We start from the raw sequence: 217,995 nt of genomic DNA on the forward strand, positions 1-217,995 counted from the left end.
CGTCACTAATTCGCTACAACTGTAAGGTCCGAAGTAGCGACTCAAAAGCTTCTCGGATAGTCCTTTTCTGCGAACGGGAGTCCACACCATAACTTGATCAACAGGTTGGAACTCGACATGTCGATGGAGGAGATTGTAACGGTGCGCATCGATGCTCTGTTGTTTCTTTAGCTGCACTCAGGCAAGCTGACGGGCTTCTTCCGCGCGTTGCACGAAAAGTTCGACATCTTGGACGAGGTCGATGATCGATGTTCTCGCACGGCAGCATTGCTTCTAACATAGTCTGCACTTCACGGCCGTAAACGAGGTAAAACGGTGGGAAGTGTGTTGTTTCTCTCGTAGCAGTATTATAGGCAAACGTTACGTAAGGGACTATCTCGTCCCACGTCTCGTGCACTACGTCTACGTACATAGACAGCATGTCAGTCATCGTTTTGTTCCGTCGTTCGGTCAAGCCATTCGTCTGCCGATGATAGGCAGTTGTCCTTCGATGGGTCGTGCAGCTGAGTTTAAAAACGTCTTCAATGAGGTGTGCTGTAAAGGCTTTGCCACGGTCTGGGATGACGTGCGATGGGGCGCCATGCCGTGGAACGATGCTCTGTATGAAAAACTGGGCAACCTCGGAAGCTGTGCACCGAGGCAGTGCCTTTGTCTCAGCATACCGCGGTGAATAATCCATGGCGACGATTATCCACCTGTTGCCAGAAGATGACACTGGAAACGGGCCCAGAAGACCCATGCCGACCTGGTCGAAAGGTTTGTTAGGTGGGTCAATCCGATTCAGCAATCCCGCAGGCTTCACAGTTGGCGACTTTCGGCGCTGGCATTGACGGCAGGCTTGAACGTACCGCTTAACACACTCGGCAAGGGTCGGCCAGTAGTAGGCATTGCGCACTCTATCAAGCGTTCGCGTAAAACCCAAATGGCCATACGGAGGCTCGTCATGACAGGCGAACCAAACTTCGGCACGTAGGTCTGCTGGAACGACCAAAAGGTAGGTCTTGTTGGTGGTAGCGCAGTTCTTCTTGTGCAAGACGCCATGTCGTAAACAAAAAGACCACAATCATCGAGCGATATACCGGGGCATTGATCGGTTTCATCCTTCCAGATGGTCGAATATAGGCCGTAGTGCGTCGTCTGCGCGCTGCCGTGTGGACAAGTCAGTAACGCTTACGGCGCCAAGGAAAGCGCCGTCGTCCTCAATGTCGTGGTCAGTAGTGTCGATAGGGGCGCGCGAGATTGCGTCAGTGTTTTCGTGAATGCGGCCTGACTCGAATGCGATGGTCATGTCGTACTCCTGCAAATGTTGACTCTACCGTGCAGTCGTCAAGAAGGGTCCCGGAGATTTGCAAGCCAGCATAACGAGTAATGATCAGTTACAACTTTGATTGGGTGGCCGTAAAGATAAGGTCGAAATTTGGCCAGCGCCCATATGACAGAAAGACACTCTTTCTCCGTGGTGTTGTAGTTGGTCTCTGCAGGCGATAGCGTGCAACTTGCGTAGGCGATCACTCTTTTAATACCTTCCTGCCATTGTACAAGCACCGCACCAAGGCCAACGTTACTGGCGTCTGTATGAATTTCCGTGTCCGCCTCCTCGTCAAAGTGGGCCAAAACTGGTGCTGAGAGCAGACGCTGTCGAAGCTCGGTGAAAGCAGTCTTTTGCTCTGAGGACCAGACGAACGATACATCGTCCATCGTGAGGCGAGTCAGCGACTCCGCCATCTTCGAAAAATTTTCGATGAAACGCCGGTAGTATGCGCAAAGGCGCAGGAAGCGCTGGACACCTTTCTTGTCGGTCGGTGTTGGAAAAGAGGCTACAGCGGTAGTTTTCGCGGGATCAGGGCTAACGCCTTCCGGGCTGACCACGTGTCCGAGAAACATCAGCTCCTTGTAGCCGAAGTGACACTTCTGAGGCTTAAGCTGAGGTTAGCCGATCGGATGGCTTTGAGAACTTGCCGGAGTCGTTTCAGGTGGTCGTCAAATGTCACCGAAAAAACAACCACGTCCTCGAGGTAGAGGAGGTAGCTTTGCCACTTCAGATCAGCGAGAACGGTGTCCATCGCTCGCTGGAAAGTTGCTGGTGCCGAACAGAGACCGAAGGGAAGTACTCTGAATTCGTAAAGGCCATCTGGAGTGAAGAAAGCAGTTTTTTCGCTGTCTCGTTCATCGACTTCAATTTGCCAGTAACCGTTCTTTAGATCGAGAGACAAGAAATACTTAGCTCGCCGCAAGCTGTCTCAACAGTCACCCATACGGGGTAGTCGGTACACGTCCTTCTTGGTAACATCGTTGAGGCGTCGATAATCAACACAGAAACGAAGCGTTCTGTCTTTTTTTTCTTGACTAGAATGACCGAGGAGGACCACGGACTGTGCGAGGGCTGAATGACACCATCATCTAGCATCTCCTTGACTTGGGCTTGAATTGCCTCACGTTCTTTCGGCGAGACACGATGAGGCTGTTGTTTCATGGGACGTTCGTGGGCTGATGTCGTTATTCGGTGCTTCGTGATTGGCGTTTGACCCACCTTAGTAGCCCGAGCGAAGCACGCGCGGAATTCGTTCCAGAGTTCCTGCAGTGTGCTCTTTCGGTCTTCCGTAAGCTCGGAGTTTACATCGATGTCTCTGAGCGAACCGCCGTCTGTGTCCACTTCAGAAGCAAAGCACTCGATGATATCCTTGATGGTTCGGCGTAGGCGATGGCAGTGCCACGAAAAATGTGCCGATGCTCAACGGTAAAGTTGGTAATGAGGACTGTTTGGCTATCCCGAAGCTCCACAAGGCTTTGCGCTGCACAAATACTTTGCGCTAGGAACATAGAAATGTTGCCTTCTACAATGGCTTCACCGTCTCGTAGCCCGTCGGACTTGACCGGAACCATAACACTCGCGCGCGCCGGTATCGTGATGCTGTCGTCCGAAACGCGAAGTGCGGATCTGTGTCCAATGGCTTCGAACTGTGTTGCCCTTTGTGTCGAGAACGTGATGCAGCGCTCGAAGAGGTGAATAATGGCGCCATATTCCCGAAGAAAGTCCATCCCAAGAATTAAATCGCCGGAACACTCGCGTAGAACCAGACAAGTGGCGAGAAAAGCGGCACCGCGAATTTCTACTCTGGCCGTGCATAGGCCAAGCGGTGTGACGACGTGGCCACCTGCCGTATGAACTGGTGCCCCGTTCCTGGGCAACATAACGTTTTTCAGAACGCTCGCCAGTTTTCCACTAAGAATAGTGTAATCGGCACCGGTATCTTCAAGTGCACTCATTTTTCTGCCGTCAATTAACATAGGTATGTCCAGTGAAATCTTGTTCGCGGAAACTGGTTCTGGCGTCATCGTGTTTTCGTTGTTCTACGGTCGGCACGATACGAGGTCTTGAGCGCGTCGAGTATCAGCGGCCCCGCCTCGGAAGGTCGCTGACGTCTGTTTTCCCGGCGTGGACTTGGTGATCGCTCTTGCGTCGTCCTCGAGGTGGTATCGCGAACAGGGAAATATTGCCGCGGTGAGGGTGAGCGCCACTGTCGCTGCGATGGGCCCAGCCTGCGCTGCTGTTCGAGGAATCCTGCGATGTCGGGCAGCCTTTGGCCGAACCTAGGTCGAGGTGAATCGATAGAAAACTCCCAGTCCGAGTCGTCGGTAGGGGCTCTCCCGATATACATGACCAGCTTCGCCGCAGTGGTAGCACAGCGGTCGGCGATCGGGTGCTCGCCAAGCCTCTGATTTCCTCACGGGTGTTCGGCGATAGTCGAAGTACGGTAGCGGAGTTGTCGGAGCGGCTTGCGCCGATTGCAACGCGACTGGCATTGCCACATAAGTAGGTGCGAAAGCTTGGATGGGGCTCAGTAATGTTTCTGCGTTAGTCTTGCGCCGAGATTCGCTTGGCAGAGGTGGTGCTTCACCGCTGGAAAGAGATGCCTGCAGTGCCTGCTGTACTTCTTTGCGTACGACGCTGGCGAGGGAGCTGACTGGAGGTGGCGACGTACCGTGGTGCTTGTGCAGCTCGTCGCGAACCACTGAGCGAATCTGCTCGCAAAGCAAGGCGATGTCGCACCCGAAGCCTACCGGCGTATCCGGAGTGCAGGCGGCATTTACTTGTCGGTTGTACAAGTTCGACCGTTGCTGAAGGGTCTTCTCCATCGCGGTGGCTTCCGTGAGGAACTCCGCAACAGTCTTGGGCGTATTCCGAACAAGGCAGCCAAAGAGCTGCTCCTTTACGCCTCTCATCAGATGACGCACCTTCTCTTCCGACATGCTCGGATCGGCACGCTGAAAGAGGCGCGTTGGGCTTTTGAACGCGTGACTGAAGGGCCCGCTCCGCTTTTTCCTGGGGATTGGGGCTGGAGTAAGTTTCCAGTAGCTTGCGCTGGAACTCACGCCAGGATGACAGGGCACTTTCGCGGTTCATAAACCACGTGCGAGCAGCATCCTGGAGGCTGAAGTAGACGTTCCTGACTTTGGCGTTGCTGTCCCACTCGTTAAACGCAGCCACGCGCTCAAACTCCGCCAGCCAGCCTTCCACGTCTTCAAATGCGTCGCCATGAAAAGCCGTCGGAACTTGGGGGTTCAGCAGCGTTAGGTAAGTTGGTGTTACCCGTTCCGTAGAAGTTGCAGTGGTCGCAGTCATCACTTATTCCTGGATGTTTCCAAATTCCGGGGCGAGGCCTCGGATTCGCCGGCTTGTGCGGTGAACTGGAGTCAACTCCAGCTGTGGGGCGAGGTTCTTTCTGCCCAGTGGGGTCTCCTGCATAAGTTGAGCGTACCCAACAACTTCACCAAATTGTCACGTATACCCTGCTGGAGTATGCAAGCTGAATGAAGTTACAGGCGGTTGCGCTTTACGAAAACGCAAGCGGCGACGCGCGATGCCGAGATGAACATCGTTCTCCTCTTCTTCCGTCCCTTGCTGCGTCACACCATGTGGCAATATAATAGCTGAGTATGAACAAGTTTCAACTGTCTGCGCCAAGACTGTAGTCCTTTGTAACGTGCGTATTTATAGCACTTAGTCGGAACATTGGTGGTGTCTTAAAGCAGTGTTTGTTTTTTGAAAGAAAGGTGTTGATTTTTTTTACATTATTATACATTAGTAACAATCACTTGTCGGACCTGTAGCCGAAGGCTAGTTGAAGGTCCGATAAAAAATGTAAAAGAACTCCTAGCATAGCAGGAATAAAAAAGAGCAGCAGTAATTGTATATACAACGGTGTTGACTGTTAATTTACAAGTCAACTAAAAGGAAGTGAATACATCAGAGTACCAAAGAACAGTGTACGGGCACAGTTCAAATACAGGAGAATACATATTTGAATGTGAGGATGAGTACTATGATGCCAAATTCTTTTACGTATCATAAAATTGCAAGCAACATCGATTAGTACTGAACTGGTTGATAAAGCATACAATTTATGAAATTCAACACGTACATAATGAGCAAAAACGACATCAATATGACATTTCAATGAATAAAAAAACAACACAGTCTTGTCATACTCATTACATAGAATAAAAAGAAAATCATCTAAAAAATATAATTTTTGCTTTGCACAGATCTATCAAGAAATTGATGATTCACTCTTTGTAAGAAAGAAAAAATATGGTTTCAGGGCACTACGGAAGTTCGAGGACTTAGTGACTCCCGCTGAGAGCCCGTTTCAGGTTTTAATGCCTGTGAACTGTAGCATACGCCCTCCGTATATATTGCTACACGGTGCGAGATTAAAATGACCTGCAGTTACACTTCTTGTACATCGCGAAGCCGAGTAAAATATGGATGAGCTGAATTGGTGGTTGAATCTAACAACCCTACAAAACACACAATGAAATGCTCTGCTGACGTCCATAGGCAAATGGTAATATGCGATATCGGTGGAATAATTGGGCCGTGTGATCGTAATTCTTAGAATGAGACATAATTATAATTGCGCGTTTGGAGCATAATAATCGGATTTAATATTTAACGTCACGTGGTAGTGACGTTAAAGAACACAGTAGCAGTACTGTGAAAGACAAAACTAGCTTTTATTGGGCGAACCTGTGCCCACAAAACAGGCTACACTTAAAGCACAACGATAGCGGCGAACACAGTCGGCGATCGTCGAAAATCTGATCAGCGGGTCAAGCGCGTCGGCTTTTATAAAGCAGTCATCGAATGTTCCAGACTAATCGTTGGGACCCGCGTGCATTCCACAGAGTTCTACACCATTCGCGTCAGGCGATGAAATCAGATAACACAAGGTTCGGCGACAATAGACAGCGGATAGAAGCATCGATAACTTTCCAGAAACTTCGGATACATGCAGGCGCGTGCCGCGCTGTGTGACAGCATTTGTTAGGCGGCGAAGCGTGGTCGCCCGATAAAGATAATTACACGTGTCAATATGGTTTTATATGCCCATCCCCACGAGGGGATGCAATACCTCAAGTGACTTTCAATAAAAACAAAATGCATAAGTCGTAAAACTGAGGTGTCAAAGTACTTGCGGGTTGGAATTCAGCTGTAGCAACCAGATGCCAATTTAGAGGATACACTGTTTATGTGATCTTTCCACTGCAGGTGCTTATCAAAAATTACCCCAAGGCATTTGTAAGAACTTGTCTGACCCAATGGGATGTTATTTATATGTATGTTTAAACGTGTACAATCGACTATTTTGAAGCGTTACTGAATAACAATATATTTTGTTTTCTTTATGTTAATTGCTAATTTGTTAGCCAAGAACCAGTAGGAAATTCTATTTAACTCTAGATTTCTCTTATGACGAAGTTCTGCAATATTATTCACAGTTACTATAATACATGTGTCGTCTGCGTACATCAATATTTCTGCACACTATAATTTGCTGCGGGTCATTTATATTCAAAGAAAAAAGAAGCGGACCTAATATGGAGCCTTGATGGACTCCAGTAACAATATATTGTTTTGAATATGTTATGTTATTGACTCTCACGACCTGAAATCGATCGTGCATATAACTTCATTAAAAGTCAAACACTTTGCCTCGAAACCCAGAATGTTTAAGTTCGTCCAATAAGATCCAATATGGTCGGGAATAGGCGGTTATGTCACACGACCGGAGCAAATGGTTTTGCACCTTCTCAGCAGAGGGCACATTCACTTGAAGAAGCGCGAAATTTAATCCGTAAAGCAATTTATCATAGCTGGAGTTTTTAATAGCAATTGGAGAGCGAGTGTTATGCAGTTTGTTTTCACGCGCATATATTGTAATGCAAAAGGGAAGGAGTGGGAGTGTATATAGGTGTACGCACCTTGAGTCTGCGTGCATGTGTACTTTTATTTGCGCGTGTACACGTGTTTGTGTCTGAGCATTTGAATATGCATGCGCACGAGTGCATTTTTGTGCGTATCTGCATGCGTGGGCGAGCGTAAATGTAAATGCAGGGGAACATGTGTCGTGTCGTGTGTGCGTGCGTGCGTGTGTGTGTCTATGCGTGCGTGCGTGCGCGCGCGTGTGTGTGTGTGTGCGTGTGCGTGTGCGTGTGCGTGTGCGTGTGTGTGTGTGTGTGTGTGTGTGTGTGTGTGTGTGTGTGTGTGTGTGTGTGTGTGTGTGTGTGTGACCTGGCGAGAGAATTTCGCCGCTCACACCTACTCTTTGAGATGAATTAGATATAGAGTTTATTCAAAGCCATATTTGAATCTACGAGACAAGAACGAATGACACTGCCTTTATAGCATTATCTCTCTCTAAATTCGAATCACTGCAAAAAAGAAAACGCAGTTCCCTTACACTCTGTGAAGAAGTATGACCAGCGAAGCTGTGGATGTGGTCTCCTTAATGGCGAACTACACCTCCCCCGCAGGTCGGCCCGGCATTACACTATCTTCGGGATCAGCCCACGTATGTGGAGTGCTTAAATCTTGCTCCACTTCCGCCGCGGGTGGGCCCAGTGTTTACTTTGTTTATTTATTTTTATTTAGGAATGCTGCAGGCCTTAGGCGGTCCAGGCAGGAGAGGAAATGTACTTACAAAAAAGAAAATACAATAGATTGACGTAGGAGTAGGAAAATCTCCGGAAAGAATGTAATAGAAAGTGCGAGTGCATTATGAGTAAAGCACCTAAATAATGCATAGAGAGTGGCAAATGCAAATTCAAACACTGTTTCATCAGCGCAATTTCGAAACACTGTAATGTAATAGAGGAAAGGAGGAGTGTATAATTCAAAATTATTATAACGCGCAATATCAATAAATACTGCATTACGATACAAATTAAAACAATATTTCTTAACTTCGGGATCTTGTTCTACACGCGAAGGCGATAGTGGGGTAAGTAGCCGTCAATATCGCCGCCCCAGAATTCGTCACGATGGCACTGTCAGTATCCGCACGGCTCCGTGAGCAGCTACCAAGCTGTTCACTTTCGTAATCTTCCTTCCCTTGGCGGCAGCGCACTGTGTTGATACCAGCGACGTGCTAAATTTGCACCAGCATTGCGTCATGAAACACTTCTGCGACCAAGGAAGCTTTCGGCGGCACGCGTTCACTGCTATATTGGCACTAAAACTTTTAGCTACTTGCCTTCGAAAAACCAGCGTGAATAAAAATCGGAAGCGGACTGGCCACAAGCAACATGCTCACGGGGACATATCATAAAGAAAGAAATTCAACAAGAGCGGACTTTCCCATAGAGCCCAGCGGCCTAATTTCCTGTAGCACACCAAGCTGATGGGATTAATACATTGTGATTTTGGTTTGGGGCGGGCACGTTTTGAACGCCAGTTGGTACACGCCACGCCGGCTCCGCTTATCAGCGCGGCGTTTTTTCTTTCTCGCTTCTACTGCTGAACCAAGTGCGGCCTTGGTGCGGAATTGTTTTATTATTTTGTACAAATGATTGTAAACGATCTTTGCAAGCTTCCATCGAATCTCTGCCACGTGGAATCGTATTAAGTAAACGCAAGACGTCTTGTGAAACGATGAAATGTTTATTTTACTCTATGTAAATGCTAGTTCCGCGCTTTTTGTTCTTTCAGCCAAAGTCGTGGCACCAGTTAAGCAGCAGTAGTTTTGCGAAGCTCCATCGGGCGGCATCAGCTGAAAAAAGTAAATTACAAGCATTTGTAATTTTTGTGTTTAAACTTAACAGGAATATTGGGTGTAGAGGCGAAACGTGCTTAACAGGAATATAGAGGCGAAACGTGCTTAAGGGGTGAATGGGCGGCATTACAAATACATTCACTTTTACATAGATGGCGTAGAAAAGAGACTCCTCCCGAACATTATCATAAAATATGAAGAAAATGTTCTATGTTCAAGCACTACCCCCCTCCCCGGCATTATTTCCTGCACTTTAGGAGCACAAATACACGTAAGGGTGACCGCGTTTCCGAAACAACTTGGCCTCAGCCGACGCAATAGCATGCTACATGCACAGAGGTGGCTACAACACACGTTCTTAGCTATACCATGCTAGACGCTCGAAGAATGGCTTCTACTAGCGTTCAATAGAAAGGCGTGGGCGCAAAGGCTGTTTTCATTCGTTCAGAAGACTGAATTCCGAGTTCTGGGTTTTTGAGCTCCTCGGCGTTATCTTTTCCGCGTTGTGCCGGCGCAAGCAACGTTCTCCCGTCTTATCACACTTGGGAATCGCTCGTCGCCTCTTCGGTAAGCGTCAGTACCGAAAGAAGGTATATGTGGTTGCTGGGGCCATAAAAAGCGGCACAAACTTGTTCGACTAATATTAAGTACACGCCAAACTGTCACCATGACATAGCTGCTTTTCGATAACGGCGTCACAACGCAGTCGTGGCACGCGTACCTCCGAACCAAAAAGTAGCGAAATTATTTACAATAGTGTTGGGGCTCCGCGACAACATCAGAAACCTGTCCCAGTAAGATTTAGTGGACGCCAAACCAACACTATGGTCAAGCTGCTTTTCGCTAACTGCGTCTGCTGCGAGCGTGTCCAAAAACCACCAAAATAAGCTACAGTAATGCTGGGGCTTATAGAAAGCGTCGGAAACACCTCCCAGTAGGAGTCATTACCTCAAATTAACTGCGGCAGGGCGGCCAACCTGTATTTAGCTGACGCGTCACAAGTCTCTGTTCCGTGCCGTAAGCCAAAAGGTGCTTGAAATGCGTCGCAGAGTGCCAAATAAAATTCTCACCTTGCCGTTATCCGATAGTGCAGTGGTGCCGTATCCAAGTGCAGAATGAACGCAAGAATACGCCGCGACCTTAACAAACCGGGTTACACCCAAAAGAGGCAGGTTGCCGAACAAGCGAAATCCACATCCGCAGCCGTCCTCGTTCGCTTGGGCGGCTTGTCTGATGCATGACGTATGCAATGACGCGTGAGGCACCCCCTAGCTTGTTGATAGGTGACACAAGAAAGATAAGTCGCAAAGTTCATTTATACGGAAACCCTTTTAGTTTTAGCGGGAAACAGCAAAATTAAATAAAACGTTGTAAGTTCATTTCCCATTTTTTTTTTCGGATGCTCGCGTCAACTAACAGATAGGATTACCACTAGGCGTGACGTGTTTCCTCTAGCCAATTTTTCCCCCCAGTGTCATGTTGAATTTCTTTCTCTAAGGCCATACTATTGATGGCAGCATCACAAAAGGCTAGGTGCGTTCAGGTCAATTTTACAGGTTGGCAAGGATTGACTAAGGGGTTAGTTGGTTCATTATCAGAGAAAGAACAGGGATTCTAGTTGTCAGCGCAGAGTGTGTGTGTGGTTCCTCCATTGTGTACCGTTTTGAAGCACTGTTCTTTCTGTGACTTTACAGGTGTTCTTTTTCTGCGTCAGCTACCCTTTCCAAGAGCGTTTAAGTGGAAAATATTTGCTCACACAGCTCTTATAGCAGCACGTTTAATAAAAACTTCTTCTCTCGGCTTGATAATCTTGAGAGCGGGCTCCAAACTGCTCATTTTATTTAGTCACCTAAGATGATTTACTAAAAGTTTAATTAACCTAGCTTTGTTAATTATTTGCACAACTTCTCAACTTGCTCCGCATCCACAGCTTACCAATCTGAACACTCGAATGGTAAAATGATGTCACCTATATTTGTGTTGGTTTAAAAGTTTTGTTTGGTGCAGTTAAAAGCAGCCGGCCTATTGATGGCGCTGTAGTCTTCGCATTAAGCAAGTCTGAAAGCTTGGACAGGTTTTCTTGGCGCAAATCATTTTCATTAGCTTAAGCACATGAGCCCAACCGTGCACTTCTGCCTTTACAATGGACTATTCAACATTAAAGAAGTAGCACTTTAGCGCTACGGTACATCACACCAGGTGTGCGAGAACATTGTTTGCGCTCCCAGTTAGATTTCTCAGCGTGGGCCGCATGAGGCTCGGTTTCCTGGCATCATCAAAAATAAACACAGCTGCCTCGAGGAAAGCATTTGATATATTTTACATTGGATACATCGAATACGTTAAAACGAAAAGTACTGAAATATTAAGATGATGGTTTTTCTGCGTATATTTTGCCTGTCTCATGTTAAGATATCAAGAAAAATGGTGTGATTTTGTGACAATTAATGCTGTAATACGTACACTCATGTGAAATACGAGCTCCGACACAGTACAAGGGACGGAACTGGCCCCTGGACTGGAGGGTTACATTGAACGACTGAATGCTGGTTTGATAAATATCAGTAATTGGAAAGTGTTTAGCACTTGAATTTTTCGTATGTCGGCGCCGCTGTTCAGTCTTGGGGGCCCTTTTCACCAGGAGCACTATGTATGAGCTACTATTCAAAGCAACAGTACACAGCTTTTTTTTTTTTTTTTGGGGGGGGGGGGGGGGGGCAGAGTTTTTTGAGCGTTTAACCACTGTTTCAAAGTTATCTGTCAGCTCAAGACGGGCCCGCATGTGTGTCTAATATCCAGTATGTTGTCACGAATTTAATTGTGAAAGAACGTTATCTTATCAGATTGTGCGCGTGAAGCGAATACTAGCGGACGTTCTCCATCATATTTGAGGACCTGAGGTTGCGCTTCAGTGTACAGACATTCCAATCTGATGAACCGATGCCTTGATCCGAAGGTCAGATTCAGAAGAAGCCTAACTTTGCGCGCTGCCATCGTGGTGCTTTGAGCGTTTTCCAGTGCAAGTTCACATGATAATGAGTTATATTCGTGACTCGCTCTTTTGGAAGTGTTTTGTTCTTCAAATCTCTGCAAGGTGACAGTATAGACGTGCTACATCTTCATTGAGTGAGTACTCTTAAACGGACTAGGACTCTTGTTGCGTGTACATTTGCACATTTAACGCAACAATTTCTTTTTCATAACTTACGTTTTAATTTACGAGGTTATAAGAGACAGTAAACTTATATTACCAGGAGGATTCTTAAGCATAAAGAAAATTTAAACGTTCATTAGTCAGCTTTCGCCTCATGGTAAGGAAGTTATTTTGAATAAAAATATCCATATGATTAAAAGCTCATCCGCTTGACAACGTTTAATCTGCATTCCTCCTTTTCAAGCCGATGGCGACATAAAGGTGGTTCGCATTGCGGACCCTTGACATACGTCCAAAAGTCAAACAAAGGGTTATTCCGAATGTTTCATTTCAGGAAGGCGTGTTACCTTCCTGCCCTTCACTCCGGTTAACAAACACGCATAAGACGAAAGTGCTGCGTGAAGAACGTCGTTAGTGCAAGCGCAAGAGCTCCCATAACTCATCTCGCCTATATCGCTGTCATTCCAGCTTAGATAAAGCATGTATATTTTAAGTCAACCCATCACGAATTCACGAATTCAGAAAGAGAGAGAGAGAAAATGATAAATGAAAGGTAGGGAGGTTAGCCAGGACTGAGCCCGGTTGGCTACCCTACACTGGGGAAAGGGAAAGGCTGACGGAAAGATTAAAAGAAGAGGAAGTCCACTGGGGATATTAGTCGGTCACTCAGTCCGGATCAGAGACGCTGACTCAATCCGGTATCATTCAAATATCGCAGCAGCGCTTTTGTGGCCTAAATTCAAAAGGAGTTCCCCACGACCAGCCCAGCTAGGTTTCTTTCATTTCGTACTTCGTTCTAGCGGCTAATAGTATCCAACACAGCACAGCGCTTAATGTAGAAGTGGCAGAGAAGGTTCTCTGTACTGTCTCGTCACCAAACGAAACTTGCATGCCACGCTGATGGCCATTCCCAGGAAACCCTATATGTGACGCAAGTAACACTGCAACATTGTTTTGCGATGGGAGCGTCAAGGTGAGAGACAGGGTGGTTATGGAGATAAGACATGCTATATTCTGCCACGAGTTAGGAATGAATGAATGATTGCCTTTATTTATTGAGAAAAAGCAGGAGCAAACATCGGTGGAAGCACGTCTCAGCACATTGGGAAAGGAGCGGAAGAAAGAAAGAGCAAAAGCTGGAGTCCGGGTGGCCGGCTAAGTTGTAGTTTAGGGTCGAGAGAATATAAGCGAGAGTTGGTGAAACCGGTTAAGTTCTTGTGTAGATGTGTGATGTGGCGAGTAAATTTTTGGAATCGCCGCCCAGCATCCGTCTTTTTCGATAGTATAAGCACCCACCGTTCTCAATAGTAAACGTTTATTGAAAACCAATCTTCGCAATTACTTATTCACCGGCCACACCTCGCCGCGTATTTCTTAGTGGCATGGTCTGTGGATTACAACTGCGCTGGTACGACAAGTTACGACCATACTGTGACGCTTGCGGTTACGGCTGTCATACTCATGACTCTTGCTATTGCGGGAACACTATAAACATGAGTTTGCTGCACACGTTAGAGAACACACAGTTTAGAACAGCGTTTCTCCCCTTACATACGCTCAACGCAAGCACGACTGCAGCATATTACGGTGCGCGTCCCTTCAAAACAGAGAGGCGAATGCAAACATGAGAACACGTTCAAAGACAGGGTGCCCTCGTGGGCATCGTGCCAAACAAATCACGCTGTCGTTTCTATGCAAGGAGGTTAAATACCTAAATTTCTCGAGTGCCAGGCCCAGCCGCCGTCTACGGGAGCGCATGAAGCCGCCGGCGACCGTATTGCTAGAGGACAAGTAGCGCGGCTACAGTGCGTGGCGGCGTTGTACGCTGGTCACTCCCTGCGCTTGCGGTTCCGCGATGAAAGATAAAATTAAACCCCTTTAAAAAGTATATCAGTCCGCCATTGTGCGTCACTGTTATCGAAAAAAAATTTGCCATGGTGGCAGGCGCCTTGTGTTCTGTGTATAATAAGTTGCAAGAACTGAGAAACAGTCGTATTTTCTGTTTTCATCATTCAGTAACCTACCGCGTGCATCAGCAGTGTGATTTGCTTTCGTCGATAAATGGTGCCGGCTCGTATTGGCAGCGACATGACCTCGAAATAGAGTACGCTTATGCCATTTCTAACAAAAAATCACTTTTTGTGGAAATGTGCGTTCAAGTCTTCGATGATGAAGCTGTTGCTGCTTTAAAGTTAGGAATGAGCGTTCTTAGTTTAAAAAAAAATGCAGCGGTAGGTCTCATTTTCGTCCAGCGTTTCAGTTTTAACCCAAAATAATCAATGAAAGGAAATTAATAATCAAACTAAGGTGTCCGACGATCGGCACGCCACCGCAAGCCTACATGCGCTCCAATAAAAGTAGCCTGCCAAAGCTAATGTCATGTGTCAGACCCTAGAAGCTCCAGCAATCATTACTTTTTTTTGCGTTTCTGTGTTCGTTCTGCCTTGGTTTGCGACAAATACAAGAAATAGGAAGGCAAACAACGCGAAAGTTTCGGAGGAGGTGGCACCTAATGGTTGCTTGCTCATGTCCCAATTGCAGATTAATGCGAATACATGGGCGCGAATCTCGGTGGTCTGTTTGTGAAGACAGATTTCTGTACTCTCTGGTGATGGCGAAGCTCAGAATGAGGCAGCAGCCTGACGACAACGGTTGGCCGTCAACGTAACAGAATAAGCGCGCGTGCAAGGTCACAGCTAAAGCTGGAAGTATATATTGTTATGGCTAATCTTGAACCGGCTTTATTGAAAGCCTGAGGTTGATGGTGAAGCCAAGATGGCGTCCCGAGGCTGCACCAGCTAACGTCTTCCTCCTCTACTCCTCACCCGGCTCATGCCGTAGCAATCCCCGGTTGCCAGACGAAGCACGCTGGGCAAGTCCATATCACTCGGAAAGCGTACGGTGAAACCGCTTAAGATGAGCAACATGTACTAACTGGATCCAGCTAGACCGACGACCAGCGGACGTCAAGCGTTCCACCACGTACGTCGTCACTCAAGCGACCTTCAATGACGAACGGGCCCGTGCACTGGGGTAAAAACTTTTCGCATAAGCCACGTTTACGTTCCGGAGTCCGAAACCACACAAAGGCTCCGTTAGCGTACGAGACAGACTGGTGTCAGCTGTCATAGCGCTCTTTCGATCGGTGTTGCGATGCCACAGTACGAAGACGAGCAATACGCCGGGCTTTTTCGGCAAGACAAAGCGTCTTGGCAACACAGTACTCCCTGTGAATATCAAACGGTAGTATAGTTTCAATGCAGGTTAGCAGTGGACGTGCGTAAAGACGATAAAAAGGACTGTAACCGGTCGTCTCATGCTTTACAGTGTTATAAGCGTAGGTGATAATGGGAAGTACGTCATTCCAGTCTTTTTGATCGGACAATACGTACATGGCCAGCATGTTAGAGTTCTGTTCGTACGTTCTACAAGCCCATTTGTCTGAAGGTGATAAGGCCAAGAATGACGGAACTGCGCACTGCAGAAATGAAGCAGTTCTTCTACGGCGTCCGCAACGAACTCACGACCGCGATCGCTAATGATGACACGGGGTGGACCATGCCAAAGAATAATGAATTGAAATAGATGATCGGCGGAATGGGCCCAGAAGATCGATAGCCAGTTGTTCAAATGGCAGGCGAGGCGGCGGCAGAGGTTGCAGAAGACCTGGCGGAGCTGGGGTAAGGCGCTTGCAGAGTTGACAACTGGCGACGTAGTGCTTGACTATGTCCCGCATTCTGGGCCAGTAAAAACGATCCTGTGTACGGTGCAAAGTTCTGATGAATCCTAGTTCGCCAGAGGTCACATCGTCGTGCATGGCTCTCAGTATGTCCGCTCGCAGACTCTGCGGCACCACCAGAAGGAAGCGCGCGCCTTTAGCCGAATAATTGTCTTGCAAAGCAGGCCGTCACAGACACAAACTCGACCTTGGCTCCAGGACACAATGCGGCTACAAATAGAGGTTCCAAACTAATGCCATTTTCCTGCTCTGCTTTAAAAGTGATCGAGTCTGGGAATGTAGAAGAAATGGGAGCAAAGCAGTCATAAAAAATTTTTTCGTCACACTCCGTCGTCCTCAGAGGAAGGCGGGAGAGACAGTTCGCATCTGCGTGGCGACGCCCAGACTTGTAGGAAATAACGAAGCGGTACTCCTGCAGTCAAAGAGCGCGATGTGCCAGTCGTCCACTCGGGTCACGGAGATTCACCAACCAGCATAACGCGTGGTGGTCAGTAACGATAGTGAACGGGCGTCCCTAGATATAGTAGGGCCGAAATTTGTAGACAGCGAAAACAGCTGCGAAGCATTCTTGCTGGGTCACAGTGTAACTGCGTTCCGCCTTAGTCAAAGAGCGACTAGCATAGGCCACAACGTGTTCGGCTTCTTGATGACGTTGCACTATTTTGACACCGATGCCGATGCCACTAGCATCAGCGTGCACTTCCGCAGGTGAGGATGCATCGAAGGGACGCAATATGGGCCCTGACGTTAGTAGAAATTTTAGCTGGCGGAAAGCCTCGTCGCAAGTCGATGTCGAGTTGAAAGGGACCTTTTTGGAGAAGACATGTTAGGGGGTACACCACGTTGGCGAATCTTGGGACGAAGCCACGAAAATACGAGCACAGGCCCACGAAACTCCAGAACTCCCGCACTCACTTCGGTGCTTTGAAGGAGCTGACTGCCTCAATCTTCCGTGGATCTGGCCTAACACCATTTTTGTCAACCAGATGCCCAAGTACTAAGGTCTCGGTTTCTCCGAAACGACATTTCTTGGAATTTAGGATCAAGCCGGCTTGTTTGACACAATCCAGAACAAGACTGAGACGGCTGTTATGCTCACTCAACGTGCTGCCAAATATCACCACATCTTCGAGGTAGCAAAAACAAATTTTCCATGTAAGTCCTCGGAGGATAGTATCCATGAATTTATCGAATGTTGCTGGCGCGTTACAAAGGCCGAAACGCATAACGTTAAATTCATAAAGACCTTCTGGTGTCACGAAGGCCGTTCTCTCCTTATCGTCTGGGCGCGTGGGTATCTGCCAATACCCCGATCGCAAATTCAGTGATGAAAAGTAGGCAGCGGAATGTAGACGATCGATGACATCATCATTCCTAGGAAGCAGAAACACATCCTTTTTGTTGACCGCATTCAGTTTCCTGTAATCAACGCCGAATCACCACGATCCATCCTTCTTCTTTACTAACATTACTGGTGCTGCCCACGGACTAGAGGACTCTTGAACAACACTTTTCCGTAGCATGTCTTTCACCTGTTCAGCGATAACTGTCCTCTCTCTTGAAGAAACGCGGTAAGGCTTTTGCCGAATGGGGTGCGCAGATCCGGTGTCAATTCTGTGGCGACCACGAGAACGCGGGAGTGAAGCCTCTTTGTCGCCTTGTGTGAAATCGAACACAGAAAGATGTGCCCACAAAACTTGTGCGAGAGCGTGGCGCTCATGTGAGGGCAGCTCCTTGTTGATCATCCGTAGGATCTGCTCTTCAGAAGTGCTTCGGTGGGGATCGCTAGTATGAGACTGCTCCTCCTCGCTTAGAACTCTTATGGAGCTGTAAGTATTCTCGTCAAATTCAGCGAGCTTCATATCACGTGGGAGAAAAGCAGGGACGCAAGAACAATTGAAAGACAACACATTTGAGGCGCCATTCACTACTCTCACGAAAGAGCGTGGTACAAGTACATCTTTTTTGCGCAGCTCGACGTAAGTGGCTGGACTTGCGCGTCAAACGATGAAAGGTGGGCAGCTGCGAAGTTGACAGGGATACGTGACAGCGACCAAGGCGGTAGCTGCAATTCCTTCGAAACAACACAATAGTTTTTCTTATATAAGAATGTGTCGGCCAGGGTGGCGAGAAGCGCACTATTCAAAGTAATTTCGCGTGTGCCACAGTTAACGGATGTACCACCGTCCTGAAGAAAGTCAATCCCGAAAATAACATCATGAGTGCACCGCGGTAGTTCGAGAAACTCTGTTTTAAGATCTCTTCCGAATAAAACACTTGCAACACAAATACCAAGGGGAACTAGGCAATCTTCACTGACACCACGAAACGTCACACCACCATTACACGGGAACATAACTTTCCATACCAGCCTCTCTTCGAAAGTCACACTCATGACGGAAACGGTAGCACCAGTATACAGTAATGCTGTTGCAGGTATACTATCAATTAACACACGCACTTTGTTCTTCACCATCATAATAGGCAGAGGAGTATTTCCATAGACGCAGACTGTCCGGCGGCCTTAACTCCATCGGCCGTTCCGGCTACTTTCCCGCAGGCGGTGGTGACATAGAACGTCGCCGTAGTGACAGTGAACGGCGTTGGAGACAGGTTGGGGGCATCAGACTGCGGTCTGAAGCTGGCGAGCCACTCCTTCTACTATATTGACGGAAGGTATTCCGGGGTGGCACGCCTGTAGTGTTTGCAGTATCAGGGTCTGTCGGCCGACGGTCGTCATAACTGTCCCGTTCAAAATTAGGCCATGTTGATGGTGGGAAATATGTCGTTGTCTGTCGGCGACGGCGACAAAAACGAGCAATGTGTCATGAGGCGCCACAGCTGTAACACACAGGCGATGCGCGACCGACGTTGTAAGCCTCGGGGTTAACCCTGGGATGCTGCGAATAATAAACGCGATCTTCCGAATTCGTATTCATGGTGGTAGCTCGACGGGTGCGTTGATCGTGCATCATGTCGTCGGGAAAGGAACGTCGGTGCTGTCGCAGCTGATCGACTCAACAGTCTGCAACGCCTGGCATGGCAGAATGCGGACACAGCAGATGCATGTTCTTGAGGTTGGTTGGAAGCGCAATCAAGCTGTTCGACATCCGCCCCTTTGGTGTGTCGTTCAAGCTCTTCGCGGACAATTTGCCTTATAGTTGCCGCAAGGTCAAATTGAAAACTGTAGTTCTCGTTATCGTCAACTCTTGCCACCGTTGTGACATTCGCTAACCTGCCGAACTTTGGCAAGATACGGCGCAGCTTCAAGATCTCAAATCTGCGGCAACTCTTGATGACGTCTGCGACCGAGTCGAGACTATCCTTTCCGATCAAATAATTGTGAACATCGTCGGCTATGCCTTTGAGAAGGTGTCCAACTTTGTCCTCTTCGGACATTCGAGGATTGGCCGTTTTGCAAAGCTTCAGGATCGCCTCTATGTACGTAGTACAGGTCTCACCTGGGACTTGAGCGTGCTGAAGCAATGTCTGCTCCACCCGCTTCATTTTCGCGGTGGAATCGCCAAAGTACTCTCTGAGGGCAGTAACGAAGCTGTCCCACGTTGTGAAGGTATCTTTATGGTTCTCGAACCGCACTAGCGCAGTGCCTGTGAGGAACAGAACAACATTATCGCGCTGAGCCGTGGAGTTCCAGCCGTTGTACTTGCCCACACGCTTGTAGTGAGTGATCTATTCCTCCACGTCCTCGCCGAATTTGCCTGAGAAAGGGCAGGGCTCCCTCGGATGCATCCAGGCGCCGGTTGTTCACACTGAAGGAGCCAGAGAAGGCTGATGGTCGCTGTTGTGGGACATCGGGATCTCAAGTGGTGTCGGAGGCAATCGAGCAAGGCGTCGGCTCTGCCGTGGCACTTGCTGCAGTAGCTCCGTCGCCTTGGTCGAAGTACCCAGCACCTCCACCACAAAACTGTTACGGGTAATGTTGAACCGGTTTTATTTAAGGGACGACGTTGATCGTGAAGTCAATATGGCGTCCTGAGGCTGCGCCAGCTAACGTCTTCCTCCTCTTTTCCTCGCCCGGCTCATGCCGTAGCAATATATTCAGACGAAATGCAGTATGCTCCAGTCGACCAAGAAAAATAAAGGGATGAATAACAAGCGGTGTTCTTGAGCGAGGCTGTAGACCGATAATGTCACCAATAACAGGAACACGCTCCTATTCCGGTGATCAGCGGAAATGTACATCGACAGCATGTGAACTAGCGTGTAGTTGATACTTCATTAAGGTCGTTGCGTGTTTGTTTTATGCCTAGCACGAGAGAGTAGTATAAAAGATGACACTGGAGATAATGCGGTGAGCGAAGTCCGCGAAAAGTGCATCAGGATAGCCGTATTGAACGTCAACGCCGTACTGGATAAAGCCTGCGACTTCAGTTGCTCAGGACCCCAGCAAAGCGGCTTGAGTCATAACCTACATTCGGACATATTCGGTAACCACAGGAATCGACACACACTTTGCAGGAATAAACAGAGGAAAGGGGCCCAGTGAGCTGGACGGCCTTTTCGAGGTCCGGCGTAGTTTGAAAAATGAATGTGGCGAAGCATGACGCACAAAGTAGTATATGCCGAACTAAATGAATCAGCGTTCTCATACTTGCGCGACACACCATGGTGGCCTGCCACTAGGAGATTCTGGAGTTCCGGCGATGACAGTTTACATTGGGTGCTTCAGAAAAAAAAAAAAGACGAGCACATCAGAGATGTCCGAGGGACGTTTCTAAAATATCATCTACCCTCCCTCTCCCCCAACTAAAAGAAAGCTTGCGAATGGGGGAATCAGAACATCTAGCACTACGGCGCTTGTTGATCTTGTTAAGGATGACGTCAGCGTTTCTTTCAGCGTTTATGTCTGAGAAAATGAGTTTCAGTTACGGTTATTTGCATCACAATGGCGGGCGTAATTAGGCAAAAATTAAAAGCATTTCATTAGAGGGTGCCTGAGTACTCTGTGTAGATTACGCACGACAACGATATCAAGAATACAACATTATTAGAGAATATAATTCGAAAACAAGTTGATTTATTAGGACAGTATAGTAAAAAAGAAGTACAGTCCAGCCCACATATAACGAACTTGATCGTCCCGTGGCATTTGTTCGTTGTATCCAAAGTTCGTACTAAGTGGACCACCTATAATACGGGAAAAAAGAGCAAGCGAGACGAAAGTTCACTTTATTTTTGAAAAAAGTCCGTGATGCATGTCTGCTTCTTCAAAGCTGATCGCATCACTGCCGTTTCTAATTTTTCCAGCGCGGTAATATGTTCATCGCCAAGGCCTCTGCTGCACACGAGTTCCTTAAGCGACGCGATGTAACCGATCGCAGTTGAAGCGTTCACAGCAACCGGCGCTAGAGCAGCATCCTCGTCATCGTCCTCGTCGGTCTCTGGGCAGTCAGGAAGGGCTCGCACTTCACGCACAATAGCTTCGTCAGTGCATAGCTCCGCAATGTCGGCGTCGTCATCAGCAGAAACGAAATCGTCCCAGGTAACGTCAGGTCCGGCCAGCTGCGTGTCAACGACGCGTTGCCACAAGTCCTCGTGCGACCGGCCTTCCGGTGGGTGGTCTATGGCGTCCTCGGTGCCTGGGCCCATAAAACCCGCCATAAAGCGGAAGCGCTTTTTCTTTTTTTACTTTATTTTACCCGCAAAGGAGCGCCGGGGGACGCTTTGTGCGCTCTCTGTTCGCGTCGTGTCAGGGGAACACAAAGTGCGCGAAATTCGCCTGCCGCGGGTTCGCAGTCCAGCGAAACCGCACCAAACACCGCCGGCTCGGTCAACTACGGGGGCCCGACAGCTTCGCGTTCGCTCTAACCGAGTGTTGAGGTCACAACAGTTCGTTCTATGTGAGACAATGTGCCATTGCCCCAATATATATTTTGACGGTAGCACCGCCCTCATTCGTACTAAGCGAGCGTTCGTTATATCTGCGGCTGTTATAAGTGGGCTGGACTGTACCTACAGAGTATAGCTGTGGAGGGCGCAAAAAATGAACAGCCTGAAAAAGAGTAGTCTTGGAAGGCTGTTGCAAACTGGATAGACCATTCGTGTCTTGGCAAGAGGATAAGGTTCCTACTGAAGGCAAAAAATGTAGTGGGCAACCGACCAGTTGATTCTTGCCACGTAGAAATCCCACAAAGGACGCGTTCACGCCACAACGATACGTCACTGTACGCAAACAAACAAAGATAACTTTTTAAAGTAATGATTTCTTAGCTTCTTCCTGCGACTTTTACACTGGCGCTGTTGCTGTCTCGTACGTCGTGTCGAAGAGGGAGCTACTGCTATAGACACCACATCGGTTTCGGGCAAACTGAAAGCACAGTGCTCTACGTTTCTGCTATTTCTAAAAAATGACATCATGCAAATTTGTAGAGTGGACAACTGACCCAGGGCGTGGAGACGCTAAGCCGTAATTAATTACCCTATGGTATAGGTGACACTGCTAAAGTGGTCGCACATCATATCAACAATCCTGTGCTTGCCATGGCAACTTGACGGCTGTGGCATTGCTCGAGCTCACGGGTTCGATACCCGCCGAGGGAGCCGGATTTCGATGGGAGCGAAATACAAAAACGGTCGTTCACTTTGATTTATGAGCACGTTAACGAACACCAGGGTATCAAAGTTAATCCGGAGTACGCCAATACCCCTCATAATCATATTATCCTCATAATCCGATAATGGTTGTGCACGTATAGCGGCACAATTCTGCCAACATGTCTGCCGCGATGCGATGTACCATGTGAAGCAACGACAATGCTCAGCCGTCTCGCAGGTTAAAAAACAATGGAGCGCAACAACGCCTCAAGCAAACATGGCGGGTATATGTTGTGTACTACGCACAGAAAAAGTAGTAGTGCACGCAAGGTAACATTTGGCCATCAACTCACTACTGTCGTTCTGCCCTATACGCTTGAGAAACCGTACATTTGCAGTCAGCATTACCGCTAATTAACGTCAATCAAAGTAAACAACACAGAAAGCTTCGCTTACATCCATTCGCACAGTGCGTCGGATTCACATTATTTTTAGACTGAATATATATGCGGAAGCATGGTCCTTATAAATGAAATATTTTCATTCACAGTGAGCAAACGGGGCTGCCGTGCCCACAAAAAATGATCTAAATGGTTTCAATCCCATGGCCATTACATCATTGCCAATTCTGAAGGATCGTAGTCATCAAAATGGGACAGAGGGGACAAGGAAATCAGAAAGTTGATGAACGACAGGAAGGCAGAAGCTTGCGCGAGACCTCAGGAAAATAAAAATTTTTCGGACAGCTTGCTCAGGGGGCCGTGCTATGGCTTCAACGTCTATAAAAAAATTCCCCTAAATATAAACAGTGACCTAAAAGAATGCGCACATTTTCGGAAAAGTGAAACCGCTGGAAACATCAGGATAGCATTAGCCTAAATATAACAGATGACCTAAAAATAAACACCCTAACGTTGACAGGATGTCAAAAGAGAGCAGCATTCCGGGCAAGTTGGTGATCCATTACTTAAATGATATTGCGCGACAAATTTTTTTGTCGTACAATATCATTTAAGTGAAGGATGTCAAATATTGAAGCAGTTCAGCTGAAACGCGATGGTGCGAAATAAGGCGAGAATGTGGGCAAGTGTTGAAGAGAGGTCAAGTACTTCCTGCGGCGACGCCAGCGCCCGGCAGCGGCCAGGCAACTGTCAGGCTTTTACGTGCAGTGACTGCACGTATAAGCGACATGCCTAGTAGTCAGTCGTTGCAGGGTTATTCGGGTCGGAAATTTTGGACGTGGACTCCTATACATTAAATACAGTGCAACCTACCGTGTTATTCTTTGGCGGCTGGTACCAATTTTCGGGCTATCAGAATGAGAACAAATTGTCTCACGTGCCGACTGTTGCGTTCCTGCCAACATCCCTTATGCGCCGTAGTTCCTTAGTGACTATGGGGTTCGGCTGCTCAGCATGACGTTGTGGGATGGAATCCCAGCTATGCCAGCCGTATTTGAGTGAGTGTGAAAACACCGGTGTACTTAGGTTTAGGCGCACGTTAAAGACCTCCAAGTGGTCCAAATTATTCCGGAATCCCCCACTACGGCGTGCCTCAGAATGAGATCGTGGTTTTGGCACGTAGAACCGCACAATTTATTAAGTAAAATTCGATAAGCATCTCCTTGGTTCACACAACTCTGAAACACTAGTAAGTCTCAGGATTTGTGCGCGCGGTATTTCGTTATGTGGGCATCCTTTATGGTGTTCGATACTTGTTGGTCTACATTGCAGCTATATCTTAAAGGCGCAACGGCAACATGGTAGACAGTATGGAGAACAAGCAAATGCCGCATATAATACTGCACAATAATTTTAGATGGCGGTCTTACTTCACACACGTGGAACACCGTCACAGAAGACTACTTTATGAACTAACTGAAAGTATTATATATCATTCCCAAACGTATACCTTGCTCGCTGACCAGTAAATGTGTCGTAACATATACACGTGAACTCGTTTATCTTTTATGGTTGAGCGCTTTTACCGTCTAAGAATTGTTATCGCTCAGCGCAGAACGCGCCTACATGTATCGGAATTTTCGCTAATGTTATCGATGCTTCTATCCACTGTCTGTTGTGGCCGAACCTTGATTAATCTGGTTTAATGTATGCGCGATGCGAATGGTGTAGAACTTTGTGGAAGGCACGCGGGTCCCAGCGATTACTCTGGAACATTTGACGACTGATGTATAAAAGCCGACGCGCTTCACCCGCTGATCCGAATTCGACGATCGCCGACTGTGTTCACCGCTGTCGCCGTTCTTTGAGCATAGCCTGCTTTTGTGGGCACAGGTTCGCCCAATAAATGCTAGTTTTGTCTTTCACAGTATTGCTACTGCGTCCTTTAGGGCCACTACAACATGAAATCTGGTGGACGGGCTTTGCGTTCACATACCGGACTCCCCCACAAAGCCGTGATCCAAGCCTGAACGCGGAAGCCAACGCCTAAGTCGCCAAGAACCAGCGAGGCAGCCGTAGGCTGCAGGGACTGCCCTCCGAGCACGGACTTTTGCCTGAGACGACTAGGAAGATCGTCGCCAAGTCTCCCTAGTGGCAGCCCCGGCGTCCCCCATGATGCTACAGCCGCCCGGAGAGCCACCGACATTCCGCGGTTCAATATTCGAAGACCCGGAAAACTGGCTTGCTACGTACCAGATGGTCGCTACGTTTAACGACTGGAACATCGGCAACAAGCTACGCAATGTCTTTTTCGCATTGGAAGACACCGCCAGGATGTGGTTCGACAATCAATAAGCCACCTTAAGGACGTAGGAGCTGTTCTGCAGCGGCTTCCCGCAGACATATACAAGAGTCGTGCGAAAATAGCGAGCCCAAGCTCACTAGACACCCGAGTGCCGCTACCTAATGAGAACGTTGCCATATTTACGGAACAAATTAGCCGTCTTTTCCGCCACGCCGACCCGGAAATGCCCGAGGAGAAGAAAGTCCTCCTGCTCATGCCTGGTGTGAAGGAAGAACTCCAGAAGACACTGGAAATGGGGAATCGGCAATTCAACCGGCACATGAGCTCAACAAACTACGCCGCAGTTCAATTACTGGCCACCGATGGTCTGCGCGAAACTATCAGAGCGGTCGTGCGGGAAGAGCTTCAAAAGCTGTTCCCTGCGTCGAAGACTCAAGTGGCTTCTGTTGCCGACTTCGTACAAGAGGAGCTCCAACAATCAGTCGGAGTAGCCCCTGAATCATCGCAGAGTCAGCCGCAAGCGATGACGTACGCCTCTGTATCCCGCCGTCACATTTCACCTCCGCGTCCGCGGCAAGGCCCAGTGACGCCACAGTTCCGTCGTCCACCACCGTCGTCGCCAGCACGCCAACCCATCGCGCGGCGCAGCAATCTAAGGACGACAGACATCTGGCGGCCTCTTGACCACCGCCCGCTCTGTTACCACTGCGGAGAAGCGGGTTGCTTCTACCGTCGATGCCCATACCGGAAGATTGGACTGCGAGGGTTTGGCGTTAACGCGCCGCGACCACAGCTTTGCGCACGACATCGCGATATCGCCGACTAGCTCGCCGCCACTCAGTTGAGTCCTCGACGACTGTCCCGTTCTCTGTCACCAGGCCGCTACCTGTAGCCGTAGCGCCGTCCGTACACTGGCCAACCCGGCGTCGGTCCGTGAGCCCATATCCGGAAAACTAAAAGCAGCAACCGATTCAGGAGCGGTTGCTGTTCGCAAAACTAACAAAAATCCTCTGCCACCGACGGAGACGCCAAAAGCATGATCTATACAATATATCAACGTGACGCCGCCATGCTGACGAAGCCCTAAAGTAAAAAATGCACCGACGAAAGACGACTTGACGTTCCAGCTTCAGTTCAACACGACGCAGCCATGATCCGACGCCAAGACCTGACTTGCCCTGCCACGTTCCTTATCCTCCAACAGGTTCACGAAAGGTCATTCTCGGCATGGACGTCCTGAGCCGACACGGCGTAATCATCGACCTGAAGTCGAAGTCACTAACGCTGTCGGAAGATACCGCCGGAAACCGGAGAAGGATACCGCCGGAGACCCCTCGTAGTCAGCACTACTTGAGTGTGTTCGAAGGTCAAGTGAGCATCCCGCCTCGCTCTGGCATTGTTATTTCGTTCGGCACCGAAACAACCGCTGACGGAGAAGGCGACCAACGTCTACTGCACGACCATGAAATTTCTGTCGCAAGAGGGATCGCTGGACTGCATGGAGGAAACTCCAAAGTGTTGCTAACAAACTTCAGCCAGGAGTTCAAGTACATCAACAAGGGCACGACGATCGCATACATCGAGAAAATTCTGGAAACAAGCAACGCGTTTGTCCTCTTGGATTCTGCCGCATCTACCCCGACGACCGTAGTTCTCGAGCCAGACTCCTACATAAATCCAAGTCTCCCCGTGGTTAAGCAGCGACAGCTCAGAAATTAACTTCGAAGATACAAAGACTGCTCTTCGAAGTCGTCGAGGATTCGACAAACACCAGTCACAAAGCATCGCATAATCACCGAAGAGTGCGCTCGACCACTCCGCCAGAGCGCGTACCGAGTTTCGACGCGACAACGTGGAGCTATAAGACAACAATTCGACGAAATGCTGCGCGACGAAATCATCCAACCGTTGAAAAGCCCGTGGGCGTCAACAGTTGTCTTCGTGAAAAAAAGGGACGGAACCCTATGTTTCTGCGTCGATTATCGTCGACTGAACAAAATCGCGAATAAAGGCGTATACCCCATCCCACGGATAGACTACGCAGTGGATCGGCTCTGCAACGCTAAATACTTCTCGTCCATTAACCTCAGGTCTGGCTACTGGCAAATAGAAGTCGATGAAAGGGATCGCGAAAAGACCGCCTTCATGACTCCACACGGCCTCTGTGAGTTGAAGGTTATGGCATTCGGACTGTGCTCGGTACATGCAACTTTCCAGCGCGTGATGAAGATGGTTTTAGCAGGATTGAAGTGGCAGACCTCTCTCGCTGTCACCTGTGGAGGAAGGCGACGAGGAACGCCTGAGCCCTGGCAAGAGCGCGTCTCTGACTACGTGCCTTTAGAGCGCAGCACGCAATTGCCCGTTCATGTGGCGAGCGTCGGCGAAGGCGACGTAACCGGCGAAAGATGAAACAGCGACGTAACAGCGAAAAATGACAGAGCGAGCGCGGACCGGCAGGTGAAAGACGCGAACGGGGGACACTAATGAGAGTGACCCCCTCAGCGACTTGCGCGCAAGAAACCGGTTCCTATCCAGCTTTTCTGGACACGAGGGTTTAGTTCGCGTGAGGGCCACCACTTGGCGTATTAACCTCAAACTTTCCAAACTTCCCGCACTGACATGTGATGACGTAAACAAAACAGAAATAAAATAAATAAAAGCTATCTCAGCACATTCAACTCGCCACAATGCTTGTCCTGCCGGCGTTATGACTGTCTTGATAAAGCGTAGCCGCTCGTCACCTGGAATGGAATGGAATGGAAAAACTTCATTTCTCTATATCTCAGAGAGATTGGCGGTGGGTCGGTGTCTTCATGTTTTGAGTCCTGGCAGCTTCACAAGGTCGGCGCCCCTATTTCAGGGCACCGCTGGAAACGGCTCACCATCCTAAGAGCGTCAAGTCGGGACGAGCGATGGTTGATTCCGGACTGTTGCTACGGCTTTCCTTTTTTCTGTTCGCTTTTTTTCTCTGATGCTACGGAGCAAACAAATTAGGGTAACCGTAAGAAGCCCTCAGTGGCAGCCTTTCTTCAGTCGGCACAGATTCTTAACGTACGAACTCGCACGCAGTCTACGAGAGAAGCCGTCTTTGACGGCTTTTGCTTTTGACCTATCGATTTTGTTAAGGTAGCCCCAATTATTTCCCTAGCGACTTTGCTGTCCGAACTCACAGGCTACTGCAGCAGCTGCTTATCGAGATGTGCTTAAGTATTAAGATATATACAGGGATATGGTAGTCTTGCGCCTTGAGCCAAAAGGCAATGAATGAATGTCTGGTTTTTAATGGCGCGAGGGCCAAGTATGGCCAAAGAGCGCCATGTCCATGGTAATGAGTTCGCAGTATACTTAATTAGTTCTATGAAGTTGGGGGGATGTGGCTGTAAATGGGCCTTAAAAAATAGTCGCCCTAAAGTGCGTAAAATCTGTATAATAAGATTATGGCAATGGCGTGTGATGTGCACTATGAACATTAAGATGCACTTAAATAGAATGATACGATGTGTAAAAATATATCAGGTTATAAGATTGGGTAGAGCACTACTGCCTCCTTAGAGCCCTTGAAACACAAGGGTCTGGAGGCATGTGCTATGCAACACAATTATCGCAGTGGCATCTTCTGGAACGAGGATGTTCTACGAGTTTAATGGGCTTATGAGATGTAGAACAACATCATTTAGGAAATGGAGGACCACCTTGATGTTAAAAAGCGGTTCTCTGTCAAGAAACATAGCCGGGTGAAGAGGAATATAGTAATGGTATGCAAGAGGAAAATGTTTCTTTCCCTCCGCTTCGGCTTTTCGGCACTCCAGGAGGACGTGGAGGACGGTAAGCCTCTCCTCGCATCTACCACAGGTTGGAGGGTCATTTGCGGTGAGCAGAAAACTATGGGTGCCAAATGTGTGTCCTATTCTGAGACGACAGAATAGCACATCTGTTCGGCGTGATTCTGTTACAGAGGGCCAGAATCCTAACTATGGCTTTATCACGTGGAGCTTATTATTTGATTCCGCCTCCCACAGGCGTTGCCAGTGGTTCCGCAGTTTCCTCCGTAAGAAGTCTCCAGATCTGTGACAAGGACTGCAGCGGTGGGATTAATAGAATCCGACGCAACTGACGTGGCCATCTGGTCCGCCAGAACATTACCTTTGATGCCCCTATGATCTGGCACCCAGCATATGATGGCATGCTGGGTGCCGGGTGACACGCTCTACACAGAACGGAATAGAGTTCATTAATTACCGGATTTTTGTGGTTACAGAATGACATCAAGGCCTTCACTAGACTAAGGGAGTCCGTCTATATAACTGATTTCTGGAATTTCGATTTCCTGTCATGCTTCACAGCCGACAATAGTGCGTAGGCCTCAGCCGTAAAGATACTAGTTTCCGGATGCAATACATCGGATTCCGAGGATAGACCGACGGCTGTATAGGACACCCCGTCGTGTGACTTTGATGCGTCTGTGTAGAACTCCGTGCAGGAGTGTTTGTATTGGAGTTCCCGGAAATGCATTTGGATTTCAATCTCTGGAGCGTGCTTTGTAACTTGAGTGAAACATATATCGCATTGTATCAGCTGCCACTCCCAAGGAGGTAGCCGCTTGGCTAGATGCAGTAGGTGAAGATCGAAAAGTGGGACATGCATTTCTTCACTAAGCTGCCTCACACGCCGCGAGAAAGGCTGTCTTACGGAGGGACGATTGCGAAAGTGTGTAGCATATGTCATATCGTTAACGGTATTAAAACACGGATTTTGAGGATTAGAGTGTACTTTCAGAAAATATGTTTGGCTGATGTATGTTCTCTGCAGATGAAGTGACCACTCATTTGATTTTACATACAAACTTTCAATGGGACTTGTCCTGAAAGCGCCCGTGGCTAAGCGGATACCTATATGGTGAACAGGGTCTAGCATCTTTAGCGCGCTCGGGGCGGCAGAATGATAGATCACGGCACCATAATCTAAGCGTAACCGAATCAAGCTCTTATAGAGACTCATTAAGCACTTCCTGTCACTACCCCACGTAGTCTGCTATAGAAGTTTCATTAGGTTCATTGTTTTCAGACAGGTGTTCTTTTTCTGCGTCAGCTACGCTTTCCAAGAGCGTTTAATTGGCAAATTTTTGTTGGCACAGCAAAATAAACCAACTAGTCCCTTAGTCAATCCTTGCCAGCCTGTAAAGTCATCCTGACCGCACCTAGCCTTTGTGATGCTGTCATCAATAGTATGGCCATAGAGAAATAAATTCAACAAGACACTCGGGGGCGGAAACTTGCAACAGGAAATACGTCACAGCTAGTGTTAATACAATCCATTAGTTGACACGAGCATCGGAAAAATTGTTAAATGAACTTACGTTTTATTTTATTTTGCTCTTTCCCGCTAAAACTAAAACATTTTGCGTATAAATGAACCCATACTTTGCGACTTATTTTTCTTGTGTCACCTAGCAACAAGCTAGCGGGACGCCAGACGCGTGATTGCATACGTCATGCATCACACAAGCCGCCGAAGCTAGCGAGGCCGGCTGCGGATGTGGAGTTCGCCTGTTCGGCGACCCTTCTCTTTTGGTTGTAGCCTGGTTTGTTAAGGTCGCGGCGTATTCTTGCGTTCATTCTGCACTTGGACGCGGCACCACTGCACTATTCGACAGCGGCAAGGTGAGAAATTTAGTTTGACAGTCTGCGACGCATTTCAAGCACCTTTAGGCTTACGGCACAGAACCGAGACTTGTGACGCAGTTAGCTAAAAACAGGTCGGCCGTCCTCCAGCAGTTAATTTGTGTTAATGACTCGTACTGGGAGATGTTTGCCACGCTTTCTATGAGCCTCAGCATTACTGTAACTTATTTCGCTGGTTTTTGGACGCGCTCGCCGCAGACGTAGTTAGCGAGAAATAGCTCGACCATGGTGTTGGTTTCGCGTCTACTAAGTATTACTGGGGCACGTTTGTGACGTTTCCCTTGAGCCTCAACATTATTGTGAATAATTTCGCTACTTCTTGGTTCTGAGGTACGCGTGCCACGACTGCGTTGTGACGCAGTTATCGAAAAGCAGCTCCGTGATGGTGACAGTTTGGCGTGTGCTTAATATTAGTCGAACAAGTTTGTGCCGCCTTTTATGGCCCCGCAACAGTTTATACCTTCTTTCGGTACTGACGCTTATCGAAGACGCGACGAGCGATTGCCAAGTGTGATAAGACGGGAGCACGTTGCTTGCGCCGGCACAACGCGGAAAAGATAACGCCGAGGAGCTCAAAAACCCAGAACTCGGAAATTCTGTCTTCTGAAGGAATGAAAACAGGTTCTGCGCCCACGCCTTTCTATGGAACGCTAGTAGAAGGTATTCTTCGATTTTCTAGCATGGTATGGCCACAGAGAAAGGAATATAACAAGAGCGGACACTCGGCAAAAAGTGACAACAGGAAATACTTCACGCTATAGTGCTAACGCCGACCGTTTGGTGCCGCGAGCATCGAAAAAAAAGAATGTGAAATGAGATTAACAGAACTTGTTTTATTTTTTTTATTCTTTCCCGGGAAGAGTAATAATATCTGCGTCTAAATTAAAGTTTGCTACTTACTTCCGTCGCCTAGCAACAGGCGAATTGCCGAATGACAAGCCAGATGCTTGCGTCATTCGTCAGACACCCCGCCGGAGCGAGACAGACCCGCCGAGAGACCGGATGAGCGTTGGCTTGTCGGTTCACCCGACGGCCTGTTTGTCTATATTTAGATTTAGCCTGGTTTGGTGGGCTGCCGGCGAGTTCTTGTGTTCCTTCTGAACTTCGACATGGCACCGCTGCACTGATGTACGATGGCAAGGTGAGAACTTTTGTTCGACAGTCTGCGACGCATTTCGAGCAATTAGGCTTACAGCTACGCCGACTAGGCTAGAATTGTGCCGCAGTTAACTAAAAGCACCACGGCCGTCGTGGCGCAGTTAATTTGAATGAATGAATCGTATTCCGAGATATTTGCGACGCTTTCTATGAGCCCCAATACCACTTTAACTTATTTCAGTTGTTTTTGGGCACGCTAATCGCACAGGGTGCTGTGACGCAGTTTCGCGTGTACTGAATCTTACTGCGACAAGTTGTGGCGCTTTTTCTAGCCCCCAACATAATTGTAACTAATTTCGTTAGTTATTGGGGTACTTTTCAAGCGCAGCGAGCGCGCCTGGCGCTGTGGCGCGGTTAGCAAAAAGCAGCTCGGCCATGGTGCACCGATTCGCACTTTAATGCACTGACTAGACAAGTTCCTGGCGCTTTCTCTGACGCCCAACATTGTTGGAAATGATTTTCAGTACTTTTTTATTGTTACTTATGAGGCACGCTCGCCGCGCCTGTCGTGACGCAGCGAAAAGTAGCTCGGCCGTGGTGACAAAATTAGTTTGGCGCGTACTGAATCTTACTGCGACAGGTTTGTGACAATTGTGGCCCCGCAACAATTTCAACCGTCCTTCGGACTCACACTTGTCGAAAGTGCGACGAGGAACTGTCAAGAGTGATAACACGGGAGTCTGTTGCTTGCGCCGGCAGAACGCGCAAAAGAAAACGCCAAGGTGCTCAAGCGCTAGGAACTAGTACCTCGAAAATTCCATCTTCTCAACGGCACCGACGCATTTGTCTTGAGTCCGAGCAGAAGGAATTTTCCGAGCGTCCAGCATGGTCTGGTTGAGATCCTGTGTTGTGGCCGCCTCTCTGTATTCGTAGCGTACTATATCTCGTCGGTTCTAGCCAAATTCTAGAAATGTGCAATAGCCCGTGTATTCGCGCCATAAAAGTGGAGGAAATAAAGCCCGGGAAGAGGAGAATTCTTGGAAATAGAATATTTTTGTTGTATGTACGGTACTGTTTTGGATGAGTCGGGTACATATTCTCTGCCGTGTGTGTCGATAGAAACTGCTTTTGCTTGTAATGCCGCCCGTTCACCCCTGTAGCATGCTTCGCCTCTACACCCATTATTCTTTCATGTCAATGACAAAATAATACTTGCTTGTAATTAAATTTTTTCAGCGGACGTAGTCTGGTGGAGCTTCCTACGGAAACTACTGTTGCTTACCTGGTGCCACAACGTTGGATTAATGCACAAAAAGCCCGCAATGTGAATTTATAACGATAAAATAAACATTTCCTCATTTCACAAGGCGTGTTGCATCTTTATGAAATTGCACGTGGCACATACTCGATGGCGGCTTGTGAAGGTCGTTCCCAATCAGTTTTACTTAATAATAAAACGATTTCGCGCGAAGAGCGCGCGCGGTTGAACTGCAATAGCAAAAAGAAAAAAAAGAAAAAAAAGCAGCGGAGCTGGCGTAACACGTACCAGCAAGCATTCAAAACGCGCGCGCACAGAAACGAAACCGGAAGTGTGGTTGAGGTATTAACGTCGACGGCTTGGTGCGCTGCAGTCAATTGGGCTACTGTGCTGTATGCGAGCGTCCGCTCTTGTTATATTCCTTTCTCTATGCTATGGCCAAGAGCCTGTATCGTAGCCACCTCTGTGTATGTAGCGTACTACTGCGTCGGCTGATGCCAAGTTTTTTCGGAAACGCGCAGTCGGCTGTGAATTTGTGCTCTTAAGGTGCGGGAAATAATGCCCGAGACGGTGTAGTTCTTGAACATCATACATTTTCTGCATATTTTATGATAATGTTTGGGAGGAGTCTATTTTCTACGCCATCCATGTAAAAGTGAATGTCTTTGTAATGCCGCCCATTCACTACTTGAGCACATTTCGTCTCTACACCCAATATTCCTTTTAAGCACGCTTCGCCTCTACTCCCAATATTCCTGTTCGGTCTATGCACCAAAATTGCACATGTTTGTCATTTGTTCAGCTTATGCCGTCCAGTTGAGATTCGTACGCGAACTAATGCTGCTTACCTGGTGCCACGACGCTGGCTGAATGAACAAAAACCTGCTGAGCACGGCCTCGCGGGATCGACTCCCGGCCACGGCGGCCGCATTTCGATGGGGCCAAAATGCGAAAACACCCGTGTACTTAGTTTTAGGTGCACGTTAAAGAACCCCAGGTGGTCGAAATTTCCGGAGTCCTCCACTATGGCGTGCCTCATAATCATAAAGTGGTTTTGGCACGTAAAACTGCATAATTTAATTTTAACTTTTTGAATGAACAAAAAGCAGGAACTAGCCTTTATATGGAGCAAAATAAACCTTTCAGAAGACGCCTTGCCTTTACTTAATATATTTGCGCGTGGCACAGACTCGATGGAAGCTTGCAAAGATCCTTTGCAATCATTTCTACAACATAATAAAACGATTCCGCACCAAGGCCGCACTCGGTTCAGCAGTAGAAGCGAAAAACAAAATGCCGCGCCTATCAGCGGAGCCGGCGTGGCCTGTACCAGCTAGCGTTCAAAACGAGCGCCTCCAAAACCAAAACCGGAAGGTGTCAACCCCATCCTCTTGGTGCGCTACAGTCAATTCGGCCGCTGGGCTCTATGGGTGTGTCCGTTCTTGTTGAATTTCTCTGTGATATGGCCCCGTGAACATGTTCCTTGTAGCCAGTCCGCTTGCGATTTTTATTCACGCTGTTTTTTCGAAGGCAAGACACTAAAGTTTTAGCGCCAATACAGCAATGAACGCGTGCCGCCGAAAGCTTCCTTGGTCGCAGAAGCGATGCATGACGCAATAATGGTGCAGATTTAGCACGTTGCTGGTATCAACACAGTGCGCTGCCGCCGAGGAAAGGAAGATAACAAAAGTGAACAGCTTGGTAGCAGCTCACAGAGCCGTGCCGATTCGCTATATCTCAAAACTCTGCAACATCCATGCTAACACCGTGTTCTGTTTCCACCATCTTGGATTCCCATGGAATAATAATTGGTGTCCTACAAAACAATTGGAAGTTTCTTTTACAAAATTGGGATGTCGTATACCTCCTATAAATTTTTACTTACACAGGTGTGGTCTCTCTATGTCCCCGCTATGTTCTTTTTGCAGCGCACCTGAAACTATCGAACATTATTTTCCCTCCTGCCGCCGCTTTCTAAGACAAAGAAAACTATTAGTATACTCATTCACCAAACTTCGGCTATCGCTAACCTCACCAACCATTCTTTCTTTTGGTGCGACCTCACTGGGATCCAGCCACAGGGATGCTATTCTTGCAATTCACAATTTTATTAGAGAGACAAAAAGAATACCGTGCTGAATTTCGGAAATTATCAATATTTTGTATTATTTCATTTATTTACGTTAACTTATTTTATCAAAATTCTTAACAATATTTTCATCACACGTCTAAATTACAGTTCTAGTCCGACGCTCCACTATTTAAATCTAGTTTGACTTTACTTCTAAGCATACGAAAAACCGCCTGCTTCTTGGCCAATCCCCCATTGTGGGTATGCGCCACTGTCTGGGACACAAGACAAGACGGTGCCAGCGTGACAAATGATGATGATGATGATGTCCTTGATGAGATTGGCGCTTACCCACTCGCGGGGATTGGCCAAGAGTCGGGCAGACTTTGCTTATGTTTTCAGAAAATGGGGGTAAGGATCTAAAATTTTGTTACATGAATTTAGGCGAGGGAAGGTCGAAACGGTTCAGTAGATTGTCATGCTACGTAGAGAAAAAAAAATTATCTTTAATATATCAATGAGGCAATAGAGGAGGAATGAATAGAATAATACGGTCATCAATGAAATCGGTTTGATTCAATAATAAATTTTTTCTGGGGTGGCGGTACTGATGGCTGGGACGTTTCTTTTTTTTTTTTTACAGCATTGGTGGCTACTCTCCCCACATTCGCGTTCGCCTGTAGAACAAAATCCGGAAAATCCCGAAGTTACGACATAATGTTTCAATTTGTATCGTAATGCAATATTTATTGAATTGCGCGTTGTAATAATATTGAATTATACACTGCCCTTTTTCTCTAATAAATTCCCAGTGTTTCAAAATTGTGCTTATAAAACAGTGTTTCAATTTGGATTTGCCACTCTCCATGCATTATTTAGGTGCTTTACTCATCATTAATTCCTACTTTCTGTTACAATTTCTCCGATGCTTTTTTGCTCCTTCCTCTATCTATTACATTTTCTTTTTTGTATCTACTTTTCCCCTCCTGCCTGGGCCTTCTAAGGCATGCTGCATTCCTAAATAAAAATAAATAAATAAGATAAAGACTGGGCCGACCCGCGGTGAAAGGGAAGCAAGATTTAAGCACACCACATACGTGGGCTGATCCCGAAGGTTGCGCAATGCTGGGCCGAACCGCGGGGGAGGTGTAGTTCGCCATTGAGGGGACCACATACACAGCTTCGCTGGTCAAACTTCTTCACAGAGTGGAAGGGAACCGCGTTTTCTTTTTTTGCATTGATCCCCTTTTCGAAGGAGATAATGCTATAAAGGCAGTGTCATTCGTTTTTGTCTCGTAGATTCAAATATGGGTTTAAATAAACTCTATATCCCTTACATCCCAAAGATTAGGTGTAAGCGCGAAATTCGCGCTCGTGAGCTAGCGCGCGCACGCACACACACACACACACGACACGACACGACACATGTTTCCCTGCATTCACATTTACACGCGTCCGCGCATGCATGTTCACTCACTCGTGCGCATGAATATTAAAAAGCTAACACATACACGAACACACACGCACGGAGGCTCAAGGTGCGTACACCCATATACAATCCCTTTCTTTTCCTTTTGCTTCGCAAAAATATTCACGCGCAAACAGACTGCATAACTCTCGCTCTCCGATTGCCGTTCAAAAGTCCAACTATAATAAATCGCTTTACTGATTAAATTTCGCGCTTCTTCAAGTGAATGTGCTCTCTGCTGAGAAGGTGCCAAACCATTTGCTCTGGTCCATAGCCGCCCATCCCCTAACAAAGCACTGCTTTAACGAACCACCCATGTTCCGACTAAGTGCTACAAATGCGTATGTTACAAAGGACGACACTCTTGGCGCAGACAGTTGAAACTTGTTCATACTCGGCTATTACATTGAAATAAAGTTGCTTAAAATTCAGTTATGCCTGTGCACTGCGATGAAGTTCCATAGTATGGTGATGGTGCAACATCCCTAATTTCTGATTATATCCATGCTGCACGATAGCATTTTTAATGTAACACTAAGGCATGGTTGTTGTTAGGTTGTCCAAGGAGCAAAATCTAATAATAAAAGCAATGACTCAATAAGCAACCCATTGCTACGTTTTAGGAAGTAAGAATAGGGAATAAATTGTTTGAAGAGCCCTCCCGTAGAAACCAAACCAAAACTGAAACCAAATCTTGAGTTTTGTGTTTCGTCCATCTGGTGGAAGACTGCCGAACTGAGTCCTACGTAGCGTTAAATAAAGGCATCACGCAGCCCAGCATCGAACCACTGCCAGGATGACGCGGAACGATAGGTGCGAGTGGTTAAACGACTCGCCCAAGGCTTCCAACGTTTCCTTAAGTGATACGCTGGGGCTTTTTATAGATACCACGTGAACTTGCACGACTGTGTGTCAGAAATCGCTTTTGTAAACAGTGTTACGCCATGTGTCGAGAGTCAATCGAAAGCTGAGTCTCCGGACTACATACGCGGCAGCGACGTTTACACTAGACATCGTAGTTTTATTACAGTTACCGTTTGAGTCTCGAAAATCAAGTACATATTATTGTCGTTTCCTTAGGCTTCCATTTTTGAATTTGTAACCGCTCTGGGACAAACTTCTTGCTTGCAACAGCGTCATCACTGCATTTGGCTCGTGTGGATTGTCCTCCAGAACATATCTGTCACCTGCCTCTTTAAATAATGGGACTGCAGCTTTTGTTATTCGCGAAAAACCCACCTTTTCCATTGAAAATGCGCTAGCTTCGCGCAGGGGCCGCTTGGGGTGCTAGTTGGTTCGTGTCCAGAAAAGCTTGATATGTTGTGCGGACACGCCCGACCGCTCTATGTGTACTACTGTGTGCTCCCATCAGCTCTTGCTCGTGCTTGTTTGGTTTCCTTGGTTTGGTCTCGTTCGCGCATGTTTCTATTTTCCTGGTTTGCGATTCTTTTGTAATCTGATTGTACGCGCGATACGAATTGTGTAGTATATTCTGGAAGCCTAGTGGCACCAGCGATTACAATGGAACCTTCGACGAGTCACGTAAACAAGCCAACGCGATTGACCCGCACACAAGGCTTTTGATGATTGCCGACTCTGCTAAATGTCTCTCAAATTCGTTCCCTCAATATACTGCGAAATGAAAACACACATTAAACTGCACTCAAATTTCGCATTATGGAGAAACTTAATCATCGGTGACTTTATTTTTGCATGATCTCGGGCCACACCGCCGGATTTAACGCTTCATGAGCCATATAATACTCTTGCATGAAGAGAGTATTCAATATTATGATTTCTTGAAATGTCTGGGAAGCCCGATCACAAGAGGATGTGAAGAAGGCACAATTATTCTGTATAAGAGTTGTCGTGAGTTTAATTGCAAGTAATTATGTTCTTGTGATTTACTACAATCGCTTGTGACTTGCAAAATTCATCGAACATGAAGTCACAACTCCACTTGCGATTTCCGACAACACTTTTGCGAACCCAGTAGGTGCATTCCGTTTTTTCTGTAATAAAGAAGAAAACGTGTTAATTAATGGTGACAGTGATTCCCGTTATAAAGCATCAGCTAGGAAAAAATCTTATTACCATTTCCTTAGGATTAGGATTAGGATTAGGAAATGCTTGCTACACATAATTTCTGCAACATTTGTCTCGATTTTAACAAAATAAAGCTTGAATACTGGCAGCTAGCATTTCATGGAAAAACATCTGAGGTGCTTACACGCTGTGAATTAACATAACGGATCACCAGTTAGCCCGTTCACATACTTCATTCCGGTAATATTACGCGTGTTTCGAAAGTTTCTTTGGTGGTATATTCTTTTGAAGCCATCGCAATTGCTTCAGCGTGTTTCTCAGGTGTGAATAAAAGTTCTGGCAGGGTGCCTTTAAAGTAGATTTACTGACACTTGATCATACGATTTTTTATCGCTGCTAAATCTCACATGGAACCACGAAACAGGTTTTTGGTCGTTCCGCATGTCGGCTTGCGTTATACCTATGACATCACATTGTGCTTTATCTGAGCGCATCGCTGTTCACATTGCTCAGCCACAGAAAAAGAACGCAATTATGCATGGCTGCGTGTTTGGCAATGACAGGGCAAAGGAAATGGAAGTTAACGATTTGCTCAGTATGGTCAGGAGACCATGAATGCACCCGCCCAAGAGGCGAAGATATATTTCGCCGAAAATTCGCCAGGGTCATTTAAAACGAAATGCATCTAAGCGTTGATCTATACGAGTTACTATTGCGAAGCAGTGTTTATTTCACACGTGACATTCTTCACAAAAGATTTTTTTGTCCTTATATAGTCACGGTACTCTATAACACAAGAAGGTTGAGTTTTCTATAATGGAAGCAGGCAGTTTCCATCCGACACCTTCAGTGAAAGCCCGTATTCGTGTCGTCGACCTCAGCTTCTGCAGTAGCGGCAAGCCCACTACACAGCCAACTGATATGCTCATGGCATTAACTCCCTTCGAGAAAGCATCGTCTCAATGCTTCAAACGCAAAAAAGAGGGAAAAAATACAATGTACACACATGGCAACTCTGATAAGTTTGTAAAGAAGGAAGTGTCGCATAAGGGGGATGAAGGTGAGTGGCAATGAGAATGGCCTTGTCAAGGTGAAGGGTACGGTTTCATCGTGGACACCTGGACAAGGCCGTCGGGTGAATACGACGGGATTGACGAGTCGTGTCTACAGGCGAGAACTTCGTATTTGACCTCGCTGAGGCGACGCAGGGCTCTGTAGGGCCCGAAGTAGCAGCGCAGTAACTTTTCTGACCGCTCTTGTTGCGAATCGGGGCGTATACTCATACTTGATCATTTGGCTGGTAGTGAACCTCGCGATTACGAGCCTTATACCTCTGGGAGTCTATGCATTGCTGATTCTGTATTGGCTCGCATGCAAGCTTACGAGCTGCGTTGGCGAGCACGGAAAATTCTTTCACGTCGGTTATAGTTTCGTATTGCTAGGGTAGGAGCAAATGCGTCCAGCATGGTGGTTACCACACGGCCGTGGAGCGACCGTAAAGGAGTGAACCCATGCAGTTTCTTGAACCGCAGGGTTGAATGCGAATGTAGCGTAAGGCAAAACATCGTCCCAGTTCTTGTGGTCGCTGGACATACATGGAAATCACGCCAGCGATTGTCTTATTCAACCTCTCTTTAGGACCGTTAGTCTGAGGATGAAATGCGGGTTGGTCTGAGGATGAAATGCATCGGTAACATGATTTTGGCTTCTAGCGCGAAGTGAAACACGGACACAGAAAGGAGCAGACAGGACGAGCGCTAACTAACACGGGTATAGTTTATCAGATTCCACTCGAGTGTGGGAAAGCTTACATTGGACAGAGTGGCATGTGCATTAACATTAGACTAAAAGAACACAAACATTCACTAAACAACTCTAATGCATCACATTTAGCGGCACATTGTTTCGATTGTGGTTGGAAACCTTTCTTTGAAGACACAAAAATTCTTTCTAGACACAGATGCCAAACCACGCGGGAAATTATCGAGGCATTCCACATAAAAAAATTAGGAGACACTTGCGTCAGTCATGCTTCGTTGTCTATGTTAGATTGCGAATTTCAGTACCTTCGCAATACGTGTACTAATATGAAGTAATTTTTGTTCTTTGACTTCCATACCCCCTGATATGTTTAACTGATGCTATTTACCCTGTCATGTTCTGATGCTACGGTTTTTGCAATCACCTATATATATGTTTTTCGTTTTAATAAAGATTTAGTTGAGAGTTAGCGCTCGTCCTGTCTGCTCCTTTCTGTGTCCGTGTTTCACTTCGCGCTAGAAGCCGAAATCATGTTACCGTACCAACTCGCCCAACTGTCTATCCTCTTGAAATGCATCGCCTGCACTGTGAAAGCTGTACCACAATCTGGTATGACTACCGCTGGTGCACCCTGCCGGAGCACGATGTTATGGATGCAGTGTGTGACGTCACTGGCAATGCCTCGTAGAGTGGTTCTAGTTTCGCAGTATTGCGTCAGATAATCAGTCACAACCACGACCCAGCGGTCGCCGCCACAAAACATGGCGCAGGGCCCGAGCATGTCCATGCCGATCTATCGAAATGGTTGTGTTTGTGGTGTAAAAGACTTCAAGGAAACGGCCGGCCTCTGATGTGAAGCCTTTCGGAGCTGGCAGTGGCGGCACGTTTTGATATAATGCTTGACTTCATGGGTGAGCTTAAGCCAGGAGTAACGTTGGCGAAGTCTGTCTAAGTTACGTGCGAATTCCGAATACTCTGAAGAGGGCTCATTGTGGCAAGCGGATAGAATATAGGCACGCAGAGCTGACCAAACGACTACGAAATGTCCATACGCTGATCGATAAAAGTTGTTTTTCTACAACACATTGCTGCGGAGGCAGAACGAAGATAGTGAACAGGCGAATGTCCTTGAAGGATGGAACTGCGGCCTTCAAGGTTGTCGATAAGTTGATTGAGGTCCGAATCGTCCCGCTGTTATAGAGCCAAATCGGCCATATTGACAGCGCAGGGGTAACGTCTGTCATCATCGGTATCACTTGACAACGCTGCAAGTGGGGCGCGCGAACGAGTCAGTATCAGTGTGCCTCCTGTCAGCTTTGTAAACGATCGTTGCATCAAATTCTTGCAGTCGAATGCTCCATCTGCCAAAAGTACCTGAAGGGCCTTTAAGGTTTGCAAAGCCAACAAACGGAATGATGGCCGATAACCTCTCTGAACGGACGGCCGTCTAAATATGAACAAATCTTAGCTATTGCACAGACAACATCAAATCTACTTTTCAATAGGGGAGTAGTTCGTTTCTGCAGACGTTAAGCGTATTATTTATAGCAGGTTCAACGCCATCTTGCCAAACGATGAGGACTGCAGCAAGCGCGATGTTGCTAGCATAAGTGTTCTTCAGTGTCGCCATTTTCATCAAAGTGTCCAAGAAATGGTCGTGTCTGAAGGCGCCGCTGAAGTTTGGAGAAGGTGTCTCTCTTCTCTGGGCCCCAAACAAGCGGTTTCCACGATCTTGGAAAAAGTTTCCACAGAGCGTCTGTATTATGAGCAGAAGCCCAAGAACCAGCGCACGTCATGTTTCTCCGCTGGTGGTGGAAATGCTGCAACAGACATGCTTCTTTCTCGGTCTCGCCGAGCACCTTCACTAATAAAAAAGTGGCCGAGGGACCTTAGTTCCTGGTAACCTAAATGCCACTTCTCAGGTTTTGATGACAGGAGTCCAGATCGAATTGCAAGGAACATGGGCTGAAGTCGTTACAAGTGTTGTTCAAATGTCCGAAAAAAGCAACGACGTCGCCTAAATAGACGACACAGTACTCCCATTCAAGGTCTGCCAGACGGTGTCTATCGTGCCTTGGAAGGCCACAGGAGTTGAGCACAATCCGAAGAGCAGCATCATAAATTCGTGCAGGCCCTGAGGAGTTACGAAAGAAGTCTTATCGCGATGTCGTTTATCAACTTCTATCTGCCAGTATCCGCTCTGTAGATGCATTGAGGAGAATTATTGCAATTGTCGAAGACGGGCTAGACAGTCATCTATGCGGGGAATAGGGTAGACATCTTTTTTCGTCACCCTGTTCAGCTTGAGGTAATCCACATAAGACCAAACAGTGGCACCCGCCCTTCTTTTTGACAAGTATAACGGGGGACGCACATGGGCAGGTTGAGTGTTGAAATATGTCGTCATCTATCATTTGCTTTACGAGACAATTATTCACCTCTTGCTGATTTTTTTCACACGCGGTAGGTGTGCTGACACACGAGATTTTCGGTCGGGTCCGTTATAATACAGTGCTTCGCAAAGGGGATCTGTGTTACGTCTGGCGTGGATGCGAAACAATCAGTGAAAATGCATACAATACTTCGTATTCGATTTTTCTGTGTGGCTGAGAGCTCAGGATTTACATAGACTGTACTGATAACAACGGTGTCATGGTTGACGGCTGCAGAAAGCACAGCAAGCGTATAACTTATTGCATCCCCAATCTCTTTTAAGTGAGCAATGACTATTTGCTTTGCCAGGAGTTGCTACTCGCCGTGGAAGTTCGCCACTGAAAACTCGATCATTTGCCGGTTCAGTTGAATAATGCCAGGGACGCCACAGACTAGCCAAGCCAAGAGCACCGACAACTTTCCTTCAGCGATGTCCCTATCATTATAGTCGCAGTAGCTTTCAACAGTTCTGAACATACCAGTTGATGGCGGAAGTGTCATAGTGTCTTGAAAAAGACGCAGTGCTGTCTTGTGCGTGTTACTATCTTCCAGCACCGGGGCGTAGTTGTCGGAAAAAGTTATAATCAGCTTCCGAATATTGACAACAGCACCGTGCCCGCGAAAAAAATTGATCCCAAGGATGACTTTCCACGAGCAGTCACAACACGATAAACAAAGCTTTGTACGTTGACTGACGGATTTGAAGCTTGGGGGTGCATCTCCCTATCGGCGTCAAGAGATGACCACCTGCTGTCCGGAGGTTTGACCCACGCCATGGCGTCGTGACTTTTTTCATTCAGAAGCTAGTCGGCACTCAGAATAAGTGGCGCCAGTGTCCACGAAGGCAGTAACCGTGTAGTTGGCGACTTGAATGGAGATGTCTGCGAAAACACTTTTGTAGTCCACGGTATGCGGTTGTGAAAGGGAATCGTTGGTGCTCGGCTGGCGTATTGGGGGAGAATATTGTTTTATAGAGCCGCCAACAGCGGCCCCACGCCCGGAGGTCACTGCTCCTAGTTTTCCCGGCGTGGGCCTGCGGACCTGATGGATCTGCCTCCAACGCCATTAGTTAACAGCAAGTTTTCGACAGGTGACGTATTAGTTCGAGGAGATGGAGAGCCGGACTGGCGCCATGGAAGAGTTGGGGACTGGTGGCTCGCCAAGTACTCGACAACAGCTCGGGCACACTCATCACCACGGTGTCGACGTGCGCCTGGGCGAAAGCCAGGAAGGTCCATCTGGCGGTATGTGCACTCTCTGTATAGGTTACCTGCTTTACCACAATGGTAGAAGAGTCGCCGATTCTCGGGAGGGCTCCACACACTGGATTTCCGCACGTTTAGACTTGGGTTTGCGGAAGGCACAGGGCACGAAAAGAACTGATGATTCGAGGAATACTGTGTCGTCTTTGGCGTGCGTGGACGGGACGGATAGCCGACTGCTGGCATAGAAGCTCTGAAGATTTCGGCGTCCGTCATAGGAGGGGCTGCTGCTGGCGGCGTGACCAGCGGTTGTACCAGCTCCCTGACCCCTTCACGAACCACATCACTTAAAGCAGTCACATGAGATTGAGGAGACATTGCATGAACTAGTTGCAGCTACTCGCGTACAATACTGCTCACCAGCTACCTGAAGGTCGTCAAATCAGGGGTGGCCATGAACCACGACAGAAATGGAAAGTTGCTTGGGCACCCGTACTGCGACGATCGCTGCGGTAGTGTACGCTCCATCGATTCTGGGTCGCTGGGAAATTCGGCTACGGTACCTGGCCGATTGCGCACTAACCTACGAACAACTACTCCCTCACGCCCCATATCAACAAGCGTACTTCTTTTTCTTCTGTCACTCCGAGATCACCGCGTCGGAATAGCGGAGGCATGTCCTCAACGTACATGGTGACACTCATTTGCTTTTTGATTTCTGGAACTAAGAGCATGTTCTGCTTGCTCCGTACACCCGTAGGTATTGCGCAGCTGGCTGCAAAAATCTTGCCAGGTCGTCAAACGAGCTTTGTAGTTTTTAAACCAGATGCGCACCGAGTCCTCGAGAGCGAAGTAGACATACCGGAGTTTCTGGCGGTTGTACCATTCATTCGCGCATGCAACTCGATTTTACTGGTCCACCGAGACACAACATGCTCGAACGCGTCACCGTGAGATGACGTTGGGGTTCGTGACGTGTTGAAAATCCACGCAGCAGGTGGAGTGGTGGTCTCTTCAACATTGCTACTCGTTGAATTGATTGTAATGGAAGTACACTTCACTGAGAGAAGGTCAGGTTCTGGTGGCAGTCCTCGATGTCACCGGCTGCGCCGAAAATCAGCGTTGAAGGTATCTTGATCGAAGTTGGGAGCTTGCTGCTGGTCGCAGTGCATGGAACAGTTTACCCAGCACCTCAACCAGTGACATTACTATATATATAACAAAAACTCTTGAGTTTAATCTAATGGAACCAGACAGTTGCCGTCCGACACCTTCACTGAGAGTAGGTCATCGTCGTCGTCAATCTCAGCTTCCGCAGAACAGGCAAACCCCCTGCCCAGCCAACTGTTGTGATCGTGCCAATATTATCCAACAAAGCTGTTAGGGCACACACACACGTGTACTTCTCTCGTTTATACTGCTGAAGTGACTAGCGCAAGAGTGGACACGGGACACTAAAGAGGCGACAAAGACAAGCGCCAACCTCCAACTGGTGTTTATAACAGACAGGTATGTATGTACGGTTTTCCGCACTTGATCATAATCAGTTGCAATCGTGCAAGTCAACATGGTCAAGACCAATATACAAGAATGCACCAAGGTCCCGCCATGGCCGAAAGCAGCCTCTCACATATATCCCATAGTATGCAAATTCTTTAACCGTGAACGCTAGGAATGGTTTGCTAACCTAGTTGCCTTCTGCGATAGCCGCTGCCTCAATGATGAGTCGAGGGTTTTCTTGCACATTGCTTGCTATTATTTCTGTTTCTTCAAAGACTGGATGACATTCGCCCTAATCATCATCATCATCAACCTATTTATGTCCACTGCAGAACGAAGGCCTCTCCCTGCAATCTCGAATTACCCCTGTCCGGCACCAACCGATTCCAACTAACACACGAAAATTTATTCATTTTGTCACACCATCTAGCCTTCTACCGTCTTCTACTACTCTTCCCTTCTCTTGGTACCCATTCTGTCGCCCTAATGGTCCGACGGTTATCTAATCTGCACATTACATGACCTGTCCAGCGCCATTTTCTTGATGTCTATTAGAATATCGTCTGTACCTGTTTGCTCTCTGATCCAAACCGCTCTCTTTCTGTCTCTTAACGTTATGCTTAGCAATCTTCGTTCCATCGCTCTTTGCGCGGTGCTTAACTCGTTCTCATGCTTCTTTGTCAGTCTCCACGTCTATGCCCCAAATGTCAGCATTCGTAAAATGCACTGATTGTATACTTTCCTTTTCAATGATAACAGTAAGCTCCCAGTCAGCAGCACACGATGCCTGCCATATTCGATCCAACCCATTTTTATTCTTCTGTGAATTTTCTTCTCATGGTCAGGGTTCCGTGCGATTAGTTGACCTAGGTAAGCGTACTCCTTCACAGATTCTAGAAGCTGACACGCGATATTCAACTCTTGTTCTCTTGCCCGGTTGTTTATTCTGATATTTGTCTTTTGCATACTAATCTTCAGCCCCATCCTTGCACTCTCCCTGTTAAGGTCCTCAATCTTTTGTTGTAACTCGTCCGCAGTGTTGCTAATACAACAATGCCATCGGCAAACCGAACGATGCTGAGGTATGCGCCGTCAATCCTTACTCCTAAACCTTCCCAGTTTAATAGCTTGAATACTTCTTCCAAGCACGCAGTGAATAGCATTGGAGAGATTGTGTCTCCTTGACTGACCCCTTTCTTTATAGGTATCTGTGTAGAATTTAGGTGGCTGTGGAATCTCTGTAGATATTTTCCAGGGTATTTACGTAAGCAGTCTGTACTCCTTCATTACGCAATGCCTCTATTATTGATGGTAACTCTATTGAATTAAACGTTTTTTCGTAATTTTGAAAACCATATAGACAGGCCTATTGAACTCTGCGGATTTCTCGATAACATGATTATTGACATATATGTGAGCCATTGCAGGGTATACTTTCCTGAAGCCAGCCTGTTCCCTTGGTTGAGCAAAGTCCAGTGTTGCCCTTATTCTATTGGAAATTGTTTTGGTAAATATTTTATATAATACTGGGAGTAAGCTGATGGGCCTATAATTTTTTTCAGTTCTTTAACGTCTCCCTTTTTGTCAATTAGTATAATGTTTGCATTTGTGCAGTTTTCTGGGACCCTTGCAGTCGATAGACACTTCGACCCTTGCAGTCGATAGACACTTCGTATAGAGAGACACTAGTTTTTCGAGCTTTGTCTCCTCCATCTTTGATTAGATCGACTGTTATTCCATCCTCTCCTACCGTTTTTCTCCGTTTCATGCTTGCAAGGCCCTTTTAACCTCATCTCTGGTAATAGGAGGAGTTTCTGTACACTGTTCATTATTGTTTAGAATAGAGTACCCCTGAGTGCTCTGGTATTGTACTGGTCACTATAGAATTCTTCCGCTGATTTATTATACTTTCGAGATTGCTGATGATATTACCTTGCATATCTTTCAGTGCATACATCTTGGTTTGTCCTATGCCAAGTTCCTTTCTCACTGATATCAGGCTGCGTTCATATTTTGCAGCTTCTTCAGCCTTTCTCACGTTAAAATATCTGATATCGCCTATTTTCGCTTTACTGATCAGTTTTGACAGTTCCGCGAATTTTGTCTTACCTCTTGAGTTGGACACTTTCATTCTTTGTCGTTTCCTTATTAGATCCTTTGTTACTTGGGAGAGCTTGCCAAGGTGTCCTGTATATACATATACGCAGGACACCCTCAACATATTGTAGTGGGTAATATGCATGTCGCACTGTATGGACTGCCTCCACTGCGGCGCGAGACCCGAGCGCAGGCTGCTGAGGCGAAGGGATGGGACGATGAAGAGCTACTTGCGATCCCTCGAACGAGCTGCAATAAACCCTCTTTCATTTGGTGGAGATGTTGGGTAACCTCGGAAACTGCAACTGCGAAACCGGAAGCTACTGACTGCCGCGACCATGCCTGACGAAACCATCCAGGAAGATGCACTACAGCCTCATGCGGTCGTCGTTTCTGGTGTGTTGCGCCAGCGTGATCCTGCAATCGATAGCGGCACTGATGATCATGACGGGGAGGATTTATTGTCATTTTACGAACGGGTCAGCCAGCATAACATGTGGGACGATGGCACCCAGTTGCACAACGTGCTGTTTTACTTAGCCGGTGTCGCTAACCTCTGGTTGCGAAACCACAATTTCACAACATGGAGCGAACTCAAGACAAGTTTCGCTGAAGTGTTCGGGAGCCGTGCTGTGCGCAAGCTTCGCGCTGAAGGACGCTTACGGGGGCGTGCGTAATATCACGGTGAAACTTTCGCAAGTTACATCGAAGATGTCATTGACCTGTTTAAACGCGTGAATTCGTCAATGACAGAACAGGACAAGATAAAAGACATGAAAGGCATTGATGAGGACGCCTTTCAAATGTTGTTAGCGAAGGATCTGCGTACCGTGGCCAAAGTTATCAATGTGTGTCAAAGTTCTGACGAGCTACGGAAACAACGCATCTTAGCTCGGCACCCACCGCCTACGGAAGATTCGTTAGCGTTATTGGTTATTGACGACAACCACAGAACTTTGCTGACGCAAATAAAAGAATTTGTCAGCGAGGAGGTCCAGCCACAGCTCTCGATTTTGCCGATGGCGCAGACTTCTGCACCTTTGACTCCAGCGATCCGACAGATAATTCAAGAGCCTGTGACCTAAGCTCTTCCACCAACGTGTCAGCCGACTCCCGTGGTCGCGCCTCTGACGTATGCTGAAGCCGTTGTACGGGCGCCTCGTCTGCCGAGGTTCTCTCCTCCACCTTCACCTTGCTAGCTGGCGTCTCCCTTTTTCCGTGCACAACAGCAGGGTACAAATCCTTGGTGCACGGATGACAACCGGCCATTATGCTACGCCTGCAGTACCCCTAAACATGTAGCGCGCTCCTGCCGCCGGCGCTTGCCAGCCTTCGTAGGCACCGCGCGACCACACAGCTCCGGCTTCCGACCATTCCGTATGCCTCAGCGGCCGCCACTGGAAGTCTACGCTGCTGATAGTATACCAGCCCCAAAGTCACAGCTCTATGGTACTCATCGCTCGCCTTCCTCTCGATGGCGCTCACTCTAACCCATGCGTCGTAGGCCCAGCGCCAGTACTACCGAGGTGGAAAATTTCCGCAGTTTTTGAGGAACGAACTGCGTGATCGTCGGAACATTAAAGTCGTTGTTTTTCCCCCGCTAACTTTACTGAAGTGTCTGTTGATGGTATCAAATGTATTGCGTTCGTCGATACACGTGCTGCTGTATCCGTGATTTGTGAGAAGCTTTCTCCTACATTACGGAAGGTGACCATGATGCCTTCGGTACTACTGCTTAGAACGGCCAGTGCACAATAATTCAACCAGTCGCTATCTGCACTGCCAGGGTGCTGATTCGAGAGATGTATTCGATTGATTCCTTTCAGCTGACTTGTTGCTTGCACAGTGTGATTCTAGGTTGGGATTTTCTGTCCCGCCAACATGCTGTCATTGACTGTGCACGCGCTGAGTTTTGGTTTTCCGTTTTGTGCGATTTCCCATCTCACGACTTTCAAATTCATGATGTTAGCAGGATATGTGTAGCTTCAGACACTGGCCATCCTCCTCGCAGTGCTGTATTTCTCCCCCTTTCATGTCCATCGCTTGCCGAAGCGACGGTTATGTTTACACCTGCTGCCGTCTTCAGTCGCCGCCAGCCTATATTGTTGCCTTTCGCCCTCCTTACGTTCAGCATGGTGCTGCAGAAATACTTATTTCCAGCCGAAATTCGTACACTTTGGCGTTGCACTCTGGCGAGACTATTGGTACCATCCAGGCTGTGGACGCTGACGTTATTGTGCATTTCCCTGTTGCTGACGACGTGGATACTGCCAACGCCACAGCACTGACACTCCATGTGCCATCTAACCGAGTATCACCGGTAGTTTTTTGTCGCTCTATCGTCGATGACCTCGAGCCGACACAACGTGAGCGGCTTTATTTCACTGGAACCTAGGATCATTAGGCCGCACAAGTGCCGTTTCTCACCACATTGATACGGGACATCACGCACCATTACGCGAGCGTCCGTACTGCGTGTCATCCGCTGAGCGTCATGTCATCACCGAGTAAGTTGAAGACATGCTTGAACGTGGTGTTATAAAACCATACTGTATGCCTTGGTCATCTCCCGTACAACTCGTTAAGGAAAAAAATGGCTCGATTCGTTTCTGTGTAGACTATCGTCGCCTCAGAAAGATTGCAGGAAAAGATGTCTATCCTCTACCTTGCATAGATGACGCCCCGAATTGTCTGCAAATTGCCGAATTCTTTTCTTCTTTGGACTTGCGATCAGGCTATTGGCAAGTCCCAGTGGATGAATCCGACCACTCGAAGACAGCTTTCATTGAGCCTGATGGCCTGTATGAGTTTACAGTAATGCCATTCGGCATCTGCAATGCGCCCGCGACATTCGAAAGGATGATGGAAAATATACTGCGAGGCCTCAAATGGAAGATGCGTTTGTGTTATTTACACCACGTGCTAGTTTCCTTCCCTTAGTTCACCACTCACTTCTCTCGTCTACGCGAAGTCCTTACTTGCATTGCCATCGTCGGCCTTCAACTTGAAGAAGTGCCGCTTCGTAGGCCGCCCGCTGACCATACTTGGCCATCCATGTCGTCTCCAAAGACGGCATCCTTCCCTACCCTGACAAAGTTCGTGCTGTCGCAGAATTTCCGCGGCCGACTACTGTGAAAGAGCTCCGAACTTTTGTCGGTCATTTCTCTTATTTTCGACGCTTTGTGCGCAATTTCGCGTGCATCATCCCTCCCCTGACGAAGGTCCTGGGTGACGAAGCCTTCACCACTTTGCATCGTCTGCTTACCACACCGCCTGTTCTACGCCACTACCACCCCAGTGCGCCATCCGAAGTTCATACGGACGCCAGCGCCCTTGGTCTTGGAGCCGTCCTTGCACAACGCAAGCCTAGCTTCCCGGAATATGTGGTTGCATATGCGAGCCTGCTCTCACGAAGGCAGAAACCAATTATTCTGTCAGAGAAGAAAGTGTTTGGCTATAGTTTCCGCCTTAAACAAATTTTGACCTTAATTGTATGGCCATCCGTTCGACGTTGTGACAGACCACCACACAATTTGCTGGCTCGCGCGACTGAAAGACCCGTTGGGGTGGCTTGGACGTTGGGCTCTTCGGCTCCAAGAATTTTACATTCGCGCCATCTATCGCTCCGGGCGTCAAACTTCTGATGGAGATGCGCTCTCCCGATCGCCCTTGCGATCCCACGAACCGCTACCCTAATCCATAGAATGCCCGGTTGCTACGCGTGCTGTTATTGACATGTTGTCTGGACAGAGTAATGATCCGGGGATTGTGTCCCTCATTGACATTCTTAACAGTTCTTCAACGGCTACATGCCATCAAGCTCTTTGTTGGCAAGCCACCCATTTCATGTTACGGGACGCCATCTTGTACCACCGAAACTATCAGTGATCAGTGAGATGGCCACAAATGGCTGCTAATCATACCTCGCCATTTGCGTTCCGACATATTCACGTATTTCAACGCGGACCCCCCACAAGCTCATTCTGGCCTCCTGAAAACCTACGAGCGGTTTCGCCAGCGGTACTACTGGCGCGGTATGTATTTTTATGTCCGTAAATACATTCAGTCATGCGCAGCCTGTCAGCGACGCAGGACATCTCCTCACACGACAGGCCCTCTGCAGCCTTTACCGTGTCCTGCACGTCCTTTTGACTGGGTTGGCATTGACCTTTATGGGGCTCTTCCATGCACTGCTAACGGAAATCGTTTGATAATTCTCGCAGTAGACCACCTCACAAGATATGCCGAAACTGCTGCACTTGCTTCGGGTGCTGCCCGCGACGTCGCTGCATTCATCTTACGGCACGGCGCACCGTGAGAACTGCTCAGCGACCGAGGCCCTGTCTTCTTATCCAAAGTTATTGATGAGCTACTCGCCGCGTGCCTCACTATTCACCGCACCACTAGGGCGTATCACCCACAAGCTAACGGTGTAACGTAACGATTAAACCGCACTCTTGGTGACATGCTCAGCATGTATGTTGCGTCTGATCATTTCAATTGGGACGAGGTCCTCCCTTTTGTGACGTACGCATATAATGCCACCGCTCAGGCTACCACATGCTTCTCACCATTTTTTTTCTTTTTTATGGGCGTGAACCATCCACTACGCTCGACACCGTACTACCATATCATCCGGATGCCTCTGAATTCACCCCTCTTTCCGATGTTGCTCGCCATGCTGAAGAGTGCCGCCAACTGGCTCGTTCATTCCCGTCAGATAACCAAGAAATCCACAAAGATCCGCCACGACAACGATCAGCCCACACAGTCCTTCGCCGTGGACTCACGTCTGGCTTTGGCTGCCCTTCCAAGCTCCAGGGCTTAGACCAAAGCTTGATCCGAAATATCAGGATCCGTACCGGATCGTCGCATGTACATCGCCTGTGAATTATGTAGTCGAACCGGTGACACCATCTTCGGACAAAAGCTGCGGTATCCCCGAGGTAGTTCACGTCAGTCAACTGAAGCCGTAAGACGGCTCCCTCATCGTGTCATCCCCTTAGGTTGCCAGGATAGCTCCTCTTCGCTGCGAGGGCAATTGCTGTGGGTTATAGGCATGTGGCGCTGTGCGGACTGCCACCGCTGCCGCGCGAGACCCGAGCTCGGGCTGCTGATGCGAAGGGCTAGGACTCGGCATCTCGAACGAGCTGCAATAAACCAGCTTTCAATACGTATATGCAGGACGTCCCAGTTTACCTGGACCAAGACTTTGAAAAAACCTAAGCGTTCTTCTGAATAGAACTCGCGTGGATGTTGTTAGCGTTTATCCAAACTTATAGCACCATTTTCTGCTTGTCTCTGTTTGAGTATGTTAGCCGAGATAAATTAACTTCTTAAATATAGTTTTAACCGCTCAGGCGTCAATAGGAAATTTGTGGAACTTCAAAAATATTGCCCAACCCAGGCACTTCCAATGACATAGACTTAGCGTGGCTGTTTCCATTCGGAAAACACGAAAGCGTGCGGAGTTTAAAAATACCATGTGGCAGCGCGCTATGTGCGTCGGAATGCGCCGTGATTACAGCGCTCCCATGAGGGATTTGTTAAAACATCGCCAGTGCCATGCCTTCCCTTCACTTACGAGAAATGGCTTTAACCTGTGCTCGGCTCTGACATTACCGGCGCTGGCTGGCCACGGCGCCCCGAAAAAGCGCTTCGCCAGCAGCCGCTCGCGCCTGTCGCCGAAGAACACGCCCTAATCAGCCGTTTATTCTGATATCACGAGAAGGACAATTCTTTTCCCAGCGTTAAAGTCGGTGCGGAATAGAAAAAAAATACACACAAAACATGCATCATACATCCGGAACATGCGCGAGAGAGAGCATCATTTCTAACAACGCCGCTTTTCTCCGAAGCTGTGCCGGCGGCTAGATGCATGTGAGCTCGACTGTCTATTACTGTCGTGCCGCGCAACCGTTTCGAAGAATTTTTTTGCACTGCCGAAAGCATGCCGTACTTAAGCAAGCAGAAGGCAAACATGGCTTAGTCTTGGGAGTGGCACGGCGCGACAAGAGGAAAGCTGTCAATGTATACCGAAATCGGCAATGTGGGGAAGACATAGCGCGAACACACTTACGAGGAGCTTCAAGAAGACACGGCGCAGAAAGGCGACCATCAGTGAAGAGGCTGAAGCAGACATTTTGGCTTTCACGGCAGCCAACCCTCATTCCAGCGTGCGTCATGTGAGTGGTGAAGTCGGTATTTCAAGGTCTTCAGTGTTAAAAGTTGTTATGAAGGCTTAAATGCATCCGTATCACCTCCAACTACACCAAAAGCTGCAAGAAAGAGACTTTCAAGGCGGCTCGATTTCTCAATTTGCATCCTTGTGAGGAGTGATGAATTACTGGATTTTGTTGACAAAGTGCTCTGGACAGATGAGGAAACCTTCACCAGAAATTCCCAAGTCATCATCCATAATGCCCATGAATGGAACGATACGAACCCGCATTGGGTAGCGCAGCCCAGACACCATTACCAATAATCATTCAGTGCGTGGTGCGAAACCTTTGATGGAAGAATCATCATCATCATTAGCCTGGCTACGCCCACTGCAGGGCAAAGGCCTTTCCTATACTTATCCAACTACCCTGATCATGTGATAATTGTGGCTATGTTGTCCCTGCAAACTTTTTTGGCAAACTTTCTGCCTCCCACTGCTACGCTTCCCTTCTCTTGGAAACTAGTCTATAACCTTTAATGACCATGGGTTATCTTCTCTCCTCATAAACATGCCCTGCTCGTTGCCATTTCTTTCTTGATTTCAACTAAGATGTCATTAGCTCGCGTTTGTTCTCTCACCCAATCTGCTCTTTTCTTATCCCCTTAACGTTACATCAATCATTCTCCTTTCCATAGCTCGTTGCGTCGTCCTCAATTTAGGTAGAACCTTTTTCGTAAGCCTCGAGGTCGCTGCCTCGTAGGTGAGTACTGGTAAGACACAGCTGTTGTACACTTTTCTCTTGAGGGTGAATGGCAACCTGCTGTTCATGATCTCAGAATGCCAGCCAAACGCACCCCAGCCCATTTTTATTCTTCTGATTATTTCAGTCTCATGATCCGGATCCGCGGTAACTACCTGCCCTAAGTAGATTTATTCACTTACCACTTCCAGTGCCTCGCTACCTATCGTAAACTGTTGTTCTCTTCCATTACTTTATTTTTCTGTATAATAATTTTTTGACCCAACCTTCTGCTTTGCCTGTCCAGGTCAGTGATCAGGTGAGGGTCCAGAGCAGTTGGTCCCCTGAGTTACTAAGCAAGGCAATGTCATCAGCGAATCGCAAGTAACTAAGGCTTTCTTCATTATCTCTTTCCCCAATTCTTCCCAATTCATGTCTCTCAATACCTCCTGTGAACACGACGTGAATAGTATTGGGGAGATCATATCTCTCTGACCAACGGCCTTCTTTATGAAGATTTTGTTGCTTTCTTTATAGATGACTACGGCGCCAGTGGAGCAGCTATACATCACTTTCAGTATTTTGACATACGGCTCGTCTACACCCTGATTCCGTAACGCCTGCATGACTGCTGAGGTTTCGACTGAATGAAATGCTTTCTCGTAATCAATGAAAGCTATATATAAGGGTCGGTTAAATTCCGCACATTTCTCTATCACCTGATTGATAGTGTGAATATGGTCTATTGTTGAGTAGCCTTTACGAAATCCTGCCTGGCTCTTTGGTTGACAGACTTCTAAGGTGTTCGTGATTCTATTTGCGATTACCTTACTAAACACCTTAAGGCAACGGACAGTAAGCTGATCGCGTTATAATTTTTCAAGTCCTTGGCGTCCCCTTTCTTAAGTATTAGGATTATGTTGGCGTTCTTCCAAGATTCCGGTACGCTCGAGGTCATGAGGCATTCTGTTGAAAGTGTGGCCAGTTTTCCTAGAACAGTCTGCCAACCATCTTTCAACAAATCTGCTGTTACCTGATCCTCCCCAGCTGCCTTACCCGTTTGCATCACTCCCGAGGCTTTCTTTACTTCCGGCATTATTGGTGGGATGTCAAATTCGTCTAGACGATTCGCTCTTCCATTATCGTCGTGGATGAAACTGGTACTGTATAAATCTCTATACAACTCCTCAGCCACTTGAACTATCTTATCCATATTAGTAATGACATTGCCGGCTTTGTCTCTTAGCGCATACATCTGATTATTGCCTATTCCTCGTTGCTTCACTGCTTTCAGGGTTCCTCCGTTCCTGAGAGAATGCACAATTAAATCCAAAGTATACTTCCTTATGTCAGCTATCTTACGCTTGTTGACTAACATTGAATGTTCTGCCAGTTCTATTCTAGCTGTAGGGTTAGAGGCTTTCATACATTGGCGTTTCTTAATCACATCATTTGTCTCCTGCGATAGCTTATTGGTATCCTAACGAATTTATCACCGAATTATATTGCACACTCCTTAGTGATGTGATACCCATAATATTGTCGTTCATTGCTTCAACACTAAGGCCCTCTTCCTGAGTTAAAGACGAATAGCTGTTCTGTAACTTGATCCGGAATACCTCTATTTTCCCTCTTACCGCTAACTCATTGATCGGCGTCTTAGGCTAGGCTAATTCGAGATCTTATTATATTATGGTGACAGCAGCGCACCTTGCCGAGCACTTCCACATCATGTATGCTGCAAGGCATAGCGCAGAGTACGAAGTCTATTTAATTTATAGTCACGCCATTCGGGCCCTTCCCCGTCCACTTTCGATTATCACGCTTGCGGAAGAAGGTATTCATTATCCGCAAATTATTATAGTCTGCAAACTCTACTAATAACTCTCCCTGCTATTCCAATAACCTATGTCATATACTGCCGCTGACTTGTCTCCAGCCTGCTTCTTGCCTACCCTGGCATTGAAGTCGCCCGTCAGTATAGAGTATTTTGTTTTGACTTTACCCATCGCCGATTCTACGTCTTCATAGAAGCTTTTGACTTTCTTGTCATCATGACTGGATTTAGGCGCGCAGACCTGTACGACCTCAATTTATACCTCTTATTAAGTTTCACAAGACCTGCCACACTCTCGTTAATGCTATAAAATTCCTGTATGTTACCTGCTATATATTTATTAATCAGTAATCCGACATCTAGTTCCAGTCTCTCCGCTAAGCCCCGGTAGCGCAGTACGTGCCCGCTTTTTAGCACTGTATATGCTTCATTTGTCCTCCTAACCTCACTGAGCCCTACTATATTCGATTTGTTGCCGGCTAATTCATTCAATAGCACTGATAGATTCACCTCACTAAATAACGTTCTAGTGTTAAACGTGGCCACCTTCAGATTTCATAATTTCCACATGCTCACTGCTCAGCGGTACGTGAACGACATCTTGGGAGACCCAGTCGAAGATTTTCGCTGTGATCTTGCTCTTGCGTTTTTAAAGCGAACTTAGTATCACGACGGTGCACCAGCTCACAGCAGCAGCCTTGCCCGAGCCTGGCTTGACGAAGCCTTCAAAGGCCAGTGGGTTGGGCGGCATGGACCAGTAGCATGGCCTGCGCGGTTACTGGACTTGACACCTCTTGATTTCTTCTTGTGGGGTAACGTGAAAGACCGAGTGTACCGCAAACTACAACTGCCTGCAGCGAGATAGCGTCTTGCGTCATCAAAAAAAGCTACAGCGGACACGGAGAAAACGTGCCAGTACTGTATTATCGCTGAGGGCAATTTGTCTGAACACATTCTTTAGGTATACATCACAGGCAATAGGTCTCTACAACCATTATTCATGAAAAGAGCCAGCTGTGTGTAACTTTTGTACGACGTGGCAAAGGCACGTAAGTAATAAGAAATTACAAATTCTCTACCGGCAAGGAATGGACAGGATGCCAAAAAGCAACCCGTTGTGTCAGTTTACAATTATTCCTTTTGTGACAACCAGCGTGATTGACACGACGTTATCAAGCTTGTTATAATGCGTGTTTGCTTGTTGGAGTCTTTCTCCCAAATTCGAACTCTTGAGCGTCTGATTTTTCCTCCGCAAGCATTTTGCTGGCGGGAGAGTGCAATTATCGCCGCAGAAACGGGAGCCACGCTGTACTTCAACTGCCGCCCGAACGCACTGGCATTTATGTCGGAACCAAGCACGATGCGAAGCTCTGTCGTGGGCAGCGCGAAAGGCGCGAAGCGAGGTTTTTTTTTTAGAAAGCACAGTTGAGAGCGCTGTAATCGTGGCGCATTCGGGTGCACAGAGCGTGCTGTCACGTGGTTTTTTAAACTCCGCAGGCTTTCGTTTTTCCCGAATAGAAATGGCCACGCTAAGTATATTTCGTTGGAAGTGCCTTGGCTGGGCAATATTTGTGGAGCTCCACAACTTTCCTATGTACGGCTGAACGTTTCAAGGTGTACTTAAAAAGTTAATTAGTGTATCTCGGCTAACTACTCGAAAAAACACGAACAAGAAATTAGTACTCTAAGTTTAGATAAACGCTAACAATATCCACGCGATTTCTTTCTGAAAAACGCATAGCTGTTTTCAAAAGCACACACTGTATATATATATATATATATATATATATATATATATATATATATATATATATGGGTTTCATGTGGGGTTCTTCTTCATCATCGCTTGTCAGGCTGGCTCTCAAGTGTGATCCGTGCTGGGGGCGTGGTCGGTTCGCCGCATCTTTGACGCGGAATAAACGCCGTGATAACTGCTGCATCACAAATGGTGGGGTGTGCTCTTCGGTCCTCCGTCCTCTGACTCCCCGCTCAACCTCCTGGAGCTTCGATCGGGTCGCCGATTGTGCCAGCTGTCCGCTAGCATGTCGCAGGACGAGCCAACAGGCACCTCTACTTCCACCATCTCCGCCTCGGTTACCCCAGCCTCTCCGTATTGGGTTGACAGTGGGCACCCGCGTGATCCCCATTTGTTTGCTGGACTTCGCGGTGAAGACGTCGACGATTGGCTCGACGACTATGACGGAGTGAGTTCGGCTAACCATTGGGACGATGCGTCCAAGCTACGTCACGTCGCCTTTTATCTGACAGGAGTAGCGAAGAGTAGGTTTTTCAACCATGAGGTTGATTCCACGAACTGGGGCGCTTCTAAACAGCAGCTCCGCCAAATATTCGACACACTGGCTGTTCGTTACGCCCTCGCAAAAGAGACGCTCGACACCCGCAAGCAACAACTCGGGAAATCTTATACGTCGTAAATCGAGGATGTCCTTGCTCTTTGTCGGCGCGTGAACACGGCCATAACCGAATCTGACAGGGTTCGCCACATCCTCAAAGGCATCGGAGCTATTGCCTTCAATGCTTTAGCCATCAAGAACCCCGCTACCGTCACTGATATCGTGGCTACGTGCCAGCGCATCGACGAACTCGAATCAGTAACGCTGCAACCAGACACCACTGCAAACACTACCGCCGACGACCCTACGTTACGAGAAATGATACGCGGAATAATTCTAGAAGAGCTACGGTATCTTGGCTTATACGCAGGGCCTATGCCTTCTCATTCCTCGGCTACCAATCTGCGAGACGTTATCAAAGAGGAATTGACGTCCATGGCTGGTGCAGCGTACACGGACCCTCTAACTCCTACGGCCCCACCAACGTACCCGCAAGTAGCCGCCGTTATTCCAGTCATCGTTCCACCGATGCGTCCAAAACCAACACCGGCCCACATGGCTTCCACGACTACCAGCGCACCTACCCAAACCAGCTATCCGCAGTGGCATCCTCCTCGTCCCATCTGCTACTACTGCGGCTATCGTGGCCACATAGCACGCTTTTGCCGCAAGCGCCAGCAAGACGAGCGTCGCGGATACGACGTATACGAACGAGATGACTTTTCGCCCGGAGCTACTTTCCAACGTCTAGGGAGCTTCCATGACCAACGCCGTCCATATGCTCCACCGCGCGGCCGCTATCCATCGCCTACTGTGCCATCCGAGACGGCTCAGACGTACCGTCCTGCGAGACGCCGCTCGCCGTCACCCCTTCGCTGCTCTACGTCCCCACTGAGTCCTGCTTCTCAATTCGCCGATCGTCGTCCGGAAAACTGAATTATGCAGCTTTTGGAGGAAAAGCTGGATCGAACAATGGGACAGGAATTCCTCCATCGTGCCCGTGCAACATGATATTGGTTGTAGTAGAAGGTGTACAAGTAGAAGCTTTGATTGGCACTGGAGCTAGTGTTTCAGTTATTCACCGTGAATTGTGTTCGCGACTTCGGAAAGTTACGACCCACTATGATGGACCTACGCTACTCGCTGCTCAAAGGGCTGCCATTCGAACTCTCGTCATGTGCACTGCTCGTATTTCCATCGATGGACTTCTGCATTACGTACAATTTGCAGTGCTAAGTTCGTGTGCCTAGCAGCTCATATTGGGATGGGATTTTTTTCTACGGCGTCCGCCTCCATCTGCTTAGGGCAACGCACTCTCCACATGACCGACACGACCTATTCACTCCATGCAGATGACGCACCACTTCACTTGCTTGCTGCAGAAGATAACACGCTACTTCCTCGCCATCAAAGCATTGTTACTATCACGTCTGATGTCATTGACTGCGGCGACGTGCTCTTATTACCATCTGCACGCTGTCTCGTAAGAGGGATAGCCTTTGCATCAGGGCTGATTCGGTTTGATCATGGCTCTGCAGTTCCCTACGCTACAAACCCGACATCAGAAAAGGTTCTCATCCCTAAAGGCACTACATTGGCTTGCGCCGCTGTCTCTTAGGCCTCCCTCCCTATTTTCGCCGATTCATACAAGGCTTCGACTCAATAGCGTCATCTCTGCACAAATTACTGGGTTCTAATGTTTCCTTTGTGTGGTCTCCCGAATGTGAATCTGCGTTCGCCCATGTGAAGCGCGCTCTCACATCTGAACCAGTACTACGCCATTTTGATGAAGCTGCTCCTACCCTACTGCATACGGATGCTAGTGGTCACGGCATTATTGGCATTCTTCTACAGCGAGACGACACTTTAGGTGAGAGGGTCGTCGCATACGCAAGTCGCGTTCTGACAAACGCCGAAAAGAATTACACCATCATGCAGCAGGAATGCCTAGCTATCATTTGGTCTGTGCAGAAGTTTCGACCTTATCTTCGCGGCCGCCATTTTACGATCGTTAGAGACCATCATGCATTATGCTAGCTTTCAACGCTGAAGGACTTGTCTGGACGACTTGGTCGGTGGATTCTTCGTCTGCAAGAATACGACTTTACTATTACCTACAAGTGCGGAATAAACACCAAGATGCAGACGCGCTTTCTCGCAGTCCGCATACTACGACACCATGCAATGGACCTCAAACTACCATCCTTGACAAGCGTTCGCACGATCCCTCCTCACATGCCTTCTTATTGGCCACTGTCGACGAGATGCCTCCACACGACAACAAATCCTTCTGATCTTATCAGCTTGCCGACTCTTACTGTCGGCGCATCACAGACCACCTTCAAGGAGCTTCACGCCCGCCTAAGGCCCGCCTTCGTTGACAGCTGACGCAATTTAAGATTGACAACCGCGTCCTATACCGTCATGTCTATCACCCTGACGGTCAACGCTGGGTTCCTGTACTGCCACGCTCTCTACGTGCTCATGTCGTGCAGGCTTCTCACGACGACATGACTGCTGGTCACCTTGGTTTCCAGAAAACCTATGGCCGCTTCGAAGTTCGCTTCTACTGGCATGGTTTCTCCGCCACTGTAGCGAGGTATGTCGCTTCATGCGCCCTATGTCAGCGTCGAAAGCTCCCTACATCAGCTTCAAGCGGACAACTGCAACCGGTTCCTTGTCCGTTGCAACCACTTGAGGTCGTTGGCATTGACCTGTATGGTCCTCTTACTGTGACTCTCACCGGTAAACGATGGATTGTGACAGCCGTTGATCACTTGACACGCTACGCCGAAACAACTTGTGTGAGTTCTGCCTCAGCCTCCGAAGTTGCTGCATTCATACTTCAATCCTTAATACTGCGTCACGGTGCTCCTCGCATCCTTCTGAGCGACCGTGGAAAAGCATTCCTCTCGCAACTACTAGACGAAGTACTCAGATCCTGCGGAAACACCCACAAGACTACCTCCAGTTACCATCCGCTAACCAACGGCCTCACAGAGCGATTTCATCGCACGCTGTCATACATGCTAGCCATGTACATGGAACCGTATCAAAGAAACTGGGACGCAATTTCGCCATTCGTGACTTTTGCATATAATACCGCCGTTCAACGCACGACCGGTAACTCGCCATCCTACCTTGTCTATGGTCCTTCGCCCTCTTCCTGTCTTGACTTCCCTTTCTTCGCGCCAACTGACAATCAATGTCCATCCTCCTGTGAAGAATATGTGTCCCGAATTCTGCGTTGTAGCCAGCTCGCCCGCATGAACACCGAAGCACGGCAACAGGACCGCAAGCAGCATTACGACGCCTCTCGTCGCGTCGTGTGCTTCCGCCCTGGCGAGGAAGTGCTCCTCCGGACACCAGTTCGTACTCCTGGCTTGTGTGACAAGTTTCAGCTTCGATTCATGGACCCCTACAAAGTCTTGGAGCAGACTTCTCCAGTTAACTATCGCGTGGTACTGGTTATTGTTCCAAATGACCTCCGTTGCCGCGCCGCTGAGGTTGTCCACCTTTCCCGTATGAAGCCTTTCACGAGGCGCTTGCCGCTCCTTTGAATTGCGGGCAGGATTGCCGCTCTCGCGCGAGGGTGCATTAGTGTGGGAATTTATAAGCTATCCTTTGTCATCTGTACATTATCATCCACATGTGGGGTTCATATGGTGTCCTTCTTCAAATGGGTAGGTTCGCCGCATCTTTGACGCGCAATAAACGCCGTGATATCTGCTACATCACAACATTTATATATATATATATATATATATATATATATATATATATATATATATATATATATATATATATATATATATGTTTAGAATTAAGTTTTATGGTTTTCTTAACGTTAGGCACTGGGAGGAATGCGAAAGCCACCTGTGCAGGAAAGGTATGTGAGCAGGGGGACACCCAGTGAGATGATGGTTATCGCTGTGAGCAGCCCAATTAACCAAAATGGCATAATTTGCTCTTGCTTGGCGGCAGTAAGTGGCATGCCGGTACTGCAACATTTGAGACTGTCGTGCTTCTACACCGTATCAGCTGGGAGAATTCTTCTAGCGTATCTGGGCTGCGAGATAAGCGACTCAAAATTTTATTTGTAGTTCGCATGATTACACATACAATCGGCGCAAAGCTCCTCCTTGATGTGTTGCGGCTGTTGCTTGGGGCGTTTTGTCTTTCAATGGAGCGCCGGCATCGGCAAACGTGATAACTGTCCCCGTTCACATCTTGGCTGGTGAAATATACAGTCGAAGGACCAGGACCCGCTGCCGTAACACGCAGGCAGAGAAGGGCGCGGGCGGAGAAGCCGGAGGGCAGTGCGCATGCGCAATGGTGACTTCGCTAGCGGGAATGGTCCTTGCCAGGGCTACGCAATTAAAGTGACGCCGATTTCCAAGTACTGTAAATATTATTGAAATAAAAAGCAACAGCTGCACAGCACACCGCGCTGTCATATCTTGATTTCACCAGCCGAGAGGGGAAGGGGAACATTTATTGTCTTTGCCTAAGCCTCCACCCTGTTATCACAGTACAGGACTAAAGAGACGACGTAGTGGCGCATACGGGTTGTAGTGGGTATATGTTCTGCACAATAAACAGGTTCCAATTTAACCTTATATCTCTGCCCGTTTCATTGTTATTGGAGGAGTAGGGTATTGCTCAAGACGGAACTCCGCAGAATACTTGTCCTCGACCGTCTTACTATGCTGACAGACGACGAGGCCGTTGGGTCAAGCACAGCGTCAGCACCCTAGCCGTCAGCATCCACGACGCAGCTACTGTCAGTCGTCTTGAGCAATGCGCGCAACCCTGGCACCTCCTCTGGTACAGGCACCCAAAACGTCGACGTCAAAGAATAGCTTCGCATATACGAACGCGTTACTACACACAACGAATGCAATCCGACAGTGGCGGTCGCTAATCTTGTCTTCTACCTCCAGAGACAAACACACACCAGGTATGATGCACATGAAGAAAAGCTTACCAGCTGGTACTCATGTAGGTAAAAACCATGCGACCTCTTTAGCAAACTCGCTGGTCCCTAGAGTGCCTGTGCGAAAGACCTATCCTGTCGGGCTCCGGCTGCTACAGTGTCGTACGTTGCGCACACCCGTGATGCCCTAGCTCATTGCCGCCGCGTCGAGTACATTATGCCAGAAGCTGAAAAAGTGAGGCATATTCTGAAAGACATCGCCAATTACTGCTTAACTTGCTCGTTTTTAAAGACTACTCGACGATTGACGAGATTATTCATGAGTGCAGCAATTTCGAAGACGCCAAGAGCCGTCGCATCGACCGACAGTTCGTGAGGCTTCCCAACACTGCCGCGACGTCGTCGTGCGAAGACACTCATTCGTCCTTTCTGTAGTCCACTGTGATTAGCGTTGTCCGAATTTTTCAGCACGATATTGAGGCTGCGTCGCCATCTTCTTTCGTACGTTATTCGGAGAATACCCAGTCGACAACCTCCCTCATCCATTCTGTTGTCCGCGGAGAACTGGCAAGCGCCGGAATGCAACCCTTGTTCTCCTTAACCCGACCTTCAGTTGGACCTACTGCCCCTCTTCATCGACATTCATCGATGTTTCCACTCAAACGGGATCCGGCCCGACGGCAAACACGGGACGATAAGCCCACATGCTTCCACTGTTGGGGTGTGGGGCACATTTAGCGCTATTACCCTTATCGTCAGCCCTCGTTTTCACGCTCCACGTTTTACTACACCCACAATGACAGCCAATGCCCGCCATTTTATGCTCTAAACGACTCGACATACCGTGACTGCGGCTCTACTGCGTCCCCCAGAGACTCGAGCCGTTTGCGGTTGCCACACGATCGACGGTCCTGCTCGCCCCTGCCCCGTCGTTTACGATCGCTGCACTCTTCTTTGCGCTCATCCCCGGAAACCGATGGATGCAGGTCCCAGACGTGACACTGCATTGGACTCGCGACCGGCAAATTATCTCCTTATCTTGACTACAGCTCAGAACGTAATTGCCGTGGAAGCAGATACGCTACCTGTAATGATCCTGATCGATCTACATCTTCGCACACCTCTCACTCAAGAGCACTGACATCGGAAAGCGGCTCAAGTGCTCACAGCTGCCGAGTCCCGCGTACTACGAGTCGGTGACGGGGGAACTCCCGCGGTTCTGGGAATGTGTGCCGCTTGCTTCAGTGTCGGCGGTCGCCCCACATCTCTTTTGCTCCATGTACTTCACCATTCCCCTCACAATGTGATCCTTGGCCTTGATTTCTTATCTGTTCCCTCACGCATATTTGACTGCTGGGATTGTGTAGTCCAATTTAATTTGCCTGGTGTCACCGACCTTCCAGACGCAGTGCCGCTCTGTTGTGCTGACTTTGTTCCTCTACCAGCGCAGTTACTGACCCGCATGACTACAGTGCCCAAACCCGGTGCACTGGATGGTGAATTTGTAGTCAATTCATGTGTTTCTGCCTTACCTTCGCACATAGTGTCGTTCTCTTCCATCGTTGGGACCATATTGGCCAACAAACATTCCCTGCAGGTAGTAAATTTCGAATTTTACCCTCAGGTACTGTCACGGTCACACGATTACGAACTTTATTCCCTCTCGTCTCATCCGTGTTCCCCCAACTCTTCCGTCGCCTGCAATGCTCAATCTGCAATGTCGCCTCTAGCGAACGATGACATTACTAAGATGATAGTCCTGGATATTTCACCCATACAAACAACGATATTCTTGTGCTCGCCCCTTATTCCGACATTTTTGACATTGCGTTCGGCTTCTGGGATAAATCTTGCTTGTGCAGCGTCGAATACGCACCGGCGATGCAGCGCCTATTCACAGATCGCCCTTTCGCGTGTCACACGCCGAGGGCGGAGCGACACATTGAACAATTGTCGAGCCCGTGGGTGTCTCTTGTTGTTTTGGTAAAAAAGAAGGACCACACCTGGATGTTCAGTAGAAAGTTCACGACAAGAAGATAAGAAAGAAGGATGTCTATCCAATGCCACGCATAGACGACACGTTGGATTGCCAACAGCGTGCGACGTAGTTTTCATCATTACACCTGCACTCCGGCTACTGGCAGATTGTTGTCGTTGACATGGAACTTCAGAAAACTGCATTTGTTGCTCCAGATGGCCTTTATAGCCAAATTCGAGCGCATGATGGACATTCTCTTGCACAGCTTTAAGTGGTCGATATTCATATGTTATCTTGACGACGTCATCCTGTTCTCGCCGACCTTCGCGGCACACCTTGAACGCGTTTCGTCTATTTTTTTCTCTCCCGTGCAGCTCGGTCACAATTGAATTCATTGAAATGCCACTTTGATGTTTGGCGTCCGCCCCGATCCCGCAAATGTTTGTGCTGTTCTCGAATTTCCTCTACCAACCTGTGCCAAGGACGTCCGCAGCTTTGTAGGCTTGTGTAATTATTTCCATCGATATGTGCGAAATGTTGTGTACATTCTCCGGCCTCAGACTGACCTTTGTCAAGAAACGTGCCCCATTTTTATGAGGTCCTAACCAAGCTGCTCCCTTAACGCCTTCCGCCCGTACTCAATACTACGCGAATTCTAGCTCGCTGCGAACCATATGCCCGAATAGACGTCCCCACACATGCTTGTGGCTATGGAATCGGCGCTCTTTTAGCTCAGTCTCAACGTTGGCATGTCAAGTTATTGCGCTTGCAAGTCGCCTGTTATCCCACACTAAATGCAATTACTCCATTACAGCGCGCGAGCTCTTCGCACTCATATGGGCAGGAAGCAAATTCCGGCCGTACTGATACCGCCGACATTTCACTTTTGCTACAGACTATCACGCTCTCTGTTGGCTCTTGTCCCTTAAAGCCAATGGTTCACCTACGTAGCTGAACACTACCTCTTCAAAACGTCACCTACAGAGTGGTATACAAGTTTACTAGGCTACACCAGGATGCAGGTTCCTTGTCTAGGTGTCCTGACGACGCTCCACGTTCTAATGATACATCTCCTGAATATTGACGCTCTAAGCCTTCTTCGACATCGGTCAGCAGCAAGAATGTGATTCATCTTTGCACAACCTCGTCTGCCGCATCCCTTCTAACCCATCAGATCCTTCGCATAGCCTGTTTCTCATTTTGAACGGCATCTCATACCGCTGAAATATTCGACCAGAAGGACACGAATTGCTGATTGTCGTTTTCTCTCATCTCCGGGATGTTGTACTCGCGCAATTCCGTGATATGCCCATTTCTGGCCACCTGGGTGTAAACAGCACGTACGACCGTGTTCAGTGAGAATTTTTCTGGCCTGGGCTTTCTGGCTTTTCCTTCCGGCCGGAACCCTCTAGTCTATTTATATACCCTATCGAACCATTTTATCGTGTTGGCCTCGACCTGGTGGGCCCTTTCCCTACCTTCAGAGCTGGAAATAAGTATATTGCCATTGCAACAGATTACTAAACCCCCAACGCCGTCACATAAGCCAACCAGACCAGTCGCGCTACCCATGTCGCAGACTTCCTGCTCGAAGACATCATCTTACACCAGGGAACTCCTCTCCAGCTTCCCACAGACAGGGGCCGCTGCTTTTACCTAGTGTTATCGAAGATTTAATTCGCTCTTGTGCCATGAAACACAAGTCAATGACAGCATATCACCCTCAAACGAACGACCTCTCTGAACGCCTGAACCGAACACTTACAGATATGCTCTCGAAGTGTATCTCATCAGATCATCCTGACTAGGATACCGCCCTTCCATTTGTCACGTTCACGTACAACGCATCACGTCATGGTACCGCTCTCTAATCGCCCTTCTATCTCCTCTTTGGACGTGACCCGACATTGCCTTTCAACACGCTCCTGCCAACTGCTCTCGATTCCCCTTCTGAGTATTCTCACGACACCATAGCTACAGCCATCAAGGCACGCCAGATTGCCTACTGTCGCCTCTGGATCGCAAGCCAGACAGAAATTTCTTTGTGACAACTGTCTATGCCGGCGAACTCGACCCCCTCCGGACTCGTTCACGACGTGTGGGCCTATAGGAAAAACTGCTCTCCCGGTACTCTGGCCCTTGCCGCATGGTCCGACAACTGAGTGATATCACTTATGAAATCACTCCTGCCGATGCTTCACCGTCATTGACGTCATCTGATTCCTTCGACGTGGGTAGTCTCAAGGCGTACGGTGCGGCCGCCATCTAGCAGGCGCCGTGTCGGTGCTTTCGTCGTCGAGTATCATAGTGCCACGAGAGCGAATAAGAAGACAGTCACCAACGAGACGACAGGGACGACGCCGTGGGTCTAGCAGATCGTTCCACCGTACTGGTTGTACCGGCCATATCTTCTGCAGAGTAAACACGTTCCCATTTGTTCTTATATCTCTGTCCATTTCAATATCTTGCAAAGGGAGCGCAGACTTGGTTCATGAAAAGACAGTAAGTACTCTCGTTTTTCCGAACCACTTCTGGACTACCCAGTGCAAAGTAAATTACTATTTCTTCTGAATTTCCCCATTCTTTATATCTGCAGAAAGCCTTCTATGAAACAACCCGTACATTTGGAAAACGGCGAATTGATATAAGGCTCGGTCATTTCAAATGGAGTCTGGCGAACAATCGCTGTGACACAGCGACGCTTAATTTTGTACGGTGCCAAGCCTTTACCTTTCGTTATTCTCTGGATAACTCGTTGAAGTAGTGATTGTGCTTTATATATATATATATATATATATATATATATATATATATATATATATATATATATATTGTTACGTGTGGAAAGACACAGATGAAAGAGGCTATGTACAGGCAATTTACACTGGAGCCAGACCACCAGGCCGACACTCGCTCGCGCCAAGGGCACAGACCCACTTCGTCGTCGTTCTCGGGGCGGCTCGACCCTTGAGCATCGCTCGGTGATATCGTAATACTAACCGCCGGCGGCAAAAGCGCCGTCACGGTGCTGTTAAATATCCAAGGCGCGTGGAGTGTTTTAGGGTTTGAGTCGGGCGACGTGGACAATGTCACTGGTTGTCACAGCGGAGGACGAGTGGGCGTGGCTGGAACGATTTCGTAGGTGACATCGGTCACTTGGAGGGGCACGCGATATGGGCCTGTGTAGCAGGAAAGCAGTTTTTCACAAAGGCCAACTTTACGCGATGGTGACCAAAGCAACACGAGGGCGCCGGGCACAAAATGGGCACCACGGTGATGGAGGTCGTAGCGTTGCTTTCGTTTGCCTTGAGAGACTTGCAGACGAGCGCGCGCAAGTTGGCGAGCATGGTCAGCATGGGCGATAGCATCACGGGCATAAGCGCTAGTTGAAGCTGTGGTAGTGTCGGTTCACGGCCATAGAATATGTAAAAAGGCGAAAAGCCAACAGTTTCGAGACGCGAAGCATCGTAGGCAAAGTTAATGGAAGGTAGAGCCTAGTCCCAGTCACGGTGGCCGTCTGAAACGTATTTTGATAGCATGTCTTTAAGAGCGCGGTTCAAACGCTCAGTGAGGCCGTTTGTTTGACGGTGATAGGAGGTGGTAAATTTATGCGGCATTGAGCAGGCATGCATGATGTCGTCAATGACTTTGGCTAAGAACGTACGGCCGTGGTCTGTTAGCAAGTGACGCGGAGTACCATGAATCAAAATGATATCATGCAGGAGGATGTCCGTAACATCAGTTGTGCAACTGGTCAGACGAGCGCGGGTTACGGCGTAGCGGGTCGCGCAGTCCGCCGCGCCTGCAACCCACTTGTTTCCTGATGTAGATTCCGGAAATGGGCCGAAAAGGTCTAAGCCGACACGATGAAAGGGCTCGGCAGGCATGTCGAGCGGCTGCAGGTAACCAGCGGGGAGCTGGGAAGGCTTCTTGCGTCCTTGGCAAAGTTCGCAAGCAGTGACATAACGTCGTACGGAACGGGCAAGGCCCGGCCAGAAAAAACTGTGACGTACACGGTCATAGGTTCGAGATACGCCAAGGTGTCCTGCCGTTGGTGCGTCGTGAAGCTCTTCTAGAACGATTGAGCGGAGGTGTTTAGGTATGACAAGTTGGAACTCAGAGCCGTCCGGATGAAGGTTACGATGGTACAGTGTACCGTCGCGGAGGAAGAAGAGCCGTAGAGTGGCGTTGGCCGGAGAGTGTTCAAAACGGTCGATGAGTGCTCTGATGTAGGCGTCACGACGTTGGTCGTCGGCGAAATGAAGCAGCTGCGACACAGAGAATACGCAAGCAGCACTGCTAATATTCGAGGAGTCAGGGTTGTCAACAGGATAACGCGACAAGCTGTCAGTGTCTTGGTGCAGGCGGCCAGACTTGTAGACCACGGAATATGAAAATTCTTGTAGCTGCAAAGCCCATCGACCAAGCCGGCCTGTAGTATCTTTTAGCGATGAGAGCCAGCAGAGAGCATGATGGTCAGTGACTACGGAAAAAGGGCGACTGTAAAGGCAAGGACGGTACTTCGCAACCGCCCAGACTGCAGCAAAGCATTCTCGTTCCGTAATGGAATTGTTGCGCTCCGTCGAGTTGCGATAGTCGAGACGTGGCCGAAAACAAGCAAATCGAAAGCATCGTCGGTGATGCCTTTTAGCACATGCAACACTTTATCTGCTACAGACAAAGTATCGTCAGCTTTGCGGCAAGACGTCGAGCCAAGACGTCGAGGATGTATGAAACGTACGGCTCTGTAGATGTCTGAACACGAGACGCAACAAGAGCCTTTCTCGGGGCAGCCTTCCGCCCAATGGGGTCGCCAAACAGTTCCCTGAGCTTTTCTTCGGAACTGCCCCAACTGGTTATTTCGTGGTCATACGTTTGTTGCCACACGCGTGGGGTTCCGCCGAGATAAAAGATGACATTGGCGAGCACGATCGTTGGGTCCCACCTGTTATTAGCACTGGCGTGTTCACAGAGGTTGATCCATTCGTCAACGTCCTCTCCCTCCATGCCAGAGAACTCACCAGGTTCGCGACTGTGGGCAACCGTAATGATTGGAGCAGGCGGACAAGCCGAAGCCGTAGCAGAGGTGGTCTCGTCACCGGTAGGCATGGTGACAAGCTCGATGTACCGACCACCCCGGAGTTCCGTGGTGAGGACGGGGATCGCTTACCTCCACCAGAATGTTACGTGTGGAAAGACACAGATGAAAGAGGCTATATACAGGCTATTTACACTGGAGCCAGATCACCAGGCCGACACTCGCTCGCGCCAAGGGCGCAGACCAACTTCGTCGTCGCTCTCGGTGCAGCTCGTCCCTTGAGCAACGCTTGATGATCTCGTAATAATATATATATATATATATATATATATATATATATTGCCACAACCTTGGCACAACTGACGGCTACCCGGTGCAATTTGGTGCCACATGCCAGGCATGTTGGGTTGTTCCCAAAAGACGTCAACGATGAAGGTGCCAGGACAGCTTCATAAAAAGATCTGTAGCATAGACCGAAGTTTTTGTGCTTTGGTCTGTGACAAACTGTTGGAGGTACTGGGTACGCGTGTATGTACTCTGACCCCCAGGAACTGGAAGCTGACAACATATGCCAAAGCCAATGGCTTGGAAGCCTACCTCCGGAATACGGCCTGCAAGATCTGCCGAGGATGTCGACCACAAGCGCAAGCCAGACACAGGAGACATACGGGACGAGACAGCCTCCTATGTCTCTGTTTCTCCAAACGCCACGCTGGCCGCGGCCCTTCAATGGTGAGCCTTTTGAAGACGTGGAAGACTGGATCGATGACTTCGATGGTGTGGCCGACGTCAATAATAGGGATAAACAGAAAAAGTTAAGGAACGTGCACTTCGCCCTAGAGGACTCCGCCCGAACATTGTTCCGGAACCACGAGCCATCCCTCACCGTTGGTCAGAATTTCAACGGCAGATACGCGATACGTACAGCAGTCCCGCAAGAAAAGAGCGAGCAGAGTAAGCCCTTCAGAGTAGGTTCAACGGCCGAATGAAAGCGTCGCCATGTTCGCAGAGGACATGTGGCTTTTCAAGCATGCTGACCCTGGCATGACAGAAGCGATGAAGGTCCGCCTGCTGATGGGTGCAGTGAAAGAGAAGCTGTTTGCTGGACTGAGACGAAGGCCTCCAGCTACAGTAGCTGATTTAGTCAGTGAGGCGACAAAAATGGAGCGAGCCCTTCAGCAACGCTTCCCCTCTACGATCGCCCAATAAGCCTAGAATGAGCATCTTCTCTTTCGTTGCGCTGTGACACAGATGCGCTTTAAGAGCTTGTGCGTAGTGTCATGCGTGCGTAGCTGACCGTAACAGCTGAGTGTAACCGTAACATAGCTGACCGCATTTTAGCTGACCGTAACAACCCTCACAGATATCGTCCGCGTAGAAGTCCGCCACGCAACACAGCCACTCGTGCATACCAGACCTAAAGCTGCGCAAGCAGTGAGGCTACCTGCGTAGCCCGTGAACCACCGTAAACCGCCTTCTTCTGAAGAAGCGCTGTGCCACGTCCAGGGCCAAGCTTCCCATGCAAGTATGTAAGAGTCAACGAGCCCCCAAATCTATACGCGAAAGTCAGACGTGTGGTGCACACCATACCATCAGCCACTCTGCTTCCACGGCGGCGAAGCGGGCCACTTGTACCGTGCCTGCTACTACCGAAGAACAGGACTTCAGGGCTATCACCCCGGCACTCTTTGCCCACGTGAAGGAGAGCGCCCGAGAGAAATCAAGGAATATCTGGACAGACAAAATCCGTCACCGCACGCCCAGTTCCCACCGTTTGGACAATCCCTGCCAATGACCCGATCTTCGTCTCCTCAGTAAGTCAGTCACGATTACCACCTCCTCGGCGATCGGCGTTACCTAGCCGCTACACCATGTTCTCCGCTTCCGTGGGCAACCGGCCCACGAGCCCAAGTCGGGCAAACTAAGAACAGCGATCTCCGAGGGTGGGGCCGTTGTCCAACGCACTTCGAAAGATCCTCTGCAGCGAAACCCCGACGACGACAATAGCGATGAAGACAATGATAACAATGATGTCAACGACGACTGTGTACCATCGGCACCTTCCTTCAAAAACCGTGAACATGTTTCAGCCGACATACTCGTTTCTGTAGATAACCACCCGGTAACCACCCTTATCGGTACAGGTGCCGATTATTCTGTTATGAGCGGAAAACTGGCTACTGTACTTCGCAAGGTGACAACACCGTGGCCAGGACCTAAGCTCCGTAAAGCCGGCGGTCATGTTCCCACGGCAATAGGCAAATGCACTGCGAGGGTACAAATTCGTGAGACCACATTTCTCGGCTCATTGATTATACTGGCAGAGTGCTCTAGGAAGGTCATACTCGGTATGGACTTTCTTCGGGAGTACGGCACAGTCATAAGCTTTCGCGAGTTGCTTTTACCTTTTTCCAGTGAAACGCAGCTCATTCGAACGACTATCACCCACAGTCCACAGTGTTCTGTGTTTCGGGTGACTGCGCTACTTTATCACCGCGGAATACTACGTTGATCACCGTAGAAAAAGACGATGACCCCATCTCGGAATCGCAGAAGGCAATCTGTCGGTTTCGTTGGCTCGACAGGTTTGCCTAGACCACGGCATCTTGCAGCTGTCCTCACGGACTGCTCAGATTCAGTTGTGCATTCCAGTACTTCGCCCCTAGAACTGCCATGGCCTATTTAGAGCCAGTCAGTGACTATCTTGCTTGTTTCACTGTAGGACACAATGGTGGAGATTGTAACTGTGACGTACCAGCCAGCAGCAAAATTGGTGTCAATTGAAAATTGTCAGGGGGACAACAAGCTAGCATTCGAAACGTTTTAGTCTTTTGCGGACTGTTTCGCTTCAACATCGAATGTCAGCGAAACGCATATAACGAAACACAGAATTATTACAAATCCCAATGAAAGACTGCTGCGCCAACGTACCTACCGTGTTTCTCGTAAAGAAGAAAACGCCATCCGAAATCAAGACTAACAAATGCTTACCGACGACATTATACAGCCCTCCACCAGTCTATGGGCGTTCCCTGTGGTTCTGGTGAGAAATAAAGACGATGCAGTGCGTTTCTGCGTTGACTATCGCAAGCTTAACAACGTTACAAAGAAGGACGTTTATCCCCTTCCCCCCATCCAGGATTCTTTGGACCGCCTTCAAGATGCTCGATACCTCTCATCGATGGACCTTCGCAGTGGCTACTGGCAAATCGAGGTTCATGACCGTGGCAGCGAGAAAAACGCATTTATTGCGCCTGATGGACTCTACGAATTCGAGGTCCTTCGTTTTGTATTGCGCTCTGCGCCTGCTGCTTTTCAGCGCAGGATGGGCACGGTTATATCAGGTCTCAAGTGGCGGTCATGCGTGGTCAATATTGATGATATCATTGTATTTTCATAAACATTTGAGCATCACCTCCAGCGCTTCAGTTCTTGACGCAATTCGTACTGATGGCCTGTCTCTAAAGCCTGAAAAATGCCATTCCAAGTATTATCAACTCAAATTTTTAGACCATGTCGTCAGCTACGAAGGCATTCGACCAGACCCCGACAAAACCAATGCCGTTGCTTCGTTTATAACACCTTCGAACAAACACGAACTCCGCCCTTTTCTAGGGCTTTGCGCACGCTATAGACGCTTCGTGGCTAACTTTTCAAGGTTACCCGAATCTTTCCAACGGGTAACAAAGGATAATGCTCCGTTTGTCCGGAAGCAGGATCAACAACAGGCCTACTGTGAACTCCAGAAACGTCTGCACACGCCTCTAGATCTAGGACACTTTGACGAAGACAGTGACACCGAGTTGCACACGGAGGCCAACCACCTTGGCCTTGGTGCCGTCGTCGTACAGTGGCAAGATGGCGCCGAGCGCTTCATTGTGTACGCAAGTCGCACTTTGTCTCCAACCGAAAGAAACTATTCCACTACGGAGAAGGAATACTTGGCTGTTGTGTGGGCAGTTGATACGTTTCGACCATATTTGTACGGCCGATCGTTTCGGGTTGTGACAGATCAACGATTCATTGTGCGGGCTCGCCAATCTGGAGTATCCATCTGGCCGTCTTGCACGCTGGAGCCTTCGCTTGCAAGAATACGATATGACGAGAGTGTTCAAGTCCGGGCCTAAACACACCGACGCCGACTGCCTGTCGCGTGCTCCACTTCAACGGTCGCCTTTCGACGTTGATCAAGAGGACGCATTTCTTTCCATTATCACAATATCAGACATCAGCAAGCAACAGCGCGATGATTTAGCAATCTGGCCTTTCATCGACCAGAGCCGCTTCGTATGTGCGTCCGCAAGTTATCATCGGTTTTTTTCGTGATGGCGTCGTCTGCAAATTGGGTTTTCCCTCTACCACAACCGCCTCCCTTCTTGTAGTGCGGTCCACACTACATGACATCCTAAGGGCCTGTCTCGCACGGACGTTTTCACGCATACGCCAAAAGTACTTCTGGCCTAACCTTTGCCGTGACGTAAAGCAATACGTGAAGACATGCCGCTACTGACAGAGACGCAGGACATCACCCGTGCATCCCACTGGACGTCTATATGCCATTCATTCTCCGCGGATCCCTTTCAGCAGGTTGGCATAGATATGCTTAGGCGATTCCCCACGTCGAGGGCTGATAACCGTTGAATTGCTGTTTCCAAAGACTACGTTACAGTTACATTGAAACCACAGCTCTCCTACGAGGCACTGCTAATGATACTGCGACTTTCTGTGTGCATTCCATCGTGTTCTGCCAAGGTGCTCCAACGGAGGTTATACCCGACCGGGGCAGATAATTTACAGCGCAGCTCACAGAAAATATCATTCATCTCAATGGTACAGTTCCTCGCAAAACCAATCCTTACCATCCCTAGACGAATGGGGTGACAGAAAGGGCTAAACAAAACGATCACTGATATGGATTCTATGTATATTAACGCCGACTAAAAAACTGGGACGACGTTCTCGCATATACTGTCGTTCAAAAAACTACCAGATTGACCGCTTATCGCTTGGTGCATGGCCGGGAAGCTGTAACAACATTGGACGAAATGATTGTACCCACCCACTGTTCTAATGTTGTCACTGATGCTGCCGAATTCGCCTGATGCGCCGAAAAGGTGAGTCAGTGCGCACGAATGCTTATCCGCTAACAACACAACGACGCCGACCGATGCAATCTTCGTCACCGACATGTCACTTATTAACCCGGTGACAAAGTATGGGTGTGAACACCGATACACCAGCCTGGTCTGTCAGAGAAACTTTTGCCCCGCTACTTTAGACCATATAGGATTGTTCAACAACTTGGAGACTTCGCATACGAAGTGACGGTAACAACATCGGCCTTTGTGCAGTCCTCGTGTAGTGGCGCGATGGCATTGAACGTGCTATTGCTTATTCTAACCGCACTTTAACTTCTGCAGAAACGAACTACGGTACCACTGAAGAGGAATGCTTAGCTGTCGTCTGGGTGATAGCTAAGTTCCGGTCACATTTACACGGCCATCAATTCAGAGAGGTTACCGACCACTCTGAATTGGCTAGCCAATCTCCATGAGCCTTAAGGGCCACTCTCCAGCTGGAGCCTTCCTCTTTAGGAATTTGACGTAACAATGGTCTACTAGTCTGTCCGGAAGCACACTGATGCTGATAGTCTTTCTCGCACTTCATTGCAATGGTGTCATGTGATACGCATGACGACCGTTGTTTCTTTTGCGCTCTCAATCTGTCTGACTTGACTGAGCAACAGCAGGACGATCTAGAAATGAGGCAACTTATGGACCATCTCGGAGCCCAAAGTTCGCATCCTCCACGGACATTCGCGCTTTCACCGTCTTCGTCCTGTCTTCACAACAATATGTTGTAGAAAAATAACTTCCACACATAGGCGACTGGATCACCTCTTTGTTCCGTGCGCTCTGCGTACCGATATTCTATCCGCTTATGACAATTAACCCTCTTCGGGTCAGTTGGGATTCACGCCTACCTTGTCCCGTGCTCGTCCAAGCGACTACTGGCGTAAGTTCGCCTAGGAAATGAAGCATTATGCGAAATGTTGTCGCTCCTGCCAGACGTAAAGGCTCCACATCAGCGCCCAGCCGGTTTCTTGACGGCTGTTACTACGCCAACGCTACCATTTTAACAGGTTGTCATGGACTTGCTTTTGCTAACTTTTCATGACTTTTGCTGGCAACCACTGGATCGTGGTTGCGACTGATTATTTGACGTAATACTGCGAAACTAGACCACTTCAGTGAGCCATTGTCAGTGGTGTAGCGCAATTTTCCAACCGCGACATCGCCCTCCGACACGATGCACCAGAAGTAGTCATAACAAATCGTGGTACAGCTTTCACAGCCGAGATGATACCAGGCGTCATGACGCTTAGTGGAACAGATGATCGCCGAGCATCTGCACACGATCCTCAGACCAAAGGTCTTACGGAGTGTTTAATCAATTCAATTGCTTACATTCTTGCTGGACTATTCGACAGCGAGCACAAGAAATGGGACGATGATTACATGGCATCGTCGCATATATATATATATATACATATATATATATATTAGGCAGACGCCACAGCCAGTTCCCGACTACCATCTTGTGTCCAATTCATCGAAACGCGGCTAATTGCACTCCAGAGCACGTGAAGATTTTGCGTACCACAAGGTACGTGTGATACGTACACTTGGCCCACTTGGTTGATGTCGACTAAGAAACGCCGCAAATTACAAGACACAAAATCAACACAGCTTAAGTAACTGCACACGCACCACACATGAGAAGAACCGTGAGGAAAAAAATCACACATGAGAAGACTGATAGTCCAGTCTGTACTGTTTCTCGTAGTGTTGCCATTTTCTTTGCCCTTATACTGTAATTTTGCTTACCTCCATATGGGGGCATTTTTCCCAGAATGATGCAGTCCTCGCTGGCGTGCAAAGTTGGAAAGTCCTCTATTCCGTATGGCAGAGATTCCCATTCTGAAAAGCACAACGAAAGGGTATTCATTTATATCCCGCAATACAGCTCTACAATGATTCGCGCACTAATCACCGACCGAGCATCAGGTCGGGGGTTGAATTTACGGCGTCAGTGGCGGAATGTTTAAATGGGTTCGGATTTCGAGCGTGTTCATCTAGCAAGCACTCCGCAGGGCACTCCCTGGGTGGCAGGGTTTATGCTCAATACACCAGTGCAGACACTTGTGCACCTTGTAGTGCCATTCGCCGTTGGAGCATACACAATGAATGCAATAAATTTATCACTGCTTTACCACTCAGAGACACTATTTTCTCTTCATAGGTTACTAAGTGTTGTGAATAATTTACAACTATTGTCCCATTAGTGACGTATTTTTCAAACTATAGCACATGCAAGTGTCCATAACAATGAGCGCACCTTCTTGATTTCTGCTACCCCTCCGAGCCCGCAACTCGTGATAAGCCACCATTTAGCACATACATATGGTTCAAGCTGAGTAAATATTCTTTGGGATAACTTTTGATAACTTGCTCATCTAGTAGCGATACTCAGCCTTATACCGCGGTGTAGGCCCTGCTTATCCCAATCGTCTGTCCTATAGATGCGCCTAGTCAAAGGAGAGCCAATAAGTCGGAGCAGTGTGCGGGTTTGCCTTATTGGATGTGTACGCGCTCGCACACAGGGCTTCTCTCTGGCCTTGCGCCACGTGTAAGCAACCCTTTCACGAACGCGATTTTAACCATAATATGCATGCGAAGGGCGTTATTCACTCTGCGGTTTGCGCCCATGAAGGTTTGCCGTGATTGCGGTGCCTCACTTCTGAAACCAATATAAAACGAGCAAACAACAGACAAGTGGTTCACTATTTAGTAATCACAAGGCTACACCGTCCCACGGAAACACAGGATGAATTCCCTACATTCTATTATTTGCATGACTCATCTAATATGGCATTCACTTTGCGCGGTAGCAGTACACTATATTATTCTTGCGTTTAGTCCGTGTGTGTTTAACTATTTTATTTTTGTTTTATTCATCACAAGTGGTTCACACCTAGGAGCACCAATTTCATCACAAAAAAGAGCTCTTCTTTTGCAAGTGGCGGTATTTTGAAAGGAAATTTCTCATCTTTGACAGCTTACGCTCTTCGTCATTGGCTCGGAAGCCCCCACGCCATAGTCTTTGCCCGGAGTAACCACTCGGCATGTCCGATTAGAAGAAAACTAGATGAAAATGCATCTTAACAAGCCGCATGAATCGCAACGAATTTAGGCAACCGGAAATGCCAGAAGCCACCGATGTCGAACCACTTCGACAATCAGCGCCACCTAAATGGAGGCGCATCGTTCCCCGCAGTCTTTAGTACCGTGCGCTGTTCCGGAGATGCTTGAGAATGGAAGGCTGGGGAACACAAAGTTGCGCAAAGCAGCAACTGTGGCAGCGGCGTTCCAACCTTTTGTTCGCACTGCCCTTTGAAACGACCAATTAAAACTCAGTTTGCTAACAACAGGCGTACATATAAAGAAGACTGAGTGAGCGCACTGGCAAAGTAATCCTGCCCGCAGCGAAAGCCGCACAGCGGCGATGACGACGCTACTTTTCTGTCCTGTCTTTTCCAGGCAAACGGCACGTGCCCAAATTGAAGTGGCTGCTGCAATATTACTTATGCGTTAGAATTAGTAGTGTCAAAGCGGAAAATAAGGGCGTTGATTACAAGGTGTCTGAAGTGTGTTAGGGCAGTCACGTGGTAGAGAGCTGATGGGAGAGCGTAGAAGAGCGTGTATGCGTATGTATGCGTCTATGTGTATTTGGAGATGTACACGAATGCATTACGCATGAGGGCAAATCAGAAAGTATTTGCCGGTATTTTTTGCCTAAATTACGTGTGTAAATGCGAAGTGAACTTATCCATTCCCAACGATGGACTTTTCTTGGACCGGGCCATCCTTATCTGCGGGTAGCTCCATGGCACATCTCTGTATTCAATTGTTAAAGATGGCTGTTGTACTTCACACGTTGACGGGGTTCCATCAAAAAAGTGTGATTTGTTTTCTACGAAGCAAGTGATGAACGCCCATCGAAACCCACAGGAAAATTCAGCCCATGTGTGAGGAAAGATATATGGGAAAGCAGCGGGTGAAGGCCTCCTTGAAAACACAAGGAGGAAGGCTCCCCGGAGGAGTAAGCCCCAGCCGCTGAAAAGCACAATTACTAGAGCTCAACAAAGTTAGCGGTAAGAGGAAAAATAGAGAAATTCGGGATCAAGCTGCAGAACAGGTATTCGGCCTTAGGTCAGGAAGAGGACCTTATTGCTGAAGATATGAACGACAATCTTATGGGCATCATTAGGGATTTGCAATAGAAGTCAGTGGTAACTCCGTTAGGCAGGATGCCAGTAAGGTTTCGCAGGAGACGAAAGATCTGACCAAGTAACGCCAATGTATGAAAGCCTCTAACATTACAGCTAGAATAGAACTGGTAGAACTTTCCAAGTTAATCAACATGCGTAAGACAGCAGACACAAGGAAGTATAATATGGATAGAATTGAACATGCACTCAGGAACGGAGGAAGCCTAAAAGCTGTGAAGAAGAAAGTAGGAATAGGCAAGAATCAGATGTATGCCTTAAGAGACAAAGCCGGCAATATCATTACTAATATGGATGAGATCGTTCGAGTAGCTGAGGAGTTCTATAGAGCTTTATACAGTACCAGTGGTACCCACGACGATAATGGAAGATAGAATAGTCTAGAGGAATTTGAAATCCCACAAATAACGCCGGAAGAAGTAAAGAAAGCCTTGGCAGCAATGCAAAGGGGGAAGACAGCTGGGGAACATCAGGTAACAGCAGATTTGTTGAAAGATGGTGGGCAGATTGTTCTAGAAAAAGTAGCCACACTGTGTACGCAATGCCTCATGATTTCGAACGTACCGGAATCGTGGAAGAACGCTAACATAATCCTAATCCATAACAAAGGGGACACCAAAGACTTATAGACCGGTCGGCTTACTGTCGGTTGCCTACAAGGTATTTACTAAGGTAATTGCAAATAGAATCAGGAACACCTTAGACTTCCGTCAACCAAAGGACCAGACAGGATTCCGTAAAGGCTACTGAACAATAAACTATGTTCACACTATCAATCAGGTGATAGAAAAATGTGCGGTATATAACCACCCCTTATATATAGCTTTCATTGATTACGAGAAAGCGTTTGATTCAGTAGACACCTCAGTAGTCATGGAGGCATTACGGAATCAGGGTGTAGACGAGCCTTATGCAAAAATACTGAATGATATCTATAGCAGTTTCACAGCCACCGTAGTCCTCCATAAAGAAAGCAACAAAATCCCAATAAAGAAAAGCGTCTCCTGCGAATAGCGTCTCCGACGCTATTCGCAGAGAGTTTAATGCAGGTATTCAGAGACCTGGATTGGGAGGAATTGGGGATAAGAGTTAATGGAGAATACCTTAGTAACTTGCGATTCGCTGATAATATTGCCTTGCTTAGTAACTCAGGAGACCATTTGCAATGCATGTTCACTGACCTGGAGAGGCAAAGCAGAATGGTGGGTCTAAAAAGTATTCTGCAGAAAACTGATGTTTAACAGTCTCGGAAGAGAACAACAGTTTACGATAGGTAGCGAGGCACTGGAAGTGGTAAGGGAATACATCTACTTAGAGCAGGTTGTGGCCATTGATCCGGATCATGAGACTGAAATAATCAGAAGAATAAGAATTGGCTGGGGTGCGTTCGACAGGCATTCTAAAATCATGAACAGCAGGTTGCCACTATCCCTCAAGAGAAAAGTATATAACAGCTATGTCTTACCAGTACTCACGTATGGGGCGAAAACCTGCACGCTTACGAAAAGGGTTCTGCTTAACTTGATGACGACGTAACGAGCTATGGAAAGAAGAATGATGGGTGTAACGTTAAGGGAAAAGAAAGCAGCGTATTGGGTCAGGGAACAAACGGCAGGTAATAATATCTTCGTTGAAATCAAGAAAAAGAAATGGGCAGGACATATAATGAGGAGGGAAGATAACCGATGGTCATTAAGGGGTATGGACTGGATTCCAAGGGAAGGTAAGCGTAGCAGGGGGCGGCAGAAAGTTTGGTGGGCGGATGAGATTAAGAAATTTGCAGGGACAACATGGCCACAATTAGTACATGACCGGGGTAGTTGGAGAAGTATGGGAGAGGCATTTGTGCTGCAGTGGGCGTACCCAGGCTGTTGATGATGAACAACGTTGTCACTCACTCACTCACTCACTCACTCACTTTCGTTTTGAGAAGTGTAAGGTGGTGGTGTTGTGAATTCGCAAAAGGCCGTGAAGGCTTTCATGACAAAGTGTGTTCGGGGAGGCCGCGTGCGTCGCTGACTGACAAGTGGTGACAGGAGCATCTCAAATTTGGTACTGTGATTGGACAAATGTGCGAACCAGCGTGGGGACTATGCGGAAAAATAATGTAACGTACGTAGAGTAGTACCTGTATTTCTAATTGCCTGTATGCACCCTATTTTGGCTAATAAGAAAAACATAAGCAAGGACTTACATATTCGCCCTCGTATGTATGTATGTATGTGTGTATGTATGTATGTATGTATGTATGTATGTATGTATGTATGTATGTATGTATGTATGTATGTATGTATGTATGTATGTATGTATGTATGTATGTATGTATGTATGTATGTATGTATGTATGTATGTATGTATGTACGTACGTACGTACGTACGTACGTACGTATTAATATCGTGTGACTGACAGTGGTATGCTCCAGATCACCGTCAGTTACCCTTCACTCCTCGAAGAGGCAGGACATGTGTGGATTGAGCTGCTGAACGATACTTTGCAATGCGTTGAACACGGTAGAATGGAACACTCTGGGTTGCCAGAGAGGTACGAGGTAATGCTCACGCATTTCTCTCGCAATTACTACTAAGTTGCCTCCCAACTATTCTTTAAAGCGAAGAGCGCTAAGAACGCGACTAAACCGAAATACGCTTTTAAAATCATACCAACTAGCTCACCAACGCGTGTTATCGCTATATTATAGCGGCGGACAACATGACGTGGCAATAAAAAAAGCTATGAGGGCGAAGTTTGTTCACATACGCATACTTGCCAACCTGTGAGTTTTGAAAATTGCAATAACATGACAGCGGGGGGTAGGGGAATGGAGGTAATAGCAGTGTATTGTTTCAGAGCTTTTTCTCAACCCATGACCGTTCAGGCACCCATGCGCACTTTGTTAACCATGATTCCACAAGCAACGTAGTTTATTTAGACCTCAGTTACTTTTTTCAAGCGACTCTGGTGCTGCCAATTTCGCTTGCTTCAGAACTGACGTGTAAAATGCGAATGTGCTTGCACCATCTTGCATACCTTCCAGCATCACAATACTTCCAACGGTATGGAATTGTTGAGCGAAACATGATGGTGAACACATCTTTCGTAAAGCTTGACGCAGCGTTCGTACAATCGTAAACCGAGCTCTAATGATGCGCAAATGTTAGAAACGTTTTGGGAGAGTTGGCAGGTATGCATGTGTTACTTCACCAAGTAGTCGGGCTGTGTTTGACAGCGCTTTCGACTTCTTGTATCAGATACTTAGTTGGCGTAGCTCCCAGTTGCGACAGCTTCATATCTTCCCCAAACACGAAAGTAAAAAGCAGAAAAATAAGTCACAATAAACAGTCACTCGTATATTTTATCTGTAACTCGCGATACTAAAGCAAGAAAAAAAAAGATCTTTATGCTTTCTCTTTCGCAGCATTAGGCAACGTGAAAGAGGATGTATGATCTTTTAGCGGGATTCTTATTGCTTGTGCGAGTTTCGCCTCCGTAGCTTTTCTGCAATGCCAACAAGACGAGAAAAAGACACCGCGTGGAAAAGTTTCTGGAACCGAGTAGACACCTTGTGTAGCTAAAATAGCAAAAGCTCTAATTGTGTATGATGAAACAGAGTAAAGCCCGCAAATATCGCCAAATTTAGAATGACTCCTAATATAGTAGGCAGGTGCTGCAATCGCCGGCGGATAGCCTTCTTACGCTGAACAACCATTTTCAGTTGCCTCTTTGATTACTGCAGAAGGTCCTAAATATTTTATTTTGAAATTCTTGCGGGCGCTTCTCGAACATTACTATCAGCTGTCGCTGTTCTCGATGTATGCCTAATAAGCGTTAGCATGCATATCTGCTAAATAATTTTGCTAATTATGGTGCTGTACTAGGCACTGATGCACTCTTCGAACTCTTCTAGTGTTTCATACGCTATCTTGCTTCGCGATGCATTGCTTTGTAGAGGCTCTCGACCATTTCCGAACCGTTCAAGCTGCAAAACGCATGTTATCATACTTAAGGCTGACACTTTAAGAGTAATGCAAGTATGTGAAATCACGAGGGACGCTCATAAAGTTTGTTGCATATTGGCCATGAATTTTCAGCACGTGAACACACGTCTCTTTGGCTTTAGCGGAATGGAAAGTTGTGTGTTGCGTACATGAGGACGTTTCTAAGGGAAGCGGAGGGGGGGAACAAAACAAACTAGCCAGTGACCACAGTTGGTTGAAGCACGGACAAGGAGCTGCTTTCTATTATGATATCAATATCACGAATTTTACAAACGCCCCTCGTGATTATTTTTCCTTGTTTTTCAATTCCTGCGTTTTTTATTGTTTTAGGTGAAGAGCATGTATTTAGTGTTCCGCAATGAATGCTCGTACAGCTTATTTGTATACACTCAGAATTATGGTGGTGAAAATTATCGGAAATCTCACCATTTTCTACTAGGAGTCTTTCTCGATGTTGGTCCGACGTGTAGAACGTTAGGTCAAATTGCCTGAAAGAGCCATCGCATAGGTTAAAGATGGTACAGATTTACCACAGGACTCTCATCTGCATTGCTGCAGATCCTCGCATCCTTAAAAAAAAAGTCCGCCAATGCCCGCAAAATTGCCGCGCGACTTTGCGTGTATTCATTGCGTAAGTTTATAATTAATAAAGACTATTGATCTGATTAGAAAGAATGAATATAAATAATTTGAGTATTTCCAAGCCACGGCAACAACATTACCTTGGCTCGGTCTAGCTACGTGGCATTCGCATATTTTTATGCTCTGGCTAAAGTTAGTTGGGACGCCCATGTATTCAGGCTTCTTTCTAATGAACGCTAGTTGGAAATCAGTGCTTGCTATTGTCGCTTCTTCTTGTGTTCCGTATCAACTTTCGCGGTGGTTATATCATGAAATACACTTCGCCCGATCTCACAGCTTGAAATTTGAGGGTGGGCTATCTTGAAATTTTGGGTAAGCCAGCTTGAAGTTAGTGGAATGGCAAAGTGAAATTTGGGGGTATGCTTATGCATACTTAGAAAACTCCAGCGTAGTTTCTGCATACTTCTCGCGGTATGCAGCTCGGGGTTACCACTTCCCCGCATATTGCGAATACACTTCACCTGATTCAAAGCAGTTTTGGAGAGAGCAATGCACTCAGGGCAAAGATTGGCTTCGATAACGAAACTAAATTATTCGCCGAATAATTTAATACTTAATTGATTTTATACTGACATTTCTTAATTGCCTAATTTATAAGGCTTTGAGTATTGCCCGATGGAGGCGTTTGTATTAGTAATCTATTAATAATTAAGATTAGCTAACATGGTCGAACTAATCTCTAGTACATACAATTATTCTTGATTATGTTCCTTTGGTATAACCTTAGTTACTCTTGTTTAGTGTAATAATTTAACATAAATTATTTTAATTAGCCTCACAACAATTTCTTGCCGTCAATTAATGCTATTGTGTCTAGCTAATATTATCCTAATTATTGTTATTACTCTTTGATAACCTCAATTACTCTTACATCTTTTCAGCACGCATTATATCGTCCCAGTGTCAGGAGACCGGCAAAGACGACGATCACAAACCAGACAACGGAGACGACGTAGTGGGGCTAGTCTACAACCATACTGGTTTTACCGGCCATATCTTCGTAATAGTAGACATGGCCCCATTAAACATTGAATTTTTCCTTGTTTCATTCTCGGTGGAGGTGCTGGTACTAGACAAGAAGGACCTCCGCAGCGAGCTTGTGCATGGCCGTCCTACAATGCTGACAGATGACCTGGCAGGTGGGTCGAGCACGGCGTCAGCATCCGGGCCGTCAGCATCCTTGACGCCCTAATCGCCCATCCGCCCGACCTTGGGTACCGACAGCGTCGACATCGAAGAATGATCCAGCACATGCGAATGCGTCACTGCACACAACTGATGGGACCCAACCGTGATGCTCGCAAATCATTCTTACTCCAGGGACCAGCAATCACCTGGTATGACACACATGAAGAAGAGCTGACCAGCTAGGACGCATGTAAGCAAGCACCATGCTACATCTTAGGCAAGCTCGCTGGCCGCAATATCGCCACTACGAAAGGCCTATCCTGTCGGGCTCAGGCACAGACTCGTGCGTTGCGTACATCGCTGACGTCCTAGCTCTTTGCCACGGCATCGATTCCCATGTGCCCGAGGCTGACAAAGTGAGGCATGTTCTGAAAGACATCACATATGATGCCTTTAACTTGCTCGTTTTTAAAGATTACTAGACGATTGACGAAATTATCTATTAGTGCAGGCGTTTCGAAGAGTCAAAGAGCCGTCGCACTGGCCGAAAGCTTGTGCGGCTTGCCAACACCGTTGCTACGTGATCGTGCGAAGACGTTCATTCATCCCTTCAGTCATACACAACGAATAGCGTTGTCCGAATTGTGCGACACGAAATCAAGGCTGCGTCACCATCTTATTTTGTACGCCCTTCGGAGGAGACCCAATCGACGATCTCCCTCATCCAGGTCCGCGAAGAACTGCCAAAAGCAGGCATTCAACCCATGTGCTCCGTAAGCTGCTCCTAGGGTAGACCTAGTGCCTCTCTTCATTGACCACGCCCGACGTTTGGACGCCATGAGATCCGGCCGAATGACGAATACCTCAAGACATGCACTGTTGTCCGACTGATGGCCAAATCGCCATCCGTCGTCTTTGCGCGATGCTCCCCATGAACCGACATATAGTGACCGTGGCCCTTCTGCGTCCACCAATCAGTCAATCAGCTTACGGTCAACTTGTACGCTTCATTCGCCGCACCATTCTGTACGCTCAGCTCCGGAAAATTTATGAATGCAGCGCCCGGTTATAACGCTGCATTGGACCTGCAAATCCTGTCCTTACCTTGCCGGAAGATCAGAACCTAATCGCTGTGGAAGTTAACGCCATACCTGTAACTGACCTGATCAACACCAGCTAACACATCTCAGTCATGAACGCTGATCCCCGGAAGCACCTCAAGAAAGTGCTCCCATTTGCCGAGTCCTCCGTTGTAAGAGCTCCCGCTGTGCTGGGAATGTGTGCCGCTCACGTCGTCGTTGGCAGTCGCTGCACATGTCTTCTGCTCCAACGACATGGCGATTGCCCGAAGTCATTGCTGGGCTGGTGTAGTCCAACTTGATTTCCCTGATGTTACCGACCTTCCCGACAAAGTGCAGATCAAGCTATGTTGTTGCTACATTATTCTTCCACCAACGAAAGTTCTCACGTGTATCACCGCTGTGCCCAACCTCTGTGTTCCTGAAGGTGACTATGCTGTGACTCCCTGCATTTATGCCTTACTTTCGCACGATGGGTCACTTCCTGACAGTATTGTGACCATATCGGGTCACAAAAACTTATCTTCTGTTCCTGAATTTCTCACTCTGCCCTCGGGCACTACCCAAAGGTATCTCTCTCGCCACACTGTCACCGTCGTAGGAGCACGAACTTTCTTCTCTCTCGCTTCGTCCTTCTTCCACCAACTCTCCCGCCGCCTGCAATGCTCATTCCGCAACCTGGTCTCCAGTGCAGGACGACGTTACCAATATGACAGCCCTGGACCTTTCACCCACACCAGCCGACAACCTTCGTCATGTGTTGCATCTCATTACGATATTTTCGACATTCACGGTCGGCCTTTTGGACAAAGTTGCCTTATGCAGCATAGCATGCATACCGCCAATGCAGTGCCTATTCACTGACAGCTCTATCGCACGTTACACACCGATCGCCGAGGATACCATTGGATACTGCACACCGTAATATTATTGAGCCATCGTTGATACCATGGGCTTCTGTCTTCCTAGTGAAAAACAAGGACGACACCTGGAGCTCCTGTATAAATTACCGCCATCTAAACGAGATAACAAAGAAAGATATTTATCCTCTGCCACGCATAAATGACTCGTTTGACTACCTACACGGTGGGACGTATTTTTCATCAATACACCTGCATTCTGGTTACTGGAAAATTGCCGTCGACAACATGGAGCGTGAGAAGGCCGCATTAGTACGGTTCATGTCGTTCGGCTTTAGCCATGCTTCAGCCACCTTCGGCTGAATGAAGGACTCGCTCTTGCACAGCTTTAGGTGGCCTATGGGCCTCTGTTACCTCGACGATGTCATCGTGTTATCGGCGCCCATCATGACAATACTCTAGGCCTTTTCGTGCGTTGTCTAAGTCTTCTATGCTGCTGGGACACATGTGATATTCTTCGAAGTGCCACTTTGGTTGTCGCCAAATCACTGTCCTCGGTCATCTCGTCGACTCCTCTGACGTCCGCTCCGATCCCACAAAACTACGTGCTGTTCTTGATTTTCCTGTACCGACCTGTGCCAATGACGTCCGCAAGTTTGTAGTCTTGTGCTCATATTTCCATCAATTTGTTAGAAATCACGCGTACATTGCTCGGCCTCTGATATTCTTTCTGAAGAACGGTGCCCCCTTTTCAACGGCTCTGCATAAGCTGCTGCCTTCGAACGCCCTATAACCCTGCTCACTACAACGCCAATGCTCACTTACTTCAACCCATCTACCCCATAGAGGTCTGTGCAGGTGATAGTGGCTGTGGTATTGGCGCTGCTTTAGGTGCGTCATTGTGAGCATGGCAGAGTTACTGCGTACACAAGTTGCCTGCTTTCACACGCTGAACACAATTACTCCAGTACTGAGCGCAACTGCATTGCACTCGTATGGGCAGTGGGTAAATTTTGGCCGTACTTATACGACCGAACTTTCACTGTCACGACTGATCACGACGTTCTTTGTTGTTTCTCTAGACTGGAAGATCCAGGCCGCACGGAACTACGCCTTCAAGAATTCACCTACAGTGTGTTGTGTTGTTTAAGTCGGGTAGGCTTCGCCATGAAGCAGATTCCCTGTCTCGGCACTCATTCAACGCTTCAGACTCCTATGACGCACCTGCTGGAATATTCGCGCTCTCCGCCTTCCACAACATCGGCCAGGAACAAGAACGTGGTACATCCTCGCACCACCTCATCAGTCGCCTCTATTGTAACCCGTCAGACCCTTCAGTTCGCAAGTTCCTCATTCTATGCGGAATATTGTACCGCCAAAATATGCGACTAGAAGGACACGTGCTGCTGCAAGTCATTCCCTCTCATCTTTGGGCGAATGTGTTCGCGCAACTTAATGATGTCCCTACTGCTGGCCACCTGGGTGTTTCCAGGACGTACGACCGTGCCCGGCGACGATATTTCTGTCGTGGAGTCTACCTTACCGTGCGAGGTTATGTCGCTGCTTGCGAACCCTGCCAACGTCGTAGGAAACTTCTATTTTTTTCCGGCTGAAACCCACCAGCTTGTTCATATTCCCAGCGAATCATTTTATCGTGTTGGTCTCTACCTATTGGGCCCTTTCTCTACCTCCATGGCTAAACATAAGTACATCGCCATTGCAACGGATTATTTCACTTGCTATGCCGTCACACGAGTCATCCTGACCAGGCGCGCTACCGACGTCGCACACTTCAGGCTGCAAGACGTCATCTCACACCAGAGAGCTTCTCGCAGGCTCCTTACAGATAGGGGCATCTGCTTTGTACCTAGAGTTGTCGAAGATCTACTTCGCTATTGTGCCACAATACAAAAGCTAATGACAGCATATGATCCTCAAACGAACGGCCTCACTGAACGCCTGAACTGAAAGCTTACAGATATCCTCTCGATGCATGTCTCCTCAGATCATATTGACTGGTACGCAGCCCTCCAATTTGTGAAGTTGGCGTACAACGCGTCACGTCAGGCCAGCGCTCTCCACTCGCTCTTCTGTCTCGTCTTTGGACGTCACCGGACACTGCCTTTCGACACGTTTCTGCTAACTGCTCTCGAGTACGCTCGCGACGTCATAGCTACAACCGCTAAGGCACGTCACATTGCCCACTGTTGCCTTCTGAGTCACCGGCCAGGTAGAAGTCTGTCCGGAGCGTCTTCACGATTTAAGTCCTCTACCTGCGACAACGTCCTTCGGAATCCTTCAAGGCGTGAGGTCCTATCGGAAAATAATTGCTCTCCCGGTAGTGCGGCCCTTACAGCGTTGTCCGACAACTCAGCGATAACACTTCTTCAATAGCTCCAGCCCATGATTCCCCCTCGTTCACGTCATCTGATCTTATCTACGTGGGTTGTCTAAACCCATACCGTGTGGCCGCCATCTAGCACGCGCCAGGTGGGCGCTTTCGCTGCTGGGGGTTATGTCGCGGCCTCACGAAAGCGACAAAGAAAACGACCACCAATAAGACGAAAGACACGACATAGTAGGGCTAGCCTAACGTTCCACTATTCTGATTGCACAGGCCATATCTTTGGAATGGTAAACACGGTCCCAATTAACCTCAAAGCTCCGGTCGTTTCATTTTATAGTCATAGTCATAAGTCATCAGTAGTCATACGTAATCATAAGGCATTCTCATATACCTGATCATTTGATCATTTTTAAATTTTAAGGAATTTTTACAAACAATCTGTTACAGATGACATATTTCTACTCCTTGAATTGTATTATACGGAGAGATAGACAATACTCTCACAACAAATCGAAACACGTATTGAAATAACTAAAAAAAATCACCTAATTATATTTTTAATTATTTATTTGACGGCACATATTGCAGTTTACCAATTGTAGCCGGTGAGCTTCCAAGGCGTATTCACTTAGAATTAACTTCCAGAATGACATTAGTTTGGAGATATGCGCAATCAAACTTGTCATAAATGCATTGTTATTCCGCTTACTATTTCAAGAAAACGCAGAATTATCAATTGAAGCACAAGAGTAACTCGAACGCCCATGTATTTCGTCCCACACAGTTTGGGAAATCATATCTAGAAGCTACTGTGATGCTGGAAATTAATTTCAAGTAGATAAATGCTCACCGGCTACTGTTCTTAAATTACAATATGTGCCTTAAGGTTTTCAGCTAGAAAGCTAATTCGTTTTGTTTTTCATTATTTGAATATGTGTTTCAATTTGTCGTGCTCGTAATGCACGCCTCTTCGACAAATCCACTTCAAGGACAAGAATTATTCTATCTGCCACAGGAAGTTTTTGAAAATTCGATAAAACTTAAAAATTATACCCTGTATAGCACCTTAGGACCTTATGTATCCCTATGCATGCAGTGCACCGTGTAATGTGGTAAAGAGAGACAGTGGTAAGGACGGACAGATAGAGTCCCGTGGGAAGGAGTCCCTAGAGTGCTGGCACATAATTACACGCTGGGAGTACCGATCAACTACAGGGCGTATGTGGGCAATTCGACAATTCAGTTTGCTTCCATACCTAACGCGGTTTGCTAACAGCAGACGCAGCGCTGCAGACCCTAGTCTTTCAGCAACAGTGAGGCAGAGGGGTGTTCAGCAAATTCTATTAGGCGTTGGCCTATCGACAATGCCCGGCTATTGTGGCGGCCAATACGCCACCACCGGATGAGCTCCCCCTTGCTGCCATTTGCTGGCGCTCTAGGCAGCCTCTGTACAGCACAGCCTACGTGCTCACGTGTTCCCTTTCTTAAAGGAGCACCGTGTACCTGCACCAGTCATGTCATGAATATCAGTCTTAAAATGGTATGAGTACTTACCTTTTCTCCCACCGATGCTGAAAAAAAAAACCAACGAGACAACACTTGATTTACTTGGAGATTTTAAAATCTTCTATTTGCTGTTGACAACAAAGGTTGTAAACTTACGGTACATTAATCTGCACTTCATTGTGAAAACGAATTATATTGGCTATTATATCCAGAGGTAAACTACCTTCAATGTAACACAGAATGTCTATGACCATTCACTATAGACTAATCTGAACACTTCGTAGAGAGGCTTCTTTGACTGGCTGCACTTAAAACGCATTTATGTTGAGGTGGCTCTTTCGTCGGCTGCACACGCGCTGGTTTTGTTCAACTTGTTACTCGGTAAAAATAACTTCAGTGGGCGAATGTAGAGAAACACCGCAAATATTCCGAGAAGCTTTATTAATTGCACTGCAGAGTATGGTTCAGTGCTAAAGGTATAGCAGGAGAAACAGTAAATCAGTTTAATACAGCAAACTATCCTTTAAACAGCCTATAAGAAAAGTTTTACTAGAACAAAAACTGAAAGCTAATCATCCACCTTTTGAATTTCGCGCTGAAACCCCAGAGCTAGCACGTCAATATGACGCACGTCTTGGATCTACGACCGCAGCTTACAGCCACTGGTACGTTATTAGCATAGATCATGACGCCCACTTGTACGTCAGTATGTACGCCAGCACCTTACGCCATGTCATCGTCATCGTCGAAATCAGCAGCATCCTATCTTTATGTTCTGTAGCTCTAATAGCCACCGGTTATTTGCCCAACACATTACATGGCGTTCCCAGCACCATTTGTTTCTCTTAATGTCAACCAGAACATCGGCTACCCCCATTTGCTCTATGATGCGGACCGCCCTCGTCCTGTCTCTTAATGGTCCCCTCACCAGGTCCCATAGCAAATTTGACTATACGCTGGAAGTTATGTGTCCTCTAGGGAGCGTTCTGCAGCAAATGTGTTTCAAATCGGCTCAGTAATAGCCGAGATAGAAATATTTTAGCGCCGCGAACCTATGATTTCAGCAGCCAGGCTCCACTGCCAAGCAAGACGCCCTTTCCACTCGCGCTGCCTAGCTTATGCAAGCGAAATTTCTTCCCTTTGTTCTAACCATGCCGGAGCTCGACGATCGCATACGTCAAAGGCCTCGCCTTCGTTCTTTTTTTTTGCTCTTCAATTTTATTCGTCGCTATGCACTTCCGCCGACGGCGTCGCAGGCGAGCTGTTGCCTCGTTCGCGCAGCGCACAATATTGCGCGCTGTGCACAAAGATTACTAGCCATATAATTCAGTGCTACAGGAATACTCAGGCAGAACAAGCGGATCACAATGCATGATCACGCGCTTGAACAAGGCAGAAAATGGCACAGTTTTGGTACCTGCGCACGTGACCGCACCACCGTTGGAACAAGCAGACGAAGCGCAAGTACATCTCTCTTGCTTCGGTGAGAAGTAAAACAAAAAACCCGCATACAATCCGTTTGTGTGTTTCATTCTTTCTCTAAACTTCAAATCGTCAATTCAAGCAACAGATCGCACAGATAACAGATGTTGTCTTGAATAATTATCAAAGTCACGTGTCGCCACGAGGGACGCCCCACAGCGGACACGACTACGTAGCGCAGGGGCACGACTACGTCACCGTCCGGCTTGGAGCGCAGCGGCCGCGAAGAGAAGGAAAACCTGCGTTCGGTTTGAAATTTCAGATCTCTCCACTCCGCGTAGCGATCTTATACTTTGCAGAAATGATCCTTATCGCGCTATGTATGCCCTGAACTTGTCAGCTAAAAATGGCCAGACCTGGTGAGGGGCCCTTTAACATTGTGCACAGCATTTCTCCTATCGTCGCTCTTTGCGCAGTCCTTTACTTGTTCTCGGGTTCATTTTTTAACCTACTAACTACTCCCCAAATAGTTGCCGGCAGAATACAATGATTGCACACATTTTTTTTTTCAACGACATTGGCAAGTGCCCAGTCAGGATTTGGTAATGTCTGCCGTATGAACTGTCACCCATTTTTTTATTCGTTTGGAAATGTCCTTATCGTGACGCGGGTCCCCTCTAAGTAACTTACTTTCATAAACATACTTTTGCGCAGACTCCAGAGGCTGACTGGCAGTCATGATGTCTTGTTACATTGCCAGCCTGTTGAACGTTAACTTTTCTTTTGTGTATTAATCGGCAGCTCTACTCTTGCACTTCTTCGGTTAAGGCCTCCAATTATTGATGTAAAATTAATACGCTGCTCAAGAGAGGGAAAATTGGACTTAGTTGGCGTGATCAAACGATAGTGAAAATGGCTCGAACCCTTCACCTTTGGTTGGAGTCGAACCTCTGACCTTTTGTGTTCATGAAGGCGAAGTTAATTGAGATAGAGGTAATTATGGCACTCGAAGCCAGGACCTTTGGTTGGAGTCCAACCCACGTCTTTTGGGTTTAATGAAGGCGAAGTTAATTAAGATAGAGTTTGCAGCGCATTACTAGGTGCGACAATGGGCCGGTCACAAAATACAATGAGAACACGCCCGGCACGGTGACCATGCGCGAGCAGCAAAAGCGGCAAGGCTTCCGTGTTACTGAGCTGGCTCGGCTAAACATGCAATTTGACGGCACCAGGCACCAGCGTCTGTCTTGTTTTTATTCACCCACAAATTGGTGACTCCGGACCTTGCGTCATTCCTTTCGCTCCAGGTGCCGCAGCCACTTCACGGGGCCTACCACCTCAAGGAGCTCGAGCGCGCTGTCTTCGCAGTCCGCCTTCCATCGTGTCAGTCATCGCCTCTGATTCTCCCGATCAAGTACTGCCGTCAAACCCACTACCCCGCGATCCCTAGGTCACCGCTTTCAAGCTTCCAGAGTTCTAGTCGTCAGACTCGGAACTTTGGTTCCTTACCATCGAGTGTTTGTTCCATAGCCACCGCCTCAGTTAGCAGATGGCCATGTTCGAACACATGGTTGGAGCGCTTTCACCGACTACTGCTGCGATCGTTCGCGATGTTCTACACTCCCCGCCCGTCAACCGCCCCAATGACCACTTTAAGGCGACGCTCATCGACCGCACCACTGAATCGGAGCGGCATGGATCATAGAACTTCTTACATGGGAGGAGCTCGGGGAGTGCAAACCTACCGACTTATTGCGCAGCATGCAAGTCTTGGCACGTGACTGGGCTCCTTCAACCGTTAGCGCAAATCTACGGGAAATTTTCCTGCAGCGTCTTCCACCGCAGGTGTGCATGATCCTGACCGCGTGTTCATTCTCGACGTTGGAATCACTGGCCCAGTTGACCGACAAGATTATGGATGTCGGTTTCCCCTCTGTGACCAGAGCTCATCACCCTCCTGACCCTCCGTCCCATGTTGCAGCCGATGGCGACAGCTGTGCGCGTCACCTCGAAGCTAACGAGGAGCTTACACGGCAAGCAGTGCACCTGACAACTGAGGCCGCTGGCATCCGAACTCGCCTGCCGTGTTCTTCGTGGCGACCTCGTCGCCCAAGCCCCGGTCACTCTGGATGCCGTTTTCCTCCTGCCGGTACGCTTTGCTGGAACTACCGTCGCCATGGCTATCGTGCAAAGCAGCGCCGCCCGAACTGCTCGTACGTGGGAAACAGTTGGGCTGAAAACTTATGGTGACTGCGGTTTCCGGCCCCAGGTCCAGTCGCCTTTTCCACGTTACCAACCGTGTCGCTAAAGCGTGATATCTCCTCGACACTGGCGCCGTGCTTTGCGTGCTTCCTACTCCATTGGCTGAGCACCGCCATCCTGCCGGCTCGCGTCCTCTCGCCGCGGTCAACAGATCGACCATCCAGACCTACGGCCCAAATTCCGTGATCTACCTAGGAAGTATCTTTGACTGAATTTCTGTCATCGTGGTTGTGCGCCCGCCCATCAACGGAGCCAACTTTCTTCGGCACTACAAACTTATCGCCGACGTGCGGCACAGCCGCATCTTTGACTGCGAGACGAGCTTAACCGTCCAAGGTGTGTCCGGTGGCGATTACCAAGGCGCCCCTGTGGCGATTACCATGATGTCATCAGGGCCACTGTCCTGGACCGGTACCCATTAGGTCACATTCAGGATTTTACGCCGCACTGCACGGCTTCGCCATTTTTAGGAAGGTCGACCTGGTGAAAGCCTTCCAGCAGATACCTGTGAAACTCTCACACGTTTCGAAGACTACCATTATAACACCCTTTGGCCTGTTCGAATATCTGCGCGTGCCTTACGGTCTTCTTAATGCGGCCCAGACCTTTCAGTGTTTCGTTGATAAGTGAGGATATGTCTTCACGTGCTCCTTTGCCTATTGTGACGACATCGTCGTCTACAACACCACTTCCGATGCTCATAAGCTCGATCTACGTCAAGTTCTTGCAAGACTCAGCAAGTTTGGTCTTGTTAATGCTCCGAAGAGCGAGTTCGGCGTTACGGAGTTCGATTTCCTCGGCCATCGCGTCAATGCACAACGCATTCGTCCAGTCGCTACCTGCGTCACAATCATCCGTGAGCTTCCTCAGCCATACCTCACCACGCAACTTCGCCAATTTCTTGGCGTCAGGAAATTTGGCCGCCACTTCACTGCTCGCTGCTGCAGTATATGGAAGATTCTCCACGGCCTTCTCTCTGGCCTCAAGACAGTGAATACTCTCGTGGCCTTGAATGACACTGCAGATCACGCGTTTAGAGGCATCAAAGAAGCTATATGCAGCGCAACGCTCCTCCTCCTCCCCAAATGCAACACGCCAACATCTGTCATGGTTCTCGCATCGACCACTGTCAGCGCAGTCTTGCAGCAGTTCATTGCTGGTGCTTGGGAGCCCGTCGCCTTTTTTTTCGACAAGCTTGCGCACCCTGAGCCCCACTACAGCAGGTTCGGCCAAGAGCTGCGCGCCATCTAGTTGGCTGTGAAGCACTATTGACATTTTCTCGAAGGGCGTTCCTTCCGTGTTTTTACCGACCACAAACCATTGACTTCCGCTCTAACATCCGGCAGCCCTTCCTACGCGCCCAGCGACATCACACAGCTCGCCTACATTTCTGAATATACCAGTGACATTCGCCACGCCAGCGGAAAATCTAAAACCGTTGCCGATGCGCTTTCTCGAGCCGCCATCCATGCAAGGGAACACGGCCGACCGGTCGTCCACTTCACGGCCATGGATACCGCCCAGAGTATTGACGCCGAGCTACAGCTGCTTTACACGAGCGGTACCTATCTGGTGTTTGAAGATCTCTTGCTTTGACGTAGTAGTTCTGCGGAAACCCGCAAGGTGGAGAGAAGTAATGAATAAAGGGAAAATCAGACATCCACCCGTTCGTCAAACTCTTGCCTTTGCTTCGTGTTGTCGACAAATTCGACTTCGCCCTGCCATCTGCTAGCCGCCTGGTTAGCTCAGATGGTAGAGCGGCTGCCCCGGAAAGGCGGTGGTCCCGGGTTCGAGTCCCGGACCAGGACGAATTTTTCTTCAACTATGAGGCTTTTCTTTCGAGGAACCCGTATGGGTTTCCTTTGTAGCAATTGCTACGAACGGGTGGATGTCTGATTTTCCCTTTATTCATTACTTCTCTCCACCTTGCGGGTTTCCGCAGAACTACTACGTCAAACTCTTGCCTTTGCTTCGTGTTGTCGACAAATTCGACTTCGCCCTGCCATCTGCTAGCCGCCTGGTTAGCTCAGATGGTAGAGCGGCTGCCCCGGAAAGGCGGTGGTCCCGGGTTCGAGTCCCGGACCAGGACGAATTTTTCTTCAACTATGAGGCTTTTCTTTCGAGGAACCCGTATGGGTTTCCTTTGTAGCAATTGCTACGAACGGGTGGATGTCTGATTTTCCCTTTATTCATCTCTTGCTTCCTCGCTCCGACGTACCCCTCATTGTGATACATTGACCGGACATCCTCGGCCTTACGTGCCTCGTCCATACCATGGGGCCGTCTTTGATGCTTCCCATTTGGCTCATCTGGCTATTCGAGCAACACAGCGACTCATCACTTCTCGTTATGTGTGGCCCAGTTGAAACTGTAGACGTAGACGTTCGTCGCTGGTTATGCGCGTGCCTCAACTGCCAGCAGTCTCAAGTGCCTTCCTACACTACGACTCCTCTTGGCAGATTCCCGTCGCTGGACGCCCGCTTCAGCCATCTGCACATCGATGTTGTTGCCCCCCTTCCTCGTCGCGGGAACCATCGCTACCTCTTTACCTGCATTGACAGGTTCACCAGATGGCCTGCAGCACTGCTCCCGTGGACATAACAGCGGAGTCGGTAGCTCGAGCACTCATCACACTGTGTATTAGCCCGTACGGTGTCCCTTCAAACATAACAACATACTGTGGTCGCCAAATCCACTCAACATTGTTCGCCAATCAATGGCGTTCAGACGCTGTAAAGATCCATGACGCTGCGGTAAGCTGGTGCGGCAAGTTGACCGTGGCAACGCCACGCGTCATTCATTTCAGTGCCATAGGGATTATGCAGATGCTCTAGGCGCATTTGCAAGGCCAGCGACCCTCCGTGTTACGGTCTTGCCGTCGACGGTGTATGCACGGTCCACACGCGGAGGCTTAGACAGCCTCCAGACCACGAGGAATGCAATTTGCAGCAAACGGAGAAGACGGAGAGTGTGCACCGTCAACGCATCGCTAAATTGGCTGAGTAGTGGAGCCAGTGCCTCACTCTGCCTTCCACGGCTGGAAAGAGCAGTGTGCGCACACACACTATACCACACTAACACACCATTACAAACTTTAACACACTTGAATATAGCACATCTAACCAAGATATGATTATGAGGCTGGGGGACTCCAGAATAACTTAGACCACCTGGGGTTCTTTAACGTCCACGCAACACACCGTAAACGGGCATTTTTGCCTTTTGCCCCATGTAATTGCGGCCGGCGCGGCCGGGAATTCCATCCCGCGCCGAACGCCAAACCAACTACGCCACAACGTCGGTACACACTAGAATCTCTGCTAAGCTGATATGTGTACGCACTGTTCTGAGCAGAACGGGCAGCATACGTTAAGCTTACGTGTATTTCCCTTGGCGCTGAATACCGCGGACTGTTTCCCGTCAGTCTCAATAGTGCACCAACGTGATGCGATGCCTGCAACGTCACTTCCAGCGCTCCGCTTCACTCTAGCATAGTCTGGAAGCTACCAGGGCGATGTTGCTTTTGTGAAGCAGCAGTTGCCTTGCATGCTACGTCACCTAAACTTGACATGTCCGTGTATAATTCGAAGAGGTAAAGCGAAGCCAAAGACCCTCTTATCACATTCGACGCTTCACCCCCCCCCCTCCTCCACGCGAAAAAAACCACATTTATTGTTAATTGTTAAATTATTGTTAATCTAAAGGAAGCAAGCAGTTGGCCTTCTGGTATCAATTATCACTGAGCTATAGCACAAATGTCGCTACGTGAAAGCGAAACCTTTTTCGCTTCGTCCCTCCCCTTTTCGCGACATTCTGTGTTATACCGGGTGTTTCAGCGAACATTTTCAAAATTTTTAAAGGTTACCTGTGGCAGGAAGCACCATTCTAGTTCAGGAGTTGGCCAACTCACACAGGGAGACATTACTTGCACAAAAATTAAAATAAATAATCGACATAAATAACGAAAAGTCTCCAATTACCTTTTGAACTAATAAACGTGGAGTGCATATTGCGATTTACAAATTCTAGCCATGAAGTTCGCAAGGCGGATCTACTTGGAACAAATTCACAAGATTAGTCTAGTTTGGAGATAATAATTTCAGAACTTAGCGGAGAAATACATTATTGTCCCAGTTACTGAACAACACGTCGGTTTGTGCATTCATGCTCAAAAGTAGCTGGAACACTAGGCCATGAAGAACGCAGAACCGTGCACAAACGCTTCTGGGTGGCCCAGTGGCTCGGGTTGTGTAGTTCGCGTGTTAACGCAAGCTTCAATGTCAGCTCTACCAACCCAGCTGGTAAGCTAATACCAAAGAAGTTCTTTTATTTTGCTTATGTACAATCCTGTGCTCTGAGAACTACCTGAAAGAAATTGCCCCTGAAATGTAGGCTCATTTGTTTGCGGGTTATATATTTTGTTTCAAATTCTGAGGCTAACAATCGGGTGTTATTTTTAAACAGCAAAATCGGGGACAAATCGAGAGTTCCCTAGACTGCCACAAAAACAGCGGAGAAATGGGTAGTTCCGCTGTCTGACAGCCCCAAGTTCTGGGTTTTCTGGTAAAATTTAAGAACGATTAACAAAAGAAAATATCTTCGTTTGGACACTAGCATTTTGTTTCAAAGGCAAAGTCACCCCCATGAACAAGTAATAGCAAACAGAGCTGCTGGCATATCATGTGAAGAACGCATCTGTACAAATCGTCGTTACCACGCGTTATCACTACATTTAAAAGAAGCCAAGATAACATAAAGCAACAACCAGAGACAGGTTTCTCGATTCTTTTTTTAGTTTTTCCCTGCACTTTTTGACACTAGTGCGACGTAGTAGTGACGGCGAATAATACAGCTGTAAAAATGTTAATCACCAGACTGACTTTTCATTGGGCAAACTTGTGCCCATAAAAGCAAGTTACACTCAAAGCACAGCAATAGCAGCGAACATGGTCGGCGATCGTCGAATTCTTATCTGCGGGTCAAGCGCGTCGCCTTTTACAGATCAGTCATCGAAGGTTCCAGAGTGATCGCAGGTGCCGGTGTGTCTTCCAGAACGTTCTACATCGTTAACGTCGCGCGATGAAATCAGATTACACAAGTCCCAGTGACAACAGACAGCGGATTGAACCATCGATAACTCTCGACACTTCCGATACATGCAGGCGCGTCATGCGCTGTGTGGTAACATTTGTTACGTGGGGAAACGTGGTCACGCGATAAAGATAAACAAGTGCTCATGTCAATACCCCCCTCTTAATAAGCATTCTCCCGAGGCTACAAACATATGAAAGCGAAACAGAAAAAGCCTCTAATAAACAAACGTAAAAAAAAACAAAGTCCAAAGTAACATAGTCCAAAAAGAACAGGTCCTGAGTTCAGCTATGCAATGTCCCAAAGTTCGGTACCGCTGGTTGAACGCTTTAAGTCGCACAACATGGACTATTTCAGATGGTGAGCGGAGCCACAGTGATAGCGAAATGCCGTCTGGTACGACTGCATGGTCGAGTGCGTAGATGCGTCGGATGATCTTGTAGAGTTCGAAATAGCAGCGTAAATGCTTCTCCCTAAGTCCTCGTTGCCATTGGCGTATTGGCGTCCAAACCCTAACACGGTCACCGGTCATCGTCGAAGGTTGTAGTGTCGGTTGTCGGTCGTCTGCTGGTTCTTGATCAGCAGGCGGGCGAGCTGTCGGGCGTAAACCAGCTTCAACGCCGTGGTCTGTGTTGTTTCTCGCACCGCCTCGTTGTAGGCGAATGTTGCGCACGGCAGGATGGCATTCCAAGTCTTCTATTCGACGTTCACGTGCATTGCTAGCATGTCACTGACATCTTGTTCAGGCGCTGCCGAAGACCATTCATGTGCGGGTGGTAGGCAGTTGTCCTCCTGTGGCTTGTCTGGTTTATTGCAGAATGGCTTGGGTGAGCTCAGCTGTAAAGGCCGTCCCTCTGTCGGAGATGAGGACTTCTGGGGTGCCATGTCACAGTACGATGTTCTCGACGAAGAATTTCGCCACTTCGGCTTCGCTGCACAATACAGCTTTCCCACTTCAATCCTGCTAAAACCATGTCCCTGACACGATAGAACGTTGCAGGCGGCGGGCACAGTCCGAACATCATGACCTTCAACTCGTAGAAACCGTCTGACGTGATGAAGGCGGCCTTTTCACGATCTTTCTCGCCAAATTCCATTTGCCAGTAGGCGGACTTGAAATCCATCGACGAGAAATATTTGGCGTTGCAGAGCTGATCCAATGCATCGTCTTTCCGTGGTAGGAGGTATACGTCCTTCTTAGTGATCTTGTTCAGTCGACAACAATAGGCGCAGGAACGTAAGGCTCGGTTCTTTTTCTTAGGTAAGACAACAAGAGACGCCCACGGGCTTTTCAACGGCCGGATGATGTCGTCGCGCAGCATTTCGTCGAATTGCTGACTTATATCTTCACGTTGTCGCGTCTAAACTCGGTAAGAGCCCTGCAGAGTGGTCGGGCGCACTCTTCGGTTGCGATGCTTTACAACTGGTGTTTGTCGAATCCTCGATGACGTCAAAAATTTGCCTTTGCACCGTCGGAGCAATCTTCTAAGCGGTTGGTGCTTAATCATGGGGAGACTTGGATTTAGGTAGAAGTCTGGTTTAGGAACTATTGTCTTCGGGATAGATGTGGCAGAATCCGATAGTACAAACGTATTGCTGGTTTCCCCAATTTCCACGATGTACGCGATCGTCGTGTCCTTGCTGATGTGCTTAAACTCCTGGCTGATGTTTTTCAACATCAATTTCGCTTTATGTCCGTGTGGTCTAGCGATCACTCTTGGGACGCAAATTTCACGGTCGAGCAGGAGACGTTGGTCGCCCTCGATGATGCCTTTACGCCTGCGGGTGTTTCGGTGGAAACTGAAATAACAATGCTGGAGCGAGGCTGGATGCTGACTTGATCGTCGAGCACACACAAGGCGTGGTGACGACTAGAACACTCCGGCGGTATCGCTTGATTTTCTGACAGTGTTATCGACTTCGATTTCAGGTCAATGACTGCGCCATGTTGGTTCAGGAAGTCTATGCTGAGAATGCGGTCTTGCGAACACTGTTGGAAGATAACGAAGGTGGCAGGGTAGGTACGGTTATGAACTGTAATTCTCGCGGTGAAGGTTCCAGTCGGCGTTATTAGGTGTCATCCCGCGGTCCGAATTTGGGGCCCTCCCCAAACAGTCTTAACTTTCTTCAACTTGGTGGCGAAGGGTCCACTCATGACGGAGTAGTCTGCTCCTGTGTCTACTCATGCGGTTGACTGCATGGCTGTCCAGCAACACGTCTATCTCAGTGGTCCTTTGTCTTGTGTTGTAGTTAGGCTTTGGCATCGCATCACGGCTGCATCGCTTTGACATGTGGCCGGCACGTCCCGTGATCAGGTCTTTGGTCAGTGCATTCCAGGCTTCCTCGCGATGGCAGCGTGTTGTTATGTCACCGAGATACTCTCTTCGGCGCCTTCTTCGGCAGAGGAGGTTCTTCGCCAGTTCGACGAACAGCAATCGTACCTCCATCGGTTGCTGCTTTTAACTTTCCGGATATGGGCGGGCGAACCGGTCCCGGGGTTCGCCAGTGTAAGGACGACGCTGCAGCGACAGGTAGTGGCGTAGTGGCGGCGAACGGGATGGTAATCGAGGGCTTCACTCAGTAGCGGTGAGGTAATCGGCGATATCACGAGGGCGTTCACCTTTCTGAGGGCGCTGTGCGTCGACGGCGAATCCTCGCAGTTCCATCTCGCGGTAAGGACATCGGCGATAGATGTGGCCAGCTGCTCCGTAGTGATAGCAAATTGGACGGTGGTCGGGGGCTCACCAAACAGTATTTCTAGGAACGATGCGTGGCGCGACGGGTTGCCGTGCTGGCGGCGGCGGCGGACGGCGGAACTGCGTCATTAAAGCGCCCTGCCGCTCGCGCGGAGGGGGAACATGACGGCGGCTACGGCGGCGTACGTCATCGCTTCCGGCTGAGGCTGCGGCAGTTTAAGTACTCCGAGTGATTGTTGGAGCTCCTCGCGTACGACGTCGGCAAGCGAAGCCAGTTGTTGCTGCGATGAGGGGAACAGCTTCTGAAGCTCCTCCCGCACGAGCGCTCTGATAGGGTCGCACACGTCATCGGTGCCCAGTGATTGAACTACCGCGTAGTTTGTTGGGTTCCTTCCGTGGTTGAACTGCCAGTTCCGCATTTCCAATGTCTTCTAGATGCTGGTGGATTCGTGAAGAAACTCGTCGACGGTCTTCTGTGAGGTTTGCCTAATTCCGGCGAGATATTCCTCTTTCACACTACGCATGAGTAGGCAGACTTTCTTTTCCGTGGATATTTCTGGGTAGGCGTGGCGGAATAAACGGGACATCTCCGTGGAGATCGCGATCGGATCATTGGGCAGCTGCGCTCGGGTTTCTAGTAGAGCTTGGGCTCGCACTTTTCGCTCGATGCCTGTAAATGTTTGCAGGAATCCGTTACGGAACAGGTCCCACGTCGTTGAGGTGGCTTCTCGATTCTCGAACCACGTCCTGGCGCCGTCTTTCAATGAAAAAAAGTCATGGCGTAGCTTGCCGTCGCTGTTCCAGCTTTTAAATGTAGTGACCTTCTCTCACGTCTCCAGCCAGCTTTCCGGGTCCTCAAATGGTGAACTGCGCAATGTCGGTGGCCCTCTGGGCTGCTGCAGCGCGGTTCATGCTGGCGACACAGGGGCTGTCATTGTAGCTGCTGCCGTGACCGTGCGCTTCCGGGTCTTCTCAGGCGAACGTCCGTGCCCCGGGCGTAGTCCTTGCAGCCTGCGGCTAGCTCACTAGTCATTGGTGACGTTGGTCTTGCCTTCATGACTCAGGCTTCGCTCACGGCTTTGCGGGGGCATTCGGTACATGAACGTACTAGCACCTCCACCAGATGTCACGTACTAGTGATGGTGAATAGTACAGCTGTAAAACTGAATGATGACATTCACATTTTATTGGCCGAACTTATGCCCACAAAAGCAAGTTACACTTAAAGCACAGCAATAGCGGCGAACACGGTTCGCGATCGTCTAAATCTGATGTGCGGGTCAAGCGCGCTGGCTTTTACACATCAGTCATCGAAGGTTCCTGAACGATGGCTGGTGCTTACGTGTCTTTCAAAAAGTTCTACACTATTAGCGTCGTGCATACATCGAATCACATTACACAAGGCTCGGTGACAACAGACGACGGATGGAATAATCGATAACTTTGAAGAAACTTGCGCTGTGCGGTAGAAACGTGGTCACCCAATAAAGATAAACAAGTACACTTCTGTAGAATGAAGTACAAGGAGCATAGTTCAAGAGAACGCTTCGCCGGATGTGTTATGTTTTTTTCTTATCTCACCGAAACTAGTTAAAACACATTATCGTATGGATTGGGAACATTTCTGTGTCAATAGCAGACCTATCGGACCTTTGGTCCTTGCCTACTGTCGTTCTGCTTTACTGGTTCCGACATAGGATTTTGATACAGTAACTTTTCTTTAACAGAACGTACGGGTGTGCGAGGTATTTGAGGACAAAGCTTTGAACCGCCATAGACATTACCATCCTCGTTCTATCGGCCTAGGCGCTGAAGATAGCCCATACCAATCCCTTTGTTACCTATCTAGCACATTTATTCCGGGGTGTCCGCTTTCAGCCGGGCACATGTGATGAAGAAGTACATTCTCCTTGTCGCCATGCACGCCGACACTAGCGGCTTGGAAATCTCCTCGTTTCTGAGTATCACAGAAAGGTTTGTGGTCTCGGTGAGACAAGAGTTGGTGGCCAAATATCGCACGTAACAATCCCAATGAAGCACTGCCACGGTTCAGAGGCCATTCAGTGGGTTGAAATTCTCCAGCACGTGCAGGTCATGATGAGTAAAGCCCTGAAAAGCCGACCATGGCTACTGAGAATCAGCGTCAGGTGGGAGAACAATAAATCACGCTTACTCGGTATGACTTTCTTGGCACCACTCCTAAGTTAGCTTTGCTTGAGTCCACAGTGCCTGCGCGAGCCGAGAATGCTTGGTTGCGAACTGCAGCAACCACGTCACCCTCAATATGGCGTCCTAGTTCCGAACATCTAAACCTGTACGCCGTTTTGTATGTCGGGCGTCGCGGAAGAAAGACAAACAAACAGCCACGCGATGAAAAAACTTGCTTAAGCCTACTATTGTGAAGCGCTGCCAACAATCAACACAGACATCGATGACAGAAATACGAACAAATAGCCACAGAATGAGAACCTTACTGAAACCTGCTACTGTGAAGCACTGCCTAACATCAACACGCAGTATCTGCTCCGAGTATATACACATTATCAAAGCTGAATGTTGGTAACATTTGACGCTAAAGTTGTTTTTCTAACAGAAAACCAGCAAAAGGAACACTGAAAAATATTGTTCCTAAGAAACCGAATCTCGTCTGAAATATCACTGCTATTCCTGCTGTCATCATTGCATCCTCAAAAACCTCGCGCACCCGGTAGTTGGGCAAGCACCCTCTCAATTTCCGAGCTGCCATTCATGGCGGATGCAGAGCAATGTAAAAGCGGCGTTAATTCATTTCCAAGCGCATTGCCATGGTTCAAATGTAAGTGACTCCCGGGAAATGCTATTTAATGCCCCATTGTCGTATTCGTTTAAGCTCGGCTACTAAAAAGCAACAAGCTTTCGTTAGCTCAAGGCTGCCAGACGCTCAATATGTTACATTTCTACATAGACAAGCTTACGCACTTATCGTAAGCGAAAATGAGGCGTGTACCATATCTGTGTAATAAAAATATTATTAATATATATTGACCATTCCTCACAAAAATTGGGCAGCATTAAAATTTTTGCAACGCCTTTATTTATTAGTATCATTTAAGAAAGGACAGACTTCGTGGAGAAATCTGGTTTAGCTATATGCATTCATTTCCATCGGGGCGATAAAAATCAGGAATTACTGGCTTTTACCTGAAAACGAAGCGCTCCGCATGTATTTCAGTGCCATCTTAGATGGAACGTTCAGTTCGGTGCCCATAGCGTCGCCCATCACAGCTTAAAGAACGCAAATTCAATAAAGTTCGCAATCGGGCTGTAACTCTTGACCGAGGATCTTGAAAACTGCATTAGCCCCGAGACATAACATAAATACAGATGAGTTCATTTCTGTGCATTGTTCTGTGCGCTGCTCGGCTTTCTGAGGTGCTCAAAGGCAGCTTGCCACGTGCAGGTTTGCTCCCGCCTGAAAATAAAAGCTGATGAAACAGTTTTAATGAGGTGCATATGCACTTACCCCTACTTTCTTTTGGTACTGCACCCGGCGGTGGAAATTGTTCTTTTTATTTGTAACCAGGGAGGACACAATGCACTTGAAAGTGTTCTGGTCAAATATGGAGGTTGACAAGCCGACCATGATGAGGTCTTCATTCTGACTAAGCAGCTGCAAGGAGAAACAGACAACTTTGAGGGTCGCAACACTTTGCTGATGATTAAATAAAGTGAATAGAAGCTAGCGTAGAATGACGCGTCTTCATTGAGAGGCTATGAGTAAAAGGCTACAGAAATTCTGAGAATTGTCTTATAAGGCGTAAATATTGCTTGACTCGGCTCTGGCTTCCTCTTAGTTTAGTTTTGCGGACTTGCTTTTCCTAATTCATCCGCGCCTATCCATGGTCTTTCCGTTGGCAAAAAATGCATAGGCCTTAGTAGATAATTGTCATATTTTCTGGCCCCGTCCGGCCCCTTGAATGCAATCGTAGCAAGTGAGCGGGAACTCCGGGCACAAGCACGCCTCCACAAAGCGCAGAGATATTATGGGTATACCAGCTGCAGCAGTAGAGCGTGAGGCGTTTGGTGAGGGGACAGGGCATGGCCGTGCAGCCATGTCACCCTCGCTGCCGCTCTCGCAATGACTTACACTGGTGCTGCTGCTTTCCAAGCTAATGGCTGTAGCCACGGCCGTAATCTGTATATATTTCTATTGGCTGCCCTCACACACGTTGGAATAGTCGGTAACCAGAAAGCGAATACCTATGGCAAGGTTGCCCACCATGACGTAATCGCCGTTAGCAGTGCGGTAAATACTACAGACTATACGGGACATCGGCTACGATGCCAGCTCACCTTCATCCACGCGCTCCCTCGACTGGCTAATTGTAAGGCCCGCAAGACGCTTCCGCAGAACGGCCTCTCCAGAAGAGGCCGTCGCACGCTCCTGCGCCTGCGGACTGGCTAAACTTGCACTTCGACCCGGCTGTTCGCCAACGGCCGCTCCACGAGACCTGCCTGTAAGAGTTGCGCGCACTCCGAGACTCTGGATTATCTTGTCTGTGCCTGCCAATCCTTGGTGCCGGAACGCTTCGTATTCATCACCGCTTATAGACCCCACGACCTTCCAGTGACCACAGAGACTGACCTCCTGTTGCCGGTGCGCCCGCGCCTTCCTGTGCTGCGAAGCCTCCTGGAGTTTAACATTTAGCCCACTTACTCTCCCGCTTGAGGAGCCGACTCATTACGTGCTGCGTTTCTTAGATATTCAGCTCCTGTTCATGGAACGGCACACGTGTTGGTAGTATAATCCTAGGGCTAATTAGCTCCTGTTGCCGTATCGGTCCGCCCTCAAGAAGGTGGTCAATAGCAGCATTGCTAACTTTGCTTTGGAAATGCATTAAAAATTTCGCCACCATAAAATTTATACGAGTCTTATGGATCAGTCGGGAAGGTTATCAGGAGCAGGGTTTCCGGAGTCAGTGCAGGTTTGGGTCGTAGAGGGGCTGCTAAAAAGTTGCGGGTCAGACAGCAGAACTCGGGACGCGACAAATCAACGGACAGAACGCCGAGGGAAGGTAGCGGTAGTGCATTATCTACATAGAACGGCACATAGTCTTAAATATATGGCTACCGGGTGTACACAGAAGTGGTCTTTTCAGTGACAAAAAAACAGCGACAGAAAATGAGGTTTTCCCTGTTTCTATTCCCACCCAGCCTGTCTTGGAAGTAGTTTTTATTTACGAATTGCCTTCCGTGATTTTTTCACTCACGACCAACGCCGCCTACGCCGGCTTTTGTGCGGCACGAGCTCATGAACGCTGTCGCTTTAATAGGAATGGACGCGCGTCGGGAATGTACAGGTGCGGCCACTGCTAGCGGCAACACGGGAGCTTGTGGCAGCGCCCTGGGGAGAGCGACCACCGACGACTTGTGAATTGTTGCTGCGCAGGCGGAATCAAATCGATAGGCGGCGCTCCCGGCGCGTCGTCTGCTGCGTCTGAAACGAGTTGCTAACGGCATCAGTCGTTGCAAACCAACCGCCCCACGGTCGCCCTCGGACTAGATAAGCACTACCTCCCGTTATGTAAATCGAAGGTCAGGTCGTGCATGCGGCTGCATTCTTCTGATGCGAAGGCGATGAAACGAGCAGATATATCTGCAGTGCCGAGAATAAAAAAGTCCTACAGCACACCAACGCTTCACTACGTCTGCGAGTTTATGGCAAATACTGAAAGACACACTGGCCCGATTAAGATGATCCAAACTTTTGAAATGATCCTGTTCTCCGTGACCCTTTACAAAGAACTGCTGCGTTGTTGTGCCACTTCATTTCTTTGTAGCAAGTCGCTGAGCAAAGGCTATTGTGTGAGAGGACGAACGCCGCACGATGGCTACCGATGAAGAATAACCAAGTGGATACTATTCATAGCCGAGTAGAGCGGCAGCCAGAAATTATTTTGTTGATGTCATTTAATAATTACTCAGTTAGTTCATTGTTAATTTACTTTTGTGAATGGTAGGTTGTCAACGATTAAATTGTAGACAATTAAAAGAGATGTAAAACTGGCATTCTTTAACCAGGTGATTTCATCCGCATTATGCTTTACGGCTGATAAATAAAGCCCGGGAAAGTCAAAACTATCGCGTGACTAAAACCCAACGCCCTCGAACACGCTCTTTGGGAGTTAGTAAGCACACTGTTTCCACAAAGCGTCAACCACCAGTTATCGGCGCTGTTTCCTTATGAAAACCAAGATGACGTGCTGTCGTAGACGAGGCGGACCATATAAGGCGACAGCTCTGCGACTAACTTCTATGGAGCTTGTTTGAAGGCGCTGATTTTTTACGCGGGCGAATGGTTGGTCACCTAATATCTTTCTTTTTTCATTTTTCGCGCACTTTCTTTATCAGCCGGAAACTATAAACGCGCACAAAGTACCTGTCTCACAACGTGCCAGCTTCAGGTTTCCGTCGATTTCTTACAAATTCTTCATTGACAGCACGACATTCAAGAAAGGAAATAATAAGAAAAGTAAGTAATTACAATTAGGTATTGCTTGAATGGCACCAACAAATATATCAGTGGTGGCTACTCAACTCAACTTTGAGCATTATACACTTGGGTATTTTGGTTACACCTGGTTAGGTCGTCTTTTAGAAAAACGCGATGTCTGGTAGCTGGGGCACGCTGCATATGCCCATTCAGTAGTTCTTCCAAGCGTGTCACATAAAATAAACCGCCCGATAATTGTATTGTACGGCGCGTTGTGTTCCTCTTTGTCATTTGTTCCTCTCTCTGCAGATGATTGCACGCTGCGCGCAGCCTAGTGTTAGTATAATGACCGTTGCCTGTCTTTATTTGATGATTATAAAGATCGCTAAACTGGGTGGCAATACGGTTCTTGCTTTTGTGTTTTGTTCGCACACGTCCTTAGAATACACTTTTACGAGAGAAGCGACAAAATTGTTCCTTGAGAATGGAACTACCACTTTCAAACAAAAAAAGTCGCAGGCATGCGTGGCACGCGCCGCACAATCACAGCGTGAGCTGGAGGAGAGGATCCACAGGAGCTTCATTTTGTGCAGAGCGCACTGGACGGCTTCCGCGACGAAGTCTGCTCGTGTCGTTTTCACAAGAACAATCTAAACTGTGCTGCCAGCATCGACACCCAGCCGCGGCTTGTACCGCTTTCTGGACAGCGGTCTGCCGAGCCCGACGTTGTTCTGTTGCAACCGCACGCGTAGCTCTGCTACTCGCTTCTTCAGAAGCGGCTCGTACCTTGCGAGGAGGCACCATAACATGTACCGAAGAGTAAACAGAGGGATGCAGACTGCTGGACACACATGTCACATCGCTTGACCTGTGGCACGATACGACGCTGTTGATAATCATGATGATGATTTATTGGCACCCACATGAAGCGGGGCGATGACAAATGGTTGCTTAGACTGCTTGATTTAACCAGCAACATGGAGCATGCAAATGCTACATGCCACTCCTATATCTCGGGACAACTGGTAGATTACAACGCAAATGCAAGGCAAAGTTTGAACGAATAGACACTACGTGGTGGGCCTGTCACATCGCGTGACAAATGGCACGATACGACGCTAATGATGATGATCGTGATTGATTGGCATTCCCTTTGAGATGAGTCGGTGACAATCAGACGCCTATCCGGCTTGATTTATTCAGGTATCCTATACATGCTTTTCATTCTAGCATTTCTATATAGATCTCTATGAACTTCTTTTTATGACTGAATACTTCTCTATATACCTTGTGCCGCAGCCTATGCAACTGCTACGTGGCCTGCCACCTGGTGTAATAATGTGCAAGTGCAATGCAAGGTGTGCACGTATCGACGCTACGCGGGGCGCATGTCACATCGTGTGTCGCCTCGTGCTCTAGGACGCGTATAGAGGGCACGTTTGCGCTGCTAGCTAGCAACCGCTAGCGTGGCTCAGTGGCAGAGTAGCTGGCACCCACGCAGCGCGACCGTGTTCGGTCAAGGCTGGAACTGGGTATTCTTGTTTTCTAATTCAAGGCGATAGCCGCGACGGACACTGGGGCCTGCGCCAGAGAATATCGCCAGCCGAAATGGCTATTGCAATGCGCCTATAACAGCTTACGCTGTAAAATGCCCCACTGAACCCAATGGTGTAGCAAAGGCCACTATAGCCGGGCCACTACTATCAATGATTCGTGAACTGAATATCTGTACTAGCCGTATGCATCATAACCTGCATTCGGGTAGTACTGCAGTTACGAGCGCGATTACGTACCTGCCTTCCTAGAATCTTAGATAACTTTGGGGCGTGCAATTACTAGCTTTTAGTTAGCAATTGATGTCTTTTCTTTTAAAGAGTGTACAACTACTACGGAAATCACAGTTAGTGAATAGGGTGGAGGGGAGAACTATGGCAAATAAGTATGTCAATGTAAATCGAAGAGGATCAGTTACACAATTTGTAAAAGAACTCTTTGAGCAAGTGTCGAAAGCGTTATATGGTAATTTTACGCCATATTTCCCAGCAACTTTTTGTAAATCTTCTTTCGTCAAGTATACTGACGTTTAATACGCGTGTTGGCTTCAGAAAGTTAGCCTAAGAAGTCTCGCCAACTACAGGTTCGCAAGAAAGCACTAGAACGCTAAGCGTGCTTTATCTTTCGTTACACAAAAACGTGTACTACAATGTCGCACGGTGACAAAGTAATCTGAATCAAACCTCTCCCCAGCTTTTCTACACGCTTTCGAGTTTTGATACCCAGCGAGTTACAGGCAGAGTAGTTATCATGCTTGACAAAGTTTGAATCTCACTTGTTTGTGTCTAAGCACTGCAACAAAAAAATGATCACAGTGTACTCTACCAGTGCGACACTGACACATAAGAGCACAAAAAAGGAACTGGGACAAAAATAAGACACTGGGTGAGAGCTCATTCCCCACTGAAATTTACCAGGGAATTCAAGTGAGATTATACATATATATATATATATAATATAGTGAAGTAGACGCGCGTATGAAGCGGTTTATTGACCTTTCAGCCGGGGTCCGGCTGCAAACATATCATCTAAAATACAAAGCATAAAAACGCACCGCAATGATTTGCAAAAACCAATCGCCACGTGACAAGAAAACGTCACCCAATATGTGCTATGTTACAAAGCAAACACCGACACAGAAAAAGGGGAATAGTGACGTACTAGTAGAAGAAGGGACAAGTGACGGGCTACAAAGACAGGCAAGTCAATTTTCCTACACATTCATTCAAACCACACGCGACGGTATCAATCTTATAGATAAGGAAGGATTCGCGGGCTTCTCTATCATAATTTGAACGAAATCCAGATTCAAGCAACGTGACGCATTGAAATCTACGCATTGAAAGCCAAGAAAGCATTGAAATCTACGCATTGAAAGCCAAGAAACTGTCCGGTGACGGTGTTGTGTGCCCTTCTGGAAGCCAGGACAATGCATTCAACTCCGCCCCTTTTCACCCAGACCTCTAGAAGTACACTCCGGCACGTCTTCTTCATCCTCTGTTTGTAGGTTTGCCCATCAGAAGCATAATAATTTGTTAATATTTAGGACAATCTGCTAACAGCTGATGAGTGATGTTTTGCTAACAGCTGATGAGTGCAGTGTTCTACGTCATGGTCTTAATTTTTGTCCAGCAACAGGTGGACATAGTGAATTTCAACTACTGAGAGATTTGGATAATTTCGCCCATAACTTACGCTTGCGCGAATACTTCCATGACCGCTCCAATTCAAGCAATTGGATAGACGCGTTACCCTCTGGCTAGCACTGGGTCCCTCCTGCACAGCGCGATAGATTTTGGACAAAGCAGTACGACGAGACGTTCTGCAATTGTATAAAAACCAAGCACCCTTTCGCCGTAACTTGTCCACCAATGAAATGAAAGCACTAAATACTCTGTCATCTCGCAATGACACCGTCATTAAGCCTGACAAAGGTGGTGCCGTTGTCATAATGAACAAGTCCAATTACGCCTCAGAGGCCCACAGACAACTAGCAGACACGACGTTTTACAAACGCCTTAATCTTGACCCCACTGAGCAATATAAATCTCTGATCAAAAGCACAGTGCACGATCTAGTCAAGAAGAAAGAGGTGCCTGCCGAAGCGGTTCATTCTCTAATTCCACTAAGTCCTGTTGCTGGTCGTTCTTACCTTTTACCTAAAATACATAAGATAAACAACCCAGGTCGTCCCATCATTTCTGGTATAGGTACAGTCACAGAAAATTTGTCCAGCTACGTAGATTCCCTGATTAGTAATACCCCAGCAACGTTTGGTTCTTACGTAAGAGACACTACCCACTTCCTGTCAGATATAATCGATTTCATGATTCCTCAAGGTTCTCTTTTGGTCACACTTGATGTAGCATTTATGTATACTAACATTCCACTTTCTGATGGCGTCATGGCAGTCGTCAATTGCTACGAATGTGTATCACCCGAGAAACTCATCGATAGCGACACATTGACAACTTTGCTAGCCCTTATTTTAGAACTAAATAACTTCGAATTTGAAGGACAGCACTATGTGCGAGCTAGTGGGACGTCTATGGGTACGCGAATTGACCCCAACTAAGCCAATATATTTATGGGTCAGCTAGAAAATAAATTTTTGCTAACCAGGACGTCAAAACCTTTTTATTACAAACGCTACATTGACGATGTTTTTCTGATTTGGCCTCATGGAGAACAGGAACTGCTTTCCTTCATATTTGACTTTACCAATGCCCATCCATCCATATCATTGTCTCACACGTATTCTGCATCTACTATTAACTTCCTTGACGTCAGCGTTTCAGTGCTAAATGATAAACTATCTACTGCCCTATACAACAAGCCGACATATGTCAATATTTGCACTTCGATAGCAGTCACGCTAGACATTGCAAGACTAGCATTCCTTATAGCCAAGCCTTACGTTTTAAAAGAATTTGTTTTGAGCAATCAGAGTTTTAAAAAAAATTGCGGTACCCTAAAAGATGCTTTAGCCAAACAAAATTACCCACCACAATTAAGTGATGATGCAATAAAGCGCGCAGACGTGCATGACCGACGGACGCTTCTTTGCATTGCGAAAAAACCGACTCCCTCACCCCAGACAAATCTTGTCCTAACCCACAATGCGTCGATTTCAAGTGTTTCGAATGTATTCAAGGAACACCACAATATTCTAATTGTTAAGATGCGCTTTAGCTCGGTTGATTAGACGCTCAGATAGCAGAGCACGTAGCGAGAAGACACAGAGCTTCGGCTACACAGACACAAGGCTTTCAACCAAAACGTTGTCGTCGTCTTTCTCGAAGCAGTGCCTGCCGCGCGTTCTTCTCCAGTACAATTGCCTCCCCGGAGAAGAGGAGCCGTCTCGGTGACCTACGGGCAAGATAGCACAGGTGGATCAAAGTACGGCTTGAGCCGCTGAACGTGCACGATTTCGCGCCCTCGGCGGCGCTTATCGGAAGGCGGCTCAAGGGGTTCTACCAAGTAGTTCACAGGAGACGTTTGACTGACGACACGGTAGGGACCTTGGTACTTGGAAACAAGCTTTGGTGAAAGTCCAGGGCTTGTAGCGGGAACCCAAAGCCAGACTAGTGAGTCAGGGGCATAGGGTGCCAGAGAGGAGGGAATATCCCGAAGGTGCTTCTGTCGCTGCTGATCAGCCGAAGTAATTGTGCGGGCGAGGTTTCGGCACTCTTCCGCGTGTGCAGCAGCTTCGGACAGGGTAGTAGCCTCCGTTGGGTCAGGGCGATACGGAAGGATGGTGTCCATTGTGCAGGAAGGCTCGCGTCCGTAAAGAAGAAAGAACAGGGAAAATCCTGTGGTGGTCTGTGTGGCGGTATTATAAGCGTACGTCACGAAGGGGAGAATTTGGTCCCAATTGGTTTGGTCAGATGCGACGTACATGGCTAACATATCGCCAAGAGTGCGGTTAAAGCGCTCAGTCATGCCATTAGTTTGCGGGTGGTATGCAGTAGTAGTACGGTGAATTACGTTGCATTCCTTGAGCAGGGCTTCTATAACATCAGACAGAAAGACGCGGCCTCTGTCGCTCAGCAACTCTCTGGGGGCTCCATGGCGAAGTATGATGTTACGCAGAAGGAACCCGGCAACATCCCGCGCAGATGTGTTGGGCAGAGGCGAAGTTTCCGCGTAACGCGTGAGATGGTCTATCGCCACTATCACCCAGCGGTTGCCATCTGAAGTACCCGGAAGGGGTCCATAAAGATCAACTCCGACCCGGTCAAAGGCCCGTCCTGGGCAAGGCAAGGGTTGCAGTGGAGCAGCTAAGGCATGAGGGGTATTCTTGCGGCGTTGGCATGCGAGGCAGGAGCGGACATATTGGCGGACGAATCGGTACATCCCGCGCCAGTAATAACGAATTCGCAGGCGCGCGTATGTTTTGAGTACTCCTGCATGTGCGCATTGCGGGTCATCGTGAAACGCTGCACATATGTCCGAACGTAGATGCCGAGGAACCACGAGTAACCATTTGCGCCCGTCCGAGAGGTAGTTACGGCGGTGCAGGAGCCCGTCACGAACAGCGAAGTGGTGTGCTTGGCGACGCAACGCACGTCCAGTAGAAGGCGCTGATGGGTCTGACAGAAAAGCCAGCATAGCAACAATCCATGGATCCTTGTGCTGCTCCGAAAGCATATCCGTGGCGGTGAGGGAGGACTCGCATATTCGTACTTTCTGATAATTGCGCTGGCCTGACACTGGGGAGCGAGACAAGGCATCCGCGTCCGAATGTTTACGGCCTGAGCGGTACAGCACTCGAATATCATACTCTTGGAGGCGAAGCGCCCATCGAGCGAGGCGACCTGAAGGATCTTTCAAGGACGACAGTCAGCAGAGTGCATGGTGGTCCGTGATGACGTCGAACGGGCGACCGTAGAGGTAAGGACGGAACTTATTTATGGCCCAAATGATAGCCAGGCATTCTTTTCCTGTAACGGAATAGTTTGCTTCCGCTTTCGTGAGTGCGCGGCTAGCGAAGGCAACAACGTATTCATCGAAGCCAGTCTTTCGTTGTGCAAGAACAGCGTCAATGCCGACGCCACTGGCATCCATTTGTATTTCTGTCGGTGCGCTTGGGTCAAAATGTCGAAGTATGGGGGTGAGGTTATAAGACGTCGCAGCGTCGTGAATGCGGCATCGCAAGCTGGCGCCAAGCCACGAGGTCGTGGTTACCCGCGAGAAGCTGCGTCAAAGGCGCTATTATGGTGGCGAAGTTGCGGATGAAACGACGAAAATAGGAGCATAATCCGATGAAGCTGCGGAGTTCTTTTGCGGTCTTTGGTCTTGGAAATTCGGCAACGGCTTCGAGTTTGGCTGGATCTGGGAGCACACCATCTATCGAAACAACGTGGCCAAGGATGACTAGCTGCCGGGCGGCTAAGCGACACTTCTTCAAGTTGAGCTGGAGTCCAGCATCGGCAAGGCAAGTGAGCGCGCGTTTGAGTCGGAACAGGTGAGAAGAAAAGTCCGGGGAAAAGATGACAATGTCATCGAGATAACAAAGGCATGTCTGCCATTTGAGGCCCCGGAGTATGGTATCCATCATTCTTTCAAAAGTTGCAGGCGCATTACAGAGGCCAAAGGGCATCACGGTAAATTCATATAAGCCATCAGGCGTAACAAATGCCGTTTTCGGACGGTCTGCATCAGCCACCGGGACCTGCCAATAACCAGATCGTAAGTCTAAGGGCGAAAAGAATTCAGCGCCTTGGAGGCAGTCCAGTGCGTCGTCGATACGGGGAAGAGGATATACATCTTTCTGGGTTATCTTGTTGAGTCATCGATAGTACACACAAAAACGAATTGTCCCATCTTTCTTTTTGACCAGCACTACCGGAGAAGCCCAAGGACTGCGTGATGGCTGTATCACGCCGCGTCGGAGCATGTCTCCTACGTGCTCATCGGTGACACGACGCTCCGTCGCGGACACACGGTATGGACGTTGGCGTAGCGGCGCGTGGCTGCCGGTGTCGATGCGATGAACGACTGTGGAGGTACGGCCTAAACATTGTTTCTGTCGGTCGAAAGAAGCTCGAAAGAGGTTAAGAAGGTCGACGATCTGCGTGCGCTGATTCGGAGTGAGGTTGGGGTCAATATACGGAGCAAACTCTCGCTCACATGCAGGCGGAGGCGCAGAAACAGGGAGAGTCGTGGCGTCAACGTGAAGAGGAGTCGAGTCATCAGGTACATCGTAGACAGAGCTCGTGTCGAATTCATCAGCAGAACCAAGGCACTCGCCATGATGTAAGCTTGATGGACACGAAAACGGATTCGAAACGTAAAGTGCACTGGAGCCCTGGCGAAAGGGAAGGAGGGCAAAGGGAAGCAAGAAGGGATGACAGCGTGCAGCAAGTTGAGATGGCGTGAAAAGAACTGTGGAATCGTAGAAAGCAGCACAGGAAACGGGTACAAGGGCGGAAGAGAAAGGAGGGATATCAGTGGCGGTGGCGACGAACACTCGAGCAGAAGGTGGAGGCAAATCTTCAGAAAGACTGCCGCAGAATGGAGTCAGTGCAAGTTCTGCAAGGGCACAATCAATAATAGCGTGATGAGATGAGAGGAAGTCCCAGCCTAGGATGATGGCGTGAGAGCAGCGGGGAAGAACAACAAATTCAATGTAGTATAAACTGTCTTGTATGGCGACACGAACAGTACATGTTCCTAAGGGCTCAATAGGATCAGCGCTTGCTGTGCGTAGCGAAATGGCAGAAAACGGCATGGCGACTTTTCGGAGCGTACGGCGAAGCTGGTCGGCAATGACGGACACTGCGGCACCCGTGTCGACAAGCGCGTGAACGGCGATACCTTCGGCAAAAACTTCAATGACGTTCGTTGGGAATAAACGAGGGCTTGAGCAGTTCGAAGAGATCGCAGTTCTTGCCTCCGGAACTGCGCCATTTAGTTTTCCTCCACAGACGGAGGGCGGCGGACGATGGGGGACAGGGAAGGTCGACGGGGAGATGGAGACCGACGAGTGTTGAAGCTTTGAGGAACATGAGATGAAGGAGCGAAGTGCGGAACTGGTGGTGAATAGCGGGACTGAGAGTCAGGAGCATTCACTTGGAGTCTCGCATTATCGGGAGGATACCAACCTCGCCGGCGGCAGAACCGGGCCACGTGTCCAGCAAAGCCACACGCGAAGCAGATCGGCCGATTGGCTTGGGTACGCCAGGGATTATCAACAGGGGGTCTAGGTAGCGGAGCACAGTTTGGAGCTGGGCGTAGGGGCTGCGGAGGCGCGCAGAAGCCGCTTCTGGGCACGTAGTTCGCAGCTGCAGAAGGCGAGGCATAGAAGCCGCTTGTGGGCGTGTAATGCGCAACTTCAGGCGGAGGTCTTGGCCTGGCGACGACGGCAGCGTAAGTGAGCGGGACTGTCGCTGAAGGTGGCTGATTAGCGAGAGTTAGTGCGTCGCTGACTTGTTCATGGATGACGCGCCGCAGTTCCGGGGACAAAGAGGACTCAGACGACTGGGTAGCAGGCAGCAGTGACAGTTGGCGCGCGACTTCTTCGCGAACAAATTGCTTGATTTGGTCGAGGAACGAAGAGTGGGCGGAAGCGGCACTAGAACTGTCAGTTAAAGCCGAAACCGTGTTGTCCGGCGCGACAGCGCGGCGCGTGGTAAGGCGTTGTTTGCGGAGCTCATCGTAGCTCTGGCACAGTGTGATGACCTCGTCGTTCGTCTGAGGATTTTTCGCCAAGAGCATTTGAAAGGCGTCATCCTCTATGCCCTTCATTACATTCTTGATCTTTTCAGAGTCGGGCATGGTGGGATTAATGCGCCGGCAAAGGTCAACTACGTCTTCAATGTAGCTGGTGAAGTTTTCACTCTTTTGCTGAGCGCGACCACGCAAACGTTGTTCTGCGCGAAGCTTGCGCACAGCAGGGCGACCGAAGACTTCTTTGAAACAATAGGTAAATGCTGTCCAGGTGGAAAGGTTGGATTCATGATTCCGGAACCAGAGATTCGCGACTCCAGAAAGATAGAATATAACGTTAGTCAATTTAGCTTTGTCATCCCACTTGTTGTGAGCACTCACGCGATCGTATGACGAGAGCCAATCCTCCACGTCATGGTCGTCGTCGCCGCTGAAGACCGGAGGATCGCGTTGGCGGAGAGCACCGGAGCAGACGACAGGCGATGCCTTGGGAGGATCGGGCTGCGCAGCGTCCTGGGGCATAGCACAAACGGTAGGGAGCGTCCGGCTGCGGAGTTCCAGGTTTGGGAAGGGCCCCGCACGTCCACGAAATGTTAAGATGCGTTATAGTTCGGTTAATTAGACGCTTAGATAGCAGAGCACGTAGCCAGAGGACACAGAGCTTCGCCAACACAGACACAAGGCTTTCAACCAAAACGTTGTCGTCGTCTTTCTCGAAGCAGTGCCTGCCACGCGTTCTTCTCCAGTACATAATGCAAAGTGAACGCCTCAAAAACATATCCTCTCATCTGTCTAAAGCAGTATACTGTAAGGCTAGGAATATTCGAGATATACTAGCATCATCATCTAAGACTGACTGCCCTGAGGCCATCGGATGCCATCCTTGTCGAAAACCGCGATGTAAAGTATGCCCCTACATGGTCACATCGCAACAGGTTACTAGTACGTTTTCAAACTTTTCTTTAAAACTCAAAGGCGATCTCGACTGTGACACAAAAAATGTTATATATATGCTTGAATGCACGTGCAAAAAACGGTAAATCGGACAAACAGAAGGGCCTTTCAGATTCCGCTTTGACAATCATAAATCGCACGCTAACACGTTGGCCAACCTGCCAATCTCAAGACACTTGCATCTCCCTGACCACTCTTTTGATAAACGGAAAGACACGTTGCTTGAATCTGGATTTCGTTCAACTTATGATAGAGGAGCCAGCGAATCCTTCCTTATCTATAAGTTTGATACCGTCGCGTGTGTTTGAATGAATGTGTAGGAAAATTGAGTTGCCTGTTCTTGTAGCCCGTCACTTGTCCCTTCTTCTTCAAGTACGTCACTATTCCCCTTTTACTGTGTCTGTGTTTGCTTGGTAACATAGCACATATTGGGTGACGTTTTGTTGTCACGTGGCGATTGGTTTTTGCAATTCATTTCGTTGCGATTCTATTCTTTGCATTTTAGATGATATGTTTGAAATCGCCATCGGTTTATCCACGTATCAGCCGTACTTTGAACGATTCAGATGCATTTTGTTCGCCCATTTTATTCGTTTTTCATGTAAACGTATCTTCATCTGGTTGATATGCACATGTATATTAGCTGTACTGACAGCATGCAAAGTATGACAGCATGCAGTGCATGCATCGTAAATAAACCGCTTCATACGCGCGTCTACTTCACTGTGAATATTTACTCGGACCCAGAATTGCTTCTTCCTGGTGTATATATATATCTTGTACTTGTCGAAATAACAGCAAGAAACCAACAAAATTTGCTACGCTATCAATCTTACAGAGTCATATGATAATACAGTTGCATTAGAATTACAGACGGTGGACAGACAGACCTTGCACATCGTTGTCCCAGGGCCGGACGCAAGGCTGAGTAATGCACATGTTACTGCGAGCAACAGTATAGGCCTCTGTCGGAAGCCTGGCGGCTGCTTTTTCCTAGTGCTAAGTTTGTTTCATAAAAAAAAGCGACTCACATGCAATATGTGTTATGATCCAGCATGCGATGAAGATAAGGAAGAAAACAGTTACTTTATTTGGCTTACCCCTCACACCTACTGCTTACGTCTGCGCAATAATTTGCCTAGTATGGCTTATTAAGATTTCTTGCGACCTTTGCAAAATACACATGCATGAACCGAGCCCAAGCTAGACATAGCAGTCGCAATTTGTGTAACTTTTGAGAGGTTCTAATAAAAGCTAGGTAAAGATTTAGAGAAACTTCGCTCATAACTGCAACAAATGTGATTACTCTTCACCTCAAGTTACCGCCAAGAGGGTGTGTCTGGCAACCATTTGGTAAATCAAACGTGTAGCGAAGTGTCTGGGTGGAATGGCTGCATATCTTCAGATGTACACATTCCATGGCGTCGCTTTATTAGTTGTCGATTAACGTGGCCCAAAACAACTTTCGCTTAGGATGTGCGCAACGCACGAGCAATGCGAGTTCCACACCTGTAGATCAACATTCCAGTACCCCCACCAACTAGCACGGATCGAATGTAGAAAGCCAGTAACTACAAGAACCCCATGGAGGAGATACCACTTTTGCAATCAAAGCTTGCTTACTATTATCTTTCGCTATGAAGTATCTTATGCTGAAGTATGGAATAATGCATGTCTTGAACGTCTGCACTAAATGCACAAGAATTTCAAGGATCTGTTTATTCCAAGAGGTATACTTATATCTTAGAATTGGGAATCAAAACAAGATCAAGGAACAGCGACTTGGCTTAAATGAGCCTGTGAATACCAAGGCACTCGGGGCTGCCGCGTCTTCCACACAGAAATTCGAACACTACCAACTAACAAACAGCTTTAGTGGTTACTCAGCTATAATTTTCATTCTATCTCATCTCTGTTGTCTTTTCGCGCTTCTAAACTTCATTATGAATGGAAACAAACTCGTCCGACATGCTCTAATTGTATCACTTCCTCATGTAAAAACCATCCATTAGTTTGCTGATGGACGACCTTCGTTTCAAGGCTGTTTTCAAGACAGAGTGACGGGAGGACTTATTTAAGGCAAAGCCGAGAAGTCGGCCTTAGCTCATAGTGCTCTGAACTGCTACTATGCTCAGGGGAGGAAAAGAGGGACATGAACAGGATCATGAGCGAGAAGCTGTACTGACAATAAGTGTAATGAAGTTGTTATCTGATAAATATGCTTCAAAATATCGGTACTTGGGCGTGTTGGTATTCCATACTGAAACTACTGACAGCGCGAAACGGCACAAACTGCACAAGAAAGATACACGGGCAAGAGCTGTCTATCATCGGACAACTTTAAATTAAGCATATCTTACTTACTTTTTCTGGATTGAAGGCCCTGGAGACTTTATATGCAATATATATCCGAGGTTCATGAAAAAAAAAGACAGAGCGAAGATAAGCAATCTGTCGTTCTGGCACTTGAAGCTGCGTCTACAGAAGTGTCAACTAGTCAGACTAGCCAGACGTCGGAACAATGGTGGAAGAGGTGTGGGTGGTGAGGCGTAAGGGTATCTATGAGCGGAGGTGCCAGAAAGAAGGAAAACAAACGGAAATAAATAACTTTCATTCCATCGCACCGTTGGCGCGAGTAAAGAACGCTGGCGATAACCAAAATGTTATGGCAGAGTGTGCCCAACTATGCGGAAAGTTTTGACAACCGTCGAAAACGGTTATGATTACAATTTATTCCACTGTTCCATGCTGCTCTTTGTTTTTGTGTAGAGATAAGTCGATGCTGCTGCACGAATGGAGGTCAAGGTGATATAAACACTGCCTATACAAACGCTTCGCGCAATCCGGACTACTATGTCTTAACTTGTTTAAAGTGGGAGTGTACTTTTCTGACACTAATGAAACTACGCTCTTATTATCTTTTTAAAACGTTGCCTCATTGGGTGTGCTTACATAATGACGCATATTGTTCCCTGACAAGTCACGCCTACTCGAGCAGTACAGCGCGAAATTGTAAAAGTGTAGAGCATTTTTACTGTTGGCACCAGTATAAAAGCGGAACAGAGTCAGCCAGCCAGCCAGCCAGCCAGCCAGCCAGTTAGACAACCAGCCAGCTAGCGAGCCAGCCGGCCAATGAGGCAGTCAGTCACACTCAGTGAGTCATTCAGTTAGTTAGTCTGTCTTGTCTTGTCTGTCTACGATGTTGGGAAAGCGGAGGAACACAATCGCGATATTAATCAGCTCACGCCAGTTGTAGCTGACACTTCAGTGCCAGAGTGAAAGCAATGTGAAGTAGCCAGCGTCAACGTACTTACCGCAGTCCCTGTAAGGCACGCAGCGGACGTCCCACGTCCAAGCTGTCCCGTTCTCGCATGCGCACCAAAACTTTGTTTTATCGCATAGCCTTCGCTCAACTCCAGGACACAAGGCTCCGAGGATATGGTTATTACGTTTGCACCAATACATGTATTGGTTGCTTTTGCACGCTGAAGTAAGGAGAAAAGCATAAATCACAGTAGCACGGCGTGTCTGCTTTTATAAATGACAGTAGCCTGCAAAAATAAATTGCTGAATGGTCTAGTCCCCAAAAAAATAAATATTTTGCTTAGGCAGCGACGACTCAGCAATGTGAAGACCAAAAGCCCACAAACGTGTGAAAGCGTAGACGAGTGTCAAGTCCGGCGTAGCGACTGCAGATTTAATGACCTGGTAAGAATAAGGACATTCGAGGTACCCGCTCTTTCGTTGATTACAACCTTTCATTTTCTTTTACGTTGTTATTTCTACACTTCAATTAAGCATAACGATTTTTTCTCTGAATTCTTGGATTCTTACAGTGTGTTTACACATTGAAAGCTGGAATCACTCTATGCGAAGTCAGAACATGCGATATACCTGCAACGTATGAACATCCAATGATATATTTAGCACAAATTGCAAGCATAAATGTATTATGCAGTATAAGGAAAATCAATAGGCACTCAATGGTACTCTGATACACCGGTTGGTACGAGTCTTGCTTATATTTAGTCGGACAACTCATGTGTAAGTCCGATGTACTATGGTTACTAAAGCAACTCGGTGACAGTAATTCAAAACAAGAAAAATAATCAAGGAGTTTTTTATAAATTGGTATGATCATTGCGTCCCTTTATCGCGGTATTTAAAACAAGACCAAACCGTCAGCAGGCTTGCTGTAACCGTGAGGCCAGTCTTGTATTAGCGGTGCCAGACCCATAGACTTGCGCTACAACAACACCTGAGACCCCATATACGCTGACTGCATACAATAGCTGCATTCGCCCAGCGAATTATCAGATGAGTGTTCCGTCGCTAACCGAGAGGTCATAGGTTCATTTCACAACTACAGTGGATATATACAGTGCAGGTGGAATGAAAACCTTTCCGGCATTTGCATTTCCGTCAGCGTAAGAAAACAGCTCTGCCATAATATGCGACTATTTATTACCGCAAATCCAGTTCATGCAGCAGAAAACTGCTCCTTGCCATCTTTCTCGTTCGCTAGTCATTTCCGCCGATATTCGTCCGAGATCGTCTTCCCCAAAGTTCGTACCCTGTTCCTTAAGTACACAATTTATCTATCATTATTCTGAAAGCGTAGTGGGGACACGTTTATTTATCTATCAGATCGGTGTAACGTTTATCTGCTGTTGCTTATTTGTATTTATCTGAGCACGAACTATCGCATGACTACAAGTAATTCGTTATCGCCCTTTCATAATAATCGCTCGCATATATGACGCCAACCGCAATGGCTTAGGCCCTCTGAGATGTTACCAGATTATCACATGTGCAGCCCGCTACTAGACTGGCTCATTCTGCGGAATGAATTTTTGCATGATCCTATAGCCCTTCTATTTGCAAATAACAGCAAATTGCTCAGACCATAATGCCTGGAACAGGCCAAAAACTGAGCATAAAGGAATTAAGTAATGGCATTGAAAATAAACGATGAAAGATGAAAATAAACTTCTAAATGATGAGACTTAAACTTTAACCAAATGCCAGTTCTGTTTGTTTTGTAATTATCGTTCGTATTTTTATTATATGTACCCGAAATTTTAGTGGCCCGGGTATTGGGCCTATAGATGCCTGTTTCGATGTCGGCACCTGCATTAAATTTTCAAAATAGAGAAATGCCTTTTTCTGTGTTTTGCCATAGCCTCATCTTGCTTACAATGCTATCCCCCGCTGGGGAACTTGACTTAAGGCAGCGAAATATTCAGGGTTTAAGGCAGCGGAATGTTAACAGCTTTGTATCAGACCAGAGTGTCGCTGTGAGGAGGGCTGATACTGTTCGGGACCAAAGAGATGAAGGTGGCTTAGCGTAGTTGTGCGCTAACTTCTCGTTTTTTGGAGAGGTTATCGAGAAAGTTGAGTGCGCGGGCGCAACTCTGACCTGCAATGTGGGGCTCATTTTCCACGTTCAGTAAAGGTTCGCCCCAATCGGAATTGTACCAGCTACTGAAAGGTGGTTCGCAACATCAACACTGGAGAATCTACTACGTCAGTGCAGCGTCAATGGTGTCACGTAGTGACGGTGAATAGCACACTACAGGAAGACTGCGTATCACAAAACTAACTCGTTATTAAGCAAACTTGTGCCCCTGAAACCAAGTGACTTTGAATGCACAACCACTGAGGTGAGCACGGTCGATAACTTCCGAACATGCTGCCATGAAAAAAGTTTACTATCCACGCAGTCGATTGTAACCTTGTGTTCGAACGAGACGCCATCTAGGATGGATTGCGTCATCCACAGTCACGCAAGCGGAGCTCCAGCTTCTTATAAAATAAACCAGGGCTAAATAGCAATTTGAAACTCTGCGAGAAGGGGTGCTATCACCGGCTTCAGAAATACAATTGACGGTCTTGTCTGATGCGTTCACCTGCGCAGCCTACGACCAGGCGTGGCATACATGTGCCCAAATTGGCGAATCGCCGTCTGACTGCCGCTTGAATTTTACGATATCTCTTCACAGGGCACGATGGGTGCTCCAACAAAATGCCGCCTGTGGTTGGGGCAGGACAAGGGTTGCATGCGACAGGGTTCCCGACCGCTAGTAATACGGAAGAGTTATTCGGTGTTCAAGAGCCCTGCTTTCAGGAGGTAATATGCTGAAGTAAATGAGTAGTGGCTGTCATTTGAGATCAAAAGTATTGGCGCTTATTAAATCTGACATTGTCTATTTCGGGTATTCACTTCTCTCATTCGCGTACTTCACTCTGTTGTTTAATTGTTTCCGGAAATGTGGTAGACATCAGGTTGATGGTTCATCTTCAAGGTAATTACCATTAACTTATCTCTGCCGTATGCCCTGTGTTCCGTTTTCGTTTAGGTATAGCAGCAAACCACTAAGCAAAACCGGCCGATGATAGTTTCACTATATTCACTAGTTCCACTATTTTCACTACGTCACCAATTCGCTACACCGAAGCAATCACGCCTTCTTTCGTACTCCCACTCGAGGAACTATACGGAATAAAATTTCTAATAAATGCTGAATAGGCGCTGGTAGAAAAACAGCACTCACCTTGAACAATGCACCATTCGGCACATATTAGAAAGAAGATGATCCTTGCTTGATTGAATGTGGTCATGCTTTTTGTAGAATATGATAGCTGTTGACATAAAAAAGGCAAAAACGTGGAAACATGAAAAAGAGTGATATATTCTAAAGTATATGTTTGAGATAGGCAACGGATTTAAGATCACGAGCAATTGGGAGTGCGTAGACGCAGCTAATTATAAGAAAATTTCGCGGAAGCAATACTGCGCCTTTTGCGATCGACTGGTTTGTTCACGTCTATGATGTAAACGTCGTTATTGTTTTTTTTGTATGTTTTCATTAATTTTTTTTTCTTTTCGACCACAATTCCCTTACACCAGTGCCAGTTTGTAAACCAGAAATTCTCATCTGGTTAACTTGTGATGCCTTTTCTCCCTTTCAGTTACTCTCTTGACAACACTCGTTGTTGGGCTAATTGGTTTATTAAACTTCATAAATTGGAAGGAGGCAGAAAAGAGAGAAAATACCTATGAGATATAGCACTGAGGCTCTAATTACAACTGAAACGAAAATTCATGCTTTTCAGATGCGCTCAACAAAAAAGCGCCACTAGGATAAAGCCCTATTCATCAGAGCTTTTAAACTCGATAAATGTATTTCGTGTACCTATTCCCGCCTTTCCTCAAGTTGAGAGACGTATTACAAACACAATCGCACAACCTCCATGCCTGACTAGAAACCCTCCAATGGCATTTGTGCGAAGGTGTGCCAAACTTCCTAATATCATAATTGATACATTGAAAGGCTGCTGGAGCACCAGCGCTGTCGTCCCTTCACTCTCCACGTTTTCACGACGAAGCTGTTAGCTTCTAGTTGGTCGAGATTTAGCCGAGTGCGCACTTTCGCTCACAGCAAAACTGGGCACTTTTGCTCACAGCAAAACGGCAGCTACAGAGGTATTGTGTTTGAGTTTCGGTGTAGCAGAATCATGTTTTCTCTTATATTTCGAATTACAATCCGATGCCATCATGTCTGCAGGTTGTGCGCGAGTTGTATGTTACAAATGTTCTGGCGCATGTTACGTTCAGAAATGCAATTACTATAATAAAGCACTTGCCCTAGGCGGAGGCCATGCAAGAATGAGGATGTAGCGTCCGCGGCCACTCAGAAATATCCCAAGCGGCCACTGAATAATGACTTTCTCGTTCAGCTTCGGCGTTACAATTGTATGTTTTCTCGTATATTCGAATAGCAATCTGAAACTATCATGTCGGCAGTTATTGCGTAAAACGAACTTTACGCATTTTTTGATGCATGTTACTAATAATGGTTCATTTAGTTCAATAGTTCAATAATACACTTGCGCGTGGTGGAGGGCCTAGAAGGATGAGGATGCATGCTGCACTTCCGGACACGTCGTGAGGATGTGACGTACTTAGCTTGTGGTGGTGGTGACACAGGCGGATTTCTTTCTTGTTTTTCTTTCACGCTGTAAACACCTTACTACCTTGTGTCACGAATTTGCGACATACCGAATAGTTGTTGACTCCGCATGACCGACGTGAAATTACAGGCTAGCTTTAGGCTTTGTGCGTTCTTTTTTGACAGCTCCACGGACACCTTTCTATGGTTTTGTATTGATACATGAAATCAGAATGTTCGTCAAATCGTTTTTCGTTCTTGCGCTGCTCAGCATTTACTATTACCATTATAAACGCTCCGCAATTTGAATTCATCCATCAGATGGTTGGATTTTCCCTATGTCACGAATTCATTACACCGAGAAATCACCCCTTTTTTTCGTACTTCCACATTAATGTGGGATTGCACTGCCTGGCGTGTAAACAAATAGAATAGGAGCCCGATTTAGCGGCGCTAGTGACATGAGGCGAGCAGGGAGAGCTTGACATCTGTTGCTGTAACAATAGTGGAAATTCGAGTCCTCTGTTTCACGGGTTCTGCTTTAATGCAACGTTCAGGATGCGGCTGTGTATGACACTTTTGTACTTTTGTGCTGTTTTTGTTTTTTGAGCGTGGCTACATGGTTCGGAGAAGAGCTTCAATTAATTTCAAGTTGACGTGGTCTTTTTGTATAATGCATGTACCATCTTTTGTTGTATCAAGTTTACTAAACCACTTCTTCCACCAGAGGTGACAGGGATCACAGGAGTCTCACCAACGAAAATGAGGAGGACAATGTGGTAATATTTCGATACAGGTCGTCTCTGTTTATTGACATGACTAGCGAGGACGAGGCTAAAACTGCAGTTGCCCCGAACGCGTGGCTCTTAGCAACTGAGAAGATGTAAGTAACGAAGACATCTTGGATTGAGAAATGTAATAGGATGCTGTAGCAAGGATCTACCTCACAGTGAGAGGGACGAACGCCCTGGTAAATATTTTAGGATTTTCAAATTGAGCAGCATGCTGTATAATATGAAAACTGCACTGCTCCAAAGCAGAGCGGCGGCATACTATCATCGTCCAGGAAAACATTTATAGTGGCGAAGACCGTGTGCCAGTCAAAATCAAGCCACTTCCAACTTCTGGCGAGAGGAGGAGCATGTGGGTTACTGGCTACTTGTAAAAGACACGCGGCAGCGGTGAAAATCTAACTGTCAGGAACATATGTTTTTCATGTGCTCCAAGTGCAATGTCTAGCTCTGCCTCAATAAACCCAAGAACTACTTCTTCAAAACTCATGAGCACATCAGACGAGTGAGAGCAATCTGTAAGTTTTATAATATAAAAGGAGTTTTACAACACACGAACCATGCATCAGTCAGGTACGTGCCCGAAGGAATAAGTTTTCATAATTGGCCGAAAATGGACCAAATGCCCAGCGTCACCAATTCACGAAATACCACCTTTGAGAAATGCAGCACTGGAATGACGTTTACCAGCTTCTTTCATAAAAGGCCAAAACCAAAATCAACCACCACGTTTGATGTTCTTTCTCTAGCTTAAATTATATCTGACATTAAAGGGTTAAGTAAATAAGCCTTAACTTTGTGTCGAAGCACTAAGATGAGGTCTATAGAACCATTATTCTATGTGCGAAATACAGTGCCACTATTAGAAGCTTCGCTGGTCCAGTTCATATTCCTACTAAATTTATTTAAACAGCCAACAGAAAGCTTACAGGCATTTGCCGATAAAGTGTGCTGAGTGTGCAAAGGCAATTGTATAACTGCTGGTAGAAAGAACATAATGACGTTCAAGGCGTCTTCACAAAAAGCTCTTGCAATAGTACAGGTCGTTCTCATTACCGTGTTCTCAAAGGATCCTCGCATTGAAGCTCTCTCTCCACTCCGTGATGATGATTCATTGGCATACTTTTTGAAATGGGCGGTGACAGATAGTCGTCTAGCCTGCTTGACTGAAGCAGGTACGCAATGCATCTTTTTGTTTCATTATAGCATTTTTGTACACATCATCTCGATCTGTTTTTTTTCCTCAGAAATCCTCTATCTACATGGTACCGGTACCTATGTCAGCAACAGATCCAGTCGCATCAGTATCTCCCCTGCTTTCCTCCACCAATAATTTTAAACATCTATTGATTATCTCGAGTGCTGACTGATTGATGCTTCCGCCAAGTTTAAATCTAAGTGCTACTTTAAGTCCTACGTTACGTACCCGTCTCGGTAGGTCAACCCCTTCGCATTCCATAAGGATGTGCTTAGTGGCCTCCAGATTTTTGCTGCAGCATATAAGTGCCCCTTCTAATTGCGATTATTTGCTCCGATATGTCAATTGTCCTTAGGCAACCGGCTGGAGCCTGAAATAGCCAGGCACTGCCTTTTGTGTTATCGTACAGACTTTCCTCGCCAATTTCTATCTTCCCATACTTCCTGCTACCATACTTCCATACTACCTGAAGTGCCATTTATGCCAGTTACCCCTAGATGATCCTTTCCTTGTGCGGAGCTCAGGGAAGTCGCTCTGACTTTAGAACAAGGAACTTGGAGCAATGTGTACGTGTTTTCACTGGACGTTGAAGACCTGTATTATGCGAGTCCTCATGACGGAGTGCTCAGCGCCATTAGGAACAAAATCGAAGACTTTGGTGAAGTTAGGTTCAGTTGTGCAACCGGAGTCAACAGTGGCGAGTTCTTAGCATTGTTGAGCTTTTATCTTCATTCCACTGTCGTTAGTTTTCAAAACCAACAGTATATACAACGCAAAGGCATTTGCATTGGATCGTCGCTCGCTCCCATTCTTTCAGACATCTTTCTCAGCGCCTTTGACAAGTGTGTAAATAGCATTCTGAAGCAGTCATGTGCTCCTTCCATAATTAGGTACGTTGATGACTAACTGGTGGTTGTTAACGAGTTTCCAGGGTCTAGGCTAGATGACACTGTAGAATCTATAATTAACACATTGCATCGGAGGCTCTAAACTTCACATGCGAAAGGCCTTGTGATAACAGCATTCGCTTTCTGAACCTCAGTCTCACTCTGATGAGCACACATGTCTGCTTCGAACACCAGCCGAGGTTGAACAAGCAGCTAATTTCATACGACACTGCACACTCCAAGCTAGTAAAAAGAGGAGTTGCAGTGACTTGTCTAGAAGAAGCTCTAAATAAATCTTGCAACCACAAAGTAGAAAGCAGTTTCAATACCCAGTTTCAAGGCTACGCCTAGCCGGTTTCCCTTCACTCTTGATCTCTAGCGTCTGCGATATGCTTCTTTAAAAGATCGAACAGGCAAGAGAGGGCACTAACACAAAAAAGTCATTTAATAGGAAGAGAATGCAACCGGTGGCGATGGGAGCTTAGGTGCTGTTTCGCTACTATAGACGACAGCCGACAGGCTTTTTCACTTAACAGGCCATTTGTCGCTTTTGCAGCAAAGACACCGACGGCGTCGGTCTGCTTTGAAAGCAAGGATTTCATAAATTTCGTTTGACCCACAGGGCCTTTGTATAGGTTCCTTTCTAGTTTGGAGTTCACCAAGCATAGCTGCTCAGCAGGAACGCTGACACAGGTGCACACAATGCTCATGGCATTAGTGGAAGCGAGAAAGCTTCCAGTAATGGTGCGTCCACCTGGCTTCCTCACTTTTGGAGTCGAATTAATGCATTTCGCATGCGTTAATTTGTGCTGTTCAGACGAGCTGAGTGCCTAGTATTCGTAGCTTGTAAAACACAGAGACTTCCTGAAATACACAGTAGTAATGGACGCAGTGATGCGCGGGTGTACACTATGCGCGGGTGTACACGCTGTTATATTAAAGTATTTATTAGCATTTTTTCCAAACCTAGAAATGCTTCTAAATGTATATTGTGGTCAAGATTTACAGATTTCAAAGTTTGCATGTTACTTGGAGCCGGCTTTTTCCCACTAGAAAGAATATTGTTCATATTGGATGAGTGGACTGAGCTTCATTTTCTTCTGCCATAATCTGTATAGTATCATACCGCACTTGAACGGCTACTCTAAAAACGGTGTTTTCCCGTAGAAACTGCGCCAATTTCAAGCACGTGGTAATCAGCGGTAATGTGAGTTCATGTGCCCAATTTATTGCTATGGAAAAACATGTTCGGTTACAGAGCTGCTGTTTCACGTTCATTTTTTCAAAAACGACATCAAGCTCTTCTGAGCATTACAATGTCGCATTCTCATGCACCAATCTTGATGTGGCGTTTCAAGCGCACAATCTGTCGCCAGAATGACTCAGATTGAAATTCGGTATTGATATTTAAAAAATTTACGTTGGGACAGTAAAGCGATATTACACAATAGTTCTTGCATGAAAAAAAAAAAACGATTTCGCAGCAGCAACTCGTGAATTTTTCAGAGTAAGCATGTTCAGCCAATAATTGCCAAAAGAAATGATAAGTTTAAATCTGTGCTTCTCAATGACAAGCACATGCCCACAGAGCACATAACTTGCCATTCTATTTCGTTCCTATCGTTACCGGTGCTGTCCCGTTTCTGTTACACTACATGCTTGAAATTCAAGTTTAACTTACAGGGTAGGTGCAACAGAGTAGGTTGTCAAAACTTTAATTTTCATTGTTATGTGCCAAAAACTCACCAATTCATGCTCGCTTGCAGAAATTTCAGAATTTGGTCGAGACAGACAAAAATTAAGTGTTTATGAAACAGGAACATTGGACGCAGTGTTACCTACTTCGTCACCGACATTAGCGAAAATCTCAATGCTGTCGTTTCTAAACATTTTGTGTCAATGATACGAAAACGTGATACCTTAATTTGAGGAAAACTGCAGCTCACCCTATGTGCACCAGCTTCATACGCAGGCAAAAGGAACCTTCTAAAATTCTCCCGAATCGGCCTGCTCTGTCAGCCTTCTGAGGACTCAGCATTAACGAAAATCAGGTGTTATATTAAGTGCGGACATTGATATAAATGTCTTCCGTTCTGAAATTGGGGGCTTCTGAGAAAAAGCAATTGAAATTCGCATCTCAGACAATGTAAAAAGTTGTGAAACTTTGTTTTCAACTAGGCAACCGATCTGACAGTTCTAAATATCGTCTTTGTTTTGCGCACATTGCTTGTCACTGCTACAAGCTCATCCATTGGTCACTCTTTGAAAATATCACTAAACAGACTTACAGCGGATAAACTTGGCACATTCATTCCTCAGTGTTAACGACATTTGAAAAATATAACGCTTGCTGCTTTAATGACACCACAGCTGTCAAAGGGAGTGCGACAGCGGTTCTCGTTCGGCTCTGAAGAAAGCCGACAGCCACCTGTGCGGCGTGGTCGGTGTCAAATGTCTTTCAAATAACAGGCAGCAACGAAGCCACAGTCCAAGCCCTCCAATTATACGTCCAAGGCATTGGTGAGCAAGCGCAGCCGAACACCGGCGTCACTGGTTAACTATCACACAAACAACCTGCAACCTTCCGAGCTTACTGGCCCAGGCTGAAGAATACAATCAACTGCTTGCGGTCTGTGAAGAAGTGAATTCTCTGCCCAATATGTAGATCCGAAACGAGCACGCTTCGAACGCAAAGATAAGAGCCTGCCATTAGAGCAGCGTGTAATTTCGCTAGGCTGCAATTAGGGCACGTGAATAGAAGCCTATCGGTCTACCTACACTATCCCCTATGTAGTGAAAGAATACCACCCTGATTCCCGCCGGGGAAGGATCACGCTGTAAGCTAAGTGCTTTAGTAAGGTAATAACCCGCAAGAAAATTCACTTTCTCCAGAAGGCCCTTTCCGCCTTGGACAGTCTGCTGTCGTCTCGGTCCCCAATTTGAACGTGTGCGTAGTAGCTCACAGAAGGAAGCCATCACTGCGCATGAGTTCAGAATGAACTTGTCCTAATAGGTTGCTACGTCCAGAAACAACTTCAATTATGGTACATTCTGACGCGGTGGTACTTCAAGGATCGCATCAAGGTTTTCAGACTTCCGTCGCAAGCCGCTTCCGTCGCTGGTCACCTTCTTCTGCCGAAACTTCAATTTTTCGAGTTGGCATCGCACTCAACCATATCGAAACCTCCGCAACACTTTCCGGAGGGTAGTTCGATCATGGCACTTTTCCGTGATAATGACGTCGTCAAAGTACAGTTGGATTCCCGAAATTCTCAGCAGGAGTGTTTACATACGCTGCTGGAAAAACGATGTTGCCCAGGAAAGCACCAAGGGAGGCTGCTAAACCAGGCAAGGCCTTTCGGCGTGAAATGCGTCGTCATCATACTGCCATCGCCATGCCATCATTGTCATGGCGGACTCCAGTGACCTAGTGTCTTAGAAAGAGGGGCAATCGCTAAGACGCTGTATGTCGCAAGTAGGAGAAGCAATGGGAATTTCAGAATCACCACTACAGATCGTAAATAAACATTTCTGCAGCAATATCTTGTACTGCTTCATTGCTTGAATGCTCATCTTAGTATGTTGTACATTATTAGATGGGTTCTTTATTTCTTTATTTTTACTACACGCCGCAAGTACTCCACGAATGCAAACATTCGTAGACCCCAAAGCGTAAGGCAAAAATTTCAATTATATTTTTATGGTTCCAGTTCTACATGGTGCGGTTTCATGGTGTATATATCTAGTTTTCTGCTTCCTGTAAAGGAATATGGAGTCGATGGCTTGCAGCCTGTATCGGCGTATACCAGAACATAGTGGGAGATTGGCGAAAGCGGCGCGCGAATACATAGAGGAAAGTGAGGCGTTGTCTATTGCAGCAGCCAGAGGGGCTGCGTGGTAAAATGGAGGATTGTTCCCGGTCGGTCTAGCAGCGGGCCTCTGATACGCGCTTGAATGTAACGCGATAGCGATAAAGGCACGTGTCGCAGAAAATCTGACGTCGGCGCCCCGCGTCCAGTGTCGACTTTTGTAACAGCAGAATAATAGCGAACCATGCAAACCCTACCACGCATACATAACCACGCAGAACCTCCATGTAGAGCAAAGCGACTGAAATAACTGAATTTCTCCAAGCAAAATACGCTAGAAAAATCATAAAGTACAATTTGCACACAACTTACAGACATGATAGCGTTGTGCTGTAATTTGAAAATGCGAGAAAACATAATTAGGTCACGTGGAAACTGAAATGCAAACTCCTTTTCCAGCATTTCTACCATCGACAGACCAGCCACAGCGTCGAAGAACCGCGCGCCCCTGCGTGCGCAAATCTCTGAGGCCACAGAGTGGCGCGCCCGGTTCTTTACAACACCTCCAGTTGCGCTCGGCTCCACAGCATCGCGGTCCACGTAAGAGGCCGCGCTTCTACCAGAAAGATCGCCTTCGTGCATTGCGTTCGCCGCAAGAGTTTCTTGGTACACATTAAGGTTACATACGCTGCAGATGCCGGGAAGCGTGAGAAGCATCAGGGGTCTTTCGAAGCTATTGCGTTCCGCTCTTAAAGGCGAAGCTTAAGCGTCCTGCAAATTTTTTTCGCCATTATTAGCCATTAATGCGATAACGTAGGCCAGGTTAAGTTTCACGTCACTGCAAAATAAAACTGCATTGACTCACTGCAGAAAGCACGCATGTGGGCGTTTTCAACTCTGCGAATTTATATATTTCTTTCCACGTCTGCGATTTTTCCACCACAATTGTCCACACTCACGTATCATTGCAGGAATTCATTGCACGCGTATTTATTCATGCTCGATGTAATTTAATAGGCGTGCCACGTAAGTTGCACCAATTTTGAAATATATGGAGATACTACGCAGCTCGATAGAACTAAGACAATGTTGTTTGCCGTTGCGTAGAGACACTCAGGTTATTTTTGTGTTCCACCTAATTACACAATTAGTATTAATTAATCAACTTCTCATATGGGCATAAATGAGGCGTCAGGGCAAATGGCATCCTGAGGACATGGTGAACAATCTGAGCAGACGTCTACTGAAAACGTCGTGACGTGGTCATCTCCTACAGCAGACAGCATTGCGACCGACATGGTTTAGGGTAAAACTTCTTTCGTCAGGTCAAAATTGACAACGGGGAGGCATGTCCGGTTATCGGCTTCGGTGACGACGGAGCGGTGCCAAGTGATATTGCGCATCAAAAGGACATCAGGAACCGGTATGGCGACGTAATCACCATCGGACACAGGAAAAGATGACAGCAAACTGACGAGAGTCACAGCTTTAGGCGGCACTCGTACGAAGGTGGTTGTACTTAAGTTCTTCGGCAGTTCGGCACGAATGCGCGACAGTAGAGGATGTTCGAGGCATAGAGTACCGGCCGAACAGTCCATCAAAGCTGAATGCGCCATAGAAAAGTCGAGTCCGAGGAGTAGGTCATGGGGACAACTGGTAAGCACTGTATAAAGAACAGTTACGTGGCAGTCAGCGTACTGATACGGGAAGTACACAATCGAGTGACGTCAACAGTGCTGTTATCGGCCACACGCACGACTCGTGTAGTAACAGGCTTGCAAAACTCCCTCAGTCGATGACGGAGCTTACAACTAATTATGTAAACCTGGGATCAAGTACCTATTAACGCTGTCAAAGGGACACCATCATCGTGAACATAAAGTTCTGGCTCGTTTGGAGCGTCAATGGAGGATTTCGACACGACGAAGATAGTGCAGCTATATATAGTGTGAGAGAGAGAGAGAGAGAGAGCGTTCGTGAGGATTGCGCATTGAAAATTGATCATTTCAATGCGCACCGCCTCGGACTGCTTTGCCACCCCTACCGTGTCGGCACTGACGCCACGCCAATAACAAGAGCCCCACTGCTGTAAACCTATACGTAATTTTTCTTTGGGCTTCTGCAGCACGTGTTCGTTTTTCGTAGGATTTAGCACAAAGCCTTACACGCAGGTCTCCTGTTAAGGGCAGTGCAGCAAGCGGTACGCAGTGCGCGTTCGATGGCGTAATGTAGATGCCTGAGGCCGACCAATAAACAATGACACATTTTTTTTATTTATTGTGCTATTAACACGTTTATTTATCGTAAAATATTCATTGTAGGTTATGCAGTGCATCTTCATGACAGAGCCTAACGTATTCAGAGCGGGCGCGGGTGGTCCGTACTCTAAAGATCGCCTCAATTGCAGAATAGCTTCGTACCACGGCAAAAAGAAAGGCTGAAAAATTCGTCTGCGACAGTTGAATGAATGGTTGATGTTTATTGGTGTGTGGGCCATGTATGACCAAAAGAGCGCCATGCCTGTGGTAATGAGTTTGCAGTTTAGTTATGAGTTTTATGAAGTCGATGGGACCTGACTGTAAAGGGGCCTTAAAGATAGGGCTCTAAAGCTAGTAAAATCTGTATAAGATTAGGGCGATGACATATGACGTGTACTATGAACATTAAGATGCATTTTAAAAGAATGATAAGATGTATAAAATATATCAGATTCTAAGATTGCCTAGAGCACTACCGCCTCCTTGAGTCCTTGAGACACAAGGGCCTGGAGGCATGTTCCATGTAAAACAATTATCGCAGCGGCGTCCTCTGGAAAGAGGATGCTCTACAAATTTAATGGACTTATAACATGTAAGATAACATAATTTAAGAAACCGAGGACTTAGTGTTAAAAAGCGGTTTCGTACCAAGAAACACAGCCGGTTGAAGGGGGAAGTATTAACGGTATGCAATAGGAAAATGTTTCTTTCGCTCAACTTCGGCTTTCCGACACTCCAGCAGCACGTGGAGGACAGTCAGCCTCTCAGCACATCTACTACAGGTTGGAGATTCATTTCCAGAAAGTAGAAAATAATGGGTCCCAAATGTTGTCCTATTCTGAGTCGACAGAATAGGACATCTGTTCGACATTATTTTGTTACGGAGGGCCAAAAACCTAACTATGGCTTTGTCAAGTGCAGCTTATTATTTGTTTCCGCGTCCCACAAGCGTTGCCAGTGGTTCCGCAGTTTCCTTCATAATGGAGGCTTCAGATCAGTAGTAGGGACCGCAGCGGTAAGAGTAGCTTGCGACGTAATTGACCTGGCCATTTTGTCTGCTAGAAAATTTCCATCAGTGCCTCTATGGCCAGGTACCCAGCGCATAATGATATGCTTGTTAGTTATGTATGCTCTACACAGAACGGAGTAGAGCTCAATAAGTACAGGGTTCTTGCGTTTAGATAGTGACTTCAGGGCTTTTACGGCGCTTTGAGAGTCTGTAAGTATGAGTGTTTTTCAAATTTGTGATTTCAATATATGCTTCATTGTCGACAATAGTGCATGGGCTTCTGCCGTAAATCGACTAGTTTCCGAGTGCAGTGCGCCGGATTCTGAAAAAGGTGGGCCAATGTCTGAGTAAGCAATCCCTGCATCCGACTTGGAAGCGTCCGTATGAAACTCAGTGCAAGAGGTTTTTTACCGGAGTTCTAAAAAATGCCTTTTAATATGTGCCTCTGGTGCATGTTTCGTGACATCTAAAAACGACATATCACTGTCAGTGAGCTGCCACTGCCACCGCGGTAACAGTTTCACCTGAGTCATAGGACAATGTTCAAGAAGTAGAACAACCATTTCCTCAATAAGATTCCTCACACGCAAAGCAAACACTTTCCTCACTGCAGGTTGGTTATAGAGGAGCTTAGCAGCGGCGACATCGTTTATGGTTTATTAACAAGGATGTTCAATGTTCGCTTATACTATGGGAAAATATTTAAAACTGCTATATGACCGCTGCATATAAAGTGACAACTGATTTGATTCTACGTACAGGCTCTGGATCGGACTTGTCCTAAAAGCACCGGTCGCGAGACGGATACGCAGATGGTGGACGGGGTCTAGGACCTTTAGTGCACTTGGTGTTGCAGAACTATAAGTTATTGCTCCTTAATTAAGGCTGGAGCGTACAAGACTGTTATATAAGTTTAGAAGGTACTTTTGATCACTACCCCAAGTAGTGAGTGACAGAAGGTTGAGAAGGTTCATAGTTTTCAGACATCTTATTTTCAGATTTTTCATATTGGGAATAAACGTGAGCTTTCGGTCTAAAATGATTGCAAGGAATTTATGTTGGCTGCTTACAGAGACTTGGTCTCCCTTTATCGTAATACTATGCAGCAGTGCTACCCCTCTCTTGTTTGAGAAGAGCACGCTGGTACTTTTTTGGGTGTTTATTTTGAAACCGTTCTCATCCGCCCATTTAGACAATTTGTTTATCCCAAGCAGCACTTGTCGTTCGCAGGCAGCAATATTACTTGATTTGAAACTTACTAGTACATCATCAATATAAACGAAATAAAACATTGCGCGTGGAACGGCTGCATGCAGGCTTTTCATTTTTACAATAAACAGTGTGCAACTAGGTACGCCTCCCCTTGTGGAACACCAGTTTCTCGGGTGAATGATTTAGATAAGACATTTCCAACTTTTAAGCGAGCAGTGCGGTTAGACAAATAGCTTTTCATTGTGTTTAACATGTTCTCACGGCCACCCATCGCAGAAAGATCGCGGAGGATCCCGAATGGCCAAGTCGTGTCGTACGCTTTCTCTAGATCTAGAAATACTGAAAGTAAAAAGTGCCTATGAATGAACGCATGTAATGTTTGCCTCAATGCCGACAAGGTGGTCTATTGTAGACCTTCCCTCTCGGAAACCGCATTGAATGGGGTCTAGCTTGTTGTTTCTTGCTAGGAAGGTGATTAAGCGCCGGCTTACCATTTTTCAAAAACTTTGCACAGAGAGCTTGTTAGCGCTATTGGCATGTAGCTGCTGGCTAAGGCCAGGTGTTTCCCTTGTTTGAGTACGGGGATGACTATAGCTTCTATCCAGGACGATGGAATATACCCCGCCGGCCGCATTGTATTGAATAGAGATAGGAGTGTTCCCAGAGCTTCAGGGTGTATGTGCCTAATCGTTTCGTATGTGACACAATCGCCAACTGGCGCCGAGTTGTTGCAAGAAGCGAGAGACGCCTTAAGTTCCGCCAAAGTAAATGGGCAAATGTAGTCATCACTCGATGACCCTTTGCGGTTTAGGAGATGCCGCTCCTCACGCTCTTTGTGTCGTAGAAATGTTTCCGTATAGTGCGATGCACTCGAGATATATTGAAAGCGTTCGCCTAGAGAATCCGCCTGATTTTCCAGGCTATCACCTTGTCTACTTACTAACGGTAGGGGATGTAACTTCCGTCCTCTTAACATATTTACCCTGTTCCATACTCTTGTTGCATCAGTGTACGAATTTATACTAGAGATGTAGCTAACCCAACTTTCTCTCTTTCCACGTCGACGTGTTCTCCGGCCTTGGGACTTGACTTGTTTGAAATTAATAAGCTTTTCGGCAGTTAGACGATTTCGAAGCAATCTCCAGGCCTTATTTTGATTTTTCGTGGTTTCCGACATTTGTCGTTCTACCATGGGATGCGACGTTCACTTGCCAGTCGGTTAGTTTGCTTGATACCTTTAGTTGCAGCGTCAATAATAAAATCCGTTAGATATGCCACAGTGTCGACTACATTGTAACCAGCAATGCTATCTCCGCCTAAATACGTCAGCTCTCGGAGCAGTTCCCAGTTGCATGTGTTCAAGTTCCATCGCGGTAAATATGTCGAGCATCCATCCTGTTTCGTTAAGTTTAAAATAATTGGAAAGTGGTCGGTCCCAAAGGAGTTCTTCAGACCAGTCCACTCAAGATACGGAATTAGTGTACTCGATAATATACTTAAGTCTATGGATGAGTACGTGTTATGTTGGACACTGTAGTACGTTGGCGCTTTCTTATTAATTTTACGCGCTCCTAAGCAGGAGCGAAGGTTGTCAATTAGGCGTTTAAGTCGCCGACAAGTATGTAGGGCGCCGGAAGTTCATATATAAAGTTTTGAAATTCAGTTTTGTGAAGGTGGTAATTAGGAGGAATATATATATAGAGAGAGCTAATAGTGACTAGCTTGTTAAACAATACCCCTCGAACAGCAACTGCCTCTAGGGGCGTACGGAGTTTTAATTCCCGGCAGGCAACACCTTTGTCATTTATAATAGCCACACCTCCGCACGACACGACCGTGTCATCACGGTCTTTACGAAAAGTAACCTACTGCCGGAGAAAATTAGCGTATGTTTGAGGTCCATTTCTTGAACACACAGCACCTTTGCACTACATTCATGTAGAAGGTCTTTATTGTTGTCGAGGTTATGTAGAAGTCCTCGCACATTCCATTGTTGTATTTGTGTCTCTATTATAGAAAATGTGTTCTGTGCTGGTGTTTAAGATATGAGGATTAGCTCAAGTCCCCTTTGGAGGTGCCGTGACGGGAGTTTTGTCTTTTTTGGAGTGGTCTAGAGAGGCGGGCCGCTCCTTTGGCGCTGGTGGCGCCGTCTGTCTGGTTGTGTCCATCGCCTCTTGCGATGCGCTCGACAGGCGCCCTTGCGAGCGCTGCATTTGATGTGAAGGCCTCGTTTTCGTAGACGAAACCTTTGAGGCCGCAATTCCAGAGGTAGATGGCCTCTTCTGCTGGGACAGAGGAGCAGCCCTAGCAGCAGCCGCCGGGAAGGGCGGATGGCGTCACTGCCACCTCACTGTGTGTGGGTCGGACAACCGCCGGAGGCCGTTGCGGCGCTGCCACCTGATGTGCCACTTCGCCAAAGCTGTTTTTGGCAGGTATGCTGCCCACGTGCGTGCCTCTTTGAGGGATATGTTTTTCTTAAGTTTGATTGTGACTATTTCTTTTTCTTTCTCGGTGGCAGCGGCAGCACGAAAGGCCATCGCTTGAACACTGATCTGCGTTTTCGCACTTTCGCCTCCACCGCGGCTTGGTTGCCCACGCTGAACCTGACGAAGGAACCCGACTGCGCAAGTGCGGCAGAACGACCTCGATCTGGGAACTGCCTGGAACCACCCACGGCGTGACAAGTGACCTTCTCTGAAGATATAAGGCGGACTGCTCGGATCTACCAGCACTCGGCTGCAGCGGCAGCACGAAAGGCCATCGCTTGAACACCGCTCTGCTTTTTCGCAGGTTGGTGTCGTTCCTTGTGATCGCTTTTAAGAATATGTGCTGCTTGCTGCCACTGCCGCCACCCTAGTATTCTGCTATCGTCCTTTTTTGTTGTTGTTGTTTTGCTGGAAACTGCTGTCTGTAACGCACGATGTCGATGGACTTTTGTTCCTCATGCAATAACAAGTTTACTCCCGAGGAAAATTCTGCCGAATGTACTGTATGCAACAAATTGTACCATCTCGGAACCTGTGCTGGGCTTACCCTAAAGCAGTACAAAAGTAAATCGGAGTCAGCCAAGCAGAAATTCGCGTGCCCCACATGCAAAAATGGAAACAGCAAAGGAGACAATCAAGGTGAAAAGCTGTCTCATGATGGGATAGCCGACAATAAAACCCTACTCGTTACTATAAATGGAAAATTAGACGAGCTGATGCCACTTAAAAAACTGTAGCTAGCATTGAAACAGCCGTAGAGCTAATGTCAGAAAAGTATGATGAAGTGCTAGAAAGGCTAACTACCCCGGAAAAGTAGACAAAGGACATCCTAAGAGATTGGAAATTTTGGAGAGAAAGGTCGAAAAATAAAGAAGAAAATGAAATGTTGCGAAGTGACGTCAATGACCTTGAATGGAGTAGCAAAAAGCTGAACCTTGAATTCCATGGAATTCAGTCCACCGAACCTCAAAATCTGCTAGATAAAGTAAACGCTGTGGCTGACACGATAGCAGTTTCAAGGCTTTCGAGCGCAGACGTCGATGCAATTCACCGGCTACCTGCTAAGCACGATTGGATCCCAGGAATAATAGTTAGACACAGCAGGCAAGCTGTCACAGATAAGTGGCTCGAGTAATAGAATGAACTGAGGGACGAAAAAAAGCAACATTGCTATTATAGAAAATCTGACTAGTCATAACCGACGTCCGTTGCGACTGACGAAAGACTGGGCAAAACAAAATGCATATCAGTATGTCTGGCACAGGAATGGAAAGATCTTCTTGCGCAAAACAGATGACCAGTCGGCAATAGTAGTGCGCAATATGCGTGACCTTCCGTCTCAGCATATTTTAATGTGTCCAACAAATGGGTGTAAATTGTGTTGTGGGAGTTTGAAATGCTGTTATGGCTGCTCGGGAGTCCGTGTAAACCGTAGTGCGTTTTGAGTCAAGTGAGCAGGGTTATAAGGCATTCGAAGGCAGCAGCTTCACCAGGGCCAATGAAAAGGGGGCGTCGTTCTCGAGAAGGAATGTCAGAGGCGGAGCAATGTACGCAAAATTTCTGACAAATCGACGGAAATATGACCACAAGACTACAAATTGCGGACGTCATTGGCACAGGTCGGTACAGGAAAATCAAGAACAGCACGAATTTTTCTGGGATAAGAGTGGACGTCAGATCAGTCGACGAGATCACCGAGGACAGTGATTTGGCGACAATCAATGTGGCACTTCGAAGAATTTTCATTTATTTTTCATTTATTCAACTTTAAGGGCCCGAAGGCATTACATAAGGGGGGGGGGGGGGGGGGGGGGCGTGCATCAAAGTCGAACAGCTTCATAAGCAAGTTACATAATAAAGTGCACATTGGTTGTAACAGGTACAAAAAAGAAAATGTCAAAAAAGAAGAAAAGGGAACATATACACAGTACCAACAAGGCGATAAATAAATAGATGTGATGTTCATGTGGTTATGTTGGCATTATCAAAATTGTTTAGTTTTTCGCGAAATGTTTTGCGGTCGCTGCACGAGACAATGTCGTCCGGGAGTGCGTTCCAAAGTGTTATGGCATGCGGGAAGAATGAGCTGCTCATCGCCGTCGTCCGGCACTTTATCGCCGCCAGGGGGTGAGTGTGAGATAAACGGGATGATGTGCTGAACGGGCGTTTTAAGAGGGCGCGTCCTGAATGGGTGAAGTAAAAGAAAGTGTGAAGAAGGCAAAGACGAGAAGTTACGCGCCGTGAAGCAAGCAGTGGAAGAGACAAAGTTTCTTTTAAGGTGGTTACGCTGATATGTCTTGAATATTGTGACGTAATGAAGCGAGCAGCGCGGTTTTGTATGGCTTCTAAGTCATCGGCGAGATAAGCTTGTGAGGGATGCCAGATGGATGATGCGTACTCAAGTTTGGGTCGCACATACGTTAAATATGCTAGTTTTTTTTTATTTCAGACGATGCGGATTTTAAGTTACGTCGTAAATACCCTAGTGTGCGTGAAGCTTCGCAGCGAATTGTTTGAATATGTTTCACCCATGAAAGTGATGGCGTCATATGAACTCCTAGATATTTGTAAGTACACGTGTGGTCAATAGGAACAGAGTTAATGCGATAAGTGTGGTGTACGGTGGTGTGTTTGGGCGTGAAGGATATTACCTGGCATTTAGTGAGGTTAAGAGGCATGTGCCATTTTTCGCACCAAGAAGCGATGGTGTCAAGGTCGTGTTGTAGGGCGATTGTGTCGTTAGATGTATGAAGAGGGTTATAAAGAACGCAATCGTCTGCAAAAAGCCGCAGCTTCGTTGATATGTTAGTGGGAAGATCATTTATGTAAATCAAAAACAATAGAGGAGATAAACCTGCGCCTTGGGGAACCCTGGAAGTTACACTGGTAAGGGTTGACTGAAAATTAAACTGAACGCGTCTCGTTAAAAAATTTTCAATCCATTTGATAATCTCGGGGCGGATACCGAGGGAGGATAATTTTGCAAGGAGATGCTTATGAGACACGCGGTCAAAGGCCTTAGAAAAATCTAGAAAAATTGCATCTATTTGGAGGTGATCGTCCATGTGTAGTAGTAGGTCGTGGGTAAATTCGGCAAGTTGAGTTTCGCAAGACAAACATTTACGAAAACCGTGTTGTAAGGGGTAAAAAAATTGATTGATTCTAGGTAATCCATTAGGTTAGATGCTATAATGTGCTCAAGGAGCTTAGATGGGACACTGGTTAGAGAGATCGGACGGTAATTAGTAGAGTTATCGCGCCTTCCTGCTTTAAAAATGGGGATTACCTCCGCTTTTTTCCGATCGTCGGGAACGTTTCCTGTGTTTAAAGATTGATTAAATATAAGGTACAAAAATTTTGTAGAACGAGTTATAGTACTTTTTAGTAATTTGGTGTTTATCTCGTCGCAGCCAGCCGAGGATGATATTTTAAGAGAGCGAATTAGATTAGATATGCCATCCGGGTTTATTTGCACTTTAGGCATTGTTTTTGCCGAGAAGCTTGGTAAAGGTTCCATAGGGCAGGGATTAGGGACGTGAAATACCGACGTGAAGAATTCATTTAGGGCTGCTGCGGAATTATTAGGGCTTATTAATTCATCATCTGAGTCAACGAGATTTATTTCGTTAGTTTGTTGTTTCGTGGAGATGACACGCCAGAATTTGTTTGGGTTTGAGCGAAGCATTGTAATCAGGTCAACAAAGAAGAATTTGTCCTTGGCCTCATTTATTGCTTTAATATATTCAGTCTCACAGAGGCGATGTCGCTCCCATGCTTCAGGACTATTTTTACATTTGGCGGTTCTGTAGAGGCGTTTTTTTCGGTTAAGTAGTGATTTTAAGTGTTTGTTAAACCATGGGTTAGTTGAGTCGGACTTAATAATGATTGTAGGGATATATTTGTCTTTTAAGCTCAGCAACGTGTTTTTATAGAGTTCCCAATTAGCATTCACAGAACGGGTTGCGTAGGACTTTTCGAAGTGTTCATAAACGCGAGTAAGTTCATGATTGATTAGCTGAAAGTTTCCTCTATTATAGTCGGTGATTAATTTCTTCGTAGGTGATCTTCTTTTTAGTGGTATAGAAAGGGATACATGAAGAAGGTTGTGGTCGCTAATTCCGGGCAGTATTGTCACACTTGATATGTCATCAGGGCAGCTGGTGAGTAAAAGATCAATTGTGTTATCGCCTCTAGTGGGGTTGGTTATTGTTTGATGGAGGTTGAAGTCTAGTGCCAAGTCTAGGAATTGTTTGGATTCATTGAATGGCGACTGATTAGTTACTGAAAGGAGGGCCCAATTGATGTGGGGGTAGTTAAAATCACCGAAAAGAAAAATAGGCGCATCGGGGAATTTATCTTTTATGTTTGTAAGGGAACTGCGAAGGTGATCACAAAAAAGCGGATGACTGTCTGGTGGTCTATAGCAAATGCCGTATACTGATTTAACCGAGGAATTATGTACACATACCCATGTTAGTTCTAAATTGCAATCATGGCAGATGAGTGAGGACGATAGGTTGTTGTTCACTGCTATAAGGACGCCGCCTCCTCTCCTTTCCTTGCGGTCATGACGGTATAGCGTGAAATTCTGATTTAAGGGGGAAATTTCACAATCTTTGAGGTTGTCAGTCAGCCATGTCTCGGTGAGAAGAATTAGGTCTGCGTCGATGTCTGTGATAAAACCATGTAGCTGCTCACGTTTCGGAATTACACTTCTGATGCTCGTGAAACCGATGTTTACATTTACTGACAAAGATGAACGGTTGCTTGAACGACCTTTGTTGTTTAGTCTGTGTCATTCGCTGTAGGTATCAGCCTTGTCACGCGACTGATGTGCGTAAGGTAGTAATGCAGGGGGTTTTGCGCATTCTAGGACAGCATCGGTTGCAGTGTCATAAAAATATGACTTATTGCCTACGTGAAGTTTGTCAACGGAAAGTTTAAAGGCACATTTCTGAGGACGTATGAACTGGATTAATTTGGAGCGCGCGTGGCGAGTAGAGGGAGCGAAATCTTCTCTGATAGCGTAGTCAGTTCCTTTCAGTTGGCGGCCGCAAGCAAGAATGTTTTCTTTAGTCTTGTAGTGATTTAGCTTTACAATAATTGGTCTCTTCTTTTCGTTACCATATTTGCCTAAGCGGTGCGCACGTTCAATGGCGTTTCCGTCCAATTGCAGTTTCAAAGTGTCAGCGCAAAGTTTTAGGATCTTTTTTTTCAGACTCTTGCCAAGTTTCTTTTTCTGTGTCATCGAAACCAAGAAACAGAAGATTGTTCCTGCGCATTCGATTGTTAGTGTCGTTGCTAGCCGCTTTAAGAACCGCGATGTCACGCCTGATTTGAATTGCCTCGTGGGCAGCTGGGTCGGGATTGGTTTTCGGGTGTGCGATTTCCAGTGCGGCTAGCCGGTTGCTAATTTCTGTGATCGTTTTGTCCTGTGTTAACTGAGCAGTTTTTAGGTCATTAAGTTCGGTCCGCATATTATCTTGGCATTCTTTGAGTTTAGTTATGACAGCTAGAATTTCTTTGGTAGGACTGGGGTTCAGCTCAACGTCACCGGAAAGAATCAATAGCAGGTGGTATAGCAAATTGAAGGAAACAGCATCCGTACACATGCGAATAGCACGGTCCCAATCGGGGTCGTAGGGGCACGACACTGCAACGAGATAACGGTTGTCACTCCGGTACTCGGCTGAGTAGCGGAGGTAACTAACCTGCAGAAATAGACGTGGGGTGAGCATGGTGTTGCATGCGGTGTCGTGCCCCAAGTGGTCGATTCGTTGCTGCGCCTTAAGTAGCCTGTACTCGGAATGCGTGATCGGTGACGTAATCGATGATAGGGGCTGCCAGGCCAGGAGAAGAATCCGGGCTGGGTCTGGGATTTCCGGGGGTGTCAGCGGGTCCGTAGGCCATCCAACGATGCAGTCGCCTGCCTCGTGAAAGCATAGGGTGCTGGGCTGTGGCAGAAGCTCAAGGGAAGAGCATGAACCAGGCGATAGGCAGCACATGAGCATCTGCAGAAATAGACGTGGGGTGAGCACGGTGTTGCATGCGGTGTCGTGCCCCCTTCACTTGTATGCCAGCCGCACAGAAGGCTTAGAGAACAGACGAAAAACGCTAGAGTATAATTATGCAGGGCGCCGATAACACGGTGACATCGTCGAGGCAACAGAGGCGCATAGGCCACCTAAAGCTGTGCAAGAGCGAGTCCATCATTCGGTTAAAGGTGGTGGAAGCACTGCTGAAGCCGAATGACATGACTCGTACTAATGCGGCCTTCTCACGGTCCATGTTGTCGACGGCAATTTTCCAGTAACCAGGATATATATGTATTGATGAAAAATACGCCACACCTAGTAGGCAGTCAAACGAGTCGTTAATGCGTGGCAGTGAATAGACATCTTTCTTTGTTATCTAGTTTAGATGTCGGTAATCTATACAAGAGCTCCAGATGTAGTCCTTCTTTTGCACCAGGAAAACAGAAGCCCATGGTCTCAAGGATGGCTCAATAATATCATGGGTGTGCAGTAGCCAATAGTATCATCGACGATCGGTGTTTGACACTCGATGGGGCTGTCAGTGAATAAATGGTGCATTGGCGGTATGTATGCTATGCTGCATAAGGCAACTTTGTCCAAAAGGCCGACCGTTAATGTAAAAAATGCACCAGATGACGAAGTTTGTCGGCTGGTGTGGGTGAAAGGTCCAGGGCTATCATCTTGGTAACTTTGTCGTGGACTGGAGACCACGTTGTGGAATGAGCATTGCAGGCGACGGGAGAATTGGTGGAAGAAGGACGAAGCGAGAGAGAAGAAAGTTCGTGCTCCTACGACGGCGACAGTGTGACGAGACAGATGCCTTTGGGTAGCGCCCGAGGGCAGAATGCGAAATTCAGGAACAGAAGATAAAATTTCTCAGTTGACATGGTCACAATGCTGTCAGGAAACGAAACGTCGTGCTACAATAAGCCGTAAATGCAGGGAGTGACAGCATAGTCACCTTCAGGTGCACAGGAGTTGGGCACAGTGGTGATACACGTCAGAACCTTCGGTGGTGGACGAACAAAGTAGCCACAACATAGCTTGATCTGCACTTTGTCGGGAAGGTCGGTAACATTAGGGAATTCAAGTTGCACTACACCAGCCGAGCAGTCAGTTATATATGACTGAGCGGATAAAAAATTATGGCTATGGATGACATCGGGCAATCGCCGAGTGCGTAGAACAGAACAGATATGCAGCGACCTCCACCGCCGACATGAGCGGCACACATTCCCAGCCCAGCGGGAGTTCGCGCATCAGCGGCTCTTACAACGGAGGACTCGGCAAATATACTTTAGAAGAGTTAACTGCTCGGCTAGTTGGTGATCTTGCATACTGAAAAGATTTTGCGCCAAAAAACAACACACAAAAGAAAGATGACGTATTTCTTGTGTGTGTTGTTTTTTGGCGCAAAATCTTTTCACTATGCAAGACTCGGCAAATGGGAGCACTTTCTTGAGCCGCTTCCGGAGATCAGCATTCATGACTGAGATGTGTGTCCGGGTATCCATCAGGTCAGTTACAGGTAGGGCGTCAACTTCCAAAGCGATTAGGTTCTGATCTGCCGGCAAGGTAAGGACAGGATTACAGGTCCAATGCAGCGTCATAGCCGGGTTTTACATTCATAAGTTTTCCGGAGGTGAGCGTATAGAATGGTGCGTCGAATGAAGCGTACAAGTTGACGGCGAGCGTCTTGACTGCTTGGTGGACGCAGAAGGGCCGCGGTCACAGTATGTCGGTTCATGGGAAGAATGAAATCATGGACGTTACTTGTCATTGAGCCGGTAGTAAAACGTGAAGCGCAAAGACGAGGACTGGCGAATAGGCCAACAGTCGGAAGCATATGTGCATGTCTTCAGCTATTCGTCATTGCGCTAAATTTTATAGCGTCCAAACGTCGGCCGAGGTCGGTGAAGAGGGGCACTAGGTCTATACTAGGTGCGGCTTACGGAGCAAATTTGTTGAATGCATGCGTTTGGCAGTTCTTCGCGGACCTGCATGAAGGAGATCGTCGAGTGAGTCTCCTACGAAGGGCGTACAAAACAAGATGGTGACGCAGCCTCGATTTCGTGTCGCACAATTCGGACAACGCTATCCGCAGTGTATGACTGAAGGGATGAATGAATGTCTTCGGCACGATCACGTAGAAATGGTGTTGGCAAGCCACACGAGCTTTCGGCCAATGCGACGGCTCTTTCACTCTTCAGAACGCCTGCACTCATAGATAATTTTGCCAGTCGTCGAGCAATCTTTGAAAACGAGGAAGGTAAAGGCATCATCTGTGATGTCTTTCAGAGCATGCCTTACTTTGTCAGCCTTGGTCATATGGGAATCGATGCCGTGGCAAAGAGCTAGGACATCAACGATGCACACAACGCACGACTCTGTGTCTGAGCCCGACAGGATAGGCCTTTCGTAGTGGCGATTTTCCGACCAGCGAGCTTGCCTAACATGTAGCATGGTGCTTGCTCACATGAGTCCTAGCTGGTCAGCTTTTCTTCATGTTTGTCATACCAGGTGATTGCTGGACCCTGGAGTGAGAAAGATTTGCGAGCATCACAGTCGGGTCACAACAGTTGTGTGCAGCGACGCATTCGTATGTCCTAGATCATTCTTCGATGTCGACGCTGTAGGTATCCAAGGTCGGGCGGATGGGCGATTAGGGCGTCAAGGATGCTGACGGCCCGCGTGCTGATGCCGTGCTCGACCCAGCTTTCCGGTCGTCTGTCAGCATTGTAGGATGGCCGCGCACAAGCCCGCTACGGAGTTCCTTCTTGTGCAGTACCATCACCTCCACCAAAAATGAAGCAAGCAAAAATTTAATGTTTAATGGGACCATGTCTACTATTACGAAGATATGGCCGGTAAAACCAGTATGGTTGTAGGCTAGTCCCACTACGTCGTCTCTTTCGCCTGTTTTGTGGTCGTCGTCTTTGTCGCTCTCCTGACACTGTGACGATATAATTTGTACTGAAGCGGTGTAAGAGTAATTGAGGTTACCAAAAAGTAATAACAATAATTACGATAAAATTAGCTAGGACCAATAGCTCTAATTGACGGTAATTATTTGTTGTGAGGCTAATTAAAATTATTTATGTAAAGTTATCACACTTAACAAGAGTAACTAAGGTTACACTAAAGGAACATAATAAAGAATAATTATATGTACTAGAGATTAGTTCGACCAAATTAGCTAATCTTAATTATTAATAGATTACTAATACAAACGCCTCCATCGGGCAATAATGAAGACATTATCATTTAGGCAATTAAGAAATGTCATTATCAAATCATCTAAATGTTATTAATATTGGACGAATTATTTATTTTCGTTATCTAAGCCAATGTTTGCGCTGAGTGCATTTCTCTCTCCTAAACCGCTCCGAATCAGGGGAGGTGTATTCGTACTATGCGGGGAAGTGGGAACCCCGAGCTGCATAGAGCAAAAAAGTATGCAGAAACTGCGCTGGAGTTTTCTAAGTATGCATGAGCATACCCCCAAATTTAACTTTGCTATTCCACAAACTTCAAGCTGGCCAACCCCAAAATTTCAAGTTAGCCCACCCTCAAATTTCAAGCTGCGAGATTGGGCGAGGTGAGTTTCATGAATTAACCAGCGCGAATGTTGACACGGAACACAAAAAGAAGCGACAGGAACAAGCACTGACTTCCAACTAGCGTTCAATAGAAACAAGCATGAATTCACGGGTGTCCCAGCTAACTTAGGCCAGAGCATGAAAATATGCGAATGCCACGTAGCTGGACCGAATCAAGGTAATGTTGTTTGCCACGGCTTGGAGATACTCAAATTATTTATGTTCATTCTGTCTAATCAGATCATTAGCCTTGATTGTATAGTAAATTTCTCAAATGTTATAGTTACATGAAACGTTTCAAAGACAAAATGATAGAGAGACATGAAAAGCTCCCTATACAGCTTTCTGTTGCTCAATACGTGCTACAGAATAGTGTTTTCCGTGCATGAAAAACCCTCAAATACACGCAAAGAATACACGCAAAGTCGCACGGCAATGTTGCGGGCATCTGCGGGCTTTTTTTAAAGGATGCGAGGACCTGCAGCAATGCAGATAAGAGTCCTGTGGTAAATCTGTACCATCTTTAACCTATACGATGGCTCTTTCAGGCAATTTGAGCTAAAGTTCTACACGTCGGAATACTATGGAGAAAAACTCCTAGTCGAAAATGGTGAGATTTCGGAGAATTTTCGCCACCATAAATCTGAGTGTATACAAATGAGCTGTACAATCATTCATTGCGGAACACGAAATACATGCTCTTCACCTAAAACGATAAAAACGCAGGAATTGAAAAACGTGCAAAAATAATCATGAGGCACCTTCGTAAAATTCGTGAGATCGGTCACGCAATGTCCATACAATCGTAAACCGAGCTGTAATGATGCGTACATGTAATGAAAGTTTTGGAAGAGTATGGCAGCTATGCATGGTGTTACTTCACCAAGTAGAGATCGTGAGCGGTCGTGAGACCAACTGTGGTCGCTGGCTAGTTGGTTTTGATGCCCCCCCCCCTGCCCTTAGAGATGTCCTCATGTACGCTAAACACAACTTTCTATTCCTCTAACGCCAAAGAGACGTGTCTTCACGTGCTGAAAATTTATGGTCCATATGCAACAAACTTTATGAGCGTCCCTCGTGATTTAACATACATTACTCTTAAATTATCAGCCTTAAGTGTGCTAACAAGTGTCTTGAAGTTTGAACGGTTCAGAACCGGTCGGGAGCTTTTGCAAAGCAATGCATCGGGAAGGAACAGAGCGTATAAATTACTAGAAGAGTTCGTAAAATGCACCAGTGCCTAGTACGGCCCTTTAGTTAGCAAAATATTTTAGCAGATATGCATGGAAACGCCTATTAGGCATTGATCGAGAACAGCGACAGTTGATAGTAGAGTTCGAAAAGCGCTCGCAAGGAATTCAAAATAACATATTTAGGAGCTTCTGCAGTAATCACGGAGGCAACTGAAGATGGTTGGTCACCTTGAGAAGGCTATTCGCCGGCGATTGCAGCACCTGCCTACTATATTAGGAGTCATTCTAAATTTGGCAATATTTGCGGGATGACTATGTTTCATCATACACCATTTAGAGCTTTTCCTATTTTAGTTAGTCAAGGTCTACTCCGTTTCTGATATTATTGCAACGGTATTTTTTTCTAGATTCTTCGGCATTGCAGAAAAGCTAAGGAGGTGAAGCTCGCACGAGCAATAACAATCCCGCTAAAAAACCATACATTCTCTTTCGCGTTGCCTAATGCTGCGAAATAGAAAGCAGATTTTTTTTTCTTCTTTCAGAACCGCAAGTTACAGATAGAATACACTAGTGACTATTGAATGAGACTTATTTTTCTTCTTTTCACTTCCGTGTTTGGGCAAATGTGAAACTGTCGCAACTGGGAGCCACGCCAATTCAGTACCTGTTACAAGAAGTCGAAAGCGGTGTCAAACGCAGCCCCACTACTTGGTGAAGTAACACATGCATACCTGCGATACTCTCCCAAAACTTCCATAACATGTACGCATCATTACAGCTCGGTTTGCAATTCTACGAACGTTGCGTCAAGCTTTACCAAAACTGTGTTCACCAATACGTTTCGCTCAACAATTCCATACCGTTGGAAGTATTGTGATGCTGGAAGGAATCCAAGATGGTGCAAGCACATTTCCATTTTTACATGTCAGTTCTGAAGCAAGCGAAATTTGCAGCACCAGAGTCGCTAGGTAAAAGTAACTGATCTAAAAAGACTGCGTTGCTTGTGCAATCATGGTTAACAAAGTGCGTATGGGCGCCTGAACAGTGATGGGTTGAGGAAAAGCTCTGAAACAATACGCTTGCTATTACCCTCATCCCACTACCCCCCGCTGGCAGGTTATTACAAATTTCAAAATTCACAGCCTGGCAAGTATGCGTATGTGAACGAACTTCGCCCTCGTAGCTTTTCTTTATTGCCACGTCATGTTCTCCGCCGCTATAATATAATATATAATAATATATAATAACACGCGTTGGTGAGGCAGTTGGTATCATCTTGAAAGCGTATTTCGGTTTAGTCGCGTTCTTAGCGCTCTTCGCTTTAAATAATAGTTCGGAGGCAAATTAGTAGTAATTGCGATAGAAATGCGTTAGCAGTACCTCGTACCTCTCTGGCAAACCAGAGTGTTCCATTATACCGCGTTCACCGCATTGCAAAATAGTGTTCAGCAGCTCAATCCATACATGTCCTGCGTCATCGAGGAGTGAAGTGTAACTGACAGTACTCTGGAGCATACCACTGGCAGTCAAATTTATTAACCCTTTCAGACGCCACTTGAACTCATTGATTGAAAACTTGCTTTCACCATATCTCTTGCATCTTCAGAATCATAGAAAGTGTACAGCTGCAGAAAAGATTATGAATTTTCAATTCTTTCGTGAGTTTTGTCAAGTTTACAAGATTTCGACTCCATGCGAAAACTCGCTACAAGAAAATCAAATATGAGGACATAAACTATTTCGTGTTTTGCAATGCTTGAAAAGCACTAATCCAGCATCTTGAAAATTATGCTTGGTACATTACATTGTGCCGAACAATGAAAGAAGTGAACCTGTTACATATAACATACTGCACATGCATATAACTTCACATGCATATTATGGTGTGTTGGTTACAATAGCGTTCGGGAAAGGGCAGCTTGAACGTGGCGCAAGGCCAGAGGGAAGCACTGTGTGCGAGCACGTAGGCATGCAATGATGCAAACCCGCACACTGCTCGGACAGATTGGCTCTTCGGTGACCGGGTGCATCTATACGACAGACGACTGGGATAAGCGAGGCTTACACAGCGGTATAAAGCTGAGTGTCGCTACTAGACGAGCTTGTCACCGAAAGTTAAAGAATACTTACTACGCCTAAAGCATCTGTATGTGCTAAGTGGTGGCTTATCAGGAGTTGGTTGCTCGGAGGGGTAGTAGAACTCAAGAAGGTGCGCTTATTGGTAAGGACACTTGCATGCGCTATAGTGTGAAAAATACGTCACTAATGAGACAAGAGTTGTAAATTATCCAGAACACTCAGTATCCTACGAAGAGAAAATAATATCTCTTAGTAGTAAAGCAGTGATAAATTTATTGCATTCATTGTGTATGCTACAACGGCGAACGGCGCTACAAGGTGCACAAGTTTCTGCACTGGTGTATTGGTGCACAAACCCTGCCACCCAGGAAGCGCACTGCTGAGTGCTTGCTACATGAACGCGCTTGCAATCCGAACCCATTTGAATATTTCGCCACTGCGGCCGTAATTCCAACCTCCGACCTGATGCTCGGTCGGTGACAAGTGCGCGGATCATCATAGAGCTGTATTGCGGGATATAAACGAATACCCTTTCCTTGCACTTTTCAGAATGGACCTCCCTGCCATACGGAATAGAAGGTTTTCCATGTTTGCACGCCAGCGGAGACTGCCTCATTCTGGGAAAGATGCCCCCGTATGGAAATAAACAAAATTACGGTATAAGGGCCAAGAAAATGGCAATACTACGAGAAATAGTGCAGATCCGACTATAAGTCTTCTCATGTGTGATTTCTCATGTGAGTCTTCTCATGTGAGTCTTCTCATGGTTCTTTTCATGTGTGGCGCGTGTGCAGTTACTTATGCTGTATTAATTTGCTTACTTGTAATTTGTGGCGTTTCTTAGTCGACATCAACCAAGTGGGCCAAGTGTACGTATCACACGTGCCTTGACGTACCCAAATAATCTTCACGTGCTCTGGAGTGCAATTAGCAGCGTTTAGATGAAGTTGATACAGGACAGTCGTCGTTAATTGACTGTTACGAATGCCTAAGCACTTTATCATGGATTGTCGTAACTTGACTAAGTCATGTTCCGATATATGGCATCGTCCCTTTTCTAGTGGTCACTGTCAACATACATGGTCAGTATGTCAGCAATTGCCTTGTTTAAACTCTCCGTAAGACCTTTGGTCTGAGGATCGTATGCAGACGCTCGGCGATGAGTTGTTCCAATAAGTGTCATGATGATCTTGTGTCATATTTGCTGTGAAAACTTTACCACGAAATGCGTTGACTACTTCTCGTGCAGCATGCCGGAGAAGGATGTCGCGGATGGAAAAGTGCGCAACATCAGTGACAGTGGCTAGCTGAAGCAGTTTAGTTTCGCAGTATTGCGTCAAATAATGAGTCGCAACCACTATTCAGTGGTTGCCAGCAAGACATGAAAAAGTCAGCAATAGCAAGTCCATGACAACCTGATGAAATGTTTGTGTTGGCGTTGTAACAGCCGTCAAGAAACCGGTTGGGCGCTGATGTGGAGCCTTTCGGCGCTGGCTGGAGCGACAGGTTTTCGCGTAATGCTTGATTTCCTGGCCAACCTTAGGCCAGTAGTCACTTCGACGAACATGGGCCAAGGTAAGCGCGAATCCCTACTGGCCCGAAGGGGGTTAATCGTGATAGGCGGACTGAATATCGGCACGCAGGGCGCACGGAACACGGAGGTGATTCATTCGCCGATGTGTAGAAGTTATTTTCTTACAACAACTTGATGTGAAGACAGGACGAAGACGGTGAAAGCGCGAACGTCCGTGCAGGATGCGAACTTTGGGCTTCAATATGGTCGATAAGTTGCCTCAGTTCTAAATCCTCCCGCTGTTGCTCAGCCAAGTCAGACAGATTGAGAGCGCAAAGGAAACAACCGTCGTCATGGGCATCACTTCACACGAATGCATGTGGAGTGCGAGAAAGAGAATCAGCATCAGTGTGCTTCCGGACAGACTAGTAGACGATTCTTTTGTCAAATTCGTAAAGACGTAGGCTTCACCTGGCGAGCGGCCCTGAAGAGTCTTGGAGATTGGCTAGCCAATTCAGTGTGGTCGGTAACCAGTCTGAATTGATGGCTGTGAAAATGTGACCGGAACTTAGCTATCACCCAGACGACAACTAAGCATTCCTCTTCAGTGGTACAGTAATTTGTTTCTGTACAAGTTAAAGTGCGGCAAGAATAAGCGATAGCACGTTCAATGCCATCTTGCCGCTACACGAGGACTGCACCAAGGTCGATGTTGCAAGCGTCAATGTGCAGTTCAACGTGGTCATCTTCAATAAAGTGTACAAGTACGGGGGTGTCTTAACTAATCATGGTCATCATCGTCGTCGTCGTCGTCATCATCATCATCATCAGCCTGTTTTATGTCGACGGCAGGACGAAGGCCTCTCCCAGCGATCTCTAGTTATCGCTGTCCTGCGCCAGCCGATTCCATCTAGCGACCGCGAATTTCCTAATTTGATCGCTCCACCTTGTCTTCTGCCGTCCTCGAATGCGTTTTTCTTCTCTTGGTGCCCTTTCTGCAAGCCTAATGGTCCAACGGATATCTAATCGGCACATGGCATGTCCCGCCCAGCTCTATTTTATCGGTTAATGTCAATTAAAATATCTGCAATACCCATTTGCTCTCTGATCCAAACCGCTCTCTTTCTCTCTCTTAATGTTATGCCTGGAAATCTTCGTTCCACCGCTCTTTGCGCGGTCCTTAGCTAGTTCTAAAGCTTCCTTGTCAGTCTCCGAGTCTATTCCTGATATGTTAACGCTGGCACAGTGCACTGATTGTACACCTTTCTTTTCAGTGGTAATGGTAAGCTTCCAGCCAGGAGCTAACAATGTCTACCATATGCGGTCCAACCCATTTTTGTTCTTCTACGTATTTCGTTCTCTCCATCAGGGTTCCCTTTGATTAATTGACCTAGGTAAACGTACCCCTTCACAGACTCTACAGGCTGACTGGCGATCTTGAACTCTTCTTCCCTTTCCCGGCTATTCATAATTATCTTTGTCTTCCGCATATTAATCTTCCACCCCAATCTCACACTGTCTCTGTTAAGGTCCTCAATCACTTGTTGTAATTCTTCTGCATTGTTGCTGAATAGAAGTATGTCATCGGCAACTCGAAGGATTCTGAGATATTCGCCGTCGAACCTTACTCCTAAGCCTTCCCAGTTTAAAAGCTTGAATACATCCTCCAAGCAAGCAGCGAATAGCTTTGGAAAGATTGTGTCTCCTTGTGTGACCCTTTTCGGTATAGGTATCTTCCTGCTTTTCTTGTGTAGAATTAAGATAGCTGTGGAACCTCTGCAGATATTTTCCAGGGTATATACGTAAGCGGTTTGTACTCCTTGATAACGTAATGCCTCTATGACTGCTGGTCTCTCTAGTGAATCAAATGCCTTTTCGTAATGTATGAAAGCCAGATAGAGAGGCTCATTGTACTCTGCTGATTTCTCGATAACCTGAATAATGACATGGATGTGATCCATTGTAGAGTATCCCTTCCTGAAGCCAGCCTGCTCCCTTGGTTGACTAAAGTCCAACGTTGCCGTTATTCTATTGGAGCTGGGCATCATGCCGTAAACGAATCAGGGCTTAACAAATGAGGTGTTGTGAGATTTTGGAAGAATCATCCAAGAAGCATCTGTAATATGTCAGAGGCCTAATAAGTGGCACACGTCACGCTTTTTGGCTGGTGGTAGAAACGCAGCAACAGCAACGGCTTTTTCCTGGGTATGGCCGAATACCATCGTGTCTAACAACGTGGCCGAGGAAATTCATATCCTGACAAACGAAATGGCATTTCTATGCTTCCAGTGATAGGCCTGCAGAGCGAATTGCAAGAAATGTGGGCTGAAGTCGCCGCAAGCGTTGCTCAAATGTCCGAGCAAAAATTGGGAGGACGCTTAAGCTTTCCCTTTAAGAGTGGAACGCGAAAGCATTCAAAAATCCCTGACTGATGTTCACGCTTCCTCGCAACTCTAACTTATGTAATCGTAATGTTTATTGGGAAACGCTGGTAGTGAACGCAATTTAAAGCATATTTAAATGAATAATTCACCAAGTCTAAAAGAACGTTAGGCGATTCCTTTAACAAGATTTTTAACATTGCATTTGTGACACCGTGAGGGCCAGGGTCTGAATTCGGCAAGCATAGTGCAGTCTCATTTACTTCAGATAACGAAATTGGAGTAAAGCTATCCGAAGGATGTAATGTAGAATAAATAGCCGTAACTGGCCGTAAATCGGTTTTCTAAGCCTTTGGCAATCTCTTCTCGGAAGGCGCTCAATTCTTGCGGGGTAAAAACAATTGAGTCTAATGTTAAGGGGGCTGGTAGCAACTTCCTAGCGCGAAGAAATGCAAATAAAGCACGTTTATTTTTTTACTTTCATAGATAATCCTAATGCCAAATATTGTATTCGTATTTGCCTCGATTTACAGTGCGCTTAAGCACACCAGCGTGAAACTGATAATTTTTCCAGTTTGTCGTCCACTGATTATGCAGAAGCATTTTCCAAACGGCTTTTCTTTTTGTATAGTACCGCGTACATTCGTTATTACACTAATCCAAGTGGTTCCGTTAGCCGAAGGCATGAAAAATTCCGCTTGCTTCAGGGAATCATCTAGAATCGAGCAAATGGTTGAAGCGATTTCCTTAACGTTGGTATTGGAAAGTTTCAAAACGGCTGAACGCAAGGAAGTTTTAAATTTCGTATGGTTCACAAATCTGCATGCCTGCTACTCCAAAGATGTTATTGGGCAAATGATTTCAAATGACACAGGAAGATGATCAGTGCACCTTGCTGAGTCAATCGTTTCCCACGACAAAACCTTAATGCCAGAGCTACGAAATGTTAAATGTAACACCGTACGAAAAGCTCCCCAAGTAAACGTTACTTGTCCTGTGTTCTGACATGAAAGGTGACTATCAATATTCCACTCCAATAGTCGCTTACCACACAAATTTGTTTTTAGCCCGCACGACACGTGAAGCGAATTAAAATCCCCTACAAACAAAATTTATTTTCTACAGGCAGCCGCAGCCCTATCAAATTGACGTGTACTTTGCACACCGTTGGGGAAATATGGACAACGGCCCCACCCTCGGAGGTCACTGTTCTTAGTTTCCCAGACTTTGGCTCGTGGGCCGGTTGCCCACGAAAGCGGATAACATATGTAGCGGCTAGGTGACGCCGATCGTCGAGGAGATGGCGATCGTCGAGGAGATGGCGATCGTGTCTGACGCCTCTGTGAAGACGAAGGTTGGGTCGTTGGCAGGGACTGCTCAAACGGTGGGAACGGCGCGTACGGCGACGAATCTTGACTGTCCAGATATTGCTGGATTTCTCTCGGCCGCTCTCCCTCACGTGGGCAACGAGCACCGGGTTGATAGCTCTGGAGTCCTATTTTTCGGTAGTAGCAGGCACGGTACAAGTGGCCTGCTTCGCCACAGTAGAAGCAGAGTGGCTGATGGTCAGGTGTGCGCCACACGTCTGACTTTTCGCGTAATAATTCGGGGCCTCGTGGACTCGTACATGTTTGTATGTGAAGCTTGGCCCTGGAAGTGGCGCAGCGCTTCCTCAGAACAAGACGGGTTACGGTGGTTCACGGGCTGCGCAGGTAGCCTCACTGCTTGCGCATGTCAGTACGGGGGCGTCTTCAGGTCTGGTTTGCACGAGTGGCTGTGCCGCGTGGCGGACTTCTTCGCGGACTATATCTGTGAGGGATGTTACGGTCAGCTAAAATGTCATTCCATGCAGTCGATCGAGCAACGCACGCATGACACAACGCACAAGCTCTCAAAGCGCCTCTGTATCGCAGGGCATCAGAGAGAAGATGCTGATCTCAGGCTGATTTAGCGATCGTAGACGGAGGAGCGTCGTTGAAGGGCTCGCTCCATTGTTGTCGCCTCACTGACGAACTAAGCTACTGTAGCTGGAGGTTTTCGCCTCACTCCAGCAAACAGCTTCGCTTTCACTGCAAGCATCAGCAGACGGACCTTCATTGCTTCTGTCATGCCAGGGTCCGGACGCTTGAAAAGACGCGACATGTCCTCTACCAACGTGGCAACGCTTTCATTCGGCTTTTGAACCCTACTCTGAAGGGCTTACTCTGCTCGCTCTTTTCTTGCGGGACCGCTGTACATATCGCGTATCTGCCGTAGAAATTATTACCATGGGGTGATGGATGGCTCGTGGTTACCGAACCATGTTCGGGCAGAGTCCTCTAGGGCGAAGTACACGTTTGGTAACTTTTTCTGTTCATCCCAAAAATTGACGTCAGCCACACGATCGAAGTCATCGAGCCAGTCTTCCACGTCCTCAAAAGGCTCACCATGGTACGGCCGCGACCAGCGTGGCATGTGGAGAACCAGACACAGGAGGCTGTCCCGTCCCGTATGTCTCCTGTATCTGGCTTGCAGTTCTGGTCCACATCCTCGGCAGATCTTACAGGCCATATTCCTGAGGCAGTCTTCGAAGCCGTCGGCTTTTGCATAGGTTGTCCGCTTCCAGTCCCTGGGGTTCAGAGTACATAGACGCGTAGCCTGCACCTTCAACAGTTTGTCACAAACAAAACCAAAAAAGACTTCGGTCGACGCCATAGATCTGTCTTTGAAGCTGTCCTAGCACCTTCATCGTCGTCAGTTGTGTCAAGGTCGTGGCAATATATATATATATATATATATATATATATATATATATATATATATATATTGTAACGGATGCGATAGGCACGTACAAGAAGCGAGAACAGAAGACGAAGAGAACGGAGAGTTCGAGAGGCCGAGCTGCACTACGATCACGCTACGACCATCATCCATCGCCTGTAAATAAAATAATTTCTTCTCAACTCTTCGTAACAGTTGTGGTGGAAGGTGCGGGGTATTCGACACCCGAAGACGGAGGCTGAAGGAAGTTCTTCGACGGAGCCGTCGTCTTGCTGGTCTCCCACCGAATCTGCCGGAGTTGAGTATGTCCCACGACGCAGACGAACGACGGCCCATTCCAACAGCTACGCCGACAAGTTCCGTTCTACAACTGAGAGATGCGCGTCCCTTCGCCGGAAGATCGGACGAAGACGTCGAGGAATGGCTCATCCATTATCACCTTCTCAGCTTTCGAACATCGTGTTCTTTCTAACGGATACTGCGTTGTTGTGGTTCGACAATCAAGAGGAAGTGTTTACAACATGGGGAAGATTTGTTTCCGAAATAAAAGAGCGATTCGGCGACTCCGCGACGAAAAAGGAAATGGCAGGACAGACCCTACTGCAACGCGCGCAAGTGCCAGGCGAAACCTCCATGACCTACATTGAGGCGGTAATAAAACTGAGTAGGATGGTGGACTCTGGAATGTATGAGGAAGACAAAGTCGGGCACATCCCGAAAGGAATTGCCGAAGACGTTTATAATTTCCTCATCGCAAAGGACAACCTGGCTTCCGTCGCTGACATTATTCGGCACTGTCGTACTTTCGAGCAACTGAAGACGAGGCGCATCACGCCGAAGTTTGGCAGCCTAGCCAACGTGAGGACAGTTGCAAGCGTGGACAGCAACCAGCCCCTCGATCTGGCATCAACGATCCGACAAATAGTTCGCGAAGAGCTCAGCCTGCACGCGCAAGTGACACATCCAGTCGCTCATAGTTTCCGCCTACCACCAGATTTCAAGCCAAATGTGGCATCCCTCTCCCCGTATCCTACGGCGAGGGGCACTGAGGATTATGAACTCGCGCCCCGACAGCAGCCACGTCTCTACGACAGAGGCCCTACTTACGACGCTCGGCCACAACGAGAGCAGCCGCGTTTTTACCCGAGAGGGCCTGTGACTTCTGTCAGGCCGCGACAAGAACAGCACCGACCCTACTACTACGACGTGACTAATGAATGATATAACGGATTTCAGCAAGCAGCAGAGACACGTTATCCCCATGACAACGAACTTTCTCGCCGCCCGCAGCAGCCTAGCATTCGTTTCTAGAAAGATGCTGGGAACCGCGACCCTCCCGTCTGCTACAACTGCGGTTGCACAGGCCATATAGCTCGGTATTGTCGCCAAGGCCGTCAGTCACGAAGGACACCACCGATGTTCTTTCCACCCAGAACCCGTACTTCTTATGTCTTGCGGACGACCAATTTGCTTCCAATGGACCACTTCTCACACGCAACCAGACGCAGCGATTCGCTAGCTTCTGAGCGGAGTTTGACGCCACCAAGTAACCGTCCCCGTCGCTCTCCGTCCCCTCGACGCCGTTCTTCGTCACCGCCGCCGGGAAACTAGCAACCGCGGCCAATGGAGGTATGGTCGCCGGACGGTCTTTGCAAGAAATACCTCTGCCTGTTGTGATGTTCAAAAACAAAGTGAAAGTCCTGATTGACGGAATACCGACCATGGCGTTAGTTGATACTGGGGCGACTGTGTCTGATGAGCCTCGCTTTCAGAAACCGGCTAGGCCCCAAAGTTATGCTTTCTTGGAACGACGGTATTACTTTTCGTGGAGTAGGCGGCGAGTGGCCTCAACCCCTTGGTGTTTGTGCTCTGATGTTTTGTTGGCTGGGAAAGTGTTTGTGTCGGAATTCCTTGTTCTTTCTCGTTGTTCGCGCGATGTTATTCTTGGTATAGATTTTCTTGAACAATGCGGCGCTTCCGTGGACTGTGGTTGTGGCGAAATATCATTGAAGAAGTTATATATATCAGCACAGTCCGAACAAAGCTCGGGTGGTGAAGACAGGGACACAGACACTCTCAGCGTTCTTGATGAAGTGATTGCACCATCGTGGTGCCTGACGCCCGTTCGTGTTTCGGCAACTACTGTTGATGCTGATTGTGTTGACCTTGTAGTTAGGCCTCTCCGCGTAAACTATGCTAAAAAGATATACTTGTTCCCTGCTCTGTCGTGTGCATGGCGAAAGGATTCGCAACATTGTGGGCGCTCAACTGTTCCGCCATGCCGGTTGTCCTTCCTCGCGGTATGAAAATCGCTCTCTTCGATAAAGCCGCTTGTAGCTCAATAGCGGCACTAAATACGAACGTTCCTACAGCTTGCCCTCCTTGCGATAATCGCCATTCTGAAGATCTAATGCTAGGCATGATCAGCAAGGCTCTCGGCACATCGGAACGGCAAGCACTGGTACAGGTCCTTGCCAGACATGAGGCTGCATTCAACTTCACGCATGGGGATGCACCCGTTCATTTACTGTCGTCCAGCGCTCGTCACAGTATGGATACCGGCTCAGCACACCCCATCCGCCGGAAGCCCTGCAGAGTGTCATCGTCCGAGCGCAAAGTTATTGCAGAACAAGTGAAGGAGATGATGAACAAAGGTGTCGTTCAAGAGTCGTCTAGTCCAGGGCAGCCCCAGTAATTCTGGTGCGAAAAAAAGATGGCTCCTGGAGATTCTGCGTAGACTACAGACATGTAAACGCAGTGACGAAGAAGGATGTTTATCCAATACCGCGAATCGATGACGTCACTGATTGCTTACACGCTGCTTCTTACTTCTCAACACTTGATTTGCGATCGGGGTATTGGCAAATACCTATAAACCCTGGCCACAAGAAAAAGACCGCTTTCGTGACTCCAGATGGCCTATTCGAATTTAATGTTATGCCTTTTGGCCTTTGCAATGCTCCTGCCACCTTTTAAATATTCATGGACACAGTACTACGTGGTCTAAAGTGGGATATATGCATGTGTTACCTCGATGATGTTGTGATCTTTGGCCGCACGTTTGAAGAACATAACGAACGCCTCAGCCACGTTCTCGACTGCATTGAGAAAGCTGGACTGGTTCTAAACTCAAAAAAAGTGTCGGTTCAGCGAACGTCAAACACTGGCCCTGGGACGCTTAGTCGACAAGGATGGCGTCAGACCCGATCCTCGTAAGAGTGAATTAGAGAGCTCCTTCAAGCCACCGCAGTCAACACGAGAACTCGGCTCATTCATTGGAGCATGTTCGTGTTTTCGTCGTTTTGTTCCCCGGTTTGCCGACATCGTTTACCCGTTCACAAGTGTTTTGCGACAAAATGCATCCTTCACTTGAACACCACAGTGTGACGCATCATTCTCTCAACTGAAGTTTATACTAACGTCAGCACCCCTCTTGTGTCACTTCGATCCATCCTGCCCGACTGAAGTTCACACTGACGCTAGTGGAATCGGGATAGGAGCGGTGCTTGTACAACGTCACAGTGGCGCAGAACATGCTGTCGCATATGCCAGCCGTTGCCTGAGCAAATCTGAACGCAATTACACGGTTACGGAACAGGAATGCCTGGCAGCCGTTTTAGTCATACAAAAGTTTCGGTGTTATCTTTACGGTAGACCATTCAAGATTATCACCGACCACCATTCTTTATGCTGGCTGGTCGGTTTGCGTGATCCCTCCGGTCGCCTCGCAAGTTGGGCGCTGCGCCTCCAGGAATACGACTTTGTGGTATCGTACAAGAGTGGCCGTCGTCACGCTGACGCAGACTGCGTTTCTCGGATTCCTCTTGCGACTACCGACTGCGATGCTGAGAATTTTGACGACGGTCTCGCTGCTCTTACTTCTACGTTCCCTGAAGCGGCAGACTTTCAGGGAGAACAACGGAATGATGTTACCCTCGATCCGCTTTTTGTCGCCGCCCGTACTTCTAAAGGCAGCGGTCGCTTTACTGTCTGTGATAAATTGCTCTACAAAACTAATTACTCCGGGCATGGAGCGCGCTTTCTGCTTGTTGTCCCCGAGAGTCTCCGCTCCGCCATTCTAGGCGCCATGCATGACGATGTGACATCCGGCCATTTCGGCTTCGTACGAACGCTGCACCGCACGCAGGAGCGCTTTTATTGGCCCAAGATGTACGAAACAACCAAGCGTTATGTCGCTAGTTGCGAAACGTGCCAACGTCACAAGCGACCGACCACCGCAGTCCCGGGTCCCCTTCGGCTATTGACACCGCCCAGTACGCCTTTCGAGCAAGTAGGCATTCACCTTTTGGGTCCGTTCCCGTTATCTAACAACAAGAACCGTTGGATAATTGTCGGCGTAGACCATCTTACACGGTATGCAGAAACTTCAGCCATACCGTCTTCTGCCGCTGCTTGTGTGGCGGTCTTCCTGCTGCGTTCCGTGGTCCGTCGTCATGGCCCACCACGTGTCATCATCAGCGACCGTGGTCGCCAGTTCACTGCTGATGCCATCGAAGAGTTACTTCCTTTGTGCACTTCACAGTTACGTTATTCCACGCCGTATCATCCACAGACCAATGACCTCGTTGAAATGACGAACAGAACGCTGACCATCATGCTTGCCATGTACGTCTCCTCCAATCATAAGAACTGGGACGACGTGCTTCAATTCATCACTTACGCATACAACATGGCGAAACACGAAACCACGAACTATAGCCCATTTCATCTCCTGTATGCAAGGTTAGCGCGAAGCCCTCTCGACACTTTCTTACCCTTCGTACTGCACAGTGACGATTCTGTATCGAAGACTTTGTGTCTCGCCGAAGAAGCCCGTCGAATAGCTCGTCTTCGTACTCTGGCCTCGCAAAGTCGTTCGAAAGAGTGATACGACGACCGTCACGTACAAGTATCGTTGGAAAAAGGTGACTCGGTTCTTTTTTGGACACCGCAACGCAAGCGTGGATTGTGCCGAAAGTTCTTGTCACAATATTCAGGCCCATCTGTAGTCCTGGAGCGCCTGAGCGAACTCACTTACGTCATAGCTCGCCTCCTGTGCAATGGTCGGCGATCAAGCAGAACTCAGCTGACTCATAGAGACGACATCGTTACTAAGTGGAAAAGCACGTACTGGTTTATATCATTAAACTCTGCGTCTGAGCTAATATATTAACTGAAAGATAGTTCTGTCTATCTATTTAATTAAGGCGCTTGTTGGCAATTATTGCTTTATTTCTCATGGCCGCCGTTGCTGTGCATCCTAAAACCGAAAATACCCCATTTTGCTTGAGTCAGCATTTCTCTAACTAAGCCTAGACGGCACTGAGAAGTCCCTCACTTAACGTATATACGGACTTGCAGCTCTATTACTATTCATAAAATCTTCGCAACCAATGTTTCCGTGCCGTGTTTAAACAGCCTCGAATGGCATTTCACAGAATTTGTTAGTACTTAGAAAATAATTTGGGCGTGTTACGATGCCCTTTCATTGAAAACAAAGCCACCGGCGAAGTCGCAGTTCTGGTAAATATTGTGGCGCGCTCCCTCAGTCCACGCCAACAGACCCCAGTCCTGATCCGCCGCGAACCACGAGCGCCCCAGCCGAGGCTCGAACCACCGCCCGCACTTGCTAGTCACTTTGTCCTCCACATCTTCGACTGCTGGCTCCGATGCCGTAGTACCCGTACTGCCCCTCCCTCTGTGAAGGCGATGATGGCACAAGCCAACGGCGGCTTGCAGCGACAGCACCGCACTCCATGCGTCGGGCAAACTTTGCCGAGTGCTGCACTTAACGAGGACCAGCGGAGTAGGCAACGTGCGAGTCACCAAGGTCTTCCAGGAACAGGAATGCCCTAAAGCTGGCTGCTTTCACGGACACACGTTTCGCGAATATGCGGCAGATCAGGTGGTGGAGCCTCCGACTTGACGAGGTCGTGCAGGAGCCACAAGCCCCTAGACCATTCCCGGAGGCACACTTGGTCTGGTCTTCCTCCTCGTCTTCGTTCTGAGGAGTGCAGAAAGCTGGTCGCTGGAAGTGGGAGCTGGCCGCCCACTGCCATCCCACCGCACAGAGATCGCAGGAGGGGAGGATCGCAGAAGATGATAATCGTCGCTCGAATGGTGCCGCTTCCACTACCGTAGGCAACTGACGTCAAGCGTCCATGAGGTTCTCGTTGTAGCAGTCGTTGAACTCCAATGATCTTCGCTGCCGCATTCACTACACTGCGTTCACTACAATAAAGGCGTTTTTGTCCCACTTTGAACGATCGGTCATACATGCAAGTCACACTTGTTAATGCGTTACCTGATTTTGTTGTCTCTTCTAATTTTTCTTGGCGCTTATGCTTGTGGGGCTTCATGCAAGAAGTTTACTTGGAGGTTCGTTTCCTGACAGTTCGGTTTTCCACTAAATACTTGTATTCTGTGTCACGCAAAACGTTGTACAAACACTTACTGTCCATGCTATTTCCGACTCCACTATACCGATCAATATACATTAAATCGTCAGGCCATGATGTACTACAGCGAGTTCGCAAAATGTATTTATCCCCTTGCTGCAAAACATTCTTTTATAAAGTTCATAGTGAAACCACACCGGTTAAAACATGGCTACAAAAAAGGGTATCTTTGTCTCTTCTGTTAACTGTCGCCTTTGTGATGTACCAGAGACAATTAAACATTGTTTTATAGCCTGCACCGACGCCTTCCTATTTTGGGATGTACTCCAGCGGAACTTAAAGAAAGACTTTGAGATTAACGCTTATACTGTGCGATACCTGCTGCCAACCTCTGATAATAGTGTGCCTTACGATATGTTTTTTGTCATGGGAATGCACAGTTTGTGGAAAACGCGAATGATGGACCGCCACGCCGAAACAGTGGTACCTTCAAGGGTACATTTTATCCAAATGACCCTACACCTTAAACATGTTTATGATGGACTCGGTGTACAACCGGACTGGTACCCTATATTGGTGAAGTGCTTACCCTTGCCACCCTTCTAAAGTGAAACGAACGTTTCTACTCACAGTATGAACGCTGCCTTTTCAGTGTGTGACTTTCATTGTGCCCTCCATTCTCTGACTATGCAGAACTGGTGAACGTCTGGTTGAATGCTACTATAATAAATACCATGAAAGAAAGACAAAAAAAGAACTCATGGCTGAGTGGTAGCGTCTCCGCCTCACACTCCGGAGACCCTGGTTCGATTCACACCCAGCCCATCTTGCAAGTACTTTTTATTGATGAATTGCCTTCCGGGATTTTTCGATCATGGCCAACGCCGCCGACATCGACGACACCGGCTTTTCTGCGACACGAGCTCAATAACGCTGTCGCGTTAATAGTTACATGCAGTCGTGTTTCTAGAGAGTTCCACGTGGAAGAATTCTAGCATGTCTGTGGTCCGAGATATCCGACTCCAAATTTTAATCGTTGTTTGCATGGTTACGCATGCCAGAGAGAGGAATCGCGCAAGCCTCCTCCCTGACATGACGCAGCTGTTGCGTGCGCCTTTAGTGTGGCAACAGGGCGGAGGCATAGGCAAAGATAATAACTGCTCCCCTTCCCCTCTCGGCTCGCAAAATCAAGATATGACAGCGCGGGGTGCTGTGCAGCTGTTGCTCGTGATTTCAATAAAATCACAGTACTTGGAAATTGGCAGTCACCTTATTTGCATAGTCCTGGCAAGGACCATGCCCGTTCGCGAAGCCACCAATACGCATGCGCACTGCCCTGCGGCTTGTCCGCCCGCGCCATTGTTTCGGCATGGTAGCTACCACCTTCGTTACAGGCTGAGCGGTTGCGTGTTCCGGCAGCCCTGTTCCTTCGATTGTATATTTCACCAGCCAAGAGGTGAACAGGGACAGTTATTGCCTTCACCAATGCCTGCGCCCCATTGAAAACTAAATGTCACTCGAGAAACCCGCAGCACATCATGGAGGAGCTTTGCGCCGATCGTCACTCTCTTGTATGCGTAATAATGCGAACTACAATTAAAATTTTGAGTCGCATATTTCGGAGCTCAGACACGCTAGAATCCTCCCAGCTGATACGGTATAGAAGCACGACGGTCTCAAATGTTTAAGTACAGACATAGCACTAACTGCCGTCAAGAAAAAGCAAATTACTACATTTTGGTTAATTGGGTTGCTCACATCGATCATAATCGTCTCCATGTCGGTCCCCCTGCTCACTTACCTTGGTGGTAAGTGAGCAGGCGGACCCACATGTAGCCTTCGCGTGTTTCCCAGTGGTTAAAGTTAAGAAAACCATAAAAAATTTGTAACACGTGGTATGTATATATATATATATATATATATATATATATATATATATATATATATATATATATATATACAATGTGTCCCAGGTTTAATGGACTAAAATTATGAAAACACCTATGCGTCCTTCAGAAAGAAATCACGTGGATGTTGCAAGCGTTTATCTCAACTTACAGTACCATTTTCTTGCTCGACATCTTTTTTAAATAATTAGCCGAGGTACGTTATTTACCTTTTTAAATGCAGCTTGAAACGTTCAGGCGTCAATAGGAAAGTTGTGGAGCTCCACAAATATTGCCCAACCCAGGCACTTCGAAAAAGATAGATTTAGCGTGGCCATTCTTGTTCGGGAAAAACGAAAGCCCGCGGAGTTTATAAAATACCATGCGACAGCGCGCTCTGTGCGCCCGAATGCGCCACGATTATAGCGCTTTCAACCGTGCTTTGTAAAAAAACATCGCTCGCTTCGCGCCTTTCGTGCTGCCCACGACAGAGCTTCGCGTTGTGCTTGGTTTCGAGATAAACGCCAGTGCGTTCGGGCGGCAGTGGAAATACAGCGCGGCTCCCGTTTCTGCGGCGATAATTGCACTCTCCCGCTAGCAGAATGCATGCGGGGGAAAATGAGAACCTCAGGAGTTTGAATTTGCCAACAAGAACCCCAACAAGCAAACACGCATTATAAGCAGCTTCATAACGTCGTGTGAATTACGCTGGTTGTCACAAAAGGAAGAATTGTAAACTGACGCAGAAGGTTGCTTTTAGCGTGCTGTCCATGTCTTGTCGGTAGAGAATTTGTAATTTCGTATTACTTACGTACCTTTTCCACGTCGTACAAAAGTTTCACACAGCTGCTTGTTCTCATGGATAATGGTTGTAAAGTCTTATACGCTCTGATGTCTGTCTAAAGAATGTGTTCGAAAAAGTCGCCCTCTCCTATAATGCAGTGCTGGCACCTTTTCAGCATGTCCGATGTAGCTTTTTTGATGACGCAAGACGCTATCTCGCAGCAGGCAGTTGTAGGTTTGCGGTACACTTGGTCTTTCACATGTTCCCACAAGAAGTCAAGAGGTGTCAAGTCCGGCAACCGTGCAGGCCATGCTACTGGTCCATGCCGCCCGACCCATTGGCGTTTGAAGGCTTCGTCAAGCCAGGCTCGGGCAAGACAGCTGCTGTGAGCTGGTGCACCGTCGTGCTGATACAAGTTCGCTTTGAAAACGCAAGAGGAACATCACAGTGAAAATCTTTGACTGGGTCTCCCGAGATGCAATCCACGTACCGCTGTGCAGTGAGGATGTGGTGATTATGAAATCTGAACTGGCCATATTTAACGCTAGAACGTTATTTAGTGAGGCGAATCTATCAGTGCTACTAGAGGAATATGCCGGCGTTAAATAGAATATTGTGAGCATTATTTTACCCTTCATCTTCTTCATCTGTATGTATTCATCATCATGGCCAGCGTCATCGTCTACAGCGCGCGACTTGCGAAAATACCATTGAGGCTTAACAGCTGTCTCGCAGCTGGTGGAGGCTGCTTTCGGTCCCTTGTTCCTCTACGCCTTAAGGTCTCCCTGGAGCTTCGTTCAGGCCACGGCTTGCTCCGCCTTTCCGCCAGGATGCCCCAAGAAGATACTCCAGGAGCCTCCGGCGTCACCGTCACTGCCCCACAGGCCGTTCCTTCATGGACCGTCAGCACGCGGCTGTGCGATCCCACCATGTTCACTGGCCTTCGTATTGACGACGTTGATGACTGGCTAGACAATTATGACCACGTGAGTGACTCTAACCGGTGGGATGAAATGCACAAGCTTCGCAACGTCGCATTCTACCTCACTGACGTTGCCAGGACTTGGTTTCTCAACCACGAGAGCACCTTGCCTGACTGGGTGGCATTCAAACACGAGCTTCGGTAGATTTTTCGCGCTCCCAATGTCCGCTCTGAGGTTGCCAAGAAAAAGCTTGATGGATGCACGCAACTTCCCGGGGAAACATACACCTCTTATAACGAGGGCGTCCTCGCCCTTTGTCGCCGTGTTGACGCCACCATGACGAAATCTGATCGTGTTCGTCATATCCTAAAGGGAATTGCCCAACACTGGCGATCAAGAATCCAAATACAGTTAACGATGTGATCGCGACTTGCCAACACCTGGACGCACTGCAGGCCATCCGTTTACAACCTGTCGCCGGTGACGCGGCTCCTTCGTCGGATACCGACCTGCGTATGCTGATTCCGACTCGCATACGCGAAGAGCTGTAAGCGTGTGGCCGGCTCATTCCTCCTGTTCTCCAGCCTCAACCTTTGGTTCCTGGCCTACGCGATATCATCAAACAGGAGCTGTCCTCCATGACATGCGCTGCGAGCTGTGGCCCTCCTTCGCCATCCACCTTGTATGCTCAGGTTCCGGCTATGCAACCAGCGTTCGGTCGGACAGCGCCTCCTGCTCCTGCTACTGCCTCCAACGATCTGGCAACTTTACCACCCCGCCCGCCTGCCACAGCATTATACAATACCCGCCTTACGCCCCGCCCCATTTGTTATTGTTCTGGTATTCGCGGGCACATATCGTGTTTTTGCCGAAGACGACAACAGGACCAACGCCGTGGCTACGATATCTATGAGAGAGACCCGTTGCTTCCTCCGAGTCCTTACCAGCGCCGGCTCTCCCCACGCTCACTTTCTCCACCTCCCGAAGCGCCTTGCAACTACGGGCGCCGCCGCTAGCCCTCCCATCTCCGACGCTCGACATCACCCCTGCAACCGGCCACCCGCACTCCTGACTACCGATAGGAAAACTAGATGGTGCAGTTTTTGGAGGGAAAGCTGCATTGCTCGCACAGACTACAATTCCTCCAGCGTGCCCGGCCAATACCTTATTCGGTTGTGATGAAGGTATACCAGTCTTAGCATTGATTGATACGGGAGCAGCTATTTCTATTATTCACGCTGGCTTGTGCTCTCGTCTACGCAAAGTTACGACACATTACAGTGGAGCTCTTCGTCGTGGTGCAAATAATGTTGTGATTCGGCCATTCGGAATTATAGTTGGGCTCAGTGAGGTTAGAAGGACAAATGAAGCCTATACTGTGCTAAAAAGCGTGCACGTCCTCTGCTACCTGAGCATGAGACCTGAACTTGAAGTCGGATTTTTGATTAATAAGGATATAGCGGGTAACATACAGGGATTCTATAGCATTAACAAGAGTGTGACAGGGCTTGTTGTGAAACTTAATAAGTGGTACAAATTGAAGGTCGTACAGGTCTGCGCGCCTAAATCCAGTCATGATGACAAGGAGGTCGAAAGCTTCTATGAAGACGTCGAATCGTTGATGGGTAAAGTCAAAACAAAATACACTATTCTGATGGGCGACTTCAATGCCAGGACAGGCAAAGAGCAGGCTGGAGTCAGGTCAACGGGAGAATATACCATAGGTTATAGGAATAGCAGGGGAGAGTTATTAGTAGAGTATGCAGAACATAATTTGCGCATAATGAATACCTTCATCCGCAAGGGCGATAATCGAAAGTGCACCTGGAAGGGCCCAAATGGCGTGACTAGAAATGAAATAGACTTCATACTCTGCGCTATCCCTGTAATCATACAATGCGTGGACGTGCTAGGCAAGGTGCGCTGCAGTCACCATAAGATGGTAGGATCTCGAATTAGCCTAGACTTGAGGAGGGAACGGAAGAAACTGGTACATGAGAAGCCGGTCAATGAGTTAGCGGCAAGAGGGAGAATAGAGACATTCCGGATCAAGCTACAGAACAGGTATTCGTCTTTAACTCAATAAGACGACCTTAGTGTTGAAGCAATTAACGACAGTCTTATGGGTACCATTAAGGAATGTGTACTATAATTTGGTGGTAACATCGCTGGCCGGGATACCGGTAAGCTATCGTAGTAGACGAATGATCTGATTAAGAAACACCAATGTATGAAAGCCTCTAACGCAGGAAAGGATGGAATAACAGTCGATCTAATCAAAGAAGGAGGAGACATAATGCTAGAAGAACTGGCGACTCACTATACGAAGTGCCCATCGACTGTAAGGGTCCCAGAAAACTGCACGAATGCAAACATTATACTAATCGACAAATAGGGATACGCTAAGGAAATGAAAAAAATTAGAGGCCCATCAGCTTACTCCCAGTATTATATAAAATATTTACCAAAACAATCTCCAATAGATTAGGGGGCAACACTGGACTTTAGTCAACCAAGGGAACAGGCTGGCTTCAGGAAAGTATACTCCGCAATAGACCACATCCATGTCATTAATGAGGTTATCGAGAAATCCGCAGAGTTCAATAGACCTCTCTATATGGCTTTCGAAGATTACGAAAAAGCATTTGATTTAGTAGAAATACGATCAGTCATAGAGGTATTGCGTAATGAAGGAGTACAGACTGCCTACTTAAATACCCTGGAAAATATCTAGAGATCCCACAGCCACCTTAATTCCACACAAGTAGGAAGATGCTTATAAAGAAAGCGGTCAGACAAGGAGACACCATCTCTCCAATGCTATTCACTGCGTGCTTGGAAGAAGTATTCAAGCTATTAAATTGGGAAGGTTTAGGAGTAAGGATCGACGGCGAATACCTCAGCATCGTTCGGTTTGCCGATAACATTCTTCTATTAGCAACGCTGCGGACGAGTTACAACAAAAGAGTGAGGACCTTAACAGGGAGAGTGCAAGGGTGGGGCTGAAGAATTACATGGAGAAGATAAATATCAGGATAAATAACCGGGCAAGGAAGCAAGAGTTGAAGATCGCAAGTCCGCCTCGAGAGTCTGTGAAGCAGTAGGTTTATCTAGGTCAACTAATCGCAGTGCACCCTGACCATGAGAAGGAAATTCACAGAAGAATAAAATTGGGTTGGATCGCATATTGCAGATATCGCGAGTTGCTGACTGGGAGCTTACTCTTATCATTGAAAATCAAAGTATACAATAGGCGCATTTTACCAGTGCTGACATATTGGGCAGAGACTTGCAGACTGACAAAGATGCATGAGAACAAGTTAAGGACCCCGGAAAGAGCAATGGAACGAAGATTGCTAGGTATACCGTTAAGAGACAGAAAGAGAGCGGTTTGGATCAGAGACGAAAGGGTACAGACGAAGTTTTAATAGACGTCAAGAGAAAAAGCGGACGTGGCTTAGCTTGGTTAAGCCTGGTGATTGCGAAGCAATAGTGTGTTATTCTCGGATCAGCTGGTAGTATGGCTGGTGGTATCTTGGGTTATGCTAGTGTTACCGCTTACAGCGAATCATCTAAGAGGGAGAGAGAGAGTAAAACTTTATTCAATGTAAATAAAATAAGGCACGATGGTTGGAGCCCCTATTCCAGGGCCCCACTGGCACGAGCGGCTCGCTGGGCTTGGTCCAGAAGAGCCAACTGGCTCTCCCGACCCTCGTCCGCAAGCCATGCCTCCCACTGCCTATTCATCATTAGTGGATGTTGGTGTAATATGGGACTGTCTATGTGCGGAGGCCTCCTGGGGCACTCCCATGTGATGTGTTTTAGTGTGGGTGTGTCTGTGCACCACGGGCACTCGTCAGTGAACCTCGTGGGGTGTATTCTGTGTAGGTAGTGCAGGTTGGGGTATGTATTCGTCTGAATACGACGCCAGTCCCTCTCCTGTTCGCTGTTTAAATCGGAGTGAGGATGTCCAAAACGTCTCCGCTCCTGCCTTTGCTGTAGGAGGATGTCACGAGAATTCGGTGGAAGGACGTCGCTAGGCCATGCCGTTGCTCGGACGTTCAAACCTCGAGCAATACGGTCTGCCCTAGCGTTTCCTGCCAGTCGCTCGTGTGCCGGACACCATACGATAGTGTGGTGCCCCTCTAGTTGAGTGCCTAAAATTTTGATTATTGATTTGGGTGCCGTTCCTTGTAAAAACAGGCGGCAAGCCGCTTGTGAGACGGATAATATGACAGCCGAATTGGTTTGGCGCTCGGCGTCCTGAATGGCCAAGGCGATGGCTGCAGCCTCTGCCACGCATGCTGAGGAGGTTTTGAAGGATGCCGTTGTTATGTTGTTGTTGCATGTAGAGACTATGCTGAAAGTGTCTGAGCTGGCTCGACTGGCATCCGTATAATACACCCCCGGTCCCATGCCGAAACCTTTGTGAAGGGTCTTTGCCCTTGCTCTGCGTCGTCCGGGATGGTACTTGGGGTGCATGTTTTTGCGAATTGGGGCCACCGCGATGTGCGATCGAACATTGCGGTCTATCTGTGCCGTTTCCTCTCCACAATACTGGGGTCTCAGGGGAAAGCCTAACCTCGTCAATACTTCCCTGCCCTGAGTTGAAGAACAAAGTCTTTCTTTCTGGGCATATAACGTCGCGACTATCTAAGAGGAAGTCATCCGTCGAATCCGTGTATGCCGACAAACATTTCCCTCACCAGCGTGCCCATTACAATATCTTCCAGTATCGATTGGCCGACGGTGCGGTAACACTCCATTTTCTCCGCGTCGTAAAATATGCCCACTCTGACCGTAGCGCCCCTGGTGAGAGGAGCGGGAGTTAGGCCGCCGTTGGTGGCTACCGCCTCGCCTCGCGACGGCGTGAGATGGGGCCCCGTTTTTACACAGCTGGTGTGACGTCACTCTAGGTCACGTGGTGTGACGTCACGCAGCGAGGTCACGCTAAAGGTCAATGGTGCCTACCACCGCCTCGCCACGGAACGGGCTGAAGTGCGACCTAAAGTAGTATTGCTTCGCAATAAAAAATGGCGCTGCACAGGTCATGTAATGTGCAGATTAGATAAGCGTCTGACCACTAGGGCGACAGAATGGGTATCGGTTGGCGCACGACATAAGTAATTTGAGATCGCAGGGAGCGGCCTTCGTCCTGCAGTGGACTTAAATAGGCTGATGATGATGATGATGATGATGATGATGATGATGATGATGATGGTAATGAGAGCGAATGTCATCCAATCTTTGAAGAAACATAAATAATAGCAAGTAACCCGCAAGAATACACTAGGCTCATCATTGAGGCAGCGGCTGTCGCAGAAGGCAACTGCGTTAGCAAACCATCCCTAGCGTTCCCTGTTGAACAATTTGACTACTTGGGGTCTATATGTGGGAGACCGCTTTTGGCCATGGCACGGCCTTGGTGTGTTCTTGTATATTTGTCAGGACCATGTTGACTTGCACGATTGTGAGTGATTATGATCAAGTGCGCGAAAGCGTACATGCATACCTTTCTGAAGCAAACACCAGTTGGAAGTTTGCGCTTGTCCTTGTCGCCTTTCTAGTGAGAGAACTACACACGTATGTGCGACCTAACAGCTTTGTTCGATAATATGGGCACGAGCATAATAGTTGGCTGCGTAGTGGGTTTGCCTGTTCTGCAGAAGCTGAGGTTGACTACGACGATGGCCTAGTCTCACTGAAGGTGTCAGGCGGCAACTGTCCAGTTCCATTAGATTAAAGTCAAGAGTTTTTGTTATATATATATATATATATATATATATATATATATATATATATATATATATATATATTAATGTCACTGGTTGAGGCGCTGGGCAAACTGTTCCATGCACAGCGACCAACAGGAAGCTCCCAACTTCGATCAAGATACATTGAACGCTGACTTTCGGCACATCCTGCGACATCTAGGACTACCACCAGAACTGCACCTTCTCTCAGCACAGTGCACCTATATTACAACCAGTTCAACGAGTAGCCACGCTGATGAGACCACCACTCCGCCTGTTGCGTGGATTTTCAACACGTCACGAACCCCAAGGTCACTTCACAGTGACGCCTTCGAGCATGTTGTGTCTGGCTGGACCACTACAATCGAGTTGCCAGCATCAATGAATAGAACAACCATCGGAAGCTCCGGTTTCTCTACTTCGCTATCGAGGATTAAGTGTGCATTTGGTGTGAAAACTACGAAGCTAGTTTGACGATTTGGCAAGGATTTTGTGGCCACCTGCGCAATAGCTACGGATGTATGCAGCAAGCAGAACGTGCTTTTAGTTCCAGAAATCATAGAGCGAATGAGTGTCGCCATGTACGTTAAGGACATGTCTCGACTATTCCGACGTGGTGATCCCCGAGTGACACAATAAAAAAAGTACACTTATTGATACGGGGCGTGAAAGAGTCGTTGTTCGCATGTTAGTACGCAATCGGCCAGGTATCGTAGCCGAATTTCTCAACGACGCAGGATCGATGAAGCGTGCGCTACGGCAGCAATCGTCGCAGCACGGGCACCGAGCAACTTTCCATTTCTGTTGTGGTCCATGGCCACCCCTGATTTGACGACCTTCAGGGAGCTCGAGCGCAGTAATGTACGCGAGCAGTTGCAACAAGTTCATGCAATTTCTCTTCAATCCCACCTGGCTGCTTTAAGTGATGTGGTTCGCGAAGGGGTGAGGGAGTTGGTACAACCGCTGGTCGCGCCACCAGCAGCAGCCCCTCCCATGACGTACGCCGAAGCCTTCAGAGCTCCTATGCCGGCAGTCGGCAATCCGTCCCGTGCAAGCACGCAAGAGACGACACAGTACTCCTCGAGCCCTCAGTACTTTTAATGCCCGCTGCCTTCCTCAAATCCAAATCTAAACGTGCGGAAATGCAGTGTGTGGCGCACTCCAGACAATCGGCGACTCTGCTACCATTGTGGTAAAACAGGTAACCTATACAGAGAGTGCACATACCGCCAGATCGGCTTTCCTGGCTTTCGCCCAGGCGCACGTCGACACCGTGATGGTGAGTTTCGCCGAGCTATTGTATAGTACTTGGCGAGCCACCAGTCCCCGACTATTCCATGGAGCCAGTCCGGCTCTCCATTCCCTCGAACTTCTCCGTCAGCTGTCGAAAACTTGCAGTTCACTAATGGCGTTGGAGGCAGATCCATCAGGTCCTCAGGCCCACGCCGGGGAAGCAAGGAGCAGTGACCGCCGGGCGTGGGGCCGCTGTTGACGGCTCTATCAAAGAATACCCTCCCCCAATACGCCAGTGGAGCACCAACGATTCCCTTTCACAGCCTCATGCCGTCGACTACAAAAGTGTTTCCGCAGACATCCCCATTCAATCGCCAACTACCCCGTCACTGCCTTCGTGGACACTGGCTCCACTTATTCTGCTGACTTCCGACTAGCTGCTGAATGAAAAATGTCAAGACGCCATGGCATGTGCCAAACCTCCAGATAGCAGGTGGTCATCTCTTGGCGCAAATTGGGAGATGCACCCCCAGGCTTCAATTCCGTCAGTCAACGTACGTTGCTTTTGTAATCGTGTTGTGCGACTGCTCGCGGAAAGTCTTCCTAGGGATTAATTTTCTTTGCGAGCACGGTGATGTCGTCGATATTCGGAAGCTGATTATAACGTTTTCCGACAACTATGCGGTGGTGCTGCGAGAAAGTAACGCGCACAAAACATCCCTGCGTCTTTTTGATGACACTATGACACTTCCGCCGGGAATCGGTATGTTCATAAATGTTGAAAATGCCTGCGACCATATTAATAGCGGCATCGCTGAAGGAACGTTGTGGGTGACCTTGGCATGGCTAGTTTGTGTCGTCCCAGGCATTATTCAACTTAACCGCGGAATGATTGAGTTTTTAGTGGCGAACATCCGCGACGAGTACAACCACGTGGTAAAGCAAATGGCTATTGCTCACTTTGAAGATTTTGGGGATGCAATATGTTATACGCTTGCTGTGCTTTCTGCAGCCGTTAAGCGTGGCATCGTGGTTGTGAGTACAGTCGATGTAAATAATGACCTCTCAACCACGCAGAAAAAGCGAATACGACGTATTGTATGCATATTGAATGATTCTTTTGCATCCACGTCAGAAGTAACACAGATCCCTTTTACGAAGTACTGTATTATACCGGACACGACCGAGCATCCCGTTCGTCAGCACACCTACCGTGCTTCAAGAAAGCAGCAAGAGATGATTAATTCTCACGTCAAGCAAATGATAGACGACGGTATAATTCAACACTCAACCAGCCCACGGTCGTCCCCCGTTGTACTTGTCAAGATGAAGGACGCCACTCTTCGGTTTTGTGTGGATTACCTCAAACTGAACAGGGTGAAGAACAATGATGTCAACCCTATTCCCCGCATAGATGACTGTCTAGCCCGTCTTTGACAAGCCCAATAACTCTCCTCAATGCATTTACAGAGCGGATACAGGCAGATAGAATTTGATAAATTAGATAGATCGCGATAAGACTTCTTTCGTAACTGCTGATGGCCTGAACGAATTTAAGATGCTGCCCTTCGGATTCTGCTGAGCACCTGTGACCTTCCAACGGATGATAGACACTGTTTGTCCGACCTTAAGTGGGAGTAATGTCTCATCTATTTAGACGACTTCGTTGCTTTTTCTCGGAAATTTGAACAACACTTGCAACGACTTCAGACATTGTTTCTTGGAATTCGACCTGCACGCTTGTCATCAAAACCTGAGAAATGTCATTTGGTTACCAGGAACTAAAGTTCCTCAGCCGCTTTGTTATTAGTTAAGTTGCTCGGCGAGACCCAGAAAAAGTATGGCTGTTGCAGCATTTCCACCACCAGCGAACAAACGTGACGTGCGCAGGTTCTTGGGCTCCTGCTCATAATACAGACGCTTTACGGAAAAATTTTCCAAGATCGCAGAACCCCTTTGTTTAGGGCCCGGAGAAAAGACACATTCTCCGAACTTCAGCGGGGCCTACAGACACCCCCCTTTCTTGGAAACTTTGATGAAGATGGCGACACTGAACTGCACACTGATGCTAGTAACCAGGGCCTTTGTGCAGTCTTCGTGCAAGATAGCGTTGAACGTGCTATCAGTTATGCTAGCCGAACCTTAACATCTGCAGGCACCAACTACTCCAGTACTGCAAGGGAATGCTTAGCTGTCGTCCTTGTGATAGCTGAGATGCGAGCATATCTATATGGCCGAACATTCAGAGTGGTTGCCGACCACCATGCCCTTTGTTGGCTAGCAAACCTTAAAGGCCCTTCAGGTACTCTTGGCAGATGGAGCATTCGCCAGCAACAATTTGACGCAACGATCGTTTACAAATCTGACCGGAGACACACTGAGGCTGACTCGTTCGCTCGCTCCACTTGCAACGGTGTCAAATGATACCGAAGACGACAGTAGTTTCCTCCGCGCTGTCAATATGTCCGACTTGGCTCAACAGTGGGATGATTTCGAACTCAGGCAACTTATGGACAACCTTGAAGGATGCAGTTCTATCCTTCAACGGCATTCGCGCGTTCACTATCTTCGTTCTGTCTCCGCCACAAAAAGAACTATCCATCAGCGAATGGACTCGTTCCATCCCCTCAGCGTGCCGATATTCTATCCGCATGCCACAATGAGCTTTTTAAAAACCATTTGGGATTCGCAGGTACGTTGGACGGAATTCGCCAACGTTACTACTGGCCTAAACTCACCCATGAAGTCAAGCATTACATGAAAACGGGCCGCCACTGCCAGCACCAAAAGGTTTCACACCAGCGCCCGGCCACTTCCTTGAAATCTGTTACACCACCAACGCAACCATTTCAACAGATTGGCATAGACTTTCCCGCGCCCTGCGCTACGTCTTGGGGTGGCGACCGCTGGATCCTGGTTGCGACTGATTATCTGACGCGATACAGTGAAACTACAGTCATTCTACGAGCCATTACCATTGACGTCACACACTGCATCCACAACATCGTCCTCCGCCAGGGTGCACCATCGGTAGTCATAACAGATTGTGGTACAGCTTTCACAGTACAGGTGATGCAAATCATGATGCTTAGGGTGGCAGCTCATCGCCGAGCCACTGCATACCATCCTCAAACTAACGGTCTTAAGGAGAGGTTAAATAAGACAATCGCTGACATGCTTTCCATGTATGTCGACAGATACCACAAGAACTTGGACGATGTTTTGCCTTACGTTACATTCGCATTTAACAATGCCGTTCAAGAAACTGCTGGGTTTACTTCTTTCCGGTTGCTCCACGGCCGTGAGCTAACCACCATGCTGGACCCGATCAATACGAAACTACCACCGACGTGGAAGAATTTTCCGGGCTCACAGACGCAGCTCGTAAGCTTGCATGCGAACTAATATAGAATCAGCAATACATAGACTCCCAGAGCTATTATGCTCACCATCGCTAGGTTCACTACCAGCCCAATGATCAAGTATGGGTTTAGATCCCAATTCGCAACACGACCGGCCGGAAAAGTTACTGCGCTGCTACTTCGGGCCCTACAGAGCCCTGTGTCGCCTCGGCGAGGTCAAATACAAAGTTCTTCTTGGAGACACGACTCGTCAATCCCGTCGAATGCACCCGGCGGATTTGTCCAGGTTTCCACGATAAAACCGCACCATTCATGATGGCAAGGCCATTCTCATTGCCACATACCTTCATCCCCCTTATGTGACGCTTCCTTCTTCACACACTTGTCAGAGTTGCCATGTATGTGCATAGTATGTTTTCCCCGCTTTGTTGCGTTTGCAGCATCGAGACCATGCTTTCTCGAATAGAGGTAATGCCATGAGCACTACAGTTGGCTGTGTAGTGGTCTTGCCGCTACTGCAGAAGCTGAGGTCGACGACAACGAGGAGGCACTCTCATTGAAGGTGCCGGACGGCAACTGTCTGCTTCCATTGTAGAATACTCAACAGATTTTTATTATAGAGTACCGTGACTATATAAGGACAAAAAAAAACTTTTGCGAAGGGTGACATGTGCGAGGTAAACACTGCTTCGCACTAGTAACTGGTAGAGCTCAACACTTAGATTCGTTTCACTTTAAATAACCCTGACAAATTTTCTGCGAAATATATCTTTGCCGCTTGGGCTGGTGCATTAATGGTTTCCTGACCACACGTAGCGAAGCGTTAACTACTATTTCGTCTGTCCTGTCGTTGCCAAACAGGCAGCGACGCATATTCGTGTTCTTTTTCTGCTGCTGAGCAATGTGAACAGCGATGCGCTAAGATGAAGCACAATGTGATGTCATAGGTATAACGCAACGCAACATGCGCAACAACCTAAAATTATTTTCGTGGTTCCATATGAGATTTTGCAGCGATAGCAAAATCATTTATGAACAAGTCTTAGTAACTCTGCTTTAAAGGCACCTTGCCAGAACTTTTATACACGCCTGAGAAACGCGCTGTAGTAAGCGGGATGGCTTCACAAGAATATACCAACAAAGAAACTTTTCGAAATACGCCTAATACTACCGAATCGCAGTATGTGAACGGGCTAGCTGGTGATCCATAATGCAAATTCACCCCGCGTAAGCACGTAAATTGCTTACGCGGTGAGAATTAAATCAAATGCTAGCTTTGAGAAATCAAGCTTTGTTGTGGTAAAATTAAGGGGAATGTTGCAGAAATTATGTGTAGCAAGCATTTCCTAATCCTAATCCGAAGCAAATTCTAATAAGAGTTGTTCCTAGCTGATGTTTTATATCTGGAATTACTGTCACCATTAATTACCGTTTCCTTTTTTATTGCAGAAAAAACGGAATGCACCTACTGGGTTCGCAAAAGTGTTGTCGGTAATGGCTATTGGCATTGTGACTTCATATTCGATCCCTTTTGCAAGACACAAGCGATTGTAGTAAATCACACGAACCTACAGACTTGCTATTAAACGCACAACTTTTATAGAAAAGGATTGCGCCTTCTTCAAATCCTCCTGTAATCTGGCTTGTCAGAGATTTCAAGCAATCATATTATGAAATACTCTTTTCATGCGAAAGCATTGTATGGCTCATGAAGCGTGAAATCCGGTGGTGCGGCCGGAGATGATACAAAAAAACTCACCGATGATTAAGATTTGAGTGCAGTTTAATATGTGTTTTCATTTCGCAATATACTGAGGGAAAGAATTTGAGAGAGACGTCTAGCAGAGTCGGCAATCATCGAAAGCCTTGTGTGCAGGTCAAGCGCGTTGGCTTGTTTACATGACTCGTCGAAGGTTCCAATGTAATCGCTGGTGCCACTACGCTTCCAGAAATACTACACAATTCGCATCACGCATACAATCAGATTACAAAACAATCGCAAACCACAACAATCGAAACATGCGCGAACGAGACCAAACCAAGGAAACCAAACAAGGGCGAGCAAGAGCTGATGGGAGCACCCTATACTACGCATCGAGTGGTCGGGCGGGTCCGCACGACACAGCTAGCTTTTGTGGACACGTACCTACTAGCACCCCAAGCGGCCCTGGCACGAAGCTAGCGCATTTTCAATGGAACGGGAGGGTTTTTCGCGAATACGAAAAGCTGCAGGCTGATTATTGAAAAAGGAAGGTGACAGATATATTTTAGAAGACAATGCACACGAGCCAAATGCAGTGATCACGCTGTTGCAAGAAGAATTTTGTTCCCAGAGCGGTTACAAATTCAGAAATGGAAGCCTACGGGAGCGACAAAAATTTGTACTTTATTTTCGAGGCACATACGGTAGCTGTGATCAAACTGCGGTGTCTGTTGTAAAAGTCGCTGCAGCGTATGCAGTCAGGAGACTAAGCTTTCGATTGACACTACACATGGCGTATCACTTTTCACAAAAGCGATTTCTGACACACAGTCGTCCAATTTCTCGTGGTATCTGTGTGTGTGTGTGTGTGTGGTAGCTCGTCACGCGAATTTCGCCACTTAAACCTACTGTTTGGGATGAATGAGATATAGAGTTCATTTAAACTCATATTTGAATCTACGAGACAAGAACGAATGACACTGCATTTGTAGCATTATCTCCCTTTTAATGCGAATCGATGCAAAAAAAGAAAACGCAGTTCCCTTCCCCTCTGTGAAAAAGTAGGAGCAGCGAAGCTGTGTATGTGGTCCCCTTAATGGCGAACTACACCTCCCCCGCGGGTCGGCCCAGCAATGCACAACCTTCGGGATCAGTCCACGTATGTGGTGTGCTTAAATCTTGCTTCACTTTCGTCGAAGGTCGGTTCAGTGTTTATTTTTTCATTTATTTTTATTTAGGAATGCAGCAGGCCTTAGAAGGTCCAGGCAGGAGGGGTAATAAAAAAGGTAATAAAATAGAAAGTAGGAATGCACGATGCATAGAGTGCATAGAGAGTGGCAAACACAAATTGAAACCCTGTTTCATAAGCACAACTTCGAAACACTGGAAATATAATAGAGCAAAGCAGGAGTGCATAATTCAATATTATTACAACGCGCAAGTCAATAAATATTGCATTACGATACAAATTGAAACAATATATATCGTAAGTTCCGGATTTTTCCGATTTTCTTCTACACACGAACGCGATAGTGGGGAGAGGAGCCCTCAATAGCTTCGCTGAAAAAAAAAAGAAAGAAGAACTGTCCCAGCCTTCAATACCGCCGCTCCAGAATTTCACAATCAATGGCGCGGCTCCGTCAGCAGCTATCAAGCTGTTCACTTTCGTTATCTTCCCTCGGCGGCAGCGCACTGTGTTGAGACCAGCGACGCTCTGAATCAGCACCATCATTGAGTCATGCATTGCTTCTGCGACCAAGGAAGCTTTCGCCGACACGCGTTCACTGCTATATTGGCACTAAAACGTATCGCTGCTTGCCTTCGAAAAAACAGCGTGAATAAAAATCGAAAGCAGACTGGTCGCAAGGAACGTGCTCACGGGGCCATACCCCATAGAGAAAGAAATTCAACAAGAGCCGACTCCCCAATAGAGCCCAGCGGCCGAAGTGACATTAGCGTTCCAAGGGGATAGGATTAACACCTACCGGTTTTGCTTCTGCCCGCGCGAACGCCAGCTGGTACACGCCACGCCTTCTCCGCTGATCGGCGCGGCATTCTTTTTTTCGCTTCCACTGCTGAACTGAGTGCGGCCTAGGTGTGAAATCGTTTTATTATGTTGTAGAAATCATCGTGAACGATCTTTCCAAGCTTCCATCGAATCTGTGCCACGTGCAAATGTATTAAGTAAAGACAAGGCATCTTCTGAAATGACCAAATGTTTATTTTGCTCTATATAAATGCTAGTTCCGCGCTTTTTGTTCATTCAGCCAAAGTTGTGGCATCAGTTAAGGAGCAGTAGTTCCCGTACGAAGCTACACCGGGCGGCATCAGCTGAAAAAAGTAAATTACAAGCATGTGTAATTTTCGTGTATAAACCTTACAGGAATATCGGGTGCAGAGCCGAAACGTGCATAAGTGGTGAATGGGCGGAATTACAAAGACATTCAGTTTTACATAGATGAAGTAGAACATAGACTCCTCCCAAACATTATCATAAAATTTGAAGGAAATATATGATGTTCAAGCATTACCCCCTTCCCGGGCATTATTTCCTGTACTTTAAGAGCACAAATACACGGGCGACTGCGCGTTTCCGAAACAACTTGGCCTCAGCCGATGCAATAGTACGCTACATACACAGAGGAGGCTACCATACATGCTCTTGGTCATACCATGCTAAACGATCGAAGAATGTCTTCTACTAGCGTTCAATAGAAAGGCGCGGGCGCAAAGCCTGTTTTCATTCGTTCAGAAGACAGAATTCCGAGTTCTTGGTTTTTGAGCTCCTCAGCGTTACCTTTTCCGAGTTCTGCCGGTGCAAGCAACGTGCTCCCGTGTTATCACTCTTGGCAATCGCTCGTTGCGTCTTCGACAAGCGTCAGTGCCGAAAGAAGGTATATGTTGTTGCTCGACCATACAAAGCGGCACAAACTTGTCCCACTAATATTAAGTACACGCCAAACTGTCACCATGACTGAGCTGCTTTTCGATAACTGCGTCACAACGCAGTCGTGGCCCGCCTACCTCAGCACCAAAAAGTAGCGAAATTATTTACAATAATGTTGGGGCTCAGGGAAAACGTAAGAGACTTGTCCCAGTACGATTTAGTAGACGCGAAACCAACACCATGGTCGAGCTTCATTTCACTAATTGCGCTAATTGCAAGGGCGTCGAAAAACCACCGAAATAAGTTACAGTAATGGTGGGGCACATAGAAAGCGTCGCAAACATCTCCCAGTACGAGTCATTAACTCAAATTAACTGCTGAAGGACGGCCGACCTGTTTTTAGCTAACTGCTTCACAAGTCTCTGTTTTGTGCCGTAAGCCTAAAGATGCTTGAAATGCGTCGCAATTTGTCAAACAAGATTTCTCACCTTGCCGCTGTGCAGTAGTGCAGTGGTGGCGTACCCATGTGCAGAATGAACGCAGGAATACGCCGCGACCTTAACAAACCAGGCTACAACCAAAAGAGACGGGTCGCCGAACAGGCGAACTCCACATCCGCAGCCGGCCTCGCTCGCTTGGGCGGCTTGTGGGAAGCATGACGTATGCAATGACGCGTCTGGCATCCCGCCAGCTTGTTGCTAGGTGACACACGAAAAAGAAGTAGCAAAGTGTCGGTTCATTTATACGCAAAACGTTTTTAGCTTTTGCGAGAAGAGCAAAATAAAATAAAACGATGTAAGTTCATTACACATTCTTGTTCCGATGCTCGCGTCAACTGACGGATGGCAGTGGAACCGTAACAATATTGAAGAAGTGTACGGCGATGTGTATGTTGGTTTGAATAGATCGTCCCCTAATTCCACACGTCTGATGGGAACCAATGAGAATTGGCATCGCAAATTGTGTATGAACGCTGCCTTTTCTATGTGTGACTTTCTTTGTCCCCTCCATTCTCTGACTATACACATTGGTCAATGCCGGGCTTTTTGCTACTGTAATAAATACTATGGAAGGAAATAAAGCACCTGGTTAGCTCAGTAGGCAGACCGACTAACCCGGAAAGGCGTCGGTCGCGGTTTCTAATCCCGGACAAGGACGAATTTTTCCTTAACTGCGAAGCGTTCTTTCTGACAAACTCGTACGAGTTTTCTTTGTAGCTTCGTGCTGCATTCGGGTGGACCACAAGTTTTCTTTTGATTCTGTGATTTTTTATTGAAATACTCAATAATGATCAAGATGCGGAGCCTCGCGGTGACGACGATGGCGAAAATTCGCATGACGTTTCCATATAGTTGCTATCGCAACAGACTCGAGGTAAAGGAAGCACGCCATTTCTTAAATTTCGAGGCATACAGGTTGGACATCCTCGATCGCTCGCTTTCGGGCATACAACAATTTTTGCCAGATTTCGCGTGTAGCGAAGGAGATGCGTCGGCGTCTACGGGGAACAGCATTCCTAGCTGAGGTCAAGGACGCTGCTTTCATGCTCAGTGGAAGGAGCGCCGTCGCGCAACATGCCAAACATTGCGAAGGCGATTGCATCCTCGGAATGTGCGCAGTCACCGTCTGCGGCGAGCGCGTCCAAAAACCACCGAAATAAGTTACAGTAAAGCTGGGGCTCATAGAAGGCGTCGCAAACATCTCCCAGTACGAGTCATTAACTCAATTTAACTGCTGAAGGACTCGTGTATGCTGAGGCGTCCGGAGCTAGACGTGAAATCCAGCAAAAGGGATTATAACAGTGACAATGGAATTGAGAATACCCACCCTGTACAAATTTATATATAAGGAAATTGTCGTTTTTTATAGAGTGTCCAATCGCAGTTGTGCTTGCAACGCTGGCGGACTTGTTCAGGACTGCCAGGTTGCAGGCGCAATGTGACCAGCGACGCACTTGCGCTGGTGGTATCGGTTACACAAGAACACTGTGTTCCTCAGATGCAGCAAAGTAAATATAAATACCACAACACATCGCTGTATTTACTTGCTCCTGATTGCTGGATTCAGCAAATCACGTTAAGAACAGTCGCTTCTACTGGCTAAAGTATACTAGAAATAGTATGGGATAGTTGCTAGAGTGGCGGCCTTCGCGTGAGGCGCTTTCCCCACTAGCGGAAAATGCACGAGATTTACAGAGGCATCCGAATATGTGTGGCAATGCCGCAACAAATACAGGTTCTAAAGTGTAGCACAGAGAGTCCGGGACTTATCACCTTCAATGAAGAGAACGGCAATGATGTCATATCAATTGAACACCTGGTCATACCCATAGTCAAGCAGTACGATTACGTGGGTCTATCCAAATAAACGAAATAAATATCTTTGTAAGCCCCCCTGAATTATGTGAAAATGAAGGAAAAGGGAAACGCAGCAATAACGAAGCAAAGAGCACCTTGCGGCTGAAATAACCATGAGGTGGTACGTGGAAACTGTACTCGAGTGATGGTGCCTGCTCTAACGTTTCAAAGGCAATTGCCGGCTTAAATATGGATATCTTGACGCGGTTGCAAGTTAAGCTAAAATCGGTAGGCTTGTTGGCTATGGGAGACCATGGAAATACCACAAATCTAAAAATGCACGATGACATGGGTTGGGCCTCTTTTGAAGTCATAGAAGCGCCGAGCAAAATTACTTTTGAAGAAAGACTGAAAAACATGGACCAAAATAAATGGGCGGTTAGAGTGCACAACCATCTGTACCTGAAAAGGGTGGGCACAGAATGGAGGAGGAGGCCACGAAAGTTGGCACTGAAGCGCGGTATAACTGAAACTGCAATTCGATAACAAGGAGTCATCAAGAAGAAAGGCAGAGAAATGGGGATAATACATTGGATGCGCAGGCTGAAAACAAAAACGGACCAGGCAAATTTACAAGAATGGCAAGAAAGAAATAAGAAAGGAAAACCTGAAAGATGACGTCAAGGGCAGTGCTTTGCTATTTGGGCCTATGGCTGATTGCCTAAGGAGAAGAAAGTGAAATTATTGAAGCTGAGCAGCAGTTCAAGCTGAAGATCAAGCAGTTCAAGCTGAGTGTATACTAGAGGACACCGGCTGGATGTTCCGTAGTCAGCTGCAGTCACTCGGGCAGCGGCCTCGTTTTTCTTTATAAAGTCTGTACATTAAATTGACATGTTCATGACGCCAGCATTCGGCCGCTTCACAATTTCATACCACTCACTATATTAGACGTTAAGTGTGATTGCACTAAAACACTTTTACGCATGTGCGTTGATCCGCATATTTTCTTTCTTCTATGTGCACATACACATATGAAGGGATTTCGATGTTTCAGCCCTGAAGACTTCGACGTTACCGGTCAGTCAACGGTGGGAACAACCTAAGGCTATTTTGTTTCTAAGTTTGACTCAGAACCAACTTCTTCTGACCTGACCAACGCATTATAGGTCATTAACATCAGTCCCCTTTCCTGCCGGCTACTTGGCACAAAATATCAGTCATATTCTACTTGTCATCTAGCCGTCCATGATGATGCCCTCAAGCGGCTGAACCACAGATCAGTTTCACCCATGGGAGGCTTGTTTAAGCCTTTCCTTAATGGTTATTCTACCACATGCTTCATGTTTCCGTGATAATGTCCTAATATCAAAGTAGTGTTTCATCTGCACATCTTTTATAAAAACGCTCGTCGACTTCCACAAAACCGAGCGTTTTTTCTGCGACGTCATGTCGTCTTATTACTCAATTGTCATTCCAGAAACTTGGCTCTGTCATAAAATCTGCTCTGCAGACTTTTCTCCTCCACACTACAACCTATTCCGCAGTGACGCGGTCTTCAGTGAGTCACAGAAAGGTCACAGACATGCATTGCACATGCAGCACAGTCGCACCGTAAGCCGGATGAGCGGTTGCATAGGAGCTTAATTTTCGGCACGAGGCACAACAAGGTCTTTGCGACGAAGTCTGTTGGCGTCGTTTTCACGAAAATATATCTGAACTGTCCAGCCTGTGTTATAGGCGAGCTGCAGCTTGTGCTGCTCTCGGCACAGCGGTCTGCTCAGCCCGACGTTGCCTGGTTGCAGCAGCATGCGTGGCTCTACGATTCGCTTCTTCTGCAACTGTTCGTACATTGCGAGGACGCGTCATAACGTCTACGGAAGAGTAAATGTATGCATCGAGACTACGTGGCGCATATGTCACATCGCTTGATCCGTGGCACAGTGCGTTGATGTTGATGATGATGATGATTCTGGCATGCCTTTCGCAATGGGGTGGTGACAAATTGTCACCTAGCCTGCTTCAGTTGACCAGGTCCAGGTACATGCAGTATGAAACTGCGATATGAACCTGCTACATGTCGGGAAACCTAGTGGAATATAATAGAACTGTTACGATAAGTTCGCACGTATCTACGCATCCCATGCCGTGTTTCAAATGGCACCATCCGACATGGATGACGATGATGGTGACGATGATTTAACGGCATTCTTGTTTGAAACGCGGCGGTGACAAATAGTGACCTAGCCTGCTAGAACTAAGCAGGTGCGCCATACATGAATGTCCTTACAGCAATATTTATACATCTCCATAATATTCTTCTTCCTCAGGACTTCTCCATCTGCCTTGTAGCGTTATCTATGCAACTGCTACGGAGCGTTTCACCTGGTGAAATAATATGCAACGGCAATACAAAGAGTGCACGTATTGACGTGACGCGTCGCACATCTCAAATCACAAGACAATTCAATGCTAATGATTGTGTTGATGAAGATGATTCATTGGCATCCTCTTTGAAACGTGGAGGTGACATACTCAGTGAGCAAGTTTGATTCAATCAAGTACCCAATATATGTTTTTCTTCTAGCATTTTTCTATACGCACCCATAAAATTTTTCTTCCTCGAACCTTGTCTACCTTGTACCGCTAACTGTGCATCTCCTGCACGGAGTTCTACCTGGTGTATTAATATGAAAATCCAATGCAAAATGTGCACGTATCGACGTGACGCGTGGCACATCTCACATCACAAGCCAATTCAATGCTAATGATTGCGTTGATGATGATGATTCATTGGCACCCTCTTTGAAACGTGGAGGTGACATACTCAGTGAGCAAGTTTGATTCAATCAGGTACACAATATATGTTTTTCTTCTATCATTTTTCTATACGCACCCAAAACGTTTTCTTCCTCGAACCTTGTATCCCTAACTGTGCATCTGCTGCACTGAGTTCTACCTGGTGTATTTATATGCAAAATCCAATGCAAAATGCGCACGTATCGACTTTACGCGGCGCGCATGTCACATCGCGTGTCTCCTCGCGCGCTAGGACGCATTTATGGGGCATTTTTTAGCCGCATGCTAGCAAGCGTCCTGCGGGCCCGGGCTCAGTCTTAGCGGGAACTGAGTATTTTTTTCGTTTGATTGCCAGTGATAGCGGTTACGAAACCGGACACCGGCGGTGGCGTCGCACGCCATCGCCAACCGAAACGGTTATTGCAATAAGCCCTTAACAGCTTACGCTGTGAAAGGTGACGCTGGAGTGATTGATATTGACAGTTCAGAGAGTTGATTTCGGCTCACCGACATAGGAAGCACACAGGAATCAATTCGGCTAGCCCTCAGCCTAGCACGCTGCGGGAATTGTTCGTAATCGTTATAGAAAAATTCTTTATTGGATGTTTCTTACCTACGGACGGCTATTCGCCATGTCTCATTGCAAAAGGTCATCGCTTACATTCAAAGTGTAATATAATCGCATAGCAAGCAAAGCGTAATCTTTCGTGGTGATTTTAATGCACCAAAAATTTATTGGAGCGTGTTTACATATTCTCATTGCAATCATTACATAGAGAACAAGCGCAGCCTCTTGTACATAATGGGATAGTGTTAGTATGCTAACTCAAGAGGAAAGGGTAAGCGAATAGTTTGGCAACCGCAAATGGGCTGCAGTGGTGACACCGCTCATTTTTCTAACGCTAAAGTTATACAAAATATTATGCGGAAACAAAGCACTAACAACCTGCCAAGTTCACTCCGTAGATTTTTCAGGAAGATCGGAAGACTACTTAGGAAATTTTGACGCTACAGTTACGGTCTGCGAAAGAATGTGTTTGCAGCTGCCTGAAATAGATGGTGCCACCATACTGAGGGAGGCTCGGGATCGTCTTTATTGTGTGTCTCGTCTCACTAGCATATTGTCGTCTGCGCCTGCGCGCCTGCCCAGAGTACCAACATGGCGGTTGCCGATTTCAATGCGTGGGTGCTATGGGGAGCTTTTCCTCTACAGTTGTTTCCATGAACTCCGTTCTTTCTGGCCTTTTGTTCTCTGCAGCAGCTAAACTTGACCACTCATTGCTATAGTGAGGTCTGAGATCTTTGCTTTTCGAATGCTCAAGTTGTAAATGTTTCCCGTTCTGACATTTACCTTGTGCGTCCCTAACAAGTTTCATGCGTCACTAAAAGTAACTGCCTCTGTGACAGCCCTCAGATAGAGTTCCTACAGTGACATAAAGGAATCGTCTTGCTTTGCTGTTATCTTATTTTACTTTTTTACTGTTTGCTTTGCTGCTGCGTTATTATGTTACTTATGATTTATTGTCTACCACCGACAGGTCACCGTTTACACAGAAAACCAATGTTGATGACCAAGTAGGTCAGTTTGCAGATCTTGTTTTGAGCAGTATGCGCAAATACATTTCCTGGTATAACCTAAACACTCTAAGTATCCCCACGGGTTCTCATATGAACTTATAACTTCGTTAAAGATAAAGATCGCGAGCACCGACAATCGGCGAGTCCTGTGTATAACTGGACAGTAGAATTCCGCTTTCTGTGGGGTCTGTGCTAATACCTCTGTAAGGAAGATTACGACTCGTATATTGTAGTTAAATACAGAGCGGCTCTCACCGGCCGACCGTATTTTGGAAGTATATCCGCAAACGCTCTACTAAAGTTGAATGTGTTTTCGCTTGCTCGACTCTAGCGGAAAAGAAGTCTTAGCGGTCGTCTGTTTTGCTGCCCGTTTATTATTCTCATGTAAAGATTGAGGGTTCAACGCTGGCGTCAGTAAGCAGTACACTAACGCGCACATTACAAACGCTCGGTTGTCTGGTCATCGGGGAATGCCTTAAGCGCATGAAACCTTCCCTATGATATGGCTCTGATGACATCACCTTCAGGATTCTAAATGCTTACGGCAGTATATTTGCCACCCCACTATTGAAATCAATTTTCAATAAGTCTTTCAGTACTTTTACTTTCCCTGACATGTGCAGAGTGCGAAATTGCTCGTATTTCTCCGTATTTAGGCCTGGATGTAAAACGGTCGTCTCGAATTGTCGCATAGTTGCTCTTATGTCACATCTAAGATTTTTGAGCTAGATATCTTCACAACCTATTATATTTTGTTGCGAAAAACTGATTCATTGTAAGTCAGGTTGAATTTATCTCTGACCGCTCCACTAGCAAAAAGCAGTTTCAAACAAAGATTCCTGCCGGAGAACTACTTTAGAGGGGATATGTTGAGGCAACCTTTTATGACCTGAGAAAAGCTTTGAATGTAGTCACCCACTCACAGAGTCTGGTCAAGCTTGCGCACTTTGGTGTCCACGCCTCAGTTGTCAATCTCTTGATAGATCATGTTAGAGTCAATCGCCAAACGTCGTTTTTGCACATGGCAAATAGCGGCGTCCTCAAGGATCAGTATGAGGACCACAACTGTCTTTAATTTATATCCTATTCAGAATTATTATTTCTTTACATGCGCCTTTTAAACAAAACTTCATACTTTTGATGAATGTTGCATCCTTAACCTGTTTTCTTTTAATAAATGATACAAAGATAAGAACCTCACCTTGGATGCTGCTAAAACCAAAGTCATGACTTTCACTTGCAAAACAGCAAGCATTTCTTTTTTTTATTCTGCAGACTCTGCGCCATTGCATATGGCCTGTGACATTAGTTATCTCGGTGAACTCATCGATACAACCCTAAACTTTCCTGCTGACGCTAAACGCATTGGAATCGGGCGTATGCGCTCTATGGGCTCTGTTTGAAGACCTAATAATTGAATTTTGTTCTTGTACTCCTCTCCACAAGATGTACACAAGAATCTTCCTTCCTCATTATGAATTAACTTTGTGAGAAAGGGTCATACATGCCATTGTTCTAGGAGATGCAAATTACGGAAGGGATTAGAAGTACGGTTCTGTTATAAAGTATGAATGGGACTAAATTACACTGAGAAAATTTGACCTCCCTTCCAGTGCTATGAAAAGGGGGGCAAGCGAAGCTCGCGATCCGCGCCTCTTCGTTGTCGAATTGCTTCGGCTTCGCGCTTCCTCACGGCGAGGTCGGCACGTCGACGCCGAGCCCTTTCTCGTACGAGTTCCCAGCGGCGTTGATCAAACGTTGCCTCTTATTTGGCCGAACGCACGGCGCGGGGACGGCGCATCGCAGCTATGATAGTGGTCTGAAGCGAGAAACACTCGTTCCCCTCACGTTATCTAGCCACACGACTCCTATTAGCCCAGAGAATGACGTAACGCGGCGACACCGCAGGATTCTCCCTTCGTCCGATCTATTGCTTGTTTTTATAGCAATTAATCACGTCTACAGCTCCGAGACCAGCAGGCGGCATTTATAAAACGCTTCCTGTTCTTTGGCCCAACAGACGACGCCCGTCCGATCCATCGCGGCTCCCATAGTGTTTGGACGCGAGAAACACTCGTTGATTTCACGTTACCTCGACACAGGATTCCTATCGGTGCAGAGAATGATGTCAGTAGCGCGGATGCGCAGCACGATTCTCCATTGAACGCGTCTATTGCTTGTTTTGAAGCGAAAGCTTTACTCGCCGCGAACTTGCGATTTCGCCGTGGTGGTGCTGCGAGTAGGCACATGACGTCACAACGCGCGCTTCACCGAGGATATTTCCCTCTCTCTTGCTCCCTAGTCACTTAGGCGCATGCGCCACTAGTAGCATCGAACCACAGTTGTCCCACCTCTGTGCAGCTAGCTCCGCGCCTCTCCGCCGCCGCCATTTAGTATGACGTCACACCGCGTTCCTCATCGTTGCGATTGCCTCCGCACCTTCGGCAGCTGCGTTGCATGCCACATAACATGTTGGAGGATTGAAAAGGAGAGCTCTCGGGCGCCGCAACCACAGTGTAGGTGGCAGTATGGATGGCGACAATTCTGATAGGCCGGAGGAGGCTGAGAGTCGACATCGGAACTAGATGAAGAGGAAACTGATTGCCCAGGAAACAGACGAACAGCGCGCCGAACAACTGGCTGAACGCCGCAACATAGCTAGACAACCAGACTAACCTATAATTCCAATCAAGATTAACCAAGGCTAACCATGCTTTCGTTACGTATATCCTGGCATAGCCGAGCTAAGCCACTGCCAATTTTCTCTCTCTCTCTCGCTCCTTAGTCACTACTGCGCATGCGCCACTACTAGCACCAAGCCACAGGTGTTACGCCGTTGCGCAGAGCCGCGCCTTTCCACCACCGGCGTTTGGTATGACGTCACACCGCGTTCCTCGTCGTTGCACTTGCCTCCGCTCGCTTCGCCAGCTGCATCGCATGCCTGACATCTCGGAGGATTGAAAAGGAGAGCTCGCGTGCGTCGCAACCACAGTGGAGGCGGTAATATGGACGGCGAAGATTCTGATAAGCTGGAGGATGCCTGGAGTCGACATCGGAACGAGATGAAGAGAAAACGAATCGCCCAGGAAACAGACGAACAGCGCACCGAACGACTGGCTAAACGCCGCAACATAGCTTGACAACCAGACTAACCTGGACTTGTAATCAATATCAGCCAAGGCTAACCATGCTATGCTTTAGTTTTTGCAACATACATCCGAACATAGTATGTCCGAGTATATCCGAGTATAGCCGAGTTAAGCCAATGCCAATTTTGTTTCTTTATAGCCATCCGTGCACGTATGTAGCTCTGACAGCAGTAGGCGGCGTTCATGAAACGCCGTGTGTTCTCTGACCGAGGATAACTTTTCCGGCGCCGCTTGCACCGCTATTCGCCGAGTACTATAACGTGGTGCCAAATGACGTCAAATGTTTAACTGCGTCGCTGCGAAGCAACATTTACGGGCACCGCGCTGACTCGTTTTCGTCAGTGCCATCGAAATTGCAATCAGCGGACCATCGAGCCTGCGTTACACCGATCGGCTCCCAGTTGCAGGTACGTGATTCGACGATATAAGTTAATGACTTTGGTGAAGTGGTACGAAACACATCATTTCGACACTTGTTGTGCAACATGATGGGGGGACACCAAACTGCACCAATTGCGCGGGAGGTGGCAAAGTTTTTTACGTGGAGCCGTCCGTACGGACGAGACCGGCTGGTCTCAAAAGGGACCAGAATATGCGACGGGCGTTCTTGCTTACAGGGGCGAGTTCAGCTTGTTTACAAGATAGCAGCATTTATCTCGAGCAACACTCCTGTACACGCTGAAATGTGCACACCTGACATGAGAGGTTGTTCACTTGTGCCTTGTTTGGTTTATGTGCAGCGCGACACAGACGCGGTACGAAGAATGGACGACACGTCTATGTCGCGCTGCACACGTGCACCGAGAATGTAAGCTTACCAACTTGCTCAATTCGCTGTGTAGCTTGTACGATTGTAGTAACCATGGGGGCCTAGAACGGTGTGTTCAAAACAGAGTAAATACTCTGTTTCCGCCTACTTATGCGTGATGTGAAAGAGGAGCTTTTCGCCGGAATGGTAAGAAGCCCAGCGAACACCGTCGGCGAACTTATTCGCGAGTCCCCGAGCATCGATAAGACACTAGAAATGCGGAACTGGTAATTAGACCCTAGCACCAACTCAACAAACTGCACCGGAGTTCAATCACTGGCCACCAACGACCTGCCCGATACTATGAGGGCGGTCGTACGAGAGGAGCTTCAGAAACTCTTCCCTTCATCACAGGCTGAAGTGGCCTCAGTCACCGAAATCGTCAAAGAAGAGGTCCAGCGATCGCTTGGAATTCACGAGGTTCAACCACAATCACCACGGCCCCAGCCGGAAGCGATGACCTACGCCGTCATCATAACGAAGCCCTAAAGTCAAGAATATGCCGAAGAAGGACCACCTGACGACGCCATGCACCAGCCACAGGCCAACGCGACGCAGCCGTGATCCAACGCAAAGGCCTAACTGTAACGCAAGACAAAGACCCACCGACCTCCACGTGCTACTCGACGGCCACGCAGTTAAGGCCTTAGTAGGCACAGGAGCCGATTACTCCGTTATGATTGGACCCGTCGCCGTCCAGTTGAAGAAAGTTTAGACTGCATGGGAAGGCCCGCAAATTCGGACCACTGGAGGGCACGTCATAACGCCGACTGGAATCTGCACGGCAAGAATCACCATTCATGACCAGACTTACCCGGCCATCTTCGTTATCCTCTAACAGTGTTCACGAGACGTCATTCTGGGCATGGACTTCCTGAATCACCAAGGCGCAATCATCGACCTGAAGTCGAAGTCAATAACGCTGTCGGAAGGTCAAGCGATACAGCCGCAGAGCCCTGGTAGTCACCACGCCTTGCGTGTGCTCGGAGATCAAGTGAGCATCCCACCTCGCTCCAGCATTGTTGTTTAGGTCGGCGCGGAAACAGCCGCTGACGTAGAAGGCGTCATGGAAATCGACCAACGTCTATTGGTCGACCGTGAGATTTGCGTCGCAAGAGGGATCGTTCGATTGCACGGAGCAAACGAGAAAGCGTTGCTGACAAACTTCAGCCAGGAGTTCAAGCACGCCAATAAAGGAACTGCGGTCACATACATCCAAGGAAATTCTGGAAACAAGCAATGCGTTTGTCCTCTCGAATCCTGCCGCATCTATACCGACGACCGTAGTTCCCGAGCCAGACTTTGACATAAATCCAACTCTTCCCTTGATTAAGCAGCAACAGCTCAGAAGTCTGCTTCGAAGATAAAAAGACTGCTTTTCTTCGTCTCCGAGGATGCGACAAACACCAGTCGCAAAACATCGCATAATAACCGAAGACTGAGCTCGACCACTCGGCAAAAGTCCTTACCGAGTTTCGGCTACAGAACATCAAGCTATTGTACCGTGTACCTATATTTAGGTGCACCTTAAAGAACCGCAGGTGGTCTCAATTTCCGGAGTGCCCCACTACGGCGTGCCAACTACGGCGTACCTCATAATCAGAAAGTGGTTCTGGCACGTAAAACCCCATTATTAAGTTTAATTGTTCAGTAGAATCCTAGACACATTCATTGTTATTCACTATGTCTCATACCGGCCTACAATGTTGCACCGCACATGGGTTCCGCCTCTACCTCGCTAAACCCTGGATAATTGCCGTCAGCGCCGCCACGACCATCATCCATTGAATCCTTACGTCGAGCGGAACACGTGGACACCCGAATATATGCAATCAGTCGGTTGGTCCACGAACAACCGGACTCTGAACTTCGCAAGAGGCGCCCGCCCAGCTAAGCCTAACGGCAGGTACGGTCTAGCCGAAGACCTTGTCCCAGTTCGGCGCACCAATGGCCACCGATGAAGGCACCGAGGTGAATCTCGAGCACGCACAAATCTCACTTCCTGATGAACCTGCCGGCTGAGACTGGCTCACTGTTCGGTCGGAAAAAACATCGACTCCCACCAATACACCCCTCCAACCCCGACAGCCGTCGGTTCCCTGACAACCCCGACTCGCACCGCTGCTCCGAAACGAGCTCAAGGTAATCATCCCCCCCCCCCGTGAAGGACTCAACCAAGCTTGCCGCCTGGACCACACCATAGGTTGCTGAAAACATCAAGCTGGCATGTCAGCACCCTACCATAGAGCACGTACGGACCCTTACTTTAGGAATTGACCTAGTACAAGACATCGCTATTGCTAGCAGACCAAACGAAGAGCTAGCTGAGAGCATCCGTCACATCACATCAATTCACCTGGGTGGTCGAGAGTTCGCAGTCACGGACAGCTCCGTCAAAGGGGCCATTCACGGTATTCCGGTAGGAACTCCTACGGAAGTCTTCCTTAACGGGCTCTATGCACCTGGTTGAGAAATCTTACACGCCCGTATGCTCGGAAAAAGCGCAGCGGCCGCGATGACGTTGACTGGCAAGGCTGTACCCTTCTACGTGCGATACTACAGCGGTGAAGTACGATGCAAACCATACAGACCAACCACGCAATTCTGTCGTATCTGCCACCAAGTCGGCCACCAGACCGATGTATGCCCAACTCCAGAAGCAAACGTATGGCCCCAGTGTGGTGCACGGAACCCCACTCGGGACCACCCTTGTCACCCCCCGGTAAGCCTTAGGCCAGAGGCCTCATAATACACCTTCCAAGGAGTGTCCTGATCGACTGAAGAAGGCATCCTCTACATCCCAAAAGACCAACCACTGGGAGAATTCGCGACCGAACTCTCGGTGACGTACAGACCAGCAACGTAAGCGTTCCCGCTCCAGGTCTCGCTGCTGCTTGCGGAACCAACAAGGAGCGACCCGGAACTTCAATGGACCTGCGGCGCGGGGTCACAAGCGGTGAGCTGGTGAGAAGGCTTTTCCCCTCTCACACAGTCCACCAAAACAACACCCTCTCATCACGTCTACACAGCACCCAACCCACACAATTCTTTACCCATACACAATACTGATATACAAGTGCAAGTTCTAGCTGAACTATAGGCCATCAGAAAAGAAAACAAACGCCTTCATGAAGAAAACAACAAATAATCGTACTGCGACTAAGCATTCCACATCAATAACCGCTCCCTCAATGCAATCATCTTCGGAACGTTCTGAACCCATGATTCTCGAGGAATCACGAAATGGACAGAAATCACACAAGTCGAGGAGAAAGTCGATGTACTGCAGTGGCAGCTTCTGGCAATGCAACAAAGCATCCAGCAACTGGCAAGTCTAATTGAAGAAACACGGCTCGCAAAATATCAGCGACGCAAGAAAATGAGAACACTAACACAACAGGAAGCAGAGCACGGACACCCTGTCCATCCACCCGTAAGCTAGGATGAATAGGAAAACGTACCACAGGAAAGAAAACACACTCCTAATCTGGCAATGGAATCGTCAAAGCTACAAAAGCAAGCAAGCATCATTGAGACGGTACATAAGTAACGCCAAAACGACACCAAGCGTAATCGCGCTGCTGTAAACAGGCACACACCCAACATAATCTGGCTACAACACACATACTACCCCCCCGAAAAGCCACGTGGCCACACTTATAGCTTAGATGCTCACAACCACACAACACACAATAAACGACAGTGACGTCGATCATAACCTAATTGAGATCCTACCACTCCAACGAAGCCGACAGTGCCTTCTCATACTGAATATATACAGCCCACCCAAGCAGAAGCAGGTCAAGTTCGACTACTTGATCAGTAAAGTGATTGGCATAGCCAAAAACAATAGTTTGCTAATTGTAGGCTACTTAAACGCGGCTCACCAGGCTTGAGGTTAAACGACAGCCACATCAAAAGGCACTGCACCCCAGTACACAATACAGCAGCACCGTCTCACCATCCTCATAGACCCCGCATACCCCACGTCTATGAAACAGCGTCTCCCGAGATACTTTCCCTGACCTCACCCTCACTCAAGGGATACAACAAGCTACCTGACACAACGCGGAGGAAACTGGGCAGTGACCACTGCGCACTTGCCACCACATTGAACGTTACGCATGCATGCCACCTGATAAAAGAAGACAACACTCGCAGATTGGACAGCTTTTTGCAAAGAGCGGGTGGATGACTCCTCAACTGGCATTACGGATCTTGAGCAGTGGGTACGAGAGCTCCAATAAGACGTCGACAGACATTCAAAACAGATCGCACTCACCACAGACATACCGGCTGTAGACCCGCACCTTTTTCATCTGTGGGAAGCACGTCGAGGTTTTGTTAGGAGGTGGAAGTGGCAAAAACATAATAGTAAACGGAAAATATGTATAGCGAAACTCACGGCAACCGCGGAATTTTATGCTGGGGATCTGACCCGTCACAACTGGCGACAACTACGCAACAAGTTGCAGGGCAATCTTGGCACGGCCAAAGCATAGTGATTGCTACGCCATTTTTTGGCCCCACACAAAGTGAGGCAGCTAGTCAGCAAACAATCCAACGTATCCTACACAACCATCTGGGTTCTGATGACGAAATCCTGGAGGAGTTGCGGGCGCGGTACATTGGTGATTTCGAACCCGTACAAGGACAACCTCCAACGCACAGCGGGAGCGACAATTGCGACCTCCACAAGCCGATCACTATAACTGAGGTGCAACAAGCACTCTGCGCACTCATACGAAACACCACCAAGGCAAGGACAAAACAAATAACAAGCTCCTGCGCAATCTGGATGATGGCACCATTCAATCTCTTACTGACCTCTTTAATCATCATTGGGAAGCGGGTACGTCACCAGCAGACGGGAAGCACGCGGACATCATACTGATTCCTAAGCCAGGCAAGCTCTCCAGCTTAGAAAATATGTAAGAGATTGAATGGTGCCATCATCCAGATTGCGCAGGAGCTTGTTATTTGTTTTGTCCTTGCCTTGGTGGTGTTTCGTATGAGTGCGCAGAGTGCTTGTTGCACCTCAGTTATAGTGATCGGCTTGTGGAGGTCGCACTGACTTCATACCTAAGCAAGCCTCTGGAACATGTCATTCTGAAACGAGTTCGACCATACCTAGAATCTAGTGACCTCTTTCCTGAAACAATGTTGGGATTCCAGCCCCACCTTTCTACATACAACATGCCTCTTCAGCTGAAGGAACAAGTCTTTGAACACATGTCACCACACAAAATTCGATTGATTCTAGCACTCGATCTCAAAGGCGCTTTCGACAATGTCGCTCACCATACCATTTTTACAAACCTAAGTCTCACGAACTGTGGTCGTAGTACTTACAATCACATACGCTCCTTTCTAAGCAAACGCATGGCCACTATAGGCATTGCCTTACTGACAATCCCGACGTTACCTACCCGCAACAAAGGAACCCCACAAGGTGATGTTCTATCACCCACCCTTTTCAACATTGCTATGATGAAACTACCTGACAAACTGAACGCAATGCCAGCAATCAGGCATGCGATATAAGCCGATGACATAGCTATCTGGACCACCACTGGTTCCGAAGGAGAGAAAGAAAACGCCCTACAACAAGCGACCGACGTCATCCAGCAATATGCAAAAACCAGTGCTCCCCCGAGAAGTCACAACAATTAGTCGTTCGACAGAAATCACGAAGAAAACTCATTGAAATATCCCACATTACACTCACCCTCGACGGCAATACCCACAGGAAACCGCGTCCGCATTCTGGGCCTCCGCATACAACAGGACCACGGAGGCGAATTCACCATCCAACGTCTCAAGCAGACCACCTTCCAAATCTTGCGAATGGTCAGCCGCATCACCACCAAACAATACGGACTGAAAGAAGACGACAAAACACCGCTCGTCCAGGCCCTGATAATAAGCCGCGTCGCCTGCGCTGCCCCGTACTTTCGCCTAGAAGCATACAAGTGCTCGGCCTACCACCTGGAACAACGACAATCAAGCTTGAAGCAATAGGAGTCCATAATACAATAAGAGAAATTATAGACGTGGTTACGACGCGTTTCTCCAAGTTCGACCGATGTTAATAATGGGTAGCGTGGCATTGTCGGCGGGCTGCAGGCATCCAGTAGGCCATGGCGACCACGCAAGGACGAGACGATTTCTAGTGCGAAACTTGCACTGTTTATTCAATGGTTGGTGAAGGATATGAAGAAGAGAACGAATATAGTTAAAAAAGTACATTGCGGAGACCCTTAACTAGGCCCACTGCAATCGTAGGCGGGATCTTGCTCACGTCAACGTCACGTGACAGGCACTGCGTCTCGTGGATGGGCTGCTGATGCCCTCTACCAGGTGACTTTTCACGAGCTTGCCTCTGCTGGTGGCAACCCGCGGGTCCTGTGGATCTTAGGCGGCTGATCCCTTCTCTTCTAAGCGTCGTTGCTTCGCGGAAAGGGCCCTCCTCTAGATTTAGACAGTTCGTGGAAATGGTTTTCACACACACACACAAAAGGGCCTGTAAACACTTCAGGGCTCTGCGAGACCGGCGACCACTCGAGACAACCATAACAAATTAGGAATCCACCCTCCGTTTCGAGGACGCATGGTGGTTGAGCATTCTTTCTGCCCCTTGTGTTACACGCCAACCGTAACAGCATCTCCGGCGGGGGAGGAAGATCCCTACGCGTAGGAGCCAGCAGCCACTGGGCGAGGGATCACCGTTTCAACAGCAGAATATCCCTCCGGGGTGTCGAACGCTTGGTTCGTAATTGGTAGATTCCCGGGAGTCGTTCATTAGTCCTCGTGGAGCTCTTCTATCTATTCTCCCTGGTCAGGTGCTGTGAAACTGGAATTGCAAACCAGACTCGCACCTTCTCGTCTCCTGTTTGGGCAAGCAATCTTTCCAGAACAGTGACGGACCCGCAAACACAAAGCAAACGAGCACAAGGTCATCCTCTACTTACACCAGGCTTTACAAAAATACACCAGGCTTTACAAAACAAAAGAAAATCCGCTACTGTTTTCCCATTCCTTTCTCGCGTCCTCTCGCCCTGAACACTAAAAACAGCCATTTGTTGAAAGCTTTAAGACGTGGTTACCAAAATCAGCCAACAATCAACTACAACTTCGCGATAATAAAAAAACATGTATGAAAAAAATACAAGCGTAAGAATGCCACGGAAACCAGAGTGACCATGAGACTTTTCCTGCGGTTAAGTTTACCCTTCTTGTAGCGAATATCGAAGGTGTACGGTTGAACAGCCAAGTTCCAGCGCAAGAGAGCCGTTTTTCGTAGACATGGACTACAGCCATGTGAGGGGACAGTGGTCAGTCTCTATGGCGAACCTTGAACCAGCGATATAGCAAGCTAGCTTTTGCACTTCCCGTACCACGCAGGCGCATTCCTTTTCTGATGCGCTGTATGATTCCTCACGAACTGAAAGCTTTCTACTTGCGTACAGTACGGGGTATTCGTTTTCGTCATCTCTCTTTTGACAAAGCACCACCCCCATACCCCTGTGGCTGGCATCACACTTAAGAATTAATGGCTTAGAGTAGTCGGGCGCCTTACACTGGCTGACTCGTTAGTGCTTTCTTAAGCATACTAAAAGCCTTTTAATTTGCGTCATCCCAATTTATCGTTTGCAGTTCTGTTTTTCTGAGAGCATCTGATAAAGAACTTGCAATCTCGGAATAACGTGGAATATATCTTTGGTAATAATCTTCCAAGCCAAAGAATAACCTTATGTTCCGCTTGGTGCGCGATTGCGGGAAGTTGTCTAATGCGTCCAGCTTAACCTCTGAAGGCCGACGATGGCTTTGCCCTATTACATGACCTAGATAGGCCACCTCCGCGCGCCCTAATTGACATTTGGGAACCTTGACAGTTAAGTTAAGTTAGCCTCTCGTAACCGACACAACACGGTTCGCAAGTGTTGCATATGGTCCACCCATGAAGAAAAAAATGGTTGCTATGTCGTCGAGATGCGGAAGTGTAAAGTCCTTCATTCTCCGTAGCACCTGGTCCATAAGGCTAGAAAAACAACACGGAGCATTCTTCAATCCAAAGCTCAGGGCTTTCGAGCGAAAAGTTCCCATCGGGGAAATAAACGCCGCAAGCCTGCTTGTCCTCTCGGTCAACGGAACCTGTCAATGCCCTCTGACTAAATCGAGCGTAGAGATGAAATTAGCACTGCTCACTTTCTCAATCCTTTCCTCGATATGCGGTATTGGGCAGGTCTGGTCTTTCGTGATTAAGTTGAGCCTGCGGTAGTCGATACATGGTTGCGGCTCCTTTCCTGGGACCTCAACCAAGGTAAGAGACGAGGTATAATCACTCTCTCCTAGCTCGATTACACCTAGCTCTAACATCTTGTTTACTTTAGCGGCCATGACTTGACGTTGGCGAGGTGAAAGAAACGCGATAAGCTTTCGAAAGAACTGGGTCCGATGAGGTTAGCTCGATATCGTGAATGATCGCAATGGTCCTGCCAGGTGTGTCTCAGTACATGTCTTTAAATTAAAACAGGATTTCCCTCAGTTCGGCCTTCTGATTGGGATTCAAATCTGCCTGCTCTGCTAGGTTGTCAATGGTCCCGCGAAGGTCTTTTGCCCCCGTTGTGGATGTTAACTCCGGGAAATCGACAGGCATCTCCTCAGGTTGGTTAAGAGACATGTTCCCAATGGCCTCCCTCTTCGAGTAGGGTTTAAGTAGGTTGCCGTTGTACACTTGTTGTGTCTCGTTTTCCCGGCACCGTGATTACGTAGATTGTTTCACATAATTTCTGAATAACGTCAAGTGGTCCTTCCCAAATGCAAATTCTACTTGCGTCACCTCCGGAGTACCACAGGGGTCTGTGTTGGGTCCGCTTCTCTTCTTAATTTTTATTAACGACCTCCCACTCAACATCTCATCTACCATCCGCCTTTTCTCAGAAGATTGCATTATCTACCGGCGTATAAATACTAACGACGATCAAGCTGCCCTCCAGAACGATCTGAAGCTGATTCAAAATTGTTGTACATTGTGGATGATGGAACTAAATACTAGGAAGTGCAGCTTTATGAAAATTTCCCGGAAGCGCTCCGATTTAACATATCCTTACTCGTTATTTTCTGAGGACCCATTGCAGGTAGAATCTTATCGTTACCTAGGCATCGCAATCAATAGCAAATTAACTTGGGTTGATCATATCACAAAAATCACGGCCGGCGCTTCACGTACACTTGGTTTTATCCGAAGATCACTTGCCACTCCCCCGCTAACATACGAAAACTAGCATATGAAACTTTTGACCGGAGTAGGCTTCAATATGCTTCCGCGATCTGGTGTCCTCATCAGTCCTACCTAATTAACATGCTTGAATCCGTGCAGAACCATGCAGTACGCTTCATATCGTCGACATACGACTTTCATTCCAGCGTAAGCTCCATTAAACTGTCACTTGGCCTCACTTCCTTAGCTCTCAGACGAAAAGTTGCGCGCCTGTGTTTATTCGATAAGTTATATTTCAGTTTCCCCTATCTGCGTGGTTCCCCTACATCTGCTCCCATTAGTACATCGCGCCGCCTATTCAATTCAAATAGCGTCCAACGACTTCATGGCTCCACTAATGCTTTTAAAAAGTTCTTCTTTTCGACCGCGATTCACTAACTAATGAGCACGACGCGACAAGGTTTAAGGCGATGTCGTTAAATCATCTGGGTTCACATGTTTCTTTTTGCTCCAATTTCTGTTCATATAAAATGTTATCCCTTTTCCTGTACCGAGTTTTTATCCCTTGTAACCATTGTGTACTCGCCCTGCTGCCCTAACCATTCGCCGACGTTGTGGCGCTTATGGCATAAAGGCAATATTGGCAAGCACCTGTTTAACTCTCGCGTTCTTTGCTTCTTTTTATGTCCCTGTGTTGCATTGTTATATTTGTGTGACCTTTGTTTTTATTATCTACCTTGTATACGTTCCCCCTTATGTATTATCCCGAAAGGGTCCTTTAGGGACAATAAATGATGGTGATGAACGCTTGTTTGTTGCCACAGCGTGGTCCGTGCACTACTGAAAAGATTTTGCTTGAACAGCAATACTGAGGCATTGAACGTTATGATTAATTAGAAAGAAATCTGCAATTTTCTCCGAGTTTAGATCATTTCGCACATAGGCTGCCAGACCGACACATCTTGCCTAGGTACGCTATAGTTCAGCATGCGTGTAGTTCTCGATTCATATGGGGTAGTCCTTATCAGACCACCATTTCTCTGCAAAAAGCAGAACACCGTGACTAGTGTTGCTCGATTGGAGCAATTCTTCAATTTCATCTTGCCTATTTTTATGCTTTGGATGTTTAAATGAAAGATTGAAATATGTTTTTGTGAACCCGCAGATATATTTCAAAATCAAACGTAATCATGATATAAATATTTATCGACCAAAGCCATATCTCGAATTGAACGCAATAACAGCTTTTCTTACTTTTCTTGAACACGAAATCTGATTTGCTTTTCATAATTTACCGGTATTTAATCAGTATTGCCATTTCTGCAATTTTGTCGCTAGATTTAGCAACTTTTTTGTCTGGTAAGGACGAAGTCTTATATTTAGCAATCAGCTCCGTTTTTTAATGACTTGAAAAACAATTGATAATATTTTAATAACTTCGAGGCCAGCTAGGTTGCTCTACAAATGGGCTTGTAGAACGCAGTTTAATATTCAAAAGCTACATGCAAGTGTCCGAAACTCGCTGTACGAAGTGTAGGCTACGTGACCATGATGAACCAACGGTTGCCTTCACATTTTGGTTGGGCTTCACGAACGGTTGCCATCATAGCCTTCACATTGTGCTCACAAAATTTATGTTTTTTTATTCAATGTGTTTAAGCACTGCGGGTTCAGCGGTGGCACTAAATCTATTCGATCGGGGGACATGTGCAAGCATGTAAGAGACCAAAACCAAATGAAATAAATTTTGTGATCGGATTTAGGACACAGCAGGGGAACAAGACATATCGACTGCGTAAAAGAGGTGTAAATATCGGAACGACTGAACTCGTTCACACGCGTCTGAAGAAATCGCTTCCGTTTGTCACGGCTTTCGAAACAATCAGTACTTCGCAACAGCTTTGAGTTAGACCAAGAGCGAAAATGCGGTATTTGACCTCGGTAAGGCCCGGGTAAATGTCATCGCCGTGTTTACAACATGTGGCCAGCGCGTTCCGGAGAAGCTAGTTCTGCTGCCACGAACGTCGAGAAGCCCAGTATATTAGGGACATTATGTAGATTAGGTGAATTTTCGCGCAAGGAAAACTAGGTTGCACCTGCTGTTTTAAATTGTCGAGTATGAGTAACCTTCCAATCTGAAGGCATTGAAATATTTAAGGTATAATCTCTTATGTAAATATTAGAGACTGAGAAATATTGACTCGAATAAAAACCGAACAGGAATAGTAATTATATAGTAAATATGGAATCGCATATCCAATAGACAAACGCAGACACACATATTTACAGCAGGAATATTAATTTTGGTATAATTAGTAACACGCTTGTATTGAATAGGCAATCAACTATCACAGACAATTAGGATAGTTATATGCACGATATCGCTACAATCGTCATGGAAAGAACTGCAAAAATAGCTGACTGACACCTTTAACACCTGGTGGCAAAAAAGCTTTCCAATTAAGACACACTGTTGTATAAACAGCTTTCCAAAAATGCTCAACAAATAATTGTTTAAAATATACCAGATGTTGTGCGAAAGGAAACGAGAAATCTAATGAAGTATTTGTTTTCCCTAGGCAGAATAAATGGCCTGCTACAAGGAACCCATCACTGATCTGAACGTAAAATATAAAACTGCTACATGACCAGACTGAAAGAAAGAATAATTTGCAGGCCAGTAGCAAAAATTACCGCACGTCATGTAATGGACGAAAACAAGGTGGACCGAGGGGCCTGCTATTGTAAGGACACGCTCTTTTTTAAGAACGCTCGAACAGTTTTGTTGTTTTGAAGCATATAATGAAGTAAATAAAGCATACCGGAATATATTTTTACTTTTTACCTGAAGTATAGAAACGAGTTGCCAAGGGAAAATGGAGGGAAAAACAACTTGCTGATGGCGGGAGCTGAACCCACAACTTCGCATTACGCGCACGTTGCACTAGCAATTGCGCCTTGGCGACTGAGATTCCCACGTCCATGAATTCTTGTATTTTTATGTATGTGTGCAAGATCTAACCCAAAGAGTATTGACCAACGCCACAAATACGCCGCAAAACGGAAAATACAGCTTGCATTGCCGGTCTTGTTTCTGCATTGCTTTAGAAACATTGTTGCTCTTTTACTTTTGATCAATATGATCTTGCGATACTTTGTTCAGGCAGGTGGAGAGCAGTGCGATTTTAACGGTTGTGTGTTGCAAAATGTTTGGTTAGTTCCGATTTTCTAAAATACCGTATGTACCATTTTTTAGCCTGAACAAAATTTTCCACATACACTATTCGTATTCGTAACTTCGAACACTCGCCTACCCTATAGTAAATACATTAGTAAAGTTAAAGCCCTCTATGCCTTACCGGTAGATTTACTGTTTTCATTCATCTGCAGGAACATTACAGCAACATGAAACGTCTCGGCGAATGATTGGCTTCGCGTTAGCTTCCATTATAGTCTTCCAACGTACCTTCGTTCTTAAAATCCACTTCTCAGTTTCAGCGAGAATTTTCGCGACTTTTATGTCTCACTAGAGGCGACACGCTTCAAAAACTATTGACTCCACAACATCGTAGTGGTTCATAATCTGCGACTTGAAACAAGGTCTATCAATGACAAAGATAACATCACAGATCCCGGCAGGAGTGTCTGCGTCAGCAGGCGTTTGGTGTGTTGCGGCACCACGTACTCGAGCACACGAGGGTTGGAACCCACCATGTGTAGCCGTGCGCGGCTTAGCCGCGTCCGTGGGCAAGAGAATCCTGGGGGTTGAACCAATGCCGGGTCTTTGGACCTTTACGGCTTCTCGGTGGCGGCAACACACCTTTTCGGCCTCGCCTTCACGCAGACGGCACCTCCAGATTGACCCGCCTGGAGAAAATCGCCAGACGCCTTTTCCTGTCCTCCTCTTTGATCTTCGTCTTTCTTTCTCACTTTTAATCTTTGCTGTCCTCTCTTCTCCTCACTTCAAACTTCCTGGGGGGCAAAGGTTAACTTTATGTGGGTAGCCAACCTTGGGTACATCATAACTGGTTATAGCAATGGCGCACAGCTGGCGTTTGTAGGACCTTTGTCTGAAGGCATTGCGCATCCCCTTGTTGGGCTCCACGGCGGGTGGCTGGCGTTGCTCGCGGACAATTTTCGTTTACATATGAAAAAGTTATACCCTCTACTTCCTGATCGCCCTCAGAAATGAGGGCGCACCGAAGAAGTTTTCAAGTTTCTTGGCCGAAACATTGAAGTTTTCTAGATTTTATGTAATACATTCAGAGAAAAATGAAACGGCAGCGAGAATGATCTCACCTTTTCTGGTGGCAAAGACAGTTACTGAAGCTTTTGGCTCAGGTTATAAAGTCCCCAAGTTGACAAGCGGCGATCTCCTTTAAAAACTTCGCGAATACAAACAGCCGAAAAACTCTCTAATCTACTACCTTTCCGGAGTCTTCCAGTGACGGTCACACCGCACCGCACAATGAACACCACCCGCGGAGTCGTTTCCGATGCTGATCTCATGGAGCTGACTGAAGCCGAACTACTGGAGGGCTGGAGCGATCAAAATGTGATCAATGCCAACAGAATAAAGATCAGGCGCGATGGCAAGGAGATTGAAAGAAAACACCTAATTCTAACTTTGCGCATCAAGTATGCTACCTGAGACAATTGAGATTACATAGAGATTCAGGGTTAGACGATACACTCCCAATCCTCTCGATGCTTAAACTGTCAAAGATTAGGCCACAATTCACACAACTCCCCCGGCCGCCAGACTTGCGCAAAATGTAATACCCAAGAACACCCGCCTGAGAATGGCGAATATGCTCCACACTGCTTGAACTGTGATGGGGTGTACGCCTGGTACTCGTGGTCCTGTCCATTATGGAAGAAAGAAAAAGAAATAGTCAGAATCAAAATTAAGGAAAACATATCCTTCAAAGAGGCACGCAGGCGAGTAGCATACCCACCAAAGAACAGCTTTGCCGAAGTGGCGCGTCAGGGGCAGCGCCACAATGGACTCCGACGGCAGTCCGACCCACACCCAGTGAGGCGGCAGTGACGCCATCCGCTCCCCACCCCCCTACTGGCGGCTACTTCTAGCGGTGCTCCGCTGCCTCAGGAGAACAGGCCATCTACCTCTGGAATGGTGGCCTCAAAGGTTTCGTCTACGAAGACGAGGCCTTCACATCAAACGCATCACTCGCAAGAGCGCCTATCCAGCGCCTCGCGAGCCGCGATGAACACAACAACCATCCAGACGGCGCCACCAGCGCCTAAGGAGTGGCGAGCCTCTCTAGACCGCTCCAAAAAAGACCAGCACGGCGCCTCAAAGAGCACGTGAGCTGATCCTCGTCTCTGAAACACCCAGCACACAACACATTTTATATAATAGAGACACAAATACAACAGTGGAATTTACGAGGACTTCTACATAACCTCGACGACAATAAATAATTCCTACAAGAATATAGTCCGAAGGTGCTGTGTGTTCAAGAAATGCACCTCAATCATACGCAAACTGATTTTCTCCGGCAGTAGGCTATTTTTCGTAAAGACCGTGATGACACGGTCCTGTCGTGCGCAGGTGTGGCTATTATAGTTGACAAAGGAGTTGCCTGCCGGGAATTAAGACTCCGTACGCCCCTAGAGGCAGTTGCTGTCCGACGGGTGTTGTTTAAGAACTTAGTCACTATAAGCTCTATATACATTCCTCCTAACTACCAACTTCACAAAACAGAATTTCAATACTATATATATGAACTTCCGGCGCCTTACATAGTTGTCGCTGAATTAAACGCGCATAACACTTTGTGGGGAGACTCTCGTTGCGATGCGACAGGTCACCTAATTGAAAACTTTCTCTCCTCCTCAGGAGCATGCATAATTAACAAGAGTCAACGTTCTACAGTGTGCCACATAATACGTACTCATCCATAGACTTCAGTGTAGTATCGAGCACACTAATTCCGTATCTTGAGTGGACTGTTCTGAATAACTCCTTTGTGAGCGACCACTTTCCAATTATTTTAAACCTAACGAAACAGGATGGATGCTCGCCACATTTTCCGCCATTGAACATGAACTCATGCAACTGGGAACTGTTCAGAGAGCTGGTGTATTTAGGCGGAGATAGCATTGCTGGTTTCAATGTAGTCGACGCTGTTGCATACTAACAGGCTTTATTATTGACACTGCAACTAAATGCATCAAGCAAACTAATGGACTAACAAGTAAACGTCGCACTCCATGGTCGAACGACGGATTTCGGAAAGCACGAGAAATCAAAATAAGGCCTGGAGATTGCTTCGAAATTGTCCAACCGCCGAAAAGCTTATTACTTTCAAACATTTCAAGTCACAAGGCCAGAGAACACGTCGACGGGCAAAGAGCGAAAGCTGGATTAGGTACATTCCCAGTATAACCTCGTACACTGATGAAACAAGAGTATTGAATAAGGTAAGTAAGTTAAGAGGACGGGAGTTACATCCCCTACCGTTAGTAAGTAGCCAAAGTGATAGCCTGCAAAATCAGGCGGATTCTCTACGCGAACACTTTCAATATATCTCGAGTGCATCGCGCTATACGGAAACATTTCTACGACACAAAGAACGCGAGGAGCGGCATCCCCTGAACCGCAAATGGTCATCGAATGACGCTTATAATTGTGGATTTACTTTGGCGGAACTTAAGGCGTCTCTCAATTTTTGCAACAACTCGGCGCCAGGTGGCGATCGTATCACATACGAAATGATTAGGCACCTACACCCTGAAGCACTGGAAATACTCCTATCTCTTTTCCATACAATGTCTGCGGCGGGGTATATTCCATCGTCCTGGAAAGAAGATAGAGTCATCTCCGTACTTAAACAAGGGAAAGACCTGGCCTTAGCCAGCAGCTACATGTCAATAGCGCTAACACGCTGTCTGTGCAAACTTTTTGAAAAATGGTAAACCGGCGCTTAATCAGCTTCCTAGAAAGAAACAACAAACTAGACTGCCTTCAATGCGGTTTCCGAGAGGGAAGGTCTACAATAGACCCACTTGTTCGCATCGAGGCAAGCATTAGAGACGCGTTCATTCAACCATTTTTTACTTTCAGGATTTCTAGGCCTGGAGAGAGCGTATGGCACGACATGGCAATTCGGGATCCTCCTCCATCTTTCGCGATGGGTGGCCGTGAAAACACGTTAAACACAATGAAAAGTTATTTGTGTAGCCGTACTGCTCGCGTAAACCTTGGAAATGTCTTATCTAAATCATTCACCTACGAAACTGGTGTTCCACAAGGGGGCGTACTTAGTTGCACACTGTTTATTGTAAAAATGAACAGCCTGCATACCATCGTTCCACACGCGATATTTTATTGCGTTTATGTTTATGATGTACAAGTTAGTTTCAAATCATGAAATATTGCTGTCTGCGAACGACAAGTGCTGCTTGGGATAAACAAATTGTCTAAATGGGCGGATGAGAACGGCTTCAAAATAAACACCAAAAAAGTACCTGCGTACTCTTCTCAAAAAAGAGTTGGGTAGCACCGTTGCCTAGTGTTACGATCAAAGGAGACCAACGCTCTGTGAGCAGCCAATATCAATTCGTGGGAATCAGTTTAGACTCAAAGCTCACGTTTATTCGCCATATTCAAAATTTGAAAATAAGATGCCTGAAAACAATGAACCTTCTCAACCTTCTGTCACACACTACATGGGGTAGCGATCAAAGTGCCTTCTAAACTTATATAACAGTCTTGTCCGCACGCACCTTGATTACGGAGCAATAATTTATAGTTCTGCTGCATCAAGTGCATAAAAAGTCCTAGACCCCATCCACCATCTGGTTATCCGTCTCACGACCGGTGATTTTAGGGCAAGTCCGATCCAGAGCCTCTACGTAGAGTCAAATCAGTGGTGACTTCATATGCAGCGGTCATATAGAAGCTTCACATATTTTCGCCGAGCACAAGCGAAGATTGAGCATCCTTCTTATTCAACCATAAACAATGTCGCCGCTGCTAAGCTCTTCCATTACCAACCTGCAGTGAGCAAGCCGTTTGCTTTGCGTATGAGAAATCTTATTAAGGAAATGGTTGTTCTACTTCTTGAAAATTGTCCTATGACTCAGGCGAAACTGTTTCCGCGGTGGCAATGGCAGCTCATAGACTGTGATATGTCGTTTGTAGATGTCACGAAACATACGCCAGCGGCACATATTGAAATGCATTTTTTAGAACTACAGTATAAGTACTCTTGCACTTAGTTTCATAAGGACGCTTCCAAGTCGAATGCAGGGGTTGCTTACGCAGCCATTTGCCCACCTTTTTCAGGACCCGGCGCACTGCAGTCGGAAACTAGTAGATTTACGGCAGACGCCCATGCACTATTGTCGACAGTGAAGCATATATTAAAATCACAAACTCGAAAAAGCAGTCATATTTACAGACTCTCTAAGCAACGTAAAAACCTGAAGTCACTATGTAAACACAAGAACCCTCTACTTATTGAGCTCTACTCCGTTCTTTGTAGAGCATACATATCTAACAAGCATATCTTGGCACTGATGGAAATGTTCTAGCAGACAAAATGGCCAGGTCAATTACATCGCAAGCTGCTTTTACCGCTGCGTTCCCTACTGCTGATCTGAAGCCTCCCTTACGAAGGAAACTGCGGAACCACTGGCAACGCTTGTGGGACGAGGAAACAAATAATAAGCTGCACGTGACAAAGCCGCAGTTAGGTTTTTGGCCATCCGTAACAAAATCATGGCGAACATATGTCCTATTCTGTCGACTCAGAATAGGACACACATTTGGGACCCATAATTTTCTACTTTCTGGAAATGAATCTCCAACCTGTGGTAGATGTGCTGAGAGGCCGACTATCCTCCACGCGCTCCTGGATTGTCGGAAGGCTGAAGTTGAGGGAAAAAACATTTCCCTATTGCATACCGTCTTTACATCCCCCTTCAACCGGCTATGTTTCTCGGTAAGAAGCCGCTTTTTAACACTAAGGAAGTCCTCCGTTTCTTAAATGATCTTATCTTACGTGTTATAAGTCCATTAAATTCGTAGAGCATCCTCTTTCCAGAGGACGCCGCTGCGATAAGTGTTTTGCATGGAACATGCCTCCAGGCCCTTGTGTTTCAAGGGCTCAAGGAGGCACTAGTGCTCTAGCCAATCTTAGAATCTGATATATTTCATACATCGTATCATTCTTTTGAAACGCATCTTAATCTTCATAGTACACGTCATATGTCATCGCCATAATCTTATTATACAGATTTTACTAGTTTTAGAGCGACTTTCTTTAAGGCACCTTTACAGCGACGTCCCACTGACTTCATAGAACCCATAACTACACTGCGACCTCATTACCCGAAGCATAGCGCTCTTTGGCGAAATTTAGCCCTTGCGCCAATAAACATCAAACATTCGATAAACTTTCACAGACGAATTTTTCAGCCTTTCGTTTTGCCGTGGTAAGAAGGTAATCTGCAAGGGAGGCGATCTTTACAGTAGGAACCACCGGCGCCCGCACTGCATAACCTACAATGAATATTTTACGATAAATTAACGTGTTATTATCACAATAAATAAAAGAATGTGTCCTTGTTTATTGGTCTGCCGCCGGCATCTACATAACCCCCATCCAACGCGCACTGCGCACCGCTTGCTCCATTGCCCTTAACAGGAACCCTGCGTGTAAGGCTTTGCGGTAAATCATACGAAAAACGAACACGTGCTGCAGAAGCCCAAAGGAAAATTACGTATATGTTTACAGCAGTGGGGCTCTTCTTATTGGCGTGTCGTCAGTGCCGACAGGGTAGAGGTGGCAGAGCAATCCGAGGCGGCGCGCATTGAAAAGATCAATTTGCAATGCGCACACCTCACGTCATTCTCTCTCTCTCTCTCTCTCTCTCTCTATATATATATATATATATATATATATATAATGGTGTACCATCTTCATCGTGTCGAAATCCTCCATTGACGCTCCCAACGAAAGGAAATTCATGTTCACGACGACGGTCTCCCTTTGACGGCGTTAATAGATATTGGATCCCAGGTGTAAATAATATGTTGTAACCTCCGTCTTCGGCTGAGGAAGGTTTTCAAGCCTGCTACTACACGAGCCGCACGCGTGGCCGATAACAGCACTGTTGACGTCACTGGCATGTGTACTTCCCGTATAAGTATCGCCGACTGCCACGTTCCTGTTCTTTATAGTGCTTACCAGTTGTCCCCATGACATAATCCTCTGACTCGACTTTCCTACGGCGCATTCAGCTTAGATCGACTGTTCTTCCGGTACTCTATGCCTCGAACTTCCTCTGCTCGCGCATATTTTTGCCGACCTGCCGAACAACATTAGTACAACCACCTTCGTCCGCCTGCCACCTTGACTTTCGTCGATTTGCTGTCATCTTTTCCTGCGCCCGACGGTAATTACGTCGCCATACCTGTTCCTGATGTCCTGTTGACGCGTAATATCACTGTGCAACGCTCCGTCATCACCGACGCCGATAACCGGACATGCCTCCCCGTCGTCAATTTTGACCTGACGAAAGAAGTTCTACCCTAAACCATGTCGGTTGCAATGCTGCCTGCTATAGGAGATGACTCAGATTGTTCATCGTGTCTACAGGATGCCATTTGCCCTGACGACTCATTTCTTCCCATTTGAGGAGTTGATTTATACTAATTGAGTATATAGGCGGAATACAAAAATAACCTGAGTATCTCTACGCAACAGAAAACAACATTGCCTTACTTGTGTCCAGCTGCCTAGTATTTGCATATCTTTAAAAATTAGTGCAACTTACGTGGGACGCCTATTATATTACATCGAGCACGAATAACTACACGTGCAATGAATACCTGCAATGATACGTGACTTTGGTCCATTGCGGTGGAAAAATTGCAGACAGGGAAAGAAGTATATAATTTCGCAGAGTTGAAAACGCCCGCACGCGTGGTTTCTGCAGCGAGTCACTGCAGTATTATTTTGCAGTTACGTGATACTTCACATGGCCTACTTTATCGCATTAATGGCTAACAATGGTGAAAAAAACTTGCAGCACACTTATGCTTTGCCTTTAGGAGTGGAACGCGATAGCTTTCACATACCCCTGATTCTTGTCAAGCTTCCCGGCACCTGCAGCTCATGTAACCTTAATGTTTACCAGGAAACGCTTCCGGCGAACGCTGTGCACGAAGCAGAGCTTTCTGGTAGAAACGCGGCCTCGTCGTGGGCCGCGATGCTGTGGAGACGAGCGCAACGTGGAGGTGTTGTAAGGAACCGGGCGCACCACTCCGTGGCCTCAGAGATTTGTGCACGCCGGGGCGCGCGAATCTCGGACGTTGTGGCTGGTCTGTCGATAGTAGAAATGCTGGAAAAGGAGTTTGCATTTCAGTTTCCGCGTAACGTAATTATGTTTTCTCGTATATTCAAATTACAACCCAATGCTATCATGTCTGTAAGCTGTGCGCAAGTTGTACTTTATGATTTTTCTAGCGTATTTTACTTGGAGAAATTCAGTTCAATTGCGCTACATGGAGGGTCTGCGTGGTTAGGCATACGTGGTTGGATTTGCGTCGTTCGCTATTGTTTCTGCCGATACAGTTGTCGACACTGGTAGCGCGACGCCGACGTCGGATTTTCTGCGACCCGGGGCCTTTATCGCTATCGTGTTGCATTCAAGCGCGTAGCAGACGCCCGCTGCTAGACCGACCAGGAACAATCCTCCAGTTTACCAAGCAGCGCCTCTGGCTCCTGCTACAGAAAACAGCTCACTTTCCTCTATGTGTTCGCGCGCCGCTTTGGCCAATCTCCCGCTATGTTCAGGTATACGCCGATACTGGGTGCAATCCATCGACTCCTTTTTCGTTTACAGGAAGCAGAAAACTAGATGTAGACGCCATGAAACCGCACCATCAAGAACTGGAACAATAAAAATATAATTGAACTTTTTGTCTTACGCTTAGTAGTCTACGAATGTTTGCATTCGTGGAGTACTTGCAGCGTGTAGTAAAAATAAAAATTTCCGGCAGAACCCATCTAATAACGTACAATTTAGTAAGATGAGCATTTATGCAATGGAGCAGGCCACCATACTGCAGCAGTAATTTTTATTTGCAATCTGTAATGGTGATTCTGGAATTTCCATTG

The 217,995-nt window shown here is 47.3% G+C and overlaps 1 protein-coding gene across 1 annotated transcript; it reads right to left on the minus strand.

The window, feature by feature from the left end:
• Positions 1–38,644: 38,644 nt before the first annotated feature.
• Positions 38,645–186,624, minus strand: LOC126533998 (uncharacterized). The gene is made up of 9 exons (XM_055072564.2): positions 186,478–186,624; positions 126,454–126,541; positions 123,214–123,384; positions 122,264–122,289; positions 106,751–106,897; positions 91,826–91,842; positions 84,642–84,703; positions 77,758–77,850; positions 38,645–38,798 (listed from the first exon to the last, which is right to left on the minus strand). The coding sequence occupies exons 2-9, from the start codon at positions 126,518–126,520 to the stop codon at positions 38,662–38,664; spliced, it is 720 nt and encodes a 239-aa protein (XP_054928539.1). The 5' UTR covers positions 126,521–126,541; positions 186,478–186,624; the 3' UTR covers positions 38,645–38,661.
• Between the last annotated feature and the right edge of the window lie 31,371 nt (positions 186,625–217,995).

This window comes from Dermacentor andersoni, chromosome 7 (assembly GCF_023375885.2).
Source record: "Dermacentor andersoni chromosome 7, qqDerAnde1_hic_scaffold, whole genome shotgun sequence".
Classification (NCBI taxonomy): domain Eukaryota; kingdom Metazoa; phylum Arthropoda; class Arachnida; order Ixodida; family Ixodidae; genus Dermacentor; species Dermacentor andersoni.

Excerpts from the sequence above, each read along its gene's own strand:
- LOC126533998 (XM_055072564.2), bottom strand. The coding sequence starts at position 126,520 with ATGACCACATTCAATCAAGCAAGGATCATCTTCTTTCTAATATGTGCC. Across the intron at positions 106,898-122,263 it reads GGGCCTTCAATCCAGAAAAA|CTGCTTAGTCAGAATGAAGA; the intron begins GTAAGTAAGATA and ends TTCTCCTTGCAG. Across the intron at positions 38,799-77,757 it reads AAAAATGCCCCCATATGGAG|AAAAAACGGAATGCACCTAC; the intron begins GTAAGCAAAATT and ends TCTTTATTACAG.